This window comes from Lotus japonicus, chromosome 2, assembly GCF_012489685.1.
Source record: "Lotus japonicus ecotype B-129 chromosome 2, LjGifu_v1.2".
Taxonomy (NCBI): domain Eukaryota; kingdom Viridiplantae; phylum Streptophyta; class Magnoliopsida; order Fabales; family Fabaceae; genus Lotus; species Lotus japonicus.
In genome coordinates this window covers 72,196,293-72,479,557 of record NC_080042.1, presented here as the reverse complement: position 1 = coordinate 72,479,557, position 283,265 = coordinate 72,196,293, and the positions used below count along the sequence as shown (strand labels likewise).

Genomic DNA, 283,265 nt, shown 5'->3' with positions numbered 1-283,265 from the left:
GATTGCAGGGGAGGGAGTAAGCAACATCAGAACAGTCGCAGCATTCAATGCTCAGAACAAGATGCTCTCTGTCTTTTGCAATGAGCTTCGAGTCCCGCAGCGCCACAGCTTCCGCCGGAGCCAAACATCCGGCATCTTATTCGGCCTCTCTCAGCTAGCCCTTTATGCCTCTGAAGCACTCATTCTGTGGTATGGTTCACATTTGGTGAGCAAAGGTGTTTCAACCTTCTCAAAAGTTATCAAGGTGTTTGTGGTGCTGGTCATCACAGCAAATTCAGTAGCAGAAACTGTGAGCCTTGCCCCGGAGATCATCCGCGGCGGCGAAGCTGTTGGCTCGGTGTTCTCAATTCTCGACCGCGCAACTCGGATTGATCCAGATGATCCTGATGCTGAATCGGTTGAATCAGTTCGCGGAGAGATTGAACTTAGACATGTTGATTTTGCATACCCGTCTAGGCCTGATGTGATGGTGTTCAAAGATTTCAACCTTAGGATCCGTGCGGGTCAGAGCCAAGCTCTTGTGGGGGCAAGTGGGTCAGGGAAGAGTTCTGTTATTGCACTGATAGAGAGGTTCTATGATCCCATTGCTGGAAAAGTCATGATAGATGGAAAGGACATAAGGAAGTTGAATTTGAAGTCTTTGAGGCTCAAGATTGGGTTGGTACAACAAGAGCCTGCACTGTTTGCTGCAAGCATTTTTGAGAACATTGCATATGGCAAGGAAGGCGTGACCGAAGCTGAGGTAGTTGAAGCTGCTCGTGCCGCCAACGTGCATGGATTCGTGAGCGGTTTGCCAGAAGGTTACAAGACCCCAGTTGGCGAGAGAGGTGTGCAGCTATCCGGTGGGCAAAAGCAAAGAATTGCGATAGCCAGGGCTGTTCTCAAGGACCCCTCAATCCTTCTTCTCGATGAGGCCACAAGTGCACTTGACGCTGAATCAGAATGTGTCCTGCAAGAAGCCTTGGAGAGGCTCATGAGGGGCCGCACCACCGTGCTCGTGGCTCATCGTTTGTCGACCATCAGAGGGGTCGACAGCATTGCGGTGGTGCAAGATGGGCGCATCGTGGAGCAGGGGAGCCATGGTGAACTTTACAGCAGGCCAGAGGGAGCATACTCTAGACTCTTGCAGCTACAACATCATCACATATGACCTTGGGTTGATAATTATGTTTGGGTCCCATTAACCTCATGCTTGATCTTTCTTTATTAGATGTAGATATGTGTTACATGAGGTTTGTTTGTACCTTTGAGGATAAAGTTGATCTTATTTCAAATGGAGTATCAAGTATTATATTAATCATATATAAAAGTTGCATATGCATGTTATCTGTCTGGTTGTTTGAGCTTTCCCATTACTATAATACAGCTCCAACTATTGCCAGTCATGCTTCCCTATGCTTTTTCTCCTTGCATGTGTTTGTTAATTTGATCTTTTCTTAGTTTAAGATAAACTTGACCTTTTCTTTGGGGGCCCTAAGAGGACTAGTTGCAATGCTGAAAATCTTTTTAGCAAAATGGAGACACAATCAGTTGAGGAAGGTGGTCTGAATTATTGTGAATGAGGGATGGAGGAAGTGTTATTTTAATATATGCTTTTTAAATCTTCAAAATGACCCACTTGATGCTGTCTATAGAAAGATTTTCCCCTCTTTAGCCACTCAATGAACATGGAGGGAACTTTATCATCACAACTAAACTAAAATTGATTGCACCTTTATCTCTTTTGGCTCTGAGATTTTGGGGAATAAGTATGGCCCATAGACAATTTCAGTTAACCAAGGACAGTGCTTCACCCTTTACACATGGACCAGGCTTCACTGAAAAGGATGCTAGCTTCCACATGTGTACTTGGTCTGCCAGAAAAGTAAGCAGAACAGAGAAAGCTACAAGAGAGCTTGGTCCCTTTAAGATCCTAAAATCATTTGCAGTTCCAATGCATTGTCAGTGCAATAAGGGGAAAATTGTGTTTGAGGGAGGGAGGGTGGGGTGAAGAATACAAAGGCATGGCTAAAATGGAGATTTGAGTACACTGCTCACTTAGAGAAATCCTAATTCACATTGTCTAAACATTTGCACCGTTGGATCAAAATCAGCTAGCTCATATATTTTATCAAGATCAGTCAGTAAAGATTAAACTGAAAATTTCAACCATTTGATTGTATGACTGCCTGCGGTGAGGAATTCTTTGACAGTAGAGAATTCAAATTCCTATAAAGGAGGAGAATTGGAGAAAATGATGGGTGAGGAAAAATGGAAAATGATAGGGTGGAAACAGATTTCCAAAGGACATTTGTTTTGTAACTAACAGACAAAATGTTCCCAATTATTTGAGATAAATACAATGCATGAAATGGTGTCTCTTGGCTAATTTCCTTTCAGATAAATTCAACACTTTCATGTGTAGAAATGACATGCATCAAATGATTCAAATAAATCAATGAAATATGAGGATTTTCTTTTGCTGTGGGATGAAGGACCAAGGCTATATATATCCCACAAAATAAAGGCCTTCCAAAACATTATGTGATGTGTCTAAGGTCAAAATGTAATTTCACAGCAGAGCAGAAATGAGAAATCAATCTAGTCCTTCCTCTGATAGATTCTTGAGAGTGAAGAATCTACCTAAATAGGTACTGTAATTGATAAGGTGGGTAAATGGACCAGGCTGTCTTGGATACCGTACAACTTTGTTGCCTATTTCAGTTTCTTGTTTCTGAAAGAAAAAAATTTGCTGGTGCTTTCAAAATATAAAATTCCTTTCTTTCTACCTTTTCTTTTAAGAACTTTTGCTTTAATGGTCTTAAATACACTGGTTTACTGGTTATTTTTATTTTTTTTGATAATTTAGAGGGCAAAAGCCCACACTGGTTTACTGGTTAGTATGTATATGAATCCTTTAATGACATGGAGGGAAATGGGAATGAACACAACAAACTTCATCAAATGACCATATGTACCTTTGAAGTGTATGTTTGGCTTCATGATTTGCATATAATTTAAGACATATTTAATTAAGAATTCAGATTCGTACCATAAGATCATTAGTTAAGTGTTACATGTTTGATTTCTCTTTAAACAAAGTCTTATATTCGAGTCTTGTGTACGGAAAATACTGTCAATAGAAAACTACCTCCAAAATGATGTGAATGTTCACACTTTGAAGAAGAGATTGACTCCCGTGAATATTATTGTGGTAAAAAAAAACCAGATTTGTAATTTCTAATGAGAAGTGATTCTAAAATATTTCATCATGTAACCAAACATGGTATATCACATTGAAATATTTTCTTGAAGAGAGGCCTTAAGTTACCAAGTTATCACAACAAGACATTAAAAAGCATGTGGATCACAGGGGCTTAATGGTGCAGCAGAAGCACAGGATTTCTCAGTTAAGCGTGGGTCCTCCACATATTATTGAAGTTAGATTCTTGAGTGGTACATGTACAGTAAACATTTTTGACCATTTGGCATGGAGAAACTCTGATTCTGAATTCTCCAGCTAGCATAGCACCATGTCTTCTGGCAAGGCCACATATTGTTCTGCTTTGGATCGATATGTATGGGACTTGATAATTGATATTTCTGCAATTCAATAGTCTTGGTGCCAGTGCAGAGTAGTACTGAATACTGATCATAAACATTCATATATCAACAACAAACAGTTACTGTTCTGGATAACTAATGCACTGAGTTCACTATAATAGCTTGACCAGGCCCCGAGCTTGGACCATTGTCAGTTTCTTATGAGTTATGACATGGAGATGGGTAATTTTGCTGACCCCTTTCTTCATCTCACCCTGACACACCCTCTCGTGATCAAACTTTATTTAATTTCTTTAGGAGATTTCTATAGTATAATACTTCACTACTTTGTTCAATATATTTGTTGAGTTTGGAATATTTTTTTCTCAAGAGATATCTCTACCCGGCAGCCATGAGACTAATCTTCTGAGATTCTGAGATTAGATTAAGTAGATAGGTCTCTCCCAACAAATGTTTATCCATACACACTGTTAAAGGGTCGAACCCTGGTCTCTGGACTAGATGCTTAAGGAGTCCAACTATCTACCAGTTATGCTACACTTGACTTTGGGTGAGCTCAGGAATATGAAGGGTATTGAAGAATGAAGGGTCAGAGAGTTCAGACTTTGATGAAGGAACTAACAATTAAGGTTAAGGTTAGAATTTGGATTTTGATCCTCTATATATTGATCCCGATATCCGGATTTTGGACCCGGCTCACATTTTCAGCTACGTATTTAACGACAGTCAAAAGTAAAAAAAAAATGAAAAACTTCAATGAAATAGATGTGAAACTTTTTGGCCACCAAAAAATCTTATTGTTTTCCTTTCATTTTTTTTTATGTACTTTGCAGATTTTAACGATTTCTATGTATGTCATGGGTGATCGACAGTGTAATGTGGTTCGAAAAATATTTTTCATAAGGCATTAATCAATTTTTTTAATATAAGGGAACATTTTGTAAATGAAAAAAGAAAATTCTTGCAACACTTATTTTAACATTTTTTTAATATTTTCTTGATTGATTACAATTTAGGAGTCGCACTAAATTGAAGGAGTGTTAAGTGATGAGTGAGTGCTAAGAAAAAGTGTTAAGTGAGTCTTACTATCACTTTTCATGAAAAAAAATTAGAGAAGTTCTATCAATACTTTTTCTTTTAATTTGAATCACATATTTAATCTTGTTCAAGTTTGGCAGAAGTAAAGAATTGCATTTACATGCTTTCTCATACCAATTTCAAGATCTTTTTAAAATAAAAAATGAATATGCATGTACGGTTTCAATGAATCTTACCTTTGAATTAACCTAGACTTTGCTCCATTGGTACTGATGGCCGATAATGCAGTCTGAGCACAAAGAGAAAAACACGGACTCATGTTACCGCAACGATAAGTAAAAAAGTGAAAGTACACAAAAAAGTATTAGAATCTTGAAAGAATTAAAAACTCAATTATCTACTTACACACAAAAAAAAAAAAATAATAAAGATGTACCAATGTTATTTAAGAAAATGTTTAGTTAAAAAAAAATCTAAAAATAAGAGAAGAGTTAAGGGAAAAATGAAGAAGAGAAAAAGAGGTGGAGGTAAATGTTCAATTTTTTTAAGGGTTAATGTTTCATTAATTAATAAAATATGAATTAAATGGTAAGTTATAATAGATCATTATATCTTTGAAGTATCTATTTTAGGACTGATAAATGAGGTTGTATAGAGTAATGAATTTCATAACTTATATTTTTGTTTTACAAATGATCTTATTAGTATTAGGATGGCTCATGGGTGACTTAAATAATGTCTTAATAAATATTGAAAATCAACTTAAGTCGTGTGTTGCAACGTACAATTTACGCTCGTCATTAGTGGGGTCTCAATCAATTGCTCATTTAATGCAGGTGCACCCAACTTCTTGGTGCGACTTAAGACTAATATAATTAAGAGTAACTTCGACTTATATATATATCACCTACAAGTTTGACTTGACTTTGTTTTATTTCTTGTGACATTAATGGGGATGTGTTAGCAACGACAACGCTGACACCCTTTGAGGTTCTTTCTTCTGTTATTACTGAGGCCCTTTGTTTCATATGGACGCTAGCATATGATCTTTGCTTCCGACGAACTTGCTTTGATTTGTTTGATGTTTGGAAGCGTCGTTCTGGTGGCAACTCTTATATTGCCCCTGTGGTCCGAGATTGCAATCTTTTGATTTCTAATTTTGATGTTTCAATCCCCCCCTAATTTTGGTAATTACGCAGTTGACGCTTTGGTCAAACTTTCTTTTAATTTGAACAATTTTGTATGGATTGAAGATGTCCCGGTCATTAGAACTTACCTCTTTGTTCGAGCTTGATGTAATGGTTTCTTGATGTAATGACTTCTAAGCCTATTATTTATACGTAATGAATGAATTCAACTTTAAAAAAGAAGTAGGAAAAGAAGATGCCCATCCAATTTTTAAATATCAAAACATTCTAAACGAATCAATCATTATGGGACTATATGCGCCAATTTTAATTTCCTTTTCATATACTATGTTCTAATTAATGCACCATCTTATTATGTATGGATTCAACACTTATAACAAAAAACAATCAATAGGTCTCCATGATGGCCAAACAATAATTATTTGACTAAACAGCAAAATAGCAAATGTATGTTGCATTTGTGGATATGATAAGAATATGTGCATCCACAATGAGCCACACATAAGAGGGTAAGATATTGATGTTGAATCAATCAAAGCTTTATTGAAAGATTGTCTAATTTCGATCTGTTATAATTTGTCCTGCGACTGACAAGAACAACTTGATGGTAAGTGCCTCTTCCTGTCTCAACATTTGTGCTTGTTTCACGTTCCAACTTCTCAACTTCGATTCATCCCCATCACCTAAGTTTATGGCATATACTAGGAGAGCTTAGAGTGTACAAGAACTCTACAAAAGCAAACCAACTGCTATAAATTTCCTAATATTATGAAAATACTCTCTGTTTCCCTCAAACACTAATGTAAAAGTCAAATATGACTCTTGCTTTCATATAAATATTGAGACCTCCAACAAACACATAATTTTTCGCTCTATCTCTCTTCTATCATAGATATCATATACATTACTTCTCTATCTTCACCTCCTTTTTCATTATAGGTGTTGATGAATGTTTGCACTAATGTAAGTCTATAAATCATTTTCCAAATTGTTGAGAAAAGAAAGGCACAACTCGATTCAGACAGTACGATAGAGCGAGAAAGTACGAATAAACCACACAGAAAACTTTAGTCACGCAGTTCGGCCAATTGTGCCTACCTCTGCGGCTATAGAGTAGCTATAGCTCCCTTTATTGATTCTCAATAATTAATTGTGTTTACAATAGCAGTTTCTATTGCTATGTGCCCTCGCACACCGCCAAATTGCGGCGCACTTGCACACCACCCAATTGTGGCGCACACTAGCACACTTTTAGGGTTAGAGACCTTATCTATTTATAGGACACTACTAACTCTAGTATTACAAGATAAGATAATCTAAACCAATAAGATAAAATCTTATCTAAACCCATAAGATAAGATAGAGTCTTATCTAAACCCATCAGATAAGATAGAGTCCCTCTAAACCCATATCACAATGTAAGTACTTCATAACACATTGAATGAAAGGAGCACAATTGGCCGAACTGCGTGACTAAAGTTTTCTGTGTGGTTTATTCGTACTTTCTCGCTCTATCGTACTGTCTGAATCGAGTTGTGCCTTTCTTTTCTCAACAATTGGTATCAGAGCGCCTGGTTCGCGGGACCGAGGCTAGTGTGCCGAAAGTATCCCTTGACGATGTGGTCAGGTGGAGTGTTCCGTTTCTCACGGTGGAGCGAATGGCGGTGCAAGGTTGGATATCTTCCGCTGCGGATAAAGGCCATGAGGATTGGAGAAGTCATCGAGAGGAGAAACTGACAGATCTAACAGACACAGAACAAGGTGTTGAGCAAGGTGGAGTTCGAGTGTCAGAGTGCAATGGGCATGTTGACCAAGCCAGTCACCACCAATCCCGAAAATCGAAGTCAAGAAACTGAAGCCACAGATCATCACAAGGGAGTTTGGAATTCGCCAAGGTGGAGATTGTTGGGAATTGACTCACTAGGAAAATATGGGGCCCACAGATTTTATTTTGAGGCCAAATTTTCAGTTTATTAGGATTTGATTTAATAGGGAACACAATCCCGGAAATCAAGATTCAAGAGCTGAGCAGTTGATCTTCATGAGGGTTCGAGAATTCGCCAAGGTGGAGATTGTTGGGATTGACTCATTATCTTATCAGTTATTTATATTTGATTTAAGAGGATTGTGATATGGGTTTAGAGGGACTCTATCTTTGTGAATTTTTATCCCAATAATCTTCTTAGCAGCTCCTAAGTCTTTCATGTCGAACTCCCTACCCAACTTGGTCTTCAAATCATTCACATCATGTAAATGACTAGCAGCAATTAGCATATCATCCACATACAGTAACAAGAAAATAATATAACCATCATCAAGGCTTTTCACATAGACACAACAATCATACTCACACCTCATGTAGCCAATCCTCAGCATATATGAATCAAAACGCTTGTACCACTGCCTTGGTGACTGTTTCAAACCATACAAAGACCTCTTCAATCAACACACCAAGCCCTCCTGACCGGAAATAACAAAGCCTTCAGGTTGCTGCATATAGAGTTGTTCGTCTAGATTACCATGGAGAAACGTCGTTTTCACATCCGTTTGTTCTAAATGCATGTCCCGGAATGCTACCAAGGCCAAAACTCGCAAAACTCACAGAAGTCCAATTTGCAACTACGAACACCCTTCAAAAGATTCCTCTCATGAAGTGCCACCATCTCTTTCTCACTAGGATGACCCAGACGCATATGCCAAAGCCTCGTTGCATCATTGTCAGTCTCAACTGATGCAACATCACCTACAACGGTGCTCCCCAACAAGCGGTAAATATTCCCCGCAATTCGTTTTCCAATCATCACTGTCATTGCACCTTTAGTGACTTTTAAGATGTTCTTCTCTCCTTCACCCTGGAATGAATACCCGTTCGCATGAAGAGTACCCAAGGAAATCAGATTCTTACTCAGTTCTGGAACATATCTCACGTTATTCAGCACCCGCGAGCCACCATGATCCATTGCAACTTTGACTTGTCCGATGCCTTTGATGTCACAAGGTTTGTCATCACCCAAATACACAAGTCCAAAATTGCACGTCTGAAACGAACTGAACCACTCCCGGTGCGGAGTCATGTGATAAGAACACCCAGAATCAAGAATCCAAGTCTCTGTGCCCTTTGCAGTCGATACTGAAAGCAAATCTGCTTCACTGCCGGAATCATCAGTCTGAACAAAGTTTGCAGAATTAGGGCACTCATTCTTCCAATGGCCCACCTGCTTGCAGTTAAAACACTCTGTGCTCTTCCTCTGCTTTGATTTGCTACGCTTCTTCCTTTCGGCGTTCTTCTCAGCAGACTTACTTTTCTTCCTTCCGCGATCTTGACCTCCCTTAGCAAACAATCCATCACCCGAACTTCCTTCCCCTACATTGTTGGATCTCTCCGAGTGAGACCGCAATGTAGTAACGATGGATTCAAGGCTGATAGAGTCCTTCCCGTAAGTAAGAGTAGTCACCAAGTGATCATAGGAATGCGGTAACGAACACAACAAGATAACTGCTTGCGCCTCATCGGTGATCTCCACCCCCAGCCTAGCTCAATAAGCAATTATGCCACTGAATTGGTTGAGATGGTTCTCCAAATTGGCTCCCTCCTGCATCTTCAGACTGTACAGCTTTTGCTGAGCAAACAATTTGCTCATCATGGTCTTGGACTGATAAGATAATGAGTCAATCCCAACAATCTCCACCTTGGCGAATTCTCGAACCTTCATGAAGATCAACTGCTCAGCTCTTGAATCTTGATTTCCGGGATTGTGTTCCCTATTCAAATCATAATAAACTGAAAATTTGGCCTCAAAATAAAATCTGTGGGCCCCAAATTTTCCTAGTGAGCCAATTCCCAACACAAATAAATATGAAAAGAATTAAACAAGAGTAATATAGTTTGGCGAAGTATTATGCCAAGTTCTTCAGATTTGTTTTCTTCTTTACAGGCATTTTTGGTGAAATCTTTCCAGACTCTAAATGGTCTAAAAACGTGATGGGATTCGCTCAATTCGGCCTCAAAATTAAAGTGTTAGTAGGGCCTTTTTGCTGAGTCCCTTATGGTGTTTGTTGTTTAAGTTTGGTATTCAAGTTAACCATCCTTGCTCCAAGAAACCTTAGAAACTTACAATATGTTCTGGTTTATGAGCCTTTTTTCAGCGATTTTCAGTTAATAATCAAGCTACTTGACACTTACATATGAATCCAAATGTGGTACCGTTTGGAGCTATGCTAGTGGGTAGTAGTGGAAGAGATGATATTTGGTGGTAGGGAGAAGAGGGTAAGAATTGAATAAAAAAACCCAAAAATTGAAAAAAAAACTATCTAGAAATTAAAGAACTCTTCTTACAAAGAAGAGAGAAAAACCCCCTATTTTTTTTGGTCTAGGGTGCAGAAACCCTAATGGGGAGTAAAAACACCCATTTACAAAAATGCACCTATAAGGCCCATTTACACCAAGAATAAAAAACATACTTATGGCCCTCGAATGTAAATCTCAATGAGATTTAAATGGTTTCCCAAATGCTTGGTCCAACACTTTTACCTTAAATATTCTAAAATCTTTGACCAAGAAAAAATTCTAAAATCTGGTATGCATCCCCAGGCTACGATATTATGAACCCATAAAAAACTTGGTACACACCAATGACTCAGTACTCCTATAGTGCAAAATTAATATTAATTATCTATTTTGAAAAAAAATGTAAACTCAGTTTTTTTATTGATTAAAAATAGGAATAACTAATCATACATGATATATGTGGTTTAAAAAAACGATTATCATATTTTAGTGTCTGTAGTTGAAAGTTCATGCTATTTTATTTATTGATGTTTTACATCGAAATGATAAATTATTCTTTAAATGAATTGATCCATGGACCTTCAGAGGAGTCAAAAGAAAACACGATTTCTATCTTAAATACATGAACACTATCAATTTTTAGACTACTGCAGTTTTGATGTTGTTAATTATTACTCCATTTTATTTTATTATTTATCACATTAATTAAATTCACTTTATTGTACCTTTCTTCATCAACTTTTGACTGAATATATAGCTAAACTAAACTTCTTAATAATACTCAAATCTTCTATATATATATATATGTAAAGCTCACTTGAGTTTTTACATTAATTACATATTGTGGTTATCATTTAATGATTCTTCTTAATATTGCTACTTTTATATTTTTTATCAAGTAATTATTGATTATAAGAGAGTAATTTCCCTAATTAAATACATATATGATAATAAATAAATTAAATATATTAAAAATAAATTAATAAAATTAGAAGGTATATTTAAAATATTATGCATATCATATTTATTATAAAAAATAAAAGAATAACTCAAATAAATTCATTTTTCAAAATAGTTTAATTTTGAAATTTTTGGTTGATAATAATTATAATTTATATTAAAAATATGTCTTTGGTAATAATATTTAATATGATTTTTACATAAATATGGACATATTGCACTAACTTTCCCTGAGGTTTATTATTGTTGCACTCACCTATATAATAGGAAAAAAAAAAATAGTATACAATAAAGTGTTTAATGAACTTCCTAAATGCAATTATATTTGGTATACTTAAAATTTTTCTTAATTGATAAAAAATAAAAATTATTCTTAACCAACTTCCACTTATTTTTATCTTTATATTCATAGTAGACGAGCTTATGAAGTTTTTTAACTAAGTCTTTACAATTTTTGTTAGTTTTTTAGCCACATGTATCATCTCCTGAGGAAACCATGTTCTACTCGAGTGTGATTAAAGTCAAAGGTCTCCCATAGAGTACAGTTCTTAATGATCGAACCTTAGGGATTAAAGAGTTAATTTTAACCACTATGATAGATATGCATCAGATAGAACGATTTGTGTTTGTAAATTGCACTTATAAAGTTTTTTCAATTTTTTACTATCTTTAAAATTGTAAAAAGTTTATATTGAATAAGATAAATTATTATTTGTCATCGAATGATAGCTCAAGTTGCAAGAGCTAGAGGACATGTGGGTAGGGTAGGGGAGGTCAAAATATCAATTCATGAAAGGTGCAATGTATCTTTCTGATGTACCAAAAAGATAAACTATTATCTTAATTCATTTATCAACTAATTAAATTAAAAAATATAATTTCTTACAAACTGCATATTAACTAATTAAATGCTTATTAAACAATAAATAATATAATTTTTTATATGCATCACTAAAAATATTTTTCATAATTAAACTTTTTCTATACCATTGTTCCCATAAAAATTCAATTGCAAACATTGCTTTCAAGGTGAAAACATGCATAAAAGTAAGAGAGAAACATCATTTTGCACAACACAAACTAAGTTATTCAACTCTAATTATATATTTCCCTCCTTTTACTTATTATAGAGAGTGTACTATTATGAAAACATATGGATCACGAAATGAATTGAAAATTAATTTTAGTAAGCAACATAAAATATTTTTTAATATACTAAAAAATTAGTTTACAATAAATATTTTATTAAACTTTATCAATGTAATTACATTTCATATATTTATCTTATTTTTAATTATTTACTACACAATACATTTACTATATTATTACATATACGAAGATAAATTTAACATATAACTTAAAAAAACCCCGTGCAACGCACGGGTTAAATTTCTAGTATCCAGGTAGTTCATATGAATAATTTCAAATAGGTGGATCTGATAAATCTATACATTAGTCACGTTCCATGGGACCAAGTGAACACCACTTTTAATTGCATTATTGTACATGTGAAGAAAATAGATAGAAGTTTATAGTTTTTTCCATTCAACTTGCACCTGATTTTTTCTTAAAAAATATAAAACTATATATACTAGTTGAAATTATATCTAGGGTTTTCTATCTTGAGGGTGGATTGGTATTATTTTATTGGCTTCATGTGAATTTGTTCCCATAAAATTTTCTCTATCAAAAAAATATACTAGTTGAAATTTCCTTGGTTTTTCTAGATTTTTCTTTCTCTATTAATTTCTCTGTCTTTTAAGACGTTGTAAAGTGTGCTCTTTATCAATGAGTAATTGAAATATGTAATTTTATCTTTTTTCAGAATTCGAATTCATGCTAACTTATTTACCACTAGACTAACATTTTTTATAAATTAAAATATATATGTATGTGCTCATGACTACTTATAATTATATCCAATTTTGATACATACATAAAATCTATGCAGCTTATGAATGACCACAAATAAACCTTGCTAGCAGAAAATTGCAAATTCTTAACCACTTTTTTTTCAGAAGCCCTAGTCATAGTGGTCCAACTTTACTTTAATCATAGAATCCCGAAAAAGATATATGGAGAGGACTATGTATGTAATGTTCAGCAAACTAGAAAATAAGAACAAAAAAGTTAAGTTGGAAAGTCTTTGTCTGAGCACTTAATTTCTTCTTGGGAACAAACTTTCCATACAACATCATGCTGATTTTTTTGCTATAACTGTATCATGATTTCATGCATGTATATAATATTTATCTTCATACATGCACACATATATACCATCGTCCGAATATTCTGCCTGCATGTTACTAGTACAAAAATTAAAAAAAAAAATTGAATTCCGGAAATCTTGTGAGAATCAAAGGACAGAATATAGATGCTCTTGTGAAAAAAAGAGAGACATTTTGTACCAAGATTGAATCATTAAGAAGAAGAAGAAGGAAAGGTTAGATTACGACTCCTGCAGTGATTATGGTTGTGCATGACCCTAGGAAAGGAAGCATGCATGACAAATGAAAAGCAACAAAGCAAAGATGTACCTACCACATTACAGTTTGTTCCCTTCGATGAAGGAATCACTGTTTTTTTTTCTTCCTTTCTTTTCTTATATGGTTGGAGAAAAATAAGAAGAAATTAGGATCCACAGTTAATTGAGCAATTCTATGATGAAACATTTTAAAAATATGTCCACTCATGATGAACCATGAAACACTATTAATATTTAGTATATAATAGAGAGAAGTCTAATTTCTACTTGTGAACTAATTTTTTCTTGGTCAATTATAGATTCCGTTTCATTAACCTAGTAATGAAAGTTTTACATTATATATTTTACTGTTTATCATTTCAAAAACAGAAATTTCATCAATATATTCAAACATCACAATAGAATAATAATTAAAATATGAGTACTCTTATCAATTTAATTGTGTAACTAGTGCTTTTTTACCCGCGCGTTGCACGGGGAATATGTCTATTGTATTTGATACATCGATTCATATTTTAAATTATAAATATTTAAGATGCTAAGAATGTAAGAATAATCATAATAAAGATGTAGATATTTAAAGAGCACAAATTTTGAAAAACACAGAAGTTAATAAACCAAAAGCTTTAATTTTTGCATATGTGAGGTATAACTGAATTTTGTTTGTGAAGATGTATACTCGTGTTGCATAAAGGGTAATGCTTTTGTGTTTTAGATATATAACAATACATAAATATATATTTTTTAAATTATTAAAAATACACTTAAGTTATAGAAAATGAATTTTATTTTTTTTTAACTCGTACAAATTTTCATTTTCATGTAAAATGTTTCTCCCCGTGAGATCTCGTAGCTCTAATTTGTTAGCACTAATCAATTCAGGTCATAATTTTATAGTACATATGTATTAATATTTTGTATTCCTCTTACTTTTCTTATTATCAAATTATTATAGTTATATACCTATATAAATATACACTCTTAAAATTTTGAAAATAATACTAAAGTTAATTATATTAAATTTATTCTATTAAAATAATATCAATTAGTTAGTTTAGAATATAATGATTGTATAAAAAAAGTATAATGATACTTTTTATATAAAACAAAATCTCACGTAGATAGCATTATAGTACTTTAAAATTCAAACATACAATTGAAAGTTTGACTTTTTTATTAGTAGTTTGTCAACACTACTTTAGTTGCATATAATAATAAAATGTGTAAGAAATATATATTGATTCGTCTACTTGAAATTTGTCTTCTAAAGGAGAAGAGCCGAAATATATAGGGAGTTTATGATCTTTTATAGTATATCAAGTAACAATTTTGTGTCTAAGGGTGAAGACTATCCTATTACCACAACGTGATTCCACCCTTAGTACATTCATTAAAAAATTATTCTTTTTTGAAAATGGAAGAAATAGCACATGATTCTTTTTCAAAAAATTCAACGTGTCAATACATTAGATAACAACTGTGATTCTGTTACATATTTAATTTAAAAAAAAGTGATTATTAAACAATAGATGAAATAGAAGAGTCTGAAATGCTAAGGAAAGTGGACAAAAAAAAATCACCAATAAAGTAGATGATAAATACATATTAATCATGGAAAAAAAAAAGAACGTGATAGTAGCACAAATCGGAATTGTGAAAGATAAATCATAAAGTATGACCTCATTTTTTTTATTTCAAGTCATCCATGTTTGAGCTAATATTGCAGGGTGCCTACAAAATTTAAGATATATATCAGACTTTGTACATACTTGTTTTAATCAATAAAGAATTATTTCATTGTAAGGGAAAATAGAACGAACCTTAAATCGACAATAATATTTTTGCATCAGATGTTCATCAACTTAAAAGATGTCATAGACATCATGTTAACAATGAAATAAAGTTAGGTCACTTAGAAGTCAGTTTGTATTAAAAAAACTATTAAGATAAAAAATTAAACTAACCACTCATATGTTCTCAAAAACTTCTTGGTAGACAACATTGCGCTTGGAGTTTGAAACTACCCCTTGTTTATCCCCTAGTGTTTTTTACCCGTGCGTTGCACGGCAAATTGATTGTTGGAGTTGACATTAATAAAAAATATAACAAAATGTGATGAGTATAGAGAAATACGTGTGGTATAGAGTAAATTATATAAGTTGTTTGTATGAGAGCTGTGATAGTAGAGAAAGAATGACGTAGATTCTCTCCCATCGTTGGGTTAAATAGAGAATAAGAGAGGGAATTAGTTTGCCATGAATCGACATTTAAATAAAAATAAAAATATCAAAATATAAAAACAATGATAGGCTTAATAAATTAATAAGATTACTCCCTCCCAATAACCAAAAAAATTAATAAGATTACAATTGGAAAGCTAAAAAAATTAATCAAATTTTGTTCTATGTCTACTCAAAATGAGAAGATTGAAAAAATACATTGGACCCACAAAATCTGCCCCCTTTATCTCTCATCCCTTGCCAATCAAACACACTAACTCTTATCTCTCTCTCCTCTATTTCTCTCTTCTCTTTCACTACCATATCAAACAAAGCATTAGAGAACCTAGTTGAATAGTTTGGCAAGGCTATAACAAAATGGCATAGGAGTTATTGGAAAATAATTTTAAAATTTCTTTAAATTATTTTTCAAATCTTATCCAATATAGCTTTTGTTTGAAAGTAACATATCCACTTCATTAGCATTCTTTGTGTGCAATCACCCTCCTCTCTCTCTGTCTCTTTATTCTCCTGCCTACAACTCATTTCCTTCTTCTAGCTTCTCATACCTTATTTCAAGTAGTGCCTTGATTTCTTTAAGGCATTTGATTCAAATTAGCCTAATTGAACCAACCAAAACACATAAAGAATAAAATTAAAAACAGACACATAAGTAGCTTCAAACCAATACATTAATCTTATGAATCAAATGCTAGACATAAAGAACTTTTAACTAAAAGGATTCATTCTCCTACCTCAGAAATTAAAAGCATTAAGCCACATGCTTTTCCTTCCCAAACTCTATCTCGAGCCTTTAATGTACTTCAACAATACTTCTCTAATTTTTTTTTGAAATCTCCTGCATTCTTCATTCCTTAGCATAGTGTGAGAAAACAAATCATATTATGTCTTAGATCAAGAAAATCATTTCAACCTACAATATTATATCAAGAAACTGATTTTGGAGCAACACGCGTATGTAGATTGGCGGAACCATCACCTATAACCCGAGTCAAAATAAGATTAGACATAAACAAAACTATGCAAAGAAGGAATTTGAAGAGGAAAAGGGAGAATGCTCACCACTTTTTCCGGCCAGCTCTCCAATTGAGTCATGGAACGTGACAAAGAGGGGAGTCGAAGCCATCATTATAAATTTAGTAAGGAGTAGTAGTAAATCTTCTTTCAAAATATAATTTATTTAAATCTTAGATAATTAGGGAAAATCTTTTAAAATTCAGGTTTCAAGATAAAATAGCACAACATAAGAGAGGCTATCTAACAAATTGACAATAAAAACAAAACAAAATCTTTAAAAAATATTTAATAAAAATACGATAAAAATTCGGATTTTTTTTAGAGTATTAATCTATTTAAGATAAAAATAAACAACATAAATCCTAATTGATTTATACTCTAAAAATAACTCTAAAATAGAATAAAATATTTCCTGTAGAATCACATACAAAGGAGAATCAGAAAACATAAAAAACAAATTAAAATATTGCAAAATTCCATATATAATATAAAATGGACTCACCGTCCATGGCTTCCAAAGAATCTCTTTTGGTGGAATATCTATAAAAAAAACCTGAAGAAAAGAATTTGAAATTAGCATGGCAAGTGATTAACGAAATTGACCTTGAAGTCAAACATGAGTGAATGAAAGTTAAAGGTAAAGTAAAATAAAATTGAAAAAAACCATAACATATTATGCAAGCAAAGGAAGAAAATAATTTGAAACCTCCATCTGCAACCTTCCCAATCAGTCCAAGGCAGCAAATCGGAGGGATGCGATTGCAAGTCGATGGCAAAGTGGTTCCGTTGAGAGATGAGACGATTTTGTGGGGGTGGTTCCGTTCAGTGGAGAGATGAGATGAAAATTGCATGGAGGAGATGAATTCCATGGAGGAGATAGTGGAGGTAGGCAGGGTTTTAAGAGGGTTTTTGCTGATGAGATGTATTATTGATTTAAATCACTTATCACAGATTTTATATTAAGATAAAATCATGAAATAAACAACATAAATCCTAATCAAATCTAAAATTAAAAAATGTACCAAATAAATATAGATAAAAACTATCAAAATCTAGCAAATCACAATAAAAACTCATAAAATCAGGAATTAATTAAAAATCCGAAAATTCAATAAAAATACCATAAAAAAATAAATAATAATATAAATTAAGATAAAATACAGAAATAAACAACATAAATCCTCATCAAATCTAAAATTTAAAAATGTACTAAATAAAAATAGATAAAAACTATCAAAATCTAGCAAATCACAATAAAAACTCATAAAATCCGGAATTAATTAAAAATCCGAAAATTCAATAAAAATACCATAAAAATTAAGTAATACTCTAAAAATAAATAAAAAATAAATTAAGATAAAATCAAGAAATAAAAAACCTAAATCCTAATCAAATCTAAAATTTAAAATTGTATTTTTTTATTAAGGAGAAATAAGGTAAGTAAAAATCAGGGCACATGTGGCAAGTGGGGCCAAAGAGAAAGAGCTTACATGTAAAATATTATGTGAGAATTAATCTGGGAGTGACACGTCACTAACTTGGCCTGTGAGAGCGACACGTCATGCTAGAAGTTGTTCTTTTCTAATATATATAGATGTCATATACCAATTGTCTATGTGAAACTTCTAATCATTTGGTTCAAAAAAAAACTTGTAATCGTTATGTCATTTAATTTTTAATTAATATGATATAATTTAATTGGCGAAACAGAGATTGACATGGTAGTTACATTTAATTCATAAATATTTCTTTGTTAAAAACATTTAGTTCATATTATCTCCGTTCTTATTTAACTACTATTTACAGAAAGAAGAAACAATGATATTAAGCAATACAATTAATGTTGTTAATTTTTTAAAAAAGAGTAGTAATATATATATATATATATATATATATATATTTTGAAACATAATATATATTTTCTTAAATACACGCGTGAGATTATATTCTTAATTAGTTATCTGCATATATAGAGGAAAAACAATGATACAATTAATAATGAAATGATTGTCTTGCGATTTCAAAACACGAAACTGTGTAGAAAATACAATGATTGCCAATGCCCATTTTCCTATTACGGTTATCACAATCTTTTTCAACAAAGTAAGATAATTATAATCAAAATTGAAAACAATTAAGTCAATAACTCACAACGCAGTAAACATAATTTGATTAGAAAGGCAGAACAAGATCAAAGAAAGCGAAAAAGATGAATCATGCATATATAAACCAAAAACCTATTAGAAAAGTTAAAGACCATTCAACGGCAACATGCACAATATCCAATAGAAATATGCATCATATATTTCAAATTTGTAGAGGATCGAGTATTAATTAGCGGCAGATTCATTTGCATCAATTTGTAAGTAACAAAAAAGTCACTAGCTTTAAATTGTATAGTCACTAAGAGCATCTCCAATGTAATGTTAAAGCATCTCCAATGCAATGTTCTTAATTCTTATTTTGGAGTTAAGAACTAAGAACTAAGAACTTTACCATTGGAGGTGCTGACATTGACTCCTTAGTTCTTAAAAATAAGGACTCATGGCTGGAGGCAAAATTTCTTGAGAGTTGCTTAAGCACATGTGGCAATACGAGCCAACATGAATAGTGCTAACAACTAAGAAATAAGAACTAGCATTGGAGATGCTCTAAGAACATCTTTAACCATGATATTCACTAAAGTATTTACCTTTTACTTTTTACAACTCTCAATAATACCACATCTTCTACATCATTTTATTAATTTTTACTCAAACCCAACAACTCTTAAAAGTTTATACAAAAAAATTATTTTATTAATTGCAAGTTTTATTTAAACATTTTACATTAAGCAATAATAAATGCAAACAGACTTTTTATGATTAAATTGAGTGTTTACTCTCACATACTCTAACTAGCCATGTTTAAATTAAAAATATGCTCCAATGTTAATAGATATTGGTGGGAGTATGTATTTGACAATTGGAGATGCTCTAAGGTAAAATTGTTTTCAGGTCATAAATTCAAACTTCATTGCTACTCCCTTGATCATAAAAATTGGCAATCCATTTTTTCAACCCTGCGGAAATGAAACTTTGTTTTTTTTTTTTCGTACGAAAATGAAACTTTGTTCAGACAGCCCAAACCGGTTTTTAATTATTATTATGATTTGATTATGTTAGTTAATAATCAGAAAGTTGGGGTCAACGAAGATGCATGGTTTTGTTATCTTGTGGACCTCAAAGTCAGCATTAATTTAGTTACATGAATTCCGTTGTACTTCTTACTTCTTATATTAGATTTGGATATGCGTTAACAATATAACAAACCACTAAAAATTATGAGAATAATGTCCTCAGGTAAAAAAATGGTAAGAAAAAAATCACAAATAATGAATTTCAATCATAGTCAACATCATAATTAGATCTGACAGTCATAGACACTCATAGTTTATTCCTACAAAATAAGTATATATATTTAATTTTTAAGGTGAAAGAACGTTCAACTATCTTGAAAAGTAGGATGCAGCTTAGCAAAAACAGTGAACGTGAAAAAACTTATCATGTTGCATTGTCGTTTAATGAACGAGACTAAAATCCAAACATACTCTAAATAGTGTACTACCTCCGTTATTTATTATAAGAATCAAATAATTAGTTCACAACCCTTAAAAAATGTGGTTAATGTAGTTTGTAGCACTAAATATGTTCCCAATTTATGTCAACTTTTCCATAACCTATTTTTTTAATTTCTATGCTTTCTTAATACTTTGAGAGTGAAATGAAAGAGTAAATTCAATTAGCGTGTTCGGTACGCCGTATTAGGTATGATAGTATAAGCTTATATTATGAGTTTATCCATTGTTCGGTGCTAACATTGTATTGTATAAGCTAATCCATCAATCTACTCTTATACATTAAAATGATGGATAATTTAATCCCCCGTATGGATGATGGATAAGACCATATAAGATTATGACATATAAGTTATTTGAAATTAATTATTTAATCCAGTGTCACAACTACCACCACCTTCTGCCATTACGATCGCCTCGCTGTTACCAATCTCATCGCAACTACCACCACTGCTACCAACGATCACCACATTCTATTGTCATCACCACCCTTCGCCAACACCACATACAACACTGCAACCACCACCGCTACCGCCACCACCACAACCAACTCCACGACCACCCTCACTCACTGCCTCCACCAACATACCACATTCGCCACTAGCACCACCACCATTTATGTTTTATTTATCTCCTTGTCTTGTATTAAAGAGTGGCACCCCTTGTGCCTTTTCAAAAAAAAAATGATAATTTGGCTTAAAAAAAAGCACCACCACTTTACCGCCATCCCCCACCATCACTGTTATTGCCACTGTCGCCACCATCACTACATCCATAACCACCACCCTTCACCACTACCATCACTAGCTATTGTCTCCACCACCGCCCTTCACCTCCGTTATTGCCGCTACCACCGTCCTACGACACTGCCACCACCATCACCACCACTACTGCATCTTCACCACGACAACTAGCTCCACACGCCTCACAATCCCCTCCACCACCATCGTCGCCACTACCACCACCACACTCTACCACTACCATTGCCAGTACCGCCACCATCACTACCATCGCAACTATCACTGTCTATCGTCTCTATCATTATCACCATCTTTATACCACCACGACCTCCTACTATCACCGTTCTCCACCATCGCTGACCACCAAATTTATGATTGTATCAATTTAAACGACATGATATATCTAAGTTATATAATGCATAACCAAACGCTATTAGTATTATATTTTTATTAGGGCTAATAAATATTAGACTTAAGCTAATATTATACAACATATCAAATGAGCTCAATCGTTTAAATAATGTCTTAAACGAATGGACTAATAATTAAAGGACGAAGATATCAATTATTGTTTGTATCTTATGGAGTTTAGTCACCAATATTTGTAATCTTAGTTGTTATAAACTTTTGTTAAACGTTGTTACATTATGCATAGTTACAAGTCAAACTCTCTCTGTCTCTCTCCCTCTGTTTATATATTTCCAGTCCACACACTAAATATTTTATTTCAAGAACTACAAATATTTTTCATATGAGAAAATCATGCATATTGAGTTGGATATAGATACCATGAAATTCTCTTAATTAATTTGAATATATGCAAAAGCCTGAATTTGAGACCATCAATTAACTTAATGAACAACATAATTGTTTGATATCTCAAAAGCGCTCCTTTATCCCAAAATTAACCCTTTAATAAAGAAGAAAAATGACATATAATTAGGTTTTATAAAAAAGATCAAAAGTACTTAAGCGTGGCACTAATTAAGATTGGGTTTGGACTCGAAATTAAGGGGAGTTCCCTTCAAATTAAAGTAACTAAATTACGGAACCACGCATGCATTTTGGTGAGGCAGAGTTTACTTTTGGACTTTGATTCTTCTTCATCATGGATTCAAACAGAATTCTAACTTCCAACTTCCTGTCGGGTTTAGACATGAGTCTACAGGATCGATCATGCCACGTAGGAATAAGCTTAGCGGATATTCGTTATTTACCTTCTCCTTTTATTCCCAAATGATGTTTTAATTTGCATCTTTTTTGCAGAAAAAAAACTGATGTTTTAGAAATTTAAAACTATTTATCATATTTTCTTTCATAAATACCATCATTTTTTTTATATTAGAAAGAATTGAACCCTAGACATTGCCCTTCCAACTTATATGTTTTTCAGCTCTTACTACTTGAACCGTCTTCATGAACTAAATACCATCGTTTAATAATGTTGTCTTAGTTAAATTATATATTAAAACACTTCTACATAAGATTTGGTAACAACTATTTTGTAATGAAGTAAGTAATAGGCGATGTAGTTAAACACTATGTAACTATGAATGCTTGAATTAGCCGCGGATATATTTTGGTTGTTAATTACTAACCAAATTCATAGTTAATTTGGAGCTAATTTGTGGAATACTATTTTGTATCTGAGGATCTTAGAGCATCTCCAACAATATCTTATTTTAGAACTTAACTCACTTTTTGTAAACCCGTACTTTTACATAAGATTTAAGGCACCAATAAGGTTTCGATGCACATTTCACTCTCCAATGGTTTGAGATTTTGCTTTATTATATTTTTTGTTGAACCCACAATACACAATATATTTACATTATTTATTTTGATTTTGGTATTGAATGAGAGAGAAACAAATATTATTTTATTTAAGATCTCACTTTTGAGAGTAGCGAGTTAAGACACAGATCTTAGCTTTTGCTAAAATTTCATACCATATAGGATACCTCAAATGGTAAGGTCTAATAAAATCCAAATCTTATTTTAAGATCTCCATTTAATTAGATTTCCACCGGAGATGCTCTTAGAAAAAGTGAAGTTATACAAATTTTATTGCTTACAAATTGAAGTTTACGAGTTAGAAATGGTGTACTGGTGTACCGTAGACAAAACCTTTACATAGTATATTATAGAATGAGAGCTTTAACATGCAGAAAACCCTAAGCAGTGAGGGATGATGTGCTGGCTTCCAGGTTTATATATGGGTGATGTGAGTCAAAAATACATGATTTTTACTCTATTTTTTATATGGTTTTTTACTTTTATGTTGCATCATATTTATTGAATTCATGTGTTTTATGATATATTTTCTATAATAGGCCAAAAATAGGAAAAAGGACAAAAATAGTGAATACTGCAAAGTTGTCTACTATGAGCAGTCGCCGTTCGCTCTCCGTTGTATCAGGCTAAAATTTGGACATGTTGTTCTATACAATCTTCAATTTGATCGGTCGGATCGTCAAGAAAATATATGTGCTGGGAGAAAGAGCTCAAACAATGAGCCACGCGCGATCGTGCTGAATCTGCTAGGGTCGTGCTGCTGTGAATAAATAATTAACCGCGAAGGGGCACGGTTGTGCCTATGACAAAACTCGTAAATGACATTCAGAACAAACCCAAACACATTTTTGGTTTATAAAAAGGTTCCTATATCATTCAAACTGCATACACATGGGAGAACTCATTCCAACACATTTTGGACCTGCTATGGAGACCCTAAAGTGTCGTGAAGGCTGAGGAGCGGGGAGGAATACCTTAGAGGGAGATTGAAATCAGAGGGATATTCTTTATTGATTTATATTTTCCTATTTTATGTGAGTTATAATCTTAATTAAGATTTGTGTTTGATGTATATGGTTTATCTTTACCCCCAAACTAGTCATTTCTCTTACACACACTTTCCCTAAGTCACATAGGCCCGCTACTAAGAGCATCTCCAATGGAGTCCTTATTTTGGGACCTTAAAATAAGATTCGGATCTTATTAGATCTAACCATTGGAGCTATCCTACATGGCATGAGATCTTAGCAAAAGCTAAGATCCGTGCCTTAGCTCAGGTACTCTCAAATGTGGGATCTTAAATAAAATAATATTTTTTCCTCTCTCCTTCAATACCATAACCAAAGTGAAAATTAAGGAGAGGAATAAATAATATAAATATATTGGGTACTGTGGGTCCAGTTAAAAAGTAAAATAAGATCTAAACCACTAGAGTGAAATGTGTATGAAGACCTTATGAGTGTCTTAAATCCTATGTGGCAATTTCGGCCCCAAAAATTGAGTTAAGTCCCAAAATAAGTTCCTACCATTGGAGATGCTCTAAAGCACCTATCATCGACTTCCACAAATAGATCCTTTTCCAATATACGTTATTCTTCACTCAAAGGCCTCCACCTCCACTTGCCTAAAATGACAATGTTGAAAGCTTCAATATCTTTAATACATAGACTCTCCTCTTCCTTTAGTTTTCAAACCTTAATTATCCCATCTCACCCAAGAAATTTTTCTTTCATCTTGAAAGAAAATTTCTTCACATCCTCTTAATTTTGTTAGCCACATAAATAAGAATTTAAAAAAGAGATAGACAAAACAGAGTTGATTAAGCAGAGTCATCCACCAAATACAAGGTCTTCTTAATTCCAATGGGGTCAATAATATTTTTTTGTATTTTAAAAATAATATTGCTTCCCATGTGTACACTATTCTTGGATTAGCCCCAACCTGCAAACCCATGTATATGAAGGGTTCCCTCAAGATTTTGGAGTTGATATTCAATTGGCAAATTATGAAGAACCTTAGCTAATAGTTAACTCACTGTGGCTTGGCTTTATTTGGCTTTAGCTGAATCTGCAGTACTAATTTTTGCTGCATTAGCTGAATTACCTTACTTTATGTTTGGAATCAACATATCAAACAACTATTTCATCATGCCACATTTATAATAACCCCTACGGATGATATCTTTTCTGCATGGATATATAACGCATTCAAATATACATATAGGTAGCACATAACTCGTGTATGTTTGATTTGGCGTAGATGCAAACACTAATGTGATTTCATGTATTTTAAGGTATCAACAGAAAAATGAGTATTTACTGTGTTAAGTTCAATGTGGACAAAAAAATCATGATTTTAGCAAATTGAGTTCAACAGAAATCCAAACACGTACTACACATAGGAATTCAAAGTTATTTGTCTGTTGAAACCCCACAAGTTTTCACCTTCCTCAACTAGAGTTGCTAATCATCGAATGTATATGTGGTCCATGCAGCTCAGATTTGAACCCGGGTTTGATTGATATTATAGTAGGTAGGAAACATTAGTTGATGGGCATGTTATTCTCTATATGGTCTTTTGTGTGAATATGGAAGGTGATGGTCATGGTGGGGAATGTATGTCAAATTGAGTTTGGTAATTAAGTGAGCATGATCAAGAGTTAGTGAGCTAAATACAATTTAATCCCAATTGCCGGTTGTTAGCAAAAATGTTAAGTTTGTATATAATACAAACAACAGCATAGGGAGAAGGTAGTGTGGAATTAGTGAGGTCCCCCCAAAGGCTCCATGAGGGGTCTCCAATTTTTATAGCTGCACGTGGTGGTGCTTCACAAAAGCGTGAAATTCCCAAACTCTGCTTCATTTTGGAAACTAACTCTTACCTTGATCATTGATTGAAATCTTCCGCCCCTCTTATTTGTCCCACCAATATAATTGTAACTTGTTATTTGAAAAATACAAGAGTATGATGGTAGCACTGCTATTGATGGGATAAAGAAGATAATATCAAATGGAAACTAAAAATTTCAATGTTTTCATTCTATATCAAATTGAATATTCATTGGGGTCACTGTTAACAAATATTACTATATTAGCACCTAATTTAAGAAAAAAATGAACGAAACTTTTAATCTAATTAATTTGAGATGAATGTGTTTTTACGTTTATTCAATTAGTATTTAAATACATATATAGGCATTGAGTCTCAAGACATGCCACGTGGCTTGTCTTGTGAGCCATGAAATTGGCATGTGATGATCTCGTGATCTCAACATTGTGAAAGTATTGGGCCTTCCCTCACGTAGTTGTGTCCCTAAACAAAGGTGGAAGAGCAACAATTAAATATGCAGCAGGGAAATTGCCATGAATGTTCCTTCTAGATTTGCTTGCTTCATGATCCCAATTAAGTTGTGTTTGGTTCTATGTGGGGAACCTTTGATCAATTTTTATTAGCTAGAATAACTTTTGAATGGTTATATAAGTTCTAGAATCGTCTTGGAAAAGTTAATTTTAATTCCAAAATTAATTTTACAAAGAAACTAGAAAGAGTAGTAGCTTATGCGGTTGACATAATTAATGGTATGGTTTCTCAATATTATACCTTTAAAAAATCACTTTTTATATGGAGTCATACCCGCCTCATTATCGGAGAGCTCTTAATTTAAGAGGCTCACATTATCCCCTCAATCAACACTCTTACAGTGATTTGATCAGATTTGTCCGATAATATCTGAATAAAAATCACGTTATTTTAAGCTCACGTTTATAAATCAATTATGATAGCATTCCTCTAGTAACAAAAAAATCACTTTATTTTAAGCTCACGTTTATAAATCAATTATGAAAACATTCCTCTAGTAACCAAAAAAATAAATATCAATTATGACAAGACAATGCTAACCCAATTCTGCACTAAATCAAACACTTCACGGCTTGTCACTTGCATTCTATATAATACAATTAATAAGCACTTTAAACTTGTTGTTTCTTGAACTTTACTTAGCTTAATTAGCAACATTAAGATGGTGATTTAATAAAATGGTTATGCTAATTAAGGACATTAAGTTCATAATGAAGCATCAGTTTCATTCAGATCTAAGTCACTGATCAAGTGCGCATTGTTTTAGTAAATTAAAACCTTGTGCTGACCAATAGTTGCATGCCATGTCGGCACTCTGGAGAACTGAAGTTTTGACTCACAAGCCTGAAACATTGGAGCGATGACTCTCCAAGTGGTAGCGCTTTAGGGTACAATTACGTGGAATCCTGTGATTAGAAGAGTAAATTTACAAGTATCACTCTGGATTGTAGAGGATCAGTTTCCTATGATCACATGGTCCTGCTAATTGAGAGATGTACATGAAGGCCCACTCTGTTAGCTTAAAAACAAACACACTCTTCTTAACGCACTTGAAATCAAACCCCTATTTGGGAACATAAGCACAGAAGAAGAAACCTACGTTATCTCTCCATCTCTCCATTTGCCATCAATCATATTTTAACTTAAATAAATGTCTCGTGTTGAGTCCATACGAATATAATTGAGTTAAATACATATTAGTAAGAGTTTTTCTATTCATAATTATCCTCCCGATTCAAACATACTTGTTTTAGTATGTAGAGTATTTGTATTCATAATGATGATACCGAACTTAAACATGATTGTCCAAAATTGACTTTGATTTTTTTTTTCCGAACATAGTTATCCAACACTCGTGTAAATTAACTAATGATGTTTAAACTTAAGTAAATGTCTTGTGTTTGAGTCCATATAAACGCAACTGAATTAAATACTTGATAAAAATAATTTTAATTTATTTATAGTGATCCTACCCAATTTAAACATGATTATCAATCAATTAATCACGTAGATCAACATGATGTTTTTCATATTTAAGCAGAGGACTAACGCGTGTTAACGTGTGTTGGAGTCCATGATGCGTTAAATACTTAACGGTGAGGGAGAATTTTTCCACAATAAAATAAGCCTACCCAACTTGAACATGATTCTTTAAACCAAAAAATTTCTCTTGATTTTCTCTCTCCGTCTTAATTAAACACCAAGCCTAGACCACTGCTTTCCCGATGCAATTGTTTTCTACATATCCAACATCACTGTCTATGCTATTGTACCCTCTCTTTCTCTCTTTCTCCATCTTCTTTTGTGGTCCTTTCCCTCCCTTTATAACTCTGTTATCACTTTCTCCATTTCTACACATACCTAGCTAGTTTGTAGACAACACTACTATAGCTCTTCCCTCTCCTCCTCCTACACTCTCCCCTCTCCTTCCCCTTTCCTTCCACTATATATATGAGCTTGTCTTTTCTTTGTTAATTTATAAACCAAACCCATTATTTTTCTTCTTGGTTCATTTGCTTCTAGTTCGTTGTATATTATAAGCTATATAGATTATAGACAACAACACCAAATTAACTATAATAGAGAGATATGTCTAGCAGAAGGTCGAGGCAGCAATCTTCATCTACGAGGATCTCCGATGACCAAATCATCGAACTTGTTTCGAAGTTGCGTCAACTTGTTCCTGAGATTCGAGATAGGCGTTCTGACAAGGTATTTAATTTCAAAACCTTAATTTCTCTCTTTATAACTCAAATATTATAATAATATACATATACATATATATAGTTTCTAATGTACACACCATAATATGTAATTTATGTACATATTACTATCATTTAATTTATGAGCTTTCACCTACTTTAGCTAACTATATACTCCTATTTTGCTTAAAAAAATTTAGAGCTGTTCCTTAACATAGATAGTTAGAATAAAATATACACATTAGTATATAGTTTCATGTGCCGCAATCAAAGAAAATAGGCACACCGGAATGTTGATGCCAAGTTTAATTAGAAGGGATGTGTAGGAATTAAGAAGCTATAGCTAGCTAGCTCGAGAAGCACATGTATTTCATATTATAATAATGGTATGAAGTCAAGGATATATATATAGCCTGAAATTGACCCATATATTAAGGGAGTAGCTCCGCAACAGTTCTAAATCCTATGCAGATCTGTATACACGTCAAAGGATATGATTCACATTGACTCCTACATTTACTATCTAGTTTTTATTTTATTCTTAAGGATGATATCTCAGAATTGGTATATTTGAAACTAATTTCTTAACTCACGATTAGCGTATTAAGTTGTTGAAGGGTGACTGATGTACTTTTTTATACATATTCACAAGAGTGAGAATCGAACTCAACCATTTTTTTAAGAGACAAATTGCTAAAATATAAGACGATAAATTAAGAGAAATGTTATTTCTACATTATTTGTATTGATTTTTTTTATATCCAATAAAAAATATATAGTTGAGTTTATATAAAATAAAAAAGTATGTAAATAGTATGAACTTTTTTTTTTCTGGAAATGATATTACAAGATAATAAAAGTATCGCAGAGCCCCAGAAAGAAAATGACTATTAAGAGAATAAAGTTCTCTGCACCTTAACAGTCATGTGGTAAACTTGGACCAATTCGTGAAACAAGACTTCCTGTATGGTCTCTGAATGGGATTGCATAGTACATGTATAAATAGAGACTAGATAGTAGATATTGAGTGAGCATTGTTAGATACAATGAATTCAGAGTTTAAAATATACTATTAAGTGTTGATGAAAAATAAATTCAATTCTCGTTTAGCTCATATGAAAAACAAATCTATAGTGAGAATGTTGCAAGACCGAATGCTTTAAAGTTTTTGGACTAGATCACTCACACGACTAAAGCCTAAATATTATTCTCCGTAACCATCAAGCACCATTTTGGGTCTGCATGCTTCTAGTCTAACAATCATGAATAATAAAAATATCATGTTCACAAATTAAAATAGTTATCTTCTAAATTGATTTTAACATATATTGAATTACTTTTTATAACAGAAATTGCTCTTAATTAATATCATATTCGAATTTCGAAGTAAAAATTGTTCATGAATCAATGAACTGGTGGGGTAATGTGGTGGTCATCAGCATTTGCCTCAGTGACCATGTGTGTGTGTTTGACTGGACTCTGATATAGGGATATGCTTCTTCCTTACATAACTCTGTCCCATTTTGTGACAAAGGACTACATCATATTCATATATATAGTAGAAGAAAATGACTTGTAGCTAATTGAGACATTGATTTTGCAGGTATCAGCATCTAAAGTCCTGCATGAGACCTGCAACTACATCAGAAGCTTGCACAGAGAGGTGGATGATTTAAGTGAAAGGTTGTCTCAGTTATTGGCCTCAATTGATGGTGATAGTCCTGAGGCTGCTATTATCAGGAGCCTAATTAACCAATAATTAAGCAATTAAGTAATCTAATTAATTTTCCTGTTCAAGGGAGATATATATATAAGAGTGTACTTTCGGTTTAGGTGGGTTAGAGTGCAGTTAATTTCAGGTGTGTGTACCTAAAGTTTTTGTGATAAAAACTGAGGACTTTGTGTTATATGATGCTACATATATATGCATGTGCCACATTTATAGATGGCCAAAATGTATCACTTGTTAAATTTATTAAGGTTATATATATGCACTTTACCTCAATCACTTGAGTTTTGGTAGCAGAAAACATTTGGTGGAGAATATGCATGTGTATATAAATTAGTAGGCTATTGATGTATTATACCGTAATTGGACCAACTTTGTTTTTTCTCATAATCAATCCTAAAATTAAGAAACGGTCACAAAAGTTTATCTTCATAATTAATTTTGGCTTTAGATTTGTTGGAAGCTATATTGATGTGTTAAATTATTAGTTTGAGACTATTGTCGACAAATTAGTTGGGTTCATGTTACTATAAAATGTCATATATACATGCATATATAAAAAATAAATAAACTCAGGCTAGCTGAAGATGTTTGATGTGAAAGTGATTTGATCCAATGTTGAATGGTTGCATATACAATAGAAAGATCTCCCTTTCTTGTATTCAGAAAGAGACAACAAGCCGAGACAGATACCCAAAAATGTGTCTTGCTTTTAGCAGTAAAAGTTTTAAAAGATTTGAAAGTATAGTTGCTCTAATAATATGATTTTAATTTAGATGGCATTATGCAAATAATGATATTTTATTGATAAGTTATTTTGGTGTTTTGGATTCCAAAATTCATAAAAATTTAGACATATATGTTATTATACTCATCCAAATTTGAATCCTAAGAAACATATTTGTTGGAATGTTCATGCAATCGTTTTTTAAACAGGTGGTGACATTCGTCAAAGTTAATAAGAGAAATTATCATAAAATTATGATTTGTACGTTATTATTTTTTTTTAATCTATTAAGTACACATTATTGACTTCTTTGTAAATATTTTTTTAGAACTTCATTCATCAAAAGAAATAGACTCAAAGGTTAATATATCAAAATGAATAAAAGAGTGAAGAGTTTGAGGAATCTCTTCAACCCAACTGTATTGGAACAGGAGAAGACATCCTAACTAGAAAATAGCGTGAGTACTATTGTCACTTGTCACTTGTATATATGAACAAATGACAAATCAATAAAATGAAAGCCTAGAGGCTAGAGCAAGACTACGAAATCCCTCACAAAAGGGCCAAGGTAAGAACTATTGCCCGTAGACTTCCTCCACAGCACAAAAAACTATAAGCAATTTGCACCAAAGCAAACCGATTGGAAGTAAAATCATTAACTAAAGATAGCGCCCATCGGAATTCAAGAGCCTCAACTAACTCAAGCGACAAAACCTTCACCAGAGATGATGTAGCAGCAACCAACACTATGGTCAAATGGTCATGAACGACCAACCCAAAATCTGCCACATTCACGTCATTAACATAAGTGTCAAAGTTGATTTTAATTACACCAAGAGTTGGGCATCACCAAGAAGAAGGTAGCATGGCGCTTGGCCTGATGGGATCCCGCGAAATGCTTGGAGGGGGCCATAAGGTAGTATCTCGCAACGGAACCTGCTCCACATGTGGGAGCAGGGCAGTGTTAAAAGTGGCTATGGAATTTGAGGGTGAAAAAGGGGAGGAGGGTTGAGGTTTCTGGCTAAAAGATGGGGAAGAGGAAGATGAAAAAATGGAGGGACAATGTTTTCAGTTCCTCTAAATTGTGAATTTTTTAGTTTTAGTCTATACGTTTAGGGCTAGGTAGATTAAAAAATCATGTAGAATGTCACATAAGTAAGGTTGATGATGTGCCAATGGACCTTGTGTTTTTGTAATGAGAGTCAATAGAAGAGACTAAAATCACATATTTTATGGCAAATGAGGACTAAAACCAAATAAACAGAATGTTAAGACCAAAACCGAAGTAGCTGTACTATTACCGGCTTACCGCTAGTCCCTGCCGACTTATTAGAAAACCATACGAATGATCACACGAAGAGGGGCCAATTTTCCTAATTTTTAATTAATATTAAATCCCTCATGTATGTATCAGAAGAAACATGCTTGCAAAGAGGGGCCATATATTACTTATTGGATCTTGATTAACCATAGCTAGCACCGAAGCTAACCAGTCTGTCTTCATTGGGCAAGTTGCATGAAGATCTGCAGCAACATGCTGAGATTGAAATGAACAAGTCCAGAGAAAACGATATGTTAGGTGTACAACAGAAGAAAGGGACTAAACATGTGTATAAAGATCCTATATATTGTGTGCCATTAATTGCCATAGGATATGAATTCCATACAGTTTGATTAGTAGGATTGAAGGAATTATAAACATTCAAATTTTGGGTTGTGCTTGTACCATGTGAATATATATGTGATCCAAATTGTTCATCTTTAGTTTGTGCTTGATCATCAATGATTAAAAACTTAAGAGTGTACTCATTGATCATTAATCACATCTTGACTATTTTCTAAAAAAGTACTGATTTAAAGAAATTTAAGAAAGACTCATCCAAATGTGTTATCCTTAAGCTAGAGTAATTATACTTTACAAAATCAATCAGTGGTTGGATATATATCAACAGTTTGAGGAAGCTCCAGGTAGAGTAATGCAGAGTCTGGTGTAATGGGCCAATTTAGCAAGTATCTCATGATGCATGAAGACACTAGAAGTTTATCCGCAGCCATAAGCAAAGCCAGCAAAGCAGGTGCTGAAGTAACATTCAAATTTTTTTTTGGTCAATATTCAATGTTTAATATATCTCTTTATGTTTTCTTTGGATTTGGATCTGGGCCTTTATTCCTTTGTTTCTTGGATCTGCGTTGCATGCCATAAATTTTGGCCGTTATTAGGATATATGAAATGAAATGGTCATATGAAAAAAAATAAACTATAAGTGAGTAGTAAGGTTTTGGTGATGTTTGCTTTCATCAACCAAATAGGGAGTAGGCCCAACACATAAATTGACTCTGGTCAACGCTATGTTAAATAGTTCGAAGGTATGTCTTAGCGTCGTCAATCACCACGGTCAATGCTAAGTTAGTATTGCATGAGCTAACACTATTTTCCTTTCATTAGTGTTCGACGTAGTGATTTACGTTGTTTACTAGTAATAATGTTGGTCATAAACGACTCAAATTAATATAAAATAACACATTCGTAAATTATAGAGTCAATCTAGCCAACAAAAATGAATGCAATGACAATTTTGAAGATAAGTTGATGTCTTTTGTTCCTTCTCTAAGAGTATCTAGCTTTGTGGCTCTCGTGTTGGGAAGTTTTTTTTTTTTGAGGGAAGGATGAGGACACCAGTGGTGATTTCTTGTGTGGACCAGTGTCTTAATCCATCTCAAAATGCATAGCAACCTAATGGAAGAAACTACCAGGTAAACACGATACTCACTAACTTAGGAAACCTCAAGAAACCAAAAAAAAAAAAATTAACTAATCATTCGAGTTAGCATTGTCTAATTATACAATCTACAACCAACCATATAACAAAGCATTATATGTTTAATTTGTTGACAATACATAATTATATGGCAAGTCAGGGTCAATTAATCATTGTTTGAAAACCTCTAAGCTATAGGAATTGTGTCGGCTTAGCAGTACCTCTTGCTTGTGTTGCTAAAACAGTTTGGGACATAGCTTTAAAAACTATAGTGCCAATAATGTCACGTGTTTAAAAATCTATTCAGCTTTGAAGGCGTAGCTTAACTATGTAAGAAATCCATAAACTACACAATAAATAACATATCTACTTCCTAATGTTTTAATAATATCACATTACAAAAAGAAAACTATTTATTATTATCTCTACAACCCAACTACTTTCATGCGAGTGCCTGGCCTAGTTCTTTTGGGCCATAAAAACAAGTTTCATGTCACATCATCTCTTCTCCATTATTTGAATACTTTTTTTTAGTCATATGTCTTGTCTATTGATACATGCATGCCAATGAGAAAGAAATAATCATATTTGTGCGAAGTTTTCCTGTTGAAAGTCACCAATTGATACATAAGCATCTGAATTATGAGGATTTGGTCTTAGGCTTGTGTTTGCTATGTGGGGTGTATCATGTATGGATCCCCTTTTCTAAATTTCTCTACAACTCCATGCCAGTTTGCACTGCATTTGCTGACTAACAAAACCGTGTGTAGTGGTTGGTTTCTTTCTCATATATGGATCAAAAACAGCCTTTTAACAGCTATAATTGCAATGAGCTTTTTCTCTGGAGTAACTTGTCATGAGGGGAAGAATCATTTTCTTTTCTTTACATAAAGCTGACTATTGTATTTTCTACAGTAATCATGCAAACCCTTTGTGATGCATTGCATTCATCCAGCACTGAAAAATAAAGTACCCATGTATTGGAACATTGAACTAAAGGTAATCTTCAAGGTGCTAACTTTTAGGAAGAAAAACAAAATTTATGTTATTGAAGGCCAAATTTCATCTGTACTTTTGTTTTAATATTAGAATTCTGAAGAATTAATAGTTAATATACTTACTACTTACATGTACTTTTGTAATATAAATATCAAATTAATAAGTTGTATTTGTGATTATGATTTGATAGGATAACTAATACTCCCTCCGGTCCTATTTATAAGCAGCAAAAAAAAAATTCACATAGTTTAAGAAATGTAGTTAAACTAGATAAAATGTATTAAATTTGTCTTGAATCAAAATAAACTTCCAAAATTACCCTTTGTTATTAGTATTGGAAAGTGGGAAAGAGAGAGAATAATTAATGAGGCACATTTTACAAGTTAGAATTAATAAGGGCATCATTGGAAAAAAAATTAATATAGCTCAAACTTTCATTTGGTTCTTATAAAAAGGACCAAGATTTTTCTTCTCTTTCATGCTTATAAATAGGACCGGAGGGAGTACTTACCGCCAATGTGATTTTCTTGCATCTAGGCCCTAGTTTCTTCATCAACACATGAACATGATTAAAGAACAAAGGAGGAAGGAACAGAGAAAAGTTGGTTTCTTTGGCACAAATGCTCTGTATCATTAGGTGTTCCAACCTTTTGCAAGTGGCAGCATATGCAATTCTAATTTTTAAATTCAAAAGTTTACGAGTTATTTCATATAATTAAGTGACTCAGCTGCACCACCACACCCTGTAATGATCATAACAAAACACAGAGAAGTCCTTTTCAACAATCAAATGCACATTCAGAACAGTGTCCTGTGTTGTTAAGTCAAAATAGGAGATTTTTCTTGCATGCTGAGTTTTATATAAGAAGGGCCTTTTTCTTGCTTAAATATGCTCAGATTGAAATAACTTAATGTAGACAGTTGAAGAGAACCGAATAGAATAAGGCTTAAATATAAGTAATAAATGAATAATATAAAGTTGTTTGTTTTTAAATTTTTTATTGAAACTTCTTTAAGCTGAAAAATATTTATGCATTTTTTTAACTGTTCTGCAGGTGCCAGAAGAAATGGTGCATTAGGTTGAAATTATAACATCAGTCACGGATTCTTGTTAAGTTCAAATAAACAGAACTTGACCAAGTCAGCATCACAAGGTCTCTCCATGAAGTTGATCAAAGAAAATGTCACCCCAACATGTAGCAGAGTACTAATATTTTCTTACACCTTACCTGAGTTTATTAGTAACAATTAAAATGTGGTATGGTGCTGATAAAATGATCAAACATTAGTACTAAATGGCAATGCTAAATGATCAAACAAGCTTCCAATGTAATCCCTGCCAAACATTACAGCTTTGAAATTGTCTAAGGGAGAAGAACACATTGTGAAGTGAGTGAATGTAAATCCAACTATACAGTATACCCTTGTAACTCTGCTAATATAGTTTTGCAAGGAAATTGTATGCAAGTCATCTATGTTTTCTGAATAAGGAAAATGAAAAAGTATATAGTATATATGAAGTAAAATGCACTGGTTGTGCAAAGGGACTTAGATTCAGTGGCATTGTTATTCACTCTTCTACTTTCTTCCTCTTCTTTCTTACAATCAATCAAGCAAATCAAAATTATACTGTACACCAAAAACTGACTATAAACAAAATACACAGAATCACAACTTCAAAAATTGGTTTAAGTAGTTAATTGTCATCATCACAGAAGAGGGAACTAGCAGTAACACATTGGGCAACGTATTAGCCCATTTTCATTGCAATCAGGACAACGCTGGAATCCATACTCACCTACCTCACCATGATCTTGTTCTTCTTCTTCTTCATCATCATCATAGTAGATTTTACAACTTCCAGAACAGGTTTCACAAGGCACAAACCTTATATCCCCACATCCATCACATACATCATTGTGATCATCAATCCTCTCACAACAATCAAGCAATTTCTCCAATTTCCCATCCTCATGAAGCTTCTGAATCTCCTCAGCTCCACCAATGTATTTTCTCCCAACAAACACCCTTGGCAATCCTCCAAACCCATCAATGAGTAGCTCTCTAAGCTCCTCCTTGAACCCCAAATGCATTGACACATCTCTCTCATCCACCTTGAAGCCCAATCCTTTCAGAATCAGCCTCACATTGCAGCAATCCTCATAAGTCTTTCTCACGCCACGCAGGCTTGTGAAATATAACACCACCTTATCACCAGAATTGATTTTCTTTTCCTCAAAAGGGAAGAATCTCGTTTTAGCCATGCTCTCCTTTTTCTCTTGCAATGACTTCTGGAATGATGAAACCACTTGAGGGTCATCATCAAAGTCTGAAACTTCATCCTTGAGATTTGACCCCTCCTCAATGAAACTAGCCTTGAGTTGTGCTGGATCAACATGGCCATTGGTTCTGACAACATCAAAAGAGAAGCTCCTGAAGTGAACTGGTGATCTCAATAAAGGGCCTGTGTCTTCAAGTCCTTCCATTAATTCCCATGTGTTGATAGTCTCTGGCTCACAAGGTGGTGTTGTGATTGGAGTCTTTGGAGTAACTTTTTTTGGCAACTTTTCCTCAATCATATTGGACCATGTCTTTGCCTCACTTTTCTCCTCTTCTTTCTGGGTTATGAAACTTTCACTATCACTAACCTTACCATTGGAAAACTTGCAGCCATTGCCATGATGGTTGTGGGAAACCAGGTCCAGAGAACCTAATGTGGTTGATGTGAGTGCCACAACATGGTAAGTGTCCCCTTTGCTTTGAGGTGGGTGATGAACATGCATCGAATAGCTTCTAGGCATAGGGTAATGTGAAGGGCTGCAATGAATGCATCCCTTTTGTTTGGAACTTGTACAGCCCATGATCACACAAACACAAATCAGAAATTGATGAATGAAAACTCAGATCAAAAACCAACTTTTTGGATTTCTTTTAGGGAATCAAAAACACCCAAAAGAGAAACAACAACCACAGATCCAGTCCACTCAAATTGCTTGCATCCTTCAAAAGAAAAAGAAAAATGTACACAAATTGGATCCAAAAGCAAGTAGGAGTATATATCTCTCAGAAGAAGATTTTTGAACAATTTGGTAATGAGTAATGACCAAGAACAAGTGTTGAATTGTGTTGAAGAATCTAGATTAAGAAAACAAGAGACAAGAGAGAAATGATGGAGAGGAAAGAAAGGGGAAATGGGATGGAAGATTGAATTCAAAAGTCAAACAAAGTGGGTGATAGATTAATCATTGAATCAATCAACCAACACACACACACACTACACACTGTATCAATATCAATGCTGCAAGTTCTGGTTTATCATAGGAAGAACCAAAAAGGGAAATAGAAAAATGGTTGAATGCTATGCTATGAACACAACACTAGCTATATCACACAAAGAAAACAAAACTGAAAAGTGAAACTCTTCTCTTCTCTCAGTTACATCCACGCACGTTGTTATGTTACAGGTTAATGTAATATTGTAATGTAATGTTTAATGTTTATGTTATCATTCATTGTTAGTTACGAACTCAATCTTTTGGTGGCGGCAATGCTTAACCACTCGCGTTCTTGGCGTGTGTCGATGAATGGATAGTCCGAGTCAAAGGGAATTGAAAATTGTTTTTCGGAGAGAAAGGTGGGGCCCGGTTTGTACGCGCTTTCTCTTCACTCGTGTTTGCCACTGCTATGTGTGGCGCGTTGGGTAGAATCTGCCTAGAAGGTCTTCTTTTCTTGATATGTTTTATTATGAATAATAATGTTTAGTTATATTCATGGTAATATTATATTTCTGGTTTGTTTGGTTGTTGAAGGAAAGTAAGAGGAAATAGAGTGAACGGAAGAGAGTGGAAAGTGTAATTATTTTTAGATTATTTGGTGGAAATGATTTAATATGCAAATGATTTAATATGCATGTGTATATGGTTAGTGTAAATATTTTTTATACAAACATTTAATTATTTGTCGTCACATCACATCAGAAACTAATCTTTAATTTAATTTAAATATTGAAAATAAAATGTAATCGTTAGTCCTACTTGGAACAAAATCATTGGTGTTGGTGTAATTTTTTTTGAAATTCTTTGTAAAATAGGATGTGAAAGAAAAATTGAGAAAAAAGTAAGTGAATATATATTTTAAAAATGGGTGAATAGGACTATTAAAAGTAAAAATATATTAATTAAAAATTATGATAAAAACATAATTACTTTTATACGTTTCCTATCCTGGATGAAATTCGCGGGTTAATGAGGAGATTCTGGTCGGTTTCTCTAAGTAGGATCGAAAGAGAGAGTGCAACGAGCCGGCAAATTGGTTGGCGAAGAGAGAAGCTTCTTCTCCATCTATGGCCTTGGGTTGCTCCAATTTCTTGTTCAACTCACTGTAGATCTGCAGAGCCCTCAACTCGATCCTCGCAAAACCACCACTACCACCCTCATTGTTTGGCTTCTATTATTGTCATTGTTTCTTTTCCGGATTGAAATTGTGGTTGTGATTGTTTGAGCTTGAATTGCTTTGTCTTGGGGTTGAAGGGACCCAATTGTGGATCCTCGTTAAGGTTGGCTTTTGATTCGTCAATGGGACACATGCATCATCTAAGAGCCTACATGAGAAGGATGAGGTTCTTCACCTTTGTTGGCACCAGGGACGGAACTACATGGAGACAGGGAGGGCCATGGCCCCCCCCAAATTTCTACAAAATTCTTAAATAATAAAGAGTACTTATATATTTTTTGTATTCATGTTTTCTATATATATATATAAAGGTACAAAGTATAACTAAAAGAAAGCACCACCCAACGGCAGAAGCTCTCTCCTTTTTCCTACCTGTAAGGGTTCGATCCCTCTTCAGCTTGTTTTTGAGTAATATTTTATTTTTGACACTATATTTTCTCCTATTTTGATGTATATTATTTTACTTATTATTACTTAATAACTTTTAATCTTTTATACTATTAATTAGTGTAAGAGTTAAAATAATTACAATGATATCTTAACTTTTTTCTTTCATAGAAAAATGAGTGTTAGAAATATAATAGGAGTTTAATGGGCATGCACTGTCAGTGTAAAGTTTTACACAGTCATCCAATCATTGTATACCACGTAGGAGAAATAATATGTTACAAGAGGAAAGTTAATAGTCTTAGAGTAAAACATTAAATATATAAATTTCTCTCAAAAAACTAATAATAAAAATAAAAAAAATCATTTTTTTCAAGAGAAACAACTTTGAGAATAAAAAATAAAAAAGCTAATTAAATGCAAATAATAACTTGAGAATAAAAAATTTGAAAAAGCTAATTTCCAACATTATTTATATAACTTATGATAAATTTTTCAATGATTATATGAATTAGTTTAATAATATTTTTTTTAACATCTAATTTTGGCCCTCTCATATTATTTTTTCTAGTTCCGCCACTGGCTCTTCGACATAGCGGGCGGAAATGGTTCAACCTAGGGTGGTTAGAATTGACCCGACTATGCATGGGTTGTAAGTGACACCCGAGCGGAAAAGGTTACACACTAGGTCAGTGGTAACTGACTCGATGGTGCCCATCCCAATTGAACTATCCGGATCATTGAATTGCATTTCACGCATACATGTACCCTAACTGGAATCGCGTGCTGTTTGCATTATTGTTAGAGCCGATAACAAGCTTGGCCCCTTTGTCTCTCGTCCTTTTCTCTATTAAGTAGTGTGTGGTATTTGGGTTAGTGCATAACATGCAGGAGATGGTGGCAAAAGGTGGTAAAACCATGGTACTGTCACAGCAAAAAGTGGTTAGGGTTTGGACTAAATGAAAGAAAGGGATGATAAAATACTAAAATTGATAAAAATGTTTGAATGGATCGAAGCTAAAGTAAAAAAGTTTATGTGAACAATCTCTCAGCTAATTCACTAAATCCACCATATGAGCTGGTGATTAGGTAAAATATAGGTATTGTAAGCTCTATATGACTTCATCACTTGTCACTATTTTTTTTTTTTTGAAAATCACTTGTCACTATTTCAAATATAAAAAGAATGTTGATTTCTAACAAATAAGGATTTGTTCCTAACCACATGCTTTTCTACCCATATAGAAAATAGGAGCATAATTCCAGAATTACACATTGAATATACTATATAATACGTGGATACCCAAAAAAACGACGAAACTGAGTTTGTATATAATCCAGGTTGGAAACAGAATCAATTTCAATACCATTTGAATGAATTATAATTCCCAATGTCACAAAATTGAAAACCCTAATCTCAAGAAATACCAAATTTCATACATGAATCAGGTATGGGTGGCTCTGATACCACTTGTTGGTTTCTAACAAATAAGGATTTGTTCCTAACCACATGCTTTTCTACCCATATAGAAAATAGGAGCATAATCCTAAACCACACTTGATTAACCCATACCCGAAAAACATGATGAAGATCTAGAGCGGAAGCGTACCTGAATGAGCCATGAGAATCGCTGAAGGATCTGGGGTTGTGATCTTCCAATTGTAGATCACCCTTAGGGGGTTTCCTGATGTTCTTCTCTGATGGGGATGAGGAGAAACTTTTCACGTTACTGTCTTGTGTCTACAATTGGGGACCATAACCCTATATGTAACTGCATCAGTTACAATTCTGTTTTCAATATTTCTAATTTGGCCCCTCATCAAATTAGAATATTGTCTTATGGTATCTGCACAATATCTTTTCATAACACATATGCCCTTAGCCATAAGATCAATATTAAATAGACCACTTTAGTTTTGGCTAATTAAATAATGGCCCTAACACAATTAAAAGTTACATTTGTGACCCAAAATTCTAACAATCTCCCACTAGTCACATATGTAACTCTACGCATGTGTTAGACTTTATGAGCTCAAAAATGTCATTATATACCTTAAGCATATCCAAATAATCTCGTCCATTAGTCATGTCAGTACATAGAACCAAAGTGATTTTCGTTATATCAATCATAACTAAACCCATCAATGATTACTAGTATTGACATAACTAAATGACATAGATTCATTATGAAATGTGCAGCATGAAAATCACAAGAAGGTGGCCTGTACTTGTCAATTTCCAACTGGTCCTACTTTACTGTAGTGAGATCATTCAATAACCTTATTGTACAAAGCATAAATAACAGAATACCAAACTTTATAATTAACAAAAAATTATCCAAATACTAGAGTATGCATGCATAATATCAAACATAGAACACAAAATTTATAAATGACAAACTCCCACTAAACTAAACATTCCTCACACTGCAAAACACTCATGTGAGCAGTGTGCTCATGAAAGACCTTAGGCGGCAAACCTTTTGTAAGAGGATCCGTTATCATGGGGTTTGTCCCTATGTGTTCTATAGAAATATGTAACAACTAGGAACTTGATGTCAATATGTTTTGACTTGGTCGAGCTCCTATTATTGTTAAAAATAGGACGGCTGATTTATTGTCACAGTATAAATTAAGCGGTCTTTCAATTCCTTTCACAATTCGCAGCCTAGTGACAAAATTCATCAACCAAATCCCATGGTTAGATGCCCCAAACATGCTATAAATTCAGCTGCCATGGTGAATGAAGCAATAAGAGTTTGCTTGGCACTACGCCAAGAAACTGCACCACCAGCCAACATGAAGATATAGCCCGAAGTGGATCTTTTGCTATCATGGCATCCAACAAAATCAGTCAGAATATCCAATGATCTCTAATTGTTCTGACTTCCTATATGTGAGCATATAGTCTTTTGTTCTCTGTAAATACCTCATAACCCTTTTGGCTGCTTTCCAATGATCCATTCCTGGATTGCTCAAATATCTGCCTAACATCCCAACTATGAACGCTATATCTGGACGCGTACAAACTTGGGCATACATAAGACTCCGTACAGCTGATGCATAATGAATCTTTTGCATTTCCTGAACTTCTAAGTTTCCCTTCGGGCATTGGCTGAGACTAAATATGTCTCCCTTAGCAACTGGAGTATCCCCTGGTGTACAATTTTGCATGCCAGACCTTTTAAGTACCTTTTCGATATAGCTCCTTTGTGATAATCCCAGAATACCCCGAGATCGGTCTCGGTGTATCTGAATTCCTAATACAAAGGAAGCGTCACCAAGATCTTTCATTTCAAATTTTCTTGATAGAAATCTCTTGGTTTCGTGCATCATGCATATATCATTAGTGGCAAGCAGTATGTCATCAACATAAAGAACCAGGAAAATATACTTGCTCCCACTGAATTTGTGATACACACAATCCACAACAACATTCACCTCGAAACCGAATGAGAGAATTACTTTATGAAATTTGTGGTACCACTGACGAGATGCTTGCTTTAGTCCATAAATAGATTTTGTCAATTTGCAAACCGTATTCTTTGGGTCTCTTGACACAAAGTTTTCTGGTTGCACCATATAGATTGTCTCATCAATATTTCCATTGAGAAACGCTATTTTGACATCCATTTGATGGAGTTCCAAATCATAATGTGCAACAAGAGCCATCATTGTCCTAAAAGAGTCTTTCGATGAAACCGGAGAGAAAGTCTCTTTAAAGTCAATCCCTTCCTTTTGAGTATAGCTCTTAGCCACAAGACGAGCCTTATACCTCTCCACATTACCATTAGAATCCCGCTTGGTCTTAAATATCCATTTGCAACCAATGGGTTTCACACCTTCCAGTAATGGGACAAGTTCCCAAACCTTATTGTCTTACATGGACTTATACTCTTCCTTTATTGCTTCAATCCACTTTCCAGAGTTGGAATCCTGCATGGCTTGCTGGAAGTTGATTGGATCAGCTTCCATCATACCATTATTTTCCTCATGTTCTTGGAGAAAGACTATGTAATCATCTGGAATAACATTTCTCCTTTCTCTAGTGGATCTCCGCAAAGGTATTGGTTCTTGTGACACTTGTTCTTGAGGATCTTGAGTTTGTTCTTCATGAACCACCATATCACCTTGAGTAGGAGGAGATTCAACAATAATGTCTTGTAGAGGTTCCGTACTTGCTTCATCAGAAGCAACTGTATGAATCGGTTTTAGAATTGTTACCGACTCTTCCTCTAGAACAAAGTCTCTAATCTTATTCTCCCCTCCAAACTCTATATCCTCAAAGAACGTGGCTGTTCCCGTCTCAAAAATTATCTTTAATTTAGGATCATAAAATTTATAGCCTCTGGATCTTTCAGAATAACCAATAAAGTAGCTGCTCACTGTTCGGGATTCCAATTTCTTTTCATTTGGCCTATAAGGCATTGCCTCAGCTGGACATCCCCATACATTAAAATATTTCAAACTAGGCTTTCGCCCAGTCCAAAGCTCATAAGGTGTTTTGGCAGCTGCCTTGGTTGGCACTCTATTTAGAATGTAAGCTGCAGTCTTTAGGGCCTCTCCCTAGAGTGACTCTGGCAAAGTAGAATGACAAATCATACTTCTTACCATATCCTTAAGAATCTAGTTTCATCTTCCAGCCACACCATTCATGCTAGGTGACTCTGACATGGTGTACTGTGGGACGATTCCACATTCAGAGATTCACCATAGGTAGCTATAATGTCCAACAAATATAGATTATCATATCCCATAAGTGAACCATATCCAACAATATTTGAGTTAAAAGACAACTTGAATTTATTGTTTCCAAATGAACATAAATATCCTGATTTGTCCAAATAAGAAACTGAAACTAAATTCCGTCTAAATGACGGTACCTTAAAAGTGTCTTTCAAATCCAAATAAAATCTGGTACACAATGATAATCTAAAGTGCCATTTAGCTTCCACCTCCACCGACTTGCCATATCCAACATAAATGTATCTTTCAACATCATTTGGCTTTCGGTAGTTCGGCAACCCTGTCTTGAAACACTGATGTTAGTAGTTGCACCAGAGTTTAACCACCAAGTGTTTCTTGGTACTGAAGCTAAATTGACCTCAGAACATACCAAAGTATGAAATGTACCTTTCCTTGCACGCCAAGCGTGATATTTAGGACATTTCTTTTCACATGCCCATACACAACGCATAAAGAAACAGTTATCATCCTGTTCCTTTTTCTTTTGTGCTGGTGCATTAGCAGCTTCATTCATGGGCCCAACAATTTTCTTTCTTTTTCCCTTGTCCTTAGAGGTACTAACAAAATGAGCACTTTCTTTATTTTCATTCTTCAACCTTTCCTCTTCTTGCACACAAAATGAAATGAGCTCGTTAAGAGACCACTTCTCCTTTTGACAATTATAAGTTATCTTAAACTGACTGAACTGTGCAGGAAGAGAAAGCAATACTAAATGAATGAGCATGTCATTCGACATCTCAAGCTTTAGCGCCTTAAGTTTTGAAGCAATATTTGACATGCCCATAATGTATTCCCTTATATTTCCTTTGCTCTGATATTTCATGGAAATCAAGTTCTGAAGAAGAGTACTTGATTTCAGCAAGGAAATCTTTGGCACTTTTTATCTCTTTCGAGATAGTACCCCTTAAGACCTCAGGAATGCCGCGCTTAATGATCATGAGACTCATGCGATTGGCGCGATCCCACTTCTAATAATCTTTCCTCTGTTCAGAGGTACTAGATTCCGTAAGAAAAGCGGGTTGGGCCACCCTTAATGCAAGGTCAAGATCCATGCAGCCAAGAACAATTTCAATGTTCTCTATCCAGTCCTTAAAATTTATTCCATTAAGGACCGGAACTGAATTCAGATTAGTAGATATCGAACCTAAAGTAGCTGAATTTAGAACAAAATAAATACTATAAATATGCTCACATTAAGAAAAATTGAATCATCAATATGTTCAAATAATGGCATAACCCATCTCAAGATACCTAGTGCACCATCAATATCATGTCTTTGGACAGTAATACCAATTGCTAGTGGTACTCTTGTTGTATTGATCAAACATTGATAATAAATCATGTCAAATAACAAACCCTTCTTTGGATTGATTTATCATTCACATGTAAACCCTTAAAATTATCACATGTTTATCATTACATGTGTCTATGAAATCCGGCTAAGCATTAACTTTTCCTTTGGGGTCCATTAATACTCGCATGGATAGACAACCACACGCACAAAAAACTTTTAATATTTCTATGAGCAATCTCCATAAAAAGAGGTCACTTTTGTGACTTTCTTATTTTAATTAACTCATTTAAAATATTAAACAATTGTATAAAAATACAAACCATAGCCAAAATTTGAACCCACACTGAAAAACTCAAGTTGTACATGAAATTCATGTACACCTAATTATGTTGTTGAATCCAAAACAGCAAATACGTATTCCAAAGCTTACAGATCTTCTAAACAAAGTATTTTGGATTCAAAAAACCAAACTGAATTCATACATACAAAAATAATACCACTTGCGTATATGAATATAATCCGAAAATTAGAAACTGGAAACGAATTTGGATTGAGTACTGGATTTGTCTAAAGTCTATCCTTTTATTTAACACCGGAACACATAAATTTGATTCCCAGTGGGTGCGGTTAAATAACATCATCCAAACACGTTTTTATCTAAAGGCTGAAAACTTAGTCAAATGGAAAATTAGGCTTGTGCTTTTCTTTGAAATTCCAAAAACACGCATCACAATTCCAGAATTACACATTGAATATACTATATAATACGTGGATACCCAAAAAAACGACGAAACTGAGTTTGTATATAATCCAGGTTGGAAACAGAATCAATTTCAATACCATTTGAATGAATTATAATTCCCAATGTCACAAAATTGAAAACCCTAATCTCAAGAAATACCAAATTTCATACATGAATCAGGTATGGGTGGCTCTGATACCACTTGTTGGTTTCTAACAAATAAGGATTTGTTCCTAACCACATGCTTTTCTACCCATATAGAAAATAGGAGCATAATTCTAAACCACACTTGATTAACCCATACCCGAAAAACATGATGAAGATCTAGAGCGGAAGCGTACCTGAATGAGCCATGAGAATCGCTGAAGGATCTGGGGTTGTGATCTTCCAATTGTAGATCACTCTTAGGGGGTTTCCTGATGTTCTTCTCTGATGGGGATGAGGAGAAACTTTTCACGTTACTGTCTTGTGTCTACAATTGGGGACCATAACCCTATATGTAACTGCATCAGTTACAATTCTGTTTTCAATATTTCTAATTTGGCCCCTCATCAAATTAGAATATTGTCTTATGGTATCTGCACAATATCTTTTCATAACACATATGCCCTTAGCCATAAGATAAATATTAAATAGACCACTTTAGTTTTGGCTAATTAAATAATGGCCCTAACACAATTAAAAGTTACATTTGTGACCCAAAATTCTAACAAAGAATAATTAGAAACCAAAAGCTAAAAAAGATAATTCATAAATGAATCTCGAAACGACCATATATTACACTAATTACAGAGATTGAGTGTATATTTAACTCTTATTTGTATTAACCTTTACAGCTTAACTATGAATAATCCTTGCTGGGGTTCACCATTTTCAACAATATCCAAAATGAAAATGTGAGATATACACGTGGGTTCATGGATTGGGATTGGTCCACTTCATAATTACATGCACTTAAGGATACCCATGAGGGCACGTGGACTATTGGCTCTTTCTAGATTTCATACGTACGTAGCCCTCTGGATGGTGGGGTTATTGGATTTCGAAAAAATGTTAGTGATCGAACACCTAAATCATTTGAACGATAGAGTAAAATAGGAAGAGAATATAGAAAACCGATATATGATCGATGTGAAAGAAAAAAATATAGAGAAAAAATAGTGAATAAATATTGCTATTGTGTTTTAGTGTACATGAATTCTTCGACTCATTGAATCTTGCTGGAGTGCATCCCTTCCTAAACTTTTTTGGTGATGAACTTAATTTTGTTTATGAAGATTGTCTAAGTTAGTTAAGATAAATATTGGATAAAATTACTTTAACATAAGACGATCCAGTACACTACCAAAAAAAAATCAATTTGGACTAGTAATATTTTAATTTGTTATATATGGATTTCAATTTTTTACAACTCATAACAAAATATTATTGAATCAACTAAACTATACTTAAAATAAATCTTGAATAATTTAGATAGCCCTTTTTCATAATCAATTTCGATATGTCATAATATTTTTCCTTTATAAAATTTGTGTTCATAAATTTTGACTTAATTGCATTTTTGATCCCCAACTTTGTCCTTCTTGCGAAAATCGTCCTCCAACTAAAAAATTAGCAAAAACCATCCTCAACGTTTACACTCCGTTGCAAAACTGATCTGCCGTTACACTTCCGTCTGAAAACTAACGTTTTCTGGGTAAAAAAACAATAAAAAAACACATAAACTTCATCATCTTCATCTCTTTCTTCAAACATTCTTCACTATCTTCTTCATCAATATCAGAAAAACACAGAATAAGCAGAGAATTAAAAGCAGAAGAAAATTTCGCCTCATCTCCCCAACACCACGCCGCACAACACCACACCACCAGCCACCAAGCCTTTTCTCCCTACCCCCTTTTGTCCTAAAAAACCAAGCACAACCACCACCACCAAGCTACAACCAGAATCATAGTACATAGCTAAAACTACCAAAACTCCAACCAGAATCATAGTAGAGTTCCCAAACTCCCAAACCACCCACATAGCAAATCTCGAATTTGTTGAGCTCTCCTCAAATCTGACGACGTCATCGGGACGATGGCACCAGAACCACCGCCCACATGGACTCCCCCACACCCCACCCTCCATATCACACACCTTCATTTCAAAATCTCCAGATCGCACACCATTACCATCGTTTCAGAGGTCGATTTGGTGGCTAGTGGTGTTGGGGGTTTCGATCTGGTTTGCTTTATTGCTTCACAACCATTAGCATCGTCAAGCTATGGGTTGAAGGTTCGGTGGTGAGGGTTTTGGTGGTTTTGATCTGTCATTGTCCTTTTCATCTTCTTCCTTCTTTAGTGGATTCTGGGTTACTGGGTTGGGGTTTGGTGGTTGCAAATCTGAGTTTTTCAGAGAGGGAGGAATCATACGGGGAAGATGTTGAGGATGATGATTTGGGGTTGCGGGCTTTGGGGTTTCTGGGTTTTGGGTATAACAACAGTAAACATAATAACCATGTCATCACTTTTCTAGTTTTTAATCAAATTGAATTACTGGGTTTTGATTTGGAAGATCGATCTTGCTCTATTAAGTGCTAGTTTTCAATTTCCATTTCCCTTTTCATGCTTATGGCTTAGTAATCATACTTGACAATTAGGGTTGCTCTAAGGCAATGTTGAGCGTCATGGAAACTGGGGAAGTGGGTTTTGTTCGAATTGTTGTTTCTCGTGGCTCATGATTTCAATTACTTAATTCTTCTAGGTTATGCTTTATCCTCTATGCATCTGTCTCTCTGCTAATTCTTGGATTTTTTAAAATTAATGCTTATTTGGTGTCAACATGGATGCCTATGGATTTACTGTGTGACCTCAACACCTGCAAAGATACCATGAATATGCTAATCATACTCAGAAAACGTTAATTTTCAGACGGAAGTGTAACGGCAGACCAGTTTTGCAACAGAGTGTAAACTTTGAGGATAGTTTTTGCTAATTTTTTAGTTGGAGGACGATTTTCGCAGGAAGGGCAAAGTTGGGTGATCAAAAGAGCAATTATGTCTAAATCTTTTAAGTTTTAACATGAACATTATTTTCCTATGGACCAGAAATCGAAGCTATACCGTCCATTTATTGCTTGGTTCATGACACTTTCAAGTGGTAGAGGGACCATTGAATTCATTCCATGAGGTCCTTAATTACATTATGGAAGCAGATCAACATTGATATTTGATACTGATGGCTGTATAAATGGTCAACATGCTTGGCATTCCCTCTGTCTTGTAAACATGAATGAATGAAGATGACTTTGATTTCTTGAACTACGCAGTCTCTATTTTCAATTATACACTATACATATATGTGTATATATATAAAAGTTAGCCAAAGTTATTTGATTTAAACATCTAATCAAGAATGCTAATACATTACTATGTGCAGAAAGCTGCGGATAAAAGAATAGTGCGCATCACTGCGGCAGCCCAAATGATCGACACTTGTTTTCAAGTAAGTGTCATAAGGGAGGACCAAATGATTTAGTAGAGGAATATATCTCATCCCAATCAATGTTTGAGCGTATGCACGAAGGCTGAGACACAATAAGCAAAGTAAGGTTGGCCACGCACTCAAAGGTTTAACATAAGAACTTCCATACATATGCAGAGACAATCGTAATAGAACCCGAGCCTATAAATAAATGTGTGGTCGTTCATTTACATAAAATGTGATTTATTATAGCATTCCTTTCTAAAACTCAAAGATTTTCTTCTTGTTCTTTCATTGACTTGAGCGTCGGAGTGTCTTCATCAAATACATCTCACTCTCATTGTGTGGACCATCAGAACCACCATGCAATATCAAAGTCACTCTTCGTGGTGCTCCGCCATAGAGATCGAGAAGAACTTCTTAGTTTTACCCAGGTGCCGCAGAGAATATTTGACGTTGTCTGTGGGACGATCAAACAATTTTTTCACAAAACTAAAAAAATGGTTCAAATAGCAAAACAACATCAAGAAAGGGAGTAAACTACTCGAATAGCGAACTCTCTAAGAAATCAATCTTAAAGAGATCTATTGCAAAGAGAGCCAACTCTAAAGGCACCATTGGTAGAGAATTATAAAGATAAGTTGCCTCGTATATATTGAGAAAATGATACATTATTGGGAGAGATCCATACACGTATTCCAAATTTCAACACAAAATCAGCGCATAGAAAAATACATTACTCTGCTCTCCACACTCAGCAAGAGCGGATAAAAAAGTCAGAAGAGCTGGTACATAGACGAGCAAAGTCGTTGATCAATTTGGAGGAAGAAAGAAAAATTAATTCCTTCAGGTTTACTTGTGAATAGAAATTATTAGAAGTCTCACATAGGCTAGTGATATGACATAGATAACATGTTGCTGCAGATTGTTATTTTGTTTTCTATCTCTTGTAGCATCTATTTTGCAGGGTGTTGGTTTTAGTGGGTTTTATTTGAACTAGTTTCTTGTTTGTTCAGCAAGGAACTATCTTTTTTTCCTTTGTACTCTTGGTTTGGTTGTTTGTAGCGGAAGTACCTATTTGTACCGCATACATACATACATACATACATACATACATACATACATACATACATATATACTTCCTCCGTTCCTATTTAACTGTTCATTTTGAGTGGAGACACATATATTAAGGGTGTGATTAATTTTATTGATTTTTTAAAAAAAGTATGAATTATTTTTCTATTTTACCCTTTGAAGTATGTGTTATCTCTCCTCATTTATTATACTGACAAGGGCATTTGTTGTAAAAACATCATTTAATGCTCTCTTGAAATTCTAAGTAGACAGTTAAATAGTAACAAAAAAATTTCTTCAGAGTTGACAGTTAAATAGGAACGGAGAGAGTATATTATTTTGGCTTACCTAAAAGAAAAACCCTCAACTCTTAAGCTAACTTTTGAGTTGGGTTTGACATTCCAAATTTTAATAAAAATCACAAGTATATCACTTGTCTAGTAATTTGGTGTCAATTACAAATGCTAACGATTTCATGATAACTAGTGTTCTTTTTACCCGTGCGTTGCACGGGGAATATGTTTATTGTATTTGATACATCGATCATATTTTAAATTATAAAAAAATTTAAGATACTCAAAAATGTAAGAAAAATCTTAATGAAACAGATGATAAACACATATTAATCATGGAAAAAAAAAGAATGTGTCTATTGTATTTAATACATCGATCATATTTTAAATTATAAAAAATTTAACATACTAAGAATGTAAGAACAATTATAATAAAGCAGATGATAAACACATATTAATCATGGGAAAAAAAGAATGTGATAGTAGCACAAATTAGGGTTGTGAAAGATAAATCATAAAATATGACATCATTTTGTTTATTTGAAGTCATAAAATAGCAATATATCAGATTTTGTACAAAATTTACGAACCTTAAACCGACAAAAATAATTTTGCATAGATTTCAAATTAGCCAACATAGATTTGTTTTGGCAATAAATTTTAGGTGCAGAAATTTCTCCTCTCCATTTATAACCTAATGCATTCAGTTGGTATCCCATTTGATTTTATTTGAAATTTAACATAATATCAATCAATTAGTTTAGAATATAATGATTGTTTAAAAAAATATAGTGATACTTTTTATATAAAATAAAATCTCACGTTACATATACATAAAGAAATCTCTAAAGTTGAAAAGAAGATTTTAATATTTTATGAAAAAGTTTCTCATATTTAAAATTTTTAAATGAGCCAACATAGATTTGTTTTGGTAATAAATTTTTGGTGCAGAAATTTCTCCTCTCCATTTATAACTGAATGCATTCGGTTGGTATCTCATTTGATTTTATTTGTAATTTAACACAATATTAGAGTATAATGATTGTTTAAAAAAATATATAATGATACTTTTTATATAAAGCAATATGTCACGTTACATATGCATAAAAAAATCTCTAAAGTTAAAAAGAAGATTTTAAAATTTTTAGTGTAACACATGTCAAAATAGGAGAAGGATTTACTTATACATAAGTGGCAACACCTTGAAACATCATTACAACAAACATTGATCTTTGCATGCTCTTTTTTGCCACCATTTATCAAGAAGTGTGGTCCTTTAGAGCTGTATAGTAGCCACCAACTGTATTTAGAATAACACATTTTATACTATTCTTGGTGTAGAACTCATGCTCCATTTCTTGCAAATCCATCACATATCATCAATTATCGTCATGCTTCTTTGGTAGTTGGGAGCATCAATGTATTTCTTTTACTCTACAACATTGGGAATGATATTAAATTGTGCAAGATGATGCATCTGTTATAGAAAAAAAATGCAAAACCAAATTGCAAACCAAGCAAGAGCTTACATTGCACATGTGAGATGGACAAAATAGATTGATAGGAACAATGAAATAATGTTTAGGTAGTGGAAAACAATTGAATTACAAAAAGAAACGGTGAGCAGCAGACATGCAAGTCCATAAAACCCGGATAAGAGTTAATAATCTTTTTATACTAAGCAATCAGAATGTGTGAAGGCTATAATAAATTTCTTCCCTTACCTAAAATTGGGATGAGAAGTGATGTCCATAGAGCTCAGCAAAGTCCCTATCCTCATTATATGAACCAAGAACTGTTCATTCTGCCACCAATCTTATATCCTAACCCCATTTCACATCAGATCAAGAATTGCAGTAAAAAAATGGAGACGAAAAGTATAATGAACCACATGCTGGAAAAGTTACTTATTTGATCAGATTAATAATTCTAAGATCCAAAATCAACACAAATCAGTAGTTATAAATTTATCAGCAAGAAATGAGATAGCAAGAGCAAAGGCCATAAATTGGTGAATGAAAATAAGGAAATTTTATATGATTCATTCTCCTTATCCACATTCCCTTTCCATTCAGCTCATTAACTGTGTTAAGGCTTGCTTCCCACTAAGCAAAAGTTCAAGTATCAGTTATGAAGCCAAACTAAATGTAACTTATGAGTTATAAAGATGCAGCTATGAGTACAACTAATACCCATGGATGTGACAGGTATAAAGATGCAGTTCCCGGACCATAACCCCAAACATTCTTGAGCCAAATAGGAAACTGCCTGAAAATCAAATAGAATTAGACCTTTAGTTAAGCAAAATAAAAGAGACTATAGCTATGTCTAAAAGCGATTTACAATTGACAACAAAAAAAAAAGCTATTAATTAATAAGAAAAATAGCAAAATCTGGAATTGAAAGCAATCATATGAATAAGTATCTTACCTAAATCTCATTTCTTTATCTAGGATCCTGGGTCAAATTTGTTGGACGTCCCTTCTTCTGAAAGAGTTTCTCTGCCTTCATGATGCTGACATTGTAGATGAAGTTTTGACAGCCAAAACTGGAAGATAATGATGCAATTAAATAAACTTGCAATGGGAAGGATAAAAGCATGTAAGTCTTCTATCAATTGGCCGATTAAGAACATTCAGAATAAGGGTTGCATAAGAGAAAGCATCACAACATTAGTTTATTTAAGAGATATGGAAGCATCACAGAGACCACCAACAAATACTAAAGCATATATGAAATTAAACAGAACAATCACAAAATAGGGAACAATGAACAAATTAAGAGAAAATTAAAGGACATGGCTTTTAGGAATTGAATCAACACTACCAAATATAGTGCTCACTAATTCGGTCAATCAAATTCAGCAACAAAAAAACCTTTAGGAAGCGAAGCATAAACATTTATGTCAAACAATTACATAATTATTAACTTACTCAATTATCAACACCACATTAAGCAAGTTGCATACTCGAGTAATCTTCCTCATTTTTCCTCCATGTCAACCGGTTCACAGTAGAGACATGTAGGGGAGGAGATGACTGATGCAGTATTAATAAGGAGCAATTTAGGTAAATCTTAGATAATTAAGGCAAATCTTTTAAGATTTTAATATTTTATGAAAAAGTTTCTCAAATTTAAAATTAAATTTAAAAAATTGGTTTCAAGATTTGTTATGGAAATAAATTTTAGGTAAAAAAAAGTTTATTTTTAGAGTATTAATTAAATTTTATTTTATTTTTATTGAATTTTCGGATTTTTATTTAATTAAGGATTTTATGAGTTTTTATTGTGATTTGGTAGTTTTTATTAATTAATTTTTAAGGTATTTTTATTGAATTTTTAGTTTTTAATCTTTTAAAATTTTATGAATTTTTTTTTTTCAGATATTAATAATCTATTTAAATCATGATGAAATAAATTTAGTAAGGAGTAATCTAGGTAAATCTTAGATAATTAGGAAAAATCTTTTAAATCAAATCTAAAATTTAAAAAGCTACTAAATAAAGATAGATAAAAACTAAAAAAATCTAGAAATCACAATAAAAACTCATAAAATCTTGAATTAATTAAAAATCCGAAAATTCAATAAAAATACCATAAAAATTAACTAATACTCTAAAAATAAATAATAAGATAAATTAAGATAAAATCCTGAAATAAACAACATAAATCCTAATCAAATCTAAAATTTAAAAAGGTACTAAATAAATATAGATAAAAACTATCAAAATCTAGCAAATCACAATAAAAACTCATAAAATCTTGAATTAATTAAAAATCCGAAAATTCAATAAAAATACCATAAAAATTAATTAATACTCTAAAAATAAATCAAAAATAAATTAAGATAAAATCAAGAAATAAAAAACCTAAATTCTAATCAAATCTAAAATTTATAAATGTATTTTTTTATGCAAATTAACCTGAAAATGACATGTGGAATTTTTTTTTCTGAGAATTAACGTGAAAATGACACGTCACTAAATTTGCCTAATAGAAGTTCTTTTTTTCTAATATATATTGAAATAAAATTTAAAAATGTACTAAATAAATATAGATAAAAACTATCAAAATCTAACAAATCACAATAAAAACTCATAAAATCCGGAATTAATTAAAAATCTGAAAATTCAATAAAAATAACATAAAAATAATTAATACTCTAAAAATAAATAATAATATAAATTAAGATAAAATACAGAAATAAACAACATAAATCCTAATCAAATCTAAAATTTAAAAATGTACTAAATAAAAATAGATAAAAACTATCAAAATCTAGCAAATCACAATAAAAACTCATAAAATCCGGAATTAATTAAAAATCCGAAAATTCAATTAAAATACCATAAAAATTAATTAATACTCTAAAAATAAATCAAAAATAAATTAAGATAAAATCAAGAAATAAAAAACCTAAATCCTAATCAAATCTAAAATTTAAAAATGTATTTTTTTATTAAGGAGAAATAAGGTAAGGAAAAATCAGGGCACATGTGGCAAGTGGGGCCAAGGAGAAAGAGCTTACATGTAAAATATTAGGTGAGAATTAATCTGGGAGCGACACGTCACTAACTTGGCCTGTGAGAGCGACACGTCATGCTAGAAGTTGTTCTTTTCTAATATATATAGATAGATTATGTTTTCACCGAAAAATCTCAATCAAGTTCCAGGTTTTGATAGTCCGGTGAAATTTCTTTTGAAATAATTTTTTTATTTATTTATGAAAAGTCACCTTAGAAAAACACTTAATATTATTTCTATTTGTAATTCTGAATGATTAATCCTTAATTTTATCAAAATCCTTTGTCTAAAGATGTTTTTGTCGAAGGGGCTCGTATTTTTGATCCAAACTGGCTGAAAGCCCCAAAGCCCAAAGGGCAGTACAAAATAGCACAAGTCTTAGTGCCTGCTGACAGAGCAGGGCCTAACTATAGTTCTTTTTTTGAAATTAGGGCCTAACTATAGTTAAAGGAGTACATCTTAGTGTTTAGACTTTGTCTAAAAAAAAATGACCAAAAATAAAAGACTTTGTCTAAATTTTTGTTGTTGTCAAAGATGTATAGAATAAAACTCAAAAGGTTGTCAAACGACACTTACAACATGCGAGATTAAAATTCACAATACAGAGTGAAAGTTATAAACGATGAGTGTGAGTTAGGCCATTAGACCCAACCAGGGGAGGGGATGGACACTTGCCTACCCTTTAGGAAAGTTATATTATTCTTTTTGGTCCAAGTATAAGCCCATTTGAAATGCAATAATCCCAAGGTTTGTGCCATTTGAAAGAGTAGAGGCCCAACTCCTAAAGCACGACCAATGGAAAATGAACACATGCTATGAGCTCTATATAAAAAAATATCAGTGTTTATTCCAAAGTAATCGATATAAACATACTCATACGTTTTCCAATGCACTTAAAAAAGTTATTGTATATACTTGTAAATTTTCTGCTCTGGAAATATGCAGGAATTGCAGACAGTATACTTTCCAAATAGAAGAAGTGTAGCCTAATTTTTTCCTTGCTTGTCATTTTGATTATTCAGTACTACACCAAAAAATATGTTTTTGCCTGCTTTTGAAAAAAAATCAAAACAACAAAATAAAAAGAATTCTGATTATTTTCTTAAGTTATTTTGAGTAGCTTATGAAAAAATTAATTATGCTTAGTGAGAGAGAAATTAAATTATATTCTCGCGGTAACAATACTTAAATTTAAATTTACAATTTTATTCTTAAATAATTATTTGAAAAAATGATTCTTTGCAATTTTATGTCCTTTGATGAAATTTTATATGGAAAAAGAACTTTTATGGTTTTATATCCAAATACAATCACTTATTATATTTTTGTAAACAAAAAAATTCTTTAAATAAAATCAATTTTCTTTTTATTTTTAAAATTGAATTTTCTAAGTGAATTCAAACGGGTCCTATGCTTATATATAAACTACAACTATCCCTTTATACAATATTTCAACATATATAAAGTGGTTTTTAAGAAATGTTTAAGGCTTTCTTTTTCCAAGAAGTTTACAAACAACATAACACAACTGTCTCCGAGTGATAGTTCAAGTGGTAAGAGATAAAAAATACAGAGATCAATTCCTTAAGGATGCAATTTATCTTTCTGATATACAAAAAACACTATATGGACTGATATGGGCGGACCGAATGGGCTTATCACTATCATGTAACAAATGGGTCGGGCAACCCATGGTCCAGCCGGACCAAAACCCAAGCTATAAATAAAAGAGGACCGCCCAAGCGGCAGGGACCTATCATTTCACGCAATTTTATTCACTTTGCTTACTTTCGCTTGCTCTCTAAATTGGTTAGTCTTAGTCTGTGGTTCTATACCGGAACGTTGGCGCCCACCGTGGGGCCGAAGGATATTTTCCTAGGCTTCGTTTTCAACCGCAATGGTGACTCGATCCGGGGCGAACGGAGAAAGGAATCACGTTCAACAGAATGAAGTTCCTCCCGATATTCTTCAGCGGATCATGGATGATCTCAATGAACTTCGTCAACATAATCAACAGTTACAGAATCAACTCACTGATATCAATCAGACTCAGGGGTTACGAGAGGGCGATCGAAGAATGGCTGAGACGGTGGTGGACTTTCAACCTTTCACAGAGGAAATAGCGAACACCGCCGTTCCAGATAATTTGAAGACGCTAAAGCTTGATTCCTATTATGGGGATTCGGATCCAAAGGACCATTTAGTGTATTTTAACACAAAAATGGTTATTGTAGGCGCGTCAGATGCGCTAAAATGCAAAATGTTGCCGTCAACTTTCAAGAAGTCAGCGATGATTTGGTTCACAACGTTGCCTTCAAGATCAATTGTTAATTTCACGGAGTTGTCTACAAAGTTCTTGTCTCAATTTTCTACCAGTCGTGCACAGAAGGTGACTCCGGCGACATTATTCAATGTTCGCCAAGGATCAAATGAGACGTTGCAGTCTTATATGGGGCGTTTCAATCAGTTATCTGTTCATTTGGAGGATAAAATGCCGGAAATCTGCATTGCAGCTTTTGAATTGGGTTTGAGGCCTGGTGGCCTAAACAGCAATTTGAGTCGAAAACCCGTGGAGACGATGGCGCATTTACGCGAAAGGGTGCAGGGGTACATTAGGGAGGAGCAGAGCGATCAGATAAAGAATAACCGCCCAAACGCAGCAGTTACAGGTCAGAAACAGCAGTTGGAGTCGAAGAAGGGATGGACTGAACGTGGTAACTCAGGGTACAATAATCGCAACCGTTATGACGGTCGATTTGATAACCGTTCCAATTTTAAAAATCGTGTTCAGCCGTATGGAGCGCGTGGTTCTGGACATTCAAGGAACCAGAACGATCGTGCAATGCCTTTGGCGGTTAACCTTACCGAAGCTTTGCACACGTGTCTGGAGGCGAATGTAATTCGTTTTCCTCGACAACCAAAACCGCCAACAGGCCGTGTGGACAAAACAAAATGGTGTGAGTACCACAGGATTTCGGGACATAATACTGATGATTGCTTCACGTTAAGACGGGAGATAGAGGCTTTGATTAAAGCAGGCTGTGTGCAACAATTGTCCGGGCGAAACAATTCTGGAGCGGCAGAAACTTCAGTTAGGCGAGATGATGGAGGTAAAGAAATTGAAAATGAAGAACAAAAGAAGCAACAAGATGGAAAGGCAAAGGAACGAATCCATTCTATTTTTGGTGGATTTCGTGGTGGCGGAACAACTAATTCAGCTCGGAAGCGATACATGCATTCTATAAATGCAGTGTATTCCAATGATTGGGGAAGCTGGGCTATTAATCAACCTGATATTACTTTCACTGTACGCGATTTTGAAGGAGTTCAACCTCATGAAGATGACCCAATTGTGGTGATGTTACGAATTGCTGATTACGAGATTGAAAGAGTATTATTGGACCAAGGAAGTTCAGCTGACTTGATTTATGGTGATGCGTTTGAGAAGCTGGGGCTGACAGAGTCGGATTTGTTACCTTATGATGGAGCTTTGGTGGGATTTTCAGGAGAAAAGGTCTATGTTAGGGGATATGTGGAGCTGAACACAGTTTTTGACGAAGGGAAAAATGCGGAGTCATTTTCTATCAAATTTTTGGTAGTAAAATGTACTTCGCCATACAATGTGCTTATCGGAAGGCCCTCGTTGAACAGGTTGGGGGCGATCATCTCAACAAGGCATTTGACAGCTAAATATCCTTTAAGCAAGGGTGGAGTTGGAATTTTAAAGGCGGATCAGATGGTGGCTCGAAAGTGTTACTCAGAAAGCTTTAAGCAGTATGGTCATTTGGGAAAGAAGGCGGTAAAGGAGGGGCACAGAGTTTATGAAGTGGAAGTAGAAAAAGCTGAGGTTAGTTTGGATCCTCGGGATGGTTTTCTTGATCATAAGATGACATCAGAGGAGGAAACTAAAGCGATTGAGGTTGGAGAAAGAAGCTTGAAAGTTGGTGTCAACCTTACAGCAAGTCAAGAGGACAGATTGGTGAAGTTGTTGTCACAGAACATGGATCTATTCGCTTGGAGCGCCAAAGATTTGCCTGGAATTGACCCGGAGTTTATTTGTCACAAATTGGCACTTAACCCTGGGGCGAAACCAATTGTTCAGTTCAAGAGGAAGATGGGTGAGGAGAAAGCAGAGGCTATTAAAGTGGAAACTAATAAGTTACTAGAAGCAGGATTCATCAGAGAAGTTAAGTATCCCACTTGGTTGGCGAATGTAGTTATGGTGAAGAAAGCTAATGGGAAATGGCGGATGTGTACTGATTATACAGACTTAAATAAGCACTGTCCAAAAGATTCTTACCCTTTGCCAAACATTGACAAACTTGTTGATAGAGCATCTGGCTTTGGCATGCTTAGTTTAATGGATGCATATTCAGGATATCATCAGATTAGGATGTACCAACCTGATGAGGAAAAGACAACTTTCATGACAAACCAGGCGAATTATTGTTATCAAACAATGCCATTTGGGCTGAAGAATGCTGGCGCGACATATCAGAGATTGATGGATAAAGTGTTTGACAAGCAGGTGGGACGCAATATGGAGATATATGTTGATGACATGGTGGTCAAGTCAGAGGAAGTGTTGGGACATTGTTCAGATTTGCAGGAAGCTTTTGGTGAATTAAGGAAGTACAATATGAGACTCAATCCTGAGAAGTGTTCGTTCGGAATTCAGAGTGGGAAGTTTTTAGGTTTCATGATCACAAGGAGGGGAATTGAGGCGAATCCAGACAAATGTAAGGCGATACTGGAAATGCAGAGCCCAACTTCGGTGAAAGATGTGCAGAAGTTAACCGGGAGGATTGCAGCTTTGTCAAGGTTCTTACCGTGTTCTGGGAATAAATCTGCACCATTTTTTCAGTGTTTGCGGAAGAATAAAGCTTTTCAGTGGACTGAAGAATGTGAGAGCGCTTTCAAAAGTTTAAAACAACATTTATCCAGCCCTCCAGTCTTGTCTAAACCAGTACCAGGTATTTCATTGTCAATGTTTATTTCAATATCTGATAATGCTGTTAGTTCTGTTCTGTTGCAAGAACTTAAGGGAGATGTGAAGATTATATATTTTGTGAGCCATGCTCTTCAAGGGGCTGAGGTTCGTTATCAGAAAATTGAAAAAGCAGCATTAGCTTTAATCATATCTGCTAGAAAGTTAAGACCTTATTTTCAAGGCTTTCCTGTGGTAGTCAAAACTGACTTGCCTCTTCGCCAAGTCTTACAAAAGCCTGATCTGGCTGGAAGAATGGTATCTTGGGCTGTTGAATTATCAGAGTTTGGCATTACTTTTGAGAAAATAGGGGCGATTAAGGCACAGGTGCTAGTAGATTTTGTCAATGAGATGTATCATGAGGATAATAATGAAGCAAAAGAATGGAGCTTGTCGGTGGATGGATCATCAAATGTTAAGGGCAATGGTGCTGGCATAATCTTAGAGGGACCAGGGGGCGTAACGATTGAGCAGTCGCTCAAGTTTGATTTTAAAGCAAGTAATAATCAGGCAGAGTATGAAGCTATCATTGCAGGTTTAAAGCTGACGATAGAAATGGGAGTCAAGAGTATTACAATCAAGACAGTTTCCCAGATAGTGTCAAGACAGATTCAGGGTGAGTATCAGGCGAAGGATGCACAGTTGGCAAAGTACCTAGTCAAAGCACAGGTCTTGATAACGCAAATTGGCGAAGTGAAAATAAATCATGTGCCAAGGGATGAGAACACCAGAGCTGATATTTTATCAAAATTGGCAAGTACTAAGAAGCCGGGTAATAATAAGTCCGTTATACAAGAAGTTTTGAATAGCCCAAGTATTGAAGCTGATGAAATTATGGCAGTACCAGCAATTGCAGGTTTGGATTGGATGGGGCGAGTGAAGAAATGCTTGGAGGTAGAAGGGGCGGAGCTAGCCATGTTTACAAAGGATCAGATTCGAGAGGCAAGTCATTACACTCTCCTTGGTGATCAATTGTACAGAAGAGGAGTTGGAGTGCCTCTTTTAAGATGTGTTTCAAAAGAGGATGCAGAGCGAATCATGTTTGAGGTTCATGAGGGGGTTTGTGCAAGTCATATTGGTGGCAGATCGTTGGCAGCTAAAGTTTTAAGGGCAGGATTTTACTGGCCGACATTAAGATCAGACTGTATGGATTATGTGAAAAAATGTAACAAATGTCAGATTTATGCAGACTTACACAGAGCACCGCCTGAAGAGTTGAGTTCGATGAGTTTGTCATGGCCATTCGCGATGTGGGGCGTGGATATATTGGGACCTTTTACACCAGCGGGGTCGCAGGTCCGATATGTTTTAGTGGCGGTTGACTATTTTACCAAGTGGATTGAGGCGGAGTCGATGGCAAGAATCATGGCAGAGAAGGTTAAAAGGTTTTACTGGAGGAAATTGATTTGCAGGTTTGGCGTGCCAGCTACTATAGTTTCGGATAATGGAACTCAGTTTACTAGCAGGAGTGTGAAGAGTTTCTGTTCAGAATTGGGCATTGAGTTGCGATTTGCTTCAGTAGAGCACCCACAGTCTAATGGGCAGGTAGAATCTGCTAACAAGGTGGTTCTAAATGGTATAAAGAAGCGATTGGGCGAAGCAAAGGGATTGTGGGCCGATGAATTACTAACTGTAATCTGGGCGTATAACACCACTCCTCAGTCTACTACGGGCGAAACACCTTTAAAGTTGGCTTATGGAGTGGATGCGATGATTCCAGCAGAGATTCAGGATGTGACTTTTAGGGTGGCTACATACAGTGAAGATCAGAACGATGCTAATAGGTTGGTGGACATAAATTTGGCGGAAGAAACTCAAGCAGCAGTTCGTCTAAGACAGGCATTGGTGAAACAGAGGTCAGAAAGGCGATATAATTCAAGGGTAGTTCCAAGGCAAATGAAGGTTGGCGATTTGGTATTACGCAGAAAGGCTAAGGGACCGGATGATTCAAAGCTATCACCAAACTGGGAAGGACCATACAGAATTTTAAGGGAATTAGGCCAAGGGGCGTATCATTTGGAGGAATTGTCAGGGCGAAGAATTCCAAGAGCTTGGAATGCGCAACATCTCCGTTACTACTACAGTTGATCAGCTAGTTATCAGTTTGTGTGTTTGTTTGTTAGTTTGCTGGGTTTGCAGTTTGTGTATTGTTATTAGTGTGTTTGGTTTGTGTGTTCGTTGTCGTTTCAGATTATGTTTCTCCATGTTGTTCAGACTATGTTTTGTTGTAAGACTTAGTATGGTGCACTCTTTTCTCTACCCCAGGCGGGAGAGTTTTTAACGAGGCACTACACATTAATGAATAACAGGTATGCACTCTTTTCTCTACCCCAGGCGGGAGAGTTTTTAACGAGGCATAACCTTTTTTAAAAATGTTCCAATGCGTGACATTTCAGTTTATTTTGTTTTCTTGATTGAAAACTTGTCAACTTAGGTCTATCAATTGGGCGACGTCAGACAATTGAGAAAGAGTAAGTCTCTCATAGCTAGAGCATTTGACCATGAATTCATAAGCACAGCCTTAAATTGGATTAAGCTTGTCCAAATTAAGCACAAGTCTCCACGCGAGCAACCAATTGAATCAAATGTGTGTTCTGATTCAATAAATAATTGACTAAGTTCAAATGAAAATTTGACTAAGTTACATACAAAAGCCTTATGATTCAAAGAATAGTTGACGGAAATTCTACTGAGAATTCCCCACTGAAAAGTTCAAACTTTGTTTAGACAATCAGTTGTTACAACACAATAACAATTACGGCGAATCATTTGGCAAATAACTTATCGGTTGAAAGGTTAGTAAAGCACAGTATCATTAATTATATTGATTGATTGCATAATATAGTTGTTATTAAATGGATTATGTTATTGAAATAGAAGGAATAAGTTAGTAATTTTTATGTTAAGATTAAGATTTGATGTCTTCATAGAGTATGGATAGGAATGGAAATATATTAAGTGTAGAAATTAAGAAAGAGTTTTTAAGTGTGGAAGTTATTTAAGTAAGACGCAGAGTCATTAAAATTATGCAATTTGCAGACAATAGTATACAGAAAACATATATCACATTAATAGAACTTAGTAAACATTACATAATACTTTAAGATAGACTGTGGAGCTAATCGCTCAACACTTACAAGTACAAAGACAAAACATAAGCGAGTTTAAACTAACTTAGGAACAAAAGAAAATTAAAGGATGGATTAAGCATACTTAAACAGAGACAGAATTAGTGGTTTTCCCCTTCGCCTTCTTTGTTGTTGGCATTTTCATCTTCTTCATTTTTATCTTCTTCTTCCTCTTCCTCTTCCTCATCACCAGTGTCAGGGCTGATCAACTTGCCATCAACAATCCTAGCATAAGGATCGGAACCGGCAAGGTTGATGGAAATTTGAGGATTTAGGAAAAGAATCTGTTCTTTGGCTTTTGCAAATCCAACTTCAAATTGGTCAAGGACAGAATTTTTCAGTTCAGAAATTTCTGAACGCAACTTAGAATTTTCATTTGTCAATTCAGCATTGGCGGAATTGAGTTGTGTGACTTCCGCCTGGGATTTCACAAGTTCTTCTTCCTTAGCTTTCTGAGTGGTGTTTAAGTCTTCAGCATGTTTCTTCAGGCGTTCATTTTCCAGGGCCAAATCTGCGGCTTTCTTCTCATTCACTTTGTTGGAAGAATCCAACAATTTCATAGTGGCTTTCATCTTTAGGATTTCTCTTTCTTTCTCTTCTAGTTGTTTGGCGGAATTAATCCCGTCAAAGCTAGCGGTCTCCAGGTCAACCATTTTAGAAATGGCCGCAATTTCAAGTCATTTCGTCATGATGGCTTGGTAAGCCTCCTTTAAACCGATCTTCTTGACTTTTTCCCGATCCGCCTCAAACACCAAATTTGTTTCCACCAGCGAATTAAAGTCAATCTTGGAGTCCCATAGTGAGGTCACTTCTTCAGAAGTGAGTTCTTCAAATTCCTTCAGCAAGCTTTTCCATGAAGGGGGCGGAGCACTTGAAGACCCACCTTTGTGTGTTGTATGTTGAGGGTTACCCTTCACCATAAATTTTTCCATTAAGGGTTGAGAAGAGTTTTTCCCCTTTGCTGATTCAGGTGTTTCATTCTTTCTCTTCTTCTTTTGAGGGCGATTCGACTCGGTGCCTGAATGACTAGCATCGCCATCTATAAGAGTTTTCGCTGGGTTTCTTTTTTCCCTTGCGGCTTGTTGTTCCCGACGGAAGCGGAGGATATCGTCATCAGAAAGACGAGTCATTTTTGCTGAAACAGAATGGTAAGATTAGAAATAAGATAAACACCCAAAATACAAAGATGTTGAAATTTAAGAGTCTTACCCACATATTCACCCAATCTGTTTTCATAATGGGCATCTAGAAATTCAGTGAGATTCAAATCAATGCTAGATAAAAAGGTGCAATCCACCATTTCCTCAGGGGTGAGTGAATCATCAGGAAGTTTGATGATAGCCTCATAGCGGGCGGTCCAGTAGAAAGGGAACTTTGGGCTTCCGTCGTTAAAATAAAATACATCATTGCACTTCTCGGTTTCGTTTAGCCTAAAGAATTTCCCTTTAAACTGTTTGTAGTGGCTTCTAAATAAGGTAAATAGGCCTTTTCCCCTAGCAGCGGCTAAAGAAAGATATTCGCCTTTTATGCTTCTACCACTAGTTTCAAAGAAGTAGAAAAACTTATTGCTAGTGGGTTCGATACCTAACACTTGACACAAAAGTTCGAAAGCCCTGAGGTATGCCCAACTATTACAATGGAGTTGTGTGGGCTCGACATTTAATAAAGTCAAAATGGAGCAAGTGAAATCTGAGAGAGGAAGTTTATATTTTAGGTCAGTGAAGATATTTTCAAAGAAATAGGTATGGTTTTTGCCATTAGGGTCAGGAGTCCCAAAACAACAAGGCTCAGTATGTGAACAGGGGACTATGTCAAGGTACACATCTTGGCCATCAGAACGAAAAGTGTTTTCAGTGATTAAATCCATTACAGTTTTAACATTGCAGAATTTAGTAAACCTAGTTTTAACTTTGCTAGTAACCCATGTATCGACTGCAATGGTAGAAGTTTTAGAAGCTTTAGAGACTCTATGGGTGTGTTTTGCATCCATTTTGAAAAGAATTCCTGAAATTATAAAGGATCCAGGGTTATGAAATATAAAGGGGTAAAATTTAAGTTGTAATTGTGGGAAAGTATAGATTTTAAGTGGAGTTTGGTTTGGATAAACAGGAAGATGAAGAAGGAAAAGTCTTTAGATGAGATCTTTTAGTGTAGAAGGAAGTAAAATTTCACGAATAGACTGAGTGAGGAATGCTTACCAGTGAAAAAGGCTGTGATGAACTTGGTTAAATCTGACGGAATTCTGGTAATGCGGAAGAACACTTGCAGATAAATGCAAAGGATTTGGTAATTGCAGAGGAAGTGTGGAAATTTCGAAGTGCAAGAGTGAAATGGTTTGGGGGTAAGAAGGATCACTATATATAGAGAGAAGGTAGAAGATGAAAAGGTGTGTCAAAAGGTGTGGTTAAAAATATTTAAGGCAAACTGTGAGCATGCGTGTGGTTTGTGTGAATCCACGCGTTCATTCAAGCCACACATTTGAATTTGTTGAGGCGGTGAACCGGCGCGCCATTAAGAGGTGACGTTTGGTAAAAAGTAACGCTTGAGCAGAGAGTGGTGTCAGTTGGCAGGTAAGCGTCGTTTCGAGGGGGGAGAATCGTTTCAGAGAAAAGCTACCCTATGAGTGGATTTTAAATGCACATTTCAATTAATGAGAATAGCATAGCTTAGGTAGGATTTATGCATTACAAGTTTCAAGATATCTGTGGTATATTTGTAATGATTGCTGCAGGTACAAAAATCCGGAAGGGGATTAATATGGTGCACAGTGATTGAGGTGATGGACAAAGTGTCATCTAGACATCACGTGTCACGCAGAAAGAACTATTCTAACAATGATTAGCCTGATATATTTTTACTTTGTGGTTAGCCTTATTTCGTTGAAGCCTGCGTGCTCACAAGTTTGTTCACATTGTACACGGGCGCATCAGAAGTTGCGGGCCTGAGTAAGACACTATCGTTTTAATTCTAAAACATCAGTGTCTTGTGGGCCTGTGGACTGATATGGGCGGACCGAATGGGCTTATCACTATCATGTAACAAATGGGCCGGGCAACCCATGGTCCAGCCGGACCAAAACCCAAGCTATAAATAAAAGAGGACCGCCCAAGCGGCAGGGACCTATCATTTCACGCAATTTTATTCACTTTGCTTACTTTCGCTTGCTCTCTAAATTGGTTAGCCTTAGTCTGTGGTTCTATACCGGAACACTATATAATAGAACCATACAAATTAAGGAACAACAAGGGAGTCCTTTAACAACATGAGGGTCTCTAACTCAAGATCAGACATCTCAAATAATCTAACTCTCAAAAGAGGGAGTGTGAACCCCTCTTAGCAAGCCAATCAGCCGAAACATTACAATCACGATAAATTAGCTTTCATTGTCCTGTTTCTGTCAGTGGATCATCTCCTTCAAGGTTAATTATAATTTTTTTGGTTATAAGAGGAAAAAAAGGTTAATTATAATCTATACAATCTCTCAACTTAAATTGATTTCTAAGAAAAGCTATTAATTGGATCAGTGGATCATGAAGAAAAACATTTGAAGTAATTAAAATCTGATTCTATTTAATAAAAATTAATTGATTAAAATCAATTTTAGATCATGGTTTCGTTTTCCAATAATAAAGATTTTTTCCTTCTCAAAATCCAGCTATATACTTTTTGTTGCTTCGGGAAACAAAATCCAGCTATACTAAACACGAACACCCCCTATTAATTAAACCTAATCCTATATACTGTATAATGAAGTGATTTAACGCCAGCACCTTACACCCCATGACCATGTTCCTTTGTTGAAAAGCATAGAAGAAGAAGAAGATTGGTGGTTGGTTTCTGTCCAAGTTTTCAGGTAACATGGCTGGGGAGCACTTATGGTCTCTAAGCTGTCTTTGTTTTTTCTTTTGAAATCCTATCATCACAAAGCCCAAAATAGCAAACAAGTCAAATCATTTGCCAAGTGCTACCGTGACGGCAAATGATCTGTTGCTAGTCCAATCTAATCTAGTACACATGCATAAACCTAAAGTGTCATATCTAATGTTGTGTTTGTTAGATACGAGATAGAAAGAAAAAAAAAAAGCAGAAAGGGTGATACACTCGTTTGGTAGAGGAAGAAGGGAGAGAGAGAAAGAGTCTTGGAGAAGAGCCTCATTACTTTTTTCAGTCTCCCCACTTATGCGAAGAGAAGCGCAAGTTGCTTCTTTACTTATTTTTTCCCGACATGTCAATTTGATGGGGATTTTTGACCACCAGCAAGGAGAACGGGTGAGGTTTAGGGAGTGTGAGGGGGCAAAGGGGGTAAATATGGTGGTCGAGAGGATGGCAGAGTGGAAGGCGCATAAAGAGGAGAAGTGTAGGTGAAAGTTTATGAGTGTGGGAGATGGGGAGCGAGGTAGAAGGGCGGGGATGTGAGGGGTGAAGGTTAGAGAGATTTAGAGACGTGTGAATGGTTTTAGGAGCGAGGGGGCTTATAAGGTCTTTGCGGTGGAGAAAACATCGTAACGTAGCATTGGCCAGACCAACGTTAAGTCATAGGCCTTCAAGAGATTGATTGGACCGAATTCAACTGACGCTAAGTTGATTAGTGAAATTAACATCGGCAGTGAATTGTTGTTAAATTATATTAGGCATATGCTAAGTTGGTCGGTGGTTTGAACGTCTACCGTAACTGATGCTAATAGCATCTCTGCTAACACCTAGTAGTGTGGCCCATCCGACGCTCAACATAAGGGTAATTAATTTCAATTTAATGCTTTGCATCGCCTTTGCCTGACGCTAAAGGGTGAAATTAGCATTGCTGTCAGGGCCGACGCAAAATTTTGATGCTACAATGAACATGTCTTGTAGTGTTAGCCGTGTTAGGAGATTGAATATCTAATGTCATCAACTTTCAAATTCGATTAAAAGTCATCACTAAAAAAGGGCTAAGTTACACAAATGTCTGCATAGTTCTAACAAGGAGGTATATCTCACCATGAGATGGGAGTCCCAGCAATATGATCGCTCATGACAACTATTACGAATAGAGTCCTTCGCTGATTTGCGCATAATGTCATACTGATATGGCATCAATAACACTCGATGAAAAAACATAAAAATAACCCTTATGAAAAGCTTAGAACCTTATAGCTCTAAAAAGTGTAACTTACTTTTCAATGCTAGTCACGAAGGACCACTACTAGAAAACACATAAACTGAGACAGAAATTTGCGACGGAGAAATATTCTGTCCCAAAATAATTAATTAGTGACGGATTTCGCGACCCTTTGTTGTCGCAAAGGTTTTTTAAAAAATTAATTTCACATTTTGGGACGGAATTTGGATTCCGTCACAATTTAGGGACAAACTTATATATATCGTCGCAATTTTGAGACAGAAATCAATATTCCGTCTCAATGTAAATATTTATTTTGGAGGGAATCGTGGCGCCAATTTTTGGGACGCAATAATTTAATTATTCCGTCCCAATTTGTGACGGAGTTTGCAATAATTTACCGTCACAAATATTATTAAATTTTTTATTTTTTTTGCGGGACGGAATTTATATTCTGTCATACTGTAGCGACGAAGTTGTATAAACCGTCACAATGTTGGGACGACATTTATATTCCGTCCCAATTTGAATATTTAGTTTTGGTGGGAAATCAAGGCGCCAACATTAGGGATGGAATCGTATAAATACTCCGTCCCAATTGGTGACGGAATAATCGTTAATATTCCGTCACAAATAATGTTTAAAATATGTTTGCTATTGTGGGACGAAATGCTAATTCTGTCACAATATAGGGACGGAAATATATTAATTGTCACGATTTAGGGACGGAATATAGTTACCGTCACAATTTTCTTTTTTCTTATTGGTGGGAATTAGGACGCCAAATTTTGGGACATATTTTCATAATTATATCGTCCCAATTTGTGACGACATTAATAATAACATTAATAATAATTATTATATTGTTATTTTATTTCAAATTTTTATCTTTACATTATTATTATTTATATTTACTTGTCCCTTTATTTTAAATTTAATATTTGTTACTATAATAAAAAATATATTCAGATTATAAAAATGACAATAATATATTATAAGTTTCTAGGCCCATGAAGCCCAATTTAGCTTCATTTCGATCTTGGGATCATCAATTTCGATGAGATATCTAAGGCTTCATGTTGACCTTGAAGCTTTATCTGCCCTAATTATACTATATTAGATCTTAGAAAGTCATCTAGCCTTATTGTGCTTCATGGTGATCTCTAAGGCTCGTCATCACATAATGAGATTTCAGGTTATCTCAGAGGCTCTATTAGGCCATACGAGGCTTCGTATTGCGTACAAGGCCTATTAGACCTAATACAGCTCGCTAACAATCTCCAAGACTAATCATAACATAATGATATGATCTTAGTGGTTCATCGTAACAATCTCTAAGACTAATCAAAGCATAATCAAATTTATGTTTGTTTACATTAATTAAAAGAGCTTAATTTATATACACCGATGTTGTAAAGTATTTTTACACGGTCAACTCTCGCCTCCCTATAGGTCGAGGGTTCGAATCCTCCCCTAGGGTCAGTAAAATCCCTGTTGGTGGACTACCATCCTCGGGGAGATCCCCTAGCACTTCTACATAGGAGTGGGCCTCCGCTAACCACTAGCGCCCTGCTCAGTAGTTTGTAGGTGCTTTCTCTTCATTCTACCATATTTCCAAACCAAAATTACTAGAATGTGTTTGATAAAATAATAACACACTATTTCATTACATATCATTGCTAAAATAAATTAATAATTATTAACATCTATATTAAAAGAAAACCAAAAAAACATAACCCTAAATACTAAGTGAAGTTTGTAGGCTCATGTTATTGAGAGAGAGAGAGAGAGAGAGAGAGCCGCATAAGAAAAAGAAAGAAGCATCGCTGCACAACTGGGTGGCTGAAATCCGGTTCCTCCAACATAGAAGCGCCGTTTGGGGTGGAATCCGATGGGTGAGGCCGCGTGATGATGGATTTACGGCAGGGGGAAGCACCGATATACCCCCTCGTCGGCTATAGAAGGCAGTACGGTTAGGGACCCAACATGCTTTGATAGTTGTACGCTGCAATCAATGTGCCTCTGATTCTAACTCAGGTGAGGTCAAAGCCCCCATTTTTATGCATTCGAAATCTTCCTTTCTGCTGCAATTGATTCTAAATTTATCAACTTTTGGGTTTTTTCTTTCATATTTTCATAAAGTTGCTGAAACCCGTGGGAAATGGGGATTGTTGGTTCTGTGAGACTTTTATAGTCTTTGATTTCAAATTTCCATTTCATTAGTTGCAGAGTTTTCTAACATGGTTTATATGGTGATGAACATGAGTCAGGTACCGTTACTCCTATACATTTGTGTGGAATTTTCTTTCATAAATGTCAACTAGCTTCAGAAGTGATAGTGATGCTCCCTCAAGTGTGTAGGAACTTGGATTTAGAGGTACCCTCGTTCCTGAGCTAACTATTTCTCTTCCTCCTTGAGCTTATTACCTGGTAGTTGATTGGTTTTTGCTAATTTATGATTTGATTATGAAATGTCTGCTTTGTGGAAAAAACAAAAATGTCAGTTTGATAGAATTCCTAATTTTGTGAATGTATAGCATATGTGTGTATTAGCTCATCCATGACTAGTGATCAGCTTGAAGAATATGTTACCTCTTGATTGCATTATTAATTTATTGATGGCATTCGTACCAAACTAAGATGTTTATGTTTTAATTTCTTTGATTTTGTCTCCTATTTCCAATTGGTAAGTTACTGTCAATTAACTTAACTGCAGATGTAAGCTAAGAACCACAATGATACTAAACTATACTAAGAAATGGTATATTATCCTTTATTTATTTATATGCTAACTCGTGTATTCTCTTTCGACCAATTATTGAGTGCTAATCGCAGGTAGAGGGAAGGGCTTTGAAGGAAGTAATGAAACCAACTGATGACGGTTAGTTCCTATGCCATCATGCATAATGTGAACATAATCTCTTAGGCTTAGATCCATTTATCTATTTGGTTAGTGGTTACATACAACAAATATGACATTTTATTATTTTATAGTCGTCTTGTCTTTTTTCCATTTAATTTAGTGCCTTGTTTTATACATTATTGACACTATGAATCTGATAGGGTCTAATTAATCTGAAACTCCCAACAAACAAGTTCTAGCAACTCCCAACAAAGCACCAGCGACAACCCCACTAGCTATGAAGAATTCAGAATTGCAAACTCAGATAAATCTTGCTCTAAAAGATCTATAGAAAGCAAAAGAACAATTGAGAACCTAAAAGAAGCACAAAGAGTAACTAAGGAAGCAAATGAGAAACTTATGGAGGCATTGGTGGCTCAAAAACGGGTTGAGGAGGATTCTTAAATTGAGAAAGCTCCGCAGTTTTGAATCCGGACATGCTGGAATTGAAGCTATTCAAAAGATGGAAGGTAGAAAGAGCTTTGAAGGTGTAAGGAACCAGCATGCTTAGTATGTGGCTTGAAAATAAGTAACTTTTTTAGGGAAAAATTTTGGTATTTTTTGTATAGGTGTGATCTTTATGAATTGCATGAAACTTATTGTTAATTGAAATTCATTTATCTCTTTGATCAATGAAGATTTGTTTCTTGATTAATGTTATTTTCATATTTTGTTAGCTATTATTGCAGATTAATTTGAGATTTGTTACTAATTTAATTAAAATCAAAATGTGAAGAAAATAAAAAATGCTAAAAATTGGGGTGTGTTCAGTCCCAAGCTTTTTATCCAAATCTTCAACTCAGTGACGGAAATATTTCGTCACAAGAGTTGGGACAAACTATGCTGGTCTCAGTTCCGTCACAAAATATTATTATATCCGTCACTAACTTCGTCACAAAATTATTATTTTAAAAAACGAAAACTTATTAAATTCCGTCCCAAAGTGCGACGGAGTAAAAGATTCTGTCGCAACTAATTTATTATTTTCCGTCTCCATTTCCGTCCCATTTTTGCGACAGAGTAATAAATTCTGTCCCAAAAATTTTGCGACGAGCGATATAGCGACGCAATTTAAATTTTGGGACGGAAATTGTAACTAGTGTGCGACGGATTTTTCCGTCCCAAATTAGTGTTTTTGTAGTAGTGGACAAACGCAAAGTCATCTCCCACTTCTTTGAAACAGTGTAATTCAAGCATCTCTGGCAGTGTTTCAAAGATCATTTAGGTTATGGTGTGAATTTACAAACCTCTTCAACTTTGAGTGTAAGCTTTCACAACAGGAAATGGTCCTTAAACCAACAAAGAACTTCTCTATGATTTCGGAAGCAACCTACATCCTCCTTTTCCTCGTACAAATCTCTAACCGATTTGCTGTCCTCCAACCCAAATTTACTCACTAACGTCTACATTAGCAACCATGATTTTCCTTAGCTGAGTGATGAATTGAACATTTACAACATTATTGGTTTCATTTCACAACAAGTGCTTGATTGTTGTCAATTTTACGTGTATATGTCATTTTAGGCACTTACGTGATCTATATGCTTGAATTGTATACGTGTACTTCTCTTGGATTCTCTTGCACCTTAGCACTTAGAAACAGTTAAACAGGGAAGAGGCTTAGGAGGTTGGAGAGGATGCTCAGGTTAGTTCAGATTGAAAAAATAAATATGAAAAATGAACCAACTACGATTGGTTTGGTTCGGTGGAGTTAATAAAAAATGAACTTATTAACCAAATAAATCCGAACTAATTATATTGATTTGGTTGATCATTGAGTTGATCCAAACCTATGAATACCCCTGAAACAAACGTGTTAGATTAAGGTTATGTTTGACATGTCATTTCAGCTAGCTTATTTGCAAATTGACTAGCTTAAAGCTTATTTGACTAGCTTAAAAGCTCTATAAAAGTGTTTGGTGAAGGAGTTTATTTCAGTAGCTTAAAGCTTATAGCTTATTAAATATATTCTCATTTTTATCCTTATTATTTTATTAAAATTTCACCTGTAGCTTTATATGTTTTTACTAAACCAATTTACTTATCAGTTATCTCACTTGTCTCATATGCACACAGTTCCCGCACACAAATAATTACTACTTTGGAATAAAATAAATAATTTTATATTACAAATTATTGTTTTATTCTATAATTTAATAAAAAAATAGAAAATTAAATAAGTAAAAATTAATATGATATATTTTTAAGATGAATGAAATTAAAAGATTTATAATAATTTTAATATTAATATCATATAAGTATTAATGTGAAAATAAAGTCATGTTAAATATAAAAAGAATTATACAAGCTAAGTATATCCTCTCAAGTAGATTGGATACAAGGTAAAATAACAAAAAAACGCATCCTAAGAAAATAGCTGATGACATCCCATGACATAATTTAATGCCTAACAATGCTTATGAAAGAGCCTCATTAAAACCCCTAGAAAAAACCTAGTGGAAAAAATCTCGGGGGGAAAGAGTACTCAAACATAAGACAACACCCACAAAAACATTAAAACAATAGCTAGCACACACCAACAAGATAGCCCACTATCATAAGAGAAATGCAAATAAAAACAGCCCAAACTCCAGCAAAACTGAATTTTTACAATTTCAGCTTGCAGTTTGTTCAACAGCTAATTTTATCAAACATTTTTATTTTAATTACGTAGCTTTTCAGCTTTCAGCTAGCTTATCAGTTTTCAGCTTTCAACTAGTTTTTCAGTTATCAGTTAGGCGTGCCAAAAATAATTACTTTGCAAGATTTTTTATTCCAAAATATCTAAATATTCACCACTGACCAGGGCCGGTCCCGACATTTTGGAGGCCATGGGTTAATAATAAAAATGGACCCCTAAATTTTTTTTGGAGAAAGTTTAACCAAAAAAAGGCCTTTTACAGCGCTTTGGACCTCTAGCCGCTGTAAAATAGTATACAGCGGTACAAAGCGCTGTAAAAGATAGACTTTTTAAAGCGCTTTTTTAGAGAAAAACGCTGTAAAAAGCATTCAAATTTTTTTTTGAAGCCCCTTCTTTTTGGAGGCCCTGGGCTGTGGGCCTGCTTGCATAGGCCCAGGGCCGGCCCTGCCACTGACAATAATGACTAATACTTGTTTAGTTAGATTTTAAATTTTAAATTATTCTTAAATTAAGTTGTTGCGTCTCCAATATATATTGTAGCTAGGTATTTTTGTAGGCACCCTAGCTACAACATCTATAGGCGGGTCGGAGGCTAGGTGGAATGAAGCTAATTTTCATTTCTTGCCATGGGGCACCAATCTAGTCTAGGTATAAAGCCTACTCAATCAAATGGGATATAAAGAATATTAAAGATGGAAATTGGAGACAAAGACACATCCATATATTGTATTTCAAATCTTAATAAAATTTTATTTATTGAAGTAGGTGGTCTCTTGAGGGATGATAACATTAAAAAATAAAACTCATTTAAGAAAATTAAAAAAGAAGATTGCCATATTAGAATCCTCTTTTCTCATCTGCCTGTAAAATCAGGGCCTATATATCACGTAAAACATTTTCAAAGCTGACATGTGAGTTACACAAAGATGATATACATGCCAACTTATATATTGTTCCTGATCATTGTCTTATGGGGAACTGTGGTTTATTTTGTACATAGGAAATTGTGTAAGTGTTTGATCCCAGATTTAAAATAGAAGAACTAGGTAACATTAAATAATCAACTAGATATACAGATTGAGTTGTGTTGTTATTTTAATGTTATCTTTTGATTGAAAATGATTTTGGTTGAAGAAGAGGAAAGATAGAGAATGTGGGGGAGGGGAAGCAGAGGCACATGGGAACAGGGGAGCATGTGGAGAAGATTCAGAGAACTTTGATGAATTAATAATAAATTTTGGGAGAAAGAGCAACAAGGAATAACATGGTGTCACCCTATTCCAAAGGGATTGCCCCCAAACTTGCAATAAAGGGATGCAATTGCAAAAGAGGTACACCTGGTGGGGTCCATGGCCAAATGATACCCATTACGTACCCACCCTTCTTCCACCACAGAAATCAATGTAAGAGGGGGGTCTAGGCTGGTTATTTGAGTGTGTGTGGGATTCCCCTCCATCAGTTTCCCCTAGATACGCTTAGCATTGGAAAAGTGAAAGCACCCAATGATTTCTCCATCAATGGATAAAAGACACATCCTATCCCCCACTCCGATAAATAAAGCTCTATTCATTCATCATCCTTTTGCTCCCCTCCTTCAAAAAATGAGTACATAGATGATGGAAAACGAGTTGTTAGACACTTCTCCATCTCCATCTCCATCTTATAAAGAGATAAGAAGTGAAGAAAGAGGTTGACAAATATGATTAGTGTTGTATTAAAAAAAATGAGTAGAGAAAAGATGGAAGAGAAAGTAGAGAATGAACATATCACTGATAATATATATGATTATTATTTTTGTGTGCATCATGTTTGATAAGCGGTGAAAAATCAAAATTAAAATCATGGTGAATAAAAGTAGTGTCTCTTAATTTTTTGATTATCCACAGTGATTTTGATCTTAATGTAGTTTTCTTATGTAAATCAAACATGCATTTTGTCTGCATATTTAAACGTTAACTTCACGTATATCAAAACACTATATGAGAGAAGTAAAGCTTTACATGTCATGTAAAATTAATGTGATTCGACATTCAATTTAATAAAAATTCAAACACAAAAGTATTGATGATGGTATATGGTATAAAACTGCCTCTTATCTTCTTCTTTTTTTGTCTTTTAAAAGTATAAATTTTATTGAATAATAAAACTTAAGAATAAAACTCTCTCAAGTAAGTATAATGAACAATGCCCTAACCGCATCAAACTTTTCCACCCAACAAACACCTAAGAGAAAGACATACCAAAAATACAAAAACACCAAAGGAATATTAAGATGAAGTTGATAAAAAAAAATATATTAAGATGAAGAGATTTTACCAGATAACTAGATAACTTCAATTAACATACGACGACTTATATTTATTAAAAGAAACTTATTATTGTCCGATCTTAATTGGACAATTAAATATAGCGGTAATAAATTTAGGAAAATGTGTGACTACAAGAAAATCGGATGTTTAGTTATTATTTTCTTTTTTACGGAAATCCCGATCTTTAGTTCGATTCTATCCTTCAAGATCCATATTATACTTTTGCTTTATTATATACACCTATAACCAATGAATTTATATCCAAGATAAAAGTGGGGTATGGTATAACATGTAGCCAATTATATATCAACTAACAAATCATATATACTTGATTTTTTCGAGCTAGGTTCTCCTAACTATTCATTGATTATTAATCTAGATATTTTGTTTATATATTTTATACTATTAACTATGAGATTGATCGATAGCTGGGCTATATAGTTACTATGCATGTCCAATGAAATTACCACATATGAATATATTCCAAAATTACTGTTTATGTCTAGTAGGAAATGGCCAAATGTATACAGCAGATGCCAGACTCACTTTGATTAAATTAAGTGCTAGTGCAAGTTCCATCACTGATAAATAATTATAAAATGGCTGCTCCACACTTGTATAACAAAATTTTGTATCATACTTCTCCTTGGATTCTGGATTTTCACGTTGCTAAATTCCTGATTTCCTCGTTACACATGCAGAGGATCAAGTGGCATGTTTCTAATTTTTCCCCAATAATGGCAAAAGCTGTTAAATTTGTACAGTGGCATTTTTATCAAAAGGGGACCTGCCTCTGTTTATCAATGATCCAATTCCAGTTCTGTGAAAAATAAATGGTTCCTTTTCTTGCATGGTTTCTTTCTTGAATCAATTCAATTTCTATTGGTTTTGAGTTAAGAACTAATTTGAGACTTTGGAATGTTTTATAACAAGTATATATATACCAAGCACAAGCAGAACATCCAGATCTTTCTACATCCATGAATCCAACTTTGTTCTTTATATTGAGTTTAACTGATCTTTTGATGTGGAGAGTGCCAAACTAGACTTGTGCATGTCTCTCATTAACTTTCCAGGCTATGTTGAGCAGCAGTGAAGGGCCAAAAATATATATCCTATAGAAAAATATTTCGCATGGCCCGGAGCTTCATTCATGAATCATTTACTTTGAACACATTTTTCATTTTTATGTGGACTTGGACTTAAACAAAAGGTATTTGCACAAGTCACCATCCGATCTATAGTTTTGGTTTCTATGAGACTTTAAAAAACTGTACCATTGTTTCTGATGATGTGGCGGCGTTCTTTTTACGATCTGCTCACTTCTGTGGTTTTTGAAGCTGCTTTCTCGTATTTGGGTTTTGCGGTGCCTCTCAATGCTAGGATGATGTGGAGTACGAGAGTATTATTGTAATCTGGATCATTAGTATCTCTATATACGTTTGTATCACAGAAACCCTAAATATTGTATTCAAAACGGATCAATAAACGAAACTATAACTGCTCTTTAGTTGCAGACGTAGACAATTTATCCGAACTGCGTGATCAAAGCTTTCAGGTGTTTCTATCTACTATGGTCTATATACGCGTTAATGTTCTAATAGATGAACTCCATTTTGGTTGGGATTGCATGACTTTCGCCGCTGCAGTCTAGTCCCCGATGGAGTCCCCCCTCAGATGTTTGTTCCGATTTTTGGGTCTTAGCTCCTTCGTGTTGCTTTTATGCTTTTGGTTTGCATGACTGGGGTGTATCTCTATTTTTCTGGGGTCGTGCGGCTTGATAGGCTCTCATGTCGATCGAATATGTTGTCATTTATTTTATTTTTTTTCAAATAGAGACTTATCCTAGTGGTGTAGACTATAAGGTTGTTGGTTTGGCTTTTTTTTTTATAAACCAAAGAATTACATTAAAAAGGGCACAATGGGTGCCCAACCCTTAATACAAGAGAGGGAATAGAGAAGAAAAAGAAAGCAAAACAGAGCAAAAAATACACCAGAGAATTAGTACAACCTTTGACAGAAACTAGTTCATGCTTGTATGCTTACGAGTTATTAGAAGTTTCCGAAAGGTATTGTTATAGGGATTGGTTTTTTGACAGATTTCTTTGTTGGCTAGGTTAATGTGCATTGTTGAGAAGGGTTGTTCCTCAACATTTTCGAAACCCTAATAACATTCAACCTCCCTCTCACCCCCAATAACGATAGCAACATTTTCGATTTAATCATCGAAGATCTCATTTGTGACGCTATCACTTTTACATGGCGATGTGAACCGGGGGAAGGGTCGCATGACCACCGAGTCCTTGTTTCCGGGCACGATGTAACCTGTGTCATCTCGACACTCTGGCGCCTCTATGTATTGAAAAAGGCCATCTCCGCCAATGACAACGCTTGGAAAGTACTGGACGCAGATGCAGAGTAGGGGCAGTGCGTCAGTGAAAAATGAGGAACATAAAGATGGGTTTTTGGTTTATGGATCGGTGGAAAATAGGTTCTCACGAGAACTAGAGTGGTGAGAAAGTGAAAACCCTACGATGAAAATTGTGATGTGAATAAAGACTGGGTACGCGGAGTGAAAACCTTAATTGATGAATGGAATATGCGGTTAAGAGTTTCGTTGAAAGGATTTCCCATGAGAAATGGTGAAAGCATTGATGATGTGCATTTTGGAGAGGAATATTTGTGAACGAGAACAAGAGTTAGCTAATGGCACTTCAATCTAGTATGACGACGGTGTGACGGTGACCGGCGAGTGAGCTCCACTACTCGGTGATAAAAGAAGGGGGAAAGCCCCAAAAACAAAATTAGGCAGGGGTGGTGATATGTGGTTGTGGTAGGGAGGGGTAGTGATAGGTTGTGATTGTGATAGCGAGGGGGAGGAGGTTGAGACTTAAGAGGAGATGGAGGAAGAGACCATAAATGAAACATGTGGGCTAAAATTTAAAACACACTCATTCCGTTCCTATTTATAAGAACCAAACTAACTTTGCACACCCCTTAAGAAAGTAGTTTTTTACATTAAATTTGTTCTCAAATGTTGTTGAATTTTTAAAAATATCCTTAACATACTTCTTTTTAATCTTTTTCCATCATCAATGCATTTTCATATTTCTAGAATTAAATAAGGGTAAAATTGTGAAAAAGTAATTAATATGGGACAAAATTTTATCTGGTTCTTATAAAAATGAACAACACCCCTCATTTGGTTCTTATAAAAAAGAACGGAGGAAGTAATATCTTTTATAATGAAAAATTAAATTACCTGCGGTAGGAGGTAAAAATGCACTTATGCAAACCTCAAGTAGAATTTTTTGTGCTTGTTAGAGGCCCGCAAAAGACATGAACAAAAGGGAGACAAATGAAAAATATGATAAGTAATATGATAGAAAAATAAAATAAAATAAGAAGAGAAAGTGAGGTGTGAATAAATCAAAACTCAAAAATAAATTTAAGATAACTTTGTCATTTTTTTCTAGAGGATTGTCTAAATCACACAAGATTTTGTAACCAAAAAAAAATCACTCAAGATTTTAGGTAAAAAAATCACTATGGTCCTTGAAGGTCCAATAATATTGACATGTGTTGTGGACTAAAATTTATCTATTATTTACCTTAAAAGTTGGTTTAGTGTACATGATAAACAGATAAGATATGATAGTGAAATCATATCCTGCTCAAATCTGTTGTTTATTAGACCATAGTAGGATATGATCACACAATCTTATCTCTTATCCTATTAAAGTATCATGGGTAAAAGTTATCATGAGGGGGAAGATGAGTTAGAATTATTCCGACCTGATAGAATAACAAATATTATTTTTTAGTATCATAACTCTAAATTCAATTATTTCAATTAATAACATACTAATTTTATAATTTATCAATTACCAGTTGTTATTGTTAAGCTAAAATTATTTATTTACTCATAAATTTAATTAAAAATTAACTAATTTATGAGTGGTGAAAATATTAAATTTACTCATATAAAATAATTAATCAATTTTAACTTAGGAATAACAACTAATAATTGGTAAATAATAAAAATTAGTATATTACTAAAATTAATATTTATATTATTAATTAATATTATTATAAATTAAATTAAATATAAATATTAAAATAATTGAATTTATGGTAACGGTACTAAAAAATTGTGATCTTATCCTTTTATGATAATTATAACCTACTCAGAATAATTTTTACACATAATGAACCAGATATGATAAGGGTCAGAATCGTGTCATCTTATCTACTAGCGCAATAAATAACAAATTAGAACATTATGATATCATGCCTGTTGGGATACTTTAACACACACGGGTTGTCTAAATGACCCATGATAAAGTTTGGGTTAAATAACTCACCATCCAATCACATTGGAGATAAATGAGTTGGAAATAAATTAATAAATAAAATATAGAAATTCCAACTCACTTATCTCCAATGTGATTGGATGATGAGTTATTTAACCCAAATTTTATCATGAGTCATTTAGACAACCCCTTAACACACTTGTGAAAAACAGTGATTTAGCCAAACTTGATTAGAAGAGAGAGAATGCATGTAGGTGAGAGAAAGGATGGGCCCCCCACTTGATACATGGCTTACACATACACACTCATTCTCATATTTTCTCTCTCTGCTGTCTGTCTCTCAACCTAAAAATCGCTGTTTTTCGGTCTGTGTACCTATCATCATCACCATCCCTCTTTCTGAAAACTCTGTCACCATGAGAGTGAGAGCCAAACTCCTCATCCCTTAAATCCCTCAGTACTCTGCTGAGATCCATAACACTAGACTCTAATCAATTATTTTTGCATGAATGAATGAATGATCCATATATATCATCAATCTTCACTATTATCTCTTCTCCTTTCACCATGGCCTTTCCACCTTCTCACACCTTCCTCTTCCACAATGAAGATCACCACAACCTCCTCCGTTCAACTTCAACCTCTCTCAACGCCTTCCCTTCTTTCCCACCCCAACAACCACACTTTCAAGGTCAAAAAAATTTCATCAACATACACACACTCACACTAGCTATAGCTTGTATCTCACTGCCGGTTTCCTGTTGGTTCGGAGAATCTCATCCAACCAATAGGTCTTCGGTTCAAAACCAGCGCAACATCGAAAAGCTTTAGTATCTCACTATAAAGTTTTTTTTTTCTTTGATCAGGTGGTGGTGGGGGTGCAGCGTTCATGATGAAGCGATCGGTGTCGTTTTCAGGCTTAGAGATGAACAACAACAAGTGCGATGAAGTGCTGCATGGCGGAGACGATGATTTGTCCGATGATGGGTCCCAGCTAGGGGAGAAGAAGAAGAGGCTGAGTCTGGAGCAGGTAAAGGCGCTTGAGAGGAGCTTCGAGCTCGGGAACAAGCTTGAGCCTGAGAGGAAAATGCAGCTGGCTAAGGCTTTGGGGTTGCAGCCCAGGCAGATCGCTATATGGTTCCAGAACAGGAGGGCTAGGTGGAAGACAAAGCATCTTGAGAAGGAGTATGAAGTGCTCAAGAAGCAGTTTGAAGCTGTTAAGGCTGATAATGATAACCTTAAGGCCCAGAACCATAAACTTCATGCAGAGGTAACAAAAAATCGCTGTGTTTTGTAGCTAGTGTAGTGTAATTGAGTGATTGGATCATTGGATTTTCATTATTCTAGCCCTTTTATGGATCTGTAATAATGATATTCAGAGGGAGGCAAGACACTCAACAAACTCTAATTTTCCCTCTATTTCCCGTCTGATATATCATATTCATTGCTTCTCTTTCTTATCTTCGCTTCTCAGTGAGAGTGTGTTGTTAGGTTGTCAACAAATCATTTTCGTTACATTATGTAGTGATGGTTTTGGAAAAATGAGAACTTGAAACTTAGGATCTTGAGGGGTTGATTAACTAGATTACATTTAAATTTTCTTAATTAATCTTGTTTCAAAATATAATCTTGATTCAAAATATATCTTCAATATATGTTCATCATAATATAATAAGTGTAGATGTGAGTTTTGTTCCAAGAATCAAATGTTTGTTCTTGGGATGCTTAATTCATTGGATTTTGGAAACAAGGGAATGGAGTTTTCTTCTTCCTTTAATTTGTTGTTCTTTTCACCTTGTTTTTCACCAAATTTTTATCTTCTCCTACTTGAAATGGTGTTTGATTTACTAGAAGTGTTCTGAAGGTTCTATTAGCCATTTAAGTGCTCTTCCTTTTCCTCAATAATGTATGCAATTGATATTTTTTATTGTGTGCATCAAGGGTTTCAGCGTGAGAGACTAATTCCTTTGGACACGCTGAATGTTCAACAATTTGAGTTAGTTTTATGAGGAAAAAAAAATGAGGCCTTTTTTTTTCTTTTTTGAGTTTTGGTGCTTCTTGATATTTACTGAGTATACTCCATTTTGATTAGTTATGATCCTTTGTGACTTTTTAAAGTGATTGATTCCGTCATTATTAACTTTCTGCTTGAATATTGCTAGTGGATCATTCTTGGGAAGAGTCTGTGTGCCAGTGTCAGAATCACCCAAAACTGCAAACTAATAGAAATGTTTGTTTTTTTTCTCTTACAATTGAATACTCTACTGTGTGCTATAACTATTCCAAGTTGCAGTGAGAAAAAGACAAGGTTGCATTTGATCTGATTAAAGCTTAGCCTGATCCACATGGAACAAAAATAATAATAACACATGCTGAATCTGGGAATCAAAAGCAGTAGATGTTGATATATGATCACCTAACTCTTTTGTTTTTTCTATTTGGTGGTGTTTGCAGTTACAATCTCTTAAAAATAGGGAATGCTGTGAAACTGGAACAATAAGTTTCAAAAAAGAAAATGAGGGTTCTTGGAGCAATGGAAGTGATAACAGCTCAGACATCAATTTGGAACCCTCAAGAACACCAATGATGAACAGTCCTGCTGTATCTTCTGATCAGAATGGTAAGAATCTTCTACCAACTTCACTAAAACCCACCAGCATAACTCAGCTTCTCCAATGCTCATCAAGAACAGATCTTCAAGATGAAAGCTTCTCCAACATGTTTCACAGCATTGATGATCAGCAGCAGAATTTTTGGCCCTGGCCTGAGCAGCACCATAATTTTCATTGAACCAACATCATCATCATTTGAAGGTGAAACTTGAAAATGCGAAAAAGTTCATGAGGATTATATCTCAAACCTTTAATTCTTTTTCTTTCTACCAGTTTTTCAATTTATGTTTTTGATGTAGATTGGTGTATAAAGTTCAAACAGATCTATCATGAGGAGATGGTGGACTTTGAGTAGTGCAACTTCTTTCCTACTACTACTACTACACTTTTATTATGTGTTTTGCTAAAGTATATACTTTGTGCTAAGTTGAAATAAAATATCATAAATCATATAGTTATTATTATACATGTGACTCTAGGTGGATTTCCAGCTCGGTCACGTAGTATGGGCCATGAATAAAAATAGGATTCTCTGTCTGTCTGTCTGCATTCTTTCTTTAAGAACATATTTTATTTGATGTTGGTGCCTTGGAATCATGGTATCATGTCATGGAAAATTGCATGAAAAAAAGTGTGTTTGGAGAAAGTTCAGCTCATGGCTTTTGGTAGTGACCAGAGTGAAGAAATGGGTGAGGCATGTCATTTTATGAGTTGAAGAAAAAGCCAAATCTAGCTGTGAGTTTACAGAGAGTAGTGGGGTTGAGGGGAAGGAGGACTCTGAGCACACTGTCCAAGAGGTAGTGGAACTGGAAGATGAAAAGAAAAGTTTTAAAAAGTACAGTGTTCATTTTACAATTGGTTAGAAACCTCTTTTATGAATAGCTTCTGCATGCAGGAATCAATTTAGAGGAAAAATAAGTGACCATAAAAAATTGTAAAAAATTATTGAGAAGTATCATGCACATTGACTAGAGATATAATCCATATATGTCTAAACTAACTTTTGGGGTATACTTTATTAGAAACTACTTAGTAATTCGTAAATTTTTTATCTTGCAAATCTCACGCTTAAAATGTCCAGCTCTGAGTGTGAGAAAGTGTGTTAAGAAATCTCACATGACAAAAATATCCTTATATGTGGAAACACAATCTTCACCACCTAGCTAGTTTTATCGTAGAATTAAGCCTACTAAATTCTAATAATGATTATATAATTCACAATGCTGAAAGTTCAAGGAAACCTTTGTCAATTTTAATCTGACAACCGAAACTACTTGACTCTGGATCCTGAGCAAGATCCATGTGACCTACTGCTGCCAAAGCAAAAGCCTCTTTCTTTCTCTCTCTGAACTCTGCATTCTAAAGTTTCTTTGTAGCTGTCTACCAAAAAGTTGATCTAGATACACATTTGCTTAGATTATATGTAGATCAGTAGACACCTAATAGAATTAATAAACCTTGTAGAGATTAGTGCAAGCAGTTAATAATAATTAAAACTAATACATGCAGGACTTGGTGTAGTTAATTATTGTTGTTTGAAGTAGCAGTTTCACCAAACTATTTTAATTAACAGTAATGGTCAATTTCTATGTTTTAACAAAACTCATCTCCCTGAAATTCAAATTTAGGAGGGAGAACTTATTACAGTTGTAAAGATCCATAACTAAGTGGTAGTGTGGTCTAATGTTACTTCTTTAGTTATGTTTAAGCTACAGTATCTACTCCATTTAAAGAAGTTTACGCAGATCTCTAAACTATAATGAAATGTGGGTATTGACCATGTTTTACATATGGACTGGAGAGGGAATTAGTTTTGATCTATATATATATCTCCAAATAATGGGGGGAATTCAAGATGCTCCTAATCTAAGTGTATAATCTTTTCACCATCATATATTATCCTTATATATATTCATATTCTTGGAAAAATCATGAGAGGGACATACTTTCATTATCATGGTGATGATGTATTCCATGACAAAATAGATGAAACTCCGATAAAGTACTACTTAAGAGTTATGTAAATGTTGGGGAAACCAATTTGGCTCAGATGTGATCATGCAGGGGTCAGATTAGATAGGAGGCTGTGCTGGTTCTTATTTTCTTGTTGTTTATTTTGATATAACTATTGGTTTATATATCTTTGCGTATATGGGTTGAAATACCTCTAATAGTTCCATCTAGTATAATTTTGGTTTATATAAAAAAAAACTAACACAAAAGCAACATAGCACCATATTTTTAATTAAAAAGGTAATAAAGGTGTAGTCTTTTATATATATATTTTTTCATCCAGCTTACCGCTAACTTGAGACTCAAACTTCCATTTAATTTACAATTTTATTCCATTCGACCCAAAAGGTTACTATAGCTACGCTTAATGTCATCCAAGAAAATTTGGAGGTTTTATAACTAAGTGTACACCATGTTGGTTAGTTGAGACGACCAAAGGAGAGTCTCATCTTGTTTAACAGTCAGTTGAGCGGGCTTAAGTTGAAACACTTATCAGATTATTGCAAGGTTTCTTACGAGCAACTATCATCTCAAAGGTCATAAAGACTTCATCAGGGATCAACACCTCAAGTATGACCATCCCCGATGTTTATAAATACAAGTTTGATCATTCATTTACATAAACATGACTCGTTTTGCTAACTCATTGTTCTTGTTTTGGCTTTGAGTTTTTCTCTTTTTACTCTCACATTGACTTGAGCGTCAAATTGATTTCTTTACAGATACTTCACCTACTATGTCAACAATGCACGATCATGCCGGAAATTGATCCAAAATTATGCACCACACTATTGAAGATCAAAACATCCACTCGCTCAAATTTTGGAAAAACGTACACAACTTTGGACTTAAAAAATTAAATCTTAATGGTAAGTTAATGTCATGCATGAAATGAATGTATAATGATTAATTTCTCTAACTATAGTAAGTTTCTCGGCATAATCTCAATCGATAAGTCAAGGTTATAAATTAACTATTATTTCAATTCTTTTTTGAAAGAACTATTATTTCAATCTTAATCATGAGGTGTAGCATGGGTGTTATTTATCCCTCTCTTAACCGTCAGAGGTTATATTATTGTCTATGGAAATAAAATACATTGTATTATTAGTTATTTACCATTTCGTGGGAGCATATATATTAATTGTTGTTATTGGTGGTGAATATTAAAAAATGTATTCCCCTTTACTCACATTAAAATAAGCTCAATCAAGATTTTTACCTGTGAGCCGTTTCCTCTTCGCTAGTACTCAATTGTAAGAGATTCAGATCTATTAATTAGTGCAGCGAATATCATGGATCCTGCTGCATGTGAACAGGGATTGTTCAGATCCAAATATTACAAATGCTAATCTATTTAAGAGAATGGGGCCATTTGAACTGACACAAATGATAATGAGAGACCTTCTATATATGATTCTCAATCTACAACATGAACATTTATGGATTGAGTACCTGATGCAGTCATTCACCAAGACCTCATGTGCAGCCATCGTAATGCGTGGTTCGTTCGAGAAAAAACAACATTCATAGACAAAGACACTAGTAATTACTAGTGAATTGTCTTTCTTCATTTCAAGGAAACAGGAAAACATGTTTGTGACAGTTTTCAGCTTCTTATCTCATCACATTTATTGATGTCAATTTGGAATCCTATTTACATGTTGTAAAACTATATATACAGTTGATTCTGATCTAGAACTGTTGTCACTTCTCATATCAATTAACCTCAGCCAAGATGAGATGAATCGCATGTTTAGTTTTTAATTTTTAGATGAAATGCTTGAATAGTAAAAAGAACTATATAGATTATCATTGGGGTCAGTTAAATTGAACTTAAAACCAAACATGTGCGGATTCAAATATCCTCTACTTATTTGTGTCTTATTACTTTGTCCATCAATTAAATTATGATATATAATTTTAAAAAACAATTAATATTTTAAGGTTATAGTTGTCATACTCATACATATATAAATATAGTTTGATTGATAGAACATAGCAGGAGACACCAAATAAGAATAAAAGAGACGCATGCATACATGTATGGAAGCATTTATATCAAGGAGTGAGAACACATTTGTTTGTAAATGCACTTCTAAATTGTTTTTTCAAGTTAGAGCATTCATATTAGAGACTAAATTCTTTGTCTTTTACTAAGTAGTAAACTGCTTACAACAAAAATGTACTGAAACTATGATTAAACTCTAGATCTCCTAATTAAGGATGAGGTTTGCAATCATCATTCTTTTAACTATGTACATAAATTAAAATTTAGGAAAGCAAAATCCAAGATCTAAATATTTTATGTAAAGAGCTAAGTGCTAATGTGCCAAGTGTTTCGACAGTGTCATAGAAGATATTCCAAAAATATATAGTGGGTTAATGCTTTGTTATTGATTGGGGGATTAAAGGAGAGCAGCACATGATAATGAATTGGTCAACTCCTATTGAATAAGACTATGATTAATAATCAAGTGTCATTATTGGAAGATCTCTTGCTTCTTCACCGACAACAGGATCGACACGCATTTCTAGAGGTATGTTTGGCATTGGTAATATTAACCTTTTTTTAATGAAATACTAACAAAAAATCTGGTTCAACATATAAGTGACAAGTTATTTGGGCCTATTAGCCTTGCACTTGGGCCGCTGGCTATAATGGATGGAAACTAACTATTGGGATTTAAGGCCCATGAAGACTCAAATAATAGTATGGCCCTGGAAAGGTGAAAGTTCACTAGTAAAATCCATGTTTTTGTCTTCGTTTTCTTCATCACCTTCTCCCCTTACAAAAATATAAAAAAAATTAAAGGCTTTGATGGTCGGTAACAGCCAAAAGTAATAGACAGTTATAGACGCGATCGTAAACTAACCCCAACTGTTCACCAAGGAACAATGAAATTATTGTTTAATTTCACCCTCAATATTTAATAGAACTTAAATAAAATTTGATTTATATATACAAGAGATAAATGATATAATATAAATTTTAATTGAAGTTTTTCAAAAAAAAATAAGAATATTTTTTAGTTCCCCTCATAAAATATTAAAACAAGAACAAAATACAACTAAAAAAACTTTATTTGTTCTTGATTATAAGACCCTTCAGAGACCATTTATATAAAACTCCTATTAATTATCATCAAAAAATATCATTCTTTCCCATATCTACCCTTGCATAAATTTATTAAACTTTTGTAATTTCAAAATTTTGATATTCACTAGTAATTATTTCTCTTCAACACTACTCAATAAATTAATTAAGGGTACATGTGGAAGATGGATAAACTTTTTCAAAATCAATAGTCAATACATTAGACTTTGTAACATTGTTCACAAGTTAGAATTCCAATGAAACATTTATCGGTGTATTTTTCCATTTAATGCCCCTATAAAAATAATAAGTGAGATTAAGAGATAAAAATATATTTCAATGAATAAAATATGAAAAAATATAATATATTTTTTAAAATTAATGGTATTAATTACATTTCTGAATATGCCTATTTCTTATCTTTAACATGGTCAACCATAAAATTGTCCTATTAATTAACTTTATTACATGTTTTCTTAATTTATATTGATGTTTATCCTATTTTAAAGTGTCCCATCAATTCTATTGCTTTTTTTTGTTGTTCTCTCTTCATTCATTAATTCATTTTTTTTCTACTTAGTGATGTTTTTAATTTCAAAGTCTTAATCAATCCACTCTCTGACTTTCTCTCAGAATATTTATTATTTTCAATTGCTCTATCTCCCCCCCACCCCACCCTTTCATGCAGAGCTCTCAGCACATATATCACTCATTTCCCCCCTCCAAACATAACGTTTCTTTCATTTTGTTTTTGTTTGTTTCTGCCTTATTACAATGGCACATATGTTCAATCAGCTAAAGCCACAACGATGAGAGTAATGGCAATGTTTCGTATAAAGTCCACTCCTAACGCTAATTGGACTCATACACTCACTCACTCACCCCATTTTCAATTCCTGCATTTGTTTCTCTTCTAGACGCACTTTTCCTCTGGTGATGCTTATTCTCCCCTTTGCATATGTTTCTCTTTTATCATCGTCATTTGGGTCTCTTAGAACCTTTTTTGATCACAAAAAATGTTTCAAATCATGTTTCATCATGTGGATTTTTCTTGTTTTATGTATTCATGATGTAAGGGGGCATATGTTCGGTTCGGGTAGATTCTGAAATTCCAGGCCGTTACTAAATCACGCTAATTTTTTTTCTATTGTTCATTTTGTTTTGCGTTAATGCTTGTTTGGAGCCTCTTTTACACTTGATTATGAAAACAAAATAAATTTTAAGGAGAAACATCTCTGTGTAGCTTATGGGTTTCAAGGTCCGATGAAAGAAAAGTTGATCGAAACATGCTATTAGAGTTTTTTTTATCTATGGATGTCGTTTACGCTTAGGTTTTCCTATGCAATTTCCATTTTATCTTCTATGCAGGTCGTTTACTTCTTTTTTCTGTCACATTCATTAACTCTACTGTTTTTTTTTCTGTTGTCCTCTCTTCATTTCATTATTCATTATTTTGTTTAGTGGTGTTTTTTCAAAGTGTTAATTAACTCACTCCCTGAATTTCTCTCAAAAAATTCATTATTTTCAATTGTTATCTCTCTCTCTCTCTCTCTCTCTCTCTCGCTCTCTCTCTCTCTTTTGTATAAAGTCAACTCCTAACGCTCTTTAAAACTCATACACTCTCTCACTCGCCCCAATTTCAATTCATGCATTTGTTTCTCTTCTGGACGCATTCTACCTCTGGTGATTCCTTTTCTTCCTTTTTCATATGTCTCTCAATGAACATCACCATTTGGGTCTCTTAGACTTTTCTTCATCACAAAAATGTTTGAAATCATGTTTCCCCATGTCGTTTTGCTTGTTTTATGTATTCATGATGAGGGGGGGGGGGGGGCTTTGTTCTTGAATGATTCTGAAATTCTAGGTCAATACTAAATCACGTTCCTTTTTTTTCTTTGTTGATTTTGTTTTTCTTTACTGTATGTTTGGAACCTCTTTTTACTATTGATTCTTAAAACAAAATCAAGTTTAAGGTGAAACATCTCTGTGTAGCTTTTGGGCTTCAAGGTCTGATGAAAGAGAGGTTGATCGGAACATGCTATTAAAGCTTTTGTTATCTATACATATTGTTGTTTATGTTTTCTGATGCAATTTTCATTACGTCATCTATGCAGGTCATTTACTTCTTCTTTCTATCACATCCATTAATTCTACTGCCTTTAGTTCGTTGTCATGTCTTCATTCATTAATTCATTTTTTTGTTTAGTGATGTTTTTTTCAAAGTGTTAATTAATTCATTCCCTGACTTTCTCTCAGAACATTCATTATTTTCAACTGCCTCCTCAGTCACATTTATTCCTACTCTTAACGTTTCTTTCATTTTGTTTATATTTGTTTCTGCCTTATTGCACGGCCACATGTGTTCTATCATCTAAAGCCACATTATAAAGTCCCTTCCTAACGCTCATTAGACTCATACACTCACTCACTCGCCCCATTTTCAATTCCTGTATTTGTTTCTCTTCCAGGCGCACTCTGCCTCGGGTGATGCCTTTTCTTCCCTTTGCATATGTCTCTCTATTATCGCCATCATTAGGGTCTCTTAGACTTTTCTTCATCACATAAATGTTTCAAATCACGTTTTCCGATGTGCGTTTTGCTTTTTTTTGGTATTCGTGATGAAAGGGGTCATCGGTTATGTTCTAGAATGATTCTGAAATTCCAGGCCTTTATCAAATTATGTTACTTTGTTGTTTTGTTAAGATGATTTTGTTTTGCTTTAATGCATGTGTGGAGCCTCTTTTTCAATTGATTCTGAAAACAAAATCAATTTTAGGAGAAACATCTTTGTGTTGCTTCTGTGTTTTTTGGTCCGATAAACAAAAAGTTGATCGAAACTTGCTATTAGGGTTTTTATTATCTATGCATGACGTTTATATTTTCCGATGAAATTTCCATTTTATGTGTGTGCGTTTGAATTTTAGGAGAAACATCTTTGTGTTGCTTCTGGGTTTCTTAGTCCAATAAACAAAAGTTGATCGAAACTTGTGATTAGAGTTTTTATTATCTATGCATGTCGTTTATATTTTCCGATGAAATTTCCATTTTATGTGTGTGCATTTGAATTGTTTGCTAATTTTTTTGACTGATTGCTTAGGGCTCTGAGCTAAAGATATGGCAAGCCCTACTAGTGCCAAGGTTGGGCCTCAAAATGTGGGAAAATCCAAGACAAGAAGAAACAACGAAGGTGTCCAAAGCAAAGGTCCAAGCTTTTTAACGAGGATGTTTGGGTGTTTCATAGATTTGAGGTCCAAACCTGATGGCGCCTTGAGTACTAACAACAAACAAGATGATTTTCTACCTCCTTCCATCACTTTTGTTACAGGTTACATCCTTTTCTAATTTTAATAGAACTTCTCTCAAATTGACCTGTTGTAAACTGTCTTAAGAACTAAGAAAAATAATCAATGCTAAAAAATTGAGAAGATATAATTTTTTTTTTGAATAGGAGAAGATATAATTAATCAGTCAAATCTAGTATATTATTCTTTATTATTATATATAATTTATATTTTTATCATCATATAATACATTATATCATTTATATCTATCTCATAAATATTTTCCTATTTCTCTCCTTTTTATTAAGGGTATTATGGTGTAACTATAATTGTTAGACTTTTTCTTAATGCAATTGTTAGACTTGAACTCCTTTAATATGTTTAGTGTTTACATTTACATTTACTTTTTTTTTCTATCACCTTATTTTCACGTATTTTCTTTTCTTATTACATTTTTTTTATTATAGTTTTTTTTCCATCTCATTCGAGATTCTTATCTCTCACTTTTTTTTAATGTCCACAATATGCAACCCCAACTCTAGTTGCCGATGCCTTTATAAGACTCAAATTTGGTTATATAATTCTGTTTTTCCTCTCTCTTATTTTTCATTGTGTTTCTCCAGTACCATCAAACATAATCTGTGTTAATTAATCAATCATGTGAAATTGTGAACTCCTTTTGGGGTTCTATGTTAGTGGAAGTACTTGTGCAACACAGTTGAGTGAATGGTACATTTCTCTATTTATGTTGTTAATGTGCAAAGCAGTAGCTTCTTTGATTGCTAAGGGGATGAAAGATTTAACCTCCAGGCATGTGTCTAATGGGGGATTTTGATTTTTTTGAGCCCCACCCTTTCTTTCACCACATTAATTTTCACCCCACCTTTGTTTATCTCTTTTCTTTTCTATTACATTACTCATCATATTTTTCATTTTTCTTACAGTTGCTCCCGGCTCTTCAAGCAAGAGCCCTTCTACACCTCACTTGAGCAAGGAATTGAAACATTATCCCCATCTTCGACAGTTCACCTTTCGTAACCTGAAGTTGGCAACTGGGGATTTCCAATCTCGTCTCGGTGAGGGAGGCTTTGGTCCTGTATACAAAGGCTGGATCAGTCACAAGGGGGCCTCCCCCACAAGTCCCGGAGTCGGTCTTCCGGTTGCAGTCAAGATTCTTAAAAAAAATGGATTGCAGGGCCATCGCGAATTTGTTGTATGGAACCATGCTTACACTAATTAACATGTTTTACAGTTACACCATTTTTTTCCTTCTTTTCTTAACATCACTAATTACTTACTACTTCTATGTCATCATTGTTTCATGTCTGGCAGACTGAAGTTAACCATCTTGGTGGTTTAGATCATCCACACCTTGTTAAGTTGATTGGTTATTGCACTGAAGGTGAAGAAAGGGTACTTGTTTATGAGTATATGACCAAAGGAAGCTTAGAGCATCATCTCTTCAGGAGTAAGTCTTTCAACTTGTAATTTGTAGAAACTCATGTTCTCTCATATGTTTTTTTTTGAACGTATGTTCTCTCATATGTAAATACATGTTTATTGTCTTTTGATTATGGTAACTTTTGGATTTATTAGTCTTTGTTGGAATTATTTGTTTGTTTATTTATTTGAGGAGAATATATATAGCTTCAATAGTTTAAGTAATGAATATAATTAATTGATTATTCTTGTGCTAAAACAATGAACATGATGACAACAATCCTACATGAGTTCCATTCAATGCTAGAGATAGATCACATAATAAGTAATGGTGTTTGATTTATTTACAGGACCATATGTTCCCCTTCAGTGGTCAGTGAGAATGAAAATCATGCTTGGTGCTGCTAAGGGCCTTGCATATCTCCATGAGGAAGCTGAGAAACCTTTGATATATAGAGACTTCAAATCTTCAAACATTCTATTGGACAAGGTAACTTCAATGCTGCATATTTGTGATGCTAGTTTTGAATAAATAGCTTTCACTCCATCTTAGCATTTTTCTATTTCAGGACTACAATGCCAAACTTTCTGATTTTGGGCTTGCAAGAGATGGTCCTGTGGGAGACTCTACTCATGTCTCAACTCGTGTATTGGGAACACAAGGCTATGCAGCCCCAGAGTATATCATGACAGGTTAGTATAGTGAATCATCATAGATCATACATCATTTCAACATTTTAAGCTGATCTTCTAGTACCAAACTAGTGGAATTGGTACTAACCCACAATCCCTGTAGATACGATCTTTTATTACTACATCGCGATTTTGCATACTTAACAACTTTGAATTGTTTCTAATTCACTATATATGTTGTTATAGGGCACCTTACTGCCAAGAGTGATGTGTACAGCTTTGGCGTGGTTCTGCTTGAGATGCTGACCGGGAGAAAATCCATGGACAAAAAAAGGGGTCGAGATGCGGTTAACTTGGTTGAGTGGGTGCGACCTAAACTCAGGAAAGGGGGATCAATGTTCCATGAACTGATGGATCCTCAGCTTGGAGGTCAGTACTCAAGAAGAGCTGCTAATAAGGTGATGAATTTGGCTTTGAATTGCGTTAGCTGGGACGCGAAAGACAGGCCCGTGATGAGTGAAGTGGTGAAAGTTCTCAGCTCTCTTCCTCATTGCAAAGAGAAGATGGCTTCTTCCTCTTCACCATCCCCACCATCACCCTTGAATGTTGGCTCCTCGGACAATGGTGATTTCATAAATGGCTCTTCAGCTAGGGGCACACCGAGTCGCTTCAAAGCCTCCCCGTGCAACCTTCCTCTTCCTTCACCCAAAGCTAGTGGTGGAAGGTCATGAATGATGAGATTCATCTGAATCCCATCTTGTTTATGCTCTCTTTTATTTCCTAGTAATAACTTGGACTTTACATTATGTATAGAAACTATGTATGCACAGGAAAAGGAAAGGAAGAATGTTTAAGTTTGGTTTTAAAGACAAAACTTAAATTATCTTCCTCTTCCTTTTCGTTTAGTATTGCTTTGCTCATGTAGTTCTAGTTGTTTTCAGAACTGGATGCTAGGCTGTTTGAGCTATATTTTCTTGTTTTTGACTTCTTATTATAGGGAGCTCAAAATATGTTATTTTCTTACACCCAATTGCCCATAACCTTTTGTTTTTACTTTTTTAAAATGAAAACTAGTTTTATAACTATTTCTGATAAACACTTATTTTCTCATTAATTATATTTTGAATCCTTATGTCAAAAAAATATATTATGAATCCTATCTTTTTTTAATCACGTCTCTCATTTTGTCTTTCCGCTCCTCCTATTTCACTTCTAGTGTGGGTGAAATTTGAGACGTGAACAAACTATTTTCTTTCTGCACCCAGCTTATGGAATTTCTCAAAACAAATCTAAACCTTGATAGCATACCATCTTAGACTTTTTTATCTGACCTGTGAATTGAAACATGTCCCAACTTACAGGCCCTACTCTCTTTGGACTCTATACCCTTTTTGGGCTTATGGGCTGGCCTACAAATTGATGTTTGGTATCACATCCTTGGGACAAGTTGAGTCCTTAGATCCTTCAGTGAATAATTCATAATTAATCATATGAATGTTAGAGAACCAACTTTGCAATTGTTTTATGTCAACTACAAACACTTTGAAACTTTTAGTACAGAACAATATTCTCAAGCAGCCATGTAATCGTTCATTGCTTTCTTCTTAGATTTCCCTACAAAAGATTTGATGTCTCCGAGAAAATACAGTATTGAGAGGAAACACACTGCATCTTCCAAGTTTTGTTACTTAAGCTAGTAAATTTTGGTTTCTCTTACCACTTTAACTATTATTTTTGTCATGTCATGAACAATAAAGGTCTTCAAAATCAGAGAAACAAGCCTTGAGTTTTTATTCAGAAGAAACTTTTTGTTGTGTGAATTGGTTTTGATGGATCCAACACAAACGCTCACCCTCTGGTAATTTGATTAAGAAAATAGAGAGGTCCATGATACCTTACATCAAATGATCCAATATGCTTCATGGTTCAATCATGATAGATAGGCTAACTGAAAGGAATGAGCATATAAAGTAAATTACAACTTCAAATTGCATAGTGCTTAGAAATTTGGAAAAACAGAATGAGTATGTTAGAATAGAATAGAACATTAGGTTACAATATTCTTTATTTACTTACATATGTAATTACATAACCTTTCGAAAATACAAAACCACATGATAACACAAACATCAGCCTGTGAAGTGTAGTTTCTAGAAAATGAAAGCAAACACAGGCACCCAACAACACAATCCCAACTTCAGTCTAAAATGAAAAATTGGTTTACTGCCTATAAGTATGAGAAATTTTATTTCTCACCATAGTTATATTAGTTTCATAGAGAACCCCAAGGTGGAATTATTAACAGGTGCGCTTTCATTTTAATATGCAACTATTGCTGACACTTTTAATTTTGCATAAATCAGTATAACAGAGGCCATTTCAATTCAACTTTCGTTTGAGATGGACTCACACTTGAGGGGAAGGTCGTTGTGATATCAAGTGTGAGTAAGTCCCATAAGTGAGAGGACTCATACATGATACACCTAATGCCTTAAGGATGTGGATGATCCACCATAGTTTAAAAAATCTCCTTTAGGCCTCAAAGTGGCATCAGAGTCGATGATTGTTTGACCATGGCGACCATCTTCTTGTGTCGAAAGTCTTCCTGTAAATGTTGTGATCAAGCGGTGAGTCTCATTGGTCAAATATTTGGAGGCTTCCGCTTTTGTTTGAGATTGACTCACACTTGAGGGAGAGATTTTTGTGATATCAAATGTGAGTTAGTCTTACATTGGAAGATAATGACGAGTTTGAGCACTTTATAAGTTTTGGCTAAAAGATGTGGTGTCCAGCTCACTTGTGGTTTACTAGCCCAATGCGGGTGATCCCTTATAGTTTAAATCATCTCATTTAGGCCCAATAGGGCGCAGATGACAACGCTCTCACAAGTAGTGAGTGTGGGACGAAGTGGTGGCGCTCTCAAAGTGCTCTCAAATGATGTTGGAATCCCGAGGAGAATGGTGGCATTCATCGGAGTGATCAAAGGAGGTGTGGTCGGAGTTGGAGTAGCGAGGAGCGGCGATAGCAAGAGAATGACAGTTTTTTTAGGTTAAGAGAAAAAGTGTGTTTACAATGCCGGGACGACCCCTTTCATTTAACATCAGCGTCGACCTAACCAACGTTACTCATTGGACCGTTGGATCTAGACTCATAATAAGTGGCGGATGGAGTCGATACAAAGTCACAAATGATGTAGAGACAACTTTTTTTTAATCTTAGAGTGAGCCTAGCCAACGCCAATTAGCTCTGGCCCAAAAACTTGTTAACTCTTTTGCAAGTATACAAAATCATTATGTAGTAATAAAAATATCGAACCTCATGGATGTGAGTTTATTACTGGTCTGACTAGTTTTATACCAGAAGAATGTCTTGAAAAGATGGATTATTGCCAGTTTCAATAAAAGCGGAAATCTCTGGTTTAACTACAATAGGGTACAGGCAAATCGCGCCATGCATCTTAGTGTGATCGTGCCTAGTGAAATGTCTCAGTTTCCCTAAATGAGCTGGTGTGATCGCTACACCCATCCAGTGCCATTGCGCTCAAGTCCCTGCATAGAAAAATAAGGAATAAGGGTGAAAACACCTAAAATAATGACCTAAAAATCATCATCTACTCCTAAAAACACTAAAGCGCATGAATTGAGATTTAAGTACCCTAAAAGAATTAAATTATGCTAAAATATTCCTAAAAGTATCTTGAAGACCTAAGAAAATAGCTCTATAATCTTGGGTCAGTACCAATCAACGCTACTTTTTAAAAATAGTGAAATCCTAATTTTAATGATAGCGTCAACCTTACATCGTCTTAACTGACGCTAACTGTCAAACATTAGTGTCGGTATTGAGGTCGTCACTAATTTTTTACGCCATACTAGTATTGATCATGCGTCATGCACGGAAGGAATAAGAGTATTTTGTTGGCATACATCAGATCTTTTCATATTTCATCTCTTTTTTTTTAAATACGTATATCACCTATTTAAGTTTTTTTTTTCTAATCTTAGTTACATTCTAATTCCCTTTTTTCTATTTTTTTATGCTTTGAATCAATATACTAAAACCATTTTAATCTTCCTGATGTATATATGAAAACATAAAATACAAAAATTTTAAGTTAATTTCCAAACCAATCCTTTAAAACTATTTGATATGGCATATTTGATATTATTTTGAATGTAAGATATTACATTCAATTTTTTTATTATATAAAAAAATCATAATAATTAAAAAAAAGTTTGTCAGCATAGATCTTAATGGCAGAAAAGTCACAATTGACTTTTATTAATTATTTTAATGTCATTAAAAACCATTAAATGTCAAATTAATATTGTAGTTATTTTCAAAAAAAGTCACAACTGACTTTTTTTTTAAATTATTCTAGTGTCATTAATAACTATTAAATGTAATGTTAATACATTAATTATTTTTGAAAATATGAAATTATTTAATATTTTAAATTAATAAAAAATAAAAAAAATATAAATATGACATCATTTATCTACTAATTACAGTATGAGAGAGAAAACTTATGAAAAAAGACATAAAATAAGAAGGTGACACTTGTCAGAGTTGACACTTTTTGGTTTCAAAAATAGTATAGTAGGATATGATAGGATATTATAAAATGACAAATTAAATTCTTGTAGTGTTTGGAGGAAGGAAGTAGGATTTGTCCATTCCTTCCATTGACATGGATGGAAGATAATTCTGGATACTTAACATGGATTAGTGACTTTAAGCTTATTTCTAGTGCCTTCTATTTTAGTATTTGCAAAAAAGAAATTTGTTGTTGTTGTTGTTGTTGTGACGTTCATATATACTTTGATCTTAGCTCTTTTTACATCTATCGTTTTTTTTTGAAATCTTTTTATTTTTATTTATCTATTACTTTTACCGTATAAAAAAATATTAACAGTATATTTATATTTCTTAACATATGTGCTAAAAATCTTGGGGTACTACATTAATTCCATGCCTCGTTATTCAGCAGCGTTTTCTGTGTTTCGGGGTTTAACTTCTAATGCTGGTTGCATATGCATTCCCTTTCTTTTGCATTTAATTTTATTTCCTCTTTTTCAGTGCAACTTTTAATTTTATTTCCCACTAGCTTTGATCATTTTTTTGATACATGAACATTATATTTCTTTTAGTATCATTTTACCATATTAATGGATAATTATTATTTAATTTCACCCCTTAATATCTAACCGGATTTAAGTGAAAAACTGGTTAAATTTATGCAAAAAATAAATGATAAAATATAAATTCTATTTTAAAAAGAAGAATATTTCTAAGTTCCCCTCCTATAATATTAAAATATGGACAAAATACAACTAAAATGATAATATTCTTTTCATTTTTTTATCTTTACACAAAAAAAAAATATTCATGTTTATCCTATTTTGAAAGTGTTAATAATAATTAATACAATCCCTCTCTTACTTATTTTTGTAACATTGATTAATTTTAAAAAAATTCCCTTTCTTCACTCTAATTGTGTTTTTTTAAGTGTTAATTAGTTCATTCATTATATTTTCCTCAGAACTCTCTCTCTCTCTCTCTCTCTCTCTCTCTCTCTCTCTCTCTCTCTCTCTCTCTCTCTCTCTCTCTCTCTCTCTCTCTCTCTCTCTCTCTCTCATGGAGAGCTCCCCTCGAAACCTAACGTTTCTTTCGTATTGTTTTTGTTTGTTTCTGTCTTATTAGCTGGACATGTGCGTTGAATCCGCTGAATGGGTGAAGCCACAACACTAAGAGTGATTACAATCCTACTTATAAAGACCACTCCCAACGCTCATTTGACTCACCCACTCACTCCCCATTTTCCAATTCCTGTAGACGCACTTTGTCTCTGGTATTGCTTTTTCTTTCTTCGCATTTGTCTCTCTTTTTTCATCATCATCTAGATATCTAAGAATTTTTCTTCATCACCTAAATGTTTCAAACCTTGTTTTCCATTGTGGGTATTTCTCGTTGTACGTTTTTATAATGAATGGTGGCGTCTGTTCTAGAGTGGCTCTGAAATCTGGGCCTTTACTAAATCTTATTATTTCTCATTTTATTTTTCTGATTTTGTTGTGCTTCAATTCATGTTTTGGAGAATTTTCTACAATTGATTTTGAAAATTGAATCAAATTTTAGGAGAAACATCTGTGTGTAACTTCTGGGTTTTTGAATCCGGCGAAAAAAATGTTGATCGAAACATACAATAAAATTTTTGTTATCAATGCATATCGTTTAGGCTTATTGATCTAGTTTCCTTGTTGTGTGTGTGTTTGAATTCATGTTTGGAGAATCTCCTACAATTGATTTTGAAAATTAAATTAAATTTTAGGAGAAACATCTATGGGTAATTTCTGGGTTTCTGAGTCCGATGAAAAAAAAATGTTGATCGGAACATACGATTAAAGTTTTTGTTATGAATGCATGTCGTTTAGGCTTATCGGTCCAATTTCCTTCTTGTGTGGGTTTGAATTATCGATTATGTGTTGAATTTTATGTCTATCGTTTAGGGTTTTGAGCTTAAGACATGGCAAGTCCTTGTACTAAGGTTGGACCTCAGAATATGGCAAAATCCAAGACAAGAAGAAACAATGAAGGTATAAAAAGCAAAGGTTCAAGCTTTTTTATGAAGGTGTTTGGGTGTTTCATGGCTTTGTGGTCCAAACCTGAAGACGCCTCGAGTAGCAACAACAAACAAGATGGTTCTCTACCTTCCTCCATCACTCCTGTTACAGGTTACGTCATGTTTAAATTTTATCAGAACTTTTAATAAATTGACACTGACATCGAATTGTTTTGATAGATTCAAAGATTTAAGGGTTAATCCTCTACTTGGTCCCTGTGGTTGTGTGGCCGTCTGAAATTAGTCCCTCCCCGGAAAATCTGAAAATCTAAGTCCTCGCGTTTGAAAAAGTGTGTGGAGCAGGTCCTCCTCGGAGGGACTAATTTCCACACACTTTCCAAACCCGATGACTTAGATTTTCAGATTTTCCGGGGAGGGACTAATTTCAGACGGCCACACAACCATAGGGACCAAGTAGAGGATTATCCCAAGATTTAATATCACTATTGTAATTTGAAAAGTGGCAACGAAATGTTATTTCCTTGTCTGATACTCCCTTGCTTTTCTTTGTTTGTGGATCTGTGCTTTCTTTTCATCAATATGTCGTAAATTGTTCCAAGAACTAATAAAATAATTTTTATAATGCTAACCAATAAAGGTGGCAGAGAAAACATTTTCCGGAGCAGATAAAAAAGAGAAAACATTTTCATTTATTTTTATTTTTATTTTAAAGAGAAGATATAATTAAAAATAAAAAAGAACAAATTATTTAGTCAATTCTATTAGTTAGACACTACTTTACCTTTCACATAGTACTTTTTATCATTTTACTATGATATTACCTATTATTCTTTTACTTTTGACTTTTTATTTTCTTCTTGTCTTTTTTTTTATTAAGGGTTCACTTATCTGGATTAAGCTCTTATATCTAAATTGTGTTCCAATTTCATGTTTTACCAATAATTTTTATGACAATTAAAAAAAGACACGAATGTGGGTATTGCAAATTTACATTGTAATTTTTATTAAAATGTAAAAATTTAATTGGGGAGAAAGACAATGAGATAAAAGAGAAGATTTGGATTTTTGTCATCTTTATCTTTTTTGATGGCATAGTCATGGTCATGGTGGCATCTTAACTCTCAATAGCTTTGATTCAATTTTCACACATTTTTATTTTCTACTTTTTTTCTTTTTTCTTTTCTATAAATTATCATCGTATCTCTAACTTATTTCTCTATTATTCTTATATTTGTTCAATTTATTGGGGTGTGGATATATAATTTTTCCATACTTAAGTCTCATTGCTCCAGCTCTACTAGGGAAACCCGCAACTCTAGTTTAATTTCATGTGCCTTTCTAAGATCGAATTTGGTTCTGACCCCTTATATTATGTTCTTCCTCTCTTATTTTCTTGTGACTCTCTACCACCTATCAGAATATCTGTGTTAGTTAAACAATTATGTGAAATCCCTTTGGGTTTCTATGTGTGTGTTATTAATTGTTCAATGCATGAGCTTCTTTGATTCCTCAGGGGATGACATATTTAGATTCCATGCATGCGTATATATAGTGGGATTTTGATTCATTCGATTCTCACTTTCTCTTCAATCACATTTTCATAAAAAGTTTTTGTTGTACATGCCATGTTGCTTTTTGACTGTCATCTGATATCTCTTTCATGCAAATCAATAGGAAAGAAACTTGCAAGTGATCACAATGCTAGAAACCAAGCAGTTGCTCCGGGATCTTTAAGCAAGGAATTGAAAGTTTATCGCCATCTAAAGCAATACACCTTTGAGAACCTAAAGTTGGCAACATGGGGTTTTCGATTTCGTCTCGGTGTAGGAATCCTTGGTTCTGTTTACAAAGGCTGGGTCAGTCGCACTGGGACCTCCCCCTCAAGACCTACAACCGGCCTCCCAGTTGCAGTCAAGATTCTTAACAAAAATGGATCACAAGGCCATCATGAATTTGTTGTATGGAACTATCTTTACACTCTCATTAACATCTTTCTTTATCTGCTACTAGTTATTTTCTTTTGTTGTATGGATCACTGTCATCATTGTTTCATGTGTTGCAGACTGAAGTAATTAATCGTCTTGGTGGTGGTTTAGATCACCCACATCTTGTTAAGTTGATTGGTTATTGCACTGAAGGGGCACTGGTTTATGAGTTTATATCTAAAGGAAGCTTAGATAAGCATCTCTTCAAGAGTAAGTCTTTCAACTTGTTGTAATTTGTAGAAATTAGTGTTCACTCTCATGTAAATACACATTTATTCTCTTTTGATTATGGTAACTTTTGTATTTATTGTAGTAGTTTGTTAGAATTAACTGTTTTTTTTAGCTTAAAACTGAGTTATTATTGTATGCTTGAGATAGATTACATAATATGTAATTATGTTTTGTTTATTTACAGGACTATATTTTCCCCTTCAGTGGTCAGTGAGAATGAAAATCATGCTTGGTGCTGCTAAGGGCCTTGCATATCTCCATGAGGATGCTGAGAAACCTTTGATATATAGAAACTTCAAAACTTCCAGCATATTATTGGATAGGGTAACTCGAATGCTGCATACATGTGATGATAGTTTTGAACAAATAGCTTTCGCTCCATCTTAACATTTATCAATTTCAGGACTACAATGCCAGACTTTCTGATTCAGTGCTTGTATGGGATGGTCCTGTGGGAGACTCTACTGATGTCTCAACTCGGGTATGGAGAACGCAAGGGTATGCTGCCCCAGAGTATATCATGACAGGTTAGTATAGCAGATCATAGATCATACATCATACATCATACATCATTTCAACCTTTTAATCTGATCTTCCAGTACAAAACTAGAGGAATTTGTACTAAACTCACAATCCTTGTAGATACGAACTTTTATTACTACATGACCATTTTATACACTTGAATGGTTTGGATTGTTTCTAATCCATTATATATGTTGTTACAGGCCACCCTACTGCCAAGAGTGATGTGTATAGCTTCGGGGTGGTTCTGCTTGAGATGCTGACAGGAAGAAGATCCATTGACAAAAGAAGGCGTCGAGATGAGGTTAACTTGGTAGAATGGGCGCGGCCTAAACTCAGGTTAAGGGGAGAAGGGTTCCGTGAACTGATGGATCCTCAACTTAAAGGTCTATACTCAGGAAGAGGTGCTCGAAGGGCAATGGAGTTGGCTTATCGTTGCATTAGTCGTGAAGCGATAGACAGGCCTTCAATGAGTGAAGTGGTGGAAGTGCTCAGCTCTTTGCCTCGTTACCATGAGAAGATAGCTTCTTCCTCTCCACCATCCCTACCCTCACCCTTATTTGAGGGATTGATTGTTGGCTCCTCCAACCATGATGGCTTCATAGTTGGCACATCAGGAAAGGGACCTAGTCACTTTCGAGCCCCCTCGTGCAACCTTCCTCTTCCTTCAACTAAAGCTAGTGGTGGAATGCCATGATGATATTCATCTGAATCTCATCTTGTGTATGCTCTCTTTTATTTCCTAGTAATGACTTGGGCTTTTCATATTATATATAGAAACTAAAGTATAGACATGAGAAAGAAAGAATGTTTAAGTTTGGTTTTAAAGCCAACACTTAAGGTTATCCTCCCTTCCTTTTTTTATCAGTATCCAGTAGTTATTGTTCTGCTCCTCTGGTTCTTGTTGTTTTCAAGACTGAATGCTATATGAGTTCTTTTTCTTATGCCCATAACCTTTTTTTTCTTTTTCAAAATGCAAACTAGTTTACTGGTTCTGGTATACTGATTATCTTCCATCTCATTTTACTCACTTTCTCCTTCTTTGTGTTTCTTTTTCTATCACATCACTTCTTATATCTCTTATTTTCTCTCTTCTCTCTCTATTTCTCTATGGGAAGGGTGGAATTGGAGCGTGATCAAATTATCATCCTTTTGCAACAAATCTGAACCTAGATAGCAATACCCTCCTAGACTTTTTAGGTTGACCTTTGAATTGAATCATGTCCCAAACTTATAGGCCCTACTCGCCCTTTTGGTCTTTTGGGCTGGCCTTCAATTGATCTTTGGAATCACATCCTCAGCCTAGTTGAGTCCATGGATCTCCTTTGACCAAAAAAAAAATCCATGGATCCTAAATAATTATTAATAACCATATCAATATTTTAGAACCAACTTTGCAACTGTTTCATGTACAAACACTTTGAAACTCCTACACTACAGAACAATATTCTCAAGCAGCAATGCATCATCCTGCAGTTGTTTCTTTCACCAAGTTGTGTAATCACTCATTGCTTTCTAAGAATTCCGCACCAAATATTTTTGAAGTCTGAGAAAATTTAGTACTGATGGGAAATAAAAATTGATACCATTATGTGCCAACCTTCTAATATGGTTTCATGGGTAAATCAAATGTCTTCTAACAGGCACTTTGAGGTTACATGAAAACCTAGGGTAAAACCTCATTTTTGTCTCCAAAACTGGCACGACTTTTCTTATTAAATCCTGCATTAAAGAAACATAAATGAAGGTCTTCAACCTAATTGTTACCAATCATATTAGTGTCTAATGCAAAACCAAGTGTGACTGACAGAAGTATAGGTCGAAGATACGTGAGACCTCAGTGTTTCATCAGTGAAGAGACTATTAATATGAAAACAATAATGCTATATAGCCTATACGAGACTTTTAAGTAACCAATCATGCCATTCCTACACTTCATTCCAGTAAGTCTTGCAATGGTGAGTACTATTGATATGATAACTTTTACCAAAATCAAGAGTGAAAATGAGAATTTACTCTAAACATATCTGGATGATTATTGAAGTTCAATAATAATGAAGGTATTATAAGACATGTGCTAGAACTTTCACATTGTTGATCCCCTCTTGGTCTGTGATTGTACTCTGCATCTTCAATGTCACTGTGCAAAGCAAGATACGAGCTCCCTTTTCCATTTCTCTAACCAAATCATATGCTACTCTAGCATCATAGGAGCTGCAAGGAGAACATAAGTTCACAAATTGAATGAAAAGCACAATTTGAACACATCATTATTTGTTCATTTCTCAACTATAAATTCTTGTATCTCTATTCCTGTATGCCGAGCCCCTCCTTGCACTCTCAACAGAACTTCATCTCCAATTTTGAGTGAGGTCACAGGAATAGCTGTCTTTGACAGTGCATTTCCTGAATAGGGAAACAGACAACTTTTAAGGACACTCAAGAAACTACCAGAAAATAGAAAACCGAGTGAATTACCTTGTTGGGGACAAACCAAGGGAACTGTCTCTGCATTCTGCAAAAGTATGCTGATCGTTTGATCATCTGAGTCTATCTGAAATGACATGATTACCATTACCAAATCAGAGTTTAGAATCAGTATCAGCAAACCATAAATGTTAACCCACAAAAATCTGATTTTAGGACCAATATATTACTCAAGAATGTTTCAGGTTCAAACCTTTACACAATGGTTGTTGTAACTTCAACTTCTGAACTCCGATGATAAATCTATTAGATATGAATGAATTTTGGTTGTATAGAGTAAATATTTCCCAAAATAAGGAAAACATTAAATGCAGATTTCATTAAATGCTAAATATGGGACAGTGTGGCAAATTTCAATACTAGTCCATAACTGCTTAAGAAAAATTAGTTATATAAAATCAGTTTATTTTGCATCTAGTTTCAGCTAAGTTCAGTTAAAATTTGTTTTAAACCATTTCTGGAACCAATTTCTGAAAATGTAAGCAGTTACCACGCATGTTATATTTGAAACTGCCCATCACCCTTACATAGTTACATATCTAGTTTCAAGAACTTTCTAAACACGCCTAAGAGAAGTTCTAATCTCAGAGTATACAGTCAAGCGATTGACAGCTTTAAGACAATATTTAAGGTTTAGCATGATATTCGACAGTAACTGTACTGTACCGCAAGAAGCTCATAATTGAAGAAAAATCCAAAAGAAACTTTTTTCAATCAATTTCGCCAAAAATGAAAACACAAACCTTTGCCTCCACTAGGACCAATGGTCTACTTTCTATCTTCACACGCCCGACAATTGCAATTCGTTGCCGACCCTTCTGATCAACCACAATCACTTCTTTTCCTGATTTTAATTCTGACAAGTAGCATGTTCTGCCTCCTGGAACAGCAACATAGGCATGCACTGGTCCCTGTTATGGTAAGTGATTGGTTAAAAGGATTTCATAAAGATTACCTTTACTGTAGAATACACTTTTAAAACTGAAAATTCCAAAATATCAACCTTTCGCCTTCCAAAAAGGTAGATGTGCTCAATTAAAGTAACACAATGACCGATTACAACTGTTTTAGCTATCAATCAAATTACAGATTTACAGATCTCCAAACCTGTACTAACACTACGTAAATTATACTTGACAATTGCCATTAATGAAAAATAGAAGGGGAAAAAATTATTAAGAGTAGCTTAGTGTGATTCTAAAAGTTTCTGACCAAAGTCTGCTTTGAAAAGTAAATGAATCCCGATTTAGTGCAATGAAAAATGAAGTGATAAACAAGAAAAGGAGAGTTATGAAGTTTCTCTGTTAATAAAAATTCTTCACATGCTATAGCAATAAATATATTTTAAAATGATTTTAGATTCTATCAAATCTTTGGAATTATTAGAGACCAATGTTGATTAGCATTAAATATGTGTACAAAATAATAGATTCAGTGATGAGAATTACACACATCACCACAGAGACTATTTTCCGAGTAGGTTACTGTTAGTCTCTGATGAGTACTTGGAGTTAGTTAGTTAGTTAAGGGTTAGCATTTAGAGTTAGTTAGTTAGTTAGTTATGGCTTAGCCTATAAATAAGGGAGTGTGAAGAGGGTTTAGGTATCTTTGGGATCATTTGGGAATTGGGAATTAGGAGAGTGATGAGTCTCTCGAATACTCATCTGTTTCTTGTACATTTTTCTGTTGAATAATATCAGGGTTTCATCAATTGGTATCAGAGCACCGATCTAGGTGCTGTGATTGCCATCAATTCGTGAAGATGTTTCCAGAATTTGATGGAAGAGAGGCCTACGGATGGCTCATTATGGTGGAGCAACACTGTGAGGCCAAGGGAGTATCCGAAGAGGAGAAATTCTCAGGGGCAGAGAAGGCTTTGACTGGTGAAGCTTTCATGTGGTGGTTTTGCTGGAGAAGACGCAATCAGAAGGCAACATGGTGGGAATTTGTGGAGGCTCTGTTGAGGAAATTCGAACCAGAATTGGAACCGTACATGCCAGAACCAGTTCAAGATTCAGAGGAGGAAGAAATCCCTGGGAAGCAAGAAGTCTTGGAGGCAGAACGAAGAACTGTTGTGGTGGAAGCCAAACCTGAGGCCAATTCAGTGCTGTTGGCGAAATCAGAGATCAAGCCATATTCGCCGGAGAATTCTGAGATGGAAGCGTCGCGGAAAGACTCGGAGTTTGCAATGGCGGCGGAGCAAACAGCGGAGGTGTCACGGTGTCAACCGGTCACCGTGGTTGATTACATCGATTGCACGTTGACGGCGAAAGGGGAGAAGATCGACGCCGAAGGGGAAATCAAAATCAAGCGGTTACAGGAAGGTTCTTCAATGGAGAAATGGCAGATTTGCAGCATTCATGGGAGGAAGAAGGTGCAACCAATCGTTTTGCCCCAAATCAGTGATTTAGGGTTCGATTGGGAGAGACGGCCGCCGCGGAAACCGCCGGATTCATGTCTCTGCACGGCGGTAACCGCCAATCGACTGCCGGACACGTTCTTTTGCTGGACGGAGGTCTTCATTCAGACCTCTGTTCTTTGCTCTTCGATGGTTGCCATTCAACTGGAGACTAAGCCACCAGACCGCAGTGGTGGCAGCTCACACTTCATCCTTGGCGATTCTTGCAGATCGGACTTGGTGGCCAACCGTCCTCCAGCTAAGCCACCGGATTTGGCTGAGACAGCGGTGGTGGGATACTGTGGCCTCGAGTTAGTTCGCACGGAGGAGAGTAAAGGGCGCTCGCTCATTCGCAAGTCGGTAACCGTTTCACGGCCGCCGGCGAAGCCACCGGACTTTGCAGTTATGGCGGGGGACGCTCGTTTCCGTCGTCGCTGGTTGGGTGTGGTCTTTCCGTTGTCTTCACACGCACACGCGTTCACACGAAGCAGAGCAAGGCTGGCTCAGCTAGATTTTTCAGAATTGGGTCAAAGTTTGACCACAAGGCCAAAGCCCATAATGCTAAACAGAAGGAACGGGCCCAAGAGGAACTTTTCTTTCTCAATCATCTACAGACCAGTTCATTCCCTTACTCTAATGGGCCAGGCCCAACTGTTGGAGTATTTGTTTTTTGTTTGTTTAAAGAAGCTTGTGTTTTACCCCACCTTGAGGACAAGGTGGATGTTTAGGGGGGAGTATTGATGAGTACTTGGAGTTAGTTAGTTAGTTAAGGGTTAGCATTTAGAGTTAGTTAGTTAGTTATGGCTTAGCCTATAAATAAGGGAGTGTGAAGAGGGTTTAGGTATCTTTGGGATCATTTGGGAATTGGGAATTAGGAGAGTGATGAGTCTCTCGAATACTCATCTGTTTCTTGTACATTTTTCTGTTGAATAATATCAGGGTTTCATCAGTCTCACACTTTCACCCCATTGTTGTGGATTATGATGAAAAGAGGGGTATTTTATCCAAGGTAAAAGGCCATGAATATATCAATTTCAAACTAAGATTTGAACGCACAACTTACTGCATTCACCCGAAAAGGCCTGCTAGCAATGTAATTTGACTCCATGCATTCTGAGTGAACAAGAAATAATCCTCTGGCAAAAGATCCAACCTGTGGAAAATATTTGGCCCATTAGAATGGCAGCTTCACTAGATTAACTGAATAATGATTTAACCTTTACAGAGGAAAGGATTGCAATACATACAAGAAGTCCTTCACCGGGTTTCATGAGACTGCACAGGTCTACACAAGCGCGATCCCCCATTCCAGCCACTTGAACATGTGTCACGGTGGCTTTGGACAAGCTCAATAGATTGCTTTCTTCTGTTCTTCTATCAAAATATTCCTGGAAGTTTCCAACTGAAATAAGAGGTCAAGCCTCATTACTCAAGAAGCTTTAATGAGGTCAGGAATACCTTTAGCTCAAGAATAGACTCAACATCTTCTACTTTCAAAACTATGCCATCTAAACCATGTTCAAGTGCCTATAAAATCCAAAGGGAGCAACTATAAGGAGAGAACTAAAGCTAAAAGTAAAAGATAATTATTATATACGATTTACATTACATGAGCTTTAACTCTGAAAAGTTAACTTCATTAGTCTCCTGTTATATACCTCAAGAAATATCTGAGCTTCAGATGCATTACTAGAGATGGCAATCACTTTCTTTCCGCTGCTTTGAAATGCAGCAATTATATTTTCTGCTGGTATTACCTGATCAGTTGCATATGAAGAAAGTTAACATATTGTACGTCATCGAAAATGATAAATGTCAATTATTGAAAAAAAAATAATAGCACTACATTTTTAAATGACAGTCCAAGCTTTTGAGGTGATGCAGGAAACAAATAATGCTAACTGTCGAAGTCATTACGAGTCATGAAAAGGAGAAAGGAGGGCATAGAGTGAAACATAATTATATCATGAATAAGGTTATATCTGGCAGAATCGCATCCATTACATTATGGTCGTCACAAACAGGCAGAATAACTTCCATATAAAGAGTATGAGTTACAATAATAATACACATAAAACTAATCAAGGAATCAAAGCATATTTGAAAGTCAATCGATTTCACCAATTTACTACAAACTAAACTAGCTAATGTTATACAAAATATTTTCAACAAGGTATTAATTGTAACTGATATTTCGTAGCCTATATCTAACTTCTAGAACGCAACCATGAACAAGAGGTAGCATAAACATGTGCAAACTCTCTTAATATAAGTAACCACACTTTATAAAGTAGAAAAACAAGTTGATCTTATCTTCCTCCAAACCAAATTGGTAGTATGTGTCAACTACAAACAAAAAATCAATGGATGACAAGTTTCCAAACTATCCATGACAATTCATATAGCAGTTTTTCACAAGCATACCTGCCAGTCTAGTAAATTAACTACAATGTTCTCGGCTTGCTCTTCCTCAGGTCTTAGTCGCTCTAGTTCCTCCGGAGTTGAAACATCAAAAACTGTGGCTACCCTTTTATCCTGTCCATCCAAAATCTCTCCCTCGCCAACAAAAAGAGGGCATATTACCGCAATGGCTTCACCCCATCATGGCCAAAATTCCAAATTCATAAAATTAGACATGATAAAATATCCACATCACTAAACATACCAGCTCAAACTCCATTTTACTCATCATAAAAAAAAACATAAATACTAAACAATTAAGGCCATCTTATGAATTATGATGAACATTTAGCAACTTCAACATAACAAAAATGTTTCTGAATTCAACATTGCCTAGATTTTTCCCAACCTCTTTGACTATTATCCAATCATGTATTTAACAAATTGTACTACTGCATGAAAAATCTAACCTTTTCAAGGTTGTCCTAACATATTGTATCAAATGTGAACTAAAAAGGAAAAAACAACAAATGGGTATTGAAATTTTCCTTCCAAATGAAACTTAAAAGGGAAATGAGGGAAGTGACTCACATGACCAATCATGGGCCTTTTGATGGTGTGAGGAGAAAAGGAAAGTGTTCCATCCTCTCTCCACTGCTGCAGTCATGACCTGCTTGTTCTCGGTCCATATCCACACACTCTTGGATCTTTTACCTTTGTCCTGCGCTGACAATGTCGAAGAAGAAGAAGAAACCATTGAGGAACAGTGGTTGTTCCGCAAATGGGTTTTCCCAGAATGAAGAGGATTAAGGTTGAGGCAACGGTTTGGTCCACGAAAATCTGTGAATGGTGAAGGGAATTGAAGGGAAGTGGTTGGTGAAGCAGAGAGAGATGAAGGTGTAGTTGTTGAAGTGAAGGGAGGGAAGTGTGTGAAGCAATGATGCAACTGCAGAGCCATCTGTTTTGACATTAGCTCAAACTACACACTACATGATATTTATGTTACTTTTTATTGAACTTTTAATAGAAGATTTTAGTGAGATATATTTATAGATTTAAAATTTTTAAGTGATTCTTATTATGAGAAATTTATTATGAGTAGTTGTTAAAAGTTGGTGGTTGGTTTACGTGGTGCATGCATGATTTATTATTTAAGATTTCGAGTTTGAGTATTGTGTGTAGAAAGAAAAAAATCTGCTAAAAAGAGTTAGTCTCACTAGAATATGAATGTTTGCATGAATTAGATTGTCTTTCGGTGCATGATATGTGCATTAGACCATATTGTTAAAAGTTTAGCAATGATTATTTCATTTAAGAATTCAATCACTTAGTAAAAATTTAATTAAACTATTTAGAAATATAAAAACTCATTAAAAACTTCAAAATTGTGTATAAGCTATTTGTTAATCCCGAGATGTTGGCGCGGTGGTTGCTCACGTCGTTCCTTAATTATGATGTGAGGAGTTCGGTCCCTCATCTATGAGAATGAAACACATTTTGTGATCAGTTATTTACCGCTTAATATGAGCACCTGCAATGAGAAAATTAGTTACTGTTATTGGCACCGGATACTCTCGACTAAAAAAGAAAAATATCACACTGGAATTTAAGTAGAATCAAAGCACATAGGAGGAAATTTAACTAATGTGAAATACAAGGAGGGATGTTTTAATTGAAAAAATTAATGATTAAAATTATCTAAAGGTAAAGACACTATTTGAAATGCAATTAAGCTTAATCTCTCCCTCACATATATAACACGCATAGAGGTAAATGTGCACTCCCTTATTATTCATTTTATTGAACTAAAGTTTGCATGAACTCATGCTACACTGAAAACTGAGCACACATGAAAAGTGGCTGAAAGCTCAGAATGCTTAGGACTGTGAAAAAGCATATGGAGCTTTGGTGGAAAACTTAAGTAGCATAACATGTTTATAAGGCTTTTCAGGGGTCACAATACTTGAGGGAAAGTTAGGGTGATTCACAGAGTCAGGGAAGACTTGAGACTCCAAACACAACCCTGCACGCGGTTGATAAACAAACCCACCTTTCCCCTTCTCATTCTTCACTTTATTAGCAGTGTAAAACTGCAACCCTGGAGCATTTGTAAAGAGCTTCATCACTCTCCCTGATTTCTTATCCATCACTATCGCCGCCAATTTGATTAATCCTTTGCTTTTTCCACCATCAAGCACATAATTGATGTCATAGCCATTAGTTTTTGGCAACTGGTTGATCCTGGCCCCAACAACTTGTGGCTTAAGGAAATCATATGGGGTTCCTTTCACAGAAGCAATTTCACCAGTGGGAATGAGATGGCTATCAAGAACTGTGATTCGGGACCCGAAAATTTGAACCACTTCACCTAAAATGTTTCCACTGTTGTGGTTTCCTAGGTTCCAATAAGCATGGTTAATCAGATTCACTGGAGTAGGCTTGTTTAGAGCTTTTGCTTTCATGATTATACTCAGAGAGTTTTTGCTCCCAAGAATGTAGCTCACAGTTACCAGCAGATCACCAGGAAATCCTATATATACACACATAATTCAAATCACAAACACTCTGTGCAGTTCCAATTCTTACCAGAAATTAGGAATTCAAAGTGCATCTACATTGAATAAATAAATAAAATAAATATAATGGCAATGTTTAATTACCTTCTTCACCATCAAAACTGTGGTAACTGAAGGTGATTCTGGGTTTGTCACCTTCTTTTACATACCTTTCCACTTTCCATAGAACATCACTGAATCCTCTGGGTCCACCTAAGGGAAATCAGAGAGTACTATGTGATATCTTTCAACACGCCTTCTCATATAGGATAAATTACAAACACCATACAATTATAATCAAAGATTATGTGTTTACTTAGAACTTATTTGGATGGTTTTGGGGGGAAACGGCAATGAAACTTACAAAGGAGACGCTCATTTCGACCCAATTACTTTCACTCTCACCCTATTTCGCTTACGGGTTTTGGTTATTTAAAAATCTCTAATTTAATGATTTTTTTTAAATAAATTTCTTAATTCAAAAATAAAGATTAACCTTCCTCAGAAAAAAAAAAGTGTACCATGAAGCGTGTTGTTTCCTTCATTGGCAATTAATTTGTAATGGATTCCATTTAGAGTAAATTGAGCTCCTCCAATTCTGTTAGCAACCCGACCAGCAGTAGTTCCAAAGTATGTTGAATCATTCTGCAAATTTTCATCATATTTAATTTCCATGACTACTTTTTATCAACACATTTACATGAAATACTAAATGTTTAAAAACTAAATGAAATAAAAAACTATATAAAACAAAATGAATAATTCAGAATCGGATATATATGTGGTGCCTAGCTAATTACTTAAGAGTAGGACACAAACAAGCGGTGACCGCTGAGTCGCTGACTATTCAAAAGGATTAGGTGAGCAACACAAAGTGACAAACAAAGTAAACCCCAAAATCCAAATCTTAGCTATCAAATATTTCATTGAATCAATCGAAGTTGAAGAACATTGAGAAGTTTTATCCTTATCTCTTAACTTAGACACTTACAGTATATTGCTTGAGAGAGTCATATCCAAGAACAACATCACCCAACTTCCCTGAGACAAATTAAATCATAGTTAATGAAAACAATTAGATGTTATTAAGAAACATATTCATAATTAATGCACAGAAAAGAAGAAATTAAATTGGATATTTTGAACACAATCAAAACAGATACATATATGGTACCATGCTTATCAGGAAGGACTAGAGACACAAGTGTTGCACCCCAGTTGGAAACCTTCAAAGAAAGATCACCTTTCTTGAGCTCAAATAACCTAATATGGTCCTTCTCCTTCTTAGCAGAGCCATTGACAAACCCAGAAGCAGCTAAGAAGAGAAGACATAGTAGCACAAAGATCTTGGTCTTCATTTTCCTACAAAGGAATGGCTAGTCAATTTGGAACATGGTAGCTCTCTGACTATGCCTTATATATAGCACACCAAGCACGGTTTGAGACCTGGTTCTTTGTTGTGTCATCTTACTGTGATAAATATGAGTTTCAATAATTCAATTTTTCTTAGAAATATTGTACTACATGTAATAATTTATGAGTTTAATTTTGATGGTAATTCTTTACACTGAAAATGCAACATTTGAAGTAATTACATTCTTTTTATTTTAATTAAATTAATTTATTTGTTGATGTGAGATCAATCATTAGACGTTTGTGTAAAGAAACTTTACACTGACAATGCACTCACGTTCTTACATTTTATTGCATTATCAAAAATAAACAAAATTTGGATTTTGCATATCAGTACAACAATTTGGTTGTTCACATTGGTGGGATGAACTTCTCTGAATATCGCAGTTAAATACAACATATAAAGTAGTTAATTCACAGTTGAGTGTGCTACTCTAGTACCTCTTCATTTTGGCCTTAAGTTGAGTGTACTACTCCAGAGGTTTATTGATCAACACTTAATTAACATGTATAAGAATTGTAGGTTTAAAATAAATTATATATATGTTGTTAAAATTACACCATCACAAACAACATATTTCATTTTGAAAATAAAATCTATCCACCACTAGCCTCATGAAATATGAAATTATGTCATGCACTGATCCAAATCAATATGACAGTAACATCTCAAATTAACTGCCCATGTTCAACAATCAACATTATGTATGAGAATGAAAGATATGGACCACCTATAAAACCTCAATGTAGTAAAATGACAAACAGTTGTACATTATACCACCTTCCTCTCACACTTACAGAGTGAAAGAAAACAAAATCAGCATTAGAAAGGAAGAAAATAACTAGAAACACATCAGTATTAGTAATACATTTGAGAATCAGAGAAACTAATCAACTCCAATTCTGAAAGGTGTAGAAACATTTTTCATTCACGTTTGTGAAGTCTCAGTTATTTGGCAGTAACTGTTGCTGCAACATCAGTGTGGAATAGATCGCTTCTAATTCTTCAAGGTCGTTGTGCTTGAATGAAGCTGCAGCCATATGTTCGTCTTTACTCAACCCGCTGATGCCCAAGAGCGGTCCACTGTTTAGTATTACAATATCTTGAACATGAGCTATATTTGACCAATCCTCCCCTGTTTCTGCCTGACATCGCTTCCCTAGCACTTCACAACTGTAAATTCCCAACATTTTCAGGGATTGGATACTCATGCGAATACACGTCAACTTGGGGCACTTAGAAATAGCTAATAATTGAAGCGAGCCAAGGTTTCCCAAGTAGGCAGGCAGGCATTCTAGGTTTGGAAGATTACACAATACTAAGGTTTTCAGGGCAGTCACATGCTGTAAAGCCTCATGTAATCCTTCCATTTCTGAGCTACCATGAATCACCAAATACTCAAGGCAAGTTAGGTATTGAAAACCTGCTGACATATTGAACTTATGGCACCCCACAATAACTAATTTCTTGAGAGACTGCAACCCTTGCAATACTCCATCTGTTAATGAATTTAGGCTCTGGCAATGTTTTATGTCCAGTGGTTGGAGAGCACCAAGGTTAACGACTTCATTTGGGAGTAACTCCTCAAGTTTGGAGCAACCAAAAATGTGCAGTCTTTTTAGAGAAGAAAGGTTACTTAGCATCCCATTTGGAAAGCAAGTTATCTCTTTATTCCCTCCCAAGTAGAGATGTTCAAGACTGTGGAATTTATGAATTGAACTTAGTAAATCTTGGTTTCCTTTCCCTCGCATCATTAGACTGTTGAGAGATGGAAGGCACGGCAGCCCTAACAATTGAGGACATTCAATAATTTCAAGTTCTGAAAGGCGCGGGAACATGTTTTCTCCATCCTCCCTCGATAACTTCTTCAAGTTCGGCATCTTCTCCAGTTTAAGAGATTCCAGAGCTATGAAAATTCCATCAGCACAGGACTCCTCGTATAAGTATACTATTTCACAACTCGTGTTAGATATACCTAGATACTTCAGAGCAGGTAGCTTCCCTAGCTGAGGAAGGTCTAAGCAGCTTTCGCAATCCACAAGTTTTAAAGAATTTAAATACTTGAGAGAAAGACTGGACATCCATTGTGGGAAACATGCACCTGTATATCCTTCCACAGCAAGAATTTGAAGTTGATGGGTATGAGGTTGAAGCACTTCAAGAATCTGCTCAACATTTTCCTGTGATTGGCAGTCTTCATTTCTCCCCCATGACAACTGCAAATGATTCAGGTGCTTACTCGACATATTGGCTTCTTGAGCATCAATTACACTTTTTACTTTCTCCAGGTGCTTGATGTGAAGTTGTCCTTTAAGGTTCAATCGTCCCAATTCTGCCAACTGGAACCCTTCTTCCTTGCCAACAAAATACATGCTTAAAGTCCTTAGACAAGTCAACTTCCCCATTTGAGGGGGAAATCTTGATAAAGAATAGCAGCCAATCAATGATAGATGCTGTAGAGCTTTTAGGCGTACCAAACTAGCAGGTAACTTTTCCAGATAACGACAATTGTCTAATTTCAAAATCTGCAAATTCCAGAGCATGCAAAGGGATTCCGGAAGAGATTTGAACGATCCGGAAGAGATATCTAAGTGTCTTAGATATTTGAAACGACCAATTGAAGTTGACAAACTTCCTAGGCGGTGGTAGTTAAGCATCCGCAAAGAATTAGATTTCAATGCCTCTACTGAACGACCCCCAAATAGATGACCATGTTCCCCTAATATGCAGGTCTTCAAAGATTTGAATCGACCCGACTGGATTGAACTAACTTCCTGTTTCCATGAGGCTGTCCTATAAAATGATAGGTGCCGGATTCCTTCAGACACATCAGCTATACCATTATTAACTGCACTGCAACAGACTTCCTCAGCAACATATTGAGCAAGATCATGAACAAGATCATGCATCTTGAAACTTGTAATTTTGCCAAATTCATCTGTCTTAATATCTTGAAAATTTGATCTCCAATATAATTCATTAAATAACTCATCTCCGATATCCTCTGCATCCACCATTTCATTGGACGAAACCAATCCATTAGCCATCCAAAGTTCAATTAGAAACTGCCTGCTTATTATTTCATCTTTGGAAAATAATGCACAGAAGGAAAAACATTGTCTCAATTTCACGGGCAAGTTCAAGTAACTTAGTCTCAAGGCAGGCATGACAAAGTTCTCACCTTGCAAGCTCCAAAGTTTGCTTTCCTTGACACAGAGCCATTCTTTTTCCTCTCTTTTAAAGCGCAAAAGACTTCCTAGTGCTATTGCTGCAAGAGGCACTCCCCCACACTTCTTTACTATCTCCTTTCCTATGCCCACAAGCTCTGCACGTTCTACCTCGTTCGGTCCAAATGCTCGTTGTTTAAACAATTCCCAACAATTATCATCAGATAGCATTGATAATTCATAAGGAGGTATTGTTCCCATGATGGCTGCAACTTTCTGGAGACGAGTAGTGACCAAAATTGAAGCACCCTTACCTCCATGTATCAGTAAAGATTTCAACCTCAGCCAATTCTCTTGTTCATCGTCCCACACATCGTCCAGAACAATCAAATATCTTCTTCCTTGCAGTAAATCTATAAGTTTCCTCTGCAGTGGGTCTAGATCTAAATCCTCACAGGCATGCCCGGATGCTGATTCTATGATAGCTTTTGTCATTCTTTTCAAGCTGAAATCTTCCGAAACGCACACCCAAATTCTTTGTTTAAAGTGGTTGACTACCCTCTCATGATTGAAGATAAGTTGGGCAAGTGTTGTTTTTCCAAGTCCACCCAAACCTAGTATTGGATAGACCGCTAAGTCCTCGAAACTCGAAGAATCACCAACCAAAAAGTCTACAATTTTATCCTTATCTTCATCTCTTCCATAGACTTGAGGCTGAGCAATGATGGAGGTGGTTTGGCGCCACTCAGCTCTTTTCTGTGTAACCATCTCAGTTAAATGAAACCTACTCCTCTCGTCAGAAATTTCATCTAACCTCTCACTTATCCTCTTCATTTTCTTAGCAATTCTACGACGGAAGACAACATGCTTGGGATGAAAAGATGATAAACAAGAGCTTTGTACCTTGTCTGATAAACCACACATGAATCCTCCATTCTCCATCTCCAGCGCTTCAGTGGCACACTCGTCCAAGATGTCATCCAGAACATAAGCAGCATCTTTCAGCTTTCGCAGCCAATCCTTAATAGCTTTCTCAGTGAATTGTCTCTCCTCTGCATCTTCAAGTGTTGCCTTGATTGCAGTGAGTGTGCTGGACAGCCTTTTGAATTCTTGATCAGAACCCAGAAACAAGCCAAGCTCCTTCTGAATGAGTGAGCTCAAATTCTCAAGAGCAATTTCAAGCACAGCCTCAGCCATCTCCCTCACAAAATGAAGATGCAAAAGTTTGAGAATTGCAGATTTGCAGTGCTAGACTAGTATCAGCCAAGAAGATTAATAAGGATAAGAGACATTTTTGTGGGGACTTGTGAAGTCAACAAGGGACCCATACTAATAATGCAGTTTCAGGATTTCGTTGAAGTTTCCAAATTTTGGAAATTCATTGAAAAATCTGGGTAATTTTTTTATTTTACAAAGATGGTAGAATGGAGAGAAAGCACCTTTAGACTACTAGGCAGGATGTCAGTGACATGTTGGGGAGGCTAGCTACTACCGGGCAAGACGTCAATGACATGTTAGGGAGGCTAACTGAGGCCCACTGGAGTAGGAGCGTCGGGATATTCCGAGGGTTGCCCAGCAACTTAATAATGGGAAATTTGCTTTGATAATGGGAAAGTGACAGCAAACTAATGGTATGAATAAAAACTTCATTTTGAAACAAAGTTACCAATTTGCTCTATGACCCTTGTTGTAAAAAGAGTATTGAAACAAACCTTAGCAGTCACCGGAGTTCCTCTGCCGGAGCTGGCCCGGTGCTCCATTGTGCCGCCGTCAAAGCTTACCAACAAGGTGAGAACCCCATCTCCAGCAGCATGCGACTTAAACCCCACATTCACGACCACCACTTTCTACCCCATCTACAACGTGGCACACTGCGAAACTATTAAAAATAAAGTTTGTGTAAATATAATATAAAACCAGTTCAACGAAGTAGGAAACCAGTTCTAAGAAGAGAAATTACAGAAGATGGAGCATAAAAACTGGGCTCCAATGGCAAAGTGAGTGCTCTTGTGAACTCATACACAGGTGGTGAGTTGGTAATTAATATATATGCATCCATATAAACCAGCGAAGATGAAATAAGATCCAAACGCTAGCTGCTCATTCATTTTGATGATCAAAACTGGATGATGTTAAGAAAAGGAAAGCACCAATTTTGTATAGGATCATGATCAAAATTCAAATCCACCAAAGAAAAAGGAATGAGCAAATTAATAATTGAAATTCAAACAAGGGAAAATTGGTGAGCAAAGTTCTTAATCTTCTGCCTGCTTTTCTCATTCAGTTAGTCGCATTGATTAAAAGTAGATGTTTGAACTCCTGAGATCGTGAGTTCGATCCTTCCTTGTGCTTTGGTCATGAATTCGGGCTTCAAAGTTGATGAGAAAAATATCCTTACATTCCCACACATACTTTTCATAAAGTAATTTCGCACTTTATATGTGTGGTATTACTTTTCCAAAAATTAATTATGCACATTTAAGTGTTCCGCACTCTTATGCGCGGTTTGTTATTACTTGTGATATTAAAGTTGCATGAACCAATTTTATTATAACATTGTTCTAACACAGCACACCTTAACATAACATAAAACACAAACAACACATAACACAACATAAGATAACCTAAAACACAAATCTAATAACTTAATCACAAATTATCCAACTATAATTATCCAAAGATAAAACACAAATTATTTGACATAATTATCCAACAACATAATCACAAAAATTCAAAAAATCTAGAGCTAGATGTGCTGCGGTCATTCTTTTTCTTGGACCTCCGGTACACCAAATCATTGTGTATGCTCTGCTTAACTATAGCTTGCATGTTTCAGAGGGCTACCCAGACCCAGACCTCTAATGACACTGACGGTCCCCTGACCTATTTCATCCAAAGCTATACACAATCACCTCTTCAGTTGATTAAACTCACCTTGCAAAAATTTGAAATAACTATTCAATGAAACATGTACATCATCAATTATAATTCAATGAAAACAATATGCAAGAAACTAACCATTGCAGAAGCAGTATCAACATCTCTGGTATTAGATGGTATCATGGAGGGATGTTAGTTAATCTGATACTAATGAAGGTAATCTATTGTAGACAGAGAAGCGACTATAGCACGCATGCCTAAATGGAAGACAAAAAAATCATGAAGCCTTGCTGGGAATTATTAGCACTCAACACAATCTCTATTTCCAATCACAGTAGAAGCTGAAGTGTGTTACACAAATTCACAAAATTCATCAGTTGTGTAGTAGCTCTGAATCATCTGAAAGAAAATTAAATGTAAATAACCGCCAGCCTAAGATAGTAGATGTTTGGAAATCTTTCTAGGTTTGACTCCGAAGTCAAAATCAATTTGGGGAAAAAATTCTATAAGTAGCTTCTGGACACCACAATTGATTCTGATGAAAGTGAAACTGATCTAAGCATGCTAAAAATGAGGCTCAATTTCAGACGAATAGTTCATTTCATTGCCCCTTCATTTTCCTGTGCAGCATTATCTCCTTTTCCCTTTTCTGTTTATTGGTATGTACACAAGAACTATAGACTGAAAACAGCACCAAGTGTCAAGTGCCTAATGTTCCATAAACAAAAGAAGAAGAAAAAAGTACAAGAACACAGATGTATTGTTCTCTACTGAACCGAAAAAGGCGGCATCGAATCCGCAACATTGACTGCAAAAAACAAAAGAAAATGGATCTGTAGGAATATTTGAAAGCAACATGTGGTCACAAGAACTGGAAGATATTGGGGTGACAGAAAATGATTAGCTCTCATGAATCTTTGGGCCGCTGTACATTTTTCCATCAACTTCTAAATCTTCAAGTTGCTCCTTCTCTTGTAGCCATTCATAACCATTCCTTTCCTCTTCTGGTATAGATATTCCTTCTACTGAAATTTCATAAAAGGTGCCCTTAGCACTAAACTTCAAGATAAAAATTGAGCGAAACTCTTATCATGATTGGAATAAAAGTTTATCAACGTTGCATTCAACCGGTATTCAAGCACATACGAAATTAGTGGCAATTTACCTGAAATGTTGGAAAAGGGGTAATTGTTGTAGTATGTGCAGTGTCTGCCTTCATAATCCGAATATGGAGGACCAAGAACATCGAGAAGCATGCACGCTGTCACTGCTGTGAAACAGTGCATGTTTCCCCCATCCTCAGGGTAAAGGATAGAGGGGTTGCAAGGACCCGTGAAATCAGCATCAACCTTAACTTTTGCTAGCCGCATCTCCAGAGCCTGATCTGCATAAGTACAACATGAAAGTTAGTTGCTTTTATAATGTTTTCTGTTTTTTAGTGGAGAAGAAGGAGCCTAGGAAGACCAAATTTAAAATTAAAAGGGTAAAATTACTATAGAATGAGTAAATTACCAACCAGTACTAGCTCATTAGTCATTGTCAAAATGAGAACTTTTCTCTTTTCTTACATGCTAATGTATAAAGTCATTTATTTACATTTTCCAGATTTAACAAAAGAAGTTAAGAAGATTGAACTGCATAGGGGAGACACCCAACAGACACCTAGAGTGAGAAATGAAGAGAAGAGAGGGAAGTAATGAATATGATATATGATTTATATGATAAAAGAAGAGAAATAAAGAGAAAAATGAGGTGTATGTGGAGTTGTGGAGTTCCTGCACTGTTTAGTTGTCTCTGGAGTCCCTAGGTGTCTAAATATCATTACAGCAACAAAGAAAACAGGGATTTTTGCTAATGACTAACATTTCATAGGTTTGTCCAACCACAATGCTACTTGGCAATGGCATGTTCCTTCTAAGCTTCTATATTTTCCCACATTAAAAAAATACTATCCTTTTCTATTTAATGTCTATTCTAAATTTAAACTTGTCTCCCTCCTACAGTTGCAAAAGTACCAGTGTACGAAAGCATCACAAATAAGTAGAGGATAGTACAATATGGAAAGATTACAAAACAGGAAATAAAGTACTTACATTCTGTGGGTTTGAAAATGATAGGAGATTCAGGAGGCAAGTCAACGACCCAATCATATATGATTTGATGTGCATAGTTCCAAAAAGAAGCTTACTAAAAACCGTTATTCCAGGGTGATTGTGAAGAGGAATAACCCCAGAAGATGGCAAACAAAATATTCTCATCTACGTTACATAATATAAGGTGGTTACCATCAACAAACTGTAAACATATCATACTAATTGCGCCAGTGCGTAATGGAGATATAGATCTTCTAATTCTTGAGGGCGGTCGTTCTTGAATAAAGCTGCAGCCTTATGTTCCTCATCACCCCATCCGCACAAGCAGAAGCGCGCTCCACTGTTTTGTATTACAATATCTTGAACATGAGCTATATTTGACCAATCCTCCCCTGTTTCCAGCTGACATCGCTTCGCTAACTCTTCACAGCCGTAAATTCCCAACTTTTTCAGGGATTGGATACTCATTGGAATACACGTCAACTTGGGGCACTTAGAAATAGCTAAAATTTGAAGCGAGCCAAGGTTTCCCAAGTAGGAGGGCAGGGATACTAGGTTTGGAAGATCAGACAATATTAAGGTTTTCAGGGCAGTCACATGCTGTAAAGCCTCCTGTAATCCTTCAATTTTTGAGCAACCATGAATCGCCAACTGCTCAAGGCAAGTAAGGTATTGAAAACCTGCTGACATATTGAACTTATGCTCCCCACAATAACTAATTTCTTGAGAGAGTGCAACCCTTGCAATACTCCATTTGTTAATGAATTGAGGCTCTGGCAATGTTTTATGTCCAGTTGTTGGAGAGCACCAAGGTTAACGACTTCATTTGGGAGTAACTCCTCAAGTTTGGAGCACCCAAAAATGTGCAGTCTCTTTAGAGAAGAAAGGTTACTTAGCATCCCATTTGGAAAGCAAGTTAGCTCTTTGTTTCCTCCCAAATATAGCTGTTCAAGACTACCAAATTGATAAATTGAATTTAGTAAATCCAGGTTTCCTTCCCCCCGTATAGTTAGACTGTTCATAGATGGAAGGCGTGGAAGCCCTAACAATTGAGGACATTCAATAATTTCAAGATCTGAAAGGTGCGGGAACATGTTTTCTCCATCCTCCCTTGATAACTTTTTCAAGTTCGGCATCTTCTCCAGTATAAGAGATTCCAGAGCTATGAAAATTCCATCAGCACAGGACTCCTCGTATAAGTATATTATTTCACGACTCATGTTGGATATACTTAGATACTTCAGAGAAGGTAGTTTCCCTAGCTGCGGAAGGTTTAAGCAGCTTTTGCAATCCACAAGTTCTAAAGAATTTAAATATTTGAGAGAAAGACTGGACATCCATTGTGGGAAACATGCACCTGTATATCCTTCCACAGCAAGAATTTGAAGTTGTTGGGTATGCGGTTGAAGCACTTCAAGAATCTGCTCAACATTTTCCTGTGATTGGCAGTTTTCATTTCTCCCCCATGACAACTGCAAATTATTCAGGTGCTTACTCGACATGTTGGCTTCTTGAGCATCAATTACACTTTTTACTTTCTCCAGGTGCTTGATGTGAAGTTGTCCTTTAAGGTTCAACCGTCCCAATTCTGCCAACTGGAACCCTTCTTCCTTGCCAACAAAATACATGCTTAAAGTCCTTAGACAAGTCAACTTCCCCATTTGAGGGGGAAATCTTGATAAAGAATAGCAGCCAATCAATGATAGATGCTGTAGAGCTTTTAGGCGTACCAAACTAGCAGGTAACTTTTTCAGATAACGACAATTGTCTAATTTCAAAATCTGCAAATTCCAGAGCATGCAAAGGGATTCCGGAAGAGATTTGAACGATCCGGAAGAGATATCTAAGTGTCTTAGATATTTGAAACGACCAATTGAAGTTGACAAACTTCCTAGGCGGTGGTAGTTAAGCATCCGCAAAGAATTAGATTTCAATGCCTCTACTGAACGACCCCCAAATAGATAAACATGTTCCCCTAATATGCAGGTCTTCAAAGATTTGAATCGACCCGACTGGATTGAACTAACTTCCTGTTTCCATGAGGCTATCCTATAAAATGATAGGTGCCGGATTCCTTCAGACACATCAGCTATACCATTATTAACTGCACTGCAACAGACTTCCTCGGCAACATATTGAGCAAGATCATGAACAAGATCATGCATCTTGAAACTTGTAATTTTGCCAAATTCATCTGTCTTAATATCTTGGAAAATTGATCTCCAATATAATTCATTAAATAACTCATCTCCGATATCCTCTGCATCCACCATTTCATTGGACGAAACCAATCCATTAGCCATCCAAAGTTCAATTAGAAACTGCCTGCTTATTATTTCATCTTTGGGAAATAATGCACAGAAGGAAAAACATTGTCTCAATTTTAAGGGCAAGTTCAAGTAACTTAGTATCAAGGAAGGCATGACAAAGTTCTCACCTTCCAAGCTCCACAGTTTGCTTTCCTTGATACGGAGCCATTCTTTCTCCTCTCTTTTAAAGCGCAAGAGACTTCCTATTGCTATTGCTGCAAGAGGCACTCCCCCACACTTCTTTACTATTTCCTTTCCTATGCCCACAAGCTCTGCACGTTCTACCTCGCTCGGTCCAAATGCTCGTTGTTTAAACAATTCCCAACAATCATCATTGGATAGCATTGACAATTCATGAGGAGGCATTGTTCCCATGATGGCTACAACTTTCTGGAGACGAGTAGTGACCAAAATTGAAGCACCCTTACCTCCATGTATCAGTAAAGATTTCAACCTCAGCCAATTCTCTTGTTCATCGTCCCACACATCGTCCAGAACAATCAAATATCTTCTTCCTTGCAGTAAATCTATAAGTTTCCTCTGCAGTGGGTCTAGATCTAAATCCTCACAGGCATGCCCGGATGCTGATTCTATGATAGCTTTTGTCATTCTTTTCAAGCTGAAATCTTCCGAAACGCACACCCAAATTCTTTGTTCAAAGTGGTTGACTACCCTCTCATGATTGAAGACAATTTGGGCAAGTGTTGTTTTTCCAAGTCCACCCAAACCCAGTATTGGATAGACCACTAAGTCCTCGAAACTCGAAGAATCACCAACCAAAAAGTCTACAATTCTATCCTTATCTTCATCTCTTCCATAGACATGAGGTTGAGCAATGATGGAGGTGGTTTGGCGCCACTCAGCTCTTTTCTGGGTAACCATCTCAGTCAAATGAAACTTACTCCTCTCTTCAGAAATTTCATCTAACCTCTCACTTATCCTCTTCATTTTCTTAGCAATTCTACGACGGAAGACAACATGCTTGGGATGAAAAGAGGATAAGCAACAAGAGATTTGTTCCTTGTCTTATAAACCACACATGAATCCTCCATTCTGCATCTCCAATGCTTCAGTGGCGCACTCGTCCAAGATGTCATCCAGGACATAAGCAGCATCTTTCAGCTTTCGCAGCCAATCCTTAATAGCTTTCTCAGTGAATTGTCTCTCCTCTGCATCTTCAAGTGTTGCCTTGATTGCAGTGAGTGTGCTGGACAGCCTTTTGAATTCTTGATCAAAACCCAGAAACAAGCCAAGCTCCTTCTGAATGAGTGAGCTCAAATTCTCAAGAGCAATTTCAAGCACAGCCTCAGCCATATTCTAAGTTTCTCCTCACAAAATGAAGATACAAAAGTTTGAGAATTGCAGATTTTCAGTGCAAGACTAGTATCATGCTAGAAGATTAATAAAGAGAAGAGACATTTTTGTGTCGACTTGTGAAGTCAACAAGGGACCCATACTAATAATGCAGTTACAGGGTTTCGTTGAAGTTTCCAAATTTTGGAAAATCATTGAATTTTTATTTTAAAAAAATAGTAGAACGGAGAGAAAGCACCTTCAGACTACCGGGCCGGGTGGCGTTAGCGTCAGTGGCATGCTGGGGAGGCCGGCAGAGGCTCACTCGTGGGTAGGAGCGTTGAGCGATTTTCCCGATGAGTGTTATCCACCAACTGGGAAATTTGTGAAACTTTGATAATGGGTAAGTGACATCAAACTAATGGTATGAATAAAAATTTCACTTTGAAACAAAGTTACCAATTTGCTCTATGACCCTTGTTGTAAAAAGAGTATTGAAACAAACCTTAGCAGTCGCCGGAGTTCCTCTGCCGGTGCTCCATTGTACCGCCGTCAAAGCTTACCAACAAGGTGAGAACCCCTTCTCCAGCACCATGCGACTTAAACCCCACATTCACGACCACCACTCTCGCGCCACCACGAAACCACCTCCGCCGCCACACTCATTTCTTCCTTCTGGTGTCACGTTCCGCCACCGGCGTCCGAAATCACCTGGCCAACGTGGCCCACCGCGAACTCAACAAGGAGAAAATCAATTTTATAATTTTTTTTTTAAATTAATCACTTTTATAAATTACTTTTTAAGGTTTTTCTTTCCCTGAGTATAACTCACTTTTGAGTATTTATAATTTCAAAAAAATGACGTTAAAAAAATTCATAAAAACGAAGTATTTACTAGTATATGTTATTTAAAAAAAAATTAACATGGAGGGGCATGGTTACAAAGCGAAAACAACGCTAAACCACAGGAGCGGGAAGCAAGGCTAAAGTCTCATCAGTGTCTTGGTATAAAAGATGACGACATTCTGCTAACCGGAATTGCAACACTTGAGTCCCAAACTCATACACATGGGCTGATTTTGAAACTATTAAGAGTTGAAGATGGAATAAGATGATGGAGTATGATGCAAAATTATTATTTTTTATTTTATTTTGGTTCTCTCCACGTAAGAATTATTATAATATTGGTCCCTGAATAGAATTCTATAATTTACCTCATTAAAAGCCTACATGGCAGCATGACACATCATCGCTAAAATGGGTGGAGGGACCAAAACCTCATACTTATTAAGTTAAGAGATTGATTTTGTTGAAAATTTTATTTAAAGACCAATATCATTAGTTAGAACAACTCATTGTGAAACAAATCTTCATACCAAATATGCTCCCCAAACAACTTTTACAAAATGATACAAATTCAGACCGAAATTCTAGTAGGAACCTTTTTTTCCCACTAAATGACTAATAACATACTGAAAAGTGCTTCAATTAGAGAAAGTACAAGTGCTTCCATTAGAAAAGGGCTAGATGAACATCGAAACACCAAGAAGTAAAAACTGGGTGAAAAAAATCATGAAGCCTTGCTAGGAATCATTAGCACTCAACACAATCTCTATTTCCAATCACAGTATAAGCTGAAGTATGTTACACCAATTCACTAAATTCTTCAGTTGTGTAGTAGCTCTGAATCATCTGAAAGAAAATTAAATGTAAAACCCGCCAGCCTAAGATAGTAGATGTTTGTAAATCTTTCTAGATTGACTCTGAAGTCAAAATCAATTTGGGGAAAAAATTCTATAAGTAGCTTCTGGACACCACAATTGATTCTGATGAAAGTGAAACTGATCTAAACATGCTAAAAATGAGGCTCAATTTCAGACGACTAGTTCATTTCATTGCCCCTTCATTTTCCTGTGCAGCATTATCTCCTTTGCCCTTTTCTGTTTCTTGGTATGTACACAAGAACTATAGACTGAAAACAGCACCAAGTGTCAAGTGCCTAATGTTCCATAAACAAAAGAAGAAGAAAAAAAGTACAAGAACACAGATGTATTGTTCTCTACTGAACCGAAAAAGGCGGCATCGAATCCGCAACATTGACTGCAAAAACCAAAAGAAAATGGATCTGTAGGAATATCTGAAAGCAACATGTGGTCACAAGAACAGGAAGATTGTGTATTGGGGTGACAGAAAATGATTAGCTCTCATGAATCTTTGGGCCGCTGTACATTTTTCCATCAACTTCTAAATCTTCAAGTTGCTCCTTCTCTTGTAGCCATTCATAACCATTCCTTTCCTCTTCTGGTATGGATATTCCTTCTACTGAAATTTCATAAAAGGTGTAGTTAGCATTAACTTCCAAGATAAAAATTAAATGAAACTCTCATCATAAAATGGAATAAAAGTATGAAAACGTCGCTTTCAACTGGTATCCAAACACATGAATTTCGTGGCAATTTACCTGAAATGTCGGAAAAGGGGTAATTATTGTAGTATGTGCAGTGTCTGCCTTCATAATCCGAATATGGAGGACCAAGAACGTCGAGAACCGCGCACGCTGTCACTGCTGTGAAACAGTGCATGTTTCCCCCATCCTCAGGGTACAGGATAGAGGGGTTGCAAGGAGCCGTGAAATCAGCATCAACCTTAACTTTTGCTAACCGCATCTCAAGAGCCTGATCTGCATAAGTACAACATCAAAGTTAGTTGCTTTTATTACGCTTAGGAAGACCAAATTTAAAATTAAAAAGGGAAAAAATACTACAAAATAAGTAAATTACCAACCAGTACTAGCTCATTAGTCATTGTCAAAAAGAAAAAAAAATTTAACATGCTAATGTAAAAGGTCATTTTTTTACATTTTCCAGATATAACAAAAGAAGTTAAGAAGATTGAAAATAATTCATTTAACATCCGTGTAGTGGAGACACCCAACATACACCTAGAGTAAGAAAGGAAGAGAAAAGAGGGTCCTGCACTATTTAGGTGTCTGTAGAGTCCATAGGTGTCTAAATATCATTACAGCAACAAAACAAAAAACAGACGTTTCCTAATGTCTAACATATCATAGGTTTGTCCAACCACAATGCTACTTGGCATTTGGCAATGGCATTTTCCTTCTAGGTTTCTATATTTTCCCACATAAAAAAGATACTTTATTTTTCTATTTAATGTCTATTCTAAATTTAAACTTGTATCCATCCTACAGTGGAAAAAGTACCAGTGTACGAAAGCATCATAAATAAGAAGTAAAGGATAGTACAATATGGAAAGATTACAAAACAGGAAATTAAGTCCTCACTTTCTGTGGGTTTGACAATGGTAGGAGATTCAGGAGGCAAGTCAACGACCCAATCATATGATTTGATGTGCATAGTTCCAAAAAGAAGCTTACTAAAAACCGTCATTCCAGGGTGATTATGAAGGGGAATAACCCCAGAAGGTGGCAAGCAAAATATTCCCATCTACATAACATAATATAACGTGGTTACCATCAACAAACTCATATCATGCTAATTAGTGCGAGAACACGTTTGAAAACAACACTGAAGCTAAAATTATGGTGGATAGAAGCAAAAGTTGAGAAAAATTGCTTCTGCCCACCGTGATTTTGGCTTCTCTGTGATTTTTGAACGACTTTCCAAACATGCACTAATACGAAAGTAGTTTAGGTTAGCTCACATACCGAGAACTTTTCGCACTCATAGATGTGTAGGTATGTAATTTTTGGAATTCTTTGAGCGGAGCTTGACCGGAAATGCGGCATATCAGGTTTCAAGCCGACATCTTCTGGTCTTATTGCATCTGAATATAAAGAGAGGCAAACATTGCATAATTAATTTAATTTACTGCACAGGTAAACTTGTGGTCCAGGAAACTGTTAAGTGAGTGGCATGATTTCAAAGAATATTGCACAAAAAGCCCATATGATTCCATGTCCAGACATAAAACCAGCACAGAACATCACCCTTTTGACTATGCTTAACAACTCCCACTAAACAATGTGTTTTTTGTCCTAGACCTCCTTTAGCCATTTGACAATGTTTCTTATCCACATTGACAATCATCACCATAAAAACAAATCCAAGAACATTCATCTTGGTAAGAAGCCCATAGATTCACTATCCCCTACCAAACAATATGGAATGCAAGCCAATAATGTAGCTCATTGTCATCAAAAAAGTCCTAATTTAAGGACTAGTGAAACCAAATTATCCACACATTTGTTAACAAATGTGAGAGAGGAGCACAGGTCTAGATAGGAACAAAAAATGAGACAAATGAGAGATATGATGGGTGATGTGTGGGGAACAGAAGGCGGGATGGAAAAGGAAAGTGGTGGAAATTAAAGGGGAGACAAATTGGTTGTGATGCTTGATGTCTCGTTTATATTAGAACAAGGACTTGACAACACATTGAAAACTGAACTTAATGCAAATATATATGTAGTGGGGAACAACAAGCACATGACAAGCTTTTGTTTTTTTATTTGGATAGCCATTGCAGAAACCTCGGAGTATATAAAATACATGCATGTGAAGACACAAAAGGCACATCACATCCCACTCCCAGGGAAGTAAATAACTATTAGCACATAAAAAAGCACAAACACCCCACCCCCAAAACAACCTAAAAAATACACAGGGTGATAGGTAACATCAGAAATTGGTTCAATTTGTATAATTGAAGCAAAAACAGACAAAAAATTGAAAAAATATCCCTCCAAAATTATAGATTATCTCAAAAGTTCGATTCTTAGGAATCACACTCTACAAAAAACTATTGGTCAGGACCACACAGGGTCCAAATTGCAAAACCAAATTATTATAATTCCAATGGAAAAGGGAAAAATTCCAGCCAATTCACAAGTAGTACACTAGAGTTGAGTCTGCAACAAGAAGAAAACCACACAAAATCTTCATTCTAGATCAAAATTTTGACATGACAAATTAACAACATAGCACAATCAGAATCCAAAAAGAGGGAAACCTCGTACCTAAAACAGCTTGAAGTCTCTGAATGTCCTGAGGGGGAGGGATAAACCCTGTTCCCCCAGAAGCAAAAACCTCCTTGCAAGTGTCAAATAGCTTCTGAACCGGCGGCATCTTCTTCTGACGCCGCCGGTTCCGCTTAGAGCCGCTGCTAGTAATGGTTTCTCTCGGCAATTCACAGAAGCTTCTCCCTTTTATATCTGCCAAGGTCCTCTCAATCCCCATTAAAGGTCTCAACTTTGCGGACCAACTGAAAATGCAATGAAAAAACAAAGCTCAGAAACTCAAATTCAGGCAAATGGGTATCCGAAAATCACTTCAAAATGCAAAATAAAGAACCAAGATAAGGATGATGAAATTTGATTACTGTTGTCAGTTTTTGCAGGGTATTTTGCTGTTGCTGTTGTTGTTGTTGGTAGTTGTGGTGCACTGTGCTGAGGTTGAGGTGAAAATTGTGAAGATGGGTTTGGATTGAGGATTGACATTGATATAAAAGAGGAAGAAGAAGGAGAAGCAGGGTTAGTTGAGAGAGAAAAACAGTTTGTTTTAGCAAAGGAAATCAGAAAACCAGGGGCCATGTTTGCCATTCCAGTGGGCTGTTTCAACAGCGGGTTTTTCTTATATTTATATAATATTATTATGTGATGATATGGCATTTTTGTGTTACTATTATATTCATTATCATTTATTATCAACATTTTTCAAAAGGGATTATGAACATTAATATATGAATTTTAGATATAATAATATTATTATATGGTAATAAATGAAAATAATCGAAAACAACAAACTACTACTAGCCCTATTCGGAGGAGAGTCCGAAATAGTGATGTCATGCTGCACAGTAGCACTGATTTCATATAGTCTGTTGGAGAATTAGCTTCACGAGGAACATGGTAAAAGTGACATCATAGTTATGTTCGATAATTCTAAGAATGTAAAGGAGATCTCATGCATGTATATAGAACATGCACTTATCATTGTTTTAAGACTCAACAAGCTTCAAACAATGTGTTTCAAAATGACTTTATAATATTTATGTTCCGAAGAAAACTACGATCGTGCTTCATATCACTAATCTCTACACGAATAGCATCTCCACCGACATAGCTTTGCATAAAAATTGTTAATCCATGTTCCATAGCTGTTAAAAACCAATTCTCCCATGGCCAATAGCCAATTCATCGGGCTAAAGGTACCGTCAGTAACCAAAGTGACGCAACACCTGGAGGCAATGCTGACCACCGAGAGGCAACAACAAAATTATGATGTTGCTGCTAGAGAAATTGCAGATGGTCAACATGTTCTTGTCTCGTCCATTTACGGGTTGAGTGGACGGTCCATTTATTCTCTCCAAACTGCAGCAACGAAGAGAGAGAGGTGTGTCCCCCCTACTTGGGCATAGACCTAAGCCTGAGTATTCATTATAGCGAAGCTCATACAAGTAAAAGCATTCAAGCGTAACCAAAATTTCCTCAAGTGCGGACAATCACAAAGACAATGGAGAATGTCTTTATCATGATGTGAAAATCTAAACAACCTAGCGAAGAAGCAAGATTACACCGAAAGTGATGATTGCTTACTTGGAACACATTATGCATAATCAACCAAAGAAACACTCTAATCTTTTGTGGAGGCTTGATTTTTCAAAACCATTTCAAGGATTCAACAGGTCTGATAATAGTGTTATTATCATCCAACCGTTGATAAGCTGAGAAAATCATTTTAGTTTTAGGATTCCAAGCCCCACAAATCACTGAACCTATCATCGATAGAAGGGGGATGGAGAGCAACGCTTCCTTATAAACTTGGGGTAATTTTGTATACATCTTGCTCATCTTCCAGGTCCTCGTCTCAATATTTGTATATGGGTCGGAATATTATATTAATACTACTCCCTTAAGTCCAAAACAGTTGTTTATTTTTACCTTTCACAAATTTTTTTGTTAGATTGGAAACAAAATAACAACAAAACAAACAATTAGGAAAAACAATTATCCCTTATCCAACAGGTCGAGAACTTTCCTAAGAGGATAAATCCAATACTCCTTTTCCCTCTCCCAATATCCCAACTTAGCTAAAGTATCAACCACCTTGTTAAAATCAATGGAGACATATTGAAAGACAACCTCTTAGTCTTGTTGCACCAAACTTTTATAGCTTTAGACATAAAAGTTGCGCAAGAATGAAGATTAAGAGAGTCATTGTGTGTGAGACCATTAACAACGTCCAAACAATCAAGCTCACAATCCAGCTCCCGTGCGTCAACATTCCAAGCTTAAGCTAGGCCACGAATAACAACTAACAGCACGACCAAATAAGCATCCCCTTGGCCTTCGAAGCTAGAGAACCCAACGACCCAAGTTCCATTTTGATCTCGAAGCATCCTAATAGTGCCCATACCCGAATTACTTCTATTGTAGCTCTCTTTTGTGTTTAATTTCAACCAATCAGTATCAGGTGTTGTCCAACGATCACTAATGTGCACCTACAAAGTAACGTCCCTAGAAACATAACGTGCGAAAGTGTCATGCATACTACTACATTGAACAAATCTTAAGGGTCAAATAACCCAAACTTCTGAACTCATTCCATATCCACTATACGTGATGAAGTAATTTTTCAACTTAAGTTTGCTTAAGTACTGTTTTAAAAAAAAAAAGTTTGCTTAAGTACTCCAACCAGTCAATCCCAGCTATTCAACATAAAAAACATAAGTGAAAGATCGCAACCAGGCCTGAATTAAACCTCTTTAGAATGAGGGCAATCCCTTAAGCAGTAAAGGATGTCTTTTGTAGGATGCGAACAACGAGTACAGGCTGGACTAGTTGCAGTTTTACAATAAAAGCAGTGTGCATTTGAGGGTAAAACTAGGTGTAAGGCTAGCCAAAAGATAAATTTGTATTTCTCTAGAGCTTTAAGCTTCTATACACAAGGGATGGTCAACATAGTTCTTGAATCAAAGATTCGGCAAAGCATACGCTGAGGTTGTTGAATAGCGACCACTTAATGCTGAATTCCATCTCCAATCATCATCAAATAGTTGCCCATTGGACCTGGGCCGCATTGACCAAGCTTTGAATTTCATAAGGAATAATATTCCAAAATCCTTGTCAATTCCACCCATTCTCCCAAATATCATTTACCGACAACTCAATATCATTGACATGGACAAAAGGAACAAAGTTATAGAGAGCTTGAAGCCAAGCTCATTTTGATACCTAAGAGACGAGTTTACTTGTTGTAACATGAAAAAAAAAACATCTCACAAGTGATCCCTAGCTCGAACAATGCTGCACCAAGTATATAAGACATTTACTTTAATTTTGTAGTCAAAGAGATGAATATTCTTCATATAAATATTTTTCAGGATCCGAACCAAAAAACAGCCGAATCTTTTGACATCTTCCAAACCAACTTACCAAGCAAAACTATGTTACTCTTCGACATCAATCTCACACTCAAGCCACCACAAATTTTCACAATTGTGACTTTATTCCAACTCACGAGATGTCATCCCTTCTTGGTCGCATAAGAGCTCCAAAGAAAATGTGTGTACTGATCAATTAAGTTACAAATATTAGATGGTAGCTATGCAACCTATATAGTATATACAGAAAACGGGTAAGGAATTCAAAACTAATTTAACAAAGCACAACTTCTCATACTTATTTAGTATGTTCATCTTCCAAGAAGACAAGACAGGGGACGCTTCACAATTTAAAATAAAGAAAACTATTTTGAGTTTAAAAAAAATTAAAAAGATTTATTTTTCAATTTTCGTCTGTATAATTAATATACATTGTTTTTATTTTCTGGGCTGTTTTTTTATTTCTTCGACGCTTCATTCGTCCATGCCGTTTTCACGTGGCTGTATATAAAAATTGGTAAAGACAGAATATATATATATATTCATTGAAAAAAAAAAGATTTGGTTTCGTTCGATTATAATTTGCCCCTCAAGAAGTGGGGTACCTCAAGGGTTAATAAATAATAATTTATTTGTTGCCACTAGGATCTTGCTTTTAATTTTTTATATTAATCAATCAATCAAGATGCATGGTGTGCTTCGCAGAACTCACCAAGCTAATTTTTTAGTAAGCTTCCGTTTTGAATTTGTTACGTAGAAATGTGATAAATGATTTAATTGAAAATGATATATAAATACATAAAAATGAATGTCAAAAATAAGAGAAGTTGTTAATAAATTATAGTTTTTCCGTTTGAAACATGGACTTTTATATCAATAATAATGTTTAGATTTTAATTATTATTACAAAAAAATTATACTTCTTGAATTCCAAATCTAAAACGTTAGAAACAATAGTTTAAATTTAAGGTATAAGATCAGTGTCAGAGTAAAGTTGATTCTTCTTCGACTTCATAGCTTCTCTTATAATTATAAGCCTCTTCCTTTCCCATTGGGCGCTGAGGCAGTATCTTATTTCATAAGGCAACGATAAATGCTACCATTGATTATAAACGGTTATGACTTATGACCGGCTATTTATTAGTTGGGTATATTATGATGGAAAAAACATTACATAAATTTTCAAATAATATATTAGTGACATATGGCTGTCATCATATTTTCATAAGACAAAAATTGGGAAATATATATGCAAAGAATCATCTCCTGCTTTTGAGGCAGCTATATATTGCGGTTCCGTAAAAACAAGTTTTTTTCCTCAATCCTACGTTGTCCCGTGGCCGTGGGTCGCATTCGGTCAACAATAGATCAAAAGTCAAAACCTAGCTATACACATGCTTCGTCTTATCCTAGCTACCCTTACAAATATTGTAAAATTAAATTTATATACTCTATCCATATGTTCCTTAAAAAAAAGCAAAAATATGTATTAAATAGAAGTTTTGGGAACAAAGCATTGATGAATACAGAGGGTAAGAAGGTGACTAGAGCACAAAAAAAGCTAATTAATCACTTATCAACAAAGAACAATCCCATAGAATAAAAAACCAAGAAAACCCAAACCAATTCAAGGTAACCAACAACATGGAAAAGGGTAAATGGTCACATTCGTCCCTGGATGTTCGCACCGACTTCAGAATCGTCCCTGGATGAATTTTATTAGGCTCGCGGTCCCCAGATGTGGCAAAAAATAGTCATATTAGTCCCTGACGTTAAAATCCCCATAAAAGTCAACATTATCTTTCTAATTTTCTTTCACTTTGGTCCCTTTCTTCTTTCTTTCACCCTCTTCACCCCCTGCTTCCATCATTTTCACCAAAATCCACCCCCCATCATGCTTCAGAAACCCAGAATGTAAACCCACAATCTTCACCTCCTTCATCTTCATCGTGTTCATCTTCACTTTATTCATCTCCATCCCCTTCTTCCATCATCTGCAGTTTCCAACCCATTCTCCACCGTCAGATCTCGACGTCGACCTTATTCGTCTTCCTCATCGCCTTCAAGCACGCGCCCATTTCGGAGGGGATTTGGTAGAATTGGGGGTTTAGGGTTTTGAGGTGGAAGTTGATTTAGGATTTGGGGGTGCTGGAAGAAGGAGAGAGGAGGAGTGTGCCTTGAGAAGAGGAGTGGAGAAGGGGGTGGTGGTGGTGGCGATTCTTCTTGGTTGGTAATGGGTTCGAAGCAGACGAATCGGGTTTGGGTTTCTTGAGACCCGACATGAAGACGCGAAGTTGAGTGGCAGATTTCAACAATGAAGCGGTGAACTAAGGTTTGTTGGCTGTGGATTCGGTGGAAGAAGGGTTCACCTCTACTATCTTCCGCTTGAAGAACAAGTGGGCATGACCAAAAAGGAATCAAGCTCTCTCCTTTGCAACATGAATGCATCGAAAGTGAGTTCCAAAAGGTGAGGAATTAGAACTACACATGCAACAATGAATACTTCATCATAGAAGTTGTGTAAGGTTCTAAATCAGTGGGAGAAGCTGAAATTGAAGCCCAATGGGTAGTTGAAGAAAAATCACAGTGAAGATCTGGGTTTGGCTTCAATTGCACATGTGAAAGAGAAAGAAGAAACACAAAGAGAGGAAGAAGAGGGAACGTAAGAGGAAACACAGAGTGGAAGAAGAAGAAACACAGCGATGACTCTAGTAGGGCATGGGGTGGATTAATGAATTTGATTTTTGATGATTTCTGGGTTCAAGACTGTGTTGCTATTGTGATTGAATTGGGAATTGAGTTTAATTTGGGGGAGAAATTAATTTTATTAATTAAATTAGGGTTAGAATAAGGGGAGGAGTTTTTGGTGAAGATGATGGAAGAAGGGGATGAAGATGAATAAAGTGAAGATGAACAAGATGAAGATGAAGGAGGTGAAGATTGTGGGTTTACATTCTGGGTTTCTGAAGCATGATGGGGGGTGAGTTTTGGTGAAAATGATGGAAGCAGGGGGTGAAGAGGGTGGAAGAAAGAAGAAAGGGACCAAAGTGAAAGAAAATTAGAAAGATAATGTTGACTTTTATGGGGATTTTAACGTCAGGGACTAATATGACTATTTTTTGTCACATCTGGGGACCGCGAGCCTAATAAAATTCATCCAGGGACGATTCTGAAGTCGGTGCGAACATCCAGGGACCAATATGACCATTTACCCACATGGAAAATTGAAAAGAAATGTGTTGTTATATATATGTCCACTTAAAACTTTCAAATAGTATTAGTTAATATTTTATTAAGTACTAATGTCTTGTGGAAACAATAAATGAAAAAAGATAAAATATATTTCAATAAATAAAGTGGGAAAACAATATTATTATAAAAATTAACAAAATTCATTACACTCTTTAATATGAGTTTTTTTATAAACATTTAATTAGAAACGAAAGGAGTAATATATAATATTAGCCACGATCTTTAACATAATGCCTAACCTTACACTAAGATAACAATTAGTACTAAAGATAATTAATGAAATTAACTTAAAGCCTGATGTTTATCTTGATAATGGATGTTGATTGAAAATTAAGTATAATTAACTCCAACCCCTACACTTGGCATGGCTTGCTCCCCCAAATCCCAATAGACAAGTTTAAAATTTGATTGATACGGGTATGACTATGAGAGATTTAATTTTGGCAAAGTATATCATTCATCTCTATCAGCGGATCATTCAACATTAAATCCAATACACACGCATTGCCTCTTTTTAGCGGATTTAATTTGACTCACATATATCAAGTGCTCCTCCCTGCTCGACAAAAATTGTTGTTTTAGCCTCTTTTCGTAGTTTTTAAAATGTTTGTTGTTTTATAAAACCAAAACATTTTTTCTAAATTTTTTCATTATACCACCTTTTAATGTATTTTCTCTCATTTATCACTTTTATATTAACCAAGTGCAATTCTTCTTCTTTTCTATCAGATGTATAATTTCATGGTTGCACGTGATACTAATAAAACTAATCAATAAATATATTTTAATAATATTAGTATATGATTATCATCTTACTCTTTGTAGTATTACCTTAAACAAAAATATTTTTGGAATTGAGGGAGTAATAAACAATAGTAAAAAACAGCAAAGTTATAATTTATTATGATAATTAATAGTGTACAATATTAAACATGTCACTAAATGTTTATTTATCAGTTAAATGACAAGACATATTTTCGTATTAACTCGATCAGTCACAGATGCCAACTTGCCTCCACTCTACTGGCTCAAGATTTGCCGATGAGACATTTTCTTTGCACTTTTCAACTATATATACAAGTGCATACATGCGAATTTAATATTTGTATAGGTTTTTTTTATAAGCTAATATTTGTATAGGTAATCTTACTTAGCTTGTTAGTCATTGTTCTTCAACAAAATTAATCCCTTGCAACCACTATGGGTAATAATTAGTTTTCGTGTTGGATTTGAACATGTGATTAACAACTGGACAATAATCTACAGTAATAATATACTTAATTAATTATAAAAAATACATATTAATTATCAACCAATCTTGACATTGTTTTCGGTATATTTGAGTGAATAATACTCCATAATTAGATACTTATGTCAACAGTATTATATTTATATCATGAGAATTATTTATGACAACGGGTTAAGAAATTAAAGGTGAATTATTAATTAGTACAGTAAACAACCAAGAAGAACACAGATTTTGAGTTCAAACCTCTTAGACCATCCACAATGGATGGTTGAATGTGTTGTTTAATGTTGTTGAATTTTGTTAAAAAGGTTTAATGGTTGTTGAAATTGGTTGAAAGGGGAGAGAGAGTGTGAAATTGTTGAAAATTTTCAACAAGTTTAAAGAGCTTGCGGTGTGCCACGTGGCGCGAGGCCAGTGGCCACCGCAGGCGCGTGTGCAACACGCGCAGACATGACGCGCCTTGTCTGCAGGAGAGATAAAAAAAAAATTTCAGCCCCTGCCACGTGGCTTCCTCTGGTTGGTTACTCCGGATTTCTTTTTCCTTATCTTTTTAACTCAATTATTTCATCAAAAAAAATATTTTCTGGAAAAAAAAAATTATACCAAAATTCATGATTTTTTTTTCTCTATAAATAGATACTTGGTTCGTTTGATTTGGACACAGAAAAAAAAAAACCAAGTTTTTTCACTCTCTTATTATCTCTCTCACCATCTTATTTATCTATCTATTAGCATTTGTATTGAAATGGATCCCAACAATCACCATTTCAACACCCAGAATTCTTCAAACAACCTATTTTACAACCAAAATCACAACAACTATGAAGATCCAAATCAAATTTCTTACCAACGTCCTCAAAATCCAAACTATTATCAAGTTCCACATCAAATCTCCAACCAACGTCCTCGAAATCCAAACTATTATCCAGATCCAAATCAATTTCGTACCAACCTCCTCAAAACATACAAAATTTTAACCAGTCATCAATTGTTCCAAACTCTCATCCATCTTATGGATCTGTGAGATATTCATCTCAAACACCCCAGTCTAGTGGTTATATGCCAGTGGTTCCTGAAAATTTTCTGAGTGTTGATGTACCGGAATTTCCGAAATTTTCAACACAAGTCAATCTTGGTGGCGGGTCAGCTGATAATGAAGTCAATGAAATCACTCCTAAGAGCAAAAAAGCTCATTTACCCGCATGGAACACTGCACAAAATCTAGTGCTAATTAGTGGGTGGATTAATTGTGGAACAAACAGTGTTGTCGGAAGAAACCAGAAAGGAGAAACATTTTGGAGAGATATTGCTGAGTATTGTAATGAGCATTGCTCATTCGATCCTTCGCGCGATTGGGTTGCCTGCCGAAACCGTTGGAATTATATGAACACAAGACTGGGTAAATGGATTGGCGCTTATGATAGCGCTAAGCGTGAGCACCGAAGCGGTTGGTTGGAGGATGATGTTATCGCAAGAGCGCAGGAATTATACGCAAGTGGGAAGATTGGTCAATTTACTTTGATGGAAGAATGGCGCGTTCTCCGTGATCAACCACGTTTTTGTAGTCAGGTAGGAGGAAATAGTGGCTCGAGAAGTAGTGGATCTAAGAGATCACACGACAGTGATGCAAGTGGCTCAAACTCTATAGGATCAATTCCTCGTCCAATGGGTAGGGAGGCAGCTAAAAAAAAGAGTAAAAAGAAAATTAGAGAAGAAGCTGACGAGGTGGTGGACAAAGAGTGGGATTCTTATATCCAATTCAAGGAGAAAGAGCTTGAACGATTGGACAAGATAGCATCGGTGCAAGCAGAGACTAACGAATTGATGAAAGAGAAGACTAATGCGATGAAAGAGAAGACTAATGCTAAGAAAGTTAGTATGTATCTAAAGCTAACTTCGGAAGAGCATCTCAGTGACCGTAAGAAAGAGTTGTTAGAGCAGTTGTCCAAAGAGCTATTTGGAAATTAATTTCAAGCGAGTCTTTGTCTGTATTCGGTCAAACTTGTCAGTGGTGTGAAGTTTGTAGTGTTTGCTTTAATGTTTGCTTTAATAATTTTCAAGTGGTGACAGCTATGTAATAATGTTTGCTTTAATGTATGGGTAACTGTGTTTGAATATGTACCACTCAATTCGAATCTTGTCCTTTTCTGATAATTAACTCAGGTTGATAACTTATTTCAAATCCACCAGTGGTGTCAAGTCTGTAGTGTTTGCTTTAATAATTTGCCCGTGGTGTTAGGTCAGTAGTGTTTGGCTTTTATAATTCTCGGGTAACTGTGTTTGAATATGTACCACTCAATTCGAATCTTGTCCTTTTTCGATAATTAACTCTGGTTGATAACTTATTTCAAATCCACCAGTGGTGTCAAGTCTGTAGTGTTTGCTTTAATAATTTGCTCGTGGTGTTAGGTTAGTAGTGTTTGGCTTTTATAATTCTCGGGTAACTGTGTTTGAATATGTACCACTCAATTCGAATCTTGTCATTTTCCGATAATTAACTCTGGTTGATAACTTATTTCAGATCCGGCACTCAACCACCATTCAATGTACCTACTTATATGGACTCATAGATCCATTGATGTACCAATATCCCAAATCTCTTCCAATCTACTTCAAATTTCACAAAAAATGGATCCATCTGATTGTCCTTTTGATCTTGCAGCATACATTCAAAATAGTCAAATTGAAGAAGCTTATGTACTCAACCGATTTAGAGAGCGTCGAAGAAAAATACGAGAAGATACTGCACCTCGTAGTAGAAAATATCTCGGTAGAGATCATATAGCGGCAAACCAGAGGCTAATTGGCGACTACTTTGCCAATGAGCCTACATATGACGATGCAATGTTTCATCGTCGGTACCGGATGCAAAAACATCTTTTCCTTCGAATCGTTGATGACCTTTCAAGTAGTGATAACTACTTCACCCAACGCGTTGATGCAGCCAATAAACAAGGTATATCACCCTTAGCAAAATGTACCACAACAATGCGAATGTTAGCATATGGTGTGGCAGCAGATGCGGTCGATGAGTACATCAAAATTGGAGGTACTACAACATTGGAGTGTTTACGTAGATTCTGTAAAGGAATCATACGATTGTATGAGCAACAGTACCTGAGAGGACCAACCCAAGAAGACCTGCAAAGAATACTACATGCTAATGACATGCGGGGGTTCCCAGGCATGATCGGGAGTATTGATTGCATGCACTGGGAGTGGAAAAATTGTCCTAAAGCATGAGAAGGTCAATTTACTAGATGGGATAAGGGAACCACAACATTTATTCTTGAAGCAGTTGCAACTTATGACCTATGGATCTGGCATGCCTTTTTTGGATGTCCTAGAACGTTGAACGACATAAACGTTTTAGATCGGTCACCAGTGTTTGATGACGTGGAACAGGGAAAGGCTCCAGCTGTGAATTTCTTTGTGAATCAACGTCCCTATAATGGCATACTATCTAGCCGATGGTATCTATCCTTCTTATCCAACTTTCGTCAAAACGATTAGACTTCCTCAAAGTGAACCAGATAAGTTATTTGTAAAAGTTCAGGAGGGATGTCGGAAGGACATCGAACGTGCATTTGGAGTTCTTCAAGCTCGTTTTAAAATCATCCGTGAACCAGTTCGCTTGTGGGACATAGATGACTTGAGTATCATTATGAGGTCATGCATCATATTACATAATATGATTGTCGAGGATGAACGAGATTCATATGCTCAACGTTGGACCGATTTTGAGCAATCTGGGGAAGGTGGATCTAGTACACAGCAACCATACTCGACCGAGGTTTTACCCGCTTTTGCAAATCATGTGCGTGCTAGATCCGAGTTGCGTGATTCAAATGTTCATCATTAACTACAAGCAGATCTAGTGAAGCACATCTGGGCAAAGTTTGGAATGTCTCAGGATTGAAGATGATTTGTATCGTACTAATTACGTTATTTGTGTGTTGTGTGCTTAGTTTTTCCTTGTCTTGCATTTTAAGATATTGTGTGCTTAGTTTGTTGTCTTGCATTTTATTTTAAGAAAATAAAATAAATTCTTGTATGCTTAGTTTGTTGTCTTGCATTTTAAGTTAAGAAAAAAAATTAGAGTCTATATTTTAAAAAAAAATTGTTAAGAGTTTATTGTTTTAATTTAATTTAAATCGATAATTGTAATTTTATGTAATTATAAAAACAAAAATATAAAATTAAATAAAAATGTGAAATAAAAAAGTGGTGGGGTAGGGTGAGTGGTGAGTGGTGGGGTAGGGTAGGGTGTTGAGAGTTAAGTAAAACCATTGGAGTGGGTAATTGTTGAAAGTTTGTTGAATTGAAGAGAGAAGATGATGTGGAGTGTTGGGAAGAGAAAAAGTGGGGTAGGAATTAGCCATTGTATATGGTCTTAGCTGCATATACAATTCAATCATCAAGCAGCATGTGCCAGCAGGCAATGGAAGATGCAATTTGCTAGTCCTATTAAAGCTAATTGGATGGTTTTCCTCTTCCAAAAGATGGCAGTGTGGAAATATTCACCAAATTCCAGGTGGCAATGTGGAAATATTGAAACATAAAAATTGGTGGTTGTCAAGGTCAAGCGATGATTTAGTCTCAAGTGATACATATGTACACAATAAGCTAAAGCTAAAGTATATTTTTTTTCAAAAAATACGCACTTATATCATGCAAAGTTGCACAATCCTATTCATGTCATGTATGATCATTAAGGGCTAAGTAGGATGAGAGGTAAAGAATCTAAAGTTCGAACTCTGAAAATGAACTAATTTACTAACATTACTAACAACTAACATTTACCTATAAAAAATTGACCATTAAGGGCGACGAGTGATTAACAACTCATTAAAATAATCCTTAATTGAATGGTCGGGCATTTTTCAACTCAAATCACATATAAATACATCTTTAGGTTGGATTTATCATCTCAATTTCAATTTGGACTCTGAGAACTAAACCAAACCTTCAAAATACTTAGACCTTAAGGAAGTTTTATTTCTTTTAGGGTAACTCTTCCATTCCTATCTAATTTAGAAAGTTATGTTGTCATTTTTTTATCACTAAAGTGTAATTTTTGAAACTCATTAATTATTATCTGTCATGATATTTATTGTATCAACCAATAATTTATTGGTCAATACTCAATATGTCATGAGACAACAACAATAAGGAAGACATTAATTCTTTTCATCTATTTCTTAACCTCTTTTTTTTTAGATCTATTTCTTAATTACCTCTTAATCAATGTCTTTCAATTTATATCAATTAATAGGATAAGATCATAAGAGTCCTTTTTATTTTAATTGCTGGGGACATCCAAAATAGATCCTGGTTCCTGAAGAAGGCGGATTTGGCACGCATTTGGACAGGAAACTGGTCCCTTGACAGCATACAAAGATGCTTTGTTTCAGCACGTACAAGTTAATTAATACTATAAACAATTTAATTTATCGAAACCCTTGAATACCCTCACGAGTCACATTAGTTGATTTGATTCAAGTCCAACCAAATAAGATAGAAAACATAATGGCAAAGTTGGTTCCTAAAAATGTAAACAGCTGACAACAAGTTCGTTCATGAAATAAGAAAATAATTCATTAAATTTTCGATGCTGTAAAATGTCGGTTAAATTAGTTCTTATTATCAACTTGATTGACACTTTGTAACATTAAAATTAAGGCTTAATTGCACTTTTGCTCCCTGATCTTTCACCTTTGTGCGATTTACCTCCCTCATCTTTAAAATGAGCGAATTCCCTCCCTCTTCTATTAATATGTTTGATTTAGGCCTTTCCGTTAGTTAGCCGTCCAATTGCTAACGGTGGTTGCTATTTTCACCCCCCTTTTACTAACCACACCCCCTTATCAGAAATAAAAATAAAAAATAAAATAAATAAATTAAATAAAATTAATAGAAAATAAAAAAAACTATAAATTAAAAAAAACTGAAAAAATATTTTTATAAAAATCAAAGAAAAAATAATAAAATAAATGAAATAAGTTAAATACAATTAATAGAAAATGAAAAAATATTTTTATAAAATCAAAGAAAAAACTGAATTTTTTTTTATAAAAATCAAAGAAAAAAATGTTTTTATAAAGTCAAAGAAAATAACATATTTTTTTTAATTGAAGATAGAAATTTAAAAATAAAATAAAAGAAGAATTTGTTTCTATTTGCACCACCTACACTAAATTAAAAATAATTATTATTTTATTTTATTTTTAAATTTCTATCTTCAATTAAAAAAATATTTTATTTTCTTTGAATTTATAAAAACATTTTTTCTTTGATTTTTATAAAAATATTTTTTTCAGCTTTTTTTTTATTTTATAAAAATGTTTTTTCATTTTCTATTATTTGTATTTAACTTATTTCATTTATTTTATTATTTTTTCTTTGATTTTTATAAAAATATTTTTTTTCAGTTTTTATTTTATTTTCTATTAATTGTATTTAATTTATTTCATTTATTTCATTTATTTTTTTATTTTTTAGCTTAATTGCACTTTTGCCCCCTGATCTTTCACCTTTGTGCAATTTACCTCCTTTTTTTATTTTTATTTTTATTTTTATTTCTGATATGGGGGTGTGGTTAGTAAAAGGGAGGGTGAAAATAGCAACCGCCGTTAGTAATTGGACGGCTAACTAACGGAAGGGCCTAAATCGCACATATTAATAGAAGAGGGAGGGAATTCGCTCATTTTAAAGATGAGGGAGGTAAATCGCACAAAGGTGAAAGATCAGGGAGTAAAAGTGCAATTAAGCCTAAAATTAAATTAATTATAACAAACTTGCTAACAACTCATACTTTTAGATCAATTTAATCATTTACTCAATAGAAAACCTTTTGCAAATAAAGCCCAGCAAGCTTTAGCACTATCGTCTGTGTCACAAATTGGTTGGCTCTCATTAAGGAGTACACGATCACTCAGCTCCTATAGTTTAAATGTTTATGCCTGTTTTAAGGAAACAATGACAACGTTTCCTTGTACTAGTAAATATTTAGTGTTTTCATGCAAAGATTTGATTCGGTCCATGATTTGGTTATTGGATTTTTGTAGTTTACGAATCAGTGCATATTTTAAGTTTCTAGCTAACATATAGGCAGGCAACAGTATAAATATAAGAGCACTATCATATTTTTTACTATTTTCTAAAGGTTGAATTGGGTGCGTGCAGCTGAAAGCCTGAAACAATGTTAGATGAGTCACTCAGGCCGAGGAGAGAAGTTAGTTGTGGCCGGAGGTGTGTTCAATGGATTTGGATTTTCTCTGCAGCCAATTTTTCTCCGGCTTTCCTCGAGCTAAGGGTATGTTTGGTGTACATAAGAAAATTAAGAGAAAGAAAAAAAGTAAGAAAAGGAATAAAAAATGAGATGCTTTTTAGGTTGTTTGGTTTGAGAGAATGTGAAAAGAAAAGTGAAAGAAAATAAAAACATAAATGACATAACTATCCTTGAGTCAAAATGAAATATTATAATAAATTAGTTTTTGTAAAAAAAAAATATAATTTAAGAAATATAGTTACTAATATTTTATTACGCACCATTACCATTTATTGATATTTTTTATTTCTAATATTATTTTAAAATACAAAGCAGATGGTATTCTGGTAAATTAACTACAATAAACCCATCCCCACATTTTCTCTTAACTTTTGAGATGAAAATAATATGTGTGGGTCTCACCTTAAATATTCTTTTCGTTTCATGTTTTCTACTTAACCAACGAGAGAAAATTCTGTGGAAATTGTGTTTTCTACTCTCACTTTTCTCTTCTTCTTGTTTTCACTCCTTCCAAACACACCCTAAATCTAATCAAGTGGTTATATATAAAAATTTAAAGGCGTGGATTAATTATGAGAGACATTGACTAATTGTTTATATTACACATCACCCTTTCTCTCAAGCCGAAGGGACAACAATGACAAGTAGATCAAAGGCTTTTGTCGGAAGCTGAGAACTTGGAACTCGCTGTTGGTTGATGAGCTAGTTGTGCGCTATCAGAATGGTTGTGCAATTAAATTTGAAGGATGCTTATAGCTATTTGTGGGTGATGCGTTTAGTGACGGATCTATAAATTTATTGTTGTAGGGGCAATATACACACATAAATTCATAACATTAAAAATATAACATATTACTAATAGAACTTTAAAATATATCATAGTGTATATCATAGTGTGTGGGCATTTTCTATTGTGTGGAGCATTTTCTAATGTGTGAGGTAACATAACATTAAATATCTTAGTATCATTAGTATGTTTTTGATAAATAATGTGGGGGCAAATGCCTAATGTTCATCCATGTCTGGAAGCGTTAGTAATTAGACCTTATATAGAGCTAGTTACTAGCATTCGTAGTGCCATTTCTCACTATATGCCCATCAAGCAAAAAGCATCTCAAAGGAAGGAGAGGAATTGGGTGGATTCTATTCGAGATTCGAATGGTGTTCTCTATGAGAAGGAGGAGGAGGTGGCTTTGGTACTAACTTATTTTTTTGATGATCTTTTTTCCACAGGTTTTCCAAGGGAGGCGATTTCCACCTGTGAGGTGGTCCAAGGCCGGGTGACTCCAGTTATGGCAGATTTGCTGGGCATGGAATATACTCATGCGGAGGTTTATGAAGCCCTGAAACAAATTAAACCCACTGCTGCTCCGGGTCCAGATGGTCTCCCTGCCCTTTTTTTTTATCAAAGATTATGGCCAATTGTTGGTGAGGAGGTTACTAATGCTATTCTGGGTGCTTTAAACAAAGGTGAAAGTCCTCGGTGATTCAATGAGACCTTTCTTTGTCTTATCCCTAAGGTGAAGAAGCCCTCATTTGCAAAGGAGTTTAGACCCATTTCCCTTTGTAATGTTATTTTCAAGATCATCACAAAGACTATTGCAAACAGAATGAAATTGTGGCTCCCAGAGATTGTTGGGCCGTTTCAGAGTGCTTTTGTGCCTGGACGATTGATCACAGATAATGCCTTGATTGCTTTTGAGACTTTTCATCATATGAGGAAGATGGTGAAAGGAAAGCATGGATATGTTGGTCTTAAATTAGATATGGCGAAGGCGTATGATCATGTTGAATGGAGTTTTCTTAGAACAGTTTTGGTTTCCATGGGTTTTCCTCAGGTGATGATTGATCTGATCATGCGTTGTGTGACTACTGCTAGCTTTTCTGTGCTTCTTAATGGATCTCCATGTCATTCTTTTAGCTCTTCAAGGGGGTTGAGACAAGGTGATCCACTGTCTCCTTACTTGTTCATTTTATGTGTTGAGGTATTGTCAGGGCTTTACTTACGTGCCCAAGCGAATGGCAGTTTACATGGTTTCCGTGTTGCTGTTAGAGCTCCTGAAATATCTCATCTTTTCTTTGCGGATGATAGTTTAGTGTTCTTCCGTGCTAATAACCAGAAGGCGAATGTGGTTAATGCTATTCTTGGTGAATATCAATAGGTGTCTGGCCAACTTATTAATTTGGATAAGTCTGAACTTTCTTTTAGCTGAAACGTGGAAGAAAATTGTAAAGATGCCCTGCAGGGTTGTTTACAGGTTAAGGCTGTTGAAAGTCTCTCCAAATATCTTGGTCTCCATACATTTGTTGGTTGATCTAAGAAGCAAGTCTTTGATTTCGTGTAAGACAGAGTTTGGAAGAAACTTAAGGGTTGGAAGGAGGGCTATTTGTCTGCTGCTGGAAGAGAAATTTTGATCAAGTCTGTGGCTCAGGCAATTCCAACTTACATCATGGGTTGTTTCTCTCTTCCGCTGGGTTTGTGTACACATATAGAGAATATGATTGCTCGATTTTGGTGGGGAAGCAAGAATGGGGAGAGGCGTATTCATTGGATTCGGTGGGACTCTTTGTGCCAACCAAATAAGGAGGGAGGTATGGGCTTTCGATCCTTCAAAGCATTTAATGATGCTTTACTTGCTAAACAGGCTTGGAGGTTATGTCATTTCCCCAACTCTCTTATGTCTAGAGTGTTAAAAGCAAGATACTACCCGAGGCAACATTTTTTATAGGCGTCTCTTGGTCATAGCCCTAGTTTCACATGGCGGAGCATTCACCAGGCTCGTTGGGTGGTTAAGAAAGGTTCGTTCTGGCGCGTGGGTCATGGTAGTGAGGTATTTGGGATGATAATTGGCTTCCTCTTCAGCATGGGCACAAGGTATGGTCTCGTAGGCCGCACAGGTGTGAGTTTACGCATGTGTTTGAACTGCTTGATCGGGATAGGAATGAGTGGGATAGGGAACGTGTGCTACACTGTTTTCTCCCTTTTGAAGCGAGTCAAGTGCTCCAAATACCTGTGCTGAACGTACAAGCGGAGGACAAGTTGATATGGGCTGATGCTTCTAATGGCCAATTCTCGGTTAAGTATGCCTACCATTGTATCCGAGCCTGGGGGAGACATGAAGCTGAGGGAGCTTCTGCAGCTACTGTGGACAGCGGTTGAAAGAAATTATGGAACTTACAGGTTCTGCCAAGACAAGGTCATTTTATGTGGAGAGTTCTTCGCAATATTGTCCCAACTCGGAAACGTTTGTGGAACAAAGGGGTTAATTGCTCTCCGTTTTGTCCTCGTTGTGTTGGGGTGGAAGAAACCTTGGACCATCTGCTTCGAGATTGTCCCTGGGCCAAGCAGGCGTGGTTTAGTTCCATTATGGGAATTGTTTGGGAGGATAATCCAGTGGGATCTTTTGTGAACTGGTTTCTGGAGCTCATTGAGACTACACCCCGTGAGGTGGTGGAAGGTGTGTGTGCGGTGGCGTATGCTATTTGGAGGGCTCGAAACAGGCTATGCTTTGATAATAAAGATAGTGTGGTGACTGATGTAGCGTTGTTTGCAATCCAGGAGCTTCATGAGTACAAATGCAAACAACAGCAGCTGGGTGGGCACGCTCAAGCCTCTGCTTCACCGCCTTCCTCTCGCATCTGGTGCCCACCGCCGTCGGGGTATTATAAGTTAAATGTTGATGCGGCGGGAGCTGACAACGATTGGGGCCTGGCAGCTGTGATCAGGGATGATAGAGGGATGGTCGTGGCCGCATGTTGCAAGCAGGATAAGCGCGCGTGGTCACCGGAGATGGCAGAAACGGCTGGCCTTGTATTGGGTGTGAAGCTGGCTCGGGATTTGGGTCTTTGGAGCCTTTGTGCTGAAGCTGATTGTCAGACTGTGATTCTGAAGGTGCAAACAAGGGGAGCATGTGGAGCTTACATTGATCTTCTAATTCAAGAGTTGTTATGCATGGTGCCTTTATTTTCTTGTATTTCATTTTCTCATGTTTTTAGGGAGGCTAATAGTGCTGCTCATTGGCTAGCAAAGCGTGCGCTAGTTTCTCAAGATGAGATTTGGTTAGGTTGTACTCCCCCTTGTATCCGCTCGTTTATTGCTTCGAATGTATTGCCGAGGTCAAGTTAATATATGTTAAATTTCCAGTCAAAAAAAAAAGTTCCAACATATTCTTAGGAAAGACAATTTGGTGGTTGATTGTTTAACTAAACATGCTCATGTGTTAACTTTTAGTATTCATGTTTTATTTCACATATCTTATGGAGTGTTATAATTTGTTCATCTAGGATATCTTTAAGGTAGTAACCTCTAAGAATTCTCTGATCCAGTTTCTTTTTCAGGTTTTACCCTTCCAACTTATAAAAAATACTAACATTAAGTCTATATTTTTATAAATCTTATTAGATTATATAAATTAACTCACATTTGGGTTCCTTATGGTACACAAGAAAAAAGTTGTGCAAATATACATAACCCCTTTTGACATTCTATTCTAAGTAAAGCAGGTTAAGTTTTTTTTTTTTATACATCGGAAAGATAAATTGCACTCGCTAGGAATCGATCTCTAGACTCCCCCTACGCACTGTTCTCCTCCTCCCTCCCCACTGCTCCCTCAGTTCAACCCCAGTCACCTACAATCCTCCTTCTCCTTCCTCTCCACCGCTCCCCTTGTTCAACTTGAAGCCACCATCGCTAACCCTTTTCGCAATAAACCCCATATGCAACGCAACTCCATCTCAAAGTCATCACACTTCCAACAGAAGTCACACGACACGAATCTCATTACACACTCGAGAAATTCTAACAACACACTTTTCAATATATTTAATGTGATTGAGTTATTATATTTTAAAAAGAGTGAACACATTTTTAATAAGTAAAAAAAAATATGTTAAACTATTTCAAAAAGATAAAAATGATGATGCACGGACAATAGAAAATGTATTCAAAACACAATTCGCCTTTCCCCCATTCATTCAGTCTCATAATTATAATTCTAGGGTCTAATGGCGGGCCCGTCACCGCCACCGTCACAGTCGCCATCACCGGCGGCAACCACCATAACCGATCTGAACGACGACACCTTTGCTCACTGCGCCTCCTTCCTCAACCCCCGCGACGTGTGCAGTCTGGCGATGACCTCCACTGCCCTCAACCGCCTCGCCTATTCCGATTCCATTTGGCAACGCTTCTTCACGTAGCAATCCTCTTCAATTCCATTCATCAATTCGGATTCTCTCTTTTCACTTTCCCCATTTTCATTGAACTGAAATTCTTGTTGCAGGGAGCGCTGGCAGCATGAAATACCTCGCGCCTCTCCTTCGCATTGGAGTGGAAATGGAGCCAGGGAACTGTACCTGGCTAGGCACACCGAGTTGCAACAGTTCAAGTTCTTTGACCCTTTCATTCTCGACATTCACTTGCAACCAAAACCTTTCACACAGTTGCTCCTCCATGAAAACTATGCTTACTCCGTGCAGGTGGGTGAGTGTTTTGACTGTTTTCTTTTTTCGGGTTAACCGTGGTCAAATTAGTCGCTGATTTTGATTGTAGTTACTCGGCGGAAAAATAATGTTTAGTAGCGGTCATTTTTATAATTATTGGCTGTTCTTACTGTCATTAAATGCCATTTTTCCGCCAAAGGACTAAAATCAAACTCGTTTATAAAATTAGGGACTAATTTGACTGTTTACTTTTTTTCCCGGTACATGTATTGGACATGGTAAAACCTGATGTAGAATGTGCTAGCAAAGCTGTAGAAAGAGTTGAGCCAGTTAGTTAGCCTAACTATAGTTGGAGTTGTTAGTTAGTTAGTTAGAAACATACAATGTGAGTTTGTTAGAGCATCTCCAATGGGGGTTCTTTAGTTTAGGTTCTTAAGCTAAGAACAAGTCGCTATATTTCCCCCCTATAGGAGAATGCTGAGCTGTAGTTCTTAGTTCTTAAAAATAAGGTTCAATTGCCTCTGCAAGTAACTTTGCTTTTTGAGTTTGTAGATTAAAAAATTATATTTTATCTCTCATTCAGCAACGACTTATATAAATATATAAGGTATTGTGAGACCCAACCAAAAGTAAAATAAGAACCCGTGGTTGCCGTGAAATTTGCATCGGCTGCTTATATCTTATGTGACACTTTGGACCCACAGAAATAGAGCTGAGAACCCAAAATAAGAACTCATGGATGGAATGGAAATGCTCAGAGACAGTTACTTACTAGCTGTGTGAAATGAATACTATAAATCGTCTAGCTTATGTATATCAAGCACAATTCAGAAAATCAATACACAATGTTTTCTCTATCAAATTGTTACTTTCTACTCTGTTTTTCTTGTGTTTGCTAAGAACATGCTGGTTTATGATGCTGCCAGTTACATTGCCTTGCTTTGAGAAAAAATAAAATTATTTTTATTCTCAACCATAAAATTGTTATTTTATTTGAAGGCGATGTTTTCTAATTGTAAAAGAATAGCAAATAGTCCAACAGCATTTTGTTCCTCGACGTGTATTATTCAGGAATTTATCCTTCATGTTTGGTCTGAGTCTCTGAGAGATTTTTTATTTTATTTTTGCTTTTAATTATGAAAATAGTACTGTAGTTTTATTTTGTTGTTGCGTAAAGGTTTAAAATTAGGAAATAAATGGGGTGAATTTTTCTGTCCTGATACCTTCTTCTTCACACTTTCGTTCTGCTGATTGTTGTGGTGACCAGGGCTCAGTTGTAGAAATGATAAATTTGGATGCCTATCAAAAGAGATCGAGAGACGCTATTCAGACATTAAGTGATCATAAAGCAAGAATCACCTGTATGAGGTAAACATTGTTGAATTTTATTTTTTTTGTTGGTAAATTAATCAGCTGTATTTGATTCATAGAATGATCTGAACAGGCATAAGAAATTCTCCGTATCTCCACTTTCTGAATTTAATAAATGATGTTACACGAGAGCTGTAACCAAACTTGTTTACTTTTCATTTGTATAACTATTTCTGGAAATGCTAATAGAAAAAAGAATCTATTACTAACTGGAAATCAAAGCATTGAAATTTAACAATACACATTAAACTTTCTGCTGATGCTTTTCTATTATATTATAATCATATTTATTGTTTTGATTGAAAAGGGTCCTTCAAAGTTCTAGGTTGCTGAAGTACAGCGTATATGTAATATGATATTCCACGCTTTTTGCAACAAAGTAAATTGCTAACACGTAGTCATACTGTCATAGGTATGCATAAACTAAAAAATTAATGATTCTTTCAATACCCAAAAGGAATCATACTTTCTGGCTCAATAATTAGAAATTAGAAATTACTTTATTTTGTTAGCTTAGGGCGAAAGGTTAATAGTATGAAGCGTGGCTCGCGGGCTTCTTGTTGGCTGGTAGCCTGGTGCCACTACTAACACTCCAGGAATTATTGTCTGTCTTGCGTTTTATGAGTTGTTATTGCATATCTTTTTTGCCTAAAAACTGATATTTCATGGAATCCTAAGTAAACTGGCTTAATCTTAACTGAAATAATCAAACTACAGGTTGTTTTCCCACAATGAAATGTCTTCGTGTCGAGGTGAAACACAAGGGGAGCAAAATGTTTTGGTCACTTCAAGCTGTGATCACTCCATTCGTCTGTGGAGGAAGGTAATGCTTAGTTTAAACAACATTTGAGGGGCCAATGTGTATGTACACATTCTTAATTCTGTTTTACACCATTATGTTTGGGATGCATCTTAGTAGGAAAGGTAGAATGTAGAGGGGTGAGTGAAAATAGAGAGTGATGGAGAAACATCGTGATGTTCAATCTTAATGCTTGATAGAGAAGGTCGATAATGGAATGTATAAGTAACATGTTTACCCCTATTTCTTTACACTTTTGTAGGATTAAAAGTAAATAAAAGAAATATTTTAAGTTGTTTATGTTACCATTTGATTTTTCTATTGCTGGTGTTGTATGTAGAGTAAGTTCAGTATTCTACTAGAAAACAAAACCAAGAAGAACAAAAAGAATTTTTAAGATTGGCTTATTTGTTCACTTGTGCTTGCTCCTTGAAAGCACTATTTACGTTTGGCAATTTTTCTCTCGGAGTGTACAGTCTGCACACCTCTGACAATATTGGAACAATATATTGTTTATGTAATACCTCTTTTTTATTCTGGTAAGAGTCCGAGACTTTGCGGAATTAGAAGAGGATGTATCACTGGATACAAGTCCAAGCAAACCAACCATTTGGAAGGTTTACTCCACAAGGAATAAGGGAATCGCCATGTAAGACAGTTAATTGTAAGTTAGTGTGTAGTGTAGGGAAAAATCTACAATACTCTTCTAGTATGTACTCCTCCATTAGAACAATGACACGTGTTCCATGAATGGTTATTTTTACCATTTTTTTCAATTTTTTAAAAATAAAAGTATTTGGTACCACTGGAGTATTGAAGATTCGCTTGTAATGTAGGGTAGTTATTTGTTAGTTATTTATTGTGTACTTGTTTTGGGCAGTTATTGTAGTAGGAGACTTAAAAAACTGTTGTGTAGAGCAGTTATTGGCAGAAAAGGAAGTTAGTTATCTCTATTTAAATATATGTAGTAATTTAGGGAAGTAAGGGGGATATGTGAGAAGTGTATTTGAATCCTTAGAGCATAGAAAATACTCTTTGTAGGAGCCTTGGCTCTGGATCTGGATCAAACCGTGTATGAGATAGAATTTCTTTCTCAATTCAGAATTAGTGCTCAAACATATTCTTAGTGTCTTCATCCGTCTTGTTGTAGGGTTCTTGCCTGCGATGCTTGAGAGGTCACAACGGTCCAGTGTTGTCACTGTCAAATAAATTATTGGGAGAGGGTAGCAGCAAAGTATTGGCTAGTGGAGGGGAAGATAGTACTGTTCGACTGTGGTCCCTTGGTTCAAGTGGCAAACGAGGACAGCATGCTCTAAAGGCTACATTCTATGGGCATGAAAAAGGCGTAAATTTTTTGTCAGTTGCCGGGTATGAGTTGGCCTGTTAAAGTATTCACTGACACTGCTAATCTGTTACTTTACTTTCCTTCCACCAATGCTATATGTGAATAATGTAGATGATATCTTGGTAAATTAATTGTGTTATTCTTTTTTTTTTGATTTTAACCTGGCAGGGTAAGTCTTGAGTGGGTAGGCTGTAGGCATGCTATGTGCCTATGCATTTCAAACTTATAACTTTTATTCTAATTCTTATAGGGAAGGGAGGGCCATCTTATAAAAATTCTTTTGTATTTACTCTATTGATTTGTTGTATTTTGTCTCATGGATATACTGTAATTTAGGGATGCAGTATTATTGAATGCTAAGGTTTCTTATAAGTTATAATTTTCACTTAACCTGCCTAGCAGATTAGCTGGTGTTAGAGATGCTACATAGTACAGATTAAACTTTCCTTTTTTTGCTAAAACCAGCTTTAGAATTTTCTTTTTTGACAAACATGAACATATTTGTCAACAGCCAGCACAAAACTTTGTCAATATTTGACATGGATTAACAATTTGCATCCCACTTAAGAGGGAAAGACTTTACTGTTGTAAATAGCAATACATTTCTATGTCGTAGGATCTTAAATTTGTTGAAGTCCAAGAGTTAACTAAAGAACTTGACAAACATGCTCTCATATTGATTTTTAGGTGGTATTTTATTTTGACTGATTTGGGCTGGTCATGATTTTTTTGCCTAGAGATGTATTGACTTGGACTTGTTTTATACAGTTGATTTAAATTCATGTTTTAAAATATATCTTGAATTCATGGGTTGAATACTATGATTCATAATTTCATATACTCACTTATCAGTATTAGGGAGAAAGTAGAAAGTAATTTGGTTTCCCAAATGTGGTTTTAGTGGTGTATGTATTCATATGATTTGTCAACTTATACTGCTTTGCTTAAGAGGGGGAAATTATACATTTTTGAGATGTCACTTGTTTAGTATGCTTAATGCATTACTACAATTATTCATCAATGGGTGAAGTGAGTGGTATCCATATTAATCATTTTCGCCATGTGCCAATATATTGGTAAATCCTTGCTTTCCTCAATTTTCAGGCACAAAACATCACTTTTGGTGAGCATGTCAAGAGATTCTAAGGTTCTTGTTTTCCTGTCTTTTATGTTGTCATGTCCATTTACTTGTCTATCTACTTAATTTTGAATTTTCATTTACACTGTCAATTCTTCCTTTCCTGTCCTAACATGCTTTGATTGTTTCAATAGGACTATAGGTACTAATCAATAAGTTGTTTGTGTGTGTTGTAAAATCTAAAAGAGGAATAAAGTTATCTGTGAAGTTCAGTTTATAAAAAATAGTTTTCCTAGCGGAAGCTAACAGAGATCTAGAGTGTTTTTTCCTTACTAAATGAATATTTATGTCTTTCTAGTATTCAATCATTATTTATATACTATTTGATTAATCTGACGTATAATTTGTAGCTTCAAATTGATTGCCATGGCAAGTTCATACATTTTAGATATTTCTTCCACTTCAATGCTCCAGTACTTTTTACTTTTTTAGATATTTCTTCCAGTTAAGCCCTATGCTTGAAACCTTATTATATTCTGCCATGACCATTTGAGAAAAAATATAAATTTTAGTTTAAATTCTGTCCACATTCAGTGTGAATTTTTTACAGTTTACACTTGCAGCTAATGAATAAGTGTCCCATCATTATAGTAGCTAAGCTTAGGTTATGATTTGCTGATGCTGTAAAAAAAATTCACTGTCAATGAATTGAAATTAAATCCTAATAATTTTCTCAAATTTTGAGCTCTTCTTTTACAATTAATTTGGTTCTTCTAATAGGTAAAGGTTTGGGATACAGCTTCATCATCCTCTGCTCGTTCATCCCCTTGTGTGGGAATGACTTCTTTTCGTGGTGCTCCTGTAAACATGAAATGCCATGAATCACTGTTGTATGTGGCAGCTGGTTCCTCTGTCACTGCTGTTGATTTAAGGACAATGCAGAAAGTCATCACCGTAGCTGTGGATCAATCAAAGCTGTATTCATTTGACGCTTTCCCTTCAAAATCTTTAATATGCACTGGAGGTTATGGCAGGTATGACTGAGAGAAGAAACTTAGCTATTGTGGTGTCTAATCATCTAAATTAGTGAATTGCTCTTGTCCATTCGTTGTTTTTACTTTTTACTTAGAAAATGGCTAAATCTTAGTGAATTATCATGTAATATTGAGTTGATATATTTTATGGATGAGCACTGACCAAAAACTCAAATGCTTCAGAGCAATGCTCTGGGATATTAGGAGAAATCAAGAATCAGCAAAACCAGATCCGATAACAGAGTTGGATGGGCATGACGGGCCAGTAACTATGTTACACATGGATTCATACAAAATCGTTACTGGGAGCGCTGAAATGGTGCGTGTATGGGGAGTTGACACTGGTGTACAGACAATGTCCTTGCTTTCCTGTTTAACGCAAGATTATATGGGCAGATCTAATTTTGATGCCATGGCTATAGATGGCTGTAGAGCTATCACTGCTTGCTATTGTGAAGATCGGGGTCTTTTGCGCTTTTGGGACTTCAACGACGCTACAAAACCTTTCACGAAAATAGAAGATTGCCCTTCTTCAAGATTTTGGGATTCTCTGTCTGATGGTAGCAGCAGCGATGACGATGACGATGACGATGATTCTGAAGATGAAGATGACGATGACAATGAGGATGATGATGATGAGTGGTGATCTTGGTGGCTCTCAAAGTTGTTTAGATCAACTTATTTTGTGTTTGCTTCCCAGAGCGTTGGTTTTCTTTGAAATGCTTATACCTTCAGTAGAAAGACCCACCTAAGCACGACTCAAGTAAATTCAAATAGTAAAATATGATTTGTTTATTTTTGCATGAATTATGAACTATGTACAAGGGGGATGTATGAAGTAAAAGGACTACTCTGATAAGAATGATAGGAAAAAACATTTAAAGTACAACCGTACATAGATGTTAAGATTTAAATGATTTTAATGACTAAAAGTCATTATTTTAAGGATTCATTCACACTTTATTTTATTTTTAATTTCATTTCTTCTACTCATCTTCTCTACTCTTTTTTATTTTCTGTTTCTATCACATTATCTTTCATACATCTTATTTTTCTCCACTCTCTTCGTGTGTATCATGTATATTTCGAATGTTAACAAAACACTATTTTGTAAGTCTATTATGCACGTAGTTCATAATTGCATCGCAACTTTAATTGTGTTGCATCATTCAGTCATTCTCTTCCTTCTTTTGTGAATTTACTTGTGTTTATGTTATGTAGAATTTGACTTGATTATATTTAAAGTTGTTTGTCCATTTACTTGTGAACCCTATGTGGCAACACCAACACCTTCCCTTATACACATGTCATTTTCTCATTTTTTCTGTTTTTTAATTTAAAAATATTTCGTCCTCTCTCCCCGTCAAACTCCAGGTTCTCTGCTCTCCTAAGCTGATTCTTCAAATTCCACACCCTCCTCTTTCTCCCACTATCTGCTTTCATAATTATTTTTCTCATTCCAATTAATCTCTTCCATCCATGCCCAAACAAAATTCTTCAACCCTCCCCCCACCACTTCCCTTCTGCAGGGTTCGCGTCCCAATGAAAGCCCTGCAAAGATTCCATTAACATTTGAAACAGTGTTGATGAATGATGAGTCTCTCAGGTGAGTAGAGAAGTTAGTTGTGGAGGTGTGCCCAGGACTCAGGAGTGTGCTTGGTGAAAACAATGACAAGTGGATCAAATGCTTTTGTCATAAGCTGGGAACTTCAAACTCTTTGTTTGTTGATGATCTAGTTGCGGGCTATCAGAATGGTCGTGGAGTTAATTTTGAAGGATTTTGGTACTTGGGAGATCTCTGAGCTAGAGTTACTCTCTTGTAGCTATTGACGGGTGATGCGTTTAATAATTAGACTTTATATAAAGTTGGTTACTAACATTTGTAGTTTCCCCCATGTGTGGGATCAAGTTCCTACATATTTTTAAGAAATACAATTTGGTGGCAGATTGTTTAGCTAAACATAGTTTAGTTTTTAGTATTAATATGTTATTTCACATTTTATGGAGCGTCGTAGTTCGTTCATCTAAAATATCTTTGAGATAGTGATTTCTAAGTGAGGCTTTACGCACTTTAACTTATAAAATATATTAATATATTAAGTAATCTTTTAATAAATCTTATTAAATTACATAAACCCACATTTACTATTAATCGATGAGACCAACATGAGAATTTGCAGAATTAGTAAGTGTCTCACTAGTAATTATACAAGTGAAATAAAAATCATAGATTAAAACATAAAATTAAAGCGTTGTGGTCCGCTAGTGTAAAAATACAGATAATTGACTTAAATATTTTTTTTTTGTTTCTTAGGTATCTCAACTATTGTTCGTTATGAGATTAATCTCTTAAAGCTCGAATTACATTAAACATATAGATATCTTCTAAAACATGTTTCTTCATACATAATGTCAATATTGAATTATGTACTCATCACTCCAAACATAACCTATGTTTACTTCAATTTGCCTTTCCCGCCATTCATTCACTCTCAAAATCACAATTCTAGGGTTTAATGGCGGGTACGTCACCGCCACCGTCACCGTCACAGTCGCAATCACCGGCGACACCGGCGGCAACAACCGTAACTGATCTGAACGACGACACCCTTGGTCACTGCGCCTCCTTCCTCAACCCCCGCGACGTGTGCAGTCTGGCGATGACCTCCACCGTACTCAAGCGCGTCGCCTATTCCGATTTCATCTGGCAACGCTTCTTCACGTAGCAACTCTCTTCAATTCCATTCATCAATTCAAATTCTCTCGTTTCTCTTTTCACTGAATTTCTTGTTGCAGGGAGCGTTGGCATCAAGAAATACCTCGCGCTTCTTCTTCTTCTTCGCAGCAGCATCGGAGTCGAAGGGAACTGTACGTGGCTAGGTACACAGACTCGCAGCAGTTCAAGTTCTTCGACCCTTTAGGTCTCGACGTTCTTTTAGAACCAAAACGTTTCACACAGTTGCTCCTCCATGAAAACCACGCTTACTCCGCGCAGGTAAATCAATACACAAAATTTTCTTTGCTAAGAACATGCGTATTTATGATGCTGCCAGTTAGTTAGTTACATGCGTATAATTCAGGAATTTATTCTTCATGTTTGATGGCCTGAGTCTTGAGATTCTTGATTTTACTTTTGGTTATGAAAATTGTACCTAAGTTTCATTTTGTTGTTGTGTAAAGGTTCAAAATCAAGGAGATAAATGAGGTGATTTTTTCTGTCCTGATATTTGCTTTCGTTCGGCTGATTGTTTGGTGACTAGGGCTCAGTTGTAGAAATGGTAAATTTGGATGCGTATCAAGAGGAATTGGGACTCGCTATTCGTACATTAAGTGATCATAGAGCAAGAATCACCTGTATGAGGTAAACTTTGTTGGATTTTTTTTTTGGTTGGTCAATTAATCAGCTGTATTTGATTCATAGAATGATCTAAACAGGCATAAGTAGTTCTCCTTGTATTTATTGGTTAATTTTTTAGTCGTATTTTTAGCCCCACTTTCTGTAATTGTATATCTTTTTTGCCTAAAAACTGAAAGTTCATGAAATTTCTGAGCAAATTGGCTTAATCTTAACTGAAATAATCAAACTACAGGTTGTTTTCCCACGATGATATGTCTCTGTGTCGAGGTGAAACACAAGGGGAGCAAAATGTTTTGGTTACCTCAAGCTGTGATCACTCCATTCGTCTGTGGTGGAAGGTAATGCTTAGTTTAAGCAATATTTGAGAGGCCCATGTGTATGTTTCTTAATCCTATTTTACACCGTTATGTTTGCGATGATTTCTGTAGGAGGTATAGAATGTATAGGGGTGAGTGAAAATAGAGAGTGATGGAGAAATGTTATCATGTTCAATCTTAATGCTTGGTAGACTGGTAGAGAAGGTCGATAATGGAATGTATAAGATACATGTTTACCCCTATTTCTTTGCACTTTTGTAGGATCAAAAGTAAATAAAAAAATATTTTAAGTTGATTTATGTTACTGATTTTCTATTGCTGGTGTTGTATGTATTCTACAGAAAATCAAAACAAAACCAAGAAGAAAATAAAAAGCTTTTTTAAGATAAGCTTATCTGTTCACTTGTGGTTGCTCCTTGAAAGCACTATTTACATTTGGCAAATTTTTTTCTTGGAAGCACTTTTGCAGTGTACTGTGTACACAGTCACACCTCCCAATATTGGAACAAGATATTGCTTATGTAATACCTCTTCTTTATTCTGATAAGAGTCCGAGACTTTGTGGAATTAGAAGAGGATGTGTCACTGGGTGCAAGTCCAAGGAAACCAGTGTTGTTAAAATCCGCTATTTCATATAGCGGATAGCGTCGTGGGCAAATATCGGAAGACGCATAGCGGTTAAAATAAGTACAAATTTATATAAAAAAACAGCTTGACACAAAAAGAAAAGTTTGGAATAAGGGAATTGCCATGTAAGACAGTTAATTGTAAGTTACTGTGTAATGTAGGGAAAAATCTACACTACTCTTGTAGTATATACTTCTCTGTTAAAACAATGACACATGTTCCATGAATGGCTAGTTTTACCATTTTTTTCATTTTTTTTAAAATTTATAGTAGAAGAAAACTGAATTTTTTTCTCACTAAGTCTTCGGTACTACAGGTGTATCGATGATACCCTCGTAATGGAGGGTAGTTATTAGTTAGTTAGTTATTGTGTATTGTTGTTGGGCAGTTATTGTAGATGAAGAATTAAAGAACTGTTGTGTAGAGCAGTTATTGGCAGAAAAGGAAGTTAATTATCTCTATTAATATATGTAGTAATTATGTACCAAAAATATATGTAGTAATTTAGTGAAGTAAGGGGGATATGTGAGAAGTATATTTGAATCTTTATAGCAGATAAAATACTCTCTGTAGGAGCCTTGGCTCTGGATCTGGATCAAACAGTGTATGCGATAGAATTTCTTTCTCAATTCAGAATTAGTGCTCAAACATATTCTGAGTGTCTTCATCCTTGTCTTGTTGTAGGGTTCTTGCCTGCGATGCTTGAGAGGTCATAACGGTCCAGTATTGTCACTTTCAAATGAATTGTTGGGAGAGGGTAGCAGCAAAGTATTGGCTAGTGGAGGGGAAGATAGTACTGTTCGACTATGGTCCCTTGGTTCAAGTGGCGAACGAGGAAAGCATGCTCTGAAGGCTACACTCTATGGGCATGTAAAACCTGTAAATTTTTTGTCAGTTGCCGGGTATGAGTTGACCCGTCAAAGTATTCACTGACACTGCTACTCTGTTACTTTACTTTCCTTCCACCTACGCTATCTTTGAATAATGTAGATGACATCTTGGTAAATTAATTATGTTATTCTTTACCTTTTTATTTTAATCTGGCTGGGTAAGTCTTGAGTGGGTACTAGGTAGGCATGCTATGCACCAATGCATTTCAAACTTATGATCTAACTTTTATTCTAATTCTTATAGGGAAGGGAGGGCCATCTTATAAAAAGTATTTTGTATTTACTCTGTTGATTTGTATCTTGTCTTATGGATATAATGTAATTTAGGGATGCAATATTTTTCAATGCTAAGGTTTCTTATAATTTCTCTTGTACTCTGCCTAGGAGATTAGCTGGTGTTAGAGATGCTGCAGAGTACAGATTGAACTTCTCGGTTTTGCTAAAACCAGCTTTAGAATGTTATTTTTCTACAAACATTAACATATTCGTCAACAGCCAACACAAAACTGTCAATATTTGACATGGATATACAATTTGCATCCCACTTTAGAGGAAAAGACTTTACTGTTGTTATAAATAGCAACACGTTTCTATGTCCTAGGGTCTTAAATTTTTTGAAGTCCAAGAGTTGACTAATGAACTTGACAAGCATGCTCTCATATTGATTTTTTAGTGGTATTTTATTTTGACTGATATCGGCTGGTCATGATTTTTTCTGTAGAGATAGATATAGTATTGACTGGGACATTCTTTATACAGTTGATTTAAATTCATATTTTGACACATGTCTCGAATTCATGGTTGAATACTGTGATTCATAATTTCATATACTAATATCACTCATCAGTATTGGGGATGAAGTAGAAAGTAATTTGGTTATCCAAATGTGTTTAGTGGTGGTGTATGTATATACATAATTTGTCAACTAATACTGCTTTGCTTAAGAGGCGAAAATTGTACATTTGTGATGTGTTGCTTGCTTAGTATGCTTATGCATTACTACTATTGTTCCTCAATGCGTGAAGTGAGTGGTGTCCATGTTAATCATTTTCGCCAAGCGCTAATGTATTGATAAATCCTTCCTTTCCTCATTTTCAGGCACAAAACATCGCTTTTGGTGAGCATGTCAAGAGATTCTAAGGTTCGTGTTTTCCTGTCTTTTATGTTGTCATGTCAATTTACTTGTCTATCTAGTTAATTTTGAATTTTCATTTACGCTGTTAATTTACCTAACATGCTTTGAGTGTTTCATAAATTTATGTATAGGACTATAGGTACTGATCAATAAGTTTGTGTTTGCTTTAAAATCTAAAAGAGGAAAAAGTTATCTGTGAAGTTCAGTTTCCAAAAAAGAGTTTTCGTAGGGGAAGCTAACAGAGATCTAGAGCGTTTTTTCCTTAGTACTAAATGAACATTTTTGTTTGTCCAGTATTGAAGCATTATTCCTTCACTATTTGATTAATCTGACGTATTACTTGTGGCTTCAAACCATGGGAAGTTCTTACTTTTTAGATATTTCTTCCACTTCAATGCTCCAGTTAAGGCCTATGTTTGAAACCTTATATTCTGCCATAACCATTTGAGAAAAACGACAAAGTTCATGCGGATGTTGTTTTATGCTTCTAATGTTGCTGATTGGTCAGGCTTGCTAACATACTGTTTGTAAACAATTTGAGTTTAAATTCTGTTCACATTCAGTGTGAAATTTTTTACAGTTTACACTAGCAGCTAACAAATAAGTGTCCCATCATTAAAGTAGCTAAGCTTAGGTTTATACTTTATACATACATCCGTACATATAGACACATGCATCAAGAGTTTCACCATATGATTTGCTGATGCTGTAAAAAACTTTAAACTGTCATCAATGAATTGAAATTAAATCCTAATTATTTTCTCCAAACTTAGGCTAATCTTTTACAATTAATTATGGAGCTTCTGATAGGTACGGGTTTGGGATACAGCTACATCATCATCTTCTTGTGTGGGGACTTCTTTTTCTGGTGCACCTGTAAACATGAAATGCCATGAATCACTGTTGTATGTGGCAGCTGGTTCCTCTGTCACTGCTGTTGATTTAAGGACAATGCACAAAGTCATCACCATAGCTGTGCATCCATCAAAGCTGTATTCATTTGACGCTTTCCCTTCAAAATATTTAATATGCACTGGCAGTGATGACAGGTATGACTATGAGAGACAAAACTTAGCTATTGTGGTTAATCATCTAAATTATTGAATTGCTTGTCTATTAGACTTTTTTACTGTGGAAATGGTAAATCTTGATGAATTATGATGTTATAATTAGTTGGTATTTTTAATTAATGGGCTCTAACAAAAACTTAAATGCTTCAGAGCAATGCTCTGGGATATTAGGAGAAATCAAGAACCAGTAAAACCAGAACTGATATCCGAGTTGGGTGGACATCGTGGGCCAGTAACTTGCTTACACATGGATCCATACAAAATCATTACTGGGGGCCGTATTGATGAATGCGTGAACGTATGGGAAGTTGATACTGGTGTGAAGATTAGGCCCTTGCTTTGCTTTTCAGGGTCTAAAGATATGGGTTGTGATGCAATGGCTGTAGATGGTTGTAGAATTATCACTGCTAGCTATTGTAGAAATTTGGGTATTTTGCGTTTCAGGGACTTCAACAATGCTACAAAACCTTATCCCAGAACAGAAGACAAGTAGACAACCCACCTTCAAGATTTTGGAATTCTCTGTCTGATGGTAGCAGCGATGACTTGTGATCTTGGTGGCTCCCAAAGTTTGTATAGATCATCTTATTTCCTGTTTACTTTGTCAGAATGTTGGTTTTCTATGAAATGCTTATACCTCTAGTAGAAAGACCCACCTAAGCACGAGTCAGGTAAATTCAAATAGAAAATATGATTTGTTAATTTTTGCATGAATTGTGAATTATGTACAAGGGTGTATGAAGTAATAGGACTACTCTGATAAGAATGATAGGAAATAACCTTTTTGAACTTTGAAGTACAACCGTACATTGATGTTAAGATGAAAAAGAAAGTGAGGTGTGAATTAATCATTACTTTACATCCCAATAGCTTGAAATAATGTTTCTGACCATAATTTCAAAGTACAGGTTGGTTCATAATTGCATCACAACTTTAATTGTGGTTGATCATTCTCTTCCTTTATGATTTCACTCGTGTTTATATGTTATAGAATTTGACTTGATTCTGTTTGAAGTTGTTTGTTCATTTGCATGCATAAACTTAAAGCTAACCTTGCCTCATTTGACATTTGTTTTAACCCATTTGAGACAATTTCCATTCATATATGCTTACAAGCTTAAAGAGAAAAACCATGTTCTTTTTCTTCTTCTTTTTATATACTCTGCAGATTGTTGTGTATGTTGATTGGTGGTCAACATTATACGTATATACACAAATCATTGTTGTTTTTTAAAAAAACTAGTCCATGGACATAGGATTAATCTAAATGCAAATACAAGACATGTATATAAAGATGAGATGTAGCAGCTGTCAAGTAATATATTAACAGGATGAATGACAATGAATGTGCTATTGAAATTAGGAAATCCCGTCCATTTGAGATAAAGTAGGGGAAGCAAATTTTATAGACTATACTTCCACAAGATTCTATTAGGAATGATATATCCAAGAAAACAGTGTGCGCACTTCTAAGTTCAAGCCTTTTTTTTTTCTCACAATGAAATTGCTGAGGTCAAAGAGTGAAATATATTTGCACTTTACTAACAATTTGTTTGGTTTCGGTCAACCAACTTTTTAACATCAATTTTTTATTCCCCTTTTGAAAGAGATGGGATATAGAGCACATAGATTAGAAATCAACATTTTATAACCCCTATGCGAAGATCACTATGACAATTTTGTTCAAAGAATAATTAGAGATAAATTCCAAAACAAGTGTTGGCGTGGTTTTACAGAAGCAAACTTCTGTTAAACAGATTTTTTAACTCCATTAAATAAAAAGGCAAGGATGCAGAACACTTGAGAGCACGAGTTTTTCTATTTAACACAACTTTTCCTAATTATAATTCAACACTGCACAGATTTTATAAGAAAAGTAGAACATCATTGGTTGGAAAACCTCGAGTGTTTCACATTTACGTGCTATTTACATATTTGATTTCGCGTTGAGCTCTTCAAGAATCACTTCTTTATTTACAAAAGCTACTTCAAGTAACCTTTTTCAGAAGCACTTATTTTACCAACCCGGAAACTTATCAAAGTTACGTAATTTGAGCTAACCCTGTCTGCCTCTTGATTTCCCTTTAAGCTAACTTGAACTATAAGTTAAAATAAATTGCTGAACTTTCTTGCAAGAACTGACCAATGCTGGTATAGAACAGTTGTTATTTAAAAATTATTTAAAAAATCTAGTAAACTGATGTCTTATAGCATGTTAATCTGATGTGTACGTGGAGCATTTTATACAAAAACGTAATACTACAAGAATAAAACATTAAATAAATATTACAAACTTAATTTAAATTAAAATAGGGACCCACGAAGGTAACTCAATTGACAACACATGTTAAATGTGTCGAAAGATCTCTCAGGTTCAATCCACGTATAATAACCCCAGAAGGAGGGATTATGAGCTTTACTGTGACTAAATCCCAAATTTGAAGTAGTCAGCATCCAAAGGATGACCGGATATCGAGTGGTTTACAGAAGAAAAAAAATCTCTTGAAAAAACTTGCCCATGTAAATTTTCACCATCTAACCATTGATTTCATTTTTTTTTATCTTTAATTGTTAAACACATAAAAATTAATGGTTAGATGTCAACTGGATATGGTTAAGTTTTTTTTTTACAATTGAAAAGATTGTATGTATCTTTCTATATTTTCAAATGGCAGCTATATCTTAATTTTTACAACCAATAATATGTTCAAAACTCTGGGATTTCGGCTGGCAAAAAGGACAACACAAGTTTGCCCTCAAATTCCCCCTGTAATCATCGTCCCCTTGTTTTTAACTTCAATCATTTATGCAGTAAAAACAAAAGCATAACAAGGCCAAAACAAGCATGCATACTTTAAGAATATATACCTAGACACTCAACAAGTCAAGGACACTTGTTGAGAAGGAAAAGAAGACACAGAAAATCACAATTAAAGAATGGAAATAGTGATAAAGCATGAAGAGAACAAGAGGAAGAGCTGGATGTCCATGGCGGAAGAAGTGTTTAAAGTAGCTCCGGGTGCCAAGAGACGGCGAAGAGAGCCTCCTCCAGCTGATAACAAAGGTCAAAAGCAACAGTTGCTGCCACAGCAACAAGTTGAACAAAATTCTACTACCAACACTACTACAAAGAGAAGTTCAAGATTTAGGGGTGTCAGCAGGTTATAGAGAAGGGGTTTCTTACTGCTTTAGTTTCAAATAGATGTTAAGCATCAACTTCTGTTATTCTTTTTCATTTGCTAATCATAGTTGGAACTTGAACAGACATAGATGGACGGGTAGATATGAAGCACACTTATGGGACAAGCTCTCTTGGAACATGACCCAAAAGAAGAAAGGGAAGCAAGGTAGGATCACTTTCCTTAGGCTTTGGCATCTGCTGTTTTGTTGCTTACTTTTTCTCATTCATTTGTGGATCCTGTCTTCTCTTGGAAAGCATTTGTTTATCCTTTCTAACATAGAAATGTGTTTTCATGTTCAAACCTTTGTCTTTGGAACATGGATTGGAATTGTCACTTGACACCAACAGTTTACCTTGGTGAGTATCTTGGTCATCAAGCCTAGGTTTTTCTTCGATCTCTGTGATAATCACTAATACAAAGATAAACTATCATTCAACTATCACAGGGGCTTATGATGAAGAAGAATCAGCAGCCAGAGCATATGATCTAGCTGCACTGAAGTACTGGGGAACATCAACTTTCACCAATTTTCCTGTATGATGATAGTTTTTATCTAAGAAATAATGGAATGCATCTTTACTTAAAGCTAAAATGCAGATGAATCAACTAATGCTACTTGTACTTCCAACAGATTTCAGATTATGAGAAACAGATAGAGATAATGCAAACTATGACAAAAGAGGAGTACTTGGCTACTCTAAGGAGGTAAGTAAGACTATTGATCTTGTCTTTGGTACTGATGAGAAGTACCTGAAAACTGTTTTCCTGATATTAGTGTCAGCAATACATAGGGCAGTCATCCATATGAAAGACTTAGGAACATTATCATGACCACTTCACCCATACATGACTTTTTTTGTCCCATTTCTTGCAGAAAGAGTAGTGGCTTTTCAAGAGGTGCATCAAAGTATAGGGGTGTTGCAAGGTGATACTCCTAATGATGGTTGAATACTATATGTATTCTGAATCATTGTTGATGAAGATGAATTACTAAAAAATGGTTAATATATTGCAGGCACCATCACAATGGTAGATGGGAAGCAAGGATTGGGAGGGTTTTTGGAAACAAATATCTCTACCTTGGCACCTATAGTAAGTTAAATCTCCATAGCCTATCATGGGACTGCAAAACATGCACAAACACACAAACATACCTATGCTTCTTTCATTCATTAACCTCTCAAGACATCTTGTTAACTAAATTTATGGATCTTCCTAAACATAGGGACCCAAGAGGAAGCTGCTCGTGCTTATGACATAGCGGCCATCGAGTGCAGAGGGATCAGTGCTGTGACCAATTTCGACTTGAGTACTTACATAAGATGGTTAAATCTTTCAGCAGGAAATATCTCAGAAACAAAACTAGAACCAACAGTAGTACAGGAGTCTCAGACAGTGGCAAACACAGAAGGGTACAAATCCTTGGCCATTAACAGCTCTACTTACAATTCGGAGTATCTGAATTCCCCTCAAAAGCATGAAGTGTTCGAGAACAAAACATACCAATTCTCCAGCCCTAACTCATCTTCTCCAACTGCACTTGGGCTCCTTCTTCGCTCTACAGTATTCAGAGAATTGGTTGAAAAGAATTTGAACATATCTGAGGATGAAACTGATGGGGAAGACACAAAAGATCAACAGCCGCATGCAGCTAGTGATGATGAGTTGGCTGGGATCTTTCATGATGGAACTGGTCATATATCACCTTTCTGTAATCCCAACAGAGACAACTTAGAAATGCAAGGAGACATGCAGTCCAGTTTATTAAAGAGAAGTGTCAGCCCTCAAAGTCAAGGTGCAAAAGTGCTAGATAATCCACACTACCATTGCTGAAGGAAACATGAAGATAACTAATTGTGCATTCCTATGAAACACTGAATTTCTTGGGTGCGTAGATCTGAATTACTTCCAGTTTTGGACATCAAAATAATGATCCACTTAGTCGTTAAATTTATATGCTTGACTACCCCGGAATATGTATATGGAAGCCATAGTTAACAGATCTAGCCTGAGATGAAAGCACCTATAGCTTATAAAAATCCCTTGGCTATGAGCATGTTTGGTAATAGATTATAGCTAGATTAAAGTTTATTTGACTAGATTATAAGTTTGTTTAACTAAAAATAAAGCTGTTTGGCAAAATAGAGTATATCACCAATTCACCACTAGCTTGTAATCTTTCAGAAAATTGAACTTATAGCTTATCACTTTAATTCTCATATTTATCCTTATTATTTTAATTAACTTTCTCAATAACCTCTCCTTATTCAGAAAAGCATACTACGAGATACTTTTGTTTCATGTAACATTATAAGAAATCAGAAGGGAAACTCTGATTCCTGGAAAGTTACCGGTTCAAAGCAATTTTCTTAATTTCTAAGCCAGTTCCCACAGGAAGTGTAATAAGGAAAACTAGTACAAAATGTTATTTTTCAACCCAAAATTAAAAGCAGTTTTTTTTGTAATGAATGATCGTGTACTACTCAATGTTCCAATGATGAAAAGAAACAAGACAAAATGAAATAAAATAAGATCCACTTTTCTAATAAAATCCAGGGACAGGCTGCTATGCAGGGAAGCCAGGTTAAAATGTTATCAGATACAATGAAAAATGAAGATTATTCACACAGGAAAGGAATTCACAAGAATGCAACTTTGTGTATGTCTTTACCTTTAGCCATAAACCTACTACATCTTTCAACTTCTCTAGACTAAAGAGGTCCAAATGCCTGCGGCTGCAAGCCTTTATCAAGAAAATAATGAAGCATTAATTTGGACCACTCATCAATTCTGTATAGCAGAACAAAATTTAATCATTTAATTTAATTCAAACATCAAGCACCAAGCTCGGAGAGGTGAAACTCAGGTAAATTGTTTATGCGACCATTGGTATAACATACTTTCCAAGCAACTGCAAACCACACTTTTACTTTACTGAAATACCGAAGGTACTATCCACTTCTATTTACTTGATGCAAAATTAATGAACCATTTGAAAATTGAAAGCACAAATAATGCAGGCCAAGGGGGTTTAATTAATAATTAAAGGTTGAATTGCTGCTTTAGCAACTTCAGCATAGTACTGTTCATAACAGTGTGACACACAGATATTTAACACTACCCAAAGCATGAACTCACTCAGGAATAAGAGACCATTGGTTTTCAAGTTGATCCAGCTTTACTAAGTGGAGAGATCATAGGCAAGACAATTATCATCAGCTAATGGAATTTGTCATCTTGGATCAGGATTGAACTATCTTCAATTATGTTCAGACTTAATACTAGGATATCTGATATACTTGTGTTCTGCTATTACTCATGCATATAGTAGTAATCAACTAATGTTATAATTCTAAAAAGGTAACATAAACCTGAGAAAACAGCCTAATCACAGAGAATGAACAAGTAGGAAAACCGCAGGTCCAAGTGGTGTGTTAACAATTCAAGAAATCTCAATACCAAGTCCATCAGCATACCTCTTGTACAATGATACATGTTTTGTGTTTTCTTAAAATCATACAAACATCTTCCTCTACTGAGACCATCAAAATTGCTTCCTTTTGTTTCTGAAAAGTTTATCCCGTTTTGCATAAACATAAGAGAGAGCAAGGAAAGCCGCTGCAGACATTGAAGCTGAAAACCAGGGAAATGCAGGGTCCTTAAAGCACACAAGGGATGCCTCAATTTCTTGAGAGGCGTGATACACGATGGAGTGAATGGCATACAGATCATGATCAGAAGACCTATAGTAAAACAAAGCCATCTCAAAATCCAGATGCGACAATGCAGATACCGCCTTGTTGAGCTTGTACTTGAAGAGGTTCAATCTCTGGACAAACTCAGCATGCTGCTTTTGCTTGAGCAGTTTCCTGTCCCCACCGTGCGTTTCTATGGACTGAAGAACATCCATAGCACTCGATATGCTATAGTTCAAAGACGTCAACAGAACATTCCTCTTTGCTGCATCCTTCTGCACAAAAGACAGGGATGACAACTGGGAGAACGGCCCAAACGGGGTCTGCCCCATACTCCAAGTGTAGTCCACCAAAGTACTATTGTGCCTAGGGCTCCAAGACATATGTGTCGGCGACACCCCCCACATGCTCTGCAAAATGGATCCAACCAGGGGCCGCTCAAGCTCCCTCGTGTGCGTGAACACATGCCGCCCATTACAGCTATAATCACTCACAGTCTGGGTGTTCCTGGTCCTAACCGCGATCACCATGTCCTTAAAAGCAACAGACTGATGATACCGGTCCAAAAGCAGCAGCGAGGTGTGATCCAAATCAAAGACATACACAGGAACAACCCTCCCAAAATCCTCCTCAGGCACCCCACCCATCTTCCTGACCTCATCAGCCGAATCTGACAGTATCTGATGCAACCGCTTGGAGTCCAAATACTCACTCACAATCAAAGTATAGTTATCAAACAAGAACCTAGAAGTAAACGAATTCATCGCTCTAGAAACCGCGAACGAACAAACGGGGCACTCCGAGTACTTGATATCATAAACATTGAAACTCAACTTCTGATCCCCTAAAAGAAGCCCATTCCCCTTACCCTCATCCCTGAAGCTCTTCTCAATTGCCTTCCAATCCAAACCACTCAAATCCTTATCTTTCTCCTCGCCGGAGTAAATATGAATAAACTGAACAACAAGGGTATTATCAAAAACCACAGGGATTCTCAAAGAGGGCGCTAGAAAAACCTGGTAGGCACTGGAGATGAGTGAGGCGATGTCAGCAACGAGTGCCTTGTCAGACTTGGGGCGGAGGGAGTGGAGAGTAGCGAAGGGGTGAAACTCGCCGCGAGGGATGACACCGTCGCCGGAGATAGCAGGGCCGTAGTCGACAGGTCCGGCGGCGAGGTCGATCCAGAAGTAGCGTTGGTCGGAGGTCCAGAAGGTGCCGAGGCAGTTGGTGAAGGAGGGGGAGGAGTCTGCGGCGGAGGGGGAGTAGGTGTAAGCGTAGGGTTTGTGATCGGAGGGTTTGGGATCGGAGTTGGGGAGGTTGATGAGGTAGAGGTGGTGCTGGTTGTGGAGAGGTTCAGAGGAGAGGAAGTGTTGCTTGATGATTTCGTCGATGGGGGAGAAGGGGATAGGGAGGAGGGTGGAGCGGAGGGAGGCGGTGGTGGAGTGGAGGAGGGAGCGGAGGGTTTGGGAGATTTGGGAGGAGAGAGGGGGGTGGTGGGTGACATGGAGGTGGAGGGTGTGTTGGAGGGAGAGGGAGTGGTCGAAGGGGGTGATGACGTGGAAGGAGGTGGCGGAGGAGGGGGAGAGGAAGGAGGAGAGGAGGGAGGAGGTGTCGGAGGGGAAGTCGCCGATGAGGTGGATGGAGAGGGAGATGGGGATGGGAGGGAGAGAGAGGGAGAGGGAGAGAGGTGATGGAGTAGAGAGGGATTTCTTGATGGAGGAAGGGAGGGAGAGGAAGGAATCGTTGGAGGCGCGAGGGTCGATGCGGGATTGGTGGGTCAGGAAGGAGTCTAGGCCGATGATGGGGGCGGCGGCGATGCTTAGAACAACCAGTGACAGCACCAGAAATAGGGTGGTGGTGGTGGTGGTGGTGGATGACATGGTGGTGCTGCGGCGGAGATTGGTTTTTGGAGAGATTTATGGGTCCGGAGTGTGAAACATTTGGCCGTGAAAATGGGTTTAGGGAGGGAGGCAGTGAGTGATTTAGTTGCAGTTGCAGGAAGGTAGTGAAGTGATCGTAGTAGCAGCTAGTATTGGTGAGTCAACTAATTTTTTCTTCTTGGTTTATTACAGATTTCTGTAAAATCCTATTTCAGACCTTAATAAATGCAATTTTCATCAATTTGGTCCTTTCAAATAAAATAACTATCAATTAAATTATAATTTTTTAAATTGATAGGATGAAAAAATGTGTAAAATTGAGATATGGGGATGCAACACAAAGTATTCAAGCATGCATTGTCCTAGAATTGGAACTCGAGTCCCTCAATCAACTATTTGAGTGTCGTATGACAACCAATTTCCACTACTTTGTCACGTCACATGTAGGCTCGTGCAAGTAACAACATGAGGAAAATGAGAGACTTCTTCCACGCATTTAAAATGTCTAAGCACCCTCTCCTACTGATGATGATGTGCCATGTAGGCACAATAGATGTATTTTGAGTACACAACAACGTTATGGAAAGGATAGTGGACGCATTCATAAGCATATGGAACCTGGGTGAAGGTATCAATGACCATGTCATATAGATCAAGTTGTCGCGAGAGGAATCATTTTGAACATATGTTCATCACATGCAATTAGGGTTAATATTCATGAAGAATACAAACTACAGAAAATGTTGATTGACTTAACCTTGTAATAACAACATAAACATCTATTATAATAGGTATATTACAAATTGATGAATTACCATCATTGTGTACTTGGAGGGAGAAACAAACTTGCAAGAGGGTCATGTGACCTCTGAGCATTTGAGCATTTTTGTTTGATTAAGCTTTCATCACCAAGGTGTTCATACAAATATATAAGGGCAAGTGCAACCTATTCACATGTACTAGCTGCTCTTAGGTCCTTGATGAGCGCCTAGTAGACAACATCCACATAGTTATGGCTTTTATCTTAAAAAATTTGTGCAACCAACCAATTGGAGGAAAATATGCTCTAACTATTGTAGTCAAATTCCTTGATATAAGTTGTGTGTCACACATGTCCCAAACCCAACTCATTCGGACTAGCACTCGAGGGCATGGTTGTGCTCCTTGGCCACCTTGACACATGTCACTCCCAACAACTCACACAAACAACGAGTTGCTTCATCTCGACCAATAGTGAGACGTGAGAAAAATAACCAAGTGACAGGGATGTGCAAACTATGTGTGTTTGAAAAATTCAAATGGATCCACATCTAGGTGTGATCCACAGCTAGTAGAAGCAACAAATAATTACTTTTAGAAAGATAGATTCACATCCAGAAGTGTTAGAATTGAAACCAAACATGCACAATATGGCACGTCACATAACACGGTGGTCATCTCTCCAAATGGAAGGTGTAAGTGTGACGTCTCCTTATGTCGTCACCTCTTAGCAAAAGCACACAACAAAACCTTCATTGGTGTTCGTGAAGGTCTTATCAATTCCTGTTAGGCCCTTCTTGCCGATCTCTGTCTTACCCTATCTGACAGCAAGGGAAACACACATTCTCACTTAATCTGCATTCTGTTGCTAAAACCACCCTTCTAATAACAATAGAATGAAAAACCTCTCACAAACACTCTTTGCGACACACACTTGATGTAAATGTAATTGGTTTATTTAAACCTGGGCTGGGCTAAAAGATTAAACAAGCCCGGCCCACTGAGTGTCTCAAAGAGTTATATTTCCGTGGCGCCATATTGCGTCTTTCCTTTCTCTCTCTATATACAGAGAAGAGACTGTGGTCTGTGGCGGTAACTTCGCTTTTCTCTGTGTACCTTCACACACCTCAATCTGCTTCATCTCACTCGCCACCATGACAGACGGTGGTCACCTCTTCAACAACATCACCCTCGGCGGCCGCGGCGGCACGGTCAGTTCTTCCTCTCTCTCTCTCTCTCTCTCACCCTCAATTGGTTCCGTTTTCCTTCCCTTTCGTCGAAACTGTTAATCTCGCTCCAAACCCTAATTTTTCATCTCGCTTCAACTAACATTTCTTTGACCTAATAGCTCTTGATTTCACTTTACCTGAAAATTTCGCTATCTTGCATTTTTTATTTTTTATTTAATTCCATGTGAAAATGTCAATCAGTGAAAACCCTAATGTGTGTACTTTGTTAGCCATGACTGAAAAATGAGGCCAAGTTTACCTATTTCATTGTTATTTTTGACAAAAAATAGGAAAGAAATGATTTTTGTTTCTAGTGAAATTGTGGGTATGTGGCTGAAACTGGAAGTTATGTATGACAGTTTTTTTCATGGGTTTGCAGAATCCAGGGCAGATAAAAATATTCTCTGGAGGAATTGCATGGAAAAGACAGGGGGGTGGTAAATCAATTGAGATTGATAAAGCTGATATAATGGGGGTCACATGGATGAAAGTTCCAAGGACTAATCAGCTTGGTGTTCAGATCAAAGATGGGCTGTACTACAAATTTACTGGATTCCGTGATCAGGTTAATCTGTGCCTCTATGGAATGTGCATTTACATATATATATTTAATGTAGAAAAATGGATTTTGAACTTATGGTCTGGTCTCTAATTTTTGTTCCTTTTGGAGTCAATCGCGGATCGTGGCCTGTCGGATGACCCCCAAAAATGAAATCCCACACAAGGGAAGGCCGTTATTGGCCGCGAATAGCGAGATTTCGCAGCCGCGATAGGCTACGCTACGCGACGGCACTATCGCGCGCTATTGATAACTATGATTAACAGTTTGACAGATCTTAATATTGATTAGTTATACTTGGATTGCTAATCAAAAGCTGTTTCATATGTTGATATTTTTATACATATTTTGCAGGATGTTGTAAGCTTGACCAGTTTTTTCCAAAATAACTTTGGAATATCTGTAGATGAGAAGCAGCTTTCTGTTAGTGGGCGCAATTGGGGAGAAGTTGATCTAAATGGTTGTTGATATTTCCATGAAATCACTTTTGTCTTGCAACTAATATTATCTGCATGATGCATTTGCATATATCAGACATCTCTCTTTGTAATCCTTACTTGCTATACTTCTAAAAATAGTGTTTGGGGAAAAGTAGTTTGACATCACTTTCTGTTTGACATTGCACCATCGTGAGGACATGGTATGTAAGCAAGGGGAAGCGGTTTCTTATTTTCAAAGGAACTGAGTTGATATCATTCAGTTTGTTTTTTTGACATACAGTATATATTCTTGTATAGTGCAGGATGGATTCAAATTTCAATATGTGAGATCTTATGTGCTGTTACTTCTCTTTTAACCATTTCAAAAGTTGGTTCTTTTCTTTTTGTTGTACTCTAGGTCTCCAATAAATCTAACCACCAATGCCTCCAATTTTATATTTACATGATGTACAAAAGTGAAAAAAATTGAGATAGGAAAGCATGAAAAAGTTAAGATAGGAAAGTGTTTTTCCTTTGGGGGAGGGGGGAGGGGACTGGGAGCTGCTTCTCAAACCGGAATTTCATCTCATTCTTGTTTTGTTTTTTCCTTTTGCCAATCAAATGCAGTCTTTCTCTTCGTGGTGAAGCTTCTTTGATGGAATTGACCTGACTTCTTCTGTGCAGTCATACTACCACTGTATGTACTTATGCTTCTAGTTACATTTCAGGAAATATGCTGGCATTCATGGTTGGTTCAAAGCAATCTTTCGAGGTGTCTTTAGCTGATGTCTCTCAAACGACGCTTCAAGGGAAAAATGATGTGATGTTGGAGTTCCATGTGGATGACACAACTGGAGCTAATGAGGTATATCTGTATATACGTGCACATAAATTCTTTGATGTTTTAATGAAATTTCATATAGAACAACCTGCTTTCTCATCCAAGCTTTGGCTTGAACAACATGCTGCTGTTCATAGTTTTTATATGGGTTTGCATTTTTTATGGTCTAATATTGTTCATGTTATGATGTCAGAAAGATTCATTGATGGAGTTAAGTTTCCATATACCAAATTCCAATACCCAGTATGTTGGCGATGAAAATCATACTCCTGCTCAGGTCAGTTTGCTCATGACTTTTATATATCGCGCGATATAGTAACTTCTAGGCAACTGACATTTGCCCACTCTTTTTTTGTATCAGGTTTTCCGTGATAAAATAATGTCTATGGCTGATGTCGGTGCTGGAGGTGAAGATTCTGTTGTTACATTTGATGGTATTGCAGTCCTTACACCAAGGTGATCCTCTTTCAAATTATATTGTATACTGATGCTTGCATTTATGTCCTTTCATGAAAAAGGATTAATCCCTATTAATGCAAATTTGTATTCTTGTGCAGAGGACGTTACAGTGTTGAGTTACACCTGTCATTCTTGCGGCTTCAAGGACAGGCTAATGATTTTAAAATCCAATATAGCAGTGTGGTTCGCCTATTTTTACTTCCTAAGGTTTATTTCCTGATCATTTGTTTTCATATTAAGTGAACGATAACGTAGTGCAATCAGCCAACCATGTCTCTTATACTTGATGCTTTTATCTTGACCTGTTAAGTACACTGACAACTTCGCATCTCAACGTTTATCTGCAGTCCAATCAGCCACATACTTTTGTCATTGTTAGTCTTGATCCCCCTATTCGGAAAGGACAAACTTTGTACCCTCATATTGTGATGCAGGTAATTGCTCACTGTTTTATGGTTCTCAATTTAGGTGATACATATTTTGCTTGCTTCTGAACCTAACATATTTTGCTCATTCCTGTATAGTTTGAAACTGATGTTGTTTTTCAAAGTGAATTGGCAATAAACGAAGATCTTTATAACACTAAGTACAAGGACAAGTTGGAGCTGTCTTATAAGGTATTGCTTAAACTGTTGATAATTGCTTTACTGATATAGAACCCCTGAGATACTGCTTCGCAAAGGCTGCTTGTGTAAATAAAGAGCATAGTGATGCCATTATTGATACATATCATTCACAATTCAATAATCAGGGGCTAATCCATGAAGTGTTCACCACAATATTACGTGGCTTATCTGGGGCTAAAGTTACCAAGCCTGGAAAATTTAGGAGTTGTCTAGATGGTTATGCAGTGAAATCATCTTTGAAAGCTGAAGATGGAATTCTGTATCCCCTTGAGAAGAGCTTCTTTTTCCTACCTAAACCTCCCACTCTTATTCTTCATGAAGAGGTAAAATCCATTTATTTTTTACTGATGGTCAGATATCTGCTAGCCACTCTTTGACATACGTTTTATACATTGGAGGTTTTGATTTTTTTCATCATCTCCTACTAGGTTGACTATGTAGAATTTGAGCGACATGCTGCCGGTGGTTCAAATATGCATTATTTTGACCTTCTTATCAGATTAAAATCTGAGCAAGAGCATCTCTTCCGCAATATTCAGAGAAATGAATACCATAATTTGTATAGTTTTATCAGGTATACTAGCTCATTGTCAAATTTTACTTTGTTACAATTAATTGTTTGTTTTAATCCTAAACAATTTATTTTTGTTCTGCGCATACAGGGAAAAGGGCTTAAAAATTATGAACTTAGGAGGTGCCCAGCCAACTGTTGGTATGGCTCAAGTTCTTGAGAATGATGATGATGATGCTGTTGATCCACATCTAGAGCGCATTAAAAATGAAGCTGGTGGAGATGAAAGTGATGAGGAGGTACCCAAATCTGTATTTGATTTTATTCTTTAGCTCAAGGGTAACAGTTAGCAAATTAGTATTCTTTTTTCAGTAATCGAGGGGACGACATTTATTTATATATCCAACCGCTTCTTTAAATATTTGGGCATGAGAAAACCTAAGTGAGCTTGGAATTCTGCTTACATTACTATTTTCCTATTCTGAAGCTTGCATTTTCGGTGCTGAACTTTCTCCTGTTAATTAATCTATCCTTTTTAGTTTCTTGTATTGTTTGTTTTGCTCACTATGTGTTTGTGTGCATTTGCTCTGTCATCTGTTAATGTGAGCATGTCTCTTCAGTCCGCATGCAAGTTGCTCTACTTTCCCCTTTTTTCTTTTGGGGCACCCAATGTCTGGAACTTTGAAGAGTCTTTTTGCTTCTATGTTATTAATCAGTGGCAAATGTCAACAGGATGAAGATTTTGTTCTTGACAAGGATGATGGAGGTTCTCCTACTGATGATTCTGGGGGGGATGATTCTGATGGTAGTGATAGTGGTGATGAGAAAGAGGCAAGTGGTTTGTTTTTATTTGCCTTCATTACCTTGTGATACCTCTCTTTCTACTCTTTAAGTCTTTGGTGTTCCAGCCTTACACCTAATAGCGGTCTATTTTCAGAAGCCTGCCAAAAAGGAACCAAAGAAGGATCTGCCTTCTAAGGCATCTACTTCTAAGAAGAAGCCAAGAGATGCTGATGAAGATGGAAAGAAGAAAAAACAGAAGAAGAAAAAGGACCCAAATGCACCCAAGAGGGCAATGTCTGGTTTCATGTTCTTTTCGCAAATGGAAAGAGAGGTGTGTTCTACTGGAAATGATCGATTTTTCAATTAGAATTTATTTCTCATTACTTCTTATCTCCTAATATTTTTTTTCAATGACAGAATCTAAAGAAAACTAATCCTGGAATTTCATTTACGGATGTTGGGAGAGTACTTGGAGAGAAATGGAAAAAGATGTCAAGTATGGCTTGTTTCATGTTGTTTCATTTCATGCAATTCCACTGACTATTATGTTCTATGACTAAGTTTTTGTGTGTTGAATGCGCAGCGGAGGAGAAAGAACCATATGAGGTAAAAGCCCGTGCCGATAAGAAACGGTATATGGATGAGATTAGTGGCTACAAGAATCCACAACCGATGAATGTTGATTCAGGAAATGAATCTGACAGTCCCTAAGGTTTTTGCTCTGATATTGAAAGTTTGTTAGCTTGCCCTTTGTTGGCTACGCTTAGGTGCTTAGTAAGTATTGTTAGATATTTGTACTAGTAACCAGATCTGCTAATGTTGTTCTAATTAACAAGTTTGTGGCCGACTGAAACAGATCAACAAAATTTATCGTTTTTTGCACCAACAGAATTTCATATGAAGAATGCTAAGTCCCAAATGATTTCACATTGTGTTAGCTATCTTTTTTTTAAGTGGTTCAGTGTTATTTCACTATTATCTGTTATTAGGCCAAACACATGCTATGTACGTGCTTGTGGGAAGATAAACAATTTGAATTAGACCGGTCTGTTATTACATATAATGAAATTGAATAGTAAATTCTAAGATTATATGTAGGGCGTTGCTTCGGTACCCATCGGAAATGGGAGAGTATGAAATCCATTAGTTCAGTTTTTAGCATACAGAGGACTTGGGTTGTAAATTTTACAAAAATTATGAGAAAACATGATAAATTAAAGTGGAAGGTCTGAAGTAACTTGTATATAAACAAATAGCTACAATAAAATAAATAACTACTATTGTAAGTACATTGAAATTTCTTTTATATTTTTAATAACTCTTTTCATGTCTCAGTTTGTGATGCTATATTGTCTTTGGGATATTATGATTTATGAACATTATGCGATTTATTATTTTGTTGGAAATCATCTTAACATTATTGCAATAAGAAGAGTGAATATTTAAGACTGCTTCAAATTATATATCTTTTGGAAATTTAAGAAATTTTGGTTATTATTTTTACACTTCATTTTTATTTTTATGAGTACTCAGAAGATAAAGTTTCAAAAATATATAATATTAAAAAAATAGTAAATTTTAATTGCATGTAATAATATTTATTTTATAGTGTCAATGAAATCACTTCCTCCCTTTCTTCCACTCCACATTCACCATGTCGAATTGCCACCGACCACTGCGCACAACCACGCCAGCCACCTCCTTCAACCCCTAGAAGCTCAATTAGGTCAACATCACACCTTTTTTCAAAGGCTGGTTCGTCTCGTCCGCATATGATTCAAAACCCCTTATAGCTCAGTTAAAATGTGTACTATGCGCTAGTGGTTGTTTAGCCACTTTAATGTTTGATTTTTCTTCTAAAAACTAATAATAATAATAATAATAATAATAATAATATATTATTATTATTATTATTATTATTATTATTATTACTATTATAACATTCCCGTTATTAACGGACCAATTATAATTTCAGCAAAAGAGTATTCAAAAAATAACTTATCATATAATTTGTGATTTATGAACAAATAAGTGGTGCGTGAATGTTAACCTCAAAAAAAATGGTAACAAAAAAAAATGTTAACCTCAACTTTTCTAAATTTACAGAGTTCAGGGAATTAATTTAGACCCCATGAGAATTATTCTTCATCAATCAAATAAAACAAGGCTGGCAATAAGTGATTCATAACATATAATAATATCCAACCTTTCTTCAAATTAAAGAATATTGACATGTAAATTGGACAATCTCTTCCTCTTATCACCAAAAAATGTACTACATTGATTGGACAATAATGTAACAAAGCATCTTAGACACACAAAAATTAATGGTGGTAAGATAATAGTGTCTTTTCTTTTTCAAGCCAATATCCCTATAAACAGAGTTTGGTACTTGAGACTGTTATACTCCGTAGGATACAGAACGGTATTCCACTCTTCACGGTGTAAATTTAGAAGCATTAGCTTCAACCTTTCAAGGGCTACCATCGTTATTTAAGCATATCACACAAGCACTATGTTAAGGGCCAAACAAACTTGGTTTTAATTGGTATAGCCTTGCCAAGGTCTTGTTGATTTTGTGCTTAACTAATTCCAAGACCTTGGTTAAAAAAATAAAATTTGATATAAAAGGGGATAAGCAGGGAAAAGGATAGAGAAAAAAAAAAACAAAGAAGAAAGAAATGGGCATGGGAGAAATAATGGCAGGAAGTGCAACTAAGGTTGCATTTATAGTCTTGGTAACTTTCTCCATTACCATTCCATGCCTTGTTGAGGCTGGCATTGCTGAGTTTGATGATTTTCTTAAAGAACAAGCTGATGAAGCCTATCAAATTGCTCTTGCTTCCTATGTGCCAAAGCCTGAAGAAGTTGCAGCTGAGCTTAACCTACACGTTCATTTGTAAGTACCAATACTAATTCTTCTTACATTCAAACGTGCTATTCATTTTGATCTTTGTTCAATTGACTATAGTTTTTCCAAATTCAAGTTTGTTCTTGAATAAGCATGAGAATAAACATTCATCTATTCAACATCAATTATTCATACATGTTAAGTTTTATTTAAATTTTTGAAAGAGAAATGATAAAAAGCACATTCACAATTTGTTTAAGGACACATTTGAACTAACTTTTAGTTTTAAAAAAGTTTCATTTGTATGGAATGTAAGATAGGACATCTCGTTATTGATTGTAACACAAAAATGAATTATGATTTTCTAAAGTGAAACATTGTATTTATACACCTCTTTACAAATATTCAACGTGTCTCGCATATTTAATAAGTATGAAGAGACAATAACTACAAAATTTCAACCTCGACAAAACTAAAGAAAGTTTGCGCGAGAGAATTTAGATCATTGCAAAACATGTAGTAATTCATATCATTATTTTTTTTGTTCTTCTTCTGAAAATATGTTTAAAATGGATTTAATATATATGCACTTACAATGTAAAACTTCTTTAAACTAACATACAATGATTTCACATTGACATCAAATGATAGTTTGCCACGTTAGAAGTAAATAATGTAACAGTTTAAAATGGTGTGACATAAATAATTGAAGGTTAATGTAAAGAAGTTCTATACCTACATAAAAATAATACTCTTATTACTAATAAAATATTAATCTAGTGATAAGTAAGCTAGTTTCTCATAAAGATAAGATTTAAATAAAAATATTAAATAAAAACTCTTATTTCCTTATGTGTAGGGCGTTGGAGCAGACAAACGACACAAGGAGGGAGCTAAGGCAGCGAGGAGGAGGAGGAGGACGCCGCGGAAGAGGAAAACGCTGCGTCGCCACCAACCCCATCGACAAATGCTGGCGCTGCCGCAAAGACTGGGCCAACGACCGCTTCCGCCTCGCCAAGTGCGGCAAAGGCTTCGGCCGACGCGCCACCGGCGGCCTCGGCGGCCCAATCTACGTCGTCACCGACTCCTCCGACAACGACATGGTCAACCCAAAGCCCGGAACCCTCCGCTACGGCGTCGTCCAGAAAGGCCCACTGTGGATCATCTTCCAACGCAACATGGTCATCACGTTGAACCAGGAGCTTCTGGTTTCCTCCGACAAAACCATCGATGGCCGCGGCGCCAACGTTCAGATTCGCGACGGCGCCGGGATTACCATGCAGTTTGTGAACAATGTCATCATCCACGGGCTTCGCATCAAGAATGTGAAGTCTAAGCCTGGTGGTATGATGAGGGATTCTTGGAACCATGTTGGAACGAGAACAAGGAGTGATGGTGATGCTATCTCGATTTTTGGATCGTCGAACATTTGGGTTGATCATATTTCCATGTCTGATTGTGAGGATGGTCTTGTTGATGTTATTCAGGGTTCTACTGCAGTCACCATTTCGAATTGTCACATGACTAAGCATAACGATGTGAGTGAGGATTTTTGTGCAGATGAGGTGTTTGTGAAAATGTGTCATTGAAATAGTACTAACGGAAATGAAATGTTGATGGTGTTTGATGCAGGTGATGCTGTTTGGAGCTAGCGATTCGTACAACGGGGATAAGATTATGCAGGTGACGTTGGCGTTCAACCACTTCGGTCAAGGGTTGATTCAGAGGATGCCGAGGTGTAGGTGGGGTTTTGTTCATGTTTTGAACAATGACTATACTCATTGGATGATGTATGCGATTGGTGGTAGCTCGGGGCCGACGATTTTGAGCCAGGGGAATCGTTTCATTGCTCCGAACAATGATGCTGCCAAGGTGATCACGCACAGGGACTATGCAGGACCTGATGTGTGGAAGCATTGGCAGTGGCAATCGGAGATGGACCTGTTCATGAATGGTGCTAAGTTTATTCCTTCAGGGGCGCCGATTAGTAGGGGTTCGTTCAAGAAAGGGTTGATGATGAAACCAAGAGATGGGTCTCATGTCAGCAGGCTAACAAAGAATGCTGGTGCCCTTCCTTGCAGGGTAGGCAAGCCTTGTTAGAAATTTGTATATTATATCATTGTATTTTGTTTTGTTTTGTTTTGTTTATAATTAACACACACCTTGTAGAAGATATGGCAATCCTCTAGTTATAGGATGAAGTGGCACTATGTTTAGGGGGATGAATATTGTACATTTACCTTCTACAGTAAACATGTTGTGACCTTCTGAGAGAAACAAAAAGAGAAGTTGTTTCTTAGATTCAGATGATAAGAAATAAGATGAAAAAGTTTCAAATTATTTGTAAATTTGTTTATTGGTACTTTGCTTTCACACACTGACACACACACGTCTTGTTTGGATTTTAACTCATGAATGTTTTGTTGTGTCAAAGTTGGGTACTCATTCAAGTCTCACATCAAGCAGTGTGAAGAAAAAAGAAGTAGGAAGTTAGTTTTAGTTTTCTTCATCACCACAACTCTAGTCCTTTGGGAGTATTGGGGTTTTGGATAGTTGTGGTTTATTTAGAGAGTTTCCAATTTTCTCCTTGTAAAAATTGCATTGAGAGGGTTTGCAAGTGCTTCTAATGGGTGTGCTTCTCCAACTATCCTCTTGTTCCCAACATGTTTGAGGTATTATCATTAAGAAAAACTAAATGCATTTGGTTGCTTGGTGGACATAGTTCCTTCTATAAATGTTGTACAAGTGATTTCATGAGAAAATATAGGAGCTTGATATGGATTAATTGGACAACAAAAGGGTTTAAATGGTTACTATTGCTTTATCTGATGAATTAATTATTCTCACTTTAATTAATTGAAGGGTGATTATTTTCTCCTAAATAGAAGACCCCTGTTATAAGATATGGGCAATAAAAAGTATCTAATGGATGATATTGAGCAGCAAACTCAAAAGAAAAACGAGAGAAGAAAAATTAAAGTGCCTGCTCTTTAAACATTAAAGTAGGGAAAGGAATGGTAATGTGCTTTAAGTAATCAACCCCCCTACAAGTACCCTGAATTATTATAAACAAAAAATAATTCTTTTAAATTAGTATACCTAAAGACATAAAAAGAAAGCAAAAGCTCGAATTGATGAAGTTCTTTTCATACAGAATCACCACGAAAAAAGGCTTTACTGAAAAAATGCACAATGATAATATAGGTTATTTAATTGCTTATAGAATACTGATTTTAACATTAAATAATCTGAGTAGCAGGGTGAATTTAGAAGCACCCCTTGCAGCAGCTATAACTTAAAATTCAGCAGTAGGAAAGGAGATTACATAATTAACCATTCTTTTTCTTCAAACAGCATAATAGACATGGAATATTATAGGCCAAGATTCCTTGAAATTGGCAACTTTTCATATTCCATGCTTCTTCCTCCAAAGCGATAAATATCCATGTGTAATCTTTTAATATGAAGTTAAAGGCAGAAGTTTTCATTTTATCAACATTTTTTTCAAGTCTTTGATAGTACTATACTATTTTTTTTAGATGCACCAACGTATCACTACAGGAGACAGTCATGAGACTAATCCCCTCGAAAGCCGAAGATCATATTAAGTTGATAGACATCTCCCAACAAATTTTTCTCCACACACACTACCCATTGATTGAACCCTGAAATAAATTCTCAAGAAGCCCAACTATCTTATATTCTTATAGTACTATACTATAAGAATTCTTAGAACAAGTACATAACTTGTGCTTCATTTTCAATAAGTCCAAACCTCTTACTTACTTAATTTGAAACTCAAAAGTTGTTAGTTTAATAATTTATCAGTAGAAGTTCATTGGAAACATTAAAGCCTGCAATTGTGGATTGATAGTCAAGTTGTCATTGTTTAGGCATTAAGCTTAGGAGCTCTTGAGAACTTCATTACCTCTTATGGCTTTGTGTATTCTGATATAAAGACTATCTGAAGAAAGAGATGATGAGTCTTTTGTGGCAATAAAACACACGCTCTGCAAAGCACCAAATTCCCTGCTGGAACACTTATTCTTGCACTTTTTTTTTTTTTATCAAAATTAGGAAATTATTCCTCTTCCCATTGTTCTTAATCAAGTCCTTGATTACTTCACTCACAATTCACTTCTTTATTCTTCCTTCTCATCATTGGAAAGCTTCTTAAGGAACACATAAATATAAAGAGAAAAGAAATCTCATTCAACTAAGATAAACTATAAGTCAAAATTTCTCTTTTGCCACAATGACTGCAGTCTTAGCTTGTTCCTGAAAGAATATTATTGAGAGGCAAATGCTGACAAGGTACATGAAAAATAGGGCACATGAAATTTTTTTATCCTTGGCCTATCATGAATAATCGACTAGGATTTATGAACTTGGTCGGCATACAATTCTAATGTAGGTCTCCTTTGTTAAGAGCCTCTGAACCTAAAGGTAATGCCAAGACAAAATCAGAATCTATCTTTAAAGCTCAGGTGGACATAAATGCCCTCACTTTTTCTTATTGATTATTAAGTTCCTTTTTGATCGCATAATTATCAAATCATGATGTCCCAAAAAAATAAATTAGATTCATCGTAAAGGGAAATAAACAAGAATTATGTGCATCACACACACTGCACTTGCATAAAGCCATGGTTAAAATTTCAAATATATAAACCATTCCACAAAAATTAGGGTGTAAAAAGAAGAAGCTGAAATTAGCAATCTAATCACCAAAACTAGGCCTTTTCATCCATTGTTTTGGCTCAGAAAAGCAAGTCGTTCTGATATTAGAAAGAATAGAAAAGCCTGATACCACACTATGAAGAAGCATCTTCCAAAACAGATTATTCTATCTTAGTAACTCAAAATTCAACAAAGTAGCCTAAAACACATGTAAGATAGCTTATGAAGCTGTAGATTTTCCTAAATCTTTCAATACTTAGGAATCATGATTTCCTTAGGTGATGTCTATCATGTAGTGACAGCCACTGTCCCATTATATGTGACCATGATACTAGCCTTCATCTCTGTAAAATGGTGGAAGCTCTTCACACCAGATCAATGTTCAGGCATAAATAAATTTGTGGCCAATTTCTCAATCCCACTGTTGTCATTCCAAGTGATTTCTTCTAACAATGTTTACAAAATGAGCCTCAAGCTCATATATGCAGATTGTATTCAGAAGTTGCTTGCAATTCTTGCCTTAACATTAATCATTAAGATCAGTGCTCGAGGCGGTTTAAAGTGGATCATAACCGGTCTATCATTGTCAACACTTCCTAATACTTTGATCCTGGGGATTCCACTCATGAAGGCTATGTATAAGGATGAAGCTGATGCTTTGCTTCCCCAGATTATTTTCTTGCAGAGCATGATCTGGTACAATTTGCTCTTGTTTCTTCACGAGCTCGATGCAGCCATTCCTGCAAGGACCATGCCAGCAACACCACCATCTCAAGGCACAGGTGTGGATTTAGATTTGGTTAATTTACATCTTAGACTTGGAAATCCTTCTACAATTGACTCTGAAGCTAAAATTAATTCTAGAAAGAAACTTATGCGAGTAGCTTTCTGGGTGATGGAATTGATTCTGATTAGTGAGAAGCTGATCCAAACATGTTGTTAGGGTGTGGCTGATATGAGTGAGAAAAGGTGGGAATTGGAGGAATGAACAATGTTTCTTCATTTTTTACTCTGCCATTTTCACTCCAACTAGCAGTCTAGCACAACCTAAATCCAAAACTGATTTTGATTTTCTAGGGATTTGATGACCCTCTCTTCATTTTTAAATAATGTAAGCATATATAACTTCCACAGATTATTCTTGTTTAGTCAACTGAAGTAATCTATGACAATCTATCAAAGTGGGGTCAGAACATATTTTAAATTTCTCTGTTTTCTGTTCTTTTCTTTCTTTCTATCTTCATTTTGACTCTCAGAATAACTATTCCTCTTAAATGCAATTAAATATTGACAAATTGTCCTATTTGGTTCTGTGTCATTCTAATGTATGTCCTTCATCTATATGGTACAAGATTCAGATACAAATGTCACATAAAATCAATTTTAAGGTTGTATACATTACTTCAATTGAAGTGATGGCGTTTATGTTTTCTTCTCTTCTTGCTTTCTGCTTAAAGGAGAAAGTGAGACTTCTCAGGAGCTACAATCAAAAGAAGAGGAAGAAGCAGAACATAGACCAGGAAGGAAATTAAGGATCTTGCTCATTCTTACAAAAGTGGGGAAGAAGTTGATCAAAAACCCTAATACCTATGCAACTTTTATTGGTCTTATTTGGTCCAGCATCCACTTCAGGTGAGCACATTGGAAAGAGGAGAGTCACAAATCCTTATGGAACATTTGTTTTAACTCACTCAATACATTATAGGAGATTATTATTAGGATTCAATTCACCTAGCTCGGTCTCCTGGTTCACTGCGTGAACAATTATAATTCTTGATCATTGGATCAGAAATAACGATAATTAACCTGTTGCAGGTGGGGAGTACATATGCCAGATGTTGTTAATCAGTCAATAACAATATTGTCAAGTGGAGGTCTAGGTATGGCAACTTTCAGCTTAGGTAAGAGAGTGGATTAATTGTTCCCTTTTATGAACTTTTTGAACATTATAATTGACTTCAAGCATTGAATTAGAAGGTCTTGTTCTTGAATGAAATTTTAACAGGTTTATTTATGGCATCAAACTCCACCATTATAGCATGTGGGCCAAGAATGACAATGGTGGCAATAGGACTTAAATTTCTTGTTGGGCCTGCCCTAATGGCTGTAGCTTCAATTGTGATTGGATTAAGAGATACAATGCTCAAAGTGGCAATTGTTCAGGTAATTTTTTCTTTCTGTATTCCTGTTCAGGTCATGGAAGGTTACATTGTTTGGTTTTCACGTATGTATTTGGAGTCTCTCATTGTTTAAGAAATTTAAGATCTGGTGTTAGGTTCTCTTGGTCTTGGAGGTCCATGGTGTTCAAGCTCTCTTGTTTTTGGCTCCCTCTTTCTCCTTAACATATTTATGATATGATTTTGCTTGTGCAGGCAGCTCTACCCCAAGGAATAGTTCCTTTTGTTTTTGCCAGAGAGTACAATGTCCATCCAGCCATTTTAAGCACTGGGTAAGCACTACTTCAAAATCATATCTTTGATAATCTTTGCATATATAGGCCTGTGTTTAGATGCTGCTCTTGTTTTGGTCACAGGGTCTTACTGGGAATGCTCATTGCCTTGCCAGTGGCGCTCACCTACTACGTCCTCTTAGCACTGTGATGCACTATACCAGGAACAATGACAAAACTGTTAGTTGCATTGGTGTAAAATTAACAGTTAATGTAGTTGTATATTGTCAGTACTCAGTGCTGATTAATAGTCAGAGAAAAAGTAATGAAAGTTAAGAACAAATTGCACAAGTATAAGAGGTATAGATTGTGTAACTGTTGATTCAACAGAGAAATAAAAGATATGTGGATTCATTGTCTTATTGCAAACACATTCACCTAGAAATACAACATAAGTGAGTCACTGATAATGAGAGACCTACAACCATTACAAAAAGGAAGACATAAGAGTGCCAAATTAAGGGGATATATGGTTATTTTAATATGTCAAATTGTCAATGCCCTTTCAATCTGAATACAAATAAATAGGTCCTCAAAGTTGTCAGTTTGCTAACAAATTCACCCTTCCGAAGTTGCCAACTCGATAATGAGCCTAAGGTACAAGCTAGGTTAAAAATACTCAAACTCAGCCCTATGGAACAAAGAATGAGCATACCTTACTCAGGGCCAAGCTCTTTATTCTATAACATGCTAATACTAATTACATAAATGATTCACGCGTGCAATTATCCCTTTCTTAGTCCTCTAATCACGACCTTTATAACATTGCCATGGATATAAGGAGTATTGACTCCAACGCTTTTTAACATTTACTTCTTCATTATGGATCGGTCCCCTCATGTATAAGTGCGACGATTTATGAGCACGCAACTTCGTCATCTAGATTTTCCCATTGGATTTTGGTCGTTTGGGCCTCCAAGTGAGCACAATCATTTAAGCCAACCACTAAAGTCGACCATCTTGATATATAAGAACACAATCCCCTAAAGCACCAAGCCTAGAAGACGTACTTATGTTTTTCTTATCCAGACTTTGTCTGGACTCAAAATATCGTGACAAATGATTACATTCCTTGATCCAATTAGATGGGTGGATACACATCCCCTTAAAGCTGACGCGGAGAAACGAACAAATTTTTATTGTGATTACTAAAACTTAGTCTGAATATGAAATACCATAACTTAATGGTACATTTATTGATCCATATGATTAGAACCACCCTTTGTAGAACATGAGTAATTTAACTTTTAAGTTTTCATTAATAAAGGGTTTTAGACATTGGAGTAAATGCTATCTTGTTCAAACTTTAAAATTGATAGAAGAAAATCCAACCTAATGCACACAATTATAATGCATTAGTTGAGATATAATGCATGCTTATCTTATGTTTTGATATTAATTAACTACTACAACTAAATTATCATTAAACTCTTAGAAGAGCTTATTTAATTCTTTATACTAATGTTCGTTTACACCTGATATTATCACGAAAAATGTCTCACGTATCAAACGGCCCCACATCTAAAACCCAAAAAATAAAATAAAAATAAAAACAATCACCGAAACCGAGTCCTGAAATTAGGGTTTCCCTTCCGCTCACACTTATATACTCTCCCAAAGGGTTTTCCACCGCATAGCTCATCGTCCTCGCCATTTCCAATTCTCTGCGAAGAAGCTATGGCGAAGGGTCCCGGTCTCTACACTGACATCGGCAAGAGAGCCAGAGGTACACCCTTCATCTTTCTTCACCCATCCTTCTCTTCAGAAATTGTAATCTGAGATTCTTGTTTTCGTTTTGATTGGTTGCAGATCTTCTGTTCAAGGACTACCACAGTGACCAGAAATTCACCATCACCACCTATTCCCCTACTGGAGTTGTAAGTTTTTTTTTTTTTTTGGTTCATTTTCAGTTCTGATTAATCTTGCTTCATTTCATTTCTGTTTGGGAATTGTTTTGTTGTTATTGGAAATGGGTGGTGGGTATGGTTGTTGTATTTGAAGGCTTTACTGTGTTGTGGGTTATTGTTATTCAAGTGAATTTTGGGGTTTTGACTAGTTGCTTGGTGTTGAATGTTGATGCATGGTTGTGAGAATGATACTTTTTTTTGTGACCCTTTGTGTATTGGTTGCTGATACAGGCTATAACCTCATCTGGGATCAAGAAAGGTGAGCTTTTTGTGGCTGATGTTAATACCCAGTTGAAGAACAAGAACATCACCACTGATCTCAAAGTGGACACTGACTCTAATGTAAGTTTATGATTGCTTTTTTGGGGTGTTCTGTACTTGTTCACCATCATTTTTGTTGTTTTATCATGGTAGTTTAAATGGTTGCTCTAATTTTGACTGGCTTTTTCTGTGGTACATTTTCAATTTGTAATTGTTTTGTGTGTGCGCGCCCACTCAGCTTTTTGATTAGTCTACTCCAGCAAGCCCTTCTATGTTCTGACTTCGAAGTTTGTAATTTAAGATAGAAGGGATAGGGCAGTTGCACAGAACTACTGTTGAATTCCTTAATGCCAATTTAAGGGTTGTCTAAAGAAATTAGAAGTAGGAGATTTTGAAACAAATTCTGAAATTTATGGTTTATGATATTGTACAATTGAAGTTGAAGGGCTTTGTTGAATTCCCTCTTTCTTATTTTATACATTACCTCTGTCATTATACAAATATCCACATTATACTTTCAAGTTTCAATACATAAAGATTGTTTGTTCTGATTTTGATTTCAGATTCAATGAGCCTATATGGGTTAGGGACCTGTTGGTCTTTACATGTGGGCATATTATAATTCATTACTTACTATTAGTCTAATTCAATATTCTGAAATTTGTTTTGATGCAAGCAATGTGGAAATGGACTGCTTTAAGAGTTTTTTTGTGTCCTGTGTATTGTTTTGATTTTAAGGGAGTGCCATGTCAGGCTTTTATGCCTATACATGGTGATTGATATTGGGGGGCAATATAAACTTGAATCATATGCTCCTTTCTTTCTATTGCATGTTACATGATGATTGATATTATGCTCGTTGCTATATATTGCTTTTATTTTTACTAAAGTTAATAATGCATATACATTCCAGCTCTTCACTACTGTCACTGTTGATGAGCCTGCTCCTGGCCTCAAGGCTATTTTTAGCTTCAGAGTTCCTGATCAAAGGTCTGGAAAGGTGAGATACGTCTATCATTTTTGTATTAGAAGCTTTGAGTCCACTGGAAAGTAGGAATTACTAATTTGAGAAACCAACCTCACTATTTAACAGGTGGAACTTCAGTACTTGCATGACTATGCTGGCATAAGCACCAGCGTTGGGTTAACACCAAATCCAATTGTCAACTTCTCTGGTGTTGTAGGAACTAATGCACTTGCCGTTGGTACTGATCTTTCTTTTGATACCAAAATTGGGGAGTTAACAAAATTCAATGCTGGATTGAACTTCACCAAAGCTGATTTGATTGCCTCACTGACTGTGTGAGTACTTGTTGTCTCATTCTCAGAGGTTTCTAATTGTCTGTTTATTTAATTTCAACTTCTTTAAGTTAGCCTTTACATGTGGGAGCTTGGGAGTTTTTAAATTAACCTTGAGCTTGTTTTGCTCATGGATGACTGGGAAAAAAGTATTGCATTTTTCTAAGGATTCTGAGTTGATTAATGAACATTGTGATGCTCCATTCTACTAGTTCTCCCTTCTTTTCTTTGAGTTTTCTGTATACTTTTAGCCTAAGCCTACCTCACGTAGAAAGATGAAGCTTTGTGGTAGTGTTTCCTCAGGCCTGTATTTGAACTGATTGAGCTCATGTGAGGTGATGTGATGAATTGTTTTATGCAGGAATGACAAAGGTGATGCCTTGAATGCTTCATACTACCATATTGTCAATCCCTTGACCAACACAGCTTTTGGTGCTGAGGTAACTCATAGATTCTCAACCAATGAGAACACTCTCACACTTGGCACCCAGCATGCATTAGATCCATTGACCTCTGTGAAGGCTCGCGTCAACAACCTTGGCAAGGCAAATGCTCTTATCCAGCATGAGTGGCGTGCCAAGTCATTCTTCACCATTTCTGGGGAGGTTGACACTAAGGCCATTGAGAAAAGTGCAAAGATTGGGTTAGGTTTGGCTCTCAAACCTTGAGGAATTTTGAGCCATTATGGCAAGAGCATTGGGGTAGGCATTAGCAAAGCACATAGTTGTCTCTCAGACTGAATTTTCTTGCGGTTGGTTCTGGTTCTATTGGACATAAGTGTTCATGATGTTTTGGTTGCATTTGAGCAATTCAACGTTGTATAAATAAGCAATGGATTATTTCTATAAACCAAATGTTACTCTGAATCCCCACAGCCTTTTGGAAATCTATTGTTTGGTGTCTGCAGTATTCTCCTTTTTTATTTCTTTGCATGTGATGACCGTTTTATTGACTTGTTGCTTTCATTTTCTTTTGATTTCAATTGTTATAGGCAGCATCCTGCCAAAAAATGCTTCATTATTCTTTACAAATTGTTATGACTTTCATTATTTGTAGGATCTGTAATTTGTATTACCCTTTTTGATTCTGTTGGCCTGTCTCGTTGTACCAAGTTGCCCTCAAACTTGAAAAATGTTGAATACTCCTGTAAGTAAAAATCTCTCGAATCCTTTGGAATTTAGCAAGTGGAGGTCAGAAATGTCTGCTAATACACTTGTATGCTAAGCTAGGCAAACACTTTGAAAGCTGCGCTCTTGTATATGAAGCTTTTTGTAGGCATGGAGATAAATAGGTAGTCATCAATTAATGAAGGCTGCATCACAATAAAAACTACTCCAGTTAACAGTTTTTTAAACTAATTGTGTTAGAAGCTTTACGCAGCAAAGTAAAGATACAAAACCCAGTAATCCATTTCCCCTTCAGTCAAAATAATTCATCTGTTTTAACCTATTCCCTATAGTTATGATGAATAAAGTTTGGTTGAGAAAAATGAGTGAAATAATAGATGGTTTGATAAGAATATAAGAGAGATAGAAAAAGAAATGTGTAGAGATGAGATGAAAGAGAAATATAAATATGAATGAATTGATATTCATTAATGAATGAAATGAGATTCATTTATGATTTACAATTTCACATTTGCCCAAAATATTTAACTTTATATAATAATAAATATCTATACTAGTACAGAAGATAGTTTGATGTTATGTTATTAAATTGCCCAGGGTTCATAGTGAAAGTCCATTTGGTGAAAGATTGTGAACATCTTGATGAGAAGTCTTGCACCCGCTTTAGGAAGAAAACAACTAGAGTTCAAAAAACCTGTCCTGAATGTGAATGATCTCTCATTTGGATCATCAGTTTCTGAATTGTGAATGATCTCTCATTTGGATCATCAATTTCTGAAGCTATGAGCTTCACATGCTCTACAGGATGCTTTAGGAAGAAAACAACTATAGTTCAAAAAACCCGTCCGGAATGTCAATGATCGCTCATTTGGATCATCAGTTTCTGAAATGTGAATGATCTCTCATTTGGTTCTGAAGCTATGAGCTTCACATGCTCTACAAGATGCTTTAGGAAGAAAACAACTAGAGTTCAAAAAACCCGTCCGGAATGTGAATGATCTCTCATTTGGATCATCAGTTTCTGAAATGTGAATGATCTCTCATTTGGATCATCAATTTCTGAAGCTATGAGCTTCACATGATCTACAGGACTATTTCTTTGTGCCAGCCATCTATAATGTTACACAAACATTTATCTTCATGGCATAAACTACATTAGACCCACAACTTGCAAAGTTGGAGATTAGAGTATGCTCTTTCATATTGAATGACCCAAAGTTCACAGTGAAAGCGCAGTGAAAGGGTCACACATTATGTTGATCGCATAAACCCCACGAGACCCATAACTTGCAAAGTTTGAGATGAGAGCATGCTCTTTCATATTAAATTGCAAAGTTTGAGATGAGAGCATGTTCTTTTGAGTTGAACGGCCCAGGGTTTCATAGTGAAAGTTCATTTGGTGAAAGGGATTGTGAACATCTTGATTGGAAGTCCTGCGACCATCAGCCTTCCAAACATGAAAGAAACAACTAGTCTCGTAACCATCAACTTTCAAACATGAAAGAAATAACACGTAGAGGGTTGTAGTTGTAGCTTGTTCAGAAAAGCAAGGGTCACACATGATGTCAACCCCAAAAAACCTGTCATGAATGTGAATGCTCTCTGTTTAGGATCATCAGTTGCTGAAGCTCTGAGCTCGACATGCTCTATAGGACTATCATTCACCTTCTTTTCATAGAAAATCTCAATCATTTGAGCGAGGGATATTCTCCAACAAAATGGTTGTGTGGAGCAAGGAATGTCCTCCTATAAATGTGGAATGTGGATGAAGAACGAATAACCACCCTCTGTAGAGTCCTTTTTATAAGGACAATTGCTAGCATGAAAATAGGAATGGTGTTGATTTTTTCTTTAAGATAAGCTGCAAATCTCAGAAATATGAGGATCGGTTAAGAGAGAAAATGGGAATGGTGTTGATTTTATCTTTGAGATAAGCAACAAATCTCATAAAAATGAGGATCGGTAAAGAGAGATAAAAGGCATTCATTATGCATGGTTTGATTAGATCCTTGTTTCTCAGAAAAATGAGGATCAGTTAAGAGAGAAAAAAGGCATTCATTATGCATAGTTTGATCAGGTCCTTGTTACTACTTTAACTAATATGAGCAGCACTATGACCAATTCAATCTCTCAACGTTACAAGTGAAACTTCAAAAAGTTCGTTGCAAGTGTACAGCTGTACAATCAGCTATTGACCACAAAAAATATTTCATAGGTATGAAAATAACACTAATATTGTTTAATGATACTGATTCGACAAATTGTTTGACATGATAAAAACATTAATGACATTCTTTTAGGTAAATCCATTAATTAATAATGGTAATTGGGACTAGGCAGTAGGCACTCACAATCGGCTGACAGGGTAAACACCAAATAAGGCACACTCATGGTATTCTTTTCTTATTTGTATGTCATCTTAATATGTTGTTCTTAGAATGAATTTGAGAGGAGAGCAGAGTCATTGAAAAAATAAGGATTATAAATTTATAATTAACAAAAGGGTGGGTATCATACAAATTTTGTGGAGAAGAGCACCCGCATTAGGCTCCTTAAAATTTAAAACTAAAGCATTATAACATACAATTTAAAGGAATTTTTAATTGAAACAAGCATTGTTAATTAGAAAGAAAAAAAGAGCTCTATCCACTTATATATTAAATTTAAAATCTCATTAATTTTCATAAAGCTATCTAACTCTTTTCTCACAAAACCACGTCTTTTTTGTGTATGACATCTCATGAGATTACATATTAAATCAAATCGAATATATACTCATTTATTCTTTGCTAGTTATTTAAATACTTTTTTGCACCTTCCTAAAGTTTATTAAACCACACTTAAATTTTACAATTGACATTTTTAATACAATATTTTTAAAACATAATTGGAAATATTCTGAATGATATTCAAAATTAATTTAATTAATTTTTTTAATGATATTTTAAAATTGCTCGGAGACTCGTTCACCATGATTTAAATCATTATTAAAAGATTGATATGCATATTTATTATCTCTTAGGGGAGGGAGAGCGTAAGTTTTAATATAAGAGGGCAAGAGAGAATAAATAAAACTTCTTCCAAAAGGAAGAGAGAGTAATTTAAACAAAACTTTAAGATTTTTTTTTTTTGAAACTAAAACTTTAAGAAATTGGATGAAAGAATTATTACTCATAAAATACTAAAACTTGGATCGTTTTCATATTTCATTCTTTAAATGCCGTGTTTGAAAAATTTCTTCAAACTAGCGTGGCTCTTACAAAAAATCAAGAAAGGAGAATATGTATGCACTAAATAATATAGAAAACAAAAGAATTAATACATTTTCATATAACGCAGGCACTTGTCTTTTGGAGAAATTCATAATAATCCTTTCATAATATGACTACTAACTTTGTCAAAATAACATCTATAGCACTCAGGATATAGAACTAGAACGTTCAGCTACACAATATTAGAGGAGTATAGACGCAATCATTTAAACAGTACAAGTACTTCCATGATCTATTATCGACAATTCACCAGAAAATATGAAAAACAGACAAGCATTCATACTATATATGCTATCTACATTCCAGAAAACCTTCATCTCAAATGTGTGCAGCACTGCCCTGAAGAAGACCATCCCGGATCTCCACAACAATGTCCCTAACTGCACCAGGGCCATGTGGAATGAACACAGATGAGGACTTTGAAGATGCCCCAATCTCCTTCATGCATGGTGTCAAAGTATTGAGTCACCAGCACCATTGCCACCATATATATCCAGCATGAGTGGCGTCCCAACTCCCAAGTCATTCTTCACCATTTCTGGTGAGGTTGACACTAAGGCCATTGAGAAAAGTACGAAGATTGGGTTAGGTAATTGGCTCTCAATCCTTGAGGGTCGGAATTTTGAGCCATTATGGCAAGAGCATTGGGGTAGGCATTAGCAAAGCACATAGTTGTCTCTCAGACTGAATTTTCTTGCGGTTGGTTCTGGTTCTATTGGACATAAGTGTTCATGATGTTTTGGTTGCATTTGAGCAATTCAACGTTGTATAAATAAGCAATGGATTATTTCTATAAACCAAATGTTACTCTGTGAATCCCCACAGCCTTTTGGAAATCTATTTGTTTGGTGTCTGCAGTATTCTCCTTTTTTATTTCTTTGCATGTGATGATGACCTTTATATTTGTTGCTTTCATTTTCTTTTGATTTCAATTGTTATAAGCAGTATCCAGCCAAAAAATGCTTCATTATTCTTTACAAATTGCATGACTTTCACTATTTGTAGGATCTGTAATTTGTATGAAGGCTGTTGAATGTTGCTTTTAATTCTGTTGGCTTGTCTCTTTGTACCAAAATGCCCTCAAACTTGAAAAATGTTGAATGTTGCTTTTGAAATGCCTTCTCCCTACTCCTGTAAGTAAAAATCTCTGGGATCCTTTTGAATTTAGCAAGTGGAGGTCAGAAAATGGATTGTTCTGTCTGCTAATACACTTGTATACTAAGCTAGGCAAACACTTCGAGAGCTGCGCTCTTGTATATGAATCTTTTTGTAGGCATGGAGATAAATATGTAGTCATCAATTCATGAAGGCTGCATCACAATAAATAACTACTCCAGTTAACAGTTTTTTGAACTAATTGTGTTAGAAGCTTTACACAGCAAAGTAAAGATTCAAAAACCGAGTAATCCATTTCCCCTTCAGTCAAAATAATTCATCTGTTTTAACCTATTCCCTATATACAAAGTGTATGTCTGCCTCTAGTTATGATGAACAATTTGGTTGAGAACTTAAATTCATCTCCACCTTGTGAGATAAGAAGAAATGAGTGAAATAATAGATGATCTGATAGGAATATTAAAAGAAAGATAGAAAGAGAAATGTGTGGAGATGATATGGAAGATGGAAGAGAAATATAAATATGAATGAATTGTTATTCATTAATGAATGAAATGATATTCATTTATGATTTACAACTTCACATTTGCCAAAAAAAAATTAACTCTATATAATAAATATCTGTTACTAGTACAGAGGATCGAAATTAGACATTCTTAGTTTGATGTGATGTTATTAAATTGCCCAGGGTTCAAAGTGAAAGTCCATTTGATGAAAGGGACTGTGAACATTTTGATGAGAAGTCTTGCAGCCACTAGCTTTCCAAATAGGAAGGAAACAACTAGAGTTGAGTCTGAAGAAACACGTAGAGAGGTTTATTTGTTGCTGAAAAACTTGTTCAGAAAAGCAAGGGTCATAGATGATAACAACCCGAGAAAACCTGTCCTCAATGTGAATGATCCCTCATTAGGATCATCAGTTACTGAAGCTATGAGCTCGACATATTGAATGACCTAGGGTTCATAGTGAAAGGGTCACACATTGATCGCATAAACTCCACTAGACCGACAACTTGCAAAGTTTGAGATGAGAGCATGCTCTTTTGAATTGAAAGGCCCAAGAGGTTCATACTGAAAGTGCATTTGGTGAAAGGGATTGTGAATATCTTGATGGGAAGTCTTGCAACCAGCTTTCCAAACATGAAAGAAATACTAGTGTTGGGTTGGGTCTAAAGAAACACGTAGAGAGTTATTTGTATAGTTGAAAAACTCGTTTAGAAAAGCAAGGGTCACACATGATATCAACCCCAGAAAACCTATCTTGAATGCTTCATACATGAAAATTAGAGTCTAGGACATCCCTTAACAACTACACCACGACCAGTGGGGCATTCGGCCAAAGGGCAGTAATCATCAACACTTGGTGTAGGTGATCGGATGACACCACGACCAGTGGGGCATTCGGCCAAAGGGCAGTAATCATCAGCACTTGGTGTAGGTGATTTGATGAAAAAATAGAGCATCACACTTTTGAAAGCTGCTCCAGCATCCAAAGCAATGGAGAGCTTTGTGCTCGACATGCTCTATAGGACTATCATTCACCTTCTTTTCATAAAAAATATCAATCATTTGAGCCAGGATATCCTCCAACAAAATGGTTGTGTCGAACAAGGAATGTCCTCCAACAAATGTGGAATGTGGAGAATCTTCACAGGGAAAATCATGGGGCTAAAGTACAGGACGATTTTATGGGAGGTGTCAAATTATGCCAATTAACTTCAAGATTGATATGCATATTTATTATCTCTTACGGGAGGGGAGCGTAAATTTTGAAATAAGAGAGGAGAAAACTATAATTTAAGCTTCATTTACGGGTGGGAGAGTGTAAGTTTTAATATAAGAGGGCAAGAGAGTATTAATTAAGCTTCTTCTAAAAGGAAGAGTGTGTAATAATTTAAACAAAACTTTAAGAATTTGGATGAAAGAATTATTACTCATAAAATACTAATACTTGGATCGTTTTCATATTTCATTCTCTAAATGCCGTGTTTAAAAAAATTCTTTCAAGAAGCCAAGAGAGGAGAATCTGTATGCACTGAATAAATAATATGGAAAACAAAGAATTAATACATTTTCATATAACGCAGTGTATTTTGGGGATATTAATAACAACCCTTTCATAATATGACTAATAACTTTGTCCAAAAAACAATGACTAATCCAAAGGAACGTTCAAAATAGCAACTATAGCACTCATGATATAGAACTAGGCGTTCAGCTGCACAGTATAATAGGAGCAAAGATGCAATCATTTAAACAGCAGAGGTACTTCTGTTATCTATTATCGACAATTCACCAGAATTTAAGAAAACCTGACAAGCATTCATAGTTTCATACTATATGCTATCTACATTCCAGAAAACCTTCATCTCAAATGTGTGCAGCATTGCCCTGAAGAAGACCATCGCGGATCTGCACAGCAATGTCCCTAACTGCACCAGGGCCATGTGGAATGAACACAGATGAGGACTTTGAAGATGCCCCAATCTCCTTCATGGTGTCAAAGTATTGAGTCACCAGCACCATGTCCATGACATCTTTAGCTGATGTCCCAGGCACATTCTCAGAAAATGCAAGCACACTGTCCCTCAGCCCATCCACAATGGCCTGGCGCTGGCGAGCAATACCGAGTCCTGACAGATACTTGGACTCTGCCTCTCCCTCAGCTTTCTTAATCTGCAGAATCTTTTCAGCTTCAGCCTTCTCATTTGCAGCTAACCTCATTCTGGCAGCTGTTGATAACATAGCAAAATGGATAAGGGTATGGTCACAATCGCAATCATCAAACAAAATATACTAAAAGGCCTAACAGACTTTCTACAAGACAAGTTTGTCTTCAGTGCAATAGCACAAACATAGACAGTACTATGATTTTTTAAAAAATGCACATTTCAAAAATTAACTTCATGCAAACCTAATGGTAATTTGAAAGAGCAAATTGCAAACAATTCACCACAAAATAAGAAAACTTGACAGTGAGGCACAACATCTGAAGCATACTTTATGCAAATTTACAGCAATTTGAAAGAGCAAGTTGCAACATAAATATATTAATGAACAAAAGCAAATGTCCACACCATAGGAACTAGAATATATTACCTGCGTTGATCTCGTTCATGGCTCTCTTGACATTAACATCAGGCTCGATATCAACAATGAGGGTCTGGACTATCTCATATCCGTAGGTTGACATAGCCTGATACATTGTCGATAATTGATTACAACCTTCAAAGATCTACTGAGGTAATATTTTATATAAATAAGGAAAAGAGAAACAAAAGTGATTGTAAAAAAGAATAAACACCTTCTCCAGCTCCTCTTCAACAGACTTGGCAATGTCATTCTTCTGCTCAAAGACAGAATCCAACTCCAACTTTGGCACACTGGCCCTGATAACTGAAGATTTGGAAAATACCAGCAGTTAAATAAAGAATCAACCCCACACATTTATCAAATACATTATAACACACTTGCAAAATAAAATGCTTCACAAATGATGAATAACTACAAAGGAATCAAGAAAATTTATGTGACAATTAAAGGTATGCATTTCAATAGTACAACGAAGCAGAAAATTCACTCTACATACCATCAAAAACATATGATTGGATCTGTTCCCTTGTGTTGGTGAGCCTATAGAAGGCATCAGATGCTTTGTCAGCCACAGCTCGGTATTGCACAGACGCAACCACAGTGACAAAAACATTATCCTGACAAGTTAATAGCAGTTAAACTCAAACAACAAATCATATAAAAAGCATCAGATGCTTTCTCAGCCACAGCATAGTATTGCACAGATGCAACCACAGTGACAAAATCATCATCCTGGCCTGTTAATGACAGTAAACTCAAACAACAATCATAATAAATCACATGGTGCATATTCACCCATAATTAGAATGAACAGATTTTACAATAGCTTTTCGAAATCCTGAGGTAAAAATGATTTCTTGGAGGTACAGAAGGAAATTGACTAAGAAAAAGTTGTTATCACCTTGTTGGAAAATAATCACCATCAACCATGTATTAATTGGCTAATATTTAGTACACAGAACATTTTCACAATTTTAATTAAAGTCATTAGAAATCATACTAACAGAAAAAACCAAGTAATCTTTTTCATTACACAAATTATTACTTCAGATCAGGGGCAGGGAAACTAAAAAACTAGCACCATGAAACAAGGTAGGTGGAGGAAAGGAAGCAGCAAAAACCTTGGTTTTTGTCTCACAGCGAACATCAAGTTGCTGCACACGTAGTGAAAGTCCCCCAGCTATCTGGTACCCAAGACACCAAGGCAAGCAATGACATCCAGGTTCCAGAATCTCAGAAAACTTTCCAAAATGCTCCTTGATAGCCACATTTGACTGATCCACCTGAACACATCCCAATGCTTGACCCATCTTTCAATTCTGCAGTAGAGTAGCACTACTCATGAATTAGATTACACATAATGAAAATTCACATTTTGCCAATAGTTTGCAAATACTGGTAGGTGGTAACCATTGAAAGATATATGCATACTGAATAATGAAACAGTGAGACTATCAGGGGATTAGTTAACAGTAAAAAGTTTGGATGATTAACCCTCAATGTAAAAAATGCACCACAAATATTTCAATGAAACAGTAAAAAGTCTAAGAAGAAAGGGTATGACTATGAGAATTCAGGCAACACCAAGTTCATATTTTCAAGCATCTCTGACTATAAAGAGAGTAACAGAAGGAGCAATAAAACTGAACAATATGCATGAAATAAAAAATTGACTAGTTACAAAATTCAATTACTTGCCCTAAACATTGAATTTTCATAAATACACATTAGGATTGAAAATTCACACACCCAACAGCAAACAGTATACAAAGCTAACACACAATTGTTCAAATTCTGTTTTCCTGAAAAAAAAAGCACCCATTATAAGAAACCCATGAACTCAAAAACCTCAGCTAAACATGAATTGCCCATCACATCACATATCCGGATCCAGAAACCCAGAAAATTAACCAAATCAAAGCAAAAAAAGGTTCAAACTAAAGACAATTTTCTTAAGAAGCAAGTTAGCGGTGATTCAATAAAGCAAAAACACAAAAAGGAACAGAAATCATTGAACAGAAAACACAGAATTGAATTGAAGAACGTGACACGCACAGTGAAGAAGATACAGAGGGACAAGAAAGTGGTTGATTCAGCGAGCGAGCAGAGAAGAAGAGAAATCTCACCTTTCGATGCACAGTGAGAGAGAGACGCAAAGATTGGATTTCTTTATTACAGAATTAGGGTTTTTATAATGCATTTTCATATTTGTTATTCGTTTTTTTTTTTTTATTTTAGTAAAACGCGTTATTTGTTTTTACTAATTCTGTGGGTGTTATTATATTACTATTTGTAGATAAAAAAGAGGGGGAAATTTTAATAAGACAAAATAATATAATTGTCACTCTCTTACTTACCCACCACGAACACGAAGAATATATAATATCAATTTCTTAATTAAGAGGACCACGGTGTCTTGCATAAGATAATAATAACGATTGTCCAAAAAAAAAATAACGATTGTCCACCATAAATTAGAAATGAAAAACCATTTTTCTCATATAATAATAGGAAAATACAAGTATACAACCAACCAAATGCATATAGATAGCCGTTTGTTTTTCGTTCCAACTAAAAATGTATATTTCTGTACCAAAATTAATTTTATTTAATGCATGAATTCTGTTTGATAAAAATATATTTATAGATGACTTGACTCAAATTTAAAATAATTCATTCTTTCAAACTTAATTATTATTTATTGATGTTTTCGATATATGTAGAGTGGATTTTCAAATAACTTATGTTACTATGTTTCTTTAATAAAAAAGTTCAATTAAAAAAACTTTTCTATAGTAATTTTTTCTTAATCATTTATTTTTGCTTACGGGTATCTGGTAATATGATTCTAAGGCAAAAAACGTTCATATTATAGTGAGACTAATTCTTTCAGCAGTAGTTTTTTTCATCCACAAAACTTAAATCCAAAACCTTGACAGGATTTGGTGGGATGAAACCCCAAGAGCCTTGGCTGAAGCATTATTTGTGGACACATATGATTCATATGAATGAAAGCCTTCCTTAAAAAAAAACCACCCATTAATAAAGAGGCGTGATTTTGAATCCAAATGAATCATTTATCCCAAATATGCAAGTACTTGATGATCACGCCATTCTTGAATGTGCATCTTCACATTTTCTTTGTTAAAAAGTAATATTCCCTAAAATGGTAAGACAATAATAATAATAATAATAATAATAATAATAATAATAATAATAATAATGGATTTGAATTTAGTTATGATAATTATTTGGATCATACTTTAAAAGTTATTGATCAGAAAAAAGATAAGGAAAATAATACAGTTGGACTTAAATCGGGAAGACCCTCCTCAATCTATACATTATTTAAAAAAAAAAATTAAACATAAAATCAGCACTCATATTCCATTAAAGTCTCACATGGACAAGATAGTGGCCACCAAAGCCTTGCATAAGCATTTTACAATCATCCATCACACTATGCCGATAAGCCTTGGATAATCTGTATTTGATCGGATATAAAATTACTTTTTCATAAATAAGTTAGAATTGATTCTTGAATCTCCCTCTCCTAACCTAAATATTCACCAACTGGGGACAAATCACCTAATCGATACATGATTAATATAATATCTTTAAAAAGCATATCTACCTTTATCGTGCAACTGTCCTAAGAAATTATTTGTCTACTTTGAAGACTTGACTTCATTCCATATCCATGATGTTGCGTGTTCCAAAATTCTAAGGCCACATCTGTTTTGTTTGCAGTTTTAAACTAATGAATATAGGATACTCCATGTAGGAGTGGCTAATTAGTTGAATCCAAATTTTTATATAAACAATGGAAAAGTATAGAGGAAGAAATAAACAATGAGAAAATACAGATGGAAGTTAAGTGGCGTGTCTAGGTTATGTCACACGGACTTTTCCATTTTTGTGCGAAATTTCCCAGCAATCATCAGCATAACTGCATAAGCATAAGCCTCATCCATTATATCACCATCATAAGTCATAACCTGTCTTATTATCTTTAACTATTTTGGCGGAGTATCTCACATCTACAATGTCTTCTCCTATTATCCGTTTCAGATTGGTTGACATTTCAAATTTGGTACAAGTTAATTAAAAACTCATCTCATACTTTTTTTTTTAATTTTTTTTATTTCAAGGTATCTCACGGCCGGTTACTAATATCTCGCTCTATCTTCAGGATTTCTTCAAATTAATTTTTATTTTGGAATATTAAAACTATTCATATATTTAATATATTTATGATGAGAAAAAAAAATTGATGTTGAGAAAATTGTTATTTATAAGAGAAACTATAAATACCACCAAATTTTCCCGCAAAAGGGATATAAATGGTATGGTATACATTAATTTTTTCCTTTTGGATCAGTTCAATTGTTTTTTAGTTATTGAAGTATGCTAGTGACACCTCATTTGCCAGCCATGCATTTCATGAAATTCTTTGGCAAACTCAAATGAGAAGCACGAATCATGCGCCAAAGGGCGAGAAAGCAATGAGGTATAAACATTTAAAAAAAAAATTTATTCTCCATCAAAGACAAATATGTTCAAAGCAGTTTGAAACCAAAATATCTCTTAAAAAGAATTAAGTATGTATAGTTATTTAAATCAACCACATGTTGGTGAGAATAAACATTACTAAATGTTTTGTCGATTTTTTTGTTATAAATCATAATAGGATGTTAGAATATAACATAAAACCATTAAAGTGGCCCTTTCCCAACAGCTTAAACTTTTGGGATAAGTGGTTGTTTGACATGGTATCAGAGCTTCTATGACCGAGAGGTCTAGAGTTCGATCCTTGCTTCCCTCACTTTCTAAGTAAAAAGTGGAATTTAATTACCCACATGGTAGGTGGGCCTGTGCATTTATCCACGCTTCAAGCCCAAAGGGCTCTTGCGTGAAGGGGCGTGTTAGAATATAACATAAAACCATTAAAGTGGCCCTTTTCCAACAGCTTAAACTTTTGGAATAAGTGGTTGTTTGACATAGAAAGAGTTGGCAATGGAAGTTGCGTTTTGAGCATGTGTTCTGAGAAACTAATAAGTATAATAAGGTTACGGACATTTCGGCCAATGAAGCTCACTTATTCCTTTGGGGCTCCATGAGCCTCATGGTAGTAGTACTTTTTCACGATATTACAGGTTTTGTTTTTCCTAGATATGTAGTTCGTTAGTTTCTTGTTTTTACTGGACTAGACCTTATCAATAATAATATTTTTTTTTATTAATTTACTGCTGAAAGTGTCTCTGAAAAAAAGTAATTTTATTAAAACTTAAAAAGTATTACAAAATTAGACACTGCAAATTGGCAGTGGCCGGTCAAGTGTATAACAAATCGATTCTATTTCTAAAGACAAAAAGAACCCAAAACGAAAAAAAAAAAATCTTAAATACTCTGGAGGTCCTTGGAATTGTACGGTGTACGAAAATGAGTCATTAAAATATTTTTTTCGATTCCGGATCTCTGAATTTATTTTTAATCGAAATAAGTCCCTACCTGTGTTTCATGAATTTATGTGGCTCATTTTTTGCACATTCATCAATTCCACGTGGTTTTTATAATTTTCTTTTATTACACGTGGATTAATAAATAATCATTATACATTTTAAGTTTAAAATTAATTCCTCAACCTAAATCTTAAAACATTTTACTCATAGCCCCAAATTAACATCACACGATGGCAGAACCCACTCCTTCATCCAAGCATCAACTCCAAAACCTTCAAACCCAGATTCAACACCATAACCACCTGATCTCATGCCCAGTACCATCATCTTCGCCAGCTTCTGCAACTCCAGCGCTAATTCCCACCTTCAAGCGCACCCAAGATCCAACCTTTACACCTAAAGACTCAACCTTTTCACCCTCACAGATCAAGAGAAAGAGATACATGACCAAATAGGGAGAAGAACACAACCTTTTTGCAGCAATTCCTAATTTCTGGTTGAAGATGAAAGAACAAACCCACAACGGGGAAGTTCAACATGGGGAAAGCCTCCTACCCTCCTACTTCAACCGCATCTTCAAACGCGTCCGGTGGCACGCCTCGCCAGTGAAGCTCGCCCTCTCATCCATCGTCTTCTCGGCAGTGATCTTGACCTTTGTTTTATGGTCGTCGTCGTTCACCCAAAGTCACAGAGGTCACCTAAAATTGAAGCTCGATTTGGATATGGGTTTTTCACTTCTGGGTTTTTTCTTCTATGTTTCTGGGTTTTATTCTTCTTCACATCTTCTTTATATCCATCCATCTTCACCCTTATTTTGAGTGGGACTTTTGGGAATAAAATTTAGGGTCTAGATGTTGTGGGGGGGGGGAGGGAATTGGAGGTGAGAATTGGAATCACCGATTGATAGGAATTTGAATCATTGGTTGATAGGAATTGAAATTTGACATGAAGATGAAGATTGAAAGATTAGGGTTCAAAAATAGGGATTAATTAGTTAGGGGTTAATTTTAAGATTTATTTGTTAATTATAATTCATTAACACAGTTGGAATAAAAAAAAGCCACTTGAAATTGATGACTGTGAAAAAATGAGCCACATAAGCATGAAACACGGGTAAAGACTTAAATCGATTAAATTTTTTTTTTCATGGATCTGGAATCGGAAAATAAAATTCAGAAATTTTTTTTCATACGGCATATAATTCCAGGAACCTTCAGAGTATTTAAGCCTAAAAAATTACCCAAAGTCTTGGTCTCTTTGCCAACTTAATTTGCATTCTTCGAAGATTGCTGTAATTGTAACTATTGGTGGGGTCCTAGTGGACCACCAAAACCACATATCTAGTTCAGGGAACATATGCATCATTCAATAACAATAAAAAATATAATAACTAATAGATAATTAAGTTAAGTAAAATTAAAAAAATAAACCAAATCAAAATTCTATAAAATATGTGTATAGTTAATAAATAGACTAGCCTCTAGTTTCTCACCTGTATTACCTTATCTCATGCGAGAGATGCTAACAGTGTTGCACATGTTATAGCCTCAATAGTCTCAAGCTTCCCTTCTTGTGTTTGGTGGGATGAGAGCATCTCCAACTAGGGAAGTTAATGGGTACGGGTGGACATGAATAGTATATACCCACCACTCGCTCTATATGTAAAAGTTTATACATATATCCGCTCCATGTCCACATGGATATCCATTAAGTGAGTTTTAACCGGATTTTAAAATATCCGTGGATATCTATGGGCACCTCGACACTCATAAACATAAATGAATTCACATGTATTTGTTAAAAGAAAATTATATTAAAAGTAAAATTTAAGATTAGACTTTACAGTCAATCAATGTGTGAAGGGAAATACTTTTTTCTACCATTTTTTGGGTCTAAAGGACTTCTTTTCACCATTACCGATATATAAGTTTACTTGAAGGAGAACCATAACTCTAACACAAATTCACTAGATATTAGACTTAGTATACATCTATGTATATATATAAAGATATTTTAGTATTTTATATATCGGGTGAGTATCCATGGGTATGGATACATCTATATCTATACCCGCTCCATTAATATATGAATATTGGAAATATCCATTAAATAAATTCGTGGATACCCGTGAGCGCGGGTAATTTTATCCATAGCGGATTTTTATCCGCGGGTATCCACGGGTGTAGGTAATTTTGACATTCCTATCTCCAACGCTGGTTTCTCAAACCAACTGGAGATGCTAAGGACTGTTTCTTAATTTTCCAACCTATTGGAGCTTGCTTAGTGGGCAGTTTTGGGTTCTTAACTACAGTGCAGAGTTGCAACTCTGCTTTTTCAGTTTCTTAATTAAAATAAGAAATTTTCTCTTACTTATTCACCAACATTCCCCATCAGCTTTCAGAAAGAAATAAACAGAAAGGATGAAATTGAACAATTCAAGTCCAACAGAGACATAATCAGAGGACGAAAATTGCAATTTTATTGAAAAAATTGAAACTTTACATGAAAAAATTGAAACTTTACACACAAAAATTGAAATTTACATAAATAAATAAATAATTCTTCAAGTCTCTGATGAAGTTCTGGAAGCTCTGATCTGAAAGCATTAATCTTGCATGTGTGAAAAGGAAGAATTTTTGCAAGCTTCAAGGCTTTGAAGCTATGAAACAGGGGTTGTGGGGGGCGGATTGAGGCTGTATGGTGGCGGTGGTGGTTGTTTGGTGGCGGCGGTTGTTGTTTGGTGATCGCCTGGGGCTTTGGAGGCATGGACCAGAGAGATCGAGGGAGAAGAAGTGAGGGAGAGAGGAAGGAGAAGAGGAGGCGTCGAGGGTCTGGAGCAGAGAGGAGGTGATGCAGGTGAGGGAGAGAGGAAGGGGAAGAGGAGGCGTGATGCAGGTGAGGGAGAGAGCTTGAGGAAGAAGAAGGTGAGTGAGAGAGCTTGAGGAATCCAGATTGAGAAAGGGAGAAGAGAGGAAGAAGAAGAGGGTGCGGCTAGGGTTGAAGAGTGGAGAGTGAGGAGGAAAAGATGAATATATAGTGGGTGACCTGCTTAGCAGGTCATCCCACTGTTATTGACCGGTTATAGCCGGTTTCTGCCCGTTTGGGCGAGATTTGACCGGTTTTACCGATTTTCTAACATATTTCCATTAAGTAAAATTAAATTTAAATTAAATTCGTATAAATATTAATTAAATTATTTTTTAGTTGAAGTATTGATTTAGTATTAAAATTTAAATCTAAATTGGGTGAAAATAAATATTATAAATTTATGTTGTATGGTGGGATACAGGTGGGACCCTTCAAATAGTAATTTAAGAAATCATGAGTTGGAGCAAAATCTGCTTCAGTTTCTTAGGAGTTTCTTAAGTCTGATGTGGCAGTATGGGCCCACATGAATAGTGTTGAATAGTGTGTTAAGAAACCAAATAAGGATTTTGGTATTGGAGTTGCTCTTATCCTCCCCAAAGGGTGGCAGAAGGTTTTGCTTTTGTCTTCTCATATAAGATGAAATCTAAAACAATGGGTCATTATTCAAGGATGGTGGTTTGACAATTATTTAAGAATGTCACTCTTAAAACTTAAAACAATAAATTTAATTTAAGGGTCCGTTATTATTACTACTATTGTTTATTTTTTTGATTTAATCACTTGTTTTAAAAAACAATCATTTATGTATTTTTAAGCTGTTTTTAGGGTGGCGAGAAATGAACGTGGGGAGGTGATGGCGGCAGGCACCTCCTATCCCGTGGTTGTCTATCGAGCTTGCAAGGCGAGGCAACAACGTTGAAGTGGTCGTTGCTGTTAGCGGTAGAGCTTGACTTTAGATGAGTGTGCTTTGAGACTGACTGTTGTCTCTGTTCTTCTGGTGGAAGAGGGACTCCCAGGATGTTCTTATTTAGCGCTTCTACCTATTCATACCAGATATAGGTAGAAGACGTTCTGTTAGTGGTTGTCTTTTGATTGATAGTGATGTACTGATTTCTATGCCTTATATTGCTTAATATATTTTGCCAGTTGGTTTAAAAACAGTTTTTGTATGCTTTTGATATATAACAAGCAAAAATTGAAAAAAAAAACAGAAATAATCAATTATTTCTAGTGTATTATTAAGTGAAAAACAATTTTATATTTATACACAAACATAAATCAACTTATGCTTTTCAAAAAAATCACTGAAAATAAAATCAATTTATATACAACTTGAAAATCACTTATTTTTTATACAGACACAAACAGGCTCAAAATAGCGATGCTTTGGAAATAAAAGAAAACAGGATAAACGTTGATCTTTCAAAAGTATCAACTATGCATCCCTGGGTTCATTATCCATTTGTGAAAGATTGGTCATGTAATGTCAACTGATGCCATCAGATCAACTCTTACATGAACTTCAATACTATCAGAAATATATATATGAGTAGTTGAAGACACGTACGTGAACTTGTTTGGGAACTTCAATACTATCAGAAATCTCTGATTGCAAATGAATGTTCCTATGTTCATTACAAGGTAACAAATACTTCTTCTCAAGTATAAGTTATTCTCAGAAATCAAATAACTGTCAAATTCTCTTTATCCGATTTCCATGAAAGTGGTTAAGAATTTTATATTACCATCAGAAAGAGAGTTATTTAAAATATAATTTTTCACTTATATGGTTTTACCACATTCTATTATAAAATATCTTCAGAACTACCAAATACTTAACATACATTTACAAATTTTACCTGAAAATTATATTCTCAGAAATATGATCTCAAACCTTCAAACTTATATATCATCTTTACTTTCACTCTTTTTAATGGAATCAAAATGTATCACTTTTTGCCCTAAGAAAAATGTATAGCCTTTTTACATTTATATCTTATCTATTGTGCAATGTAAGCAGTTGCATTACAATTTACAAGTGAGAACAACAGTATAGGCGTATGCATTTTGAGTTCAACATGAGAAAATAAATTCAGAACACCTGAAGTGTCAACCTGTCTAGTGCTGGATTGTGAACGCAAATAAAGGTAGTCTTATAAAATTGAAATGGACAAATCATCACTTATACAAAGTACCAAAGCTCTTTCTGAACAAGCAACACATTCAATTCAACCCTCAAAATAAACCAAAAAGAAAAAAACACTGCTCACCTAGCACTTTTTAAGTGCATTTTTGGAAACTCTTCTATAACTGATTCTGAAATCAGAATTACATACAAGCTTCTGTAAGTAGCTTCTAGATTTCATAATTGATTGATGAAAGAGAAGCTGATCTAAACATGCTATAAGTTGTTCAAAACTCTAGCACGATTCTCGTACAACATTTAGTTACATCAGTAAGTTTCCACAAAAATGTATATTGTCGAATGAGTATGTAAAAATCTATGACTAACATGAGTTAACACCACATTCTTTTTCTTCTTTACAAAAATACACTGAAAGGAAGAAACCCGTGATAAGGTGGAAGAAAAACAAGTTCAGTAAATAACAATTCTCTATTTGAGAGCTGTATAAGACAGTTTGCTCTTCCCCTTTCTGTCAATCCAGTCCCTACTATATAAACTAACGTGGCCTGACCTTATTTGAGATCATGTAATGACAGAAGATTTTAAGTGAAGGCCTAATTTGAGGGAACTGAATGAATAGAGAAGCAAATTAAAGATACTAAATAGTGATTCTTACCCAACAGGTTTTGGGGACTTGCTATAACGAGAATATGGAGAACCATTTGGACAATTTGGACTTGATAAGATCCTTAAAGGTTGACCCTTCTTTGGTAAAGATACCAACTGTGTTCTGATACCGTTTTTATGATTCGGCATGGACATGGTTCGATCTACTCGCGCAGTCTGAAAGTGATAAGATGAGATGGCCATGTCCTTGAGGTTTGGCAAAGGCTTTAAAGTGTGAACCACTTCACTCATCAAAGGCCTAGCTTTTGGATCGCGGCTAAGGCATTGCGCAGCCAGCTGGGCGGCTTTCTGTGCCCCTTTAACTGAGAAGTGACCTTCAAGGCGGGGATCTATTATCTGGAAGAACATCCTCCTGTGCCCGAGTACAGGCCTTGCCCACTCCACTAGATTGTGTTCCCCATTTGGTCTTTTCTTATCAATAGACCGCCGACCAGTGAGCATTTCAAGTAGCACTACTCCGAAGCTGTAGACATCACTTTTTGATGACAGATGTCCTAACCAGAATTAGTAGTTTCAGGTTAATATCAAAAGTATAGTGCATAATCTATGGTAAATGAATATATCAATCACAATGGATATCCATAATCCAGTGATCATTAGGTAAAATGTGGTTGCCAGCTTGCCACTGATATGTCAGAGTATTTGCAAAGGATTTTAGTGGTAGATTTTCCATTTTTTATTCCACAGTGTAGTGCTTGATATTGATATAATAGCCATCCTTTGTTTCTCACATAAGGTTTTAAGTTTAATCTTTAATCTTAGCTATGACTACACATAGGTTTTTTTTTTTGAAAAGCGCTATTTTATACGTAGTGTTTAGTACCTAGCATTTTGATCAACATTTAATAGTTTAAACCGATGATTTAATTTATCCTCGAAGAGTAATGTGTAGATATGCAATGAGTAGATGGATGAAGAGTCAGAAGTGGAAGGAACTTGGGAGACCACTAAATATTCCATTCTAAACACTTCGTAGGGCTTAATGCGGTGTGATGTAGATGGGGAACCATAAATAGTTTGCCACTTTGTATCAAAAAAGTTTGTAGACTCTGGATTCATCAGGTATAGTAGTATTTATTTGGGTATCTACTTCACCAAATCTGAAAGGATATCTCAAACAAACTACAGATAAAGCATAGAAACAACAGGACCATACCAAATAACCAGATATGCACCTACAGTGTAGAGATGAGAATTTTGTGTATCTCATGTGAACCCAACATATTCAGAATTTATAATATTCCATACTTCTACAGGAATAATTTTAAATTCTTCTACATATGACAACTTGGTTCAGAGTGTAGTTAACATGAAACAATCTAATTGGAGAAAGAAAATAAAATGTAAGAAGCAATTGACAAACAATTAGCATTTGTTAGTTCAAATTTTCATATGTGACACAAAAGTATTACAACAGCCCAAAAACTTGCATAAAAGAAAGCATTTAGTTTAAAACTATAGATATATGCAAATTCCAGATACCATTACTGTCTCGGGTCTAAATTGCGTAATCAAGTATTGAAGTTTAGAAACATTAACACTTAAAAAGGTAAAAGGAGGGCTCAAAACTCACCTGTCATCACATACTCCGGAGCAGCATAACCATATGTTCCCATAACTCTTGTAGATACATGTGTCTTTTCCCCCTCAGGACCATCTTTGGCAAGTCCAAAATCAGAAAGCTTGGCATTGTATTCCTAAAAACATTTTTTCTTTTAGTTCGAGTTAGAGGATGAGTAAGAAATATTAAAATCTGCTTGCCAAGTTTATTTACATACCGCGTCTAAAAGAATATTAGATGTTTTGAAATCACGATATATTATGGGCCTCTGAGAATCTTCATGGAGAAAAGCAAGACCTTTTGCAGCACCGAGTGCAATTTTCATTCTGATTGACCAAGGAAGAGGCAGGGGCCCTGCACATCAAACATGGTTAACACCAGAAAAATAATTCATCCTTATACATGAAAGTTTATTACAGCATAGTGCCAAACAGAAAGAACAAATGCAAATAGAAATATGAATCGGTGAATGTCTCAACTCTCAAGACAAATATTGTGAAGACATGCAATAGAAAAAAAGGATAACCAGAGAAATAAAAAAGGTTAGTAGCATACTCCTAAAGAGGTGGTTCTCCAAACTGCCTCGAGGCATAAACTCGTAAACCAATAATCGCTGGTCATCTTCGATACAGAAACCAATCAATTTAACGAGATTAGGATGGAGAAGATCACCAAGATAGTTCAATTCAGCCTGGGAGGAAGTGAAGACAAATAGAGAGCATTAACAAAACAAGAATTGTAAATAATAAAAACATTTGAAAGGCAAAATGTTGGGAAGGATATGTTTCATACAAGCCACTCTTTATGACCCTGATGTCCATTGTGGTTGAGGATCTTGACTGCAACTGTAAGCCCGGTCCCCGGTTTCACAGGTGCAGTTCCATTCTCCTCAATCCAACCCTTGAAGACACAACCAAACCCTCCTTCACCAAGAAGACTCTCTGGTCTGAAATTCCTAGTTGCCACCTTAAGCCCATTGAATGTGAATTTCCTCAAACTAGAAGCCACCTTCAACTCCTCACTGAATAATTTTGGAGTGGAAGCAATGCTTTCCTCATTACTAGTTGTTGTAGAGGACTCTGGAGGAGCCTCTGTTTCCTCTGTATTTTTTTCAAATCCAGATTTGTTTTCCTCTGATTGAGTTATCACTGACTTGATACTGTTACCTAAAAATAGAAAATGATAACCACAATTAAATGCTAGCAAATAAATTAGTTAAACCTCTAACACCAACTTCCTTAAGACATTAATAATTCACATCACTCACAATTCATGCTCTTTCTTAAATAAATTTGCAATCTCAAACATAAAAAGGTTAGCATAGATCATATTAGAACAAAAAAGTAAAGCTAGACTTTATTTTTGGCACCCAAAATTGATATGAAGTAGAAGACAAATACATTCTATGGTGCTAAACAACTAAGGTATGGAAAAAAAGTTACCATTATGGGTACTAGTGCCACTTATGGAGCTATCAACTTTTGGTCTTGAAGGTATGCAGCTCCCAAAGAAACTGAATCTAAACCACCATCCTCTCTCCTTCTTTGCACCATCATCAACCTTCTTCTTGCTTCCCTTTGACTTGTCCACATCCAAACTCCCAGCTTGAATTGCATTATTATCCCCATACCCCATCTTCCAAAAACTCTCACAATCAAGTTTCCATCCCCAAAAGACTCAAACCCGACACAGAAAAACCAATTCCATCAAATAATTGAACAATCTGAAACCCAACACACACTGAACAAAAAAGAAGAATTTGAAGGATCAACACATGCAGAGTGAGTGGTGAAGGATGAAAATGGAAGCAACAGAGAGAATGAGAGAAACCCAGTTGTGAATGGAGTCCAAATTCCAAAGAGAAAGTGCGGTATTGGAGGAAGAGGAAGAGGAGAGAGGAAAGCGAGGGAGCGAGAAAGAGAGAGTGCTTGTGACAGAGGGAAAGGTTTTTCCACGACGGGCAGGTCGGGCAGGTTTGAAAATGTGAAAAGTAGGCGATAGGGCAGTTCGGGCAGGAGAGATAAAGGGACAACCATTTCTTTTTCTTTCTTTGGGAACAGTTTCTGCCACTTGGTTATTTGCAACTAACAACATTGTATATGACTTTTTTATCTTTTTCCTTCTAAATTATTCCACAGATAATGTTGATATTTCCATGTGGAAATCCAATCTATCAAGAAAAAACCTAGTCATTATATATATTAAAGTGACAATATGTATTGTTTACAAAATGAACATCCATAATTTGGTCAATGTAATTTAAGACTTGGAAGCACAAGCACCACCATTCATTCATCATAAGACACGTTGTTTTTTTTAAAGCAAAAGATATATATTATTAAATAAGATTTCATGAAAATAACTCTCTCATGGATATGACAAACCAATAAACTCAACCAAACAAAATCACCCTAAAGACCACACTTAGGACACGTGCCTCGTTAAAACCTTCCTGGGAAAAATTTTAGGGAACGAAAAAAAGTACAACATTCCCTAAATCTGTCTTTAAAACTTCCTAAGAAAAAACTTGTCCAATAAGACATAAGAACCCAAATCTGACCAAAATAATCCAAAAAAAAAAAAACAAGCAAAGCGAAAGAAAAACAACCCAAATCACAAAGAACTAGAGCCTCACAGGGACCCATACTTATTAGGGTGAGTATGCCTGAGATGTTACACACATCCTTCAATGACCTCCTCATCAGAACCATCCCAAACAAGCCCTAACTCTTTGCCAACGGTCCACATCTTCTGAGCGCGCTCATAAACACAATTCTGGGACTGAGAAGGAGACATACCCACAGAATCCACCCTATCAGACGCAATGTCAAACACACTTGATGCCTCTCCAACAACAGAGCCAACAACCTGAAACACAAGTTTTATTAACTTATTGATAATACACAAGTTTTATTTTTATAAAATATGAAAAAATACCAACAACATCTAATCCAACGCTTAAATAGCTGAGCTTCTTAACCTTTTAAGTCTAGGATTTGATCTCTAGATACGGCGTATGAAGAATAATTTATTGAGAGAGTTTTACTCACTTAACGTGTTCTTAAAAGTTTTAAGAAAGACATTTGTTAGGAAATACATATAAGGAAAAAACTGAATATTCTCATTAATTACGTTTAATCAGAATACAATGCGAGTTTATATAGAATAGAGGAAGCTTCTCAAGCAAGCCTCTGAAACTGAGCTAACTGCTTCTAACGAACAAACAGTGTAGTGTACAGAACAATTGCTTCTAACAAACTAACAGTGCACAGAACAATGGCTAAATCAAGTGTACGCACGCGATACAAACCCAACTAGAGATATTCTCTAATAATGGGGCTAAACTGGACCCTAAACATGCTTCCAAATATCAATAGATTGGTGATTACCAACTCTCCATTCTACCCCTTCCTCAAACACCCACCTTGTATTGAAAATAATCGTTCAAGCATAACTCGAACCCTTTTTGCTTCATACAAGGGTGTGGGGGATAGACCGCTTTAAAGATCTTGGCTCGGAGAGGATCCGAAGTCTTAAGAATCCTTTTTAGAACGACACAGCATCCTATTTGAGTCAAAATGCCTCAATTCAATGTTTCATACAAGCCTCACAAGATTAACCCTATGCCTATGTTAGAAGAAGGATCATCAATTATTGTCAAAGACTTGTTTCAGGATGCAGACATTGATCCCCATGTTTTTAGTAACGGGATGTTGACACTTGTATGAGTAAGTCATTATATTATACCTTACCTTCATAATAGTCTACCTTTCTTTTGGCTTAAGCTTTCTCATTCTTTTTCATTAATTTTTCCACAGCAAAAATCCAGCTTTGTATGGAGAACTTGCCAAAGGCCAGAGCCCACCGGTACTTAACTTTGTGACGAATTGTTTACACAATGGAACTTTGTTGAAATTTGAATTTGCACTGGAGACCTCTCAGAACCATGGTTTTGGCAAAAGTAGCAATAACCTGTTAATTTTTCCTAAACCATGATTTTGAGAACTTTGTAAAGCTAAGCATGCATTGATAGTATGTTTGGATTGGCGGTGGACACAATTAATTCAAAGCACGTCAATCCCAGAAGTTACTATGCTTTGTAGTTTCTCTTTAGAAGTGATTATGAAGCTTCCAACCGCATAATCTAACAAACTATTAGATTGGAGATTTTTTATTTCTTGAAGCCTAACTTTGTTTTGCTTGGTTTTCTTTGTAGTATATGGTGTTTGCCTGCTCAGGCTCAAGAGTCTGCCCATCTCATGTGCTGGACTTCCAGCCTGGAGAGGCCTTTGTGGTCAGAAATGTTGCTAACATGGTTCGACCATATGACCAGGTCTTTTTTCAGTACATACAAAAAAGTGCCTTTTTTGCCTTGTTTAGTTGTCTTAATCCAATTCACTAAAATGGTTACTTTCTTCATTTTATACAGGCAAAATTCAGTGGATCTGGGGCTGCCATTGAGTATGCAGTTCTTCATCTCAAGGTATATCAAAACTGCACACAATCTCAAGCATACTGTCAACATTGATGATTCTGGGATTTATCAAGAATTTTTAACCCAAATGATTTTCCTTCAGGTGTCCAACATTGCGGTCATTGGACACAGTGCTTGTGGTGGTATTAAGGGGCTTCTGTCTTTCCCATTTGATGGAACCACCTCTACGTAAGTCATTACTTTGCACAAAAATTACACTCCTCCAGCAATTTTTCACCCCTTGACATTATAATTGAAGCACAAATTCTTCAGTGTCTAGTAAAATGTATCAGGTCCTCTTTGACCAATTGGTTTAGAGTTCAGTCCTTACTGGCTCTCATTATTCTAATAAAAAATTGAATTTCAGCCAAAGTATAATTTCGCATTGGTCACGCTTCAAGTCCAATGAGTTATGGCGTATTAGAAACATAATATAGAATCATAAACAGCTTAAACTTTTAGAATAGTTGGTTCTGGTAGAGAGAACTAGACATTCTATATATATCCCGACATGATTCAGTAAGAAACTTTACTCTTTTATCTCTGATTTTCTGTGTGCAGTGATTTTATTGAGGACTGGGTCAGCATTGGTTTACCTGCAAAGGCCAAGGTGAAGGCAAAACATGGGGATGCACCTTTTGGAGAGCTCTGCACACATTGTGAGAAGGTATGAGGCAATAAAAGCCACGAGCTTGATTCATATCTTCTAATATCTTTCACTAATTTGTACATAATGTTCAACTGCAATATACATGATAATTTACTTACAAGTTAAGTTGGATTGTATTGTGCAGGAAACTGTGAATGTTTCCCTTGGAAACCTGCTAAGCTACCCATTTGTGATAGAAGGCCTTGTGAACAAAACTCTGGCACTGAAAGGAGGATACTATGACTTTGTTAAGGGATCTTTTGAGCTCTGGAGCCTCCAGTTTGACCTGGCTTCTTCTTTCTCCGTGTGAAAACCATTATCAATGACCTCATCTTGGTTCCCTAAGTATTCTCCTCTCTAAAATGTACTATGTGATTTCCCTCTTTACAAGCTATATTTCCTAATAAATGTAAATGGAGATTCTCCATCACTTTCCATATTGAAGTCGTTCCTTTTGTGCAAAGAAAATTAGGAGCACTGTGTAATAATAATGTATGGTCTTTCACCACTGCAATTTTCTTGTTTGTTAGGTAAAAGATGTGGCCACAATTCTGCATTGGAAGCTATAGGGTCATGCTTAGAGATCCTGTGTCTGCGATGAAGAGGCCTAGCTACCTTCATCTTATGATATTCATATATATCATCTATCTATATATATGAAACAATGAACTGGGTTCATGTATGTCTTCTTTTAATAAGAGTTGTAAATCCAATTGGGACGAAATTTTCATTATCTGGCGACACCGCAACTTCCTTCAAATATATTTCTGACTTATTTCAACAATTCTCAACGATTTCTTTTCTCACAAGATACAAAGCAAAAACACTTGAATGTGCTAAGTAATCAAACCAATAATAATGGTGGTATTTTACAGAATAATAATAGAGATGAATTTTCTATCATTTATAATTAGTAGAGGCGTGTTGTGTGGAGATATACCTCTTTAAGAAAGAATGTTTATCAAGCCTAAAGAAAAAACTTAATTATCAACCTCCTCATTGCAAGAGTTCTACTTCATTACAATTTAATGAGTGCATTTAACACTTTCCTTAGGTTTAATTCACATCCACTAATATTAAGGAAGCATATGTAGGGTACAATAAAAAAAAATCCAGATTCATTTTTTAGGCAAATTGGAATGAAATAGTAATGCCTTCCCCACAAACTAGGTGTTGATATAGTATTTCTAGATATGCTATGCTTTACAGCCATGAATTGAACAAGTAGAATAGGGACCCTATTTTTCTAGATGAATGAATTCAAATAGTTTAGAGGCTCTACTATAACTAATACGAAAATGGTAAGCATTTTTGCTTTGCTACCTGACATATATCACAAACACCAGTTTTGTATACAGGAATAGAAGAGTAAAACTGAGACAAAACTTGCATCCTAAGATAAATGCCCTAAGTGAAAGTGTTGAATGTACTTGAATAGTTTGTCTTGAAAATCGATGCGTCATGCAAATAGTATAGCCCTTCCTCAATTTGCTTACCCAAACCAATCATCCTTGACGACTTGAGATCCTCTGTATCGGACAAGAGCCACCATGAAAAATGAGTTAACAGATCAAGGAGCTGCATTGCTCTGATACTAAAATTAGACTGAAGCTGAATTTTGGCGACTCAAGCTCTTGGGGTTGGTCTGATCTTGCAATGTACACACCTGGCTCCACCATTCATTAGAAGCAGAGTAAAACAGCGAAAAACTGGCTACCTATGCACATCAGACATCAGTAACGTCAAACTTCTACATAAGCATACCTATCAATGGATAACAACACTACAATTCCAAACTACAGGTAATATTGTCATGAGCTGCAAAACTTGGCAATGCATCTAACATGCTCTTAAAATCAACACTCTCATCAGTTTTCATTGTGTTTATGACTTTAAGACCTATCAAGCCATGCCACCAACACTTGGCATGACCAGAAAGACTGTAGTTTAGACAATAAACAAGAGTTAGAAGTTCCCACAACATTTATATAGATTAAAAGCAAGCATAATTTCAACGTGTCTGGTATAGAACAAGAACATACCTAGGCAAGCTTTTCCTCTATCAGATAGGACAATCACAATGTGTAGGAATCTCAATGCTGGAAGCACAGTTTTAAATAAAAAAGAAACATGGGAGACAATGACATACGTCAGTGAATGCTCTTTCCTGCTCCTGCAGAAAAAAGAATGCAAGCTCAAAGAAAGTTTCAGGGCAGCAACTTAAAAGTAAGCTACTGTGTTCAATATATAGAGGATATATATATATATATATATATATATATATATATATTAAGTAAATATGCAAACGGAATGAACCAATCAATAGCTACTTAGTTACTTACTATAATAGGCGGGTGGATAAATAGAGAAAGCGATGCCAAAACAAAGATACATATGATCAGGGTGCATCAGAACATAGACTTCCAGTTGACTATATGGGTGGAGTCTCTTTTCTTCGTAGTGCAGTGCTTTAGTCTTTCTTTTGCTTGGGCCTTGCCTCTCATGTTACATGTACAAAGAGAAAATCTCTACCTTCTTATATTCATAATATATCTATATTTTAAAATCAAATTAGTAAATTTAGAGATTAGATTTAAATTTCAATCTGTTTTTTGTTTACTTGGCTATACACAGCAAACAAAAAAACATTTCACCGCAGAATTTCAAAGGCTTATTTCAATTTTGGCATAATTATTACTTTCAATTATACTCTGACTTCCCTTTTCTAGATTTTCTTTTTGAAAAATGATAACAGAAACAAAAAACCATTTCACCCAAAAAAAATAATGCAAACATAACCAGTTTCCATATGAATCGTCACCGCAGTGAGCATAGATTGAATAACATGATGTTTCTTATCATTCTCGCTTTTCTCTGAACTTCTATTAGGGCAAGTAGACGTGGTTAGTTACAACAAGTTTAGTAATCAAAAAGTTCATGGATGATCACGATCAGGTGCCAGTCCTGTAGTACATACATATTTACAGTTAGGTGATCCTTTATAGGGAAACAACCTAAGAATACACACAAAACAGCTGCATTCCCTGGCACAAGAAATGTGTATATACACGCTGAATGACTTGCATATCATGATTCATCTGGCTTTGGCTCCAGGATGACAGGGATCTTCTCCTTGTGGTCACCTCGCAAAACCTCCACAGTCACCTGAATATTAACATCTTAAGTATCAAACTAGGATAATTGATCAGCTTCAGATTGGGCAATGTAACTTAATATGTAGAGGAACTTCTATAACTACATATTTAAAAGAATTTTTTTACTGTACTGCTATAATACCTACAAATCTTCACGGATAGAATATTGGACGGTAAAGAACCAACAAGAAAGTAAGGCTAATGTTATAATCTGATGGAGGAATGATCACACAGGACAATGGGATTATGAATGAAATCATCAGAGAGGAAATTGGGGTAGCTCTCATTGTATAAAAGATGATAGCGGTCTTGTCTTTAGGTGGTTTGGTCATCAATGGATTGGATATGTAGGAGCACCTGTAAAGAAGGCAGACCAGATAAAGGATAATCTAACAACTAGAGCAAGAGGAAGACCAAGAAAAGTTGTAGGTTAAACAATTAAGAGAGATTTAGAATGAAATAGCCTGTCATTATTCATTGTAGGACATTGTGGCATAATGCTATCCATATAGTTGACCCCACCTAATGGGAAAAGAGGCTTTGGTTGTTGTTGTTGCTGATTATTGTGTCAACCATATCCTTAAACATAAAGATCAATCAAATTTGAACATGTTCCATTTTTTTAATGGGAAACCCCAGGATTTTAATAAGAATTTTTCAAATGGAAAAAGCTATACCTTATATTGAAATTAACAAATGAGACATTCCAAACAGACACAAGAGTACAGAGAAAATGGATCAGCACCATACCTTATCACCCACTTTACACTGGTCAAGAATTCTATACAAATCACTTCCACTAGTAACCTTCGTACCATTCACAGATGTTATGATGTCTCCTAAAATGAGTCTACCATATGAATCACGCTTTGTTGATTGCAAGCCCTACAAAATAGAAATTTGACCAGCTCCATCAGCCAAATCCCTAACCATTGGAAAATTGTAATAAAATAAATCAACCATTTCAATGAGTAACATAAAATAAGACACCATATAAATGAAGCTTACACATAAGAAAAATGAGTGTTGTATAGGTCCTTGGACCAGTATTTGAGGCAAGCTTGAGTGGGTTTGGTGGAAGTAAATAGGATGTTTTTATGGTAATATGTAATCCATGCTACTATTAGAGCTTTTGGCTTGACTCTAATAAGAATGAATTTCATCATTTACAGATATAAAGAATTAACTTACTGCTTTTCCGGCTGGACCATTGGCAGGAGCATCCAAGACGAGGACTCCACTTACCCCTAACTGCTCCACAGACTGATCTGGAGCAAACTTGATACCTAAAATAGGTCTTGTCACCTTCCCAAACTTCACCAACTGGTCAACAATGCCATTTACCTAGATATATAAAATAAAAAGCACGTGAGTTATTATAGAAAATATGAAAAAAGAAAGATGTGTTTCTATGGAAAGATGTCTTTGTGAAGGAAGAATTAGGCAAAGAAAGAGAAGAGTCAAAGCTCACAGTATCCAGTGGAATAGAAAATCCAACACCAGAGGATGCACCAGATGGGGAGTATATAGCTGTATTTATCCCAATGAGGTTTCCAGAACTATCTAGGAGTGGCCCTCCACTGTTACCAGGATTAATAGCTGCATCTGTCTGTATAACATCTTGAATTGGACGACCAGTAGCAGCGGAACTAATTTCTCACCGAAGTCCACTATTGAGAATTATGTATCAAAAAATACAATCAATACAAAAGGAAAATTGTAATAAAATAAATCAAACATTTCTCGCCCAAGTTTTTCAGCATAAGTATATTATGTGTTTAACATGCATGCGTTTAAAAAACAATATGTATTTACCATATGATTTGTCTTGCTTAAAGTTGAACTTTCAAAGAAAAAGAAGAGAAGATGTTGCAGGAACTATGACTCGTCTTTAATTCAGCAAAGGGATTAGAGGCGCACCATTTGAAGAACAATACGATTTTTCACAAGAGTTTCTATAATACGAAATGTCTTTTTGTCTAATTCTTGAACCCTACTCCCCCTCATTTATTTTATTTGTGAGTAATTGTATGCAGATTGAAACTTGAAGCAGTCACATTATTTATTTTAAGTACAATGGATGCAGTCTCATTTATCATTATTTTACTTAAATTTTGCATAAACATCAGACAGATGTTAATGAAAGTGATGAATGTCAATGTCTTCCAGTCGTCATCCCTAGTGCTGCTAATTAAAAAAATTGATATTCGGAACGCATTGAGAACAAGATGACTATCATTGCTATTTTTAGACACCTAAATAAAATGTTTTAGCATGTATAACCCACATGAGAAAAGGAAAAGGAATAGCAAAGTAGAAACTCTTTTCATAGTTGATGAGGAGGTGAAAAGTTACATTTAAATATTCACTTTAAGGTTTTCAATTCATACCTGATGACACCAGTTGTAAGAGTGTGGTCAAGTCCAAACTGCAATATAAGAATCAGATTGTCATATTCATGACGTAGTCAGTAATGCTGTATTCAATCATCAACAAGACAACAACAAATAGCATTCAAGTCAGGAATGATTAAACTAGAAACAAAATGCATAGAGTACAAGTCTAATGCAGAAGCAACCAACCTGAGATCAGAAGCACCCGGAATAACGTGATAATTGGTCACAATATTCCCTTCCTTGAGGAACCTCCAACACATCCAACGTAAACGCATCCTGCCTAAACACAAAAACCCACATTCAAAAACACAAAACAAAGCAAAAGGGTATCCTAAAACAGCAACAATGAACACTAAAAAGGTTACTTGACAGCAAGGTTGGTGATGTAGACAACAGTGGCGAGTTCATCGGACTGCAACTTCCTCGGCGGCGTGACGACGAAGGCGTAGGCGGAATCAGCGTTGGTGAAGGAGAGGGCGATGGAAGTGCAGAGAATGAGAATGGAATTGAAGCAGGTTTTGGGAGTGGAAGATCGAAGGAGTGAGAGAGAGTTGGGTGTGAAATGGGGTGAATAATGTGAATGGTAATGTAAACGTTGTTTGTGGTGCTTGTAGTGTTGGATCATGTTTTGTTTTGTTTGACTCATTCAGCTATGTGTCTTTGTGTGTGATGGAGCTTTAGTTAAAATAATAATAATAATAATAATAAATAATATTTTATATACCTCCACCCGCGAATCCTCCTAACATAATAAATACTTAATATCCCAAACGAGAGAAGCATAAATATGTCTCGAAGCAGAATTCACCAAGGTAATTGCATTTAGGGAGTCAAATTTGTCTCCATTATTGCAAATAACACAAGCAGCAGAGGTCGCCAATCCCCTCCTTTGACGACAAGCATTTGTGGGAAGAGCTCATGTACAACTAACTGGATATTAGATAGCAAAACATCTCTTAACAACTATTACCGAGAGAAGGTTCTGGAACAGAGGTAGCTACTTCAAGAGGATGATGAAGTAGGTGAAAGGCCAGCAGCAAGCTATCCAAGAAATTAGGCTATGATCTAAGCAACACGTTGAATCAAAGGGAAACAAGGAGAATAGCATAGCAAGGCCCAGCCCAATATACTCTCCCGTACAAAAAAAGTTTACCATGAATAGTGAATTCAAATCCTTTAATTGTAGGATAGAAGATACACAAATGGAAATTAAAATGGAACCCAAACTCAAGTTAATGACAAATTGAAATTATTGATGTGTCAGGTGCTTACTTTGGTAAAGAAGAAACAAATCGAATCTTTTTTTTTTTTGGTCTTTTCGATCTAATTTAGTAAGTGGAAAACTAATTTATCAAATTTAATTATATGAATTTTTTTTGTTTACATTGCATCTTCACTTTTATTCGTATAAGATTAATTATCTCTTAAGTATCTCGAGATTCTAGTCATATGTGAGAAAGAAGAGAAGTGGGTCATGGGTGAGATGAGATGTTACATGAGGGCTGGCGAGTGGCGGCCGACAGCGGACAAAGGAAGGAGGAGAAAATGGGTTTGCTCCAGAAACGGGTAAATAGCCAAGTTGGTCCCTAAATGTGTCAGCCGCCTTCAAGTTAGTCCCTAAACTTCTAAAATGCATCCCGCGGTCCCTAGATGTAGCAAAAGACATTCAAGTTAGTCCCTAACGTTAAATAATGTTGACGGACGTTAACGAATTTTTTTTGTTTTATTTTTTTTTCCCAGCTGGAATGCTTATGTGGAATTGGAATGTTAGGACGTCAAATTAGTCCCTGAATATGGCAAACTAGTCCCCAATGTAAAATTCACCATTTTTACAAAAGTCCCCAAATTAATCCTGGTTGTTTTTAACACTAATCCATTTTCATTCTTCATAACCTTCATCTTTATCTTCATCTTCATCTTCAAATTCAAACCCCAGAACCTTCAAACTTGAACCTCATACCCTTCAACTCACAAAACTCAGAAACTTCATCTTAAAACTCAAAACCTTCAAACTTTCGAACCTACAAAACTCAAAACCTTCATATTCCTCCTTCCTCTTCTTGTCTTCTTCGTTGATAAAAATCAAACCTTTGTTCCCTCTTGTGTTAGAGAAAGGTTTGATTCCCAAAAAATCCACAATTTCATTTTCAAAGATGAATATATTGCATACCAAATCTGGATATCCATTAGATAAATCAAAACAGCAGGAATCCATAGTAACCCAACATAAACCGTGTTTCCATTTTTAATAAACGCATGCCATTGATATTCAACATCCTTAAGCTCCAACACTACCCTTGATGAAGCAATTATCGGTTGAATCTGTAAAAAGTAACTGAAGGAAAAAAAAATTATCTTCCTATTCCAGAAAGAATTGAACCCAGAACCCAAAAAAATTGAATCCAAAACCCATGTTCCCCTCCGATTTCTGACTCATAACCCATACAATTCAAATTGAACCCAGAAGGCCAGAACCTAGAAAAATTGAACCCATAACCCATTTCCCCCAACAACAACTTCATCCAGATCTGCAAGCAATGGTTTATGGGGGGTTTTAGATCTGATGTTGATGTTGAATACGATGGTGGTGCAATCTGGATGAGCGGCTCCTCTTCTAGCGGTGGTGGTGCGATCTGGATGAGCGACTCCTCCTTCAATGATTCCTCTTCTGCCGGTGGTGGGGGTTCTTCATGGGTTGGATTTGATTTGGGGAGTGAGGATTTCACATGGGGTTGCTACTGGTTCTTTTCGGTTTTGTGGGTTTTGGGTTGTGACTTTGCTGAAGCAGCAACCCATTTGAATTTGGAAGCAGAATGGGAGGAGGTTCTGGTGTGGTGATGAAGATGAAGATGGTGAGATGATGAAGATTAATTTAGGGTTAGAATTTTTTTATTTACTGAAGTAATTTTCTTATTTGTTTAACTATTTTATTTTATTAATTTTTTGAGTTCAAATGCCACATAAGCTTCAGCTTTCACAAAAAAAAAATCCATGTCAGATTCCGTTAACGTCCGTCACATTATTTAACGTCAGGGACTAACTTGAATGTCTTTTGCCACATCTAGGGACCGCGGGATGCATTTTAGAAGTTTAGGGACTAACTTGATGGTGGCTGATACATTTAGGGGACCAACTTGGCTATTTACCCCTCCAGAAACCGTGTGTTGTGGCCTGTGTGTGTGCGGATGAAGATAGGTGGGTCATAGGTGAGAAAGAAGAGAAGTGGGTCATGGGTGAGATGGGATTTTGGGATGGGATGGGCCAGGCTTATAGTTAACAAAAAAAGAGAAGTGGGTCATTTTTTTTTCTCTACGGCCTTTTCTTCTCTTTGATGTAATCTTAATAATATATAAGTGCCCGTTTGGTGCGACGTATAGTATAAGACCTGATAGTATAAGGCCTGATAGTATTAGGCCTGATAGTATAAGCCCTGATAACTTTCTTATACTATCCAGCGTTTGGACATACACTGTATAATTTACCATATCGTTTAAATTAATGCAATTTTATGTTTAATGAAGTATTGAATAATGATATAAAATAAAAATCAAATATGGAGGTGATTATAACGGTGGTGGCGGTGGTGATGGAAGTAGTGGTAGGTTGGTGGTGGTGGTGGCAATGGTGGTAGGTTGGTGTTGGTGGCGGTGGTGGTGATAGTGGAGATAGGTTGGTGGTGGTGGTGGCAGCGATGGTGGTTGTGGGGGTGGTGATGATAGGGTGGTGGTGGTGGTGGTAAGGCGGTGGCGGCTACAGTGGAGGGTGGAGGCAATGGTGGTGGTGGTGGTTGTGGTGGCGGTAGGGGGGCGGCGGTGGTGGTGGCGGTAACATCGGTGGTGGCGGTGGTGGCAGCGATGGTGGTTGTGGTGTTGGCGACGATAGGGTGTGGTGGTGGTAGTAAGGCGGTGGCGGCTTAGTAGGGTGGTGGTGACGGTGGAGGGTGGAGGCAATGGTGGTGGTGGTGGTGGTGGCGATAGGGTGGTGGTTGTGGTGTCGGTGGTGGCGGCGATTATGGTGGTGGTGGCGATAGGGTTGTGGTGGCGGCGATTATGGTGGTGGTGGCGGTAGGGCGGCGGCGGCGGCGGTGGCAACACCAGTGGTGACGGTAGGGCGGTGGTGGCGGCGGCGGCGGTGATCGGATGGTGGTGGTGGTGGTGGTGGTGCCAATGGTGGTGTAAGTTGGCAGCAATAGAGGGTGGTGGTGATGGTGACTTATACGTCACAACCTTATCATGCCTTATCCATCACTCACATGATGGATTAAATAATACGTCATTTTAACGTATAAGGGGACTTTGATGGATAAGCTTATACAATACAATGTCATCACCAAACAATGGATAAACTCATAATGTATTGTATAAGCTTATACTATCATGCCTAATACGGCGTGCCAAACGAGCCCTAAGACTCATTCACCAAAGTGGATCATATTGCAAACCTAAATGCCACATGTTTTTCTCCTATTGGTTGTTACAATGATTTTCCAAATGTAAGTTATTGGTTGGTCCATATTGATGAATTTTCATTGGTCAATATTAATGACTCAATAAATAATAAAAAATGCCACATATTTTTTACCTATTGGTTCTCACATTGAATTTCCACATGTTTGATTGTTATTGGTCCATATTGTTGACTCAATAAATTAGGAAATGAAAACAATAAATCATGGAAATGACACCTAAAAATTAGTCACCTCAAATTAAGGAAATAAAGAAGACTGCCTCTCATATTTCTAATTCTGACTCCGATGGCTTATCAATTGCTTTAAGGAAAAGGAAAAAAAATCCTGTGCAAAGTGCCCTGTTTCTCAATTTGTCTCTTGACATCTTTGCAACACCAAAATTTCATTTCAGCCGTTGACTTGACCAAAATCTCAACATTAGTACAAGAGGCATTAGAAGATAAGAATTGGGTTCAAGCCATGAATGAGGAAATAAAATCACAAGAAAAGAATGGAAGATGGGAGATCGTTGAAAGCCCAGGAGACAAAAGACTGGTAGGGTACAGATAAATACACAATGTCAAGTATAGATCGTACTGTATTCTTGATCTTTACAAAGCATGATTAGTTGGATACGTCCATATGTATGGTGTTACAAAGCATGATTAGGTATTGATCAGGTGTTGTATATTATTCTGATTATAGTAATAAGGATAAATGTAAATCCTTGTATTAATGACTCTTTAGTATATATATTATACTCCACTATCCAATTGACACACACAGATTCCGTCATGTCTCTCATTTCTTCTCTCTCAACATGGTATCTAGATCCTTGTATTAATGGTGTGAATCAGACGTTATATAATGATGTGAATCAGAGATTATTTTCTTTAATGCCAGTGTTCAAGGTACTCCATTTCAGCCACCAGCATGAACATAAAAACATAATATTGGCAACAATTATGTGAATTTAATTACCTTCCAAGGCCAAATATCCTTGCTAATGTTCCCAAACAATGTACAAATGACCTTGATGATAAATAGTAGTTAACTGCAGTAGTTTCATTTCATTCATCCACAACATATGGCACCCAAAAGAGCAGGTGTATTCTATGACAGGCACTTCTATTTATCAAAATATTGAACCATAAGTGCTAAATTTGATTAAATTTGAAAATTATCAGCAAATAAATAAATAATAGACCTTTATCTCTTCAGCCATAATCTCGCTGTTAGTATTCTGCACACCTCTCTTTACAGCAATCTTGACAATCTCACATCTTTCCCAAAGCTTAATAATTGCAGCAGCCAATCCTTGAAGTTTCCTGTTTCTACCTGTAAAACAAAAGAACAAAAAAAGCCATTGAACTAAATTTTGGTCACAATGACAGATAAGAAAAAGCAAGACAAACTCACCTAATGCGAAATGGGATGGTATAGGTCTGCTAAGTCTCCTCAAAGTTGTCATTTCATCATCCGTCAGTTTAGGCTTCACACCATATGGAAGTAGGCGAAAAGGCTGCCTATATCCAGGAACAACAGCAGGTAGAAGATCAGCATCGACAGGCAGAGGTTCATACCCCCACCAATCAGTAAATCGTGGCCCAAGCCCCACTAATAAGCTGTCTGCATCTTCTGCAAGCTCTGCCTCACCTGGCAGTTGAAATCGTACTTTATTTGGAGTACCAACACCTTGTATCAAAGCTGGTTTTGATGTTTTGGAGTTTGAACTATGGCCAGCATATATTTCTGAGTTTGTTTCAGATGAGTGCCTCTCTCTTTCATCACAATTTTCATCATTGCGATCCATATGTTGCTCAGCATCACCAATGTGCTCATCTCTCGAAACCGTATCTGAGAGGAAGTAAGGATACTTATAATCAGTCCCTCTGTACAATATTATCTTACTTCCCGATCTCCAAACAACAAGTCCTCCAGTTTTTCTCTGACAATCAGTGTTATAAGCTATAGTCAGAAAATTATACGTAGGGCACCCTAATCATATTGCAGGAAAGAATAGGTCAAAATGCATATAACCCCTTCCAACTATTGGTTGATAGAAGAAATCCTCCCGTGGTTGAAAACTTAGGCGGTACTTGATATATTTTATGTTTTGTCTTCAGTTAATACACTTTCACTAATAGTTATAAAAACAGGTAAACCAACAAAATCTTGTTTTTGCCGTTTCTTTCACATGTTGCGTTTGTTAAAGAAGAAAACGGCAAGACATAGGGGCGAGACAAAGAGTCAGCCGAAAGAGAGCTCATCACCTTTTTTGTTATGTGTGTGTGTGTGTGAGAGAGAGAGAGAGATGCCATTTCATACAAAGGTAATCTTCATCTCTTTCATTCTCTACCCAACCAAACAAAAGGAGAGAACAAACAGCTCATTCTTTCTCTTCTCTATTTCTATTATAGCGAACAACCTATAAATCTCTTCGCTTCTCACCGCTTTCTCTCTTCTCACATTCTCTCTTCTCGCTTTCTCTCCTAAACCGAACAAAGCAATAATATCTTGGAAACAAGAAAGCATGTAAAAATAAGGAGACTTTTTTATAATTTATATATGGAAATAGATAAAAAAAAATTAAACAATATAGTTTATCTTGGAAACAAATGCCACCTTAACAACTAGACCCCCTCATCTTGCAAAGCCATACAAAGTAGTGTCAATCTAATCCCTTGATCATGGACAGAAAACTCGTTCATAAAGAATCAGCATGCAAATTTAGTAACTTCCGAGTTTAGAGTGAGCCGCACAGTTTTGTCCTACATAGGATTTTCTACAACTACTCACAGTTTTGAAGGACATCTCAAGGATTTTAATTAGCACAAAATATTAAAAAAATATAAAGAGAAACGCTTTCATAATATATGTCCACTTACAAAGCCTAAACATAACAAGAGACATGGATACAACACAATGCAATCATGAGTATAATGCAAAACATAAAAAATATAATAAAACACAAAAGTAAAATAAAAGCACTGCAGCTGCAGATGAGACCATCAATATTTTTAAAGCTAACTTCAGTCATGATAGATATAATACATTGTTATCCTATACCTCATTATTGTGATACTTTGATCAATACATTGATATAAAGTTCAAAAACCGGACGCAAGACACAAAATTACAACATACAACCAGAAGGATCCAAGCATACATGAACATGAAGTCTCCTACATTAATCAATACAAAGACTATTATTTGGAATTGAGGTGTCTAAGCTTTCTTGTTGTGCACTAAAGTCGGTTCCAATTCTCACAGTAACAAGTAACAACCCAATTTCATTGATTAGTATCTATCCAATCCAAATAGCAAATAAATAAATAAAAATAAAATTCTCATTCTTTTGTTGTGTTACCTCCAACAAGTCATGAGTCCTTTTCATGTTAATCCTGCAAATATCATCACAAACAATCCTCACCACCGCTCGTGAATCCCGTTAACGATCCCTTCGGTGATCCCCGCCTTCCCAACCTTCATCTGAAACCCTAGCGTCGTCAACCTCATTATCTCAGCTCCGCTAGCGTCGGCACTTTCCCCTCTTTCTTCTTCTCTCCTTCCGCTGCTTCTCCAACTCATTCGCGCGATTCCCGTGCCCGGAAGCGGAGGAGGGAGTAGAGGTGGAGGTGGAGGTGGAGGCGGGTGGTTGGTCGGTGAAGCCGTTGGAGAGTTCGGGTTTGGGTGTCGGAGGCGGAGCTCCGGATGATGAAATTGGTGGGTCGGGTTTTGGATTTGGGGAATTGAACAGGGAACAAGAGCAGTGATGAAGCAACATTGAGAGACTGAGTTGTTAGATGGATAGCGAGACGAGACACAGAACAATGCAGTGTGTGCAAATGAAATTTCAACGGATATGTTGTTGCTAAAGATAAAATTTGGTGTTAGTATTATGTGTTGAGGTTTTATCTTTTGTGCGTTATGTCTGATGCTAAATATATATACTTACGTTTTTTATTTGACTTTGTTTTGCCTATTAGTATGCTCTTCTTTATTTTACTGTTTCCAATTCCTCCTTTACTATAAAAATACATTCATAAATAATGATAAATAAAATACATTCCTCTTTTGAGTCTTTCTTAGCTGTTTGGTTTTCCACTCACTTTTTGAAAATAAAATTTTACATAATGATATATAAGTTACCAAAATTATCAGTTACAGATTTACATAGACACACATAATTAGTTTTAATTTATAGAATAATTAATTAAATTATAATTGATAATAAGTTTTTAATCCTTAAAATTTGATGGTGGTGGTTTTAATATTAAATATGATATCAAAGGAAAAAATAACCTTCTCACCATCCCTTCCCCTTGAAATTCTATTTGATAGTTTCAATCCTCCCATTAAGATATATAAAAAATGTTTATTATTATATGGTTCATATGAGTTAGGAAATTCCAAAAGGCACAAATAATTAGTTTAGGTTTATTAAATTATTAGTTAAATAATAACTAATAAAAGTTAAAGGGGTGGTTTTAGCACTAAATATGATCACTCCAAAAGATAAATTTTCCACTAATCATTTTCCTGCAACTGTTTAAATTAATAACACTGCTCATTCGAGGGAGTGAGGTTTTTAACAGTGTTCAAAACATAAGGGAGATCGGAGCTCTAATTTGAGAATAATGATGTTGCAACTTCCTAATATACCACTTATTTCTCTTATTAATTTTGGCTCTTCAATTTTTCAATGATCATTAAAAAGTGAAAAATTCCATATCTTATAAGACTTTGAGTAAAGTGACATAAATATTTCACATATCAAAATAAACTCTTAATATTTCAACGGCACTTTAACTATTCACTGAGAAGATTAAAAAAACTCTTTGATATAGTGATTTTTTTTTTCAATCCCTAACTTTTGTGAATAAAAAAGACTCTTTGGACAATCTCTACCGCATAGTTTACTAACTGTGGAACACAAGTTTAGTCTCTTAGCTATCGGCTGTAAGAATACTTTGATTATAAAAAGGGACAATTTTTAAAACAACCGGTCCCTAATAATGTTGGGGCCGGTCATAGTAGTCCCTTGAACTAAGAAATGGTTCAAAAAAACCTTAAAAGTGTTGACGTCGGTCATAGTAGTCCCTATCTATGTTTGGCCGTTAACACATTGTGCATGTTAAAGTTGATGACGTTTAATAGCCACCATTCCCAATAAGGCGTTGTAGAAGCATGCTCTTATATTTTGCCTCATATTATCTACAATTACAATGAATGCTGTTTCCTCTGCTATATTGTGGTTGTAGTCTTGCAGACAATTAGACATGCTTTTCAACATTTCATTCCAACATACTGTCAATTATTTAAGTATATCACGCCATAGGTACATTTCATCACAATTCGATACAAAGAAGCCGAGCTTTTATATGGGGGCACATAATCAGAATGATCAATTCAAATCTGTCTCCATCTTTACATAAAATGGGATGTAATAGTGCATTTTTTTACAAATACTAGCACACCACAGGAGTATGAATTAGAAGAGCAAGCCCGAAATGAAGCTTCTCCAGTTTGAACTCTGGTTTGAGCTAGCTCCTCTTCCACGAGTAAGGGCATGATACCTACAAACAGAAGACACTCCTCCAACTATCAACAGAGTAATTAGCTAGAAGATAGAGGAAGATAAGAAACATGCAGTGTACAAATGAAATTGCAACGGATATTTTGTTGCTAAAGATAAAATTTAGTATTAGTGTTACGAATAAAATACCATTTTTAATTTTGATAGAAAATTAAAATCAATATGGTTGAGATCGTTGAGCAAGGCAAGAAGTCTCCTTGATGGGGAAAGAACCCACCCTACTACCAAGGTAGAGTTACTTTCGATTAAAATATTAATGAGCATGAATTGATGGCAGAACAGTAAGACTAGTTACAATGGTGTTGAAATGGGGGAGTTGATTGTTGAAAGTGGGTTGTAGTGGTGTTTAATTGTAGTGTTGAAAGTTGAAATGGAGAGAGAAGTGTTGAATAATTTCAACACTTGTTTAAACTGGTTCCGGAGCCACGTGGCACGCCCTGGTTGGTGACCGTCAGGCGCGTGCCACACACGCGCCGACAAGGCGCGTAACGCTGCAGGCTTGGCAGCGTGGGGTCCGAGTGCAGGCGGTAGTGGGACGCGTGGCACGCGTCGGTTGGGCACCGACAGGCGCGTGCCACGCACGCGTCAGAGGAGAGAGAGAGTGCAACGGCTAGGACGCGTGTCAGCGTCTGATTGGTCCGGGCGATTTTCATTTATCCTAATCTTTCCAACTCAATTATTTCATAAAAAAAAATTAAAAAAATTACCAAAATTCATGATTTTTTTTTCTCTATAAATAGAGACTTGGTTCGTTTGATTTGGACACAGAAAAAAAAAACCAAGTTTTCCATCATCTTATTCATCTTATTTATCTTTCTATTATCATCTTTGCTTTGAAATGGATCCCAACAATAGCCATCTCAACACCCAGAATTCTTCCAACCAAAATCCCAACTATTATCAACATCCAAATCAGTTTTCCAACCACCAAAATCCCAACAATTATCAACATCCAAATCAAAATCCCAACTACTACCCAAATCCCAACAGTTATCAACATCCAAGTCAATTTTCCCACTACCAAAATCCGAACAATTATCAAGATCCAAATCATCCAACCACCAAAATCCCAACCATTTTCAAGATCCAAATCAATTGTGTGTTGTGTGTTTAGTTTGCTGTCTTGCATTTTAATTACGTTATTTGTGTGTTAAGTTAAGAAAATTAAATAAATTATTGTGTGCTTAGTTTGTTGTCTTGCATTTTAATTTGCGTTAAAAAAATATTACGTTAATTTAATTTAATTTAAAATAACAAAAAAACATTAAATTAAATTAAATCGATAATCGTTTATTTAATTTAATTTTTATCGAAAATTTTAAATTTATGAAATCATAAAAAGAAAAATATAAAATTAAATCAAAATATAAAATAAAAAAAGTGGTGGGGTAGGGGGTAGGGTGTTGAATGAAAAACCATTGGAGTGGGTAAAAGTTGAATGAAGTGTTGAACTGGAGAGAGAAGATGATGTGGAGTGTTGGGAAGAAAAAAAGTGGAGTGTTGAGGGTGTTGAATGTTGAAACCATTGTAGATAGCCTAAGGCGTGCATGATTGTCTATACTTTTACTGCAAATGCCCAATGTTTTTGAAGAAGTAACCCAATATGACATTATTATGGTTATGAATAACACCTCCAATACCACTAGGCCTCGGATTACCAGAGGAAGCGTCGTCTACACTAAACTTCAACAACCCAGATGGAAGGGGGACCACAAAACCACTATTGACGGTTTAATTGATTGACACACAATTATATTGCTGAAGTTGGAGTGGAAATAGGAGGAATCATAGGGGCAGTCCTTCCAGACTATCTTGGTCCACCATGAAACATTCACAAGATGCGAGTCCCACACCTCAAAAGCCTTGAAAACTCTATTTTTGAACAACTTTTCATTTCTGCTCATCCAGAGAGACCAAACTAAGGCATAGAGAGATGGGTTCCATAGCAAGGGATCGGAAATAGCAGCAAGATGGTTCCATTCATTAGCCAATGCTTTAAGAGAACCCGAGATAACCACAACAAGCCTTCTATATTCTTAATGGCACTCCACAATTGCCACACAACGTAGCAATGAAGAAAAATATGATTGCTAGAAAGAAACCTTCATCTTAAATTATACCATTGATCTTCTGAAGTCCAAAATAATAAAAAAATAATTTTTTTATAATTTGAAAGATAAATCATTACTAATAAATGTGCATTATATTTTTATTTTAAACTTGGTAATCACTTCTCAAATTTTACCATAAATTTACCATAGTTTGATCATATGTAATTCGAAATGAATTAATATGATTACAATATTTTTTTACAACAGAAAGATAAATTACACCCTCCAATTATTGATCCCTGGACCTCCTCCTCTCAACACACATGTCCCCAACGCTTACCACTTAAGCTATCCTTCGGGGACTTTAATTATGATATATAATATTGAAAACTTAATTGTTTTATAATTTCAAACAATATCATTAAATTTTGAAAACTATAAAATTAAACAACCAAATTGTCCACCCATCATAAAATTGACTGCGTGATGATAAAAATGTGAGTAAAGTATTTTGTTTCAATAATGTTATTAGGTTAGATTAGGTTTATTTTTAAAATACAAACAAAATTATTCGCTAACAATTTATCTATCTATCTTATATATTAAAAGAAGATTTTCTACCAGAATATCAAATTTTTTTAGAAAGGTGAAGATATTGACAAGATAATAACCCTCCTCAAGTGTAACAAAAAAACTGACGAAGTCAGTAAGCACCCAAACACCCCGAAAGCCTAAAGGTTCTAGAACATTATGTCATGTGAATTCCTCATATCAATCAATTTCCCTAAAAAAATATGTCATTTTTTTGCACATCACATCTATTTTCAATTTTTATTACTATTTCTTACAACTATTTTTGACACATTTTTTTTCAATCCCATTAACTAAACACAATATTTTATTTTTATGAAGTTATTAACATCTTTTTGAAATTAAGCAAATATTTTAACGACATATTATTGAAAAATAATATTTGTATAAAATAAAACGAATTATTTTTGAAAAAAGACATTATTTTTAACCAATAGATGATTTTCCAAAAAATGTAAGATAATATTAACAAAAAAATAATAATTTTTTTAAATAATATTTTTAAATCTCGAATATAGATAATAATATTTTTTTTATGAAATGATGCACATGTAATACAAAATTAGTCAACTTTGACAATAAATCATGTGCATGTTTTTTGTCAATAAAATTTTATAGGCAATATATATGTTTGGAAAAAAAACCTAAAGTTTTAATAGAACCTGAAACGCAAGGAATGAAACAATAAGGGATTTTACAACATTTTTGGATAATTCACTTCATATAGAAACAATGGAAAATATGGAGAGAAGAAACAATGAGTGATAACAAACTTATATATATTACTATAGATATATAAGTCACAAAAAAATAATGGTTATAAATAAACACAAATTAATTTTTCAATTTTGAAAATGTAAAAAGAGCATATATTCGATTTATTAGTTTTTTTTTGAAAAATATAAATTTGTTAATATAAAACACTATTACTAATAATTGTTAAAATGACACTTCCTAATTCTCACGTTGCAATTAAGATAACCCGTTTTTCCATTGTTCTATAACATTTCTCAAGTTTCAGTCGTATATATTATATAGGTACAATTTTGTTGGGCCTAAGGTACTTGCCTTGATGGTCTACCCAAATTTTAGTGGCTAAGGGTGGTGGTGGCGGTGAGTGAAAGGATAGATGAAGAAATTAAAGGATATTTTTGGAATTTTATTTTTGGGACAAAGGATATTTTTGGAATTGAAATCGGAATTTTGAATAGGATTAAATGAAATGGTGTGTGAAAAGTGAGCCCAAAAGAAAATAAAATGCAGCCCATGGTCATGTGTGTGAAAAGTAAACCCAAACAAATCCTAATATCTCCATCTCCCTTGCCTTGACGGGTTGAGAAAACCTGATCATCTCTCTCTCTCTCTGCGGTGCGGTGGTAGCGAATCGGAGGTTATCGAAGCCAGATCGGAGGTTATCAAAGCCAGATCGGAGGTTACCAAAGCCAGATCGGAGATTAAGAAGGTTTTCCCTTTGTGTTATTTGCTTCACCGATTTCCTCTTTTGTTTTTTTGCTTCACCGATTTGTTTCTGAATTGGTTTTACTTCTGGAATTTGTGTAAATGGAAGATATTTTGATAGGACGATAGGTCGATTATCGATTCATTAATGGATTAAACCAACAACCCTAGAAATACGATCGAGAAATGTTTAGGGTTTTTAGTATACACACGACACCCTCTTTTTAACTCTTATTCTCTCGATCAGATCAGATCAGATCAGATCAGCGTAGAAAAGTATGGGAAACAACGATGAGAACCAACAACACAATATTACAACAACAGTGAAAGAGGAGGAGGAGGAGGAGGCTCCAGCAGTATACAACGATGAGAACCAACAACACAATATTACAATAGTGCAAGAGGAGGAGCAGGCTCCAGCAGTATACAAATACCCAAGGATGACCAAAACTGTAGGCGATTTCACGCTTTATGTCAATGATGGAGAATTTACAAAATCTGAAATTATTGTCATTCAGGGTCTCAAGGGGACAGGAAAGACCACACTTATTAGGATGCTGGTATGTATTCATTTAATCATAACATAATATAGATTTATTCAACTGTCTAATTCATTTGTTTGTAATTGTATTACTCAGGCTGGTGAATTGAAGCCTGACTTTGTAGATGGCAAAATGCCTCAATTCAATGTTTCATACATGCCTCAGAACAACATTAACCCTTTGCCTCCTTCAGCTATTGTCAGAGACTTGTTTCATGATATTGTTGATCCCCACTTTGAATCACATGTTATGCAGCCACTTCTTATCCCTCACTTCATGGACCAACAAGTTGCCAATCTTTCTCCTCAACAGTTGCATAGACTTGAGATATGTCTCTGTCTCTTTAAGGTAGTATTATATCTTAGTTTCTGCATTTAATTTAGTGCTAATACCTACCTTCATAACATGATTTTCTGATTCATTGCTTCCCTTCCCTATCATACATACATATACATACAGCCTGCAGATATCTATCTCATAGATGAGCCAAGTCAATATCTTCCTCATTTTAATGACTTTGATGATGTTGCCGATGTCATTAAGAGCTTTTTTCTTCATACAAAGAAAGCCGCTGTTGTGGCTGAGTCCTCTGCCTACATGGCATTTCTCCTTCATGACAACAGAGTTATTCTTTGTGATGGTAAACCCTCAATTTGCTGTGTTGCAACTAGTCCACATGAAATGTTCTTCGTAAGTTTCTCTTTTTTTTTTCTTTCTTTCTATTCATGCATGTTTCAAAATTTTTGATTTTATTTTTTTTGTGTTATGTGGTGGTGGTGGTACTGATCATTGCTGCCTACCGTTGCAGAATCTTGTTGGGATACTGGCATCAGATTTAGAATCGATCGAAGCTGATCCATCAAGGAACAAACCTGATAAATTCGGGCTGGTTATTACTCGCATTCCAGATTTCGTATCAAATCTAGTCACTGAAAGTGCATCAGTTTTACAGACTTAGCTTGGAAATATCGTAGTTAAATTTAATATTGCTGGGCTGCATTTGTTTTACAGACTTCTTTTATTTTCCTGCTATTGCTGCATCAACTCCCAATAGACAAGTTGTGGTTTGTAATGTCTTCCTTTCTATTTTGCTTTCCTGGAAATGTTGAGCCCATTTCGTTGCTTCAAAAATTTTAAGAGCATGTGATCTATTTTTTGCTCAGCCACCGGCCCATGTGGCAATCTTAGTCAAATGTAGGTGTTTCCAAAATTTATTTCGTCTGATTCAGCCCCTTCTCTCCCTTTCTCCTCTCATTCCTCTTCCTCCTCCTCCTCCTCAGGTTTGAGAGTGAGAGTGAGAGTGAGAGTGAGAGTAAAAGTGGTGTCGGGCAACTGCGGCACGGAGTGGATGATCTCATATCACTTTTTATCCATTTAAGATCAAATATACATGATTTCCGTTTTGAGTTTCTCTTGGAATAAGAATGTTTGATTAGATCTAAAACAACAATGTTTGTGCAACGGAGTGAGCTGGATGATCTCATGTCTTAAGTGGCAGCTAACGTTTTTTTTTCATTGGTTGAATTCGATCTCAATTTTTTTTCATTGGTTGAATTCCATCTCAATTTCAATCATTGTAAATAACAGCTAGATTCTCGTTTATTGCGTAATTGAGTTTAGTTGTTGATGGGAATAAGAAAGTAGAATAAGGAAAAAACTGAATATTCTCATTAATTACGTGAAATCAGAATACAATGTCGGTTTATATAGAATAGAGGAAGCTTCTCAAGCAAGCCTCTGAAACTGAGCTAATTGCTTCTAACGAACAAACAGTGTAGTGTACAGAACAATTGCTTCTAACAAACTAACAGTGCACAGAACAGTGTCTAAATCAAGTGTACGCACGCGATACAAACCCAACTAGAGATATTCTCTAATAATGGGGCTAAACTGGACCCTAAACATGCTTCCAAATATCAATAGATTGGTGATTACCAACTCTCCATTCTACCCCTTCCTCAAACACCCACCTTGTATTGAAAATAATCGTTCAAGCATAACTCGAACCCTTTTTGCTTCATACAAGGGTGTGGGGGATATACCGCTTTAAAAGATCTTGGCTCGGAGAGGATCTGAAGTCTTAAGAATCCTTCACCAATTCTTTCCCACCAACGCAGGTATTAAAAGCTTTGAACTCCCCAAATCCAATACCTTCATCCATTTTAGAACGACAAAGCATCCTATTTGAGTCAAAATGCCTCAATTCAACGTTTCATACAAGCCTCACAAGATTAACCCGTCAAAATGCCTCAATTCAATGTTTCATACAAGCCTCACAAGATTAACCCTATGCCTATGTTAGAAGAAGGATCATCAATTATTGTCAAAGACTTGTTTCAGGATGCAGACATTGATCCCCATGTTTTTAGTAACGGGATGTTGACACTTGTATACTGTCTTTAGCTTAAGGGGATCATCTGTAACAATAAATTTTAGGATCTAATGATGAATGAAACCCAAAAAATTGAATTGATATGCATTTTGAATTGTTTATTTGCTATTTATGCAATTTAGCTTTAGTTTTTACTTTTTAGTTAATCTTTGGTTAGTATAATTCCATCCTACTGCAGCATATTCATCTCTTCTCCATTACCCACACCACTACTCCAACCTGCTACAAGTTACCTACAATACATTCCAAACAATTTATCATCTGCAACCTTTCAAGCTTACATTTCCAACATCATTAACAATGTACAATTACGAGTTATATATACTGTACAAATCATGACATTCTTTTTCTTTTTTTGAAAGGACAATCATTACATTCTTACTGTTGATAATGTGCAGTATACGTTTATTACATAGTACTATTAATTACTCAGAAAATTTGTAATTTAAGGTTGTGACATAAATAGTAAGAAAACAATTATTGATAATATAATTTGACTAAATTGTTCTTATTTAATTTTATTACTAGTATGATGTGCAATTATTAAATTATACTACTTAAATAGAGAATGATGTAATTAATAGAGAGAATTGTGGTTGGTTAAATGTATAATCCTTCCGCTCAAAATACTCACAAACAAACAAAAGCGTGAGTGACAGTAAACAAAAAGTCGTGATGGAAAGAGAAGGGAAATAAACACAGGGGCATTTGAGCTAAATCAATTTTTTTTTTGAAAGGACATGAAGGAAGTTACTTGATCCCCAATCCACAGCTTCACAGCCGTCGATTAAAATCATGCGGTTCAGATTAATAATCAGCTTTTAGATTTATAATCCGTCATTTCAAATCTAAACCATCTTTTCTTACACAGTAACACTTTCTTCTCTCCCGCGCACACAGTCACACTCTTCCTCTTCCCTGCGAGTACTCGTTTTTGGAACCCTAGTCTACTGCATTCGTTGTTCAAGCACATTCTGTGAGATTGGAAGCCATTAACGTTGTTATTGATTACAATGACCGGCGGCTGTACCTCCGCTGACCTCCAGTCGCGCCGTGCCACGCGACTCCCACTACCTACGAATCAGGTTTGATTCCTGGCAATGAAGTGTTCCTCTCCCCCTTTACATGAATTTTTGTCTACTTAATGCTTTGACTGATGGTTTATGCTGCTTTATTAAATCAATTGGTATTTATTCTGTGTCAGTATTGACACAAAGCAGAAAAGAAAATGATAGGGGCTTGCGTATGGTAACAGAAAAATTTGTGGTCTCGTGTTAGATCGTTAGAGTGTTGCATTTATAGTACAGTTTTCAAGATCTGTGAATAAACATATAGAGTATTATCTGTTGCCACTAATATTATCATTGTCAAAATTTACATTTCAGGTGACTGATTTACTTGGAAAGCATTCTGATCTTATGGATGAGTTTAAAGATTTCTTAGAGCGTTGTAAGTTTATTAGCTATTACTTATATTTGTACTTCATGTAAATTTGATTGCTTGGACTTGCCATGAACTCCATATACATGCATCAATAAAGCATGGTAGAACTCATGAAGTATCATACTGAAAGTTACATGGCTCAATAGGACACATTTTTCATTAGTTCCTGAAAAGCATTGACGTTATATAACTGTACATAAGCACCTAGAACTAGAAGCATGAATTTAACACTTTGTACTTAAGCACCTAGCTCCAAACTATCTACTTATACCCACAATCACAATATTGCCCATTGTAGCCATAGAAGCAACGGGTCATATAGTATGTGTTGCTATCTATTTATACCCAGTATCACAATACTTTTCCTAATATTCTCTCCTCATCTAAAAGGATTTTAAAATTAAATTAAATTACTAATTAGTTGACGTGTACTAATAATTAAGAATGCAGATTTTTAGGCCCCTCATCGTACTATGACTGTCTCTCCTAAGAAACAAGTCTCTTATCTCTTATAAAATAAGCCCTTCATGTCCTAAAAATAGGCCTCTCATTTTATTTTAATTAATTTTAAAAAATTACTTTATAATGCGTTTTAGGTATACATGCACACTGGGTCGGCGCTGATGAGACATGCAGCAATAGATAAGCCTTAGTAGGCCTTTGCCTCGCCCTCTACTAGAATTTATCAGTGACAATCTTATAAAAGCTTAAGATTGTGTTGTCAATATTGTACTTTGTTACAGGTTTCAGTTGTATCATTCTTTTCATTTGTTCTGATATTCCATGTTTGATAACATACAGCTTTAGTGGCTGAGATTAAAGAAATCAAAGAGAAGCTGCAGCAAGAGGATCACATTATTCAGTCTATTGCTGCTGAAACTAGACAGCCTCTAATTCCACATCTGGAATTTGAATATTCGGATGGTGGGATTCATGAAGACCTGTATAAACTTGTTCGGTATTCATGTGAGGAGGTATTCTCAGGCAAAGAATTATTAAATAAGATTATGAGGCTCTGGAGTACCTTCTTGGAGCCGATGCTTGGTGTTACTTCCCAATCTCATGGGACAGAAAGGGTTCAGGACAGGAAAGCACGGCATAGTAGTCGCAATTTTGCTGCATCAAATGTAGGAGGTCATGGAAGCCCACACAGAGACTCTATTTCAACAAATTCAAGGTTACCAAAATCTGACAAGAATGAAGGTGATGGTAGAGTCACTGAAGTGAAGAATATTCACTGGACTAGTGTAGCCTCCAATGATAAAGAAAATGGGTCTGTTGGTGGTGAACTTGTTTGTAGACATGATCAATTAATGGATAAAGGGCTGAAAAAAGTAGAATGCAGATATAAAGCCTCTGGGTTGAGTAAACAATTTGCCTCTGATGAGCAAAGAGTTATAAACAATCCATCTATTGCAATTCGAGGAGAAAACAGCTTGAACAGAACCAACTTAGATGTGTCTCCAGGTCTGTAGACAACATAGCTGCGGAATTGTTATCTCTGATTTTGGTTTTATCTGTCTATGTTATTACTCAATTCAATTCTTTTTTGCTTCATTTTGAATTAATTGTACACTCTGTCAGAATACTAAGTTTTGTTTCTATTGCAAGGCTGTGTATCTGCTCCATCTCGACCTACTGATGCTGATGACTCTGTAGCCAAGTCTCAGACTGTTAATTTACCATTGGTGGAGGTATGAGTTTTTTTATTGTGGCAAATTTGAACTTTCACCTATTTTATTGTAGTAAAAGTACTTTATCAGTTTAGACATACTTGCTTTTCTCCTTTTTTTTTTTTTTCCCCTCTTTCAGCAGTTCTGAAATCATGGTATTTTATTTTTCTACTTTGTTTCCAACTGATATCAGTTTGTGTCTCTGCTAATCTGTGTTTCAGGGAGGTGACATTGCAGCTCCGGTAGCAGTGGCCAATGGGGTATCAGTTGAGAACAGTGAAGTCAAAAGCCATGAAGAATCTTCTGGGCCTTGCAAAGTCGAAAAAGAAGAGGGTGAATTATCACCAAATGGTGACTCCGAGGAAGATAACTTTGTTGCCTATGGAGATTCAAATGCACAGTCAATGGCTAAGTCAAAGCACAATATTGAAAGAAGGAAATATGAGTCCAGAGATAGAGAGGAAGAATGTGGTCCAGAGACTGGGGGTGATAATGATGCAGATGCTGATGATGAGGACAGTGAAAATGTTTCTGAAGCTGGGGAAGATGTCTCAGGCAGTGAGTCTGCTGGCGATGAATGCTTCCGGGAAGACCATGAGGAGGATGATATAGAACATGATGATGTTGATGGTAAGGCTGAGAGTGAAGGTGAAGCTGAGGGGATGTGTGATGCCCAAGGTGGAGGGGATGGCTCATCTTTGCCTTTGTCAGAGAGGTTCCTTTCGTCTGTGAAGCCTCTCACAAAGCATGTATCGGCAGTTTTATTTCCTGAAGAAATAGAGGATTCAAGGGTGTTTTACGGGAATGACGATTTCTATGTGCTTTTTAGGCTTCATCAAGTAAGGATAGTGTTGTTACTTCTTGTTTATATTAAGATTTCTTCCTTGGTGTGGTTGTCAGTCACTTTTTTGTACTTTGCCAGATTCTTTATGAGAGGATCTTATCAGCGAAAACAAATTCAATGAGTGCTGAAATGAAATGGAAGGCAAAAGTTGCTAGTTCCCCTGATCCTTATTCAAGGTACATTTACAGTTTTTCGCAACTTGTACCAACTCTTCTCGAGTGCTTATTGCACTTCTGGATTGATCATCAATGTTCTTTTTTTAGATTTATGAATGCATTGTACAACTTGCTTGATGGATCTGCTGAGAATTCAAAGTTTGAAGATAAGAGCCAAGCAATAAATGGAAACCAGTCTTTCACATTGGATATATTGATATATAAATTAATCAGACAGGTATGTTCCTTTGTTTAGCTGACTAATGTTCTACTTGCTGATGATACATTTTCCTATGTTGGTTCTAATTGTTTACCTTCTCTGCAGCTTCAAACTGTTGCAACCGATGACAAAGACAGTAAGCTTCTCCAATTATATGAGTTTGAAAAGTCTCGGAAACCTGGAAAGTTAAATGAGTCAGTATATCATGCAAATGCGCATGTCATCCTTCATGAGGAGAATATATATCGTTTTCAATGTGTAGGTCCTTCGTGATCCTCCCACCAAGTCCTAAAAAATCAGATATGCAAATAGGAGCATGGGTTCTTGATTTCCAAATTGTTATTGTTATTATATGTGGTTAATGTTGTTTTCCATTGTCATCTTATTGCAGTCGTCTACCCCCCCGCGACTATCCATCCAGCTCATGGACTATATGAATGAAAAGCCTGAGTTGTCTGCCGTTTCTATTGATCCGAATTTTTCATTTTATCTGCACAATGATTTTCTGTCTGTCCTTCATGACAAAAAGGAACCCCACTGCATTTTACTGCAAAGGTACACATGCTGCAAGATTTATCTTTTTAGTTTGGTGCTTTTCTCTTTTACTGTTGATGACAAGGGGGATGGCAGTTACCAATTGATGAAAGCATGTTAGGTTCAAAAAATCTTTTACCACAATTGAATATTACATTTTCGTTGTGGATTTTAATGCATACTTTTAGCTACTTGGCTAGATTACCAATCATTTTCAACTTTCATTTGAGAAAACATAAGCTTCTGGTTTTTATTTGATTTACTCAGGAACAAGGACAAATATGGGAAGTTAGATGATCTTTCTGCGATATGCTCTGCCATGGAAGGTGTTAAAGTAATTAATGGATTGGAATGTAAAACTGTTTGCAACTCATCCAAGGTATAGTCTGCTGTTTCATGCTCGTAGGTTTTCCATATTTGCAGTTTACTGCTTTATTTGCAGTTTATCAATTGCAAACAAAGTAGAAAAATAAAATCCCATGGTATCAGAGATTGCCGAAAGAGAAAACAAAAATGAGAACCAGTTTGTGTCTGCTAATATGTGTTTCAGGGATATGACATTGCAGCTCTTGTACCAGTGGCCAATGGGGTGTGCAGACAGTTACTTGGAATTCTCATTCCATTTTTATTCATTGCACGTTGCAATGGGGAAGACGCAGACGAACCATCGTCATCATCCTCTTGGTGTTTGATTACTCTCTTAGTTATTGTAGTTATTTTTGTAGTCGTTGTTCTAAGAGATTTATCTGCACCCACAGACCCCATGCCTCCAATAGGCCCAATCCCAATGGAAGGATTCGAAAGCTTAGGAACACAGTATGACCCAATTGCAGAGGGAAGAAGTGGTACTGTGTATAAGGGCACATTTGGTACACGCCCTGCTGCTATTAAGAGGGTTGTCAATAGGAGCATCGCAAAAAATGAAATTCAAGCTCTCCTGAAGACCAGAAGGGGAAATTGTCCTAACATCATCAAGTACTTTACTCATGAATGGACCTTGGAGGCTCGGTACATAGCTATGGAACGATGTGGCTGCACACTTGGCGACTTCATTTATTATTTTTCTGATACGCCTTTTCACCCGGCCATCAGTAATACGTCTTTGCAATTTTTGAATCTGGTCGAGAGAGATAAAAGTCCAGTTCTGTTGAGGCCTCGAAGAGCTCCTTCTCCACTGTTGCTGAGTTTGATGAAGTAAGAACTCTTTGCTCCTATTATAATTAATATTTCCAACAGTTCTCATGTTAAATTTTGTTGTACAGGCAAATAGTCGATGGACTGTCTGAATTGCACCATGAGGGCATCGTCCATAGGGATTTAAAGCCTAACAGTATCCTCGTAACCAGAAATCCCTCATTGCGGGTGAAAATTGCCGGAATGAGCAATTGTAAATTGCTTCATCACATTGGATCTTTCATAGGGTCTAATGTTGTTGGTACAATTTTATTTTTTTTTTCCTCTAAAGATTGACATAACTGTTGGTTTTAATGAGCTAATCCGAACGTATTGGATTCCAGGACGTGGCACTTCTGGGTGGCAGCCGCGAGAAGTTATAAACGGGGAACCCCAAACATGTGCTGTGGACACTTTTAGTTTGGGTTGTGTGTTGTATTTCTGCATGTCTGGTGGGTATCATCCATTTGGTATTCATGATCGTGAAGCAAATATTCTAAGCGGTACCACAAATCTTACCAGAGTCTCTCCTATAGCCCAAGATTTGATATCTAAATTGGTAGAAGATATTCCTAGCACAAGGTATGCATATGCTCTACACTTTCATGCATTGATGAGTTCAAATGTTTTCGTACCTGTTTTTTATTTATTCCATTGTGTTTTTTTAATTCTAACTCTCTTTTGTTATTCAGGCTGAATCTAAATGAAGTTCTGTTACATCCTTTGTTTTGGGATACCCGTAAAAAATTAGATTTTCTTCAGGAAGTCTACGAGCATTTGAAAATTTGTGCGTACTCTAATATAGTTGTAACTGACTGTGATGCCATTGATGTGGGCACTGATTGGTCTGTTCAGCTGTCCACATTTGTACGTGATTATCTCCGTAATAGAAATTATGTTTTTCAAAGTCCTGTCGAGCTGCTTAAGGCAATAAGAAACCTGTCTATTCATCTTCCAAGTCTGCCTTCAAATATCAAGGTTTTTATCACTTACAACAGTTGTTTCTGTTTTCTCTCTCTATTTGTTTTATACTTTCTGTTTGCTTATAATCTTTTTTTGTTGGCCTGTCAGACTATGCTTGGACCTACCCGACATGATTTTTACGGGTACTTTGACAGTAGATATCCATATTTCTTCATTAATGTTTACAAGGTGATCTCCTATCATTGGAGTACAAGGGCAGAATTTGGAACATATTTTAGGGACGAGTCAGACCTCTAGCTTTTACCAGGTGATCCATCAAAGAACAACACTCATCAATTCGGGCTGGTTATTTTCTCACATCTGAATTGCGTTTAGTTACTGCAGGTGGCTTGTGTTTTCTTTTGCTGCGTCTTGTGCTTTATTGAAGGGAGTAGGCCATTGCAGTATTGTGATTCTATTTTTTGGAGGAGAGACATCACTGATTTTTACTGGTGCTAATAGTATATCAGTATATTGGTTTGATGGTTATAAACTGGATGGTACTTTTGGGTTATGGGATTTTTTGTATTTTCTCCCCTTGTAGAGTACATTTTGATCTTTGGGAATTGGTACTCTTTTCCCTTTCTAGGTTTTCCCTAGTAAGGTTTTAACGAGGCCTGTTCCTTTAGATCTTCTGCAAGGGGAAGGGGGTTATGGGTAGGAGTAGTTGGTGTTTTATATCTACTGCATAGGGTGCAATTAATTTCTTGCAATTTCTTATGGTTAGGTGCTGTTTTGATGTCATTATGGTGCTGTTTGCTGGTTTCTGTTGCTGTTTTGCTGTTTTCCGGGTGCTGTTTGCTGGTCTCTGTTGCTGTTTTCCTGGTGCTGTTTGCTGTTGCTGGTTGCTGTCTTCGCTGTTTTACTGGTGCAGATTGGGCTGCATTTGTTTTACAGACTTAGCTTTTATTTTCATGCTATTGCTGCATCAACTCCCAATAGACAAGTTGTGATTTGTAATTGAGAGTTTGTGAGCTTCTAAGAGGAATACATGTCTAAAGGAATCAAAAGGAGATTGAGGGATTTTATAGCCCTGATGAAGAGAGAAAATTATTTGTGCACGTGAAAAAAGCTACGCTCCATTTGGGCGCTTGATCTTACACGACGTGGATTCACTTTGATAGGCACTAATCACACTGTTCACTCCCTCGGATCGTAATCCGATACTACCTAATCTTGCCATCCGTATAGTGATGCATGTCTTAATAATGTTAAGTTGCGTTTACTAAAAGGATTGAAAATGTTAGAACAAAAGATCAAGATCCTCCTTCTCCAAATAATGTCTTGTGTTGTTGTGCTGCACAAGTTTATCATCAGCTTGTATAGAGAAGTTATTCAGTTTAGCCTCAATCTCAACTTCAATGTATAACTCGGAGAGTATTGTATACAAGAAATTAGAAAAAAAATATATATATATATATATTATATTTATTTATATTTAAGATACAAAGTAAACGTATTTTACGGGAAATTTTTTTTTGCATGAAATAATTTTCATGTTAAAACTAAATATATACACACATATATATATATATATATATCAGTGCTTTTTCATAATTTTCTAAATCCCTATAAAGGGATTCCTTTGTTGGTGTTTTGACAAATAATGTATCTTCGTCTGTTTAGTCCTCTTTTTAACTTGAACAACTTCTATGTGCTTGCTACATGCTTAATAATGCTTGCATGATTGAAAATCCTAAGTCCTAAACTAATAAAAATATGGTCATTTGAGTCTGAAGTTTCCTCCATAACAAAAGAATGACTTGACAAACGGTTCATCATCACCATTGATGGCACATCATCACCTTTCTCTTTGTGGCATTCATGTGGCCAAATTTAATTTATTGCAACCAAGTTGGCTGGGCCGGGTCGATTGAGAATTGTGTGTCTCACTCTTGGAGAACTTTTTGGGGGTTATAACTGAAAGTTCCAGAGCTTCTAAAAGGAAGACATGGCTGAAGGAATCAAAAGGAGATAGAGAGATTCCATAGCCTTGATGAAGAGAGAAAATTATGTGTGCACGTGAAAAAAACTACGTTTGTTTGGGGCGCTTGATCTTACACGATGTAGATTCACTTTGATAGACATTGATCACACACTCACACTATTCACTCCCTCTAATCGTAATTCGATACTACTTAATCCTGCTATTTATATATTGATACATGTCTAAGTGGCGTTTACTAAAATGATCGACAATGTTAGAACAAAGGATCAAGAAGATCCTCCTTTTCCAAATGGTGTGATGTTCTGCTGAATAAGTTTGACATCAGCCTGTAAAGAGAAGTTATTCAGTTCAACCTCAGTTTCAGCTTCAATGTTTAGCTCGGAGAGTATTATATATATATATTAAGTTACAAAGTAAACTTATTCTAGGGATTTTACATAAAATTAATTTCATCTTAAAACAAAAAATTAAATTTTAATATATTTCAGTACTTTTCATAATTTTCTAAATCCTTATATAAATGATTCCTTTGTTGGTATTTTGACAAATAATGTAACTCCGTTTGTTTGGTCCTTTATTAAATTAACTTGACAAAATGTTTGGTCCCTACAATATAGGGTTTTTTGGTTTTAGTCTCTAAATTTTAGAACTTGATAAATCGGTCACCAAAATTTTAAAACTTGGTCATTTCAGTCCTTGCGGTCAGTCTCCATTATAAAAATTGGTTTACCACATCAGACATTGACACCTCGTCACCTCTCTCTTAGTGGCATCCATGTGGCCAAATTTAATCTACTTGGCCCTCCATCTCACCATGTCCTTAATTTTTCCTCAGATTATCTTTTTCCCTACCAAGAACACCATTCTCAGCCACCATTTCCCTTCACTTTTTTCCATTCTCTTCACCTTCTTCAAATAAAAATACAACTCAGAAACCAACCCCCAAAGCCAACGCCGAAATCCAAACATTTTTCCAACATTTCCGCAAACATTCATCTTCTTCAACAATCCAAGAAAAACTATCTCTGTTCAATCACTCATCTCCTTGCGTTTGCTTAATTACTTTCCTAATTCAGTCATTAAATAGAAGAAAAAAAGTTATTTCATCCAACGTGCTGTGGTAATGAACATTGCATTAACATTGCATCAATACATCATTGTCAGTGACGGTAACAAGAAGTCCAAGAAAACACTGTTTGGTGTTCTCCTTCTCACTACAATCATATGTTTGACACCCTAAAAAAATTTAATATCTATCGTCAACTTGCACCAATTTTTCTCTCTATGTTCTATTTGTTACTGCAACCCACATTCTACTCTGATTGCTTCCAACAGCTCAGGAGACACAATGGGCTTTGCCTCTTCCTCTTTAATCATTTCATTAACTTTTTTCCCATTGCCAGGTTTCTCTCCTGCACCCCAACCTCTGTAAAGTATTACTTTGCTAGGCTCCTGAGAGACTAGAACAGCACCTGTTGCTTGCTGCAAGAATAATAGGGATTAGGGAAAACAAACTTCAGGATTTGGAGAATATTTACTGCCCAAGACAAGAAAGAATAATTCACCAAGGAAGATATTAAAAAAGGGAAATGAATTTCAGCAGTTGCACACCTCTAGCTTGAATACCACTTCCTGAACTGAGGTCCCTTTTGCCCTTCCTTTGACGTTAACTATGGCAAGAGAGTGTTTCTGGAAGTGAGTCTTGATTGCTTTGGCAATACCACTCACAGTATTGCTCTTTCCTGAGGATAAAATATGATCATAGAGCAAAAAAAATGATGACATTCCTTTCCATTTCAGGAAAATACAAAAGAAATATAAGAGGCGGTGGCAAAGCAGGAAAAAGCAGTTCCAGAGCTATCTGGACAGAATGTACTTGACACATCATCCAGAATGGAATTTTTTCAACATGTTGATATCAATTGACGAGTTACAATCACAATAAGTGAGACAAAAAAGCCTAACAGTTTTGTACTTTTGTCCACTTTTTTAACCAAGGATCTGAACCGAGAGCATTGGCGTTAGAATATAGAAATACCCCAACAGTAATCAGCAAATAAAGATAGGAATAGAGAATGGAAATCTGAAATCAACTGAAAGAAACCAAGAAGGTGGTGAACCTTCTTCCAAGGGTGAAACCCTTTTACAAACTCTAATAATCAAAGCATGAAAACTAACCTAATGCTAATACTCCTATTTATAATAGTCCAACCCTACTAGTGAAATAAGGTTAGCCCAAACTGCCCAACTTAATTAATAAAAAATAGACTCGGCCAAAATAAAATAAAGACTCAACCAAACAGATCCAAAAGGAGTAACTAATACTAATGAAATGAAATAATCCCAGACAGCCCAAGGAGCGGTCCAAACACTGGCCTAAGCAGACCCAAAAGGCCCAATAATATTTGGAACCCTAACAATTAGTTAGCTATCTTTAATCTTCTAAAACAAGCTATTGTGTCTCTAGCTAATGCAGAAAATAAAAAATAAAAGATGGAACTGACACTGCATGCTACAAAACAAAAACTCTTATGGGGTGTTTAATCAAAGAACGGAAGGTGAGGGGAAGGGTTTTAATGAAGGGGAGAGAAGGGGAGGGGAAGGGGGGAGACAAAAATTGAGTTGGGAGGGGCTTTGGCCCCCTCCATTTCCTTCCCACCCTCTCCTAAACTTTGAACCAAATAAGATAGATTTTAAAAAATATCTCCCCTCCCCTCCAGTCAAACACTATTAGCAAGATCACATAATTTAAAACTTAAAAGATAAACTTAAGTGTCAAGACAACATAGGGCATACATTGTCGCCATAAAGAAAATAAAGCTGAAAAAAATACCTATGGCAAGGACAGGTCGCTTTTTCATCTGTAAGGCCTGCTTTCGAAGAAGTAGTCTCTCTCTGTTGGAAAGAAATACAGATCTGGAAGGTAAAACATTCGATCTCCTACTTATAACTGAAGCTGGTGGTTCAGGATCACTTTTTGATGATGTGATTGATGATTCCATTTCTTTTTCATTAGAGACACAGTGCCCAGCATCCACCACAGAATCACTCACTACGTCCGGCTGAAACCCATGTTAATTATACCATATCAATATTTAGAAGAGAAGCAAGAACCCAAAAACATGTCAAAGGTAAACCTGACATAACCAGATAATAATCCAGGATAGGATCTTGGCACCTGGATCAACAGAAAAAGCAACTGAAACAATGCTTCGAATTTCATCAGTCAAAGCCATGATGTGCTTGCCTGTGTTTCTTTATGAATCGAACCAGCCCAGGAACCTAATTCACCTGGACGAGCTCCACCACCATCAATCAGCTCAACCTGCTGCTCCTGTATTGCTGGTTGATTGTCAAGAGAAGCTTCTTTTGGAGAATTGCAACTTGTAGAATTTGTACAAGTTCCATGTTTGTCTGTAACCTAGAATTATGCCAAAAACTATTTCAGATGTTATAATTTAATAATTTAGGAAACCATTCCAATAACTGTCATTGGGATAATAATTCTTAATAAATTTCTAGTATTAAAATACTCATTTTTTGTTTTCATACAGTCAGTTGTCATTTCAACAATGTAAGAAACTCATTTAAATCATGTGCTTCAGTCATGGCAAAATAGGTAATTAACACGAGCATAGAATTAGGTCATGTCAGTAGCACCTGAGACATTTTTACATTTTATTAGACACCTACGCCTAGGCAAGAATGCTATAGTTAGCTACTCTTATTTTGAATTAATCACCTCACATGTAATCAGCGGCCTTCGTAATTGGACAAAAGAAAGTGAATCTGGAAGTACCACAAAAAAAATAAACAGAGGATCTCACACATGATGGATGTTGAATATGTTCTACAATGCGTGTGTGAGAGAGAGAGAGGGTGACAGAGAAACAGAGTTCTGCATAATCTGTCGAGGTTTTTTTTACAAAAGGGCAAACTTTCCATCATTAAAATCTTGCAGAAAAACAATTAAAAAAGAAATATTCATACGTATGTTGAGTTTAAATATAATGCGTTTACATATCCATGTAGCATAATAAATAGAAACAAATATTAGATACTTTGAATGTGTCCTCGTTAAAAAGAGTAAGCATTCATAATGGATTGCCTAGCCTCCATCCTCTTTGGCTTGATGTACCAAAATTGCTAATCTCATATTTGTAACATGGAAAGGAGATAATAGAGTTAATAAAGAAGCAACATGAGATAGCTCACCAAGTCAGATCTCGACGTTTCAGGCATCTGCTTACTATTAGCCTCCTCATCTTTAACCTGGTTAGGTGAATAATCAATATTTTTTCATTGAAATCAAGGGGAAAAGTATTTCAGGAAAATAATAATAAAATAAGGACCACTCACCATTTGAAGTTTCAATTCGTTTATGTTTTTATCTAGGTTCAAAACATGAAGCTTCAATGACTGCAAGAAATGAGGAAAAAGGCATATATCATATAAGATTAGCAGTCAATTCCTTTGCAAGTAAATAAATAAAAAATGAAAAGGTTCAAGACCATGCCACAACACAGTAGTCACTTGCAGGCACCACAGCTAACATAACATTAACTCCACCTGCTACTATACGAACATTGGGTGTACCCTTTTCTAAATTTAAACAAAAGAATTGAGTGTTTTATTGTGTTTCATTTCTACAAAAAAATTGAAAAAAGGGACTAAAAGAAGTATAAAAATTCTTTTTTTATTAAGCTATAAAGTTGTTTCTGAACAACTATCTTTTTTACAAAATTAAATAACAGTTAAAAAATTAAATAAAGTACTAATTTAAATTAAAAGCATATATAAAAAAGATTTTTTTCTAAAGCTCAGGCAAACCAGCCTATATCCAAATAAATCACTCTCCCATCTTACCCTTCTTTTTTGCTCTTTCAAAAAGGATATGTAGAAAACAAATTAGCTAACACTCCTAGGCGAATACAACTTGATGAAGGAGATTTTACCTCATAGCGCTGTGCCTCTATAGAACGCTTCAATGCTAGCTTTTTATTTAAGAGTGTTTGAGGCCTCAAACTAGCAGGTCTACTGTAATTCTTTCCACGATAAACAATGATTGCATAGCCCTTGCTCACTCTCTCCACTGCCACTAATATTCCACCACTTTCTGCCTCTAAGGTCTGAGCTACCTGATGGACAGCTTCCAGACTTCCCTCTTTACATATTACCTTCACAAGCTCCCGATACTTCCAATGAAGATGCATATTTTCCACTGTCCCATCAAAAACCCCTCGTCTACCTGAGAACGAAGAGACAATTGTCAAGAATAGACTTGATCTAAGCCAAGTATTTTAAATAGCTTTAAAGGTCTCATTAATTTACTTCCAATTTTAGACCAGTTAACTATCTGTGACTGTGATCTTCAAACATCATACTCTAGAGTCACCTAATAAAAGGAAGGGCTGCATCTTCAAGCCAATCTTCCGCAGCATGTATCTCTCTTCTTCAGTAATACCCTCTTTATCAATTTCTTGTTCTTGGGGGGTCTCTGCATTTTCCAGCTCTGCTAGAAGTTTTTCAGCTTTTGCTTTCTTCTCTAATGCCTGTATGTGAAAGCTATACCGCCAGTAACTCCTAAAAGACAAGCGAAAAACAGCAAATTGGAGTTTATGAAAAATCATCCATTGACAATTTGATGCTAGTCTTTTTGAATTTAATAGCTTCCTTAGCTTTAGTTAACAATCCTTCTTTAAAGATTTCTGTATTTTTCTGAAATGTCACCCCATTTCCTTCAGAATCTGGAGTGACTGTAACTGACGAACTGTTTTCTGCCTTTAGTTTGTATAATCCAATATTCCTCCGCTGTTCAACTGCTGAAGATACTGCAGCTGGCAAGAAGTCTTTTCCTCTATAAAAGACGATAAATTCTCTATCCGAGCAAGTAGACTTCCTCCAGTTAGATGCTGCAGAAAAGTAGACCTTTTACTAAGCTGAAGAGGTATAATAATATGATATTTATCGCTTTGCTTTTAAAACAAGATTCAGTCTTACTAAAGTTCTCTCTAAAGAACTATCTCAACAATTACATTTACATAAAACTTAAGAGGTGTGTTTGCAAGACCAGAAAGGCAACTCATTTAAAAGGCTAGGTTGCATGGATACGGGTACGGTACCGGAAAAAGTTTACTTTAATGGTGTGAATCAGAGGTTATTTAATGATTTGAATCAGAGATTATTTCCCTTAACGACAGTGTTCTAGGTACTTCATTTCAGCCACCAGCATGAACATAAAAAACATAATAATGGCGACAAATGTGAATTTAACTACCATCCAAGGCCTGTTAGGATTAATTATATTAGGATTTAATTTATTTTAATTTAGGAATCTATCTTTATAGTATCTTTTATATTAGGATGTTATCTCTTATTCTAGTAGTATATCTTCTGTATTTCTTAGGGATTAAGTTATTGATATTAGGATTAGTTATTATAAATAGGAGTGCCCTCCTTAGGTTAGAGTCATGGATTAGATTATTGAGTTTGTAAAGGGAACCAGCCCTTGAAGAGGAACCAGCCTCTTGGTTATTTTCCAGTTTTTATATAATAAAAATACAAAAAGATTTCCGTTTATCTTCCTTTCTCTTCTGTTTCTCCACGTTAGGATTTCTGGATCCTAACAATTGGTCCGACCTGCCGGATCGAAATTCCGCCTGCCACCGCACGCACCATTACCCTTCCTCTTTGACTCTACCGCACCTGCCACTTCCAGTTGTCACTTAGCTACAAAAAAAAAACAGAACTGTTCATCCGCGCACTGTTCACGCCACTGTTCATCTGCCGATTTGGGTTTTCTTTGCACGCACGTGTCCATTTACACTTTGAACTGCTGTTCTGGGCATTTATTGTTTTTATTTCCAGAAGTTCTTGCCATCATGGTCCTTTCAATGGAAGAATGGCAGACTATTGTCCAGGAATTTCCCAAGTTTGACGGGGTGGATCCGGTTTCCTGGATCGCTCGAGCCCAGAAAATCTTCAAGGTACACCGTTTGCGGGATCTAGATAAGTTGCAATTGGCATCCCTTAGCATGGACGGGGAAGCAGCCACTCATTGGTTTTCTTGTTACTGTTTTCGTAATCTCAAGCTTTCTTGGAATGTATTCATCTTACTCTTGCTTTGGCGTTTTGGTGACGATCGTTATAATACTATTTCCATGAGGCTCCAATCTCTTAGACAAGGAGGTAGTGTTGACACTTATGTGCTGGAATTTGAGGCTTTGATGACCAGAATCCCAAATTTGTCGGAACTTCAGTTGTTGTTGGGTTATTTTCTACATGGCCTCAAGCCACAGATTCAGTGGCGGGTGCGTTCTTTACGCCCTACCAATCTGTCGCACGCCATAGAGCTTGCACGAGAGATCGAATTCCAACTAGCTCAGGGACAACCACCGGCTGATGTCGTTTCTTATCGACCTCCTTCTCACACCAATGGAGAAATCGTTGTTAGTATTTTGGTGGCAGCAGAAGACGTACTCAAGGAGGACTCAAGCGAAGACTTACTGAAGGAGGACTCAAGCAATCAACATGTTGCACTTGCTTCTGCGATTTATAATGAGTCCAAGCAAGACACTCCTTTGCCAATTGAAGGTCTCACAGAAGATGCTGCCAATATGCCCCACTTCTCTAGTATTAAGCTTTTTGGAAGCACAATCTCTTTCGTAGACGCTCCGATGTCTTTGACTGTGAATGCTGCTATGTTTGAAAAGTTTGGCAATGCAGGCATTTCCAAACATCTGAGTGCACAATTAAATATGGGCTTTGTGGACAATGATGAATTCTCGACGCGGAGGGGCGAGCCCTCAATGCAGATGCAACTATGGTTCCTCAATGTGTTGTCCGAGCGACCTCCTCCAAAGCCGCCAGATATGGACACTTGGACAGTTGTTGTTCTGGCGCTTCACTCGGTTTGCCGCCTACAATGGGACCCGGGAGGAGATGATTGGATCTACTATGCTACTTCCAACCTTGAGGACAAGGTTGATTTTAGGGGGGGAGTATTGTTAGGATTAATTATATTAGGATTTAATTTATTTTAATTTAGGAATCTATCTTTATAGTATCTTTTATATTAGGATGTTATCTCTTATTCTAGTAGTATATCTTCTGTATTTCTTAGGGATTAAGTTATTGATATTAGGATTAGTTATTATAAATAGGAGTGCCCTCCTTAGGTTAGAGTCATGGATTAGATTATTGAGTTTGTAAAGGGAACCAGCCCTTGAAGAGGAACCAGCCTCTTGGTTATTTTCCAGTTTTTATATAATAAAAATACAAAAAGATTTCCGTTTATCTTCCTTTCTCTTCTGTTTCTCCACGTTAGGATTTCTGGATCCTAACAAGGCCAAATATCCTTGCTAATGTTCCCAAACAATTCACAAATGACATTGATGAAAAATAGTAGTTAACTGCAGTAATTTCATTCATAACATATGGCACCCAAATGAGCAGGTGTATTCTATTTAACATAATATTGAACCACAAGTGCTAAATTTGAAAATTATTAGCAAATAAATAAATAATTAACAGACCTTTATCTCTTCAGCCATCATCTCACTGTTAGTATTCTGCACACCTCTCTTTACAGCAATCTTGACAATCTCACATCTTTCCCAAAGCTTAATAATTGCAGCAGCCAATCCTTGAAGTTTCTTGTTTCTACCTATAAAAGAAAAGAACAAAAAAAGCCATTGAACTAAATTTTGGTCACAATGACAGATAAGAAAAAGCAAGACAAACTCACCTAATGCGAAATGGGATGGTATAGGTCTGCTAAGTCTCCTCAAAGTTGTCATTTCATCATCCGTCAGTTTAGGCTTCACACCATATGGAAGTAGGCGAAAAGGCTGCCTATATCCAGGAACAACAGCAGGTAGAAGATCAGCATCGACAGGCAGAGGTTCATACCCCCACCAATCAGTAAATCGTGGCCCAAGCCCCACTAATAAGCTGTCTGCATCTTCTGCAAGCTCTGCCTCACCTGGCAGTTGAAATCGTACTTTATTTGGAGTACCAACACCTTGTATCAAAGCTGGTTTTGATGTTTTGGAGTTTGAACTATGGCCAGCATATATTTCTGAGTTTGTTTCAGATGAGTGCCTCTCTCTTTCATCACAATTTTCATCATTGCGATCCATATGTTGCTCAGCATCACCAATGTGCTCATCTCTCGAAACCGTATCTGAGAGGAAGTAAGGATACTTATAATCAGTCCCTCTGTACAATATTATCTTACTTCCCGATCTCCAAACAACAAGTCCTCCAGTTTTTCTCTGACAATCAGTGTTATAAGCTATAGTCAGAAAATTATACGTAGGGCACCCTAATCATATTGCAGGAAAGAATAGGTCAAAATGCATATAACCCCTTCCAACTATTGGTTGATAGAAGAAATCCTCCCGTGGTTGAAAACTTAGGCGGTACTTGATATATTTTATGTTTTGTCTTCAGTTAATACACTTTCACTAATAGTTATAAAAACAGGTAAACCAACAAAATTTTGTTTTTGCCGTTTCTTTCATATGTTGCGTTTGTTAAAGAAGAAAACGGCAAGACATAGGAGCGAGACAAAGAGTCAGCCGAAAGAGAGCTCATCACCTTTTTTGTTATGTGTGTGTGTGTGAGAGAGAGAGAGATGCCATTTCATACAAAGGTAATCTTCATCTCTTTCATTCTCTACCCAACCAAACAAAAGGAGAGAACAAACAGCTCATTCTTTCTCTTCTCTATTTCTATTATAGCGAACAACCTATAAATCTCTTCGCTTCTCACCGCTTTCTCTCTTCTCACATTCTCTCTTCTCGCTTTCTCTCCTAAACCGAACAAAGCAATAATATCTTGGAAACAAGAAAGCATGTAAAAATAAGGAGACTTTTTTATAATTTATATATGGAAATAGATAAAAAAAAATTAAACAATATAGTTTATCTTGGAAACAAATGCCACCTTAACAACTAGACCCCCTCATCTTGCAAAGCCATACAAAGTAGTGTCAATCTAATCCCTTGATCATGGACAGAAAACTCGTTCATAAAGAATCAGCATGCAAATTTAGTAACTTCCGAGTTTAGAGTGAGCCGCACAGTTTTGTCCTACATAGGATTTTCTACAACTACTCACAGTTTTGAAGGACATCTCAAGGATTTTAATTAGCACAAAATATTAAAAAAATATAAAGAGAAACGCTTTCATAATATATGTCCACTTACAAAGCCTAAACATAACAAGAGACATGGATACAACACAATGCAATCATGAGTATAATGCAAAACATAAAAAATATAATAAAACACAAAAGTAAAATAAAAGCACTGCAGCTGCAGATGAGACCATCAATATTTTTAAAGCTAACTTCAGTCATGATAGATATAATACATTGTTATCCTATACCTCATTATTGTGATACTTTGATCAATACATTGATATAAAGTTCAAAAACCGGACGCAAGACACAAAATTACAACATACAACCAGAAGGATCCAAGCATACATGAACATGAAGTCTCCTACATTAATCAATACAAAGACTATTATTTGGAATTGAGGTGTCTAAGCTTTCTTGTTGTGCACTAAAGTCGGTTCCAATTCTCACAGTAACAAGTAACAACCCAATTTCATTGATTAGTATCTATCCAATCCAAATAGCAAATAAATAAATAAAAATAAAATTCTCATTCTTTTGTTGTGTTACCTCCAACAAGTCATGAGTCCTTTTCATGTTAATCCTGCAAATATCATCACAAACAATCCTCACCACCGCTCGTGAATCCCGTTAACGATCCCTTCGGTGATCCCCGCCTTCCCAACCTTCATCTGAAACCCTAGCGTCGTCAACCTCATTATCTCAGCTCCGCTAGCGTCGGCACTTTCCCCTCTTTCTTCTTCTCTCCTTCCGCTGCTTCTCCAACTCATTCGCGCGATTCCCGTGCCCGGAAGCGGAGGAGGGAGTAGAGGTGGAGGTGGAGGTGGAGGCGGGTGGTTGGTCGGTGAAGCCGTTGGAGAGTTCGGGTTTGGGTGTCGGAGGCGGAGCTCCGGATGATGAAATTGGTGGGTCGGGTTTTGGATTTGGGGAATTGAACAGGGAACAAGAGCAGTGATGAAGCAACATTGAGAGACTGAGTTGTTAGATGGATAGCGAGACGAGACACAGAACAATGCAGTGTGTGCAAATGAAATTTCAACGGATATGTTGTTGCTAAAGATAAAATTTGGTGTTAGTATTATGTGTTGAGGTTTTATCTTTTGTGCGTTATGTCTGATGCTAAATATATATACTTACGTTTTTTATTTGACTTTGTTTTGCCTATTAGTATGCTCTTCTTTATTTTACTGTTTCCAATTCCTCCTTTACTATAAAAATACATTCATAAATAATGATAAATAAAATACATTCCTCTTTTGAGTCTTTCTTAGCTGTTTGGTTTTCCACTCACTTTTTGAAAATAAAATTTTACATAATGATATATAAGTTACCAAAATTATCAGTTACAGATTTACATAGACACACATAATTAGTTTTAATTTATAGAATAATTAATTAAATTATAATTGATAATAAGTTTTTAATCCTTAAAATTTGATGGTGGTGGTTTTAATATTAAATATGATATCAAAGGAAAAAATAACCTTCTCACCATCCCTTCCCCTTGAAATTCTATTTGATAGTTTCAATCCTCCCATTAAGATATATAAAAAATGTTTATTATTATATGGTTCATATGAGTTAGGAAATTCCAAAAGGCACAAATAATTAGTTTAGGTTTATTAAATTATTAGTTAAATAATAACTAATAAAAGTTAAAGGGGTGGTTTTAGCACTAAATATGATCACTCCAAAAGATAAATTTTCCACTAATCATTTTCCTGCAACTGTTTAAATTAATAACACTGCTCATTCGAGGGAGTGAGGTTTTTAACAGTGTTCAAAACATAAGGGAGATCGGAGCTCTAATTTGAGAATAATGATGTTGCAACTTCCTAATATACCACTTATTTCTCTTATTAATTTTGGCTCTTCAATTTTTCAATGATCATTAAAAAGTGAAAAATTCCATATCTTATAAGACTTTGAGTAAAGTGACATAAATATTTCACATATCAAAATAAACTCTTAATATTTCAACGGCACTTTAACTATTCACTGAGAAGATTAAAAAAACTCTTTGATATAGTGATTTTTTTTTTCAATCCCTAACTTTTGTGAATAAAAAAGACTCTTTGGACAATCTCTACCGCATAGTTTACTAACTGTGGAACACAAGTTTAGTCTCTTAGCTATCGGCTGTAAGAATACTTTGATTATAAAAAGGGACAATTTTTAAAACAACCGGTCCCTAATAATGTTGGGGCCGGTCATAGTAGTCCCTTGAACTAAGAAATGGTTCAAAAAAACCTTAAAAGTGTTGACGTCGGTCATAGTAGTCCCTATCTATGTTTGGCCGTTAACACATTGTGCATGTTAAAGTTGATGACGTTTAATAGCCACCATTCCCAATAAGGCGTTGTAGAAGCATGCTCTTATATTTTGCCTCATATTATCTACAATTACAATGAATGCTGTTTCCTCTGCTATATTGTGGTTGTAGTCTTGCAGACAATTAGACATGCTTTTCAACATTTCATTCCAACATACTGTCAATTATTTAAGTATATCACGCCATAGGTACATTTCATCACAATTCGATACAAAGAAGCCGAGCTTTTATATGGGGGCACATAATCAGAATGATCAATTCAAATCTGTCTCCATCTTTACATAAAATGGGATGTAATAGTGCATTTTTTTACAAATACTAGCACACCACAGGAGTATGAATTAGAAGAGCAAGCCCGAAATGAAGCTTCTCCAGTTTGAACTCTGGTTTGAGCTAGCTCCTCTTCCACGAGTAAGGGCATGATACCTACAAACAGAAGACACTCCTCCAACTATCAACAGAGTAATTAGCTAGAAGATAGAGGAAGATAAGAAAGGACCAAACTAATCTACCTAGAGATATAGATTATACAATTTCAGGTGGTTGTATTCCCCATTGAGTTGGGGATGTTGTATGGTGCATTTAATTGCAAATCCCCTTGATTTTCATTATCAGGATAATGCATTGTGGAGATTCTCTCATGATTATGTGTCACATAGGCATATTGATATTTTGTATGAATTATGTGTGTATTTGGATACTCGCTGAGTTCAACCCCAATCCACATCAAACTTAACGCTACAAAACAAAATTCTGCTTCTCCATTTATGCGTTGGTATGTAACCCTTGTTAGGTCACTAGACCCTTCTAGAGCAAAAACCAAGTTGTTTCATCATTTCATATATCCATGATAGGATTGAGTTGAGAAGCAAACATGAATTAGCCAAAGGTCCTCTTTTATTTTTGAATGACAATATCTGATTATACTTCAGAGAGGAAGGCAAGTATATTTTTTACATAACCGGTAAATTTTATAACAGATCATGGTTAGTATTTGTATGATAGAAGGATTACCTTTTTCTTTCCAACAAGGCTGTTATTTGAGAGCAAGAAAAGATTCAAATCCCAACAAATATATGCAAATGAGAAGTTTAGAAATGATACTAATTTCATTAATTTCCAACACTTCCAGCAGTACAAGGGTTTTTACCCCCAGGGGGTGTCATGCTATGTCAATGCCATTTCCAGTATACTATTATTGGTGTAATACTTACATGTGGGGATGAAGGTACTGTTCCACTGTGAGAGGTTTTGGACCACCAAACCAATCAATTAAAAATATATCTTCAATTTCCAACTTGAAGACTTGAAAGTCGTGATCCTGAGGCCAGCCTGTTAAACATTATAGGAGGGGAGGAAATAGCAGCAAATCAGATTCTAGCAACTGATATACATAATGAGAAATGTGGTAATTGAATTTGAAGGTTTGCAAAGATTGGCATGGGAAATTAAAGAATAAATGCTTCTAATTCAACAATTTTTGGGCAATTATGTATGGTTCGATTCATATAGCCAATCTTACTTTTAAGAAAAGGTTTGGTTATTGTTGTACCTTTCATCTCTGGATGCTTGGAAAACAAGGCATTTTTAGCAAATTCAGCCTCCTCGGACTTTTCATCAACCAATTTCAGCTGAAACACAAAGGAAGAGTAGTCAAATCCCAATTCCCGACGTTAATTAGTAGAGAAAACCAGGAGCATTTTCTTTAAGATTTCCCTTTTTCTTAAAGTAAAAGGTATTCTGCAGAACTAACAGATCAATAGACTTCTCATTCCCTAAAATTTGAATCGGGTAAAAAAGAAACTTTTTTTTATATGCTTATGGAGTTACTTTCACCAAACTCACACATATATGAAGGAGATATTTATGGTATGATATACACAAGTTCAGAAAAGTGCTTCACCATCTATACCTGACTTCTTGTTGTGCTGTTAACTTTTCAAATTCAAAGATAACTTGAAAATTGTGAGACAATCAGTAAAACAGTATATATGTGAAAAGCGAAGCATGTTCAGTATTATATCATTCTTTGGCGTTGTCGTTTGAGAAAATCCTCCACAGGCAGGGGATTTGGGACAACTTGAGACAGAACCTTTAGGGTAGCATTGCTCAGGTTATAAATATAAAAAGTATTACACCATGTGTGGGATAATAACACAGTGAAATTGTTTTTCTTACAAATTAGGACACCATATACCAAGCCAAAAGGAATAGAGCGTTTAGCACATAATATAGTGCGAACAACAGGATGGAGACTAGTGAAGGAAAAACATTGTGATCACACATACTGCATACAATAGGATTCATTTTTTCACTCACCTTCCCCGTTAAAGTAATTTTTGAGCAAGTTGGATTCTCTGGGTCTATCATGCCACAGGTCCCAAGGGGGTATTCACTCACTGTGAATGAAGCTCTTTGATCTTTGAATGCGTTTCTCGCTGTAGGATCTAGAGCTGTCAAGTAAAAGTATGGGATGCCACTGCCATCTTTAGGCAACCCATCACTAAATGACACCACATTCCTGCATATAGATAAATCTAATTTTACTATAAAATAAAGAAAAAAAGAGTATATAACATTAGTATTATCTTGATAACATTTATACTTCATTGGCCTGAACCATTATGTGAGCATGTAACACAAAATCCTATAACTAGCTTTTTTTTCTCCCAAGAGTAAGTAAACCTCAGGTATTATTGATTCAGTTTGAAGAGAGTTGTATTCTGATTCAGCTTGAACATGCTTAGAAGGCTAAAGATATCAAATAATAATAAAAGTTGGAAATGCTTACCCAAAGGGTGCTCCTCCCAAATCAATTGAGATAGTACTGCAAAGAAATAAAGAAAAAAAAAAGACTTGAGCAACATGGAGTATAAAACTAATCAAATAGCTTACTTTCAGAACACCAATTCCAATTATTTCAACAGCAAACAAAAATCAATATCAATTCCAAACACAAATTCATTCTCTCAAACTGAATTTGACCAAACTCAAAATCAGTTAAGAAGTCATGAGAAAGGAATTCTAGTCAAAATCAGTTAAGAAATCAAGAGAGAAAGAGAGAGTACTTCAGGACGCCCCAGGAATTGAGGGAGACCAACCAACGAGCGGTGGAGGCAGCATTATTTGGGTCTGGTTTTGTTAAACGGGACAGGAACCTTGCGTGCACGACAGAATCCGATGAACTCAGCAAGTAGAAGAAGACCAGAGAGACAAGAGCATGATACAAGACCTTGTTGATGTGGATATTGATGATGCCATGATTGTGTCAAGATGAACTGTGAGAACTGAGAAGAAGAACCACCTCGTATTTTATAGTACCACCTACCACGTTCTTATCTATGTAGGGTCGCTTCTAAGGGGGACCATCAGGAAAACAATCATCACACTCAAGTGAAAACTTCCTTATGTAACAGCTTTATTCAATAAGCTAGTGATGGTTACCACATAATTTATCGTTTATATTCTATTTCACTAATGTTTTAACCTGTAAAATACTTGAGAAAAATATTTTTTAACAATTAAAATGTAGATTTTACAAAAATAAAATATTTAAAATAACCTTTATTGATGGCGATACAATGAACATGTATTAAATTCATTATTTTTTAAAAATTAATTATTCATCGATTGCGTATACGTTTTTCCTCACTTTCATATTTTCTTACGTTTTTCCTTAGATTTTCTCTTTTTCTTTCGTGTCCCGATACGTTTCCCCCAATACGTTTCCTGTTGCGGCAGCCAAGGGTAATCACGTTTTGAGAAAGACGCAGCGTAAGGAACACGTACCTGAGTGATAAGTGTCAGTTTCCGTTGCAATCTAGGCACTTATTTTATGTGAAGCATGAGAAGTTTCTATTAGATTAACCGTTTTTTGGTTTGTATTTGTTAATATGTAGTTTGTAGTTAAAATATGCTTAATTTGTGTTATTAATTTCGAGTTTTGTTTTAGGAAAGAAAATCCAAGAAAAATCCAAGTTATAATGCAAATTAATGATTTAAGAATGGTGTGGTACTAAGCACTAGTGAAAATGAAGATTCTGGAGAAGGTCGACACTAAGCACTTAGACGTGGTTAGAAAACCCTTATTTTAAAAAAACATTGGCGCTCAACGGCGTTCTAGCAGTATTTTATATAAAACTCAGTTTTTAAGTGAAAAACATATCAGAACTTGGGGATCTTGGAGAGAGCTTCAACCAAAACTTAAAGGAGGCCTTAGAGGGAGGATTCTTGATCATCCAAAGAGCTGGAAGCGGTTCAAGAACTTCATAGATCTTCATTATTCTCTTAGTTCTTCTCTTGTAATCTTGAAGCAATCCATGGTCATGGGTTGCTAAGTTTCTTTTGTTGGATTTTGGATATAGCCATTAACTATGTAGTATTCTTCTTGGTTTCTATATGAAAATGTTGTTTCTATCTCATGATTCAATGATTTTCTCTTGTTCTTAATGATATGTTTTAGTTGCGCACCTGGAATATATTTCTTGATTCGACGTAAGAGCGAAATCTACAACATCTATAGTCAGACCTCGGATTAACCATCTAATAAACCTAATGTATAGGCATGGGATTAGGCTTTATTAATCACTTAAACACCTTAGCTTAAAGATAACTTAGTTTTTCTATACATGTGAGGAATCAATGTTTAGGAAAGTAAGTTATAGATATCCACTTATATGAGGAATCAATGAAATATGGTAGGAATTGTTTAGATGAATCATGGATATAAATGAATTTGCATATAGTATCATAGGATGATGAGTAGTTAAATGGTAACTCCAATACCAACAATTTTTTCATCTTGATATCCAATCTTTGTTTTATGTTACAAGTGCATTTGGTTACTAAACAATCATCAATCTTTTGAAAACACTCATTGCTTGAGTAATCTAACTGGATAACGATATTTTTGTAAGTAATTCTCTATGGATACGACAAAACTCTTTACTATACTATAATTGAGTCTTGAGGGATTCGAGAGTAGAGTGGTAAAAATTCTTTCATCACAGAGCAAGCTCAGGAGTTTACCAGCCATTTTCTACATCCCCAGAACCTCTCAATGACTATTGCGTCCTCATTTGGCCAAGTAGCAACAATGTCTTCCTCCTCAAAGCCTACTCGCCTGAAACCTTCTTCTAGGATACCCTTTATGGGGGTTAAGCCGATGGATACGCTGCTGAGGGACTCTTTTTCTTTCTATGTGCAACATGTATGTGCACAAGATGTTGTGAGTGCTAATGGGCATGTTGATACAGAACCACCTATCAAGGATGTCTTCCATACATACCCCATTTTAGGGAAGGAAACTAGCTAGTAGAGCTTTACCCTCTATTTCCTATCCATGTCAATGATTGGTTTTGAAAGTTTCTCAAACATTTCATGGAATGTTAGAGGTACTGCTAGTAGTGCCTCAAGAAGATGTAAGAAGAACCTGTTGGAAAAGTTCCAACCGTCTGTTGTAGTTATGGTTGAAACTTGCTACATGTTTGGTAAGGTGGAGAAGTTTTGGAAGGTCCTTCGTTATAAGCCTATCTCTATTGCTGAAGCTAGGGGTCATGTTGGAAGAGTTTAGGTGCTCATTAAGGATTCATTGGCTAACTTGGCTACAATGGTGGATACTCACCCTTAATGTGTTACGGTCTTAGAAAACCCAAGAGCATAAATGGTCTCTTAGTGCTATTTATGTGAGCCCAATCTCAGCTGCTAGAGTGTTTGTTTGGTGCTACCTTTGTACTATTCGAGGGAGGGTGCATTCCCTTTGGTGCTAAATTGATGACTTCAATGATGTTTCTTATTTCTCTGAGGTAATGAGGGGTTCCTCCTTTATTAACTAGGCTCAAAGTTTCTTAGATACCTTGAATTCTTGTTCCCTTATGGACCTTGGAGCAATCACTTGCAAGTTTACTTGGGTACAGCAGAACCAGTAACAAGCCTCTCTTTACAACCGACTAGATAGAGCTCTAGTTGATGTTGCTTGGCGAATGGGATTTCAGAGGCTAATATGGAGAACTTGGCGTCTTCATTCTGACCACCGCCCTATCTTTTTTTTTGTAAGACAGATGTCCTTCTTCGGAGGCAATCTTGTACGAGTCGGGAACATCCACATCATAGTGAGACTAATAAATATACAAACACATTAGAATATAAACATGTAGTAATTTTTTAAATGATATATGTATAAATAAAATTGTATATATTTATAAATATTCGGTTTGGATTGGATTAACCAGAGCATTTCTGATTTTCTTTATAAATAGAGAAGTCCTCGTGGGGTTTTGCTTCGAAAATTCAAAATTTTCACATTTCCCGCAAACACTCTCTGCACTCTGAAGACTGCCATGGAAGCCGAAGAAGAAAATGTAGACCACACACTTCCTCAACCTACTCAATCTCACGGTCTCTCTCCCTTCTTAGGGTTCCGATTCATTGCGATTTCTGATGATTTAGCTCACCAACAAAATGATCATAATTCTTTGTGCTAGGGTTCCGTTCATCGCGATTTCTGATAATTTTAGCTCCGATCTGCCCCCAATTCTCACATCTGACACCGTTTTCTATTGAATTTTTCTGAATTTACAGCTTGTCCGATTAAAGATTGTGGCGACGGTCACCGGCTACCATGGATTGGAGCGGTTCAATCTCATCAAGCTGATTAACTATGCCGGCGGCAGTTACATCGGCTCCATGTCCAAATCAATAACCCACCTCGTGAGTTTTTCATTTTTATCTTCAAGTTCCTTTTTTTCGGTGAAGAATTGAACTAACTTATAGTTCTACTGAGTAGATCGTGTTATCGCATTTGAGTCTGGGCATTAGTTTTGGTACCATCCTCACACATTCTCTTACTGCTCAAATTTACCGCACTTATGTTTGCGGGAAAGAATTACATACCGCATTTAAGATTGCGGAATACAAAACCATACCTTTGGCAATCATGTTTGTGGAAAAATGCAAAATGGGGGACGGTATAACTTATAAGAATGTGAAGGGGTGGTACCAAGATTAATGCCCTTTGTGTCCTTATTCTGTTTATGATGTAAAATATTTCATGTTGGACTGGTCAGGTGTGTTAGAAGTTTGAAGGAAAGAAATATGATATTGCCAGAAGGCTTAGCATACCTGTAGTCAACCATCGCTGGATTGAAGATTGCATAAGGGAAGGAAAGCGCCTACCAATAGATTCTTATACCTTGCAAAGGTGAGTTTGTTGTTTATTTCAGTCTTTCTGTCTATTTTTTTGAATTGAGAATTTTGTTTTCTAGAAATCATGTTAAACCCCCACTAATCTGATTCGAGGTCACAGGGCCTATTAAAAAATTTCAAAACTCTATGAGCATTGGTTTTTTTTCATTAACAAGAGTCAACTTTTTCCTAGTGGAGTTATGCCAGAGTGCATTGGGTTTTGAAAGAAAAAAGAAAACAAGATGAGAACTTACCTTTTTATGAATTAGAATAACTTTTGAAAAATATTTAAATTTGATCAATTTGATTTGGCAAGGTTTGCTTTAAGCTGTGTTGTGGCTTAACCTAAAATTTACTGTACATAACCAATCTTTAGGCTTTAAAGGTATTAGTGATGACTGATGAGTAAGAAAGATTGAAGTGTAATCTGAACTGAACGATAACTGAATTGCATTGTAAGATGAGTATGTGCACACTTATTTAGCTGATGTATGAATGTATGATGTAACAGAAAGGTTAACAGAATAACAATCTCTAACCAAGTTTAAACTTGGAGAATTACTTCCCTTCCCTATAACTTGATTATGTAGGATTTCTGGTTACTAGTTACTTCCCTTCCCTATAATCTGCGATGCAGTAAAATTTGGAGAACACTTGTTCTTATGATCACTTATTAGTATTGTTGTTATCTTCAGTGGACAAGAAGTAGGGCCATTGTTACTGGAAGTTCCAGCCTCCTTTGGACCGAACAGCTGGATAAAGAATAAAGTGGTTAGTGATGGGTTATGTGATATTGAGTCTGAAAGGCAAAATACAGTCATCAGTTTTGGAGCTCCCAGTTATGTTTTGGAAGATTCTTGTTTAATGAAAAAGGTAACAATAGGCCCTCTGCTGTCTCTGTTCTCCTCTTGCTCGTTTTTAATCTTTATGATGTACATTTTCTGTGTTCGCATGCTTTGATTCATAAACACATTGCATCATTTTCTGAGTTGGCCACAAGTATCATATATTAACAGTCGATTCTTAATCATTAACTCAAATTGTTATTTACGTGCCATAGGTGTTCCATTCGAATCTAATGTTTTCTCATGGTACCAGCTCAGGTTTCTAGTTACATTACTAATGCATAGATTAAGGAAGTACTTCTTTGACATATATGGTATAACTAGTTCATGACATCTGTCTATTTGTTGTGTGCATGATTGCTTTTCTCACAAATACTTTACCATGTAGTGTTTTCTCCCTGAAGTGCTCAACTAAAGAAAAGTATGTCATATGCTTGCCATAAGTATGAAGGTACTTTTAAGGAGCTAATGCAACATACTGAACAATATAAACTAGCTGTATATCTGAAAGAACTGTTTTGACAATCTTTTAATCCTTTTCCTCATTCCAGGTGCTTCAAAGTACTTGCACATACTATATTTTTGAAAATAGCATTATGTTTAAATACATTGCATGTGTGTTTTCAGTGCAATTACACAATCGTAAGTGAAAATTGTTTTAAACCTATCCATATAAGGGGGCTTAAATACCTTTTGACGCAATATGCTAGATTGGCACACCAAGTAAATGAGTCATAAAGTAAGTTTCCTTTCTTCTGGAATGTCTGTCATTCTTACTTTATCCTAATTTTCCATTTTTAAGTACGAGGAGACAAGTTTGCACTCATCTAGACGGCTAAAGAAGGTAAAAAGAAATATTTCCTGTGATAATGAAGTTAGTACTGCAGCTGGACCTTCTCGCAAGGAAAAAAAGTTTGTGAAAAAGGTTGTTGATGAAGTGGTGTCGGATCCTGTAATTTTGGATTTAAGCCCAGATGACCGGCTTTGCAGAATGGATAGAGATAGATTACACACTGAAGCTGCAGCTACCTCTAGCCTTTCTGGTGGTGTTGATGTTAACGATCTTCAAGAAAATAGTTCAGGACCTGATGCTAGATTATGCAATCAAAATAGAGCGATGAATGGAAGTTCAGATGGCATCGAACAGATCACAGATTCAAATCAAATAGAAGATCCCCAAACTGTGGAACAAACATCAATAGATTTATGTTCCAGTGATGGAAAGTTCATTGATGGTGATCAGGTTGATAATGTTGCTGGCTCTCCTATTTCAAATGAGTGGTCATGTGTTATATGTTTTGAAGATTTCAGTTCAACATTGGGGGTTTTGCCATGTGAACATACGTTTTGTTTGACATGCATCCAGAAATGGGCTCATCAAAGGGTATGCCTTTTCTCTTTCTTTTCTAGTTTTTTTTGTCAGTCTTGAGATAAAAATCTATTCATTGATTAATGATTAGTATAGAAGTCTTTGCTGCTTGCCATTTTCTTTTGAATTGATTTCAAAGTTGTGTTCTAGAGTGTTTTAAATTCTGACCAATTTGTTCAACCAATACTAATTTCGTCTCTGATGTCTCATTGGCAATTTAAAGAGCCACCTAATTGACATTGTTGCATCTTTTTTTTTTTTTTTAATTCAACCAATATGCAAGTGTATGTAACTATGTATAAATGTTATTCATCCTAAGGTTCTAAAAATTCCCCCTTCAACTTTGATGATTTCAAAAAATTATATTTGAAGAATTTAATTATCTGTGGCATCAGTATTCAAATTACTTCTTGAATTCTCTTTGCAAGATTGATGGCACAATGCCGTGACGCTCAATTTGTTTGCATATTAAATTATTTCAGCTCTGGTACAAAATTTACTATACAGATAAGATTAAAATATATGTACATAGATCATTTATTCGCATCGCGACTCACTAAGAAACACTGAATTGGATAAACCTAGAGAATAGAGAGTATGGTTAACAAAAAAAGACTTAAATAAAGGTCGAATGGGTCAGAATCTTTAATAATAAATCGTTTTACTTTCTTTTTTTTCTATATAGGCAATGGTAAGTCTATGAAGTCCATGTAATATGATCTGTGAAGAGTTACTAACTTTTTGTGTTAACAATTTTGTAGTATGGATAGATAAAAGTGGTAAGTAGACACACTGATTAGAAGTCTGGTGGTCATAAAAATAAAACACGGGCTTCTCATTCTGTTATATCTTATTATCTTCAACTATAAGAGGATGTTGTTACATTTTTCTTTATTTTAAGTAAAAGGTTTTTGTTGTAGTATTTCTTGTTGTTTTAATTTTCTCATGCAATAACTCGTGGTTTTCATGTTGAACGTTGAATGGACTATGTAGAATTGTTTGTCCTGTAGAGCTTCACTCTGTAATTGTCATTTGAATGTTTCTTTCATTTTCATAATGGTTTTCTATATTTATAGATCTCAATGGGAAAAATATCAACCTGCCCTCTGTGCAAGGCCAGTTTTGCGTGGTACAAGATAGTTGAGCATGCAGCCACAGCTGATAAAGAATTAAACTCCCAGACAGTCCCATGTGACAATTTGGCCTCAGTTACTTTTATCTCCATGGATCAAGAATTACCAGATAATAGCTTTGAGGTATGCTTGTCCATTAAATATATTCATTGGTGTGCTATGTAGGTCTTGTTTTCTTTCTATTTTCATATTAGTTGAAATCAAAGTAGCAGCATCTCTAGCTATTTCTTTCTTGTGGCTATCTCTAGCTACTTCTAGACACAGTGCATACTATGTATGGTTTAGAATGAGAAGCTGCCTTGTGTTTTGTTACTATAAAATACTGTAGAGTTTTATATTTTGGAATTTTTATGTTCCTGACATTTTGATTACTATTAAGTTATTTAGTATTGTGCTTCTGAATTACCGAAAGCCTTTAATGTGAGCCGTACTATCTTGAAGAATTTAACATGACTCGCTTACTCTTTTGCTTAACTTGGATGGCTCATATTTGTCGCAGTTTGATTGATTGCAAGTTTGCAACTACCATTAGTTTGAAATGAAGGAAATCTTTCTGCCTGAAAAATATAATGATACATGAGCTGGCAACTTCTTTTTCACTGAGAATATTTTTTGTTAGTGATTTGGCTTGCCTGTTCTGGGCATTCTCTCTAAAAGCCTTGTGATATCTTGGACATGGTTTGGTAACGTAGGATTCCACTTTGATAATGTTTGCTGAATTATGCCTTACCGTGTAGTTTATGATCCCCATGATCTGTGAAGCTTATTACCTGTATATTGAACTTTAATGGGCTATTAGCGTGTGGTTGATTATGTTGATAAATGTACCAGTAAGAATCCCGAGAAAGATATGTTAGAAGTATAATATGAAACCATTGATATATCTTGTTAATTTGTTTATGATAAGATATCTGAAAAAAGATGATTATTTTCTTTTATTGTTGTGAATGGCCAATCTTTGGGATAATTCCCCTAAATGCATTGTTCATCTCTCCACAGAGAAGGGAAGAACCGAGAGTACCTGTGACTTTCCAATGGAGGCTCTCAAATATCTAAGATTATCTCATAGCCCCCTAAAAACAAAATCTACCACTTTCTAGCAATCTTACAATAAAAAAGTATCTTCAATTGTGGAGATCGTGTGCAAAACTGCTTAATAAATCTGCAAGAACTGTGGCTTCTTATATTTTCGTCAACTATGTTCGAATAATTCAGTATTATCTACTTTTTTGCTGGAAGTTTATGCACATTTAGCATCACTGACACATTGTTTGTGTTTTGCCTTTACAATCGTCACAGGATGGCGCTTGTGTAGTTTGTCGTACTCGGGGCCCTGATGATCTCATTGAGACTTGCAATGTTTGTTGGACTCGAAGAATCCATTCCTACTGCATGGACCCCCCTACATATCCTTGGAAGTGGTACCCTCAAACTCACTCATGTTATATGTTCATGCATAATCTTGGCCTTTTGGGAATGTTTGTGCTATTACTTGCTAAACTCCTATAATTTGTGGTTGAGTTTAAACTGATTGTTGTTGAATATTTTGCTTGGATTGGTAATGTTTCAAAGAGTAAAATTAACAGTGTTTAAATATGATTCCACTACTATGCAATGTGATGATTTATTCGAAACTGAATCTCTTTCATTAATGACTTTAACTACAAGCGATTCTGGCATTTCGTATTCGGACTTAGTGTTCTTTGAAAGTGAAGCATTTGTTATTTTCCAAGGCCAGTTGACAAACTTTAAGAAAGCCCATATGTTCATCTTGAAAAGAATGGAGTATATCTAGTAAACGTGATTGAGCTGCAAAATCTTTGTTTTTGCACATTAAATCAATATCATATTTTGCCTTAACCTTGTGTTGAAAAGTACAGGAATAAGAATTGTCATGGTAAGTCCTTATACGGAGAGGTGAAATGCCTGAAACGCCATGACTGGTGTACCAATCTATCGCTTCCTTCTAAAGAATGTGTGTTGCGAGATTTGGCCGCCTTAAACCATAGGTCGATTCGCCTATCAGCTCCTTTATGGCAGAGTTGATTTGCTTCATGCTATCCGTAAATCAGGTTTTTTTTTGACTCTATTTCTTTTAGGGTTAATTCTTTATTGATTGAAGGATCTTTATTCTAATACTGTTTTTGAAAGATCTGTGCTTAAAACATGTTCTTTTTCTCGAGTTACATTTACATGATGAGTTTGTGACACACATGATGCTTGTATATATATGCTTGAACTGCTCCTGTGTCGAAATTCTTCTTTGAAAGAATGCAAGTGTATGCTTTTCAAGTGAGTGCAAGTATTAGGATTATGTTTTGTTATTGCAATTTTTAATTTCTTACTTGGGCGGGAAAATTAAAACATTGGGTGGAGTGGTTTGTTAATAATTTTCTATATCCATTTTAAAGTGATTAGAGTAACTATCTTATGAAATTAATTTAGTCCACCCACTGAGTGTTATTATATGTGAAGATGGATTAGTGGTAAGCTGCGGTTTTAAATAGAGGAGGTGATTATTTTGTTCCTCAAACTGTATTACTACTCAAGTAGTGGGAAGTGAGAAACTTAAGTGAATAAAAGAGATAGCAGATTAATGCTTGCAAACTTACCAACGCAATGTACAGAGTTACCCTTCAATTTAATTGTTCTTTCTTTTTACAATTTGGCCAGTTGTAAGAAGGAAAATTCAATTAAATTGAAAAATTGTCATGAATGGGAACATCTAGTTTTGATATTGTCAATGTGTTATATTATATTTTATCTTTGCTAACAAGATGATGAGTTGACAGATGATGAGTTGACTAAAAACAGTCAAAGCATACAACATTATGTACAGAAAAAGAAAAGAACAACGGGCGTGAACTCTTTTCTCTACCCCGGGCGGGAGAGTTTTAACGAGGCATAAATTTTTAAAACATTGCTTGAACAAGCATGTTCGTCATTTTTCCAACTTAGGTCTATCAATTGGGCGATGTCAGACAATTGAGTAAGACTCTTAAAACGAGAGCAGTTGACCACGAATTCATAAGCACAACCTTGATTGGTTTAAGCTTACCCAATTCAAGCACAAAGTCTCCACGCAAGCACCTAACTGTATCAGATAGTGAAAGTCTGATCAGATTATGACTAAGATCAAAATGTGAATTTTGACTAAGTCAAAAATGCAAAGGCCTTATGATTCAAAGAATAGTTGATAGAAAAATGATAAGATTGTGGGGCGATATTAAACAATATTGTTTTTTATGATAAAGTTCATCTCACAAAGGATACACTACACTGAGAGCATGGATGAATGTGCAAGCGATGTGAAGTAAGTGTGTTCCATGTTATTGATTTATATTTAATTCTTCAACTTTTATTTTGTTCAAGTTTCAAAGTATTGTGCATTATTACTTGTGGTATTATGAGAGCAGGTTGTGATCATGGTTTAGAGAAAGAGAAAATTAATCATGGTAATGACAAAGTGAGGCTATGATTGATGCAAAGAGACGATTTGGGTCAACTTGCACGCGCTACACAAAGATCAAGAAGTAACAACAAAGTTGAAATGACAAAGGAATGACTACTTAGCTTTTTTATGCCTTTTAAAATTTTAATTTTGGAGCCTGTGTGCCCATTATTTCCTTTGCACATTTTGGGCGTGTCAATTACTTGTTAGTCTTTGTGTAGTGTTGGGTGAGTTGATTACTTGTGGGCTTGAACAGAAGACACACTTCGTCTTAAAGCTTTTAAGACTTGGTGTCTTGTGGGCTTGTGTATTGATACGGGCGTATCAGCTTTATGATGTATTGAGCTTCCCATTATTTGTACAATTATTGGGCCGGGCAACCCATGATCCCAAGCAGGTCAAAACCAAGCTATAAAAGACAGACACCACCCAGGCGGTGGGGGATCTAACATTTTCACGCATTTTTCATTTGTCTATTTTGCATTCCTTTCGTTCTAAATTGATTAGCCCGAGAGGATAGTTCCATACCGGAACAATTGTATATTATACGTAATTATACAAAATGAATGATAGCAACTCATTTTTTTAAATACTCAAATGCTTCATTTGAAGCGAATTTAGTGTTATTTTTGCCTCATTTGAAGATAAGAAATTCGCCTCGTTTGAATTGAATTTTTTGTAAAGTGAATTCGCCTCTATGTCACCATGTTTCCCAACATCAATCACATCAGTCGTACTTGACATTGAACTCGCCTAGCTTGAGGTAAATTTAGTGCGCTGGAAAAGGTGCCAAAATCTGTGACTTCATCAAATTTTTTGTGAAGAATTTGCGTGGGGTGGGGCGAATTCCACCCCACCTGCCACGTCAACACCAATGTGGCCAAAAACACCCTATTGTGGTAAATATCAAAATTTTCACACTTTTTGGTATTTGATTTTTTTATTTCATAATATTTAGAATTTTTTGCCAAAGACTTTTTTTTGGTGTAACCCACAACATAAGAGAAGTTGTCTAATGGAATGACACGTGTATTTTTTTTTATGAGAATTAACCTTGTCTTGACACATGGAACAGAATGCAGCAGGAGTTGGCATGTCACCAATTTGCTCTTCTAACCCTTTCTCTTTTCTAATATACTAGTGTTTTTTTTCGCGTGCGTTGCTCGGGGAATATGTCATTGTATTTGATACATCAATTAATCATGAACATGATTATGCGAGTTCGTTTAAATCTTAGATAATTATGGCAAATATTTTAAAATTCGGTTTCAAGATTTGTTTTGGAATTAGGAAACACGTGTCAACAGAAGAGAAGCTATCTAATTCTTTTCTAATATATGTTGATATATAGGGGAAGAAATGACTGATTTAGTATCTTAGATAGTTAAGGAAAATCTTGTAAAATTTTAATAGATTGTAATCTCAGCACTAAATATTTTATTTTTATATTGTAGATCATGAGAAAGAATAAAAGAAAAAATAAGGGATTCCTGTAAATATGCAGTAAATTAGGCTTGAGACTTTTCCTAATTTAAAGAGATAATGAAAACGGTTTCAAGATTTGTTTTGGAAATAAACTAGTATGGTAAATCTTATTTGTCAAAAAAAATATAGGTAAATCTTTGATAATTAGAGCAAATATTTTAAAATTCGGTTTCAAGATAAAATAATACAACAGAAGAGAAGTTATTTAATATATATTGATATTGATATGGATTGTATAATTGATTGATGATATGGAATTTTTTTAATGAGAATAAACTTCTTCTGTTCTAATATATATATATATATATATATTGATATTGATATTGATATTGATATGTGATCTTTTGGAGATAATATTGTTTGAGTCAGGGACATTCACATCAAGGTAAGACTAACTCTTCCGGCGAAAGTTTTTTTCATCGACAAGACTCAAACCCGAAACCTTAGTTAAAGAGAATCATTGTGTTGTTCTTGCTTATATGTTGTCAATATAGCAATGAAGAAGAATATTGGCCTAGAGTGGGTCCTGCATGATGGCAAAATGCAAACAAACAAATTAAAGTGATAGTGATATTATCTTAATTAAAAAATAAAAGTAGATAACTAGATATTTAAAAATGCATATCTTCTAAAAACAATATAGATCAAACTATTGATGATTTTTGACCGCCACTAAATTTCATTTTTTTTAGAGGGACTAAAACTAAACTCGCTTACAAACACATGGACTAATTTGACAATTTAGGTAGATCAAACTATTGTAATTTGTTTTTTTTTTTATCTTATCTTTATTTCTTTGATACTTATAAAAGTGAAACAGTTTTATACGATTTATAAAATTAAAGGATTTCTTTGTCTTTGGAATTGAAATCGGAATTTTGAATAGGATTAAATGAAATGGTGTGTGAAAAGTGAGCCCAAAAGAAAATAAAATGCAGCCCATGGTCATGTGTGTGAAAAGTAAACCCAAACAAATCCTAATATCTCCATCTCCCTTGCCTTGACGGGTTGAGAAAACCTGATCATCTCTCTCTCTCTCTGCGGTGCGGTGGTAGCGAATCGGAGGTTATCGAAGCCAGATCGGAGGTTATCAAAGCCAGATCGGAGGTTACCAAAGCCAGATCGGAGATTAAGAAGGTTTTCCCTTTGTGTTATTTGCTTCACCGATTTCCTCTTTTGTTTTTTTGCTTCACCGATTTGTTTCTGAATTGGTTTTACTTCTGGAATTTGTGTAAATGGAAGATATTTTGATAGGACGATAGGTCGATTATCGATTCATTAATGGATTAAACCAACAACCCTAGAAATACGATCGAGAAATGTTTAGGGTTTTTAGTATACACACGACACCCTCTTTTTAACTCTTATTCTCTCGATCAGATCAGATCAGATCAGATCAGCGTAGAAAAGTATGGGAAACAACGATGAGAACCAACAACACAATATTACAACAACAGTGAAAGAGGAGGAGGAGGAGGAGGCTCCAGCAGTATACAACGATGAGAACCAACAACACAATATTACAATAGTGCAAGAGGAGGAGCAGGCTCCAGCAGTATACAAATACCCAAGGATGACCAAAACTGTAGGCGATTTCACGCTTTATGTCAATGATGGAGAATTTACAAAATCTGAAATTATTGTCATTCAGGGTCTCAAGGGGACAGGAAAGACCACACTTATTAGGATGCTGGTATGTATTCATTTAATCATAACATAATATAGATTTATTCAACTGTCTAATTCATTTGTTTGTAATTGTATTACTCAGGCTGGTGAATTGAAGCCTGACTTTGTAGATGGCAAAATGCCTCAATTCAATGTTTCATACATGCCTCAGAACAACATTAACCCTTTGCCTCCTTCAGCTATTGTCAGAGACTTGTTTCATGATATTGTTGATCCCCACTTTGAATCACATGTTATGCAGCCACTTCTTATCCCTCACTTCATGGACCAACAAGTTGCCAATCTTTCTCCTCAACAGTTGCATAGACTTGAGATATGTCTCTGTCTCTTTAAGGTAGTATTATATCTTAGTTTCTGCATTTAATTTAGTGCTAATACCTACCTTCATAACATGATTTTCTGATTCATTGCTTCCCTTCCCTATCATACATACATATACATACAGCCTGCAGATATCTATCTCATAGATGAGCCAAGTCAATATCTTCCTCATTTTAATGACTTTGATGATGTTGCCGATGTCATTAAGAGCTTTTTTCTTCATACAAAGAAAGCCGCTGTTGTGGCTGAGTCCTCTGCCTACATGGCATTTCTCCTTCATGACAACAGAGTTATTCTTTGTGATGGTAAACCCTCAATTTGCTGTGTTGCAACTAGTCCACATGAAATGTTCTTCGTAAGTTTCTCTTTTTTTTTTCTTTCTTTCTATTCATGCATGTTTCAAAATTTTTGATTTTATTTTTTTTGTGTTATGTGGTGGTGGTGGTACTGATCATTGCTGCCTACCGTTGCAGAATCTTGTTGGGATACTGGCATCAGATTTAGAAGCGATCGAAGCTGATCCATCAAGGAACAAACCTGATAAATTCGGGCTGGTTATTACTCGCATTCCAGATTTCGTATCAAATCTAGTCACTGAAAGTGCATCAGTTTTACAGACTTAGCTTGGAAATATCGTAGTTAAATTTAATATTGCTGGGCTGCATTTGTTTTACAGACTTCTTTTATTTTCCTGCTATTGCTGCATCAACTCCCAATAGACAAGTTGTGGTTTGTAATGTCTTCCTTTCTATTTTGCTTTCCTGGAAATGTTGAGCCCATTTCGTTGCTTCAAAAATTTTAAGAGCATGTGATCTATTTTTTGCTCAGCCACCGGCCCATGTGGCAATCTTAGTCAAATGTAGGTGTTTCCAAAATTTATTTCGTCTGATTCAGCCCCTTCTCTCCCTTTCTCCTCTCATTCCTCTTCCTCCTCCTCCTCCTCAGGTTTGAGAGTGAGAGTGAGAGTGAGAGTGAGAGTGAGAGTAAAAGTGGTGTCGGGCAACTGCGGCACGGAGTGGATGATCTCATATCACTTTTTATCCATTTAAGATCAAATATACATGATTTCCGTTTTGAGTTTCTCTTGGAATAAGAATGTTTGATTAGATCTAAAACAACAATGTTTGTGCAACGGAGTGAGCTGGATGATCTCATGTCTTAAGTGGCAGCTAACGTTTTTTTTTCATTGGTTGAATTCGATCTCAATTTCAATCATTGTAAATAACAGCTAGATTCTGTTTTACAAATTTGTTAAAATACCAAAGTAGTGATTGAAGAAAATAAACCATTAGTTTAAAATAAAAAAACATTAATTTCATTTTATACAAATTTAAAAATATATGTCATTGTAATTTCTTGAATCCGAATTCAAATGTATTAAGTGATTTCATTTTCATTGGCACTCATTGGCAGACTAACTTTTTTGGATGTTATGTGAGGCAAAGAGACAATGGAATCAATCATTATCACGGACATTTAAAAGGTTGGATTAAGTCAGTATGTGGCCCGGGTTTGGTGACTTTCCTTCAATTTGTAGAAATAATCTCAAATTTCGCCTTAACGAAACACACTCCAATGTATTAGTTTTTGGAAAAAAAAAAGATGATAAAATCTTTAAAGGTCACCCTCAACATAGAGTGTGTTTGGTAAATCATTCATCTAGTTTAAAATTTACTTGATTAAGTTAGAATGTTTTATTTTGACAGAAGGTTAGTATGTCTTTGAATACTAATTAAGTGTAGGCTTAACTGCACTTTTGGTCCCCCACTTTATTCAATCGTGCGATTTTGGTCCTTAACAAAATTTATTAGCACTTTACGTCCCCCACGTTAACTTCCGTTTGCACTTTTGGTTTTCCGTCCACTCCCATCCAATATTTAACAGTTTTTTGTTAAGA

The 283,265-nt window shown here is 35.6% G+C and overlaps 30 protein-coding genes, 1 long non-coding RNA gene and 3 pseudogenes across 47 annotated transcripts in view; 20 read left to right on the top strand and 14 right to left on the bottom strand.

Moving 5' to 3' along the window:
• Window positions 1–1,328, top strand: part of LOC130739358 (ABC transporter B family member 19) — an 8,435-nt gene extending 7,107 nt beyond the window's left edge. The window contains exon 10 of the mRNA XM_057591634.1: window positions 1–1,328. This exon is cut by the window's left edge and continues 59 nt beyond it. Coding sequence (XP_057447617.1) covers window positions 1–1,150 — 1,150 coding nt within the window. The 3' untranslated portion in view covers window positions 1,151–1,328.
• A 26,636-nt stretch (window positions 1,329–27,964) lies between these two features.
• LOC130739357 (transcription factor PRE5-like) lies at window positions 27,965–30,569 on the top strand. Its single transcript, XM_057591633.1, has 2 exons — window positions 27,965–28,440; window positions 30,034–30,569. Exons 1-2 carry the CDS (start codon window positions 28,318–28,320, stop codon window positions 30,187–30,189), a joined length of 279 nt encoding a protein of 92 aa, XP_057447616.1. The 5' UTR covers window positions 27,965–28,317; the 3' UTR covers window positions 30,190–30,569.
• A 5,589-nt stretch (window positions 30,570–36,158) lies between these two features.
• On the bottom strand, window positions 36,159–38,103 carry LOC130739356 (uncharacterized protein At3g28850-like). The gene has a single exon (XM_057591632.1). It carries the CDS (start codon window positions 37,503–37,505, stop codon window positions 36,369–36,371), a length of 1,137 nt encoding a protein of 378 aa, XP_057447615.1. The 5' UTR covers window positions 37,506–38,103; the 3' UTR covers window positions 36,159–36,368.
• Window positions 38,104–70,592: 32,489 nt separating this feature from the next.
• On the top strand, window positions 70,593–72,372 carry LOC130735646 (uncharacterized). The gene is made up of 4 exons (XR_009018527.1): window positions 70,593–70,870; window positions 71,104–71,210; window positions 71,669–71,714; window positions 71,897–72,372. It is a non-coding gene; the product is annotated as an uncharacterized LOC130735646 (long non-coding RNA).
• An 8,945-nt stretch (window positions 72,373–81,317) lies between these two features.
• On the top strand, window positions 81,318–84,083 carry LOC130739355 (homeobox-leucine zipper protein ATHB-20-like). 2 transcript variants are annotated; one of them, XM_057591631.1, is made up of 4 exons: window positions 81,318–81,689; window positions 81,865–82,268; window positions 83,453–83,811; window positions 83,910–84,083. In XM_057591631.1, exons 1-3 carry the CDS (start codon window positions 81,512–81,514, stop codon window positions 83,786–83,788), a joined length of 918 nt encoding a protein of 305 aa, XP_057447614.1. In that variant the 5' UTR covers window positions 81,318–81,511; the 3' UTR covers window positions 83,789–83,811; window positions 83,910–84,083. The 2 variants fall into 2 exon arrangements, with proteins under 2 accessions (XP_057447614.1, XP_057447613.1); XM_057591630.1 differs by having other exon boundaries at window positions 83,453–84,083.
• Window positions 84,084–91,834: 7,751 nt separating this feature from the next.
• Window positions 91,835–94,805, top strand: LOC130736994 (receptor-like cytoplasmic kinase 176). Its single transcript, XM_057588766.1, has 6 exons — window positions 91,835–92,045; window positions 92,946–93,214; window positions 93,334–93,469; window positions 93,792–93,931; window positions 94,011–94,134; window positions 94,321–94,805. Exons 1-6 carry the CDS (start codon window positions 91,835–91,837, stop codon window positions 94,803–94,805), a joined length of 1,365 nt encoding a protein of 454 aa, XP_057444749.1.
• A 7,396-nt stretch (window positions 94,806–102,201) lies between these two features.
• Window positions 102,202–104,730, top strand: LOC130739351 (serine/threonine-protein kinase PBL35-like). Its single transcript, XM_057591625.1, has 5 exons — window positions 102,202–102,612; window positions 102,720–102,852; window positions 103,058–103,197; window positions 103,277–103,400; window positions 103,599–104,730. Exons 1-5 carry the CDS (start codon window positions 102,283–102,285, stop codon window positions 104,090–104,092), a joined length of 1,221 nt encoding a protein of 406 aa, XP_057447608.1. The 5' UTR covers window positions 102,202–102,282; the 3' UTR covers window positions 104,093–104,730.
• A 560-nt stretch (window positions 104,731–105,290) lies between these two features.
• On the bottom strand, window positions 105,291–111,728 carry LOC130739350 (uncharacterized). The gene is made up of 9 exons (XM_057591624.1): window positions 111,272–111,728; window positions 110,705–110,871; window positions 109,939–110,037; window positions 109,739–109,807; window positions 109,528–109,668; window positions 109,344–109,433; window positions 106,626–106,793; window positions 105,874–105,949; window positions 105,291–105,801 (listed from the first exon to the last, which is right to left on the bottom strand). Exons 1-9 carry the CDS (start codon window positions 111,648–111,650, stop codon window positions 105,674–105,676), a joined length of 1,317 nt encoding a protein of 438 aa, XP_057447607.1. The 5' UTR covers window positions 111,651–111,728; the 3' UTR covers window positions 105,291–105,673.
• Window positions 111,729–112,446: 718 nt separating this feature from the next.
• Window positions 112,447–114,690, bottom strand: LOC130739352 (uncharacterized). The gene is made up of 5 exons (XM_057591627.1): window positions 114,410–114,690; window positions 114,227–114,276; window positions 113,757–113,880; window positions 113,341–113,448; window positions 112,447–113,210 (listed from the first exon to the last, which is right to left on the bottom strand). The coding sequence occupies exons 1-5, from the start codon at window positions 114,591–114,593 to the stop codon at window positions 112,558–112,560; spliced, it is 1,119 nt and encodes a 372-aa protein (XP_057447610.1). The 5' UTR covers window positions 114,594–114,690; the 3' UTR covers window positions 112,447–112,557.
• A 579-nt stretch (window positions 114,691–115,269) lies between these two features.
• On the bottom strand, window positions 115,270–119,491 carry LOC130739354 (putative disease resistance protein RGA3). The gene has a single exon (XM_057591629.1). The coding sequence runs from the start codon at window positions 119,011–119,013 to the stop codon at window positions 115,594–115,596; it is 3,420 nt and encodes a 1,139-aa protein (XP_057447612.1). The 5' UTR covers window positions 119,014–119,491; the 3' UTR covers window positions 115,270–115,593.
• Window positions 119,492–121,277: 1,786 nt separating this feature from the next.
• LOC130739353 (plant cysteine oxidase 2-like) lies at window positions 121,278–122,954 on the bottom strand. Its single transcript, XM_057591628.1, is given in 4 exon segments — window positions 121,278–121,718; window positions 121,862–122,080; window positions 122,790–122,847; window positions 122,850–122,954. Coding segments are annotated over 4 exon segments (504 nt in total). The 3' UTR covers window positions 121,278–121,596.
• Window positions 122,955–123,002: 48 nt separating this feature from the next.
• LOC130739349 (putative disease resistance protein RGA3) lies at window positions 123,003–126,604 on the bottom strand (annotated as a pseudogene).
• A 1,344-nt stretch (window positions 126,605–127,948) lies between these two features.
• Window positions 127,949–131,918, bottom strand: LOC130739347 (plant cysteine oxidase 2-like). The gene is made up of 6 exons (XM_057591623.1): window positions 131,750–131,918; window positions 131,388–131,632; window positions 130,077–130,195; window positions 129,693–129,855; window positions 128,853–129,071; window positions 127,949–128,713 (listed from the first exon to the last, which is right to left on the bottom strand). The coding sequence occupies exons 2-6, from the start codon at window positions 131,605–131,607 to the stop codon at window positions 128,589–128,591; spliced, it is 846 nt and encodes a 281-aa protein (XP_057447606.1). The 5' UTR covers window positions 131,608–131,632; window positions 131,750–131,918; the 3' UTR covers window positions 127,949–128,588.
• Window positions 131,919–141,905: 9,987 nt separating this feature from the next.
• On the top strand, window positions 141,906–143,172 carry LOC130735645 (uncharacterized; annotated as a pseudogene).
• A 6,577-nt stretch (window positions 143,173–149,749) lies between these two features.
• On the top strand, window positions 149,750–150,670 carry LOC130736993 (uncharacterized). Its single transcript, XM_057588765.1, has one exon. It carries the CDS (start codon window positions 149,750–149,752, stop codon window positions 150,668–150,670), a length of 921 nt encoding a protein of 306 aa, XP_057444748.1.
• Window positions 150,671–151,495: 825 nt separating this feature from the next.
• Window positions 151,496–158,565, top strand: LOC130739346 (uncharacterized). Of its 2 annotated transcripts, XM_057591621.1 has the most exons (8): window positions 151,496–151,739; window positions 151,827–152,022; window positions 153,254–153,354; window positions 154,075–154,180; window positions 155,307–155,524; window positions 156,606–156,648; window positions 157,360–157,613; window positions 157,797–158,565. In XM_057591621.1, exons 1-8 carry the CDS (start codon window positions 151,549–151,551, stop codon window positions 158,257–158,259), a joined length of 1,572 nt encoding a protein of 523 aa, XP_057447604.1. In that variant the 5' UTR covers window positions 151,496–151,548; the 3' UTR covers window positions 158,260–158,565. The 2 variants fall into 2 exon arrangements, with proteins under 2 accessions (XP_057447604.1, XP_057447605.1); XM_057591622.1 differs by lacking the exon at window positions 151,496–151,739 and having other exon boundaries at window positions 151,879–152,026.
• A 1,454-nt stretch (window positions 158,566–160,019) lies between these two features.
• Window positions 160,020–165,858, top strand: LOC130739345 (probable E3 ubiquitin ligase complex SCF subunit sconB). Its single transcript, XM_057591620.1, has 8 exons — window positions 160,020–160,335; window positions 160,410–160,608; window positions 160,874–160,974; window positions 161,204–161,309; window positions 162,600–162,817; window positions 163,904–163,946; window positions 164,751–164,989; window positions 165,161–165,858. The coding sequence occupies exons 1-8, from the start codon at window positions 160,130–160,132 to the stop codon at window positions 165,501–165,503; spliced, it is 1,455 nt and encodes a 484-aa protein (XP_057447603.1). The 5' UTR covers window positions 160,020–160,129; the 3' UTR covers window positions 165,504–165,858.
• Window positions 165,859–167,884: 2,026 nt separating this feature from the next.
• Window positions 167,885–170,189, top strand: LOC130739344 (AP2-like ethylene-responsive transcription factor At1g16060). The gene is made up of 8 exons (XM_057591619.1): window positions 167,885–168,171; window positions 168,275–168,357; window positions 168,540–168,548; window positions 168,638–168,726; window positions 168,824–168,897; window positions 169,067–169,117; window positions 169,208–169,284; window positions 169,418–170,189. The coding sequence occupies exons 1-8, from the start codon at window positions 167,948–167,950 to the stop codon at window positions 170,023–170,025; spliced, it is 1,215 nt and encodes a 404-aa protein (XP_057447602.1). The 5' UTR covers window positions 167,885–167,947; the 3' UTR covers window positions 170,026–170,189.
• A 1,375-nt stretch (window positions 170,190–171,564) lies between these two features.
• On the bottom strand, window positions 171,565–173,930 carry LOC130739343 (uncharacterized). The gene has a single exon (XM_057591618.1). It carries the CDS (start codon window positions 173,765–173,767, stop codon window positions 171,737–171,739), a length of 2,031 nt encoding a protein of 676 aa, XP_057447601.1. The 5' UTR covers window positions 173,768–173,930; the 3' UTR covers window positions 171,565–171,736.
• Window positions 173,931–175,576: 1,646 nt separating this feature from the next.
• On the top strand, window positions 175,577–180,880 carry LOC130739342 (FACT complex subunit SSRP1). The gene is made up of 16 exons (XM_057591617.1): window positions 175,577–175,737; window positions 176,135–176,320; window positions 176,669–176,774; window positions 177,462–177,598; window positions 177,768–177,851; window positions 177,936–178,030; window positions 178,132–178,240; window positions 178,381–178,467; window positions 178,558–178,650; window positions 178,785–178,982; window positions 179,088–179,233; window positions 179,322–179,469; window positions 179,903–180,001; window positions 180,108–180,284; window positions 180,371–180,449; window positions 180,537–180,880. The coding sequence occupies exons 1-16, from the start codon at window positions 175,681–175,683 to the stop codon at window positions 180,662–180,664; spliced, it is 1,929 nt and encodes a 642-aa protein (XP_057447600.1). The 5' UTR covers window positions 175,577–175,680; the 3' UTR covers window positions 180,665–180,880.
• A 1,584-nt stretch (window positions 180,881–182,464) lies between these two features.
• Window positions 182,465–185,152, top strand: LOC130739341 (pectate lyase-like). Its single transcript, XM_057591615.1, has 3 exons — window positions 182,465–182,852; window positions 183,664–184,342; window positions 184,437–185,152. The coding sequence occupies exons 1-3, from the start codon at window positions 182,635–182,637 to the stop codon at window positions 184,902–184,904; spliced, it is 1,365 nt and encodes a 454-aa protein (XP_057447598.1). The 5' UTR covers window positions 182,465–182,634; the 3' UTR covers window positions 184,905–185,152.
• A 2,356-nt stretch (window positions 185,153–187,508) lies between these two features.
• Window positions 187,509–190,283, top strand: LOC130735644 (auxin efflux carrier component 8-like). Of its 2 annotated transcripts, none has more exons than XM_057587569.1 (6): window positions 187,509–188,266; window positions 188,942–189,116; window positions 189,300–189,364; window positions 189,490–189,647; window positions 189,857–189,933; window positions 190,018–190,283. In XM_057587569.1, exons 1-6 carry the CDS (start codon window positions 187,750–187,752, stop codon window positions 190,082–190,084), a joined length of 1,059 nt encoding a protein of 352 aa, XP_057443552.1. In that variant the 5' UTR covers window positions 187,509–187,749; the 3' UTR covers window positions 190,085–190,283. The 2 variants fall into 2 exon arrangements, with proteins under 2 accessions (XP_057443552.1, XP_057443551.1); XM_057587568.1 differs by having other exon boundaries at window positions 187,510–188,266; window positions 189,300–189,385.
• Window positions 190,284–191,499: 1,216 nt separating this feature from the next.
• On the top strand, window positions 191,500–194,309 carry LOC130739340 (outer plastidial membrane protein porin-like). The gene is made up of 6 exons (XM_057591614.1): window positions 191,500–191,659; window positions 191,743–191,810; window positions 192,072–192,182; window positions 193,015–193,101; window positions 193,195–193,403; window positions 193,762–194,309. The coding sequence occupies exons 1-6, from the start codon at window positions 191,611–191,613 to the stop codon at window positions 194,066–194,068; spliced, it is 831 nt and encodes a 276-aa protein (XP_057447597.1). The 5' UTR covers window positions 191,500–191,610; the 3' UTR covers window positions 194,069–194,309.
• A 6,696-nt stretch (window positions 194,310–201,005) lies between these two features.
• LOC130739338 (hypersensitive-induced response protein 2) lies at window positions 201,006–204,225 on the bottom strand. 3 transcript variants are annotated; one of them, XM_057591611.1, is made up of 6 exons: window positions 204,134–204,225; window positions 203,129–203,326; window positions 202,504–202,624; window positions 202,219–202,310; window positions 202,014–202,110; window positions 201,006–201,646 (listed from the first exon to the last, which is right to left on the bottom strand). In XM_057591611.1, exons 2-6 carry the CDS (start codon window positions 203,315–203,317, stop codon window positions 201,285–201,287), a joined length of 861 nt encoding a protein of 286 aa, XP_057447594.1. In that variant the 5' UTR covers window positions 203,318–203,326; window positions 204,134–204,225; the 3' UTR covers window positions 201,006–201,284. The 3 variants fall into 3 exon arrangements, with proteins under 3 accessions (XP_057447594.1, XP_057447595.1, XP_057447596.1); XM_057591612.1 differs by having other exon boundaries at window positions 203,129–203,342; window positions 204,134–204,150; XM_057591613.1 differs by lacking the exon at window positions 204,134–204,225 and adding an exon at window positions 204,063–204,085.
• An 8,241-nt stretch (window positions 204,226–212,466) lies between these two features.
• On the bottom strand, window positions 212,467–216,665 carry LOC130739336 (serine/threonine-protein kinase PBL36-like). Its single transcript, XM_057591609.1, has 6 exons — window positions 216,153–216,665; window positions 215,503–215,876; window positions 215,266–215,401; window positions 214,928–215,064; window positions 214,723–214,846; window positions 212,467–213,643 (listed from the first exon to the last, which is right to left on the bottom strand). Exons 1-6 carry the CDS (start codon window positions 216,343–216,345, stop codon window positions 213,135–213,137), a joined length of 1,473 nt encoding a protein of 490 aa, XP_057447592.1. The 5' UTR covers window positions 216,346–216,665; the 3' UTR covers window positions 212,467–213,134.
• A 1,856-nt stretch (window positions 216,666–218,521) lies between these two features.
• Window positions 218,522–220,569, top strand: LOC130739337 (carbonic anhydrase, chloroplastic-like). Its single transcript, XM_057591610.1, has 7 exons — window positions 218,522–218,577; window positions 218,927–219,043; window positions 219,140–219,193; window positions 219,288–219,373; window positions 219,746–219,851; window positions 219,979–220,197; window positions 220,364–220,569. The coding sequence occupies exons 2-6, from the start codon at window positions 218,930–218,932 to the stop codon at window positions 220,141–220,143; spliced, it is 525 nt and encodes a 174-aa protein (XP_057447593.1). The 5' UTR covers window positions 218,522–218,577; window positions 218,927–218,929; the 3' UTR covers window positions 220,144–220,197; window positions 220,364–220,569.
• Window positions 220,570–220,967: 398 nt separating this feature from the next.
• Window positions 220,968–226,457, bottom strand: LOC130739335 (protease Do-like 1, chloroplastic; annotated as a pseudogene).
• A 4,327-nt stretch (window positions 226,458–230,784) lies between these two features.
• On the bottom strand, window positions 230,785–233,752 carry LOC130739334 (CRM-domain containing factor CFM2, chloroplastic-like). The gene is made up of 3 exons (XM_057591608.1): window positions 233,202–233,752; window positions 231,251–231,779; window positions 230,785–231,169 (listed from the first exon to the last, which is right to left on the bottom strand). Exons 1-3 carry the CDS (start codon window positions 233,226–233,228, stop codon window positions 231,015–231,017), a joined length of 711 nt encoding a protein of 236 aa, XP_057447591.1. The 5' UTR covers window positions 233,229–233,752; the 3' UTR covers window positions 230,785–231,014.
• A 5,569-nt stretch (window positions 233,753–239,321) lies between these two features.
• LOC130739333 (ABC transporter E family member 2-like) lies at window positions 239,322–241,203 on the top strand. 3 transcript variants are annotated; one of them, XM_057591605.1, is made up of 5 exons: window positions 239,322–239,534; window positions 239,783–240,090; window positions 240,169–240,420; window positions 240,532–240,762; window positions 240,881–241,203. In XM_057591605.1, exons 2-5 carry the CDS (start codon window positions 239,809–239,811, stop codon window positions 241,028–241,030), a joined length of 915 nt encoding a protein of 304 aa, XP_057447588.1. In that variant the 5' UTR covers window positions 239,322–239,534; window positions 239,783–239,808; the 3' UTR covers window positions 241,031–241,203. The 3 variants fall into 3 exon arrangements, with proteins under 3 accessions (XP_057447588.1, XP_057447590.1, XP_057447587.1); XM_057591607.1 differs by having other exon boundaries at window positions 239,330–239,534; window positions 239,788–240,090; XM_057591604.1 differs by having other exon boundaries at window positions 239,330–239,534; window positions 239,778–240,090.
• A 2,106-nt stretch (window positions 241,204–243,309) lies between these two features.
• On the top strand, window positions 243,310–250,457 carry LOC130739331 (paired amphipathic helix protein Sin3-like 2). 6 transcript variants are annotated; one of them, XR_009019844.1, is made up of 17 exons: window positions 243,311–243,549; window positions 243,850–243,913; window positions 244,709–245,374; window positions 245,519–245,601; window positions 245,802–246,419; window positions 246,503–246,600; window positions 246,688–246,817; window positions 246,905–247,057; window positions 247,191–247,354; window positions 247,601–247,712; window positions 247,884–248,527; window positions 248,596–248,768; window positions 248,851–249,088; window positions 249,199–249,484; window positions 249,578–249,737; window positions 249,815–249,921; window positions 250,197–250,457. XR_009019844.1 is itself a non-coding variant. In XM_057591602.1 (16 exons), exons 1-15 carry the CDS (start codon window positions 243,478–243,480, stop codon window positions 249,725–249,727), a joined length of 3,651 nt encoding a protein of 1,216 aa, XP_057447585.1. In that variant the 5' UTR covers window positions 243,311–243,477; the 3' UTR covers window positions 249,728–249,737; window positions 250,197–250,457. The 6 variants fall into 6 exon arrangements, 2 of the variants coding, with proteins under 2 accessions (XP_057447586.1, XP_057447585.1); XR_009019842.1 differs by having other exon boundaries at window positions 249,815–249,969; XR_009019845.1 differs by having other exon boundaries at window positions 249,806–249,921.
• Window positions 250,458–252,515: 2,058 nt separating this feature from the next.
• On the bottom strand, window positions 252,516–262,647 carry LOC130739330 (CRM-domain containing factor CFM2, chloroplastic-like). Of its 3 annotated transcripts, none has more exons than XM_057591598.1 (9): window positions 262,111–262,647; window positions 260,164–260,692; window positions 259,952–260,082; window positions 255,777–255,836; window positions 255,633–255,689; window positions 254,665–254,838; window positions 254,251–254,479; window positions 253,029–253,159; window positions 252,516–252,899 (listed from the first exon to the last, which is right to left on the bottom strand). In XM_057591598.1, the coding sequence occupies exons 1-9, from the start codon at window positions 262,135–262,137 to the stop codon at window positions 252,714–252,716; spliced, it is 1,524 nt and encodes a 507-aa protein (XP_057447581.1). In that variant the 5' UTR covers window positions 262,138–262,647; the 3' UTR covers window positions 252,516–252,713. The 3 variants fall into 3 exon arrangements, with proteins under 3 accessions (XP_057447581.1, XP_057447583.1, XP_057447582.1); XM_057591600.1 differs by having other exon boundaries at window positions 260,164–260,601; window positions 262,111–262,327; XM_057591599.1 differs by lacking the exons at window positions 259,952–260,082; window positions 260,164–260,692; window positions 262,111–262,647 and adding exons at window positions 256,373–256,665; window positions 256,813–257,187.
• Window positions 262,648–264,023: 1,376 nt separating this feature from the next.
• Window positions 264,024–267,161, bottom strand: LOC130739329 (uncharacterized; the record flags this gene model as incomplete). The annotated part of the gene is made up of 6 exons (XM_057591597.1): window positions 264,024–264,319; window positions 265,108–265,225; window positions 265,446–265,524; window positions 266,213–266,414; window positions 266,685–266,720; window positions 266,962–267,161. Coding segments are annotated over 6 exons (720 nt in total), but the record flags the coding sequence as incomplete, so codon positions are not given.
• Window positions 267,162–270,145: 2,984 nt separating this feature from the next.
• On the top strand, window positions 270,146–278,384 carry LOC130739328 (uncharacterized). The gene is made up of 8 exons (XM_057591596.1): window positions 270,146–270,289; window positions 270,473–270,601; window positions 270,958–271,091; window positions 271,771–271,948; window positions 272,723–273,304; window positions 274,366–274,545; window positions 275,722–275,843; window positions 276,303–278,384. Exons 4-8 carry the CDS (start codon window positions 271,940–271,942, stop codon window positions 276,466–276,468), a joined length of 1,059 nt encoding a protein of 352 aa, XP_057447579.1. The 5' UTR covers window positions 270,146–270,289; window positions 270,473–270,601; window positions 270,958–271,091; window positions 271,771–271,939; the 3' UTR covers window positions 276,469–278,384.
• Window positions 278,385–280,282: 1,898 nt separating this feature from the next.
• LOC130739327 (ABC transporter E family member 2-like) lies at window positions 280,283–282,164 on the top strand. Of its 3 annotated transcripts, none has more exons than XM_057591593.1 (5): window positions 280,283–280,495; window positions 280,744–281,051; window positions 281,130–281,381; window positions 281,493–281,723; window positions 281,842–282,164. In XM_057591593.1, exons 2-5 carry the CDS (start codon window positions 280,770–280,772, stop codon window positions 281,989–281,991), a joined length of 915 nt encoding a protein of 304 aa, XP_057447576.1. In that variant the 5' UTR covers window positions 280,283–280,495; window positions 280,744–280,769; the 3' UTR covers window positions 281,992–282,164. The 3 variants fall into 3 exon arrangements, with proteins under 3 accessions (XP_057447576.1, XP_057447578.1, XP_057447575.1); XM_057591595.1 differs by having other exon boundaries at window positions 280,287–280,495; window positions 280,749–281,051; XM_057591592.1 differs by having other exon boundaries at window positions 280,288–280,495; window positions 280,739–281,051.
• The last annotated feature ends 1,101 nt before the right edge of the window (window positions 282,165–283,265 follow it).

What these genes read in the sequence shown, in the direction of transcription:
- LOC130739338 (XM_057591611.1), bottom strand. Translation starts at nt 203,317, where the DNA reads ATGGGTCAAGCATTGGGATGTGTTCAGGTGGATCAGTCAAATGTGGCT. An exon ending in CCAATCATATGTTTTTGATG is followed by an intron (nt 202,311 to 202,503) that starts GTATGTAGAGTG and finishes CCAAATCTTCAG; the next exon opens with TTATCAGGGCCAGTGTGCCA. An exon ending in CATGAACGAGATCAACGCAG is followed by an intron (nt 201,647 to 202,013) that starts GTAATATATTCT and finishes TGTTATCAACAG; the next exon opens with CTGCCAGAATGAGGTTAGCT.
- LOC130739340 (XM_057591614.1), top strand. Translation starts at nt 191,611, where the DNA reads ATGGCGAAGGGTCCCGGTCTCTACACTGACATCGGCAAGAGAGCCAGA. An exon ending in CCTATTCCCCTACTGGAGTT is followed by an intron (nt 191,811 to 192,071) that starts GTAAGTTTTTTT and finishes TTGCTGATACAG; the next exon opens with GCTATAACCTCATCTGGGAT. An exon ending in AAGTGGACACTGACTCTAAT is followed by an intron (nt 192,183 to 193,014) that starts GTAAGTTTATGA and finishes TATACATTCCAG; the next exon opens with CTCTTCACTACTGTCACTGT.
- LOC130736993 (XM_057588765.1), top strand. Translation starts at nt 149,750, where the DNA reads ATGTGGAGAGTTCTTCGCAATATTGTCCCAACTCGGAAACGTTTGTGG.
- LOC130739354 (XM_057591629.1), bottom strand. Translation starts at nt 119,013, where the DNA reads ATGGCTGAGGCTGTGCTTGAAATTGCTCTTGAGAATTTGAGCTCACTC.
- LOC130739343 (XM_057591618.1), bottom strand. Translation starts at nt 173,767, where the DNA reads ATGTCATCCACCACCACCACCACCACCACCCTATTTCTGGTGCTGTCA.
- LOC130735644 (XM_057587568.1), top strand. Translation starts at nt 187,750, where the DNA reads ATGATTTCCTTAGGTGATGTCTATCATGTAGTGACAGCCACTGTCCCA. An exon ending in TGGTCCAGCATCCACTTCAG is followed by an intron (nt 189,117 to 189,299) that starts GTGAGCACATTG and finishes AACCTGTTGCAG; the next exon opens with GTGGGGAGTACATATGCCAG. An exon ending in TCAAAGTGGCAATTGTTCAG is followed by an intron (nt 189,648 to 189,856) that starts GTAATTTTTTCT and finishes TTGCTTGTGCAG; the next exon opens with GCAGCTCTACCCCAAGGAAT.
- LOC130739342 (XM_057591617.1), top strand. Translation starts at nt 175,681, where the DNA reads ATGACAGACGGTGGTCACCTCTTCAACAACATCACCCTCGGCGGCCGC. An exon ending in TCGGCGGCCGCGGCGGCACG is followed by an intron (nt 175,738 to 176,134) that starts GTCAGTTCTTCC and finishes ATGGGTTTGCAG; the next exon opens with AATCCAGGGCAGATAAAAAT. An exon ending in ATTGCAGTCCTTACACCAAG is followed by an intron (nt 178,031 to 178,131) that starts GTGATCCTCTTT and finishes ATTCTTGTGCAG; the next exon opens with AGGACGTTACAGTGTTGAGT.
- LOC130739344 (XM_057591619.1), top strand. Translation starts at nt 167,948, where the DNA reads ATGGAAATAGTGATAAAGCATGAAGAGAACAAGAGGAAGAGCTGGATG. An exon ending in CAACTTTCACCAATTTTCCT is followed by an intron (nt 168,727 to 168,823) that starts GTATGATGATAG and finishes TACTTCCAACAG; the next exon opens with ATTTCAGATTATGAGAAACA. An exon ending in AAGTATAGGGGTGTTGCAAG is followed by an intron (nt 169,118 to 169,207) that starts GTGATACTCCTA and finishes AATATATTGCAG; the next exon opens with GCACCATCACAATGGTAGAT.
- LOC130739331 (XM_057591602.1), top strand. Translation starts at nt 243,478, where the DNA reads ATGACCGGCGGCTGTACCTCCGCTGACCTCCAGTCGCGCCGTGCCACG. An exon ending in TAAAGATTTCTTAGAGCGTT is followed by an intron (nt 243,914 to 244,708) that starts GTAAGTTTATTA and finishes GATAACATACAG; the next exon opens with CTTTAGTGGCTGAGATTAAA. An exon ending in TATATAAATTAATCAGACAG is followed by an intron (nt 246,818 to 246,904) that starts GTATGTTCCTTT and finishes CCTTCTCTGCAG; the next exon opens with CTTCAAACTGTTGCAACCGA.
- LOC130739346 (XM_057591621.1), top strand. Translation starts at nt 151,549, where the DNA reads ATGGCGGGCCCGTCACCGCCACCGTCACAGTCGCCATCACCGGCGGCA. An exon ending in ATTTGGCAACGCTTCTTCAC is followed by an intron (nt 151,740 to 151,826) that starts GTAGCAATCCTC and finishes TTCTTGTTGCAG; the next exon opens with GGAGCGCTGGCAGCATGAAA. An exon ending in ACTATGCTTACTCCGTGCAG is followed by an intron (nt 152,023 to 153,253) that starts GTGGGTGAGTGT and finishes TGTGGTGACCAG; the next exon opens with GGCTCAGTTGTAGAAATGAT.
- LOC130739341 (XM_057591615.1), top strand. Translation starts at nt 182,635, where the DNA reads ATGGGCATGGGAGAAATAATGGCAGGAAGTGCAACTAAGGTTGCATTT. An exon ending in CTTAACCTACACGTTCATTT is followed by an intron (nt 182,853 to 183,663) that starts GTAAGTACCAAT and finishes CCTTATGTGTAG; the next exon opens with GGCGTTGGAGCAGACAAACG. An exon ending in ACATGACTAAGCATAACGAT is followed by an intron (nt 184,343 to 184,436) that starts GTGAGTGAGGAT and finishes TGTTTGATGCAG; the next exon opens with GTGATGCTGTTTGGAGCTAG.
- LOC130739347 (XM_057591623.1), bottom strand. Translation starts at nt 131,607, where the DNA reads ATGGGGATTGAGAGGACCTTGGCAGATATAAAAGGGAGAAGCTTCTGT. An exon ending in ATGAGTGCGAAAAGTTCTCG is followed by an intron (nt 129,856 to 130,076) that starts GTATGTGAGCTA and finishes TATGTTATGTAG; the next exon opens with ATGGGAATATTTTGCTTGCC. An exon ending in CATTGTCAAACCCACAGAAA is followed by an intron (nt 129,072 to 129,692) that starts GTGAGGACTTAA and finishes GTACTTATGCAG; the next exon opens with ATCAGGCTCTTGAGATGCGG.
- LOC130739327 (XM_057591593.1), top strand. Translation starts at nt 280,770, where the DNA reads ATGGGAAACAACGATGAGAACCAACAACACAATATTACAACAACAGTG. An exon ending in CCACACTTATTAGGATGCTG is followed by an intron (nt 281,052 to 281,129) that starts GTATGTATTCAT and finishes TGTATTACTCAG; the next exon opens with GCTGGTGAATTGAAGCCTGA. An exon ending in GTCCACATGAAATGTTCTTC is followed by an intron (nt 281,724 to 281,841) that starts GTAAGTTTCTCT and finishes CTACCGTTGCAG; the next exon opens with AATCTTGTTGGGATACTGGC.
- LOC130739330 (XM_057591598.1), bottom strand. Translation starts at nt 262,137, where the DNA reads ATGAAAAGGACTCATGACTTGTTGGAG. An exon ending in AAACGTCGAGATCTGACTTG is followed by an intron (nt 254,839 to 255,632) that starts GTGAGCTATCTC and finishes GCATAATTCTAG; the next exon opens with GTTACAGACAAACATGGAAC. An exon ending in AAGTGGTATTCAAGCTAGAG is followed by an intron (nt 252,900 to 253,028) that starts GTGTGCAACTGC and finishes TTATTCTTGCAG; the next exon opens with CAAGCAACAGGTGCTGTTCT.
- LOC130739350 (XM_057591624.1), bottom strand. Translation starts at nt 111,650, where the DNA reads ATGTCAAAACAGATGGCTCTGCAGTTGCATCATTGCTTCACACACTTC. An exon ending in TTAATTTACTAGACTGGCAG is followed by an intron (nt 110,038 to 110,704) that starts GTATGCTTGTGA and finishes GCAACTGATCAG; the next exon opens with GTAATACCAGCAGAAAATAT. An exon ending in GGCCTTTTCGGGTGAATGCA is followed by an intron (nt 106,794 to 109,343) that starts GTAAGTTGTGCG and finishes TTACCATAACAG; the next exon opens with GGACCAGTGCATGCCTATGT.
- LOC130739328 (XM_057591596.1), top strand. An exon ending in AGAAATGGGCTCATCAAAGG is followed by an intron (nt 273,305 to 274,365) that starts GTATGCCTTTTC and finishes CTATATTTATAG; the next exon opens with ATCTCAATGGGAAAAATATC. An exon ending in CCTACATATCCTTGGAAGTG is followed by an intron (nt 275,844 to 276,302) that starts GTACCCTCAAAC and finishes TGAAAAGTACAG; the next exon opens with GAATAAGAATTGTCATGGTA.
- LOC130739352 (XM_057591627.1), bottom strand. Translation starts at nt 114,593, where the DNA reads ATGAAGACCAAGATCTTTGTGCTACTATGTCTTCTCTTCTTAGCTGCT. An exon ending in AGGAAACAACACGCTTCATG is followed by an intron (nt 113,449 to 113,756) that starts GTACACTTTTTT and finishes GATTTCCCTTAG; the next exon opens with GTGGACCCAGAGGATTCAGT. An exon ending in CAGTTTTGATGGTGAAGAAG is followed by an intron (nt 113,211 to 113,340) that starts GTAATTAAACAT and finishes GTGTATATATAG; the next exon opens with GATTTCCTGGTGATCTGCTG.
- LOC130739336 (XM_057591609.1), bottom strand. Translation starts at nt 216,345, where the DNA reads ATGGGGTATGGGGATAATAATGCAATTCAAGCTGGGAGTTTGGATGTG. An exon ending in AGGGTCATAAAGAGTGGCTT is followed by an intron (nt 215,402 to 215,502) that starts GTATGAAACATA and finishes ACTTCCTCCCAG; the next exon opens with GCTGAATTGAACTATCTTGG. An exon ending in TCCGGAGTATGTGATGACAG is followed by an intron (nt 213,644 to 214,722) that starts GTGAGTTTTGAG and finishes AATTCTGGTTAG; the next exon opens with GACATCTGTCATCAAAAAGT.
- LOC130739355 (XM_057591631.1), top strand. Translation starts at nt 81,512, where the DNA reads ATGAATGATCCATATATATCATCAATCTTCACTATTATCTCTTCTCCT. An exon ending in CCAACAACCACACTTTCAAG is followed by an intron (nt 81,690 to 81,864) that starts GTCAAAAAAATT and finishes TTCTTTGATCAG; the next exon opens with GTGGTGGTGGGGGTGCAGCG. An exon ending in ACCATAAACTTCATGCAGAG is followed by an intron (nt 82,269 to 83,452) that starts GTAACAAAAAAT and finishes TGGTGTTTGCAG; the next exon opens with TTACAATCTCTTAAAAATAG.
- LOC130739351 (XM_057591625.1), top strand. Translation starts at nt 102,283, where the DNA reads ATGTTGCTTTTTGACTGTCATCTGATATCTCTTTCATGCAAATCAATA. An exon ending in AGATAAGCATCTCTTCAAGA is followed by an intron (nt 102,853 to 103,057) that starts GTAAGTCTTTCA and finishes GTTTATTTACAG; the next exon opens with GACTATATTTTCCCCTTCAG. An exon ending in CCAGCATATTATTGGATAGG is followed by an intron (nt 103,198 to 103,276) that starts GTAACTCGAATG and finishes TATCAATTTCAG; the next exon opens with GACTACAATGCCAGACTTTC.
- LOC130739337 (XM_057591610.1), top strand. Translation starts at nt 218,930, where the DNA reads ATGGTGTTTGCCTGCTCAGGCTCAAGAGTCTGCCCATCTCATGTGCTG. An exon ending in ATGCAGTTCTTCATCTCAAG is followed by an intron (nt 219,194 to 219,287) that starts GTATATCAAAAC and finishes ATTTTCCTTCAG; the next exon opens with GTGTCCAACATTGCGGTCAT. An exon ending in TTTGATGGAACCACCTCTAC is followed by an intron (nt 219,374 to 219,745) that starts GTAAGTCATTAC and finishes TTCTGTGTGCAG; the next exon opens with TGATTTTATTGAGGACTGGG.
- LOC130739356 (XM_057591632.1), bottom strand. Translation starts at nt 37,505, where the DNA reads ATGGGCTGTACAAGTTCCAAACAAAAGGGATGCATTCATTGCAGCCCT.
- LOC130739345 (XM_057591620.1), top strand. Translation starts at nt 160,130, where the DNA reads ATGGCGGGTACGTCACCGCCACCGTCACCGTCACAGTCGCAATCACCG. An exon ending in ACCACGCTTACTCCGCGCAG is followed by an intron (nt 160,609 to 160,873) that starts GTAAATCAATAC and finishes TTTGGTGACTAG; the next exon opens with GGCTCAGTTGTAGAAATGGT. An exon ending in TGCACTGGCAGTGATGACAG is followed by an intron (nt 164,990 to 165,160) that starts GTATGACTATGA and finishes TAAATGCTTCAG; the next exon opens with AGCAATGCTCTGGGATATTA.
- LOC130739333 (XM_057591605.1), top strand. Translation starts at nt 239,809, where the DNA reads ATGGGAAACAACGATGAGAACCAACAACACAATATTACAACAACAGTG. An exon ending in TATGTCTCTGTCTCTTTAAG is followed by an intron (nt 240,421 to 240,531) that starts GTAGTATTATAT and finishes ATATACATACAG; the next exon opens with CCTGCAGATATCTATCTCAT. An exon ending in GTCCACATGAAATGTTCTTC is followed by an intron (nt 240,763 to 240,880) that starts GTAAGTTTCTCT and finishes CTACCGTTGCAG; the next exon opens with AATCTTGTTGGGATACTGGC.
- LOC130739357 (XM_057591633.1), top strand. Translation starts at nt 28,318, where the DNA reads ATGTCTAGCAGAAGGTCGAGGCAGCAATCTTCATCTACGAGGATCTCC. An exon ending in GAGATAGGCGTTCTGACAAG is followed by an intron (nt 28,441 to 30,033) that starts GTATTTAATTTC and finishes TTGATTTTGCAG; the next exon opens with GTATCAGCATCTAAAGTCCT.
- LOC130739334 (XM_057591608.1), bottom strand. Translation starts at nt 233,228, where the DNA reads ATGAAAAGGACTCATGACTTGTTGGAG. An exon ending in GGACTCATGACTTGTTGGAG is followed by an intron (nt 231,780 to 233,201) that starts GTAACACAACAA and finishes ACTGATTGTCAG; the next exon opens with AGAAAAACTGGAGGACTTGT. An exon ending in ACCATCCCATTTCGCATTAG is followed by an intron (nt 231,170 to 231,250) that starts GTGAGTTTGTCT and finishes TTTGTTTTACAG; the next exon opens with GTAGAAACAGGAAACTTCAA.
- LOC130736994 (XM_057588766.1), top strand. Translation starts at nt 91,835, where the DNA reads ATGGCAAGCCCTACTAGTGCCAAGGTTGGGCCTCAAAATGTGGGAAAA. An exon ending in TTCCATCACTTTTGTTACAG is followed by an intron (nt 92,046 to 92,945) that starts GTTACATCCTTT and finishes TTTTTCTTACAG; the next exon opens with TTGCTCCCGGCTCTTCAAGC. An exon ending in CAAACATTCTATTGGACAAG is followed by an intron (nt 93,932 to 94,010) that starts GTAACTTCAATG and finishes TTTCTATTTCAG; the next exon opens with GACTACAATGCCAAACTTTC.